Here is a 239,967-nt window from a genome sequence, read left to right as displayed (position 1 = left end):
TTGAATTCAAAGGGCAGCAATCAATATTTTCCCATTTTACAGATGAGAAAACAGGCTCAGAGAGAGCCAGTGACCAATCCATGGTGAAACAGTGAGTGAGTGAGTCAGGGCTGGCTAGATCCTATCCCTGACCTCTCAGTACCCTCACCCCACATCGTCACTTGAGTTTGGGGCCTTGGAAAAGCTCCGTACACAGAGTACAGCCTTGCCATGTGAGTTCTGACTCTAAAGGCCACCAGCTGCATGCATCATCTAGAAAAGCTCACTGCACTGCCCTGGGCTCAGACCCCCACCTAGGAATTAGAGACACCAGAAGGTGGCTGCTTACAGAGTGATTGTAAGGATGGAAAGAGGTGTGTGAAAAGCTCAACACAGCACCTGCTGTTTCACATTTCACTCAGTAAGGCTACCGTGGGCCTACTGTGTGCCAGGTACCTACTATGTGAGGGTCCAGTGCAGCCGTGATCCTGGCCCAAGGAGCTCACAGTCTAGCAGGCCCATAAAAGAGCTCAGCGAACAGTGGATATTATTACTCAGTAAATAGTCACATGACTATCTGGCACCGGCAGTGGAGTGAGACTGCATAATAGGAGCCTAAGACCGCATCTATATCTCCCACTAGAATGCGGAACTGTGAGAGGAAGGGAGGTGGCCGTCCTGTTCTCCTACTCTACATCCCTGCCTGGGACCATTGAGTAGATGCTGAGGAAATATCTGCCGAGTGAATGGTGCTATGTGTCTAGACAATTCATCAGGGAGGGAAGGGCAAGGATAGGTGGTCAAGGAAGGAGTCCTATAGTGGGTAGGGTGGCAACCCACCATAAAGACCGAGACTTTGGTGCTGGGAGCCAGGATCATTATCAGCCTGGTTCCTGGTACTAGCTTAGGATGTGAGGCAGGTCTGTGTGTCCCTACTCTCTGTGTGTCCCTAGGCCTCCTGCCTCCTGGACTCAGGTTCCCCAGTCCTCCCAACCTACAGCAGTGATGTGCCAGGTGAGTGCTGGTTGCTTCTGCCCTGCATTCACTGTCCGTCTGTAGGGCTCCTGGGGGACCCTGTGACGGTCTGTGGGTCCCGTGGGCCTGGGCTTGGCAGGTACTCACTCAGACCTGCTCCTCTCACCCCCTCATCCAGAAGCCAAGGACATGGGAGCCCAGGTGCAGGAGTCATCCAGACATCCAGAAAATTCTGATTCTGGGCAGCTGCAGCAAGAAGGAAAACTTGAAGGGTGCCAGCCAGGGACCTGGAGGTAGGTGCTCCAAGAGAGCGCCTTGCTTCATCTTGTCCCCAAAGACAAGCTGTGGGTGATGGAAAGGGTTTGGGAACCTCCAAAGAGGGCAGAGTACTGGGGAGAGGGCAGGTCAGTGTCCCAAAACCTGGTCAACCCACTTCCCTTCACCCCGATTGGGGATGAAGAGCAAGCCCAAGGTGGGGAAGCCCTCTCACTAACTGCTGTGCTGCCTTTTCAGCCAGCTCCTCTTCCCTCTCTGTGCCTCAGCCTCTTGCTCAATGTAATAAAAGCATGGAGGGGGTGGGGTGTGGAGAAGGAGTTAAATGCAATGATCTCTAATTGAGGATACCAATATTTGAGAAGCAGGACTATAGACTCGGTTTGTATTTGAGTGAGGAGGTATCCCAGCAGGGTGTGGGTAAGGCTGGGCTTAGCATGGCCTGGTTCAGGGACCACCATTTGACTGGGATCACGAGGCTCCTGTGTGTCAGGATCGAGAAGCTAGCATATGACCGGGATCTCTAGCCAGGGTAGGGGTCAGGGCTCTCTCTGTGTCCCCTGCGCATAGCCACCTAGCTTACACTAGAGTACAGCCCAGTCCCACCCCACACCCTGAAAGGGCTGAGCCAGGGCCAAGGCTGGGGGTGGTTGCAGGGAGCTGGGCCTTGGGCCCGAAGCCCCTCACCACTGCACTCCCTCCTAGTGATCCAGGAGACCACCAAGGTAGCCCAGACAGTCTTCTAGTGAACCGGCTTACCCAGATATCAAGGGTGAGAGGCCACAAGGATCCTTAGCCAAGTCAAAAGTGGTCTGTTCCAGAAAGTCAGGCCTGGAGAGTGAACAAGCTGGACTCGGGGTCATGGGGAGTAGCCTGATACTTGCTCCCAGCCCACAAAGAGAACTCAGGCCTTCCCACCTGAGGTTCCAGGGGTAGATGCCTGATACCCTTGCCCCAGGTCATCCCCCGGCCATGCTTCTTCAATCTACCCTAACCTGACATGCCCGTTGGGGGCACATTGGAGCATATCAACCTCTCCAACAGCTCCAGTAAGATTCAGAGCTTGAAAGGACCCTTTTCTACTGCCTTAGGCAGAGGAGGGTCTTATTTTTGGTAAAGGGAGGCAGGGTAATGAGATCTCTTGGCAAAATGGGCCTCCTGGACCCTCCAAGAGTTGAGGCATGCTATGGGCCAGGCACCTTTACAAATAATGTCTCAGTTTTTCTTCATTGCATCCCACTAATAGCCCTGCTCACTAAACAAGAAAAGAAGGATTCAAAGAGGTCAAGTAGCTTGAAGATCACGCAGAAACAGACAGGCAGCAGGCTTAGGCTGGATCCATGTCTATGTGTCTGTCTGAGGCCCAAGGGGTCAGGAAGACACTGTTTGGAAACCTTATCTGTTCTAAAACCGACCTCCTCCTCCTCAACCTCCATCCCAAATAAGCTCACGGCAAGTGGCCCCTGCTTTACCCAGATAACCTGGTGCTGGAGTCGATGCTAACATCTCACAGCCATAGGGGTGCTGGTGATGTTGGAATGCGGCTTACCTTTCTCGAAAACACCAGCCCACTGGGGTTTGGAGGGAGGGCGTCGCAGACCCTGCCCCTCATTTCCTGTAGGACCCTGGTCTTCGGTTTCCCCTTCAGCAAAATGAGGACAAAGCCATCCTAGACCAATGTCACAAGAGATTAGAGAAGGCAAACGTGCCTATCGAAGTTAAAAGAAATATTACCCTTATTAAATCATCAAAAATTCAATAAGACCACGTTGCCATGGAATAAATTTCATTCATATATAACTGTTATCCCAAACAGACATAGAGGGGGACGCCTGGTGGCTCAGCGGTTGAGAGTCTGCCTTTGGCTCAGGGTGTGATCCCGGGGTCCTGGGATCAAGTCCCGCATTGGGCTTCCTGCAAAGAGCCTGCTTCTCCCTCTGCTTAAGTCTCTGCCTCTCTCTCTATCTGTGTCTCTCATGAATACATAAATAAAATCTTTTTAAAAAAATCATGGATGGAGTAGAGTTAATAGATCATTGGCCATGATTGGCATTAGGTGGACCCGGAAAATGGGTACAACGAGAGTTCTTTGTATCACTCTCCCAATAAAGAAATAGAATAGAACAGGAGAGAGAGAGAGAGAAGAACACCAAGTATGTCTGGATTCTCGCTTCTGGGCACAATGTATCATAGTGGCTTAAAACACAGGATGTAGGCTGGGACCGACTCGGGATTAAATCCTGACTCTACGGAGGCCACATAAGCTCTCTGAGCCATTTCCACCTGTATTCAGTGGGTGCAACAGTAGTAAGCACCTCATGGGGGGGGTTGTGAGGATCAAAGTGAGCAATGGACACAGACCCTCAGCGCAGTGCCTGGCACCCAGTAGATGCTTGTTACACTATAGCTATTTCCTTGTGTTGTGTTCTGCAGGCTGAAGTCAGGCCCATGGTGAGGGCTTGAGTGGGTCAAGAGGTACGAGAGTCTGAGTGTGTCCCAATGGCCTCCTGCCTCCCGTCTCTGCCCTCTGGTCTTTGCTTCCCTGGGGGACCTCGCTGAGACGCACCTTTGATCATGCTCCTCGTGCCCGCTGTGGAGACCCAAGGCCTGACTCCTCACCTGCTTGGGCTTAAACTCACACACACCCAATCCCGCTTTTTTTTTTGGAGAGCCCAACCATTATAACAGGTACCTCTAAGCTCCTTCTAGGTGTGAGGCACTGAGCTAGACGCTTTCTGTATTGCTTCATTCGCTGCTCATGACAATCCTATGCGCAAAGCATTTTCATGTTCATCACTTGCACACTGGGAAACTGTTAGTGATTGGCAGAGCTGGGTTTGAGCCCAGTCATGATGCCCCCAAAATGTGCACCGTGCCCCTGCTGGATGGGCTCTGACCAGGCCTTCGGGCCTTGTGGGGAGCTGAAATTCCATGACCAACTCTAGGATCAGAGGGCCCCAGCAAAAGGATGTGACTTTTGGTTACTCCTAATTCCAAAGTTGACCCCAGGTGGGCTCCTTGAAGGTCATAGGCTCCTTGAACGTCATGGGCTCTGCCTGCTTTGCCCAGTGGCAGTGGTGTCCGTAACGCATTTCCCAGTGCAAGTTTCCACGAAGAATCCATGACCCCTCCCCTTCAACACACCATTGCCCTTTCTGCATAAACCCTCCCTCAGCTTTCTGGCCAACCCACTTCCGTCCCCACAAGAATGATGTCTTTGGTCCTTCTCTGCCTTCCTGAAATTTCCAGCTGCCCCCTCCTATCTATCTCCCAGCTCTCTCCCAAAGACCCTTGTCCCCTGCTTCCCGAGATCGCTGGGCAGTGTGGCCAACAGAACCTCTTCCTCATCTTCTTGCTCCTCATCACACCAACTTACCTTCCTGTTGTTCTTCTCCTGTTCTAACAGAGGATGGCTTTTCCCTTCTGAACTGCAGACTGACTCCTTCCAGCCTAGGAATTCTGCTCAGAAACGTCTCTTTCCTTCCAGGTAGGCAGCTTAGAATCCTAGGCTTGCCCTCGACCTGCTCTTCTCTCTCATCCCCATGACTGAGTCCTATCCATCTGTCCCCGTCTCCACCCTGGGCCAGGCTACCATGATCTCTTATGGGGTCTGATCTATAGCTTCCTATGGCCTGATGCCTTCCTGCATCCTGAAATCCCCTATAATCTCTTGCCCACAGCAGCCTCAAGAAGCAAAACTGACCATTCACCTGCCTACCAAAAACTCATCAAGGATAAAGAGTCTTCGGATACAGGCAAGATCCTCTGACATGGGCTCCAGGGTCCTGCATTATCTGGCTGGCCCCCATCTACCTCTCAACCTAGTTGTTTTGGACCTAACACAATTGTTTAGTTCCGGGTCAACATCTTCCATCAGCTCTGAAAAGTTCTCACTCACTGTCTCTCCAGTTACTGCCTCTCCCCTGTTTTCGCCATTCTTAGCTTCTTGAATTTACATTAGACTTGTGTTGGACTCTTTCATCCCACATGTTCTTAGCTGCTCTGCATTATCTTAGTCGTTTTCTATATCTTTATCAGCTCTATGCTAAATTCTGGATCATTTCTGTAGATACCTCTTTCAATTCTTTCATTCTTTTTATACCTGTGTCTAATCCCTTTAGTTGTTGACTGAGTTTTTCATTTCACTTTTTTTTTCACTTTATTTTTTAAAGATTTTTTTTTTGAGATTTTATTTATTTATTTGACAGAGACAGAGAGAAAGAGAGAGAGAAGGTGAGAGCACACAAGTAGACAGAGTGGCAGGCAGAAGGAGAGTGAGAAGCAGGCCCTCTGCTGTGCAGAGAGCCTGATGTGAGGGCTTAATCCCAGGACCCTGAGATGATAACCTGAGCCGAGGGCAGATGCTTAATCCACTGAGCCACCCAGGTGCCGCAAGATTTCTTCTATTTATGTGTGAGATAGCAAGGGAGAGCACGGGCAGGGAGAGAGGCCGAGGGAGAAGCAGGCTCTCTGATGAGCAGGGAGTCCGATGCGAGGCTCCGTCCCAGAACCCTGGGATCATGACCTGAGCCGAAGGCAGACACTTAACCTACTGAGCCACCCAAGTGCCTCGAGTTTTTCATTTTTAAATATCAATAATTTTTACTTCTGGAAATTCTATTGAGCTCATTTTCCAAGCTAACTTTACTTTTCTTTCTTTCTTTCCTTCTTTCTTTCTTTCTTTCTTTCTTCCTTCCTTCCTTCCTTCCTTCCTTCCTTCCTTCCTTCCTTCCTTCCTTCTTTCTTTCTTTCTTTCTTTCTTTCTTTCTTTCTTTCTTTCTTTCTTTCTTTCACCCCTGGAGTCCCATGGGTTTCATTTGGGCTCTATTTCCTTAATCAGTAAAAAATTAGTTCCTTTCGTATTTTCTTCCAGGTGGTTGTGTTACATCAGATCCCTGGGGTGCTTCTCCCCTAATCGGTCGTGTTTTGGTAGCTCTCCCTTGTGGTAGATGGTTTCCTTTATGGCTTGTAATTTGCATTTACCCGGGAGCTCATACTTAGTGAAATTTGGTTGACCGGTGGACAAACTGCTCTCTGGATCACCTACATTTCCTTAGAGGGTGGTTTTGCACTTATTCCTGCCAGGGACTCTGAAGTTTCCATTATTCATTAGTCTGGATGGTTTTTCTAGGTTACTTCCTCAGCTCAGGAAGTCCGACAGCATGCTGGCAGTATAAATACATACTTTATCACTGCATGTGCATGAGCTCAAGTTTTCCATTTATATCCACACCCAGCCCCATCCTGGCTCTTCTTGTCGCTTCCTTGTTCACTCTTCTTTTTACTGCAGGGAGATGTCTTCATCCCACCATCCTACCTTTTCATCTTCTTTACCTCACAGGGTTAAAACCCTGGGGCCACTATGATTTGAACCCTCATCCTCATCCTTGTCTCTCTGGGATACTTTGCTTATGGTTTTAGTTCTCCATTTCCTATATCTCCAATACCTGGGACTTTACGTTTGTTTCTTTTGAGCTCAGCTATGTATTAAATAAAATCTTTTGTTGTAATGTAGCCATTGGTTCGATTGTGTTTGGAGGCAAGGTCTCCCTAAGCCCAGCCCAACAGTCTACAAATTGGAGGTCCTGCTTACCTGTCTGGGCCACCTCAGGCCACATACCCCAGCCCCAGCCCCTGCATTAGCCATGCTCTTTCCACAGGGCCTTTGCACATGCTCTTGCCTCTGCCCTGAATGCTTTCTTCCTCCCTTTCCCCTTCTGATTCCTCTCATCTTCAGGGAAAGCACCCCCCTCCCGCCAACACACACACACACACACACACACACACACACACACACACACACACGGTCAGATCCCCTCTTGAGGGATTCAAACCACAGCCTGGTGCATTTCTCCTTTAAAATACTGCTCAGGGGGATCCCTGGGTGGCGCAGCGGTTTGGCGCCTGCCTTTGGCCCAGGGCGCGATCCTGGAGACCCGGGATCGAATCCCACATCAGGCTCCCGGTGCATGGAGCCTGCTTCTCCCTCTGCCTGTTGTGTCTCTGCCTCTCTCTCTCTCTCTCTGTATGACTATCATAAATAAAAAAGATAAAATAAAATAAAATACTGCTCAGGTGTGATTTTACATTTAGTTCTGAGGTTATCTGATGAATGGTGGGCTTTCTGAAGGTAGAAACTATGTTTATTTGGTTCTCCATTATAGCCCACCTTCTCACCCAAGGCTGAAGTATAGTCCGTATTCCAAGAATATTATTGAATAAAAGCAACAGCATCTCTTGGAAGGTCCCCATGCAGCAGGTCTTGTTCTAGGCTCTTTATGCAGATCATCTCCTTTCCCTCCTATTATTATCTCATTTTGCAGAGGCAGATGAGGCACAGAAGGCTAAGTAAAGCATCCTTATCGTGCCCTGAGATGTGGGCAGGGCAAGGGATTGCTTCACTGTCACACAGACAGGAAAACCACAGTCCAGAGAGGGCAAAAGTCATCACAAATTTAGTGATGGAGTGGGTGGGGCCTTGGACCCAAGCCACAGAGCCCCAGGCCCTGTCCCAGTCTGCTTCCCCTTTTCCCAACCTTGGGCAAGTGACCACAACTGTCAGCTTCATTCTTCCCATCTCCAGGGAAAGTGAGTCTAGCTGTTCTCATGGATCCCTGTCCTGGCCATGGGACCCTTTATATCTCCCATAGCTTTTCCCTGGTTTCCCCACCAACTAGCCCCAAGTATCTGTCCACTGCTGTAGGACACCCAAGGTTGCTTGTTGGAACCATGTCATGGGCAATTCTTTCATGATGGTATAATTTCCCTTCCACAACCAAGCAGGTGACTCTTGGTGGCTTACTTTTGAAGAGGTGAGGGGGGAATGGGAGGCCGTGGGGGAAATAGGGGACCTAGCTCACAAAACGGCCTCCAAATTCTTCTCCCAAATTCTCCTCACTGCCTCTTTTGGTGATTGGCTGTTTCTAAAACATGGCTGTCTTCCTGATAATCAAAATCATGTGACACAAGTTATGGAGGGGTACTCATGGGGGTTTTGACAGTTTTAGTAATATTTCATTTTTAGACTGGGAGCTAGGACATGGGGGTTTGTTACACAGATCCACAATCCCCTGTCCCTATCCATTAGGGCCATGTGAATTTCCACATTCAGGATTTTGTGGATTTCTGAGTAGTACAGTGTGTGTGTACACTAGATCTATTGTAGGACACCCCCATGGGACGTGGGGTGGCACCCCACAAACACATTGATATTTCCCCACATGTGAATATTCACAAGAAGAGAGATAAATACTATAAATGCCCCCCCATCCAAATGACTGGGTTTACTAGTGAACTTAAGGAAAAAACTTGCAGTTTTCAGAGCTCATTTGCTTCTGTCATTGTAGATAAGGAATCGAGGGTAAGGACTATGTGTATCTTCAATATTTCTTAAAGCACAAAAGCCAAAGACAAAGGGAATGCAGGAACATCATGGAAAATAGAGAAAACTATAAAGAAAAAGACCCTATAGTCATTGCTAACCATTGTGCCTTTGTCATAACTGAGACATTAATGCTGGTACATTCTTATGAACCAAACTCCAGACTTTTCCCCACTGGTTTCCCCTTTCTGTCCCAGGATCCAAGCCAGGCTAGCACATTGCATGTAGCCTTTCAAAAAGCTCTTAAATTTTTGTATTATTTTATTTACTTCTTTTTGTTGTTTAGGAATCCAGAAAGTTCAGAGTACTCTAACAACACCTGTCAACTCTATCCCAGAACATCCTGTTTAAACTATCCCCCTCTCCCCCGCCTCAAATTTTCTAGGAGTCCTCTCTTGTTTCTGGCTCCCAAAGACTTTCCTTCTTGCTTCTGAGTCTGGCTGTGACATAGAAGCTTTTTAGGAATCTGCTAACCAACACTTATATGGGCAGGAATGCTTCCAGAAGGCAGACTTAACAGCATTTCAAGGGGTAGAAAGAGAGCTATGGGAAAGTGTCTTGGCTGGGGGGCTGGGGGCAGGAGCTGAGGGGGTAACCCCCAGTGTGGTTGAGGGGAAAGATTGGTTTGGGTTGAAGGAGATGTGGTCAGGCTGGAAGGTAGGTTGAGATAACGTCTCAGAGTCATAAAGGCCAGCAAAATAGCAGACAGCAGAACAGCAGAACCTACAGAAAGCTTTGGGGTTAGAAAGGAAGAGATGACATGGTGGGGCTCCTGTGGGATGTCTGGATGGAGGAGGCATGAAACGGAGCCCCTCCTAACATGGGAGAGAGGAGGACCAGCCCTCAAGAATCAGCTGGGCCCACCCCTTCACCACACAGAGGGAGCTCCAGAAGCTGGAACCAGAAGAACACTTGTTCAAAGTCAGATGTCACATTCATAGCAGAGTCAAAAGTTTCTGCATCCCATGTACTTTTATGTACATCAGCAAGTATTTTCAACAATATCTATTGAATTCTTACTCTGGGCCAGGCCAGTATGATTCCTGACCTTATGAAACTTACAGTCTAGGGATCCCTGGGTGGCGCAGCGGTTTGGCGCCTGCCTTCAGCCCAGGGCGCGATCCTGGAGACCCGGGATCGAATCCCACGTCGGGCTCCCGGTGCATGGAGCCTGCTTCTCCCTCTGCCTGTATCTCTGCCTCTCTTTCTCTCTCTCTCTCTGTGACTATCACAAAAACAAAACAAAACAAAAACCAGAATGATTGTTTAAAAAAAAAAAAAGAAACTTACAGTCTAATGGGTAGAGATCCCAAAAAATAACCAGCCAAACAAAAGACTATCCAACCACTAACTACCCAAATTTATTAAGAAAAAAAAAAAAAGTGGTCAGGAAAGGTGCTTACAGAGCTCCTGACTCGCAATCAAGAGACTATTTGCAAGTTGTTTGTGGGTCACACTTGGGCATATATCAAAATCACCTGCAGGGATTGCCAAAACAGATTCTTGGGTCCACCTTCAGAATTTTGGATTTGGTGGGGGCGAGTCTTGAGGATCTGCATTTCTAACAAGTTCCCTCTCTGTGCTGAGCTGCCAGTCGAGGGTCCACACTTAGAGTAGTGCCAATCTAATGTATTTGGTCTCTAGAGAGTAAAAATGCAGATAAATCCAAATGCTGGCAGATGAAGTCCTGCCTTGCTCTGGCAATGGTTTCATTTTGGAGGCAGAGGCAGAGGCAGAGGCAACGAGCTATATGGGAACTTCCTGCTGCGTATCATTTTCTGATCACGGAAAAAGTTGCTAGGAATGTGGAAGCCACAGATACTGAGAAACCATGAACTTGATCTTGCTGAGGATCAAGAGTTAGGCCTGACCCCAAGATCCCTGAGGTCTGCGGCTGCCCACACTCTCCAGCCACTCAGTGAGGAGAGTCCAGGGTCTGGGAGGGGTGGTTCTGTTGCCAGGAGGGGCCTGGTTCACAGTGAATCTGGTTATTGTCCCCAGGATCCCACCACTACTGTCCAGGCCTTCTATTCCAAAAGAAAGCTCTTCCTCAGCCTCTGGGATTCCCAGTATGTGCTGCAGAGAGAGGAGTGGGTGGTCGACTTCACAAAACTCTCCCTGGTCCCTCTGTTGTCAGACACAGATACTGGGGGGGGAAGTATGACTCCTTCCTTCCAGGACTAATCAGCTGACTGCTGGGGAGACAAGACCCCTACCCAGAGTTTTTTTTCCTTTTAAGTAAGCTCTACACCCAACATGGGGCTCGAACTCACAACCCCAAGTCGCATGCTCTACCCAGTGAGCCAGCTAGGCAACCTCTCCTACTGAGACTCTTAATTAGGAGGAAGAATTGGCACGAAGACCAGAGGGAGGGTTTGGTAGAAGGAAGGGACTGTCTGAGCAAAGGTTTGGTGGCGGGAATGGCAGATCTCAAGAGAGCACTCAAAAGGACTCTCTGAAGAAGAGTCTCACGTATTAGGCAGAGGCACTTAGAATTATTCCTCGAGTTTCTTTTCCAGGGGATGAGGACAACAGAGGGCCACGTTCCCATTTCTTTTTGATTTCAGAATTAAACTGAAGACTGTCTCCAACTTGAGAGACAGAAACAGTCTTGGGTAGACAGGGAGAAACAACCCTGTAGTACCTTATGTCTTAGCAGACAGGAGGCCCTCCAAGGAAATCAGGTGACAGAACCGAAGGAAATAAGAGCATACGATCCTTCCCTGTCTCTTCCCGTGACCCTCCCTTCTCCCTGAGTGTCTGTTGAGAAAGCCCCGAGGTTGTAGAAATGGGATCCTAATGGTATGGATGAAGGCTGTTGACAGGTACAAGAGAGCAAAGGCCAACTGGCTGCTCCTTGGGTCTTGGTTCCCCTCTGTGGAATGGGATGACAGTCGGAGCCCACCCTAAGGCCTAGGAGGGACCACTCCGGAGAGGTACCACGTGATATGGGGAGCAAGACGAGAGGTGTGGGCTGGAATGTACTTTATCACCCGCATATAGATGAGAGCCCACCTGGGCTGTAGGGCCATCTGCCCTGTGGGTGACTTGTGTGCCCAGGGAGCACTCACACTGGCCTTCTGATGGGCACAGCAGCTCCAAGTCTGTCCAGAGCTTCCTGTGGTCAATGATCACCCAGTGATCATTGTCCTTGAGGTCAGGTGTGGGCTGGAGGAGTATTGGGGGACATGATCCTTATGGGGAGGCACTCATTCACCTTTTAGACACAGGCAGAGCTGCAAATGCCTCTGACCCTCCAGCCACTGGGAATCCTGGGTCCCCTTCCTTCCAGGAAGCTCTCCCTAAGGACAGCATTGCACTCTGATGACCCTTCCAGAGCATGGATCCCTGTTTCTGGGTTGACCCAGAGAATATTATCTCTGCCACCACACAGGATGCCTCAACCCACTCTAAGGGCACAGGTCTCCTATTGGCCACCTGATGTGGCAGAAAGAGCCATGGGCTAGAAGGCTGGGACCTGGTGCAAGGCCTGGCTGGGTGTCCTCGTCTTCCCCTTGGTCATCAGAGGGCATCTCCCAGACCCTCTCTCCCCTCTCTCACAGCACTGGCTCCTTTCAGCCCCTCTGCCCACCCAAAGTTGGACATCAAAGGTGCCATCTCCTCTCTCTGGCCAGCTTCCTGCATGAGTTGTCACTCATCCTCCATTCCACGTGGTTCGGGGTTGGACTAGAATTTGGGGGCACTGGGGGCTGCAGATCCTGAGGATGGTCGGGAGGGCAAGGGGCCCTCACAGAGGTCTGCTTTCTGGTAGAAGAGGAGGATGGAGCCTCTAAAAAGCAAATCAGGCTTTAGCATGGAAGAGACATCTCTCATAAGCATATTTTCAGCCAGATCACTTTAGGCTCAAAGCAGATCTTCTTCCCACCCTCAGGCCATAATACAAAGGATTTCCTTAATCCCAGCCTTGGGAGGCACTAGGCTTTGGGAAGGGTAGGTGAAGAAAATCCCTCCTGCCACATTGGCCAAATGGGATGGGGGAAAAAGGAAGATACTAGCATGTGGAAAGTCTCTGGGGCAGAAGGAATCATGACAGATTCAAGAAACTTAATGGAGGGGCACATGGGTGTGTCGGTGGGTTGAGCATCCAAATCTTGGGTCATGATTTTAGGGATGAACCCCTGCATCAGGCTCTGCCCTGGGCGTGGGGCCTGCATGATTCTCTCTTTCCCTCTGCCCCTCCCCCACTCTAAACACACACACACACACACACACACACACACACACACACAAAGAAAAAGAAACTTAATGGAGGCCAAGGTGGCACAGAGAACAAAGAGGAGAGGGAGACAGATGAGGTCAGGGACCACATCATAAAGGTGCCAAGTAAAAGGGCCTGGCCTGTATTTTGATGGCTAGGAGGCGAAGGCTGATGTGGAGCTTGGCAGGGGGATACTCCTTCATGTTTTGGAAGATTTGACAGAAGGCCACCGTCTTCTCAGTCAGGTTCCTTCCAATCCCTGCTCTGGCCCCTCCAAGTGCTCTCTTGGGCTTGTTTTTCTTTTCTTAAAAGATTTTATTTATTTATTTTGACAGAGAGAGAGGGATAGGGAGAAGAAGCAGGCTCCCCGCTGAGCAGGGAGTCCCACTGGGGGCTCTATCCCAGGACTCAGATAAGGACTGGAGGCGCAGGCAGAGCTTAACCCACTGAGCACCCCCCCACACATCCCCCTCTTGGGCTTGTTTTTTATCTCTTGGGGCTCAGTGTGAGGTGTGGCTCTCTAAGCTGACCAGGAGCCCTCGTGGGGACTGGCAGGGCAGGGCCTCTAGCAGGGTCCAGGTGGGACCAGTCCCAAAGTCCTGAGTCAAGGTATTTGGCCAGTAGTTGGAAAGTAGGACTTAAATCCAGGCGTGTCTGACGCCCATGTGACCACGGCGTCATACTCACACCCTCACACACGTGTGTGGCCTGAGAGGCAGGGGGCGGAAGTGATCTGGGGGTGAAAGAAAGCTGTCACCAGGAGGGAGGGAGGGAGGAGGCGGGGTGGAAGACCTTCCCAGCAGGCTGGCTTGACGACCGGATGGATGTGTCTGTCCTCTGCAGGAGGAGGGGGGCTCCCTGTCCCAGGAGGGGTGCAAAAGAGCCAGGAGGGTGTAGAGGATCTTTGGGAGGGTACCGAGGCATAGCCCCTCCTGCAGAAGCCAGCTCATCTTCTTTCAGGCTGTCCGGAGTTCTTGGTTCCTCATCTGTGGACTTGGTTCCCTTGCCTGTGCGACTGAGGCGAATTAATTCCCCTCTCCTGACCTTAGTTTGCTCCCCTGTAAAATAGGGTCATGCTGTACATTTTAGGGTTATTTTTAGGATGAGGTAAAATCCCTGGATTGTCAGAGAGCGGCAGGCTCAGTTAATGAGACCAGTTATTGCCGCTCCTCCCTTCTCCCCTCCTGTCCTGCGGAGAGCGCGGCGGGCCTGGGGCGCGCTCCTGACCCGACTGCCCCGCGCCCTGCCCGGCGCCCTGCCCCGCGCCCTGCTCCGCGCTCCTGCCCCGCGCCCTGCCCGGTCCTGTCCCGCGCTCCTGCTCCGCGCTCCTGCCCCGCGCTCCTGCCCCGCGCCCTGCTCCGCGCTCCTGCCCCGAGCCCTGCCCGGTCCTGTCCCGCGCTCCTGCTCCGCGCTCCTGTCCCGCGCTCCTGTCCCGCGCCCTGCCCCGCGCGCTGCTCCGCGCCCTGCCCCATCCTGTCCCGCGCTCCTGCCCCGCGCTCCTGCCCCGCGCCCTGCCCCGTCCTGTCCCGCGCTCCTGTCCCGCGCCCTGCCCCGCGCCCTGCCCCGTCCTGTCCCGCGCTCCTGCCCCGCGCCCTGCCCGGTCCTGTCCCGCGCTCCTGCCCCGCGCCCTGCCCCGCGCTCCTGCCCCGCGCCCTGCCCCGTCTTGTCCGGGGCTCCTGCCCCGCGCTCCTGCCCCGCGCTCCTGATCTGAGCCCTGCCCCGCGCCCTGCCCCGTCCTGTCCCGCGCCCTGCCCCGCGCCCTGCCCCGCGCTCCTGCCACGCGCCCTGCCCGGTCCTCTTCCGCGCTCCTGCCCCGTCCTGTCCCGCGCTCCTGCCCCGCGCCCTGCCCCTCGCTCCTGCCCCGCGCCCTGCCCCGTCCTGTCCGGGGCTCCTGCCCCGCGCTCCTGCCCCGCGCTCCTGCCTCGCGCCCTGCTCCGCGCCCTGCCCCGCGCCCTGCTCCGCGCCCTGCCCCGCGCCCTGCCCAGTCCTGTCCCGCGCTCCTGTCCCGCGCCCTGCCCCGCGCTCCTGCACCGCGCTCCTGCCCCGCGCTCCTGCCCCGCGCCCTGCCCCGTGCTCCTGCCCCGTCCTGTTCCGCGCTCCTGCCCCGCGCTCCTGCCCCGCGCCCTGCCCCGTCCTGTCCCACGCTCCTGCCCCGCGCCCTGCCCGGTCCTGTCCCGCGCTCCTGTCCCGCGCCCTGCTCCGCGCTCCTGCACCGCGCTCCTGCCCCGCGCTCCTGCCCCGCGCTCCTGCCCCGCGCCCTGCCCCGTGCTCCTGCCCCGTCCTGTCCCGCACTCCTGCCCCGCACCCAGCCCTGCGCCCTGCCCCGTCCTGTCCCGCGCTCCTGTCCCGTTCCTGTCCCGCGCTCCTGCCCCGCGCCCTGCCCCGCGCTCCTGCTCCGCGCTCCTGCCGGGCGTCCTGCCCCGCGCCCTGCCCCGCGCCCTGCCCCGCGCTTCTGCCCCGCGCCCTGCCCCGTCCTGTCCGGGGCTCCTGCCCTGCGCTCCTGCTCCGCGCTCCTGCCCCGCGCTCCTGCCCCGCGCCCTGCCCCGCGCCCTGCCCCGTCCTGTCCCGCGCTCCTGCCCCGCGCCCTGCCCCGTCCTGTCCCGCGCTCCTGCCCCGCGCCCTGCCCCGTCCTGTCCCGCGCTCCTGCTCCGCGCCCTGCCCCGCGCCCTGCCCCGCGCTTCTGCCCCGCGCCCTGCCCCGTCCTGTCCGGGGCTCCTGCCCTGCGCTCCTGCTCCGCGCTCCTGCCCCGCGCTCCTGCCCCGCGCCCTGCCCCGCGCCCTGCCCCGTCCTGTCCCGCGCTCCTGCCCCGCGCCCTGCCCCGTCCTGTCCCGCGCTCCTGCTCCGCGCCCTGCCCCGCGCTCCTGTCCCGCGCCCTGCCCCGCGCTCCTGCTCCGCGCTCCTGCCCCGCGCTCCTGCCCCGCGCCCTGCCCCGCGGCCCACGAGGCCAGGACGGTTGCGCTCCGGGCGCGTCCTCCCGCGGGACCCAGGCCGCCTGGCCGCGCGCCTCCGCCTCAGCTTGGCCTCCCCGGGCCGCGCGTGGGGGGCCGGGGTCTGGGCTCCCCGCCCCGCCCGGCCCCGCCCCGCCCCGCCCGGCCCGCGCCCGCTCCCCCGCCCCCGCCGGCAGCGGCGTCTCGAATCCACGTGATTTCCCGGCAGCGGCCGCCGGTCCCCGCTCCCGGCCCGCTGCTCCCCGCCCGCTTTCAGTTTCGAGAGCTGAGCGGCGGGGCGGGAGCGCCGGGGCCGGAGCGCGGCGGGTGAGTGGCGGCGGCCCCGGGGCTGCGGGCCGGGCCGGGCGAGCCGTGCGGGGGGACGCGGTGCCGGAGGGCGCTGGGCGCGGGGCCCGGGGCCGCGGGATGGGCGCAGGGTGCAGGGACTAACGGACCCGCGGACGGATGGGGCGCCCGCTGCCCGGCGGGGTTTGGGGCGGGGGTGCGAGCCGCAGCGGGGGGCAGGTCGGGGTCACCTGGGCCGAGGGGCGGCGGGCGCGGGGCGCTCCCCTTGCTCCCCACCCTCCCCACGCTCCCGGAACTTTAACTTTGCATCGCTTTTTGAAGAATTATAGCAGCGGGAATGGGGGCGGGGAGGGGTGAGCTAGATAAAGGGGATCGAGAGGCACAAACTTTGTGGGATACACAGGATGGGGCAGTCCTGGAGGTCCGCTGTGCAGCGCGGAGCCTAGCCTTCCCCGCACGCATCGTCGTGGAGGGCAGGAGGAAATCGGGGAGCCGAGGGAGAGGCTCACGGTCACCACAGAGTACGCTTACCTCTAGGCTCCTCAGGCTGTGTACATTAAACAACCACCACTCTTCGTATGTCAATCCGACCTCCAGAGAGGTGCAAACTTTCAGTTGCCAAATAAATCAGAGAGGAAGGTACAGCAGAAGAACTCTAGGCGTTATGTTATGGTATTAGAGTAGGTGCTGTATGGTGGCAGAGGGTAGCTACATGTCTATACAGTTGTGGAATCCCCAGGGTCCACCTGAGACTAATATAACATGACGACTCTACCTTAATATTATTCTTATTATTTTTAAAGACTTTATTTATTTATTCATGGGAGATACAGAGAGAGAGAGAGGCAGAGAGACAGGCAGAGGGAGAAGCAGGCTCCACACAGGGAGCCTGATGCGGAACTCGATCCCGATCCCGGGACTCCAGGATCACGCCCTGAGCTGAAGGCAGGTGCTCAACCGCTGAGCCACCCAGGGCTCCCTAACAATAATTTCTTAATGTCAGATCTCCACAGACTATGTCCGATGAGCATTTTAACCCCCTAATAGAGTGAAGGCATGGGCGCTATTTTGGTACTTGCTCTTTGCACTTCTTGTGATTTTCAACCATTTTTCTCACTCAGGAGGCCAGGACCTGGAGTTTGCTGAGCTAATCACTTAGGGAGGTATGGGAGAGGTTCTCTCGTGGTCTCAGCATGGCTTGCATCCGTTTTATAAGTTGAGGGTTCTTCCATTTCCTTTTTAAAAGATTAGGGGTTTGCAGACTTAAACTTTGAAAACAAGCACTTCCTAGCTTCCCAAACCCGGGGGTCGGGAGGTGGGGTACCAAAGGTACCTAGGCCAGTACCTAGAGCTTCCTCCCTCCAGACTGCTTTTCCTTCTCTCCGAGAAGCACTAAGTCCAGAAAAGCCTTCGGCTTGGTGTCCCACTGGAGAACAGAACGGGAGGGAAAGCTGATTATTTCAAAGTGCATGCGGACTTCTCTCCGTCGTGCTTTGCTCCAAGCTTGCTGAGCTGTAGTGCGGACCGGCCCTTGATCGTGTCCACCTGCCTTGTCTCCAAAGCACCGCCCGTAGCTTGACTGGCACCCAGTTATGGGAGGCAGGTGGACCAGGGCCTGTTGCAGCCTTGTGTTTGCTGGGTGACCGGACTGTCTCCTCTCTCAGAACGTCTCAGTCTCTCTGTACCCCCAAGGCACTTACCTCCTCCCCCTGAGGAAAATCCCACAGACCTTTTTAGTATATATCTCCCGTCTGTTATGAATTTAATTGTGACTCCGAGAAGGATATGTTGGGACGCCTGAGTGGCTCAGCGGTTGAGTGTGTGCCTTTGGCTCATGTCGTGATCCTGGGGTCCTGGGATTGAGTCCTACATCAGATTCCCCAAAGGGAACCTGCTTCTCCCTCTGCCTGTGTCTCTGCCTCTCTCTCTGTGTCTCTCATAAATAAGTAAATAAAATCTTTAGAAAAAAAAAGATATGTTGAAGTCCTCACCCTCTTTATCTCTGAATTGTGACTTTATTTGGAAATAGAGTCATAGCTGATGTAATTAATTGAGAAGAGATCATACCAGACTAAGTGGGTCCTTAATTCAGTATGACTGGTGTCCCTGCAAGAGAGAGGTCAGCTTATGAAGATTGAGACACACCATGACACACCATGAGATGTCTCTGTGTGACAACAGAGACAGAGATCAGAATGATGCATCTCTAAGGCCAGGAGCTCCCAAGAATTGCCAGCACCCCACAGAAACCGGAAAAGGCAAAGAAGGATCCTCTCCTGAGGGTACTTTGTTACAACTGTAACCAAGCTAGGAAACTAATTCGCCAGCCCAGAACCACTCTTCTGCTTTCCAGAGTTGGACTAAGAATCAAGCAAATTAATACGTGTGCCAATACTTTGTAAAAACTTTTTGTAGGTATTCTGAGGATATAAACTACTGGTGCCCTTTGCCAGATCTATTTTTTGAGTATTGGCTGGTAGCCCCAAGTCTACCTTGGCTGAAACTCAGCCTGCGAGGAAAACACCTAGAGGATTTGTGAAGAAAAACTGACGAGTCTGGCTGTTGGTGTAGGCTGTCTGGGGCAGGGAAGATTTTTGATCCCTTCTGGCCACCCCGGAGAACATGCTTCTTCAATGCACTGTATTTAAAACCATTACAGAAATGATGGGGCAGGCAAGCACTTGGTTATGTGTGGGACTTGGTACCTATAAAATGGGCATGGTTGTGTGACCCATATGCTATCTGGGGGTTTGTGGGTCCATGAGAGCTGGGTAAAGTTGGCATGAACCCCCATTCTGTTCCTCTGGAAAGCCCTAAGTGTTCCTTAGTTCTCTGTGAATCTGGAGGGTGAAGCTGGGTGTGAACTTAGTTCCTCTGGCCATCTCTGGTCCCAGACTCTTCTTCTGCTCTGTGGTCACCCTTTCTCCCTAGTTGACGACTGCCTGAAACCAGTCATTTTCCTGGGATGGAAAGATGAGAGTCCTGGGGAACCGTGAGTTCACTGTTTATCCTGCTTGTTTCAAGACTGACCCTGCAATGGGATTCCTACTTCATCCTGTGGGTCACTCCAAAGTCTTCCAATAAGTTCTTAGATACAAGAGTCTTCCCCAGGAAGGTTTTTAGCAGCCCTTCTCGCTGAGGTGCCTCTGACATTCAGCAAAGGAGAACTTCAGAGAGCCTGAGGGAATGTTCACTTAACCTCAGATGACCTGTTTTCACTTTGGTTTACTTCCAGTCTTTTTTCTATTTGTGTATATTCGTATTTTTAAATGGACTCATACATAAAAACAAAAAATGAAATTATACTTTTTAAACTAAATAAAATGGAATTATGTATTAAAGAAAAAGTATAGCCTATATCATTTTTGAAATTATTTCATTTTTATTAGCTAATACATTCATTTAATAAAATAATATAAAACATACAAATAGATATATAATGAAAGTAAGTCTCCCTCCTTCCCCTATCTCCCAGCCACCTGATTACCCTCCCTGAAAGCACCAGTGTTATCAGGTTCTTATGTCTCCTTCCAAAGAGAGTCCAGGTGGGCCTTTAGAAACATGGATATATCCATATCTATATCTATATCTATATCTAATCTATCCCCCTTCTCACAAATGGTGATATACTCTATATAGTGTTTTTTAATCTTTTAAAAAATTTAATGTAATTTGGAAATCTTTCTACATCAAAACAAAAACAAAATCTGCTTTTCTCTTTTTTAACAGCTCTAGAGCATTTCACTCTATGGTTGTTTCATAATTAATTTAACTATTTTGGGGCATTTAGGTTTTTTCCAGTCTCTTGCTATACCAAACAGTGTTGTAGTGAATATCTTTGTTTAAGCATCATGTTTGCCTATGTAAAAATAAGTCTTTAAGAAAAGTAACGGGATCCCTAGGTGGCGCAGCGGTTTGGCGCCTGCCTTCGGCCTAGGGCGCGATCCTGGAGACCCAGGATCGAATCCCACATCGGGCTCCCGGTGCATGGAGCCTGCTTCTCCCTCTGCCTGTGTCTCTGCCTCTCTCTCTCTCTCTCTCTGTGTGACTATCATAAATAAATAAAAATTAAAAAAAAAAAAAAAAAGAAAGAAAAGTAACCAGGAGGGGCACCTCGGTGGCCCAGTCGGGTTAAGTGCCTGCCTTTGGCTTAGGTCATGATCTCAGTGTTGGGCTCCCTGCTCAGCAGGGAGTCTGTTTCTCCCTCTGCCCTTCCCCCCTGCTTACACATATGAGCTTGCTCTCTCTCTCTCTCTCTCTGTCTCTCAAATAAACAAATATCTTAAAAAACAACAACATCAAAAACAACAACAAACCATCCAAGAGTGAATTTGCAAAGCGAATATGCAGTTTGAACTTTGGTAAATATGGCAAATTACTTTCCTTAAATGTTGGGCTAATTTTCACTCCTAACAGCTACGTGTGAGGGAACCTGCTTCCCACACCCACCCCAACATGCATGTTATCAAACTTTTCCATATTTGCACATCTGGGAGATGAATAAAGGTGTATCCCCCCTCCCCCCATTTCTCTTATCCTTTCAAATATTTAAGGGTCATTTGTAGTTAATTTTTCTTTTAAACTTAAATTTTTATTTATTTATGATAGTCACACACACACACACACACACAGAGAGAGAGAGAGAGAGAGAGAGGCAGAGACATAGGCAGAGGGAGAAGCAGGCTCCATGCACCGGGAGCCCGACATGGGATTCGATCCCGGGTCTCCAGGATCGCGCCCTGGGACAAAGGCAGGCGCCAAACCGCTGCGCCACCCAGGGATCCCTGTAGTTAATTTTTCATAGACTGTCTATTCATATTCTTTTTCCACTTTTCCATTGGGTTGTTGGTCTTTTTCCTATTTAGCTGTAAAAGCACTGTACATATTAAGGAAATTCACTCTTTGTAATGAGTATACTGGCATTTTAAGTGGCTTCAGTGTTGTCCATAGAATAATGAAACCATATCCACATTTTTAAGCATCTAGATTGAGTCTTGTTCTCTTCTACTACACATAGACTGTTTAATTCTGTTGTGTTTTTTTTTTAAGATTTATTTATTTACTTATTCATGAGAGACACAGAGAGAGGCAGAGACACAGGCAGAGGGAGAAGAAGGCTGTCAGCAGGGAGCCCGACATGGGACTTGATCCCAGGACCCTGGAATCATGACCCAAGCCAAAGGCAGTTGCTCAACCACCAAGCCACCCAGGCACCCCTCTTCTGTTTTATATAAAAACCAAAATGTGACATTTTAATTGTTTCCATATTTCCCTCTAGATTCCTCTCAAGAAGGGAAGTACTTTTGGGAAAATATCTTGATAGGATTGGGATGGGTGGGGCCCACATGCAAAGTGGTCAGCAGGGACGGGGATATGATGGGCAGAGCAGACTCTTTGAGTGGAGCATGTGAGTGGGGTCGGGGTGCTAGAGGTAGGATGCTGTATTGGGTCCCAAGAGGAGGAGGAAGAGAGAGAAGGTGGAGAGAGGCTAGACATCCCAGGGAGGAGACCCCCCCCCCCCAGAAACTTCTTGGAGGTAGAATGACCAAAGGGCATTTTTGGGGGAATGATGCCCCTTACTCCACAAGGTAGGTACTGATAGCACAGTTTCCCACCTGGCTCCGCCCAGCAATCGTTAACCCACTCAGCACACATGTGCTGAGTTTCTAGAACATGTCAGGTCCTGCACTGGGCACTGGGTTATAGCTGAGAACATGAGAAAGCCTCACTGATGTGCCAACAGGAACAGAGAATAAACAGGTACACAGAGATACGACTGCAGTGAAGAAAGATAAGGTACGTTGGGGGGGGAGGGCGGTAGGCACACCCAGGGTGCAGAAATGGTTGTGTTTGGAGAGGCCAGGCATGGCCTTCCCATAAGGGATACCGGGACAGTTGAGAGGTGTGAGGCGGGGGGCCATGTACCATGATGATGTCTGGAGGAAGAGGGAATAGGGCAGAGGCAATGGCAAAAAAAAAAAAAAAAAAAGAGAGAGAGAGAGAGAGAGAAGGAGCAGAGAGAAAAAAAGGAAGGAACAAGTGGGAGAGGAAGAGCTGTTCTGAGCTTGAACGCTTATTGCGAGTGAATTTTTTGCATGTAATTTAAAAAAAGGCCAGACCTGCAGCAGGAGCCCCTCCACCAGAGGGGACCTGGTCACTACAGCCTCCCGTCCCTGCCCTGGGCAGAGCCTGGCGCGGGGGGCGCGGCTAACCTTCCAGAGGCCATGGTATTTCAGATGGCTTGCCGTCTGAGCCAGTTTGTATCAGGAAAGGTAGGGCTGCCCCTGCTGACATCAGTGCTGTGATGAACCTGCTGGTAGCTAGAGCTTTGCTCACATTCTGGATTGTTTCCTTAGGCTGGGTTCTCAACATGGACTTCTACAGGAATATATAGACTTTATTTTTATGGAGTTAAGGTGCACATAACATAAAATTCGCTATTGTAACCACCTAAAATATCCAATAGTATTGTGCACGTTCACATTGTTGTGCGCCATCGCCGCTGCCCATCCCCAGGACTCTTCTCATTTTGTACAACCAAAACTCTATGCCCATTATCCATAATTCCCCATTCCCTCTCCCCCCAGCCCCTGGCCATGACCATTCTACCTTCTTGTCTCTATGGATTTGGTACTCGATGTACCTCATATTAGTGCAGTCATACAGGATTTGTCTTTTTGTGACAGTCTTATGTCATCTAGCATAATATTCTCAAGATTTAGCCATGTTGTATATTACACGATTTCCTTCCTGTTTAAGGCTGAATAATATTCCATCGTATGAAGAGACCACATTTTGCTTCTCCATTCCTCCATTGATGGTCACTTGGGCTGCTTCCATGTTTTAGTTATTGCAAATAGTGCTGCTATGAACATGAATATACAAATATCTCTTTGAGCCTCTGCTTTCAGTTCTTTTGGGTATATGCTCAGAAGTGAAATTGCTGAGTCATATGGTAATTCTATTTTTAATTTTTTTGAGAAATCACCATCTTGTTTTCCACAGCAGCTGTACCATTTTACGTGCCCATCGAGAGTGCGCAGCGGTTCCAATTTCTCTACATCTTCCCTAGTATATGTTGTTTCCTGTTTTTTGTTTTTTTTGATAGTAGCCATCCTAATGAGTGTGAGGTGGTATCAATCTCAATTGTAGTTATTTATTTATTTATTCATGAGACACACACACACACACAGAGGCAGAGACATAGGCAGAGGGAGAAGCAGGCTCCCTGCAGGGAATCCCATGCGGGACTTGATCCCAGGGCCCCAGGATTGTGCCCTTTGTCGAAAGCAGATGCCCAACCACTGAGCCACACAGGTGCCCCTGTAGAGTTTTTTTTTTAGATTTCATTTATTTATTTAAGAGAGAGAGCATGCACACACGTGTGGGAGGAGGGGCAGAGGCAAAGGGAGAAGGAAGAGCAGACTCCCCCATAAGCAGGGAACCTAACATGACATGGGCTTGATCCCAAGACCCTGAGATCCTTACCTGAACTGAAGTCAGATGCTTAATGGAGTGAGCCACCGGCGCCTCTCATTGTAGTTTTGATTTGCATTTCCCTAAGGATTGATGATGCTGACCATCTTTCATGTGCTGATTGGCCGTTTGTATATCTTCTTTGGAGAAATATCTCTTCAGGTCCTTTGCCTATTTGTGAATTGAGTTGTTAGTCTTTTTGTTATTCAGTTGCAGGCATTTAGTTTTGTTACTGAACTGTGGGCATTCTCTGTATATTTTGATTATAAATTCCTTGTCAAATACATGTTGTTCAAATATTTTCTCCCATTCTGTGGCTTGCCTTTTTACCCTGTGGATAGCATCTTTTTATGCAAAAAAATTTTTGAATTTTCATGAGTCCAATTTCTGTGTGTGTGTATATATTGGTGTTGATTGCCAAATCATTGTGGTTCAGCTTTTGTCCTATGTTTTCTCCTAAGAGTCTTACTGTTTTGGGTCTTATATTTAGGTCCTCAATCCATTTTGAGTAAATTTTGTATGTAGTGTAAAGAACTTCATTCTTTTGCATGTGGACAGCCAGTTTCCCCAGCACCATTTATTGAAAAGACTGTCCTTTCCCCATTGAATGGTCTTGGCAACTTTGTCAAAAATCATTTGGCCATATATGCAAAGATTTATTTCTGGGCTTTCTATTCTATTTTAATTGGTCTATGTGGTTGAGCCTTGAACAACATGGTGGTTAGGAGTGCTGACCCTCAGACTGTCAAAAATCCATATATAACTTTTGACTCTCCTAATACTTAACTACTGATAGCAGACTATTGACCAGAAGCCTTACCAATAATAACAATTGATTAACACATATTTTGCAAGTTATATGTATTATATACTGTATCATTACAATAAAGGAAGTTAGAGGGGAAAATTTTGTTAAGAAAATCATAAAGATGAGAAAATACATTTATAGTACTGTATTTCTTGAAAAAATTTCATTTAAATCTGGACTCACAATTCAAACCCATCTTGTTCAAGAGTCAACTGGCTTTATGTTTTTTGCCAATACCACTGTTTTGATTTAGTTTATAGTAAGTTTTGAAATCAGGAACTATTGGTTCTCCAGTTTTGTTCTTTTTCAGGATCATTTTGGCTATTTGGGGTCTCTTGAGATTCCATATGAATTTTAGGGTGGGCTTTTCTGTTTCTGCAAAAAAAATCCCATCATTGGAATTTTGGTAGGGATTGTGTTGAATCTGTATATTACTTTGGATAATATTGACATTTGAACAGTATTAAGTCTTCCAGTCAATGAACCTATAATGTGTTTCCATTTATTTATGCCTTTGATTTCTTGTGGCAATGTTTTGTAGTTTTCAGTGTACACATTTTTCACCTCCTTGGTTAATTGTTAAGTATTTTATTCTTTTTGATGCTATTGTGCATGGAATTCTTTTTGTAATTTCCCTTTTAGATTTGACATTGTTTGTGTATAGAAATGCAACTGATTTTTGTGTGTCAGCTTTGTATATTGTGACTTTGCCAAATTCATGTATTAGTTCTAACAGTTTTTCTGTAGAATTTAGGATCTTCTGCGTATAAGAGTATTGTATATATACCATCTGCAGACAGATAATTTTACTTCTTTATGATTTAAATGCAATTTATTTCTTTTTCTTACCTTTAGGATGTTAAATGTAATCCCCATGGTAACCACAAAGAACATAGCTATAGAATATACACAAAAGGAAATTTTTTAAAAATGTAAACATTTAGCTACAAAAATTTTTTTTAAAGATTTTATTTATTTATTCATGACAGACCCAGAGAGAGGCAGAGACATAGGCAGAGGGAGAAGCGGGCTCCCTGCAGGGAGCCCAATTCAGGACTTAATCCCAGGACCCCGGGATCACAGATCACGCTCTGAGCCAAAGCCAGATGCTCAACCACTGAGCCACCCAGGTGCCCCTCACCTTCTCTTTCTTTAGTTCTTTGAGCATTTAAGACAGTTTTTTTAAAAATTATTTTTTAAGCAGTCTCTGCACCCAGTGTGAGGATAAAACCCACAGCCCTGAGATCAAGACTTGCATGCTGTATTGACTGAGCCAGGCTGGTGCCTCTTTAAGACAGTTGTTTTAAAGTCATTGTCTGAAAGTTCTGCCACTAAGTCTCAGGGCAATTCTGTTGGTTTTTGAATCAATGAACATATTGAATGAGTCATATTTTCCTGTTCTTCATATGCTTTGTGGTTTTGTTGTTATTGTTGTTGAACACTGGACATTTGAATATAAAAATGTGATAACTCTGGAAATAAGACTCTCCCTTTCCCCACAGTTTGCTGGGTTTTTGTTATTCCTTTGGTTTTTCCATTGCTGTGGACTGTCTGTGCCGAGGATCAGTCTGAGGTGTAAACTTAATGTCTTTCTGTATCTTTTCTGAGTTTTCCTTGGGCATATGTGGTCACTTTCTAACTTTCTCCTTATATATAGTTGTTTTTGAATGTCCTAGTCTTTAATGTCTAGCTCCAGAAAGGGGAAAAGGGAAGAATAATGGTGGGAACCATGGGGTCTGGCCCTTTTAATCTCCTGACTGTTTAACTGGAGAGGGTCTTGCAGCAATGAGGGGAAATACAGCAACAACGACTGCTTGCCTTTTCTTTCTGCACCTCTGTGATCAGAAGCAATAATCAGCAAATAGAGCACAAATCTCCAATATTTGGAAAACAAGGTCCTTTTTACTCACCCCAATTCTTATAAGCTGTGTGCATGCTGCCCCAGCAACATGTGCACAGCGGTCTCCCATGTGGCTAGGTCTGGGGTATGGATAGCTGCTACTGGGCTTAGAGCTAGAAATGACCAAAAATAACCACAATTTACCACCCAGGCATTCTGTTGGAAGTAGCAAGCATTCAAAGGCTCCAGAGTTCCAGAACAGTTCTATTAGACAGATTATACCTATGCAGTCGTCTCAGTGGAAGAGACAAAGTACTGCTTCCTACTCTGGCATCTTCCCAGAATCCTCTCCTCAAGTTTTATTTTTTTAAAGTATTTGAGACCACATTTCTAAATTTCTCTCCTACAATACTGTGCAGATGCAGAGGCTGCAGGCATCTGGGAAGTTGCATCATGCCCCCAGCAACCATCTCCATGGTAGATGGATGGAGCCTGTACCATCACCAAACTCCAAACCCCCATCAGCCTCTTGCCTTGGTGGTTCTTTCTGCCCCTCATGGCAAAGTGGAAGGACCATTCAAACCATGGGGAGCTGGGATTCTGAGGCATTCAGACCTTGTTGTGGCATCTGGTTGTAGAGAGAAATAGCTTGCTGACTTATGTGTCTTCATGGTAGACTTTTCCCTGAGTTCTTGAAGGTGTCCTGTGCATTTCTGGGTCTCAGAATCCCCTTCTTGAAATGAATGGGCTAATGTTTTCCTGAACAGAGATTTATCCAATAGAAGTCAACAAGATGGTTGTAGGAGATGTACAGTTAGGGCCTTCATGTAAATTGAATCTTTTCGTTCTCTTTAATCCTTCCACATTAGTCAAGGAGAAAGTGTCAGTTGGTGCTTAATTAATGCTTCACACACTTTTTGGTCTCCTTTTCAGCAACTGGAGGCCAGGCCCCGGGTCAGAGCTGTGGGCAGGCAGTGACACTGGGTTCTGTTTCAACAGTGTTATTTTGTTTACTTTGTTTGGTTTTTTCCTTTTTTTGGAGGGTTATCTTCTGTTCATGGTGAACACTACTTTAGAAAACAAAGTTAAATGCGAGATGTCTTTTAGAAAAGTTTCAAGGAATTGGTACTCTGACTCTCAGATCAGGCAAAAATGTCCTCAAGTGTGGATAAAACATCTTAGAAATTGTGTACCTCTCCCTAAAGGATAAAATCATGAGATATAAACTTCAAGTTCTATATTTCTGCTATGTTTAGAACTTTTCAAATGACTGATTATATATTTTGTAAGCAGAAAAATAATAAAGCTCTGTGGAGATGGTAATTTCCTTTGGAAAGAAAATTATTTGTTGAAGGTAGTATTGTGCTTCAATTAGGAAAAAGTCTCTGAATTCAGCACAGGTCTTATTTATTTATTTAAAAAGTTTTTCATTTTTGGGGAGCCTGGGTGGCTCAGTTGATTAGATGTCCAATTCTTGATTTCAGCTCAGGTCATGATCTCAGGGTTGTGAGATCGAGCCCCATGTCGGGCTCTGTTCTGGGTATGAAGCCTGCTTAAGATTCTCTCTCTCTCTCTCTCCTTCTGCCCCTCTGCCCCATGCCCACTCTCTCTCTCTTTAAAAAAATGAAAATTCCATTTTTCACTGAGACATAATTAACATGTGACATTATATTAGTTTTCAGGTGTATGACATAATAGTTTGATCTTTATATGCATTGCAAAGTGATCTCCACAATAAATCTAGTTAACATCTGTCACCATACATAGTTATAATTTTTTTTTCTAGTGTTGAGGACTTTTAAGATCTATTTTTTAACAATCTTCAAATGTGCAAGAGAATATTATTTTTTAAAGATATAAAAAAATTTTTTTAAGTAATCTCTACACCTAGCATGGGGCTTGAACTTACAACCCGGAGATCAAGAATTGCACGCTCCACCGACCGAGCCAGCCAGGTGCCCCTGCAATAGAGTATTATTAACTATGGTCACCCAGATGTGTATTACATCTCCATGATATACTTATTTTATAACTGGAAATTTATATCTTTTAACCCATTTCACACATTTCTCTCACCCTCCACTTAGCATGCCTTGGCAACCACTAATCTGTTCCCTGTATTTTTTGTTTGTTAGGGTGGTTGGTTGGTTGGTTTGGTTTGGTTTTTTAGATTCCACATGGAAGTGAGATTATATGATGTTTTCCCTCCTCTGCCTAACTTTGTCCCCTAGGACTCCAAAACCATATTCCTCCGGGATCCTTACCAACTGCATGGTTGGTGATAAAGAGGGGATTTCCAGACTTGGCTTTGTTTCCAGTTGGGTGTAGCTGTGCTGAGCCTGGGCCTGTATGAGAGCATCCTGTAGAGCCACAGAGCTGGGGTGCAAGGTGCCAAGGAACAGGCCAGAGGCGGAAGTGTTAGTCATTGGGAGACACCCACAGGGCTTCATCTAAATAAGGCCATCTTGGTGCCTTTCCTGTCCCCCAGCCTTTCAGAGGGCAAGAATCACTTGCCTCTGGTTTGCTAGAGAAGTAGAGTGCCAAGGGTGAGGGAACACAGAACCAGTCTCCTCCAGATGGGAATGGGGAGCTGGGTGTCGTTATGCCTAGAACATTAGTTCCCAAGCTTGTCAGCACTGGAGAATCACCTGAGGAACTTCCAGAGGCTTCGTTCCACCCCTAGTGATGTTGCTATGATTGGTTCAGGATGCAGCTCGTTGGAATTTTTGAAAGCCACCTCCCCCCCACCAGATGATTCCAATGTGCAAACAAGTTTGGGAACCCCAGACCCGGCCTGGAAGATCCTGGGAGATTGCTCTGGAGACCCAGGAACGTGTCAGGTGAAAGCCTTCTCATGGAGGCCTCACCAGCCACTTCGTGTGGGAGCTGGGCCCAAACCACCAGGGCTGAGCAGGAGAGGCAAGGCCACTACCTGGTCACCTGCTGGCTCTAGAGAACCCTGGTCCCAGAGGGTGCGTCTGGAAACCCTGGGGGGGGTCCTTTGGTGGAAAGACCAAGCCTTTTGAGCAAGAAGGTGGTGGTGGTGGTGAAAGAGGTGACTTAAAACCAGTGATGTAGGCTGGGACCCAGATCCCGCAGTTTGCAATGAGAAAGAGGGAGACCTCTTGGATGTGGGATAGGACTGCCTGGACCTGAGCCCCAGACTTGGGCTGCGCCTCCCTCTCTGGATCCCTCTCCGCCCCCCACTATGCACCCTATCCCCCAGAGGCCCGCAGGGCCTAGAGATGTTTGTTCAACTCCCAGTTCTGGGGCTCTCTAGCAGTGACCAGGCAAATCCCCTCACCGCTGGGAGCCTCAGTTTCAGCATTGGTAAAGCCCTGATGAAGTATAAGTCCTGGAGGACCCTGCCATTGTGATGACAATGAAGATGATGGCTTCCCAAGGAACAGGCAACCCACATCGTCACCCCCCCTACCCCCCACCCTGCGGAAATGGGCTGTGTTAAGGACCCCTCTCACCTGCTCCACCAGCTTTTGTGGGTGAGGGAGGAAATGGCTGCTAACATCTTTCTGAAGTGGTGTGCTTGAAAGGAGGGCCATTCCTGGGGTGGGGCTGCATCTTCCAGAAAGAGCCCACCCGGTCAGTCTGGCCCTGCCTTTGCTTCTTATTTGTTGTATGTGCCAGCAGTGTCTTAGCCCCCACCCACCCCCACCCCCCCGTCTATAAAATGGGCCTGGCATGGACCGTGCAGCCAGGTCTTTTCCAGAGCCGCATTCCCCTGAAGCCTTGGATGGAAGCTGGCCAGCCCTGGGGGAGGGCACAGGCCCCAGGTTGCTGTCATCACCCCCGGTAGGGCTTGGCGTGGGGCATTCTGAGAGGACTTGTGGCTTCTGTGGATCTGCTTTTCCCCAGAGTCCACAAGCCTGGCTGTCCACTCAGTCCCGAGAAGCCAACTTTAGTGGCACTTTCTGTTTTATGGGATATTTCTTTTTTTGTAAGATTTTATTTATTTATTCATGAGAGATACACAGAGAGAGAGAGAGACATAGGCAGAGGGAGAGGCAGGATCCCTGCGGGGAGCCTGATGCAGGACTCATCCCAGGACCCCAGGATCACTCCCTGAGCCGAAGGCAGATGCTCAACCACTGAGCCACCCAGGCGTCCCCTGTGGGACATTTCTGTATGGCCCCACCAACCAGCCTTTCTGGTTCTGAGGTTAGACTCGAGCCCTTTCTACCTTTGCCCCTCTCTCCCCATTGGCCATCCTCAGCTGCTCCCTTCTTGTCCCCTCTTCTCCCACCCCGGCCCAGGAGCCAGGTGCAGAACCCAGGCCTGCCAGTGCCATAGGGATGCAGCTTCCATCAGCCTGACCCTCCCCTCCCCTCCCCTCTCCCCTCCAGCCCCCGAGCACAGGAAAGGCAGGTGGGGCCCCTCTAGTAGAGATGAGGAGACAAGCCCCAGCGAGCCAATGGACAACAAGACAGGTTTACCCAGCCTCCTGGGGGGTTCCCCCCATAATCCAAGCCTGGGAAAGTCAGGGAGAGGGAAGAAGCCAAAGGAACAGCAATCAGAAGTCTGTGATTCAAACCATGTCCTCTCCACCATCCCTCCCTTCCTTCCTTGTACCCTGTGGTGGGGGCTGAGGTTAGAGAGCAAACAGCAGCACCATTTATAATAATAGTTAACATGTTCAGAGCCTTTCTTGTGGCCCAGATGCCATGTCGGGGATTTTACCTGCTTCATCTCCCAACGACCTTGCCTGGTAGATTTGAGTACACACATAGAGACACCGATGTTGCTCGCTGTCACTCACCTGCTGCTCCCGGGCCACCCCCCCAACCCCCCCACCCCCCCCACCCCCCCACCCCCCCCACCCCCCCCACACCCCCCCACCCCCCCCCCGCCCCCGGCAGCCAGTACACCCATCCCCCATCCACTGTGGGATAGGTGTGCTGTCCCAGGGCCGGGCCGGGAGGTGGCCAGCAACCAGGTGATGAAAGGCCATTTGTTTATTCATCCTTGGAACATTTCCTGGCCACTGAACGTGTATCTACTTTGTGGCAGGTGTATTAACATGGTTTGACTTTATCTGAGAGGCAGTGGGAAGCTGATAGGAGGTTTACACAGAAATCAGGCCAGGCTAGACCAGGGCTGAGTGTTAGAAATAACTCTGGCCAGGGGAATGTACACATGTGGTATGAGTGCCATACTGTATCAACCCACATCGCTCAGCCTCTTCCTTTTTAATGGCTGAGGGGAATTCTGTTGCCATAATTTAACCAGTTCCTTTTCAGTGGTCATTTAGAGTTTCTTCCATCTTTTACTGCCATAAACAAGGCCACATTAAGTATTCCTGAATGTGTGTTATTTTGCACATTATTAATAAATACATGAGCATGGAATTGCAAGGTGTGGTTATGTGGCATTTGCAGTTTTTATAGATAAAGTTTTATTGCCATACACTCTCACTAATGATGCATCGAAATGCCTGTTAATGCATAACTTTGCCAGCTATATAATTTCCTTGACTATTTAAGAGTTGAAAAACCATATAATCTCTTTTAATTTTAATGTGTATTTCTTTCACTTCCTGTGAAGTTGAGCATCTTTTCATGTACACTTCAGAACCATTCTTATTTCCTTGTCTGTAAACAGTTCTGTTCTTTGTCTACTGTTCTTTTGTCTACTTTTCTTATTGATTTGTAGTAATTCTTGGTATATTAAAAACATTCATGTCCTTTTCTGTGATACAGCTTGCAGATATTCTTTCCAGTTTGCCATTTCTCTTTTCACTTTATTTGTTGTACTCTTTGGCAGTATAAAAGTTCTAATTTATAGCTGATCAATTTCATTCCCTTTTTCTTTTATGATTTCTGAGTTTTGTGTCATGCTCAGCTATACCCTCTCCACTCTGAAATTATTTTTAAAACTTTTCCCCATGTTTTCTTCCAGCACTTAAAAAATTTTAACTGCTTTGTTGTGAAATTATAACATAGAAAAATGCAGAAAATTCAACATACAGCTTCCTGAATTGTAAGTTGAACACTTAGTCTTCTAGTACTCCTACAGTTTAACTTTCTGCATTTAAATATTGGCCCCATCTAGAGTTTATTTTGACATAATTTGGGGGATCGAAATCCGTATTTATTGAAAAAGAACTTTACAAATGTCATGGAATATTTTAAAATTTGTCATATGTCAAGCAAAAAAGGAAAATTTCAACATATTTCCCCAAAGCAGAAACTGCATGGGACTATTTCTTTGTATAGTAGAGTAAAACAAAAAATTAATGGCAAAGATTTAAAGAATAACTTACCCCTCCATTAAATGACTCAGTTCAACATTATAATCTACTAACAATGTAATGTAAATTTGACATAAACTTGACATAAACTTATGGAAATTGGCCAAAGTGGCTTCTCTTATTTTTTAGAATGGAAATACTAGAAATGACTTAAGCAATCGACTCACTTATAAACTTAATGAGTAACAGTCTCAGTAAATCAGGGAAGAGAAGTCAGGATACACATATATATATGTGTGTGTGTGTGTGTGTGTGTGTGTATAACTTAAAAAAGAGAAAATCCACGGAATAAAGAGAAATTAAAATTTCGTTTTGTCTTTTTTTTTAAAAAAGGATTTTTATTTATTATTCATGAGAGACACAGAGACATAGGCAGGGGGAGAAGCAGGCTCCCTGTGGGGATCCTGATGTGGGATTTGATCCTAAGACCCCAGGATCATGACCTGAGCCAAAGGCAGATGCTCAACTGCTGAGCCACCCAGGTGCCCTCATTTTGTCTTTTTAAACATAAGAGACAGCAGCTGCTGGCCAATCTAATAAGGAGAAAAAGACAAAGCAAACTAAACTAAATTAAATGTGAAGATACCAGATTTCTAAGTTCAGGAAAATATCATCTGCAACTGTGTGCTCTACTAATGTTTGAGCATTCTTTTTATTTTTCTTTTGAGAGAGAGGGAGAAAGAACAAGAGCACACACTGTGGGGAGGCAGAAGGAGAGAGAGAATCTCAGGCAGACTCTGCTGAGTACGGAGTCCAGTGTGGGGCTCGATTCCACAACCCTGAGATCATGACCTGAGCTGAAATCAAGAGTCGGATGCTTAACTGACTGAGCCACCCAGGTGCCCCATCTAATTTTTAATGCAGATGTCTTTATGTTTGTTTTTTTTTTTAGATAAAAATGTGCCTATTAAAAAGTTTAAATGTAAAACTGGTCCAAAAGAGTGTAGCGTAGAGGGTTCTTCTTTGCCTGAGTCCTCCGTACCCCCTCCCTGGACAAAATCCTGTCACTGTATTATAGCCCTAGAGCTGGTCTCTGTGTATGCAAATACACACACACACACACACACACACACAAAGAATTTACTTAATGATAAACTTGGGAGCTTTTATGCTTGGTATAACATTTTTATGATTCATCCTTGCTGCAGTGTGTATCTGTACTTTGCTCCTTTTTATTGCTGAATAATATCACACTGTATAAACATAGTATATTTTGCTTCTCCATTCACAAGCTTTTGGATATTTGCATTGCTTTCACTGTTGGGCTATTGTGGATAAACAAACATTTGTATACGTGTTTTTGTGTGAATGTCTATTTTTATTTCACTTGGAGAGAGGTCTGGGAGTGGAATTGCTGGGTTATGTGGTAACTCTGTGGTTAACGTTTTAAAGACCTGCCACCCTGTTTTCCAAAGGGACCACTCTATTTCACATCTGCACCAGCAGTATATAAAGTTCCCATTTCTCCTCGTCCTCATCGACACTTGGACTGCTTTTTCCTTCATTATGGCCATTTGGTGGGGGTGTGAGATGGCACCTAGTTTCCATACAGAACATTTTCATTCAGTTACTTAATTGAGAAATAATTTCTTAAATTTAAAACACTTGTATTACCATGTGTGTTAATACTATGTATTTTTCCATATGTCTTCTTTTATTTTTATTTTTTTAAATTTTTATTTATTTATGATAGTCACACACACACAGAGAGAGAGAGAGAGAGAAAGAGAGAGAGAGAGTGGCAGAGACACAGGCAGAGGGAGAAGCAGGCTCCATGCAGGGAGCTCGATGTGGGACTCAATCCCGGGTCTCCAGGATCGCGCCCCGGGCCAAAGGCAGGCAGGCACTAAACCGCTGCGCCACCCAGGGATCCCCATATGTCTTCTTTTAATACCATTGATTAACAGGTGTGTTTTAAATGAGTATGAAGCTAAAGTAGCTTAAAGCAATTCCATTCCTTTGGCTGATTTTTTTTCTATTTTTAATACTGTTCCATAAAGTTTTATGTTAGGCACTTTAATGAGATGCCTTATGATGTTTGGAAGCCTCTCCATTACTGCCTGCCTCTCCCAACAAATAGTCTGTGATATAATTGTCTTCACTTTCTCGTTTTGATCTCATTCTAACTTAAAATGTTTATTATGAAATATTTAAGGCCTATAAGACACTTGTCCTGTCTGTCCTTGTGGCTTACACAATATGCATTTACTTCTCACAGTTCCAGAGACAGGAAGTCCGCAGACCAAAATGCCAGCAGATCCAGGCTGGTGAGGACACCCTACCTTTGGAAATGGCCAGCGTCTCCTTGTATCCTCATGAGGTAGGGAGCAGAGAGGAAGCAGGCTCTCCCCCTGCCTCTTCTTGTAAGATTCCTGAACCCTCATGAGGGCTCCATCCTCATGACTCAGACACCAAAGGTCCCATCTCCAAATACAGTCACATTTAAGACTGTACACGTCCATGTATAGACGGAGGTGGCGGGTGCGGGGGGTGGGGGAGGTCACAAACCTGTCTTTTCCTCTTTCTAATGACAGTACTTAGCCTCTGGCGTGTTTGAAGGTGCCCTATTCACATAGATTTATTGAAATCCCTGGAACTTCACAGTTAAAGCTCTCCCTTCATAGATACACAGTCAGTGCACATGCTGATCTTTTGCCATTCTTCCTTTCTTCCTTTCTTCCACGTACTTTCCAGCCACTTTTCTTCTGGTCCTTTCTGTATTGTTGGACAACATCTCTGTTAGGCATGTGTGCCAGGGTGTCATTTCATTGTGTTCTTGACGAAGCAGTGATTAATGCCTCTGGGATTTCTCATTAAGGAGAATGTTAATTCTTGGGGTGCCTGGGTGGCTCAGTCAGTTAAGCATCTGCCCTTGGCTCAAGTCATGATCTCAGGATCCTGGGATCGAGTCCTGTGTCAGTCTCCCTGCTCAGTGGGGAATTTGCTTCTCTCTCTTCATCCGCCTCCCCCCACTGCTTGTGTGCTCTCGCTCTCTCTCTCTCATGCTGTCTCTCTCAAATAAATAAAATCCTTTAAAAAATGTTTATTCTTGACTGCCTCAAAAATTCTTCAAATGTAATAGAAGATAGCAAATCTTATCCTTTTGAGAGTTTTACTGGGAAAGGAAGTTAGCATCAGTGATGAGGATTATTCCATTATCATCTGAATGAATTGTCCAAAGTCTGCTGGATTCGATGGGCATACTCTGATGCCACAAATCACTGGAAGGTGAATGTCTGAGTTGGAGGAAGAAGAAGGGCTTCCTCTGGGCCACATATGGCAGGAGGTGACACCAGAGAGAGTTGGGCTGTGCACAGTTAGGGTACAAAAGGAGATGTGGTTGGGGAAGAACAAGAGCTGTGCATGAGGGCAAGGGGACTGTTCTGGGTCGAATGCCTCAGAGGTGTCTCCGGAAGAGGGGTAAGGGCTGGTGCCTGCCATACAGCGTTCCTCTTGGGACTTGGAATATTGAGAAGAGTGCCCTGTCTCCTCTCTTTAGGAGCCTGTGCTATGGAAACAACCTGCAAATCCAGCTCAGAGCACAGGACATGGCTCAGGTACTCATGAGACCATCTCTGCTGACACCCTAGAATACCTATGATGAACCAGGAGGCCAAGTAGGTGACCTCTACCCTTTACCTCCTCTCTTCCCCTCCAATCCATTCCCTCACTCCCCTACCACTCCCTATCCAGACTGCTTCCCATCCAGATTTACGTCACTGGGCTGCCCCTCCTATGACAAGTCTACCTTTAGCCACCATTCAGCTTGAGAGTGAAAATCATCAGACACAGAAAATTAGGGGGGGGCCTTGAGACAGAATCCAGTCTACCCATTTTATAGATGGTGTAACTGAAGCCCTGCTAGACAGTAGACTTACTCAAGGCCAGAGCATGAGTATATCAGCTAGGATAAGCTAGTTTATGCTTTAGTAACAACCACCAATGTCCTAGTGGCTTAGGACAGCAAAAGCTTACTTCTGCTCCTACTTCTTGTCTACTGTCAATCAACTAGGACCTCTGCTCCACATTATCCTCTTGCGGCCAGGAGCCGCCAAGTTCTGCAGTACCGCTGATCCCTGTGGCAGAGGAAAAAGAAAGCACTGTGAATCGTACATTGGCTCTTAATACTTCTTCACAGACATGACATGAGTCAATCTTTAGCATATTTCATTGACCAAAGCAAGTTTTGTGGCCATACCTGACTTCAAGAGGGCAGGGAAGTGCTCTTCTACCAAGGGCCTAGAAAAAGGAGAAAGAATATCTGTGAACAGCCCTAATGCCTACTGCAGAGAATTAGGTACAGAGCTGATCAGGAATGCTAGTCTCCTAACTCTGGGGCTGAGAATCTTTCTACTATAATTCTCTGTCTCCAAGGCTACTTTCTGTAGGAGCCTCAATGACCAAGAATACTGTAAATGTGCTTTTTCTCCCACTGATGGTTATCCTTAAAAAGCGTGATGGCTTTCCCCAAGGGGACTAGCACTAGTAGTAGAAACCAAGGCATTGTGTCTAACTAGCAGGAGGACAGGTTTGAGGGCGAGGGACTTCCCCAGAATTATACACCTAGACACTCCTTGCTTCTACCTGGCAGCTTGCCATTCTGGCTTATTTCTTTATGGCCACATCATGGACTTTGAACACTGTAGCCCAGAAGAGAAGCTGTGCCCTAGGCCATAACCACATTCTCTTACCAAGATCACACAGAGTCCAGAGACTTAGTCCTTGTCTGGTGCCATCCAGGGCTCCAAGGTCTAGGAAATTTATCTCCCCAACAGGCAAGAAATCTCGGTTCTGAGCCTGGCTCTGCCATGGACTTCTAATATGACCTTGGGTATACCCTTGGCCTTCGTCTTCCCATCCATTCATGTGGGATGGTGATCCTTGCCTACCCCATGCATGTGAGCATGTTTCACAAATTCTACAGCTCTGTGGCTATTAGTCCAGTTGCCAAAGTATGGCCAGAGGGGGCTAGGACACATGCCCAATAGGCCTTTGCCAGGAGTCAAGGGGAGCAGCTACAGTCTGAACTGCAGGACACAGAGTTCTGTGCCCCAGCCTCTGAGAGTTGGTAAGGCTGCTCTCCTGGGTAAGCCTCCCACTTTTTTCAGAGTTGGAAGCCGGGTCTCTGCAAAAGTATATTTGGAAATGTTACATATGTTCCACCACGTGATGGACCACCAATTAGTTAACAAATCCTCAATTTTTGGACATTTAGGTTGCTTCCAACTTTTATCTATTACAAATAATCTTGCAGTGAACAGCTTTGTAAGTAAAATCTTTATGTATGCCGTAATTATTTCTGAAGGCTAGAGTGCTAGAAATTGAATTGCTGAATCAATTTTTAATTTTTTTAAAGCTTTGCTGTGGGGCAGCCCCTGTGGCGCAGCAGTTTAGTGCCGCCTGCAGCCTGGGGTGTGATCCTGGAGGCCCGGGATCGAGTCCCACGTCGGGCTCCCTGCATGGAGCCTGCTTCTCCCTCTGCCTGTGTCTCTGCCTCTCTCTCTCTCTCTCTGTCTCTATGAATAAATAAATAAAATCTTGAAAAAAAAGTTTTAAATCTTTGCTGTGTAAGTGTCCCTTGCCTTATATTGGTACTCCCACCGGCAGGTTGTTTGAGAGTGCCAGTTTAGAAGGGGAGAATTTGCAGAGAGAGAGAGAGAGAGATGTTTTGTATTAGTTAGGATTTGATTTCACTATGAGTAGCAAAAAGCCCTTTAAAAAAGTGGTTTATTTGTTTTATAAATTCAATATCTTTTTAAAATATTTTATCTATTCATTTGACACAGAGAGAGCACAAAGCAGGGGAAGCGACAGGCAGAAGGAGAGTGAGAAGCAGGCTCCCTGCTCAGGGCTTGATCTCAGGACCCCAAAGGCAGATACCTAACCAACTGAGCCACCCAGGTGCTCTGACAGTAGTGCTTTAAATAGAAATGTATTTCCTTGTTATGTAAGAGAAGTTCAGGACAGGTGGGAAGCCTTACCCTCTGCCTTCTTTGGCACTGGCTTCCACCTCATGATCCAGTAGGCTGCCCAAGGCTCAGCCATCACCTTGACATTCTAACCAACAGGAGGAAGCAAAGAAGGGTATACAGCACTTCTGTCTGTATCCCATTGGCCAATACTTAGTAAAATGGCCTATTCTAACTGCAAGGGAGTCTGAGAAATAGACTTTATTCCAGATGACCAGGAAATATTCAGGGGTTCTCATACTAAAGAGGAAGTGAAGAACAAAATAGGAGTGACAACCAGTTGTCTCTGCTATGAGCTTAGCTTAGACAGAGAGCAGCACAAATAGGTCCATGGAAACGAGAAAAAAATAAAGCATCCTTAGGGGACCATCCACAGGGGATGAACTGGACCATTTCAGAGCCAGGACTCAGGCACAACTAAGCGGGCAGTAAGGAGTGTAAAAGGAGCAGGCTGTTCTCTGGAACCCATCCCTGGGCACAGGCATTGAGACTCCATGAAGAAGCCACCTGTCTGCCTAGCTCCTGCCCCTACCAGATGTGGGAGATGGTTCTTGACTATCCCTTTTGCCTTCCATCCAGTTGAGTTGTCCCCCTGCTCACCTGTCCATCCACCTCACTTGTCACCCAATTTGCCTGCTCCCCAGCTCACCTGCCGACTCTGTCCCTGCAGGGCCAGCTCCTCATGGACCACGTTAGCTTCCAGCTGGGTACCACTAACCTGTGGAGCTGGCTCGTGAGGCTGCTCAGTAAAGACCCAGAATGGCTGAATGCCAAGGTGAAGTTCTTCCTCCCCAAGATGGACCTGAACTCCGGGGACGAGGCCCAGGACACCACACAGAGGGTCATGCTACAGCTCAGAAGATTGCACACCCAAGGTCGGGCCACTTGGCAGGCATTCATCCACTGTGTGTGCATGGAGCTCGATGTGCCCCTGGACCTGGAGGTGCCACTGCTGAGCACTTGGGGCCATGGAGATGGTAAGAGCAGGCAGGAGAGGCACAGAGTTGCCGGCCACCCCCCATCATGGGGGGCCAGGGAGGCCCAGGCTGGGACCCACCTGAGTCACACAAAGATGACATGGTCAAGCCAAACAAATTATTTGTTTCTGAGCCCTTTCCACAATAAATTCTCTAGTTTCACCAAAATGTCTGAGGACCCAGAAGACCCCTTCTTCCACCTTGCCTCACCCTAGTTGCGTGGAAAAGCTGGGTACAAGGAGAAAAAGGACCAGTGACTCCTTTCTGCCAAGAAATTCCAAATAGCCCACAATGCTTAAGAAGTTTCTTTTTGCAGCAAGATCAGGAGCAGCCATGGGGAGAGCCCTCCAGCCTCTGGGGATGGGCATGTGCCTTGAACTCTGTTCAGTTCCACAGATGTTTCTTGGCACCTTGTGCTTACACAGCATCGTGGGGAAGCAGAACAGTGAGGGGCAACGGTGTTCTTGGAGAGGAAGTAAGAACCCACTCAAAAGCTCTAGCACAAGGCTGAGTATAGGAAGTGCAGGGTGTTCACGGTGCATGTTTGTGTGTATAATCACACATGCATGTGCATAAACACACATGCCCATGCAGACATACACACACACATACCTGTCCGTGTGCAGACCTGCATATACGTGCACATTTCTGCCCACGACTGCTTTCCCCGGTTATGCCTTCCACAGATTGCTGAATGTCAACCTTATTTCTCTCCCTGCTGAGGACCCACCCTGTTGGATGAAGCCTGAGCCAGACACCGGGCCAGAGCTGGTCCCAGGGCAGCCTGCCACATCCCCATAGCATGCTACATTTCCCCCTCTCTTTCAGGGTTCCCCAGCCAGCTGGGGGCTGGTGAAGAAAGCCAACCTGCCTCTCAGCTCCACCACGGTGAGGCCCGGGGTTGTGAATAAGGAGGTGTGGGAGGTGGGCACACTCAGTCCCCGCGTCGAGCTGGGAGGAGGCTGATGGTGGCTAGGCACAGTCATCCCCCTTCAACCAGCCTCCTCATCCCCAAGCACATCTGCACATTTCCCTGCCTCCCACCCCATGGCTCCTAGCCATACCTCCTACCCCTCTGAACATCTAAAGGCTTTGGCCTGCCCCGATACCTGTTCCCAGAGGTCGGAGCTGGAGCTTCCTGAGAGAGTGGGAAGTTGTCAGCCCTTGGGCAATGCCAGGATCCTGTCCTCTTGCACTAGGGGAAGCGGGTTCTCATCCTGTCCCCAGGCCCCAGGCCTCATCCCCCAAACCCACCGACTCAAGCCCTTCATCATTCAGGTGCTCTGGGGTCCAATACTGACCCACAGACTGCCTCCACACCCTGGCCACCTCTTACTGATTTTCTGAAGGAACAACAAGAGGTCAGTGATCAAATGGTGACCACCTCTTGATTCACAGGCCACACTCTATTCTCCGAATCTCTGTTTCTTTTTCTTTTTCTTGTGGCAAAATACACATACCATGGAACTTCTGTCTTCACTGGTTTTAAGTATACGGTTCAGTGGTATTAAATCCACTCTTTTTGTGTGGCCGTCACCACTATCCATCTCCAGAACCCTTTTTGTCTTGGAAAACTGAAACTCTGTCCCGATTAAACAGTAACTTCCCAGTCTCCTCTCCCTGAGCCCCTGGGAACCAGCATTTTACTTTCTTTCTTTCTTTATGATTTTGACTACTTTCTATAAGTGGAATCATTTTGTGACTGGCTCATTTCACTCAGCATCATGTCCTTCAGGTGCCTCCATGTTGTAGCAGGTGTCAGAATTTCCTTCCTTTTGAAGGCTGATGAACATTCCATTATCTGTGTACACCACCCTTGGCTTATCCATCCACCCATTGATAAATACTTGGATTGCTTATTCATTATCGTGGATAATGCTGCCGTGACCATCAGTGAACAAATATTTCTTCAAAATCCTGCTTTCAGTTCCTTTTGAGTATATCTTTGGAATCCAGGGTCATTTGGTAATTTGATCTTTAATTTCTTGAGGCACTTCCATACTGTTTTCACATCTGCAATGCCATTTTACATTCCCACCAACAGCACATGAGGGTTGCAAACACTCCACATCCTTGCCAACACTTGTTTTCTGTTTGCTTTTTTTAATAGTAGCTATCATGATGGGTGTGTGATGATATTGGTCTCACTCTAATTTTGATTTGTGTTTCCCCAATGATTGGTGGTGCTGAGCACATTTCATGTACTCATTGGATATTCTTATGCCTTCTTTGGAGATATGTCTAAGTTCTTTGTCCATTTTTCAAATCATCTTGTTTGTTTTGCTGTTGTTAAGTTTAGGGGTTCTCTAAATATTCTAGATATTAACCCCTTTTCAGATATATGTTTTGCAGATATCTCTCATTTTTTAGGTTCTCTTTTTTACTCCTAGATAGTGTCTTTTGATGCATAATATGTTTTTCACTTTCATGAAGCCCATTTTGTCTGTTTTTTCTTGTGTACCTGTGCCTTGGTGCCATATCCAAGAAATAATTACCAAATCCAATGTACTGAAGCTTTTGCCATGTTTTCTTCTAAAAGTTTTATAGCTTGGGGTCTTATATCTAGGTCCTTGATCCATTTTGAGTTAGTTTTTTTTATGTGATATTAGATAAGAGTCCAACTTCATTCTCTTGTGTGTGGATGTCCAGTTTTCCCAGTACCATTTTTTGAGAAGATTGTCCATTCCCCATTAAGAGTATTTTGGTTCTTTGGGGTCCCGGGGGGATTCCATATGAATTTTAGGATTGGTTTTCCCATTTCTGCAAAACAGGTCATTGGGATTTGGTGGGAATTGTGTTGAATCTGTAGATCATTTGGGGTAAGACTGTCATCTTAACAATATAAAGGCTTCCAGGCCTTGTGCCTGGGATGCATTTCCATTTATTTGCACCTTCTTTAATTTCTTTCAACAGTGTGTTGTAGCTTTCATCGTACATGTTTTCTACCTTCTTGGTTAATGTTTAAGCATTTCATTCTTTCAATGCTTTCATAAATGGAATGGTTTTCTTAATTTCCCTTTTAGGTATTCATGGTGTGTAGAAATGCAGCTCATTTATGCAGGTTGACTTTGTATCCTGCTACTTTGCTGAATTCATTTATTAGTTCTGAAAAACTTTTTTGTGGAATTTTTAAGGTTTTCTACATATAACAGATAACCCTGTCATCTGCAAAAAGATTTTTCTTCTTCCTTTCCAATGTGGATACCTTTTATTCCTTTTTCTTGCTCAATTGCTCTGGCTAGGACTTCCAGTGCTATGTTGAATAGAAGTGGTGAAAGCAGCCATCCTTGATCTTAAAGAGAAAGCTTTCTGTCTTTCACCATTGCATCTGACATTTGTTGTGCATTCAGAACCTTTATTCCTGTAGAAGTATGGGCTTTTTATGGCAATAACATCAACAGGCTTTGACAGGAATCATCCACCCCACAATCTCAGATCCTCAGGAGATCAAAACTACTTAATCTTGGTCCCTGTCCCTTCTGGTCCATATCATTGAGCTGGCATAATTATCACATGGCTGTGACCAGGCCTAATTGATATTTGGACAGTGGGTCCCTTACTAATAGACTTGACAGAATGTTAAAATACTCCTAAACTGGTTCCAGTCACTCTCTAGGATCCCCGAGTCTCCCTGCAACCCAGCACCTAAGAAGCCAACGAGGCAGTGCAAGGCCTGCTCAGGGCTGCTCTGATTGGTCGCTGATGCCTAGCTTTAGGAATATCCCATTTTACTTCTTCAAATTCCTCCCTAAATCCTCTTGCCTTTCCTCCTCCCCTCTGTCCTCTCTCCCCTTCCTTCTTGTTTCCCTTCTTTCTGTCTTCCTTTCCCAACCTCTTCAGAAAGGCATTAAAGTGACTCTTGACAATACACAACCAGACAAGAATTCAAGAAACCAGTAAAGGAAGTAGGAAATGTGGGAGATAGGAACTAAAACACACTGGCACAACAGGGAGGCAAGGCCTGACCAAGCCCATTGGAAACTCTGCTTTTCTAACCAGCAGTGGCCTTGACAGACCTGGCTCTTTCCCACACCATTCAGTGCTCAGGCCTGAGTGTTTCTGAGGCTGCTGGCTGTGGGCCCAGCTTCCTACATCCTAGACTGGGAGATCCCCATCCCAGAAGCTGCAGGCTTCTCACCCAGGGTAGGACCCACTTCTGCAAACAGAAGCTGGTGTTGATGCAGCCTTTGCCCACTGCCTGCCCTCATTCAGTCCCTGGGTGCAGAGACACTTGTCTGTCTACTGCCTACTTGTGGACTGGAGCTCCCCAAAGGTGCTTGATACCCCCTCAGCCCAAGTCCCCAAACTTCACCCCTTACTCTTCCTTCATTCTTTCCAGGTCTGAAGCGGCCTCATCAGAGCTGTGGGTCCTCACCCCGCCTGAAGCAGTGCAAGAATCATCAGCTCGGTAGGTACTAAGGTAGGGAAGGACCCAGACCTCTAGATTGCATTGGGGCCAGGACCCAGATCCTGGACTCTGTGCCCTGCTAACAAGCCTCCATGAACCTAGCACCTCTTGTCTTAGGTGCAGCAGAGATGACTGGAGGTCCTGGGTGGGCAGAAGATAGGGCTGAGTCTGGCAAGGAGGGCCTCCCCACTAAGAGGCCGCAGGGCCTTCTCCAGAGGTGGCACAGCTGAGGGAGCTTGAGGCATCCCAGCAGATTGCAGCTTCATCATCTGGGCTTTACCAGGACACTCCCCTACCCCATGCCTGCAGGACTGAGAACCTGAAGGAGGTGATGAATATGACCTCAGACCTGGGCCCTCATTGACTGGGTTAGAGATGGGCAGAATACCAGGGAGAACCCTGCTCACCACAAGGCATGGGGGCTGCTGAGGGCTGCAGGCCAGAGGGAGTCAAAAAGATAGAACTTCTCTCATTCCCTACCAGTTGTCCCCAGCATCCCCTGACAGAAGCCCTGGTTCTTCCCCTGGACCACCCAAGTGATCCCAGCAATTAAAAAGTCAATGCCTGGGGTAGCCCAGGTGGCTCAGTGGTTTAGCGCCGCCTTCAGCCCGGGGCCTGATCCTGGAGTCCCGGGATTGAGTCCCACGTCAGTCTCCCTGCATGGAGCCTGCTTCTCCCTCTGCCTGTGTCTCTGCTTCTCTCTCTCTCTCTCTCTCTCTGTCCCTCATGAGTAAATAAATAAAATCTTAAAAAAGAAAAAAAAAGTCAATACCTGGCACCATAAGGGCCCAGCTCTGGTTCTGACTGGTCAGTGCCTAGGCCTACAGGTTGTTAGCACTCACCCCTGGGCGCTGCAAACCTGAAATATTGGACAGGCAAACAGGCTACTCAGATACACAGTAAGAGTTTGTTCTAGGATGTTGCAAAGGAAGCACCCCACTTCCCCTCCGCAGCCACCCATCTCACCGACAACTTTATACCACCTATATTGTTGCAAAACAAACAGAGCCATAATCTACACTCCCCTAGCCAGACTTCCCCCATTTCAATGGCCCCTAAGAATCTGGTTGGCGCAAGAGTCCCTGTGTGCTCTTGCCAGTCCCCACCACCCCTTACACACACGGCTGAGGCCACAAGCTCCCAACAACCAATCCTGGGGTGAGAGGACCTGGGAGTGGGAGGCCTCCGCCCTCATGCCTCTCCCTGCCCCCTGCAGAGTTGGCCAGGAGGTACCTGAAGTTGCTGAGGACTTCTGCCCAGCAGCGCTACAGCAGGATTCCCGGGCCGGGGCAACCCCTTGCCTTCCACCAGGCCTACATCCCCCCAATCCTGCAGTGGAGCCGGACCACGGCCCCCTTCAGTGCTCAGGACGGGGCTGTAGTGGGGGACCCCAAGGCAGAAGATGACACGGACGTGAGCATCCGGGACCTCTTCAGCACCAGGGCTGACAAGGGCCCGAGGGTGACGGTGCTCCTGGGGAAGGCAGGCATGGGCAAGACCACGCTGGCCCACCGGCTCTGCCAGAGGTGGGCTGCTGGCCAGCTTGACCGCTTCCAGGCTCTGTTCCTGTTTGAATTCCGTCAGCTCAATCTGATCACCAGTTCCGTGACGCTGCCCCAGCTGCTGTTTGACCTGTACCTGAGCCCTGAGGCGGGCCCCGACTCGGTCTTCCAGTACCTGGAGGAGCATGCTGGAGGAGTCCTGCTGATCTTTGATGGGCTGGACCAGGCCCTCCACTCGCATTCCAGCACGGAGCCTGAAGGCCCCGAGGCCCCAAGTCCGGCCCTTGCCCTCTTCTCCGGGCTCTGCCGGGGGACCATCCTGCCTGGCTGCTGGGTTTTGGCCACCTCCCGTCCAGGGAAGCTGCCCGACTGCCTGCCCACAGAGGCAGCCACGGTCCACATGTGGGGCTTTGACAGGCCACGGGTGGAGGAGTATGTGGGCCGCTTCTTCAGTGACCAAGAGTGGCAGGAAGCAGCCCTAGCAGAGCTGCGAGAAAACAGGCATCTCCAGAGCATGTGTGCGGTGCCTGCACTGTGCCAAGTCACCTGCCTCTGCCTCCACCATCTGCTCCCAGGCAACTCTCCAGGCCAGTCTGCAGCCCTCCTGCCCACCGTGACTCAGAACTATGTACAGATGGTGTCCACTCTCAGCCCCCGTGGGTACCTGCCTCCCGAGTCTCTGCTGGGCCTCAGTGAGATGGCTCTGAGGGGCCTGGAGACTGGGAAGGTTATCTTCTCTGTAGGCGACATCTCTCCACCCATGGTGGCTTTTGGGGCAGCCCTCGGCTTGTTGACCTCCTTCTGCATCTGCACAGGCCCTGGGCACCAGGGTATAGGCTATGCCTTCACCCACCTCAGCCTACAAGAGTTTTTTGCCGCCTTGTACCTGATGGCCAGCCCCAAGGTGGACAAAAATGTACTTGCCCGCCATGTCACCCTCAATTCTCGCTGGGTGCTACGGACCAAAGCTAGACTAGGCCTCTTAGACCACCTCCCCACCTTCCTGGCAGGGCTGGCATCCTGTGCCTGCCGACCCTTCCTTAGCCATGTGGCCCAGCAGGATGAGATGTGGGTGAGTGACAAGCAGGCTGCAGTGATGCTGGCTTTGAGGAAGTTGGCCATTCGCAGGCTCACAGGACCCAAGGTTGTAGCACTCTGTCACTGTGTGGGTGAGACCCAGGAGCCTGAGCTGGCCAGCCTCATGGCCCAAAGTCTCCCCAGTCACCTGTCCTTCCACAATTTCCCACTGACCTATACGGACCTGTCTGCCCTGACCAACATCTTGAGGCACAGGAATGCCTCCATCCACCTGGATTTTGAGGGCTGCCCCCTGGAGCCCCACTGCCCCGAGGCCCTGGCAGGCTGTAAGCAGATAGAGAATCTCAGGTGAGAGTAGGGTCAGGGAAGAACTGGGGAGGATCTGGGAGGGAAGTGGGCTTTGGAAGAGTGGAGTCAGTCAGACCCTTGCTGAGGGAGGCTGGGTGAGAATCTTGGACATCAGAGCAAACAGTTGGAACTGCCCCCAGCCTGAGACCCAGTTGGGAAGCTCCATGCCTCCCAAGACCTTAGGATCTAGTTGGCTCTCAACTGGACTTTATTATTGTGGTTGCTGGGCCTTTCAAGTCTCCTTCTCCCTCTCAGCCATGGGACGGAGCCTCTGACATTGGAAGTGGTTTGACTTTGGGCAGGTTACTTCTCAGCCTGAGTTTCTTCATCCCGAAAATGAATCAGTAATAATACTGATGGCATGAGCTTATTGTGAGAACCAAATAAGAGAATGCAGGGAAAACCCTCTGTAGCAAGTGCCTGGCACACAGTGATGGCTCAGTATGTGTAGTAGTAGCTAGAGAAAAGGTGAGGCTCAGTAACAGAGAACACCCTTGCAAATACAGTGGATTAAATAATGTTGAATTTTGTTTCACTGTCATGGAGCACTCAGAAGTAAGTGGTCCGGGTCTCTGAGATGGCTCAGCTTCATGTGGTCATTCAGGGACCCAGGTCCCTTCCACTGGTGCTCCATCATCTCCTTCGGCATTTGGATCTGCATGGTCAAAGCTGGGTCATGGGCATATCCATGCTCTGCTTGAAGGGAAGGGAAGGGGAGCATGCATTAGACTCACCCAATGTATTAAAGCCCACACAACCATGGAGATAGGGCACATCCCTTCCGCTCACATTCCAGTGGTGAGAAGGTAGCTGTGTAGCCACTCTGAGCTGCAAGGGAGGCTGAAAGTGCCATCTGTGACTGGGAAACTGTGTTCCCAGTTAGAGCTCTATCAGTGGAAAATGGGTTTCAATGGACATTTACAGTCTCTGCCATAATATGGATTTGTTAGTACTATAAATGACAGCTACCACTGCTGTTAACATAACTATTCAGTTCCATCTGTCAGAGGAAGGGGTGGGTGGTGGCTTTTAAGCCCTGCTCAGCATTGAACCTCTGCTACCTTGCCTCTTCCTGTGGCAGCTTTAAGAGCAGGAAATGTGGGGATGCCTTTGCAGAAGCCCTCTCCAAGAGCCTGCCAACAATGGAGAGCCTGAAGAAGCTCGGGTGAGCCAGGGCTTGGATCTAAGAGGGATCCTCAACCAGGAACGCCGAGAATTCTCCCCTTTCCCTTTGACCCTGCACAGGGCAGATTCCTGCCCTTACCTCCTTTCCCACCCCTGTTTTTCCCACCCTCTTTGCTTACCCTGCAGGTTAGCAGGATGTAAGATCACTGCCCGAGGCATCAGCCACCTGATGCAGGCTTTGCGCCTCTGTCCACAGCTGGAAGAGATCAGGTGAGTGATCTCCAGGAAGACCTGCTGGTTAGGGGAACAAGTCACTTCCCAGGTCCCTGGGACCCCCACCCCGACCCAGAGCCTATAATGAGTTCTACATATTCTATTGAATCTGACAAGTTATTTTTCAGTCAGACCCAGAGAGGGGAGGCATTGGTCCAAGAACTGCGTGGGGCTGGATCTAAATACCAGGCTTACAAAGACCCTAGCACTGCTTCCTTCATCTAATATTTTGGGCCGTCTTGAAAGACCTTGAGTTTTGAGGGACCCTCCCCTCTTTCTGTGACCCTGAGAGAAGGGATGACAGTGTAGGCAGGTGTCAGCCATGATGTGTACACATACATACATGAAACACACACATTCCTTCATATTCATGCATGTATGTGTACACACTTGCACTCACCCCTCACTTGAACATATGCTCCCCTCATATGCACATTCGTAGGTGTGTGCGCATGCTTGCACACTTAGATCCACATACACATTTAGATGCAAGTACATACGAACTAAGCACATGTGCACAAATATACTCCTGCTGGTGTTTGTAATGAGTAGCCAGTAGGAGGGGTGGGGCCAAGGAGCCTTCTCCACAGCTTATTGGCAGAACCACCACTAGCTTATATGGCATCTTTATGAGATTTAGAAAAAAGCACTCTGTCCAGAGAGATGCAGCCTGGCACTAGGTCATCCCGCTTGTTGAGTGGAGTGTTAGTTGGACCACAGCTCCTATTTTCTTCAGCTGGGTGCCTTTCTGTGGGATCATCGGGTGATAGGAGAAAAGACTATGTCACTCTCAATAATCGGGGTGGGGGAGTGTCAACAAATTCATACTTCCAAACCTTTGCACTAGCCAGAGAAATCATGCAGAAAGGTATCCTCACCCTTCTTCTGTCCCTCCAGCTAGGAACTCAGACAAGGCTGGGTTGTGGACCCCATTTGACAGATGGGGTATGTGAGGTCAGAAAGAATGTGCTTAGCCTGGGTTTCTGGGTGAGTCGAGGCCAGAGCTGGGGCTGGAAGCAGCATCTCCTATATCCCAGTCTAGAATCTGGGAGCCAAGAGACTGTGATAACTCCAGCCTCAGGCACATCCCAAACATAACCCTGAGAGCAGTGTGTTGGATGTCCTCATTCTACTTCATGAGGCCTTCACACCCCATCCTATGGATCTCTTGGGCCACTAGGCAGGAACTCCCCATTGGAGCTGAATAGGTACAGAAGTGAGGCCAACAGAAGGCCTCTCCTCCTAGCTGGGCCTATTAGATACTGTGGAGCAAGTCACCAACACATTGTAGGCCTATGAGTTGTGTCTACTCCATGAGGGCTGCTGTGTCACCTGCCAACTGGGGCTCCCAAGGGACTGGGCCTTGATCTCTCTGCAGCTTCCAGGACAACCAGCTGAAGGATAGGGCCGTGCTGAATATCGTGGAAGTACTTCCTTCTTTGCCACGGCTCCAGAAGCTTGAGTAAGCAAGTTTTCCACCCCCAAACCCCTGCCTGGATCTCCCTTCTTCCTTGAGGAGCAAAGAAAGTCTGGTGCCCATGGGATATAGGATTCAATCCTAATATCCTTGCCACAATCTTGCAGCCTGAGCCGCAGCAATGTCTCCGTGTCAACCTTACTCTGCTTGACAAAGGTGGCGGTCACATGCCCTACTGTCAAGATGCTACAGGTCAGGTGAGCAGAAGGAGTGGAATATGGGCCTTCAGAGGCTTGAGAAAAGGGAAGAGGAAAGTAGGGGGTAGAAAATGGAGCACCTTGTCTGCAGTAGCTACGTATGTGTGCCTGAATTTGCTTTATTCACATCGGTATCTCCAGAGCCTATCTCAGGCCTGGCACTTGGTACTCGTGAATGAGTAGAATGAAGTTATATATACTCATTATGTAGTGAATGAATAGACTGGATGGATGGATGGATAGATGGGCAGATGGTTGAAGGAATGAGTCAACTGCATCTGGAAGCGCAGGCTTAGTCCAAGGAAGAATTGGCGCGTGTCGCTCTCCATGGTGCTGAACTGAGGTTACCTGTTTGGATGATTGAGCAGTTTAAGTGCCATGCCTCTTAGTCCTACAATACTGTAACTCTCACAAAAAACTCTTTACTTTCCTAATTTTTAAAAGTCTTTCCTGTAAACATTGTTTTCTTGAATTTTAAAATTCAAGATGTATCGAGCAATGACATAGTCATAATTTTATATGTCTGATTTGGGGCATTTCTGTCAGTTGTTTCTCTGTAAGTTACAAAATCAGCTTTCTTTGGCTGTTTGGGCAGCAAGGGGGGGATGCAGGCAGCAGGTGATGTGCTGGTTTCTAGTCTACCGGTTTCACAGCTCAGTGTCTGACTCTTGCAGGGAGACGGACCTCATCTTTCTTCTTTCCCCGCCCACAGAGACTGCTGCAGAGCTTGGAGCGTAAGAACCTAGGGAGGGGGTGGACCTGGGCCCATTCTGAGGGGCAGTCTGAACTCAAGAAGTGGCAGGGTAAGGTGGCCAAGAGAGGCTGTGAAGAGTTGGAATGTAGGGATTCTTCTTGCTATGGCTGAGCTGAGAAATTATCTACTTCTCAGAGTTGGCAAAGGACGTTAGCTTCATATCTGGACCACATCTGGCCTTTGTGATGAGAGAGCATCTCCAGAAGTCTCAAACCAAGTCAGGCCCTTAGGGAAGGCATGAATATAGTGTTAGACTGGTGTTAGTAAGTGGAGAAAGCTTCAGAAAAGTTTTCCATCTAAAAAAAAAAAGAGAAGGCAATGATAATACCCACATCTTAGAGTTACTCTGAGGATTAAATGAATTAATACACTGAAAGTGCTTAATACACTGCTGACATCCAGGTGGCACTCAGATGCTGGCTACTCCAGCTATGCACAGATTCCAGCTTGGCTAGTCCTGCCTGGGCAAAAAAAGGGGAGCAGCCTTTCCATGAAAGAACATTCCATCTGGACGTCCTCACACCTCTCCCTGGCTGAGACTCATAGACAGATGATGTTGTATGTCTGTGGAGAATCCTTTCCCTGCTCTAGGCTTCAGTTTCCTCACCCATACGATGATCTAGTAGGACCCCCTCCAGCTGTATAGAGCTATGATGCTCTATATGGTAGCCACCAGCCACAGATGACTATACTGTATACTAATTAAAATTAAGTAAATGTATATTAATTAAAATTAAGTAAAATTAACATTTATCAGTCACATTAGCTGCATTTCAGTACTTAATGGCTATGGGGGACTAGTGTCTCCCACGGTGGATGGCATAGATATAAACATTCTTATCATTGCAGAAAGTTCTGTTTGATAGCAGCAATCTAGAGGTTGGCGAAAACCTAGCTAATAACATTCCAGCTTCTCTGCAGCCCCTGACCCTCCCCTGGCCTAGTGGGAGACAGCCTGGAGGTGCCATGACTCCCACAGCCTGGACCCATACACAGTCCATGCTCCCAGCCTTCTGAACCATAGGTGGCACATATGCAAGTGGAGAGCTTCACGTCATAGAAATAGCAGCTTCTTTTTATTTATCTTCAATCTTGTGCCTATGCTGGGTGCTTGACCCATACATTGTCTCATTCAATCCTTCAACTACCCTGTGTTAGATATTGTCATCCTGTTTTGGAAAAGAGACAATGGGAGCTCAGATAGGTGAAGTGACTTGCCCAAGGCCACACAGCTATACATGACGAGTCAGAATTTGAATAAAGCCTATTTGCCCTCAAACCTTTCGCTCTTGCTGTTTTGGGGAATAGCACATTTAGCACCTCCAAAAAACCATCTTTGTTATTCATTCACTGTGGGTCTTTGGCCCCTAGAACCCAAGGTAAGGCCCATCAGGCCCTGGGCTCTAAGACAAGGCCAATGTTGGATTTGTTCTTGCCAGAGCACCAGATCTACAGGGAAATGCCATCCAGAGGAAAGAGGCTCAGAGCAGAAGCCTGGCACTCAGGTACCTCTGTGGGATCCATTGCATTAAGGGGAGGGATGTGATATGAGGGAAGGGTGCCTTCCCAGGAGAGGTACCACAGGGGCAAGGAGAATAAAAGGAAAAACAGGCATGGAGCAGAGACAGGACATGAATAACCCATCCTGGCATCTGTCTTAACAACAACAATGACCACCATAATTTAATGGGCTCTTGCTACATACTGGGCACTGTAGTATCTTATGTCTATTACTTCATTGCAATTCTTTTGAAAATCCTGCCAAGTACACAGTATTATTCCCATTTGATAGAGGAAGAAACTGAGGTTCAAGGGCCTTGTCTATGACTGTACATCTGCTGAGAGGCAGGGCCAGGGTGAGACCCCAGGTCTCCTGCCTCCTGATTCCCCCGGCTCCCACACCTGGCAGAGGCCCTTGGGGCTGGAGGAGGTGTGGTGTGGCTTCTTGCCCTGAGCCCCTCTGCCTCCACTTTCACTCCAGGCTCCTGCAGTGCCAGCTCGGAATTCATGATGTGCAGGAGCTCATTGCCCAGCTCCGGGAAGGTCCCCGCCTGGAGGAAGTAAAGTGAGTGTCATGGGAAGTGCTGGAGTGGGAAATGGGTCGGGGGCAGGGCAGCATCTGAAGGGCATCCACTGGGGCGGGGGCAGGGAGGGGGTCGAGGGAAGGGTGGTGTCAGGAAGGGCATGCTGCCTTATTAAGAATTTGAGGAAGGGATGCCTGGGCGGCTCAGTGGTTGAGCATCTGCCTTCTGCTCAGGTCATGATCCCAGGGTCCTGGGATCAAGTCCCACATCGGGCTCCCCACGGGGAGCCTGCTTCTCCCTCTGCCTATGTTTCTGATGTTTCTGCCACCCCCTTTGTGTCTCTCTGAATAAATAAATAAAACCTTAAAAAAAAAAAAGAATTTGAGGCATTCAGACCATCATGACAGCTCCCACTATTCAGCACTTGCCTGGATTAGGCATTTTTACATATATACTCTCATGTAATCTTCCCACCCTGTGATGTAATATTACTATGCAAGCTCTTTAGAGGAGGGAATTAAGTTACACAGAGGTAAGTTTGCTCAAGGTCACACAGGTAGGATGAGTCCACGCCAGGATTCCAGCTCAGACAGTTTGACTCCCAGTGGCCTCACCCCTGTAACCAGTGTTATTGAGACCTGCAGAGCAAAAATCTCATCACACCTGTCTTCCAAACCACAGCCCTCAGGGTCCCCTCCCTCTATCTTCCTCCCAGAGTAGAATGAGACTGCCTTTTCTTTTTGGGCTGGAGAGATTCCATTAATGCCCAACTCCTGTGAGAGTAGGGCTTGGCTATTGGTAGAGGTCCTGTCATGTCATCAGGAGGGGAATCCCTGTAAGGACCATCCCCAGAAATCAAATGAGAGTGAGGGTGGAGTGATGGAATGCCGTAATGTGTTCTGAGGTGAGTGGCCCCACCCTAGGGAAAGATAAAGATGAATGTGTGAGGGCCCTGGTGACCAAAGCTTGAACCTTGACATTGTCCCACTGGGAGAACCAAGACAGGATTAGAAGGTGTTTTTACAAAACATATGCTTCCATCCACCTGGCCATCACTGAGCCACACACACACACACACACACACACACCGCCACCTGCTGCTGGCGCTCTCATCCCCCATCAGCCGCCTGGCTACACAGGCCAGACATCTCTCGGCAACCTTACCCTCTTCCTATAGCCAGCCCATCCCAAGTCTGCCTATCCCTTACATATCTCTCAACACCACCTTCTTTTCACCCACTGCCCCAGTCCAAACCACTTTCGTTCCTCACCTGGATGACCCCATCAGCCTCCTCATAGGGTTTCCTGCTTCCATGCTGGCCACTTCCAGCTGGCAGAGAGTGAACTGCGTTTCACTGCTGCCTGACCCCTTTAATCCTTCCCACGGCTCATGATGAAGCCCAAATCCTAAAATCCTGTGTAATCCAAAATGCTGCCTCCAACCCACCAAGCCCCACCTGACCCTGTCCTGTCACTGAAATCTTTGATCCTGACACACTGTCTCCCTTTCAGCTCCTCCAGTGTGCTATGCCACAGGACCTTTGAATGAGTTGTTCCCAGTACCAGGAACACCCCTCCCCCATCTCTCTCCCACCACTTACCTATTGAGCTCCTAGTTTTTCAAACAGGTAATTCAAACATCAGGGAAACCTTCCCTGATCCCCATGGTAGATCTGATGCCCCTCTAATCATGGAGTTTATCACAAAAAGCAGTTATGGAGGTTGAAGCATAAAGGAGCAGCTTAGGGTAGAGCCTTGAAATCCAACTGACTAGGTTCAAATCCCAGGTCCACCTTTCAGGAGATGCTTTAACTGCTCTGTACCTCAGTTTGCTCATCAGTAAGATAAGGATAATAATATCATCTGCCCCATAGGGTTCTTTATGAGGATTAAATAGCTGGTAATGGTAGAAACAGCTGGGACAGTGCTGGACACATCGTATACAGCCTTGCAGCACCATCGTTATTAGGGCTCATTTACTGGAGCATTCCTTTGGCTAAAGTCAAGGAGGGACTCTGTGGGTGCAGAGGCTGAGGGGTGACCCCACCCTGGCAGCACAGGACATCAGGCCCCTCTGTCTCAGCCTTTCAGGAAACCAGCTGGATGATGAAGGCTGTCGACTGATGGCAGAAGCTGCATCCCAGCTGCACATCACCAGGAATCTAGAGTGAGTTGCCCGTGTCACCATTGGGTGACAGGGGGGAGCCCTGGAGAGCCCCAGCTGGGCCTGCCACCCCACTCTTCATGCCCCCACTCACCAGAAAGAGTGCTGCTCCAGTAGGCTCCATGCCTACTTTCTCCCTACAACAGCAACGTTGGAGTGGTTTGAGCATGACTTACTTTGCCTCTGTCATGAGCCACTGCCTTACTTAGTTCCAGTTACTGAAACCACTTGCATTTGTAAACCGTGTCCCTTGTGCTACGATGGCTTCTGTTCCTTGTGACAGCCCTGGGGTGGGGTGGGGTGTTGCCGTGGGTGTTGCATTAGGTCTTGGGTGGATGGGTTTTGGGGTGTTGGAGTAGGAAGAGGCTTGTTAGGGTGTGGGTACCATGCTGAGGTAAAGGGGTGGGTTGTTGAGGTGGTGGGATGGAAAGATAGGGTAGTAGGCTGTTGGATGTGCTGTGGGGTTACATGGTATTGGGTGCGGTGGTGTTTGGATGGGATGTGTTGAGGTCTAAGCATCAAGAATGGATTGGATGGCATAATGTTGAGGTTGAGCAACAGACCTCTGGGGCCTTGCCTTTGGCATTCAATCCTAACTCTTGTCACTTATTAGCTTTAACATAATGTCTCTGGGCCTCAGTATCTCCATTTGTAAAATGGGATTAAAATGGTGGTTATTTTACAGACCAGGAAACAGGCTCAGAGAGGTGGAAACAGTGAGTCAGTTCTTCTCACTCAAGCTGTAGAACCTTATTCTCTGGGCAGCAGAGTCATGAGCTCTTGGCTCAACCACATGGGCCAGAATCCTTTGAGCTTCTGCTTAAGGGCCCAGGACATCCCAGGAGTGACAGCCAGCAAGCTACTGTGCCAGGAGGAGGGGACTGGAGCTGTCTCAGGCTGGGGACTTCAGCTGCCTGCTGACTGCCACCCCCTCCCTCTTCTCCACAGCCTCAGCAACAACGGGCTATCTGTGGACAGGGTACACTGTATGCTGAGTGCGGTGAACACGTGCCAGAACTTGGCAGAGCTTCATATCAGGTAGGACCCCCCCAGTGGGCCACTGTAACCCACTGCTACCTCCAGCCTGGAGCTCTGGGGCTCTCCCATCATTCTCTGAAAGACCTTAGAATTCCTTCTGGGCCCAGGCCTTTGGGAACTGGAGAAGATGCTGCTGAGGCCCTGCCCAAATCCTCTTTTCCCAGGTGCTATGGGTGTTGGCTACCCACCCTTTATACCTTCTCCAGGAAACTACCCCGAGTGAGCTGATAGGATGCCTGGGTGGTTACCCTCCCAATTCCCCCAACCAGGGGTGGCCAATGACAGAGGTAGAGGTATCACTCTCCAGCGTCCTTGCCTTAAGTGGGACAAACTTTTGGTGCCATTCACACTCCAGAGTTCCCTGTAGGATCAGGCCAAGGACCTGTTCTTCTCTTCTTCCCATGGTCTCCTACTGTTTTTTCCTGAGAGCAGGCCTTCAGTATATCACATACACAAGTGATCAGTGACACTTGAACCTCTGCCTCATTCAGAGGCTCAGGCTCTGCCTCTAGGGAACCTGACCCAAGACAGGGCCCAACCTTGTTTCTGTAAGTCTCAGTATTCAGTCTGGGGATCTGAAGACAGATGCTAATTAATGTCAACACAGTCCCCACCCCGAGGGGCTCTTAACTGGGGAGGGTGGTCCCTGCTTTAAACACCCCTCAAAGGAAGAGAGAGACACTGAATAACCCAGAAGAGAGGTTAGGGAGCCTTTGTTCACTGTATATAATGATCCAATAAAGGATCCTTAGCTCATTCCAAATGACATGCCATTCATTTCTAGGAATTTACACTAAAGAAATCAGCCTGCTGGTGTAAACACATTTAGATGCAGGAATGTTCACCTCAGTATTGGTTATAACAAGAAAAAGTGAACTTCCCTTAAATATGCAACAGTTGAGTATTGGGTGAGTAAACTAAGTTACTTTCAGAGAGAAAAACTCAGTGAAAAATGATGATATAGGTACAATTTTAGTATAGAGGGATGGCTGTGATATAGTAAATAAACATACAAATTTTAATTCACCATTTTTATAATAAAGCTTTTCAAACACGCTCAAAAGGTAGGGAGAATGGTGTGGTGAACACCCCAGTTCCCACCAATAATTTTTCAACATTTTGTCACCCTTGTTTCACCTATCCCTTGAAAAACTAATTTTTCAATGAGAATCTGTCCTTTAATCCCATTTTTTAAGAAAATTAAAAAAGAACATTAATTGCATTTTAAAAACAAAAGACTTGAAAAACCCACTCCCAAATGTTATCAGCAGTTACTGACAGGTGGAAGAGGTGGTGGGTGATTTTTCTTTATTTTCTTCTTACTTTACTCTAAGTTCTCCACATGGAAGAAATATGACCTCTGCAATGAGAAATGTGTATTTAGGGGCACCTGGGTGGCTCAGTGGGTTAAGCATCTGCCTTCTGCTCAGGGTCCTGAGATGGAGCCCCCAGTAGGACACCCTGCTCAGCAGGAAGTCTGCTTCTCCCTCTGCCCCTCCTCTGCTCGTGCTTTCTCTCTCTCTCTCACTCTCTCTCTCTGTCAAATAAATAATCTATCTTTTTAAACAATCTTTTTTTAAAAAAAAAAAAAAAAAGGAATGTGTATTTTACATTCAGTTTACACAGGTGAGGTTAGGGATGCTCCTGCTCTAAGTTACAGCCTCGTGTGGGCTGTCAGGACCTGTCCCGGACCTGGCAAGGACCTCGCTGTGCTGGGATGAGTGCCCTCAGCTGGGGATGCCCTGGGTGAGCACAGAACAGAGGGAGGAGGGTCTCAGCCGGAGGCAGACATAAAGCAGAACTGAAGTTTTCTTTCAAAGACTTGACAGGAAACTAAAGTTGATAAGTTTGCAAAATCTCTGTGGTAGAAGGTTTTCAGATGCCCAGAAGCACAGGAAGCACAGGAAGTCATAGCAAAGTCAGAAGTGGCTGCAGCTCGAGGCAGAGGATGACTCCAGGCGAGGTTAGAAAATGACACAGGGACCCCCATAAGCCTCTTGTCTCCTTCTTCTTCTCTTTTCTCTCTGCAGCCTGCTGCATAAAACTGTGGTCTTCACATTTGCCCCAGAGCAGGAGGAGCAGGAGGGGATCTGGAAGAGGTAGGGCGCAGCATCATCCTGGCCCCGTCATGAGCCTGGGCCAGACCCTCCGCGACCTCCCCAGCTGGACAGTATCACTCAACTCTCGGGACCTTGACAAATTCACAAAGAAGCAGGCAGACAACAGGCTTGGCAGGGAATGCAGCCTGGAGGGCGAGTGTCAGAGGACAGACTGCCTCCCCATTTCCTCGCTAGGCAGAATGGCATCCTGGGATGGGGATGGGGTAGCCAGAGAGCCACGCATAAATTTGTGTCCTTTGGCATAAATCTCAAGGATCTGTGGATCGCTTGGCCTGTAGTTCTGATTTGGGTTAGACCCTTCTGGCTCCCTTTGGCATGCACTGTCCTGAAGCGATTCACATACATTGTCCCGGTGAGAGGCTACGTGATTGGTCCCAGGTCACACAGCCAGGAAGCCAAGGGACACAAGTGGAACCACAGTCTGGCCATCTCCAGGCCTTGTGCGGAGACTGAACAGTAGGAGGTGAGGCTGAGGGTGGACTTAGTGGCTGAGGAGTTTGCTCAGCCTGGCCTGGTGTGTGTCCCTCCAGGACTGCGCTTCGGGACAGCCTCACGCACCAGGTGCCCTTTGAGCTGCCCCTGCGCTCCACGAGGATCAGGTACGGTGATGGCCTACAGGCCCTGGTGGCTCCCCCCTCTTCCCTTCTGCTCAAAGCCTACCCCCAGGTGCTCCCTGGAGGACACGGCCTGCTCTATTCAGGAGTGTGGCATGGCTTCCCTGCCTCCCTCCTCCCCTGTTCAGCCTGCAGCAGATGGGGCTCACAGGGCAGCCCCCTCAGTGACCTTCCCCACCTGAGGGGCCCCCACTCCTCACAACTCACCTGACCTCCAGCAGCTGACAGGCTGTGGGGACTCTGGATAGGGAGAATGGGGACATGTGGCCCCTTCTTTCCTCATCCTGGAGCTTAGCTCAGCCCTCACAGGGCACCCATCCATATTCTTCTGGCTTTCTCTTTTATTCTGTGTCCGTCTGAATCTCCCTGTCTGTCTCTATCTTGTTTCTCTCATATTTTCTGTTTCTTGGTTTTTGCTACCCTTTGTTATTGTCTATCTGTCCTCCTCAGGCACTGTGTGTATGTGCACATGCATGTGTTTGTGTGTGTGCATAGGTGAGTGTGCATGTGTCTGTGTGTGTGTATAGGTGCACATGCATGCCTGTGCGTGTGTGTACACCCCTGCAAGTGCATGTGTATGTTTATGTATGTGTGTGTGCATAGGTATGTGTGCATAGGTGTGCACAGATGCCTTTGTGTGTGCACACCCCTGCAAGTGCATGTGTGTGTAGGTGCACGTGCATGCATGCATGTGTATGTGCATAGGGGTGTGTGTGCATGTTTGTACATAGGTGCATGTGCATGCAAGCATATGTGTAAGTGTGCATGCATGCCTGTGTGTGAATGCCCTGCAAGTGCGTTTGTGTGTAGGTATATGTGCACATATGCATGTATGTGTGTGTGCATAGCTGTGTTCGTGCATGTGTGTGTAGGTATGTGTGTATGCCTGCATATGCACGTGTGTCTCTGCATCTGTCTCTTCTGTGTCTCATCTCCATGTCTCTCCATCTCTGTCTCCTTGCCTCCCTGTGTCTCTATCTCTGGCTCTTGACTACCTGTGTGGGAGGTCTTATGTGTGTGTTGTGTGCTGGTGCTCGCAGTCTCTGTCTGGGTGAAAGACACATTCCTGTCCCTCTTCTGCAAGACTGTCTGCCTGTGTGCCTGGGGGTGGTGGCCACTCTTACCTCTGTTCTGAGGAGCTGTGTTTCCTCCTCCGCAGGCTGACACACTGTGGCTTGCAAGCCAAGCACCTAGAGCAGCTCTGCAGGGCCCTGGGAGGAAGCTGCCACCACAGTCACCTGGAGTGAGTGCTGGCTGTTGGAGGGCGGGTGGGTGGGGCCCATCAGCCAGTGGACGTTAGTGTGGGGGGGTTTCTTTTGATTTTTTTTTTTTCTTTTGATTTTTTGAGATTGAGGTCAGCAGTCCTTCCCTGCGCAAGCAGTCAGGAACCCCTTAGAGAGTCTGGCAAGGGGTGTGTCCCTTCCCCCTAAAATGCAGGTCCCCACATATGACCCCCTCTAAAGCCTACCCCTGACTCACAAGGGTCACAAATCTCAGGATGGAAACCATGGGGGAAACACCAGCCAATCCATGTGAGATCTGCTGAGATCTGGCCTGGCAGCCCAGGGCCATGTCCCAGTTTTAGAAGAAGCTGAGTGACTGAGCCCAGGGGTGGAGAGAGAGCTCCCATGGGCCCCATCCCTGTCCTCCACTAACCTGTTGGCCCCCTTGCCCCTCCCAGCCTCTCAGGCAATGCTCTGGGGGATGAAGGCGTGGCCCAGCTGGCTCAGCTGCTCCCAGGGCTGGGTGCTCTGCAGTCCTTGAAGTGAGTAAGGCCTCTGAGGCTTGTCCTCATTGGGAGGAGGTGTGTGTGTGTGTGTGTGTGTGTGTGTGTGTGTAGGGGGTGTTCTCTGTCCTCTCATTCCCTCCTGGGGTTATTATAAAGACTTAAATCAGAAAATGCATGTCAATCGCCTGGTCCAGTCCCTGGCAAATGGTAAGTGCTCCAAAATAATAGTTCGCTGCTGTGAGTCTCATTAAGAGAGACTGGCCTCGGACTCAGTGGTCTAGCCCCTGACTTAAGGTTTTATTTCTTGAACCCGACTTGTGGCTCCACACAAGCTCTCTGGGAGGCCCAGGCCACGTGGGGCAGTGCAAGCCTGGGTGGGAAGTGTTAGCTAATGGCTAGTTATCCTAATGACTGGCAGCCCTTCTGGCCCTGGGTTGCAGGGAGGGGCTGTTGCCAGGGTGCAGGCTAGACAGGGAGGATGTGTACCAGATGGAACACGTGAGCAGGATGCCCAGGGCAGCTGGAGAGCAGAGTGAGGCAAGATGTTGAGTGTAGGAGGGAGGCCCAGGAAGGAGGCCAGCAACCCCAGACCTGCCTGCAACAGACCAGAGCTTCGGGATGCTAGAAGGCCCTGTGCTTTGGGCTCCTACGTATCCCTCTCTTCCTCCTGAGCTCTTCAGGGCTAACATGAGAGGAGCCCTGGAGAGAGCTCACAACTGTTAGCTTCTCTGTGTGACTCCAGGCAAACCCAGGCAAGTTGTATCACCTCTCTGGTTCCCTGATTCCCAGTTAACAGGTGAAGTGTAGAGGGGATGGCTTTGGTTTTGGCTACAACTTTAGAATGAGTGCTGTGGCCTGAGGGCCCTTCCTGCTCAGTCTTTCTCTGGGATCTGGGAAGAAGCTGTTACTTCTGCTCCTATTCTGGGCCTGCTTGTGGGTGGGGAGGAAGGCCTCACCATTGCAGGCAAATTATATGTAGTTTGGGGGGCAAATCCCCACATGACCTTCTCAGTACTGTGACCCCCCCGCCTGTGAGATCTGAGCTCACCCACCAGTACCCATGCCAGAGGAGTGCAACATTAAATGGCAAATACAAAACACCATGACAGATTGACAGACCCGAAAGCAAGGGAAAGCTTTGTTCCTGACTTTTGAATGGGAGCCCTTGCATTTTCATTTTGCACTGGGCACTGCCCTTCTTTTATCAGGTGGGGAAACTGAGGCACAATTCCGGCCTGAAAGCCCTCCCCAGATTCATGGTAGACCCAGAGAGCCAGAATTCTAATCTCAGCTCTGTCACCAACATGTCTCATAACCTTGGGCAAGACCTTGCTGCTTTCTGGGCCTCGGTTTCCCCATCTGTACAGAGGTGCCCTCTGGCCATATGGGGTTCCATGAGCTCTGTCGCCCTGGGCTCTGACCACAAAGAGCCCTGGGTTCCACCAACGTCACCCCTGTGATTCTCCAGCCTCAGTGAGAATGGTTTGTCCCTGGATACAGTGTTTATTTTGATCCAGTGCTTCTCGACTCTGCAGTGGCTTCTTCACTTGGATATCGGGTGAGTGTGCCTCTGGACCCCTGCCCTGCCCTCTGACTACACAGGCCATCGGCTCCCACCACACCTCTTTGTCCCGTTCACAGTGTCGCCTCCTCGGGGCCCTGCGTGGCACCAGGTCCAATGAGCATGTCATAGGTGTCTGCTGAATGATTGAATGGACAGATGAATGAAAGTAGCCCCAGGACACTCCCATCTCTCCAAATTTGCCACGGGACACAATCCAGAAACTCTCCCTTGCTCACCCTCTAGACTGTCCTGGGAGACTTTTACAGAACCTGGAAGCTCCCTGGTGGCCATTAAGTGCTCAGGACAGGTCTCAGTCATGGGGTCTCTGGAGCCGATGAGACTTATAAAAGGGAAGTCACCAGGCCAGGCAGCCTGGAGCCAGGCCATGCAGATGAGCCATGGTTTCAATAAGGTCTCTCCATCCCTCCCCTTTCAAGACTGGGAGGTGTGAGCACAGACAGACCCAGTTCAAATCCAGGCTCACCACGAATCTGCTGTGCAGCTTTGGGCAGGTCACTGAGCCTCTCTGTACCCATTTCCTCATCTGTCGAGGAGGGGTAAGAATACTTCCTTACCTCGCGGGGCTGTTGTGAGCATAAAAGGACGGCCCGTCGGTGGTGTGCTTTGTATGTACCTCAGTCAGCGTAGTTAAGGCTTAGTGTGTATATCGTGGCATTTGCTGAGAGGGTGAGCTGCCCTCCAGACCTTCCTTGACCGGGCTGTCTGGTCTCTCTCCTCTGCGTCTGCAGCTTCGAGAGCCAGCACGTCGTCCTGAGAGGTGACAGAAGAGGCAGGTGAGGAGGGAGAGCTCTGAGGGGGCTGGGCTGGGCTCCCCTCTCGCCCCGGTCTCCATTTCCTCCAGTAACCCACCCAGGCCTGGCACCCCTTGTGCACGTGGCCCGTGTCGGTCGGTTCGCGGTAGTGAGCCCGCTGAGCTCGCTCTTGAACGGAGGCAGTGCCCTTGCGGGGGAGACCATGCTGGGCCCCAGCAGAATGGGCCGCTGCCTGCTGCTGGGGGGAGGGAGAGCAGCTGGCCTTCTGCCCCTCGGGACTTCTGCAGACCTCTGCAGCTTCCTCCGACTTCAATGAGTCACCGCCTTTTCCACTCTGGGGATGGTGTTTGAGAAACCAAGAACCGTTGGTGCTCTGCAAAAGTTTCCACACCTTTGCAGTCAACAATGAGTAGTTAGTAGTAGTTAGTTGTGCACGGATGTTCCCAGCTGCCCCCTAGTGGGGCCGGGCACGCTGGTCTCTCACAGGAGATTGGCAAGCCTGTCGGGGGGCGGCCTCCTGTGGAGCTGGGCAGCTGGACAGAGGGGCATTGCCAGACCAGCTGAGCTGTCTGAAGCTGGAGGGGCCCGAGGCCAGGGTGGTCTTGCCTCCTGGGACAGGGTCTCCGTTTCTGGGACCTTTCTGGGTTCTCGAAACCTAGAGAGTGGAGGCCCAGGAAGGCCAAGTCCGCGCCTGCCTCACTGGTGATCAGAGTGAGGAGGGGCTCCGCCCTGGCTCCCCCTGACCTAGCCAGGGGTTGCCACCTGGACAGGTGTAAGCTGCTGGCTTTTTTCACTCTGGCTGCCCTTCTATGGACCCGTCGGGGAGGGACTTGATTGTCCCTAGGCCCCCGCAGCCCTGACCTCTGAGTCTTGTCTTTGCACGTACGTGATGTGAACTTTCTTCTCAAAATGGTCTCCTCACTCCAAGGGATCGATTGGCTGGTGGATGTCCGCCAGAGTTCCTAGCTGGAGTCCCATTCTTGGCCTTTGATCAGTGCTGCGTCCCCAAGAGCTTCTGGTACTCTCACTCACTTCTTTTGGGGGGTCAACACCAGAGGAGTGAAAGGTCCAGGAGGGGGGAGAGCCTGGGGCTTGGGCTGGGGGAAAAGGAGTTTGAGAGAAGGAAAAGAAGGAGGGCCAGTGTGAGGGCTGGTGAGGGACTGGGGGCCCAGCGTTCTCCCCGGGGAGAAGATTTCATGTTGTTTTCTCAGAAGATTTCTACTTCTGCCTTGACTGTGTGACCTTGGCTGGGCCCCTGCCCTCTCTGGGCCTTGACCTCCTCACCTCTGAAGAGAGACACCTGAGCTGGGGCCCAAATAGGGTTATCCAGAGGAGGAGGAGGAGGAGGAGGAGGAGGAGGAGGAGGAGGAAGAGTGTCCCGGGCACCTGGGTCAGCTTGGGCAAAGGCCGTGGGGGAGGAAGGCTTAGCTCTTGAGAAGCATGTCAGTGTGGCAAGGGCCGATACAGGGCCAGCGGAGGCGAGTGAGGCCATAGAAAAAGCTTTTTCACTTTTAGGCTGAGAGTAATAGGGAGCTACAGGGGGCATCATCACCTGAGAGGCCTGGTCAGGTTAGATCTGTTAAAAGATCAGACACTGGCAAGTGGAAACGGATGGCAGGGAGGCAGGAGGGGAGTTGGAGGGTGTTAAAGTGGCCCAGGCCAGTACAACGGTGGTCCGGACTCAAGGCAGGGGTAGTGGGGAAGCCTTGGAACTGAGTGAGGGCAGCTAGGCACTGGTGGGGGGTAGGTTTTACTATCACTGAGTGGTGGGGGTTGGGCTGTAGGGGAGACTTAGGGTGCAGAGGGTGTCCTGCAAGGGGAGACTCCTACAGCCTGGAGGTTGAGGAGGAGAGGTGCAGGGAGAAGGGGAGAGCCCATGGGGCTGCACAAGGACCCTGGGCCCTCTTGGACCCCCTGCTTGGCCCATGGCCCCCTCTCAGCCTCAGGCAATGTCAGCTGGAGCCCCTGAACCTCACCCGCCTCTGCGAGACTCTGGAGAAGTGCCCCGGGCCTCTGGAAGTCGAGTAAGTAAGGAGGGCCCAGCCCTAGAAGGCACAATGTGGACATCAGCCGGGTGCCCTGGGGTGGGGGTGGGGGTATCCTGGTTAGAAGCCAGGTGTCTTTCCTGGTCCCTTCCCCTCACACCCTGCAGACTTACCCCAAGCCTCACCTATTGGTAGAAGTCTCCTTGCATCCCCAGAGGGCAACTTACCCCCTTACTAGGAGAGGCTGCTCTGGGCCCCAGGCTTCCCCTTCCTCATCCACTCAACTCGAGGCACCAGGGAGCCCCAGTGTGTTCTCTTGGCCCCTGGAGCCCCACCCTGTCACCCCCTGTGCCTGCCTCCATGGCCAGAGCATATCATTTCTGGAGGCCCCTCCTCAGAGCCTCCCTCTCCTGGTTACCCGCTGACTCAGCCCCAGAACCCCGGGCTCTGTGACCAGAGCCAGGAGCTGGAACCAGGAGTCCTGGCTCAGCCTCCTGCAGGCTGGGTGACTTTGGGCAAATGGCTCTAATACCTTATGCCTCAGCTTTTTCATCTCCAGAGATGGGCAGCCTTCGTCCTCACTGTTAAAATTTTATTACAATAATTACCTTAACAGGGGCGCCTGGATGGCTTAAGTTGAGTGTCTGCCTTCAGCTCAGTGTGTGATCCCAAGGTCTGGGGATCAAGTCCTGCATCAGGCTCCCCGCAGGGAGCCTGCTTCTCCCTCTGCCTGTGTCTCCGCCTCTCTCTCTCTTTGTGTCTCTCTGTGAATAAATAAATAAATAAATCTTTTTTAAAAATTACCTTAACATAAAGAAATCCAAGAGCAGCCTGCCTCACCTAAATATATGCTTCTCATGCAGTCCATGGTGGCGTTTGTCCCTGTGACCCCCTACTCCTTATCCTGTGCATGCTCAGGTTTGACCTGTTCACAGGCACAGACCCGCTGCATTCTACGGCTTCACTTGACACGGTTTTCCCAACTACAGCCTTTGTTCTTGCTTTCCCGCTCCCATCTCTGATGCCCCGTGACCCTTGGGACACCTCATCCACAGCCACCTGGTGTCCTTCCACACCCTCCTACATGTGCACACACACGTGGACACAGACCAAGGGGTTTTTGACATTGTTAACAGACACGGGATTTGACCGTGTGAGATCTCTGCGGTGAGATTTTGTCTCATGACAGCACATCGTGGCTTTCCTGAAACATGGAGTCAATGAACTTTTTCCATAAAATGTTTATTTTAGAATAGTTTTAAGGCCTGACTTACGGAAGAGTTGCCAACCTAGTCCAGAGATTGCCTCCACCCATTGCCCCTGCCCCTACTCAGTTGTTAGTATCACCTGTCATGGTACATTTGTCACAACAGAGACACCAACCTTGCTCTGTTAACCACACTCCAGGCTTTATTCAAATGTCCCCAGTTCTTCACCTGGGACCCTTTCTCTGACCCAGAATCCCATCCAGGATCCCACGTTGCATTTAGGCATCATGCTCTCAGCCTGTCGGGTCTGTGACAGTTTCTTAGTGTTTTTTTGTCATGACTTGGACAGTTTTGAGGAGTACTCGATAGATATTTTGTGAAATGTCCCTCAGTGTGAGGGTGTCTGATGTTTCTCTCATGGGGCAGCTAGGATCCAGGGTTTGGAGGAAGATGACCACAGAGGTGAAGTACCCTTCTCATCCCATCTCAGAGCCTCATGTTGATCTTGACCTTGACCGCCTGGCCAAGCTAGTGTTTGTCAGATTGCCCCCACTGTGAAGTTACTTTTTAATTAAAAAAAAAATACTTATAGAGACTTTTGAGCATATATAAAAGCAGAGTGAATAGTGGTATAGGCTCTCAGTTCCTGTCTACTTTCCTCAATAATTATCATGCCCTGGCCCCGACACACACACATGCACACACATTATTTTAAAGCAATCCCAGTCACCTCACAACTTCATTGTAGTTATTTTAAGTATATGTAGCTATAAGGTAAGTACCCTTTTTTTAAAAAGATTTATTTATTTATTTGAGAGGGAGTGAGATGGAGGAGAGGGAAAGAGAATCTGAAGCAGACTTCGTGGCCAGTACAGAACTAAGATGCAGGGCACGATCTCACAACCCTGAGATCATGACCTGAACTGAAACTGAGAGTTGGCCACTTAACTGACTGAGCCACCTAGGAGTCTCTATTTATTTTTTTAGTATAACCTCAAAACCATTATCAGACCTAAAATATTAATGTTTTTATGAGACATACAAAAGTCATCAAGGAGCCCATGAATTATTAATTGTCCCCGACTTCTCTAATGTGTTTTTACACAACATGTGTATATTTGTGCCTTTTATTTTTATTTTTATTTATTTTTTGTGCCTTTTATTTTTAATTTTTTTATATTTGTGCCTTTTAGCTTTAACCCTCTGCAGTTTAGATGTGCCACAGGCTCTTCAACCACCCCTCTCTAGAGTCTAAATGGACACTCAGGCTGCTTCTGGTAGCATGGCTGCAAAAAGTGCTGCAAAAAAAGCCCTCTTCCATCATGAAATTGCTAAGCACCACCTGTATACCAGGTCCTGAGCCAGGCCCTGGAGGGGGCACAAGGATAGCTGGACATCACTACCTACCATGACTCACCTTCTGCAGCATAGACTGCCTCAGGCAGTGCTGGGTGGTCTGTGCACATGGGGATCTGAGGGTCCCCCTCGCTCAGTTGTGGCTGAAAAAAGTGAGATAGTCGCATGAAAGCACTTGGCCAACTGTAGAGTGTTGGGACCACATACAGGAATATTGTTATCAATGTACTTAATGCTGAACTCCAGTAATTGGATGCCAGGGAAAGTGATGGGGCTCTGGCCCCCAAATTTTATCACTGCAAATCTATCTACTTTGCCTGGGTACATCTTGGCATTCCATGTGAGATGTTGTCATGGGCAAAGCTTCTATTGCCTAAAAAAAGTGTGTAAAGCCCACAGTGACCCAACCAGAGGCCATAGCATGATGTATCATCTAGAGCCTGGTGGGAAACCGTGTGGGGAGGTGTTGTGGGCGGACCACCCCTCAGTGAAGGCCCCCTGTGCTGCCAGCGCTCGGAGCCCTGGGCCCAGTCCTGGGACAGAGGGTGCAGAGGTTCCTCCAGGAGGCTTCCAGCTCCGGAATCATGTGGCCCTTCCCACTGTCCCTCTCAACCAGCAGTCACAATGCACAGCAGTGTACTCAACCTCTGAGAAGTCCTGCTGCAAACCCAACTATTTGATTTGGCTTAACCAGCACTTTCCAAACTTATATGACCTTTCCTTCCCTCCAGCCTCAATGATAATTCAAGGGCCCAGAGTTTGGAAGGAATGTGTTGAGGGCCCTGGCTGGGAGGGTGCACTCCTGGCTTTCTCCAAGGCTCCCTCACCTCATTCAGATGCTCTGTTTCACAGATTGTCCTTTGAGGTCCTGAGCGACCAGAGCCTGGAGACCCTGCTGCAGCACTTACCCCGGCTGCCCCAGCTAAGCCTGCTGCAGTAAGATCAAGTTTTCCCATTTCCCTGGGCTGGGCTGGGCTGAGGCTCTCGGCTTGGCAAAGCCGTCCCTCCTTCCCCGCCACTCCTTTCTCTTGGGCTGTTATATCATTCATTGTATCTGGCACTGCTGGGAGCTCTTCCCTAATACCTCACTAACCTCGGGGGGTTGAGGGGTGCTATGTGATCAGTTTCCTCATCTGAAAAATGGGACTCCTATTCCCCAACCACTCCCCCAGGGTAGGGATTCAAGCAAGATAGTGGCTCTCCAGACACCTTGAAGACTGGAAGGTCTATGGTAAATGGGCTGCTATACTTCTCCTCACCTGTGGAAAGGTCACCAGCTCCTAGAAAGGGACTTCACAGATATAGGTGGTGTATATGTCACACACCAGTTTTTAAAGGTCACCGTCTCACTCCGCAAAAGGGGAACTTAAGCAGCGTCCTCAAAAGTATTTAAAAACTCTACTTTCTAATTTCAGCTCAGACTGGTTAGAATTTAAAAAGGATTTTCTTTAAATACCCTTCCAGCAGGGGAGAAAGCAGCTGCAGCTGGGATGGAAAGATACAACGGGAAATTAAATCATACCATTAATAACAGCAACATAAGTCCTAATGCTAAGGCTCTCTGGGACGCTCGAGGCAGCTCACTTCACAGCCAGATCTTGCCTCTCCCCGAGTCCCACCAGGAAGGAAAGCAGGAGCTGTGGGCCACTCCAGAGGTGGGCAGATGCGCCTTTGGACACACAAAGTGGCAGGCTAAGATGAGCAGGTGGGAAACCCTGGACCAGGGAGGGACTTCTCTGTGCCCACGTCACACAGCACCAGCCCCCAGCTCTCCTCTGTCTTTGGAATGAGGCAGCCAGCCTGCCCCTTGCCAGGGCTTACACTTTGTACTACTCAGTCCATACACTTTGGAGGGCTGGAGACACAGCAAAGAGGGAGGAGGAAAAGAGACGAGGTCCTTGTCTTCTTAGAGCTTACCTTGTAGTAGAGGGAGCCGGACAATGAGCAAGGAAGACGAATTCAGACAGTGAGAAGGTATTTTTCTAGATAATGTGATAGAATGCCTGCAAAGGTGAGGGTAGTCAGGGGATGCCTCTGAGGACAGATACTAAGGTTCAATATGAAGGACCAAAGGGACCCAGCCTTGTGAAGAACAGGGAACTGCATTCCAAACAGAGGGAAGAGCATGTATGAGGTTCTGAGGCAAGGAACAGTCAGAAGGGTGATGTGGCCAGCTCACTGGCAGGAGGAGAGGTGGAGAGAGGGACCTGGGAGCCATGCGGAGGGGCCTGGGGGTTTTGTTCAAGGGGACTTGAAAGGCAAAAGCATGAGGCTTGTTTTCTTTCTTTTTTTTCTTTTTTAAGATTGTATTTATTTGAGAGAGACTGAGCATAAGCAGGGGGAGTGGCAGGCAGAGCAAGAGGGAGAAGCAGGCTCCCTGCTGAGCCAAAGGCAGACTGAGCCACCCAGGCACCCCTGTGATACGCGTTTTCAAAAGCTCAGTCTGGCTGCTGGGAAAAAAAAGGGTCTAGGGACAAGAGTGGAAATGAGAGCAGGGAAGAGGCTGTGTGGGGTCAGAGATGGTACGGGCCAGGGATTGGTGGGGCTGGGGCAGAAGCAGGTGGATTCTGGGTGGATCTTGAGAGTGGAACAGGCAAGACAAGCTGATGGAGGGGTTATGGGGCGAGGGACATGGAGGTGCCAAGGATGCCTCCAAAGGCAAGATGGAGCCATCTCACTTTCTCTAAGGCAGCGGTTCACAGCCACCAGGGGATTTTGCCCCTCGGGGACATGTGGCAATGGAGACATTTTCCATTGTCATGGCAGAGGGCAGTAGATGGAGAGAGGGGGGCTACAAATGGTGTTTAGTGAGTAGAGGTCTGGCATGATGCTAATCATCCGACTGGACAGCCCCCAACAACAACGAGTGATCTAGTCCCAAATCACTGAGAAACGACTCCAAGGGCCTAAAGCTTCCCACTCCCTTTCAGCAGGTCTCGCCTGTTCAGTCTGTGCTTGAGGACAGAAACAATATAATAATAAAACAGGCATGGGCATCTCACCAGGTAGTGCACCAGCTTGATATAATGAGGTCCTCACTACACGTGCGAGGAAGGTATACCATGAGCAGGCCTAGTTTTCCAGAAATTAAGTGACTGGTCCAAGGACACGGTGTGCCAATAAGCAGATGTGGGTCTCAAATCCAAGTCTGCATGACTCTATAAGTCATTATTTGTCCATCCTGGGTCCCTGCCTTTCCCCCTTGATTGCCTTGCTGACCTGCCAGCCCTCCTTCTCCTCTTTCTCCTTTGCCTCCAGACCATCCAGGCTACTTGCCCCCTCTTGCTTGGCTCCAACTTGCCTACATAAGGCCCCGCTCCTTTCCTTCTCAGGCTAAGCCAGACGAGGCTTTCCCCAAAGAGCCTCCTCCTGCTGGCCGACCTCTTCAGCTTATGCCCCCGGGTTCAGAAGGTGGATATCAGGTGAGCATTACCCTTGGACAACTGGGTCTAGTCCTAGAGGGTTGTGCCTAGGTCCTGGTGGTGTAAGGGGGTGGGATGGAGGCAGTAGGACCCCAGTCAGGGGCTTGGCTTCTGGAGGAAGGGGTGCCTGCTCCCAGGATCATCCTAAGGCTGTGGCCAAGGGTGGCTAACTCAGGTGCTGTCTTCCCCAGGTCCCTGTATCACATGACACTGCACTTCAGGTCTGGCGAGGAGCATGAAGGCGAGTGCTGTGGGTAAGTCCCTGAAACTGCGCCCTGGCTGCTGATAGGTACTGGGGACAAGTAGACCTGCCTCTCGAATGCCTAGAGCAGAGTGCCGCCAACGCAGGGCATTTCCTTGAAAGGACCCAGCAAGGAGACTTGTTTCCTCCAACATCAAGAAGCAAGGTCCAGAGAGGGCCAGGCTTTGGCACAGGCACATAAAGAGTACCTGTCAGACTAGACCAGAGCTCTGGGGCCTGATCCAAGGAAAAGGACTTCTTAACCTGCCCACCAGGCTTTAAATGCCAGCTCCACAGGGCTTGGTGCCTTGCACAAGCTCCTTAACCCCTGTGACCCTCAGCTTCCACAGCTGAAAAGGGAGCCACCATGTTGCAGGATGTTTGCCAGGATTAATGGAGGCAATGTGTAAAGCGTGAGGCACACACAGATGCAAGTGTCCTGGCCCTGCTGGCTCCTGGACTGGTGCTCCATGGCTGCCTCGGTCAGGGGGAGGAGGTGCTGCATCAGAGGCAGGATAATGGGGCGGAGAACAACCTTCAAATGCAGAGATGATGTTTCTGGTAACTGTCTGAGGCCACTGGCTCACCAAGAGACCTTGGACCAGACCCTTCTCCTGTCTGCATCAGCCTCCTCCACTGTGAAGTAACAATAAATAGTATCAAAATATGTTGAATATCTGCAGGGCATCATTACAGAGCCTTCTCTGCGCACCAGGTCCTGTAAGCCTCACAGCTGTGGTCACATGGCAGTAACTGGGGACAGCCAGGCAGTTCTCCAGTGTTCCCTGTCCCGGGGCCAACAGACTTTGCCTGGAAAGGTTAGATTGGAAGGAATTAGGATTTTGCAGGCCACACGATCTCTGTGACAGCCACCCAACCCCCCAATGTAGCTTGAATGCAGCAGGAATGATATATAAAGCAAATGCGCATGCCCGTGTGCCAGCAGAACTCTCTCATTTATGGACTCTGAGACTTGCATTTCAAATATTGTGTACGTGTCGCAAAGCATTCTTCTTTTGATTTTTTTTTCTCCACCATTTGAAAGTGAAGAAATTATTCTTAGTTTGCAAAAACCAGGGGGTCCTAGGCAGGAGTTTCCCACCTCCTGTCCTAGCCCAATGCTACCCCTGACTTCTAGAATGCCTCGATTGTTTCTAATTTCCAAGGTTTCCAAACTGTAGAACCGAGACCAGGATTAGATGATTTTTAAGGCACAAGTACAGTAGTTCAATGTCACTGAGTCCCATAGTGAGATCATTATTCCCTTTTCGATTCTCCATCTGATTAAGGCCAAGAGGAAGTCGGGGTTGGGTGTTGGCATGATTTTAGCACAGCTGTAATATTTACGGAGCCCCCCCCCCCTTTTTTAGTAAAGGGAGAGAGCCTTCAGCAAGGAAACTCTGGCCGGAATTTAATAATGATATTTGGCTCTTGTTTCATGCGTCCTTCTGCTTATGGTCCGTTTGTAGCATGTGTGCCACTTTTCCATTTGAGTGAATAACACAAGATTTCCTTTTACAATAAATGCATCTAGTGAAAAAGAACAAGCTGATTTAAAAATAGGAAGTAAATAATAGTATAATAAAGAACTTAGGAACAGGGAAAAAAATCAGGAAGGAGAGGACCAGTGATAAAAATCTGAGCTATTGATTTTAGGTACTTTCTGATTTTAAGATTCTTCTTCCCTTTTTTTTCTTTTTAGTTGTTGGCTGGTTATAGGTCCTTCATTTACCTTATTGGATAGTATTAATTTAGACCTTTCAAAGGCAGGCTTACTGTTACTTTGTGTGTGGCTATTTACTTATTTATTCATTTTGATTAAAGTACAGTTGACCTACAGTGTTGTATTAGTTGCAGGTGTGCAACCTAGTGATTGGACAACTCCGTACATTAGGCCGCACTCACCGCGAGAAGTACAGTCACCATCTGTCACCGTACAATGTTATTACAATATTATTGACTCTATTCCCTATGCTGTACTTTTCATCCCCTTGGCCTATTTTATAGCTGGGAGTTTGTACCTCTGAATCCCCTTCACCTCAATTCCAGTATCAAAGGCAAGAACAGGCATCACCCTTCTCTCCCTCCCCACCCTGCATATCTCGTCAGCAGTGTGACCCCAAGAGGTTGGGGTCTCAAGTTTCCAACTCAAGCTTGAATGAGAGCCACCTAGAAACCCTTGCCCCTATGGTCTCTGATTCAGTGGGTCTGGGCTGAGTTCTGAGAAATTGCATCTGAACATGTTCCCAAGTGATGCAGGTGTGGCTGGTGAGGGATCATACCCTGGGAACCACCTTCCCAGAAGGAGCCTGGGAGTGCCAGGTGGGATCTGCTGTGCAGGAGGTGGAAGGGGTGGATGATGGGTAGTTCCAGAGAATCCAACCTTGGGTGAGGCCCATGGGAACTGGAGGCCACACCCAGGACAAGCCAGGGCAGCGCACATCAGCATGGCTCAGCACACCATCCTTGGGATTGTTTCCCCTCCTCCAGCAGGTTCACGGGCTGTGGCCTTAGTCAGGAGCATGTGGAGCCGCTCTGCTGGTTGCTGAGCAAATGCGAAGACCTCAACCAGTTGGAGTAAGTTGGGGGCGGGAGAAGAGGGGGAGGAGCACAGGAGCTGTGCTTGGGTGGCACTGGAGGGGTGGGCATGTGTGTGCATGTGTGTGCCACGTGCATGTGCATCCACTGAACACCTCTCAGGCCAGCTAACAGGGATGCCTGGGACACATCGAGGGTCATATCCATTAGATTTCTCTGTACTCATTTCATCCCTTCCACTCCCCACTCTTGCTGTGATGGAGCTGATAGTTCAGGGGGTACCCCTTGATCTAATTTGGGAAGCCCTTCAAGAAGAGGCTACAGGAGCTCCTGGGCTTCATGAGGATCAAGATATTGGAGCTCTGTCAGCAGATAAGAACCAAAATGAAGAATTCCTTGGTCTGCCTGGCAGGTGGTTAAAAGCACCCAGTAGCTCAGCCTGAGGAGAGTCATGGAGCCAGCTGGGGTGGGGCCTCATGGGCTCTTGTGTTGTGGAGAGGTGGTATCTGCCTGGCTTGTCTTGGGTCCCCAAATAGTGCCACCCCCTCATGGGTAGAAAAATAAAAATAGGTGACACCTTCTGAGCACCTTCACCGCTGTGCTAAGTTCTTTACATACTCTTTTTATCCTTCCAAAACTCTAGGTACTGCTGTCCCCGTTTTATTATTTTTTTAAGATTTTATTTACTTATTCATGAGAGACACAGAGAGAGGCCAAGACAGAGGGAGAAGCAGGTTTCCCACTGAGCAGGGAGCCCAATGGGAGACTCGATCCCAGGGCCCTGAGATCACAACCTGAGCCAAAAGCAGATGCTTAACTGACTGAGCCACCCAGGCCCCCTGTTGTCGCCATTTTATAGAGGGGATTTAGGAACTTGCCCAAGATCACACAGCTAGGATGATGCAGTCTGTGCTCACAACTGTTAGGCGTCCAGCTTAGGACCAGTGGGACATAAAGACAGCAGTCCACAACACACACACACACAAGTGCATGTGCACCCACGAAATTTAAATTCCTGCTGTGATGTGGCCAAGAAGAGAAATGGGGCCAGTGGAAATCACATATTAGAAAGATAAATAAGCAGTATGTCTTTGGATTTTTCTGTTTTCAATTATAGAGGGAAATTTTTCTAGTTGTAAAGATCACTTTATCAACTGGCTTTTGGAGACCAATTTTTAATTTTTAAAGCCTCTCCTGAAAAGACAAAATAGCCTCAAAAGTGTCATCATCAAGGACAAACTGAGTTCGAAGATGCAGGACAAAAATCCGATGTTACAGGGCACACTGGTTATACTATTCCCAAAAGCATAAACACCCAAAGAAGCGACAAGGAAGCAAAATAAAGTATTCAAGTACAATTTCCGTCTGAGATTGTGTTCCCAAATTAAAAGAAGAAATCTCCTGGGTAAATGCAGCCTCCAAACATCTTCCTTTTTTCCTGCATGTACTCTCGTTCGGAAGTTGTGGTTCTCACCTGATGTGAGCCATAGGGCATAGTAAAAGTAAATGGGTTTTTCTGACTCCAGGAAGCCTGCTGGAGGCACGGGGGCCAGTGCAGGAGCTGTTGTGTGCCAGGTGATCATCCTGGGGGTGCCGGAGATGACAGTGCAGGGACGGGGGTGGGCATGTGCTGTCCAGTCACAGCGACAGTGGTGGTGATATTGGCACAGAAGTAGTCCTGTGCGTGTCAAGCAGCAGTGATGGTGACTGTGGAGAGCGGGCTCCGGCTGAGGGGCATGTCTGACCACCAACAACCAACTCTTCCTACCTCTTGCAGCCTCTCAGCAAACATGCTGGGTGATGACGGGCTCAGGTGCCTCCTGGAATGTCTGCCTCAATTGCCCATCTCTGGTTCGCTTGAGTAAGTGGTGAGCAGCCTGGGGGACAGCAGGGAGGAGGAAGCCCGCCCCCCACATGCACACGTAGGCAGAGGTCCCACCAGACATCCAGGAGAGGCTGGGACTAAAGCATGGTGACCCAAGCTGACTTTGGGACAAGGAGGTGACAGTTTATCCCTAACCAGGGGACACAGGACCTCAGCTGTCCCAGCTCCTAGTCCATCCTGTCCCTCTGACTAAATCTACAGGACACAGATTTAGAGATGTCCCCACAGCAGGGAGGGTCCCTAGGAAGTCACCCACCCTCTCAGCCAATCTCCCCAGGGATCTGGGAGACTGGTGACCAGAGGCCAGATACAGTGGGTTGCTGGGTAACTGAGCTTTGGGCTCTGGGCGTCCCTGAGCCGCTGGGGCTGGAGTTGCCAGCCTGGCCTCCTCGACCCTGTCTCAGCCCCAGCAGCTGCAGCTCCTGCAGGACGACACAGGGCCGGGTGCCTGTCCTGCCCATGGAGGGAGAGTGCCCCACTGGCTTCTCCCTGGCCCTCGGTGTCTGACCTGGAGAATGGACATTGAAGACTGTCCTCCTGGAGATGACAGCTGGAGGAGAGGACACAAGGGGTAGGGCTGGGCAGGGCTGCACCGAGGTCCTGCCCTCACTCCCCATCCTGAGCCTTGTTTCTCCTCCAGCCTGAGTCACAACAGCATCTCCCTAGAGAGTGCCCTGGGCCTGGTGAAGACACTCCCCTCCTGCCCGCACATCCGGGAGGCTTCTGTGAAGTAAGCCATGGGTGCCACTTGCTGATGGTGGGGAGAAGCAAGGTTCCCACGCTCAGCAATCCTCTGTGACCTGAGGCAATACGCACCCCTCTCTGAGTCTCAGGGTTCCCTGAACGGACGACCCGCTTTCCATCCTCTGAGGCCTGTGTGACCTGGGGACCAGGGAGGTCATGGGGTGGGGAAGGCCAGGGTTCCGTGTCCTCGCAGGATGAGTTGAGGGTCTCGTGTGGTCTCTCCTTGTGTGGCGTCTCCCTTTCCCTGTCCCTACGGGCCCAGCGCCCTCGCCTCCTGCACCCCTGGTGTCTAGGGCTCGGGAAGCTGGGCCTCCGACCTCCCCACACCCTTGTCTCTGCAGCCTGGGCTCTGAGCAGAGCTTCTGGATCTACTTCTCCCGAAAGGAGGAGGCCGGGAAGACACTAAGGTAATGCCTGGTCTGGGGTGGGAATGGGGAAGCGGAGGCTGGTCCTGTGGCAGCCTCCACGCCTTCTTTATCTTCACTGGGCCCTTTCTCCCTTTAGCTACCCTGCTTCCTACCCACTGCCTGGGTTTGCCTCCCCCAGATCTGCCCCCGACCCCCCCACACACACCTCTAGTCCTTAGGCTCGGCCTTAACTATAAGTCTGGAGGCTTCTGAGTACCATGGTTAAGAGGCTCAGACTCTGGAGCCACCTGAGGGTAAATCCCAGCTCTACCGTTTACCAGCTGCGTGACCTCAAACAAGTGATTTAACCTCTCTGTGTTTCAGTTCCTCATCTGTAAGATGGGAATAATAGTAAGACCTACCCTTTAGGGTTATTATGAGGATTAAAGGAGTTGACATGTATAAAGTGCCTGGCAAGGGCCTGGCTCACTTGAGTGCTCTATCATTGCTGTTATTATTACCGGCTGGTAGCCTGGGACGCTCTCTCTCAGCCTCACCACCAAGGAAGAGGGTCACTTCCTCCGTATGTCGTTTCTTCAGCTGTGATCGTGGCCTCTGAACTGGGCCGTCACCTCTGGCCAGGCCTCCTCCAATCCATTCACTTCACAGCCCCCAGAGGGATCCTCTCGGCACACATCAGACTGTGCTCCCCACTGCACTAAGCCTGTTTGTGGCTCCCCATTGCCCCCAGGATAAGGTTCAATTCCTTAGCTTCTTCTTCCTCTTCTGATCTAGCTGCCACTTCCCATCGTGCTCCCCCTCACTGTACACAAATACACCACACCACACTCAAACCACACATACGTACACACACCATACCGCACACCACACCGTGCTTACACCACACACAGATGTGCATAGTCTACATACGTATGCATCCATATATATAACACACATCCAGATGCACACATACCACACAAGCACACTCATACACATCACCCGTACACACCTACAGAACACACACACAGATGCACACATACCACACAAACATGCCCACAACACACATGCACACACATATTCAGCCCAAATGGCTTTCGCTTCTTGCTCACTGAACACCCACTGCCCAGTTAAAGCTTCCTTCCCACCGGGCATTCAGTCTGACACTCTCTTCCCCATGTTTTCCAAGATAAAATTCTCCTAAGCCTTTAATACCCAGCTGCAATGTCAGCCTCTCATGGAAGTCTCCAGGGATCCCTGTCCAACGAGAGTCAACTGCCCTGTGGGGCCTGTCTGCTGGCCACCCAGGGCCAGAGTGCCAGGAGGGTGGGGTCCCAGCAAGACCCCTAGGCCTCCTGCCTCCAAGAGAGCCAGGAGTAAAGCTTTACTGGGGAGTAGGGAGTGGGTTTAGAGTCTGGAGTCAGACTGACTTGGATAGAAACTCAATTCCACCCTTACTTCTCACCTGCCGTGTGTCCTTGGGTTAGTCAGTTTCTCTGCCTATAAATGATGTGGCTGGAATCCCACGAGATGTCGTGTGTCAGGCAACCCTACCTGGATGCTGGCACAGGGCCTGGCTAATAGTCAGGGCTTGATGAGTGATACTCTCAACCCTTTCCTGGCAGGGGGCAGGGGGATCTCTCTCAGGAGATAGGAAGCTCCCAAAACAGGGGCCGCATCTTTGGCTTGTGCCCAGGCCCTGATTCCAGGCTGTTGGCTCAGTGTGGGGTACCCCATAGGCCCTGGGGGGAGACGGGACTCTAACAGGCTTCATCCCGACTCTGCCCCTTCCCCTCTGCCCTCAGGCTGAGCCAGTGCAACCTCATGCCAGAGCATGTGCCCAGACTGGCCACCCACCTGAACCAGGCCCTGAAGCTGACAGCGCTCACGTGAGTGATGGGGTCCACCCACAGGCGCAAGGGAGGGGCAGGGGCTCCCAGGAGAGCTACCCCGTAACCGACCTCTGTCCCCAGGCTGACCCAGTGCGGCCTGGGCCTGGAGCAGCTGATAGTTCTCCTGAGTCTGCTGAGATGTCCAGTGGACCTGTTCACTCTCAGGTACTGTCTTCCTTGGTGCCCCTGGGAGGGGCTGGGGGTAAGCACTGGAGAATAGGTCTCCCCAGGACCGTGGCCCCAGCCACATCTTACAACCAAACCCTGCCACTAAGATCCTGCCTGTAGCCCCAGAAACCCCCCTCAGGTACACAGAGAAGCTGCCCTCCTTGCCGTTTGACCTCTGCTTGGGCACTTAAGAAAAAAAAAAAGGAAACCCCAAAGGACACCCAGCTGAGGTCAGCAGTGACATATAACAGATACCATGTGTGTATGTTCACGAAGATCATTTTATTTTTTTTATTTTTTATTTTTTTTTACGAAGATCATTTTAAACCTTTCAGAAAAGCAGAAAAGATTATCAACACGTAGAGAAACTAATGTTTAAGACTCATGTTCTTATCAGCTGGGCTTAAGAGCTGTTCAGGGTTCACTGTATTTGCTTCATCTTTTAATTTTTTTTGGCTACATTGTTCTCAAGTTATAGATCTCGTAGAACATTCCTCCTAAACATTTCACCACAAGTTTTTAAAAATAAGCACATTTTCTATATAATCACAGTTGGATGAGGACACCCAGCAGAAATGGAAGCAATTCTGAGTGTTGTGATGACCCAGTCAGATCTCAAAGGTCCCACTGTCCCCAAGTGGGACAACTGGCTGGTCGGACCTGTGATCCAGTCAAGATCCACATTGGCATGGGGGTAGCAATGGCTCTTAGGATTCTCAATCCATGTGTCACCCCCCACCAACTCCTCACTTTCCTCTTTTATGTCACTGACTGTGGTGTCTCTACACTTGCCGGCTCTGTCTGGTTGCTTCCTTCTGATGTCAAATTGCATTTGTTCCTCTAAACCCCTGACTTTTCCGGAATGGAAATTAGATCATAAATGAGATTCAGTTACATATTTGTGCCCAGAAAACTGACCTCACGGCCAGTGCTATGCACTTCTCCACACAGCCAATGATGAGGCCCACGAGGTCTGGTCGTTCTCCAAAATGCCACAGTCTTGCTTACTTGTGCTACAATGCACATAATTAAAAGTTCCCATCTTACCCAACTTTACGGGTCTGGCTCAGGAGCGTTAAGTACATTCATGTTGGTCTACAGCTGCAACTCTTTTCGTGGGAAACTGACACTTCGTCCCCATTACACAGATCCGCAGTCGCCCCTTCCCCAGCCCCTGGCAGCCACCATCCTACCTTCTGAATCTGGGGGTTTGACTGCTCTAGGGACCTCATGGAAGTGGGATTGTTCAGGATTTATCTTTTTTGTGACTGGCTTGTTTCACTGAGCATCATGTCCTCAGGGTTCATGCATGGTGTAGCACCTGTCAGAGTTTCCTTCCTTTTAAGACTGACTGATGGTGCATTGTAGGTGGATACCCCGTTTTGTGTATGCATCCATCCATCCGTGAACACTTGGGTTATCCGGCCTTTTGGCTAAAGTGCCTGCCTGCAAACACGTGTGTCCACATACCTCTTTGTATCATCTCTGCTTTCAGTTCTTTTGGGTATATACCCAGAATTGCTGGATCACCCGAAATAACGCTTTGAAATAAAACTTTTCCTAACTCTAAAAATAATGCATACTCGTTGTAGAGATTTGTGAAAAATCCAGATGAACATAAGAAAATAGTACTTTGGAGGGGGAAAAAAAAAAGACCTCAACATAACTTCAGAAGCAGAAATATCTTAAACAACTCTTTTTTTTCCTGCTTCTAAATTAATTGCAAGCACATTGTAGAAAGTCCGGAAAAATATTGGAAACGAAGGAAGAAAGGAAGAAACCGTTTGTGAGAATTCTATCATCTAAACAGCCGTCGTTAACTTTTAATATTGTTTTCTTCCCCTCTCCATACGTATTTTTCCTTTTTTTAATGCAAAATGGGGATGTTTTGTATATGGTTTTATTTCCTTATCCTTGCCATGCAATGCTATACATACCTTTCCTTAAATCTAAAACTATTGCTTAAAAAAAGAATGCGTTCTGTTGGGTTGTTGCAGTGACCATCAGAACAAGGAAGAGGTTAATTTCCTGTTTTATGCTGGTGCCTAGTTGCCTAATTTTTAAATAAGCAAAACCAAAAAGCATCTGAGACCCACTTGGCACCCCTATCCCCTCCCAGCTCACCCTGGGGAGCTTCATCTAGTTCTGCTTCTGTGACAGGGTGGAGGAGCCGTGGGTAGGCAAAGCCGGGGTGCTCGCCCTGCTAAGAGTCTGCACCCAGACCTCAGGCAACATCACTGAAATAAGGTGAGTGGAGGGAGGAGGCCCCTCAGAATTCTTCATCTTTTCATGACTTTTGGGACCATCCCTTAGCTAGACATCAGTCTCTTGCCCTGTAGGGTAATAGCTGTGTCACTAGCAAATTCTCTGGATTGCTAAAATGGCAGAGGCTACACATACGTGTTGGGACTTGTGCAGTAATCAAGCCACAATACCAGAGAGAGGAAGGCAGCCACAGAATTAAGGCAAAGAACTGATGGGGGCACCTGGGTGGCTCAGGGGTTGAGCGTCTGCCTTTGGCTCAGGGTGTGATCCCAGGTCCTGGGATCTAGTCCCACATCAGGGTCCCCTCAGGAAAGCTGCTTCTCCGTCTGCCTGTGTCTCTGCCTCTCTCTGTGTCTCTCATGAATAAATAAATAAAATTAAAAAAAAAAAGACAACTGATGGATCCCAGCTGGGAGTCCACCCTGGATTGCCTGGTTGCCTGGAAGTGGCCCCTGGATTATTGTAAACACACAATATGGCTCTATGACTAGAGTAGTGACATGGAGTAGCTAAGCACAAAGGCTTTGGAGTCCTACTGACGTATGTCCCGATCCCTACTGGGTCTGGGAGTTCAGAGTCAGTGGACCAGCAGCCCCAGGCGGAGCTCAACCTACATGGCGAGGCTGCTTCAGACCTCACACTGGCTACCCCTTCTCTCCTCAGCATTTCGGAGACCCAGCAGCAGCTCTGTCTCCAGCTGGAGTTTCCCCCTCAGGAGAACCCAGAAGCCGTGACGCTCAGGTGGGACCTAGTACCTGGGCCCCCAGGGGAGTAGCTGGTGATGGTGTGGGGTAGAGGTACTGCCGCTTCTGATCAGTAGTTCTCGTGCCTTGCTCAGAGCCCTCCGACGTCCAAAGTGTCTGCATGGTCAATGAGGTCTGGCCCAACCTGCCTCTCCATGTTGTCCATCCCCATCCCAAACCTCCATCTTGGCTCCCGTCATCCCCACCACCTTTCAGTCCTCCAACACCACCTTGCTCCCGTTGACCTCAGAGTTTTTGCACAGGCTACTCCTGGACCAGAATGTTCTCTCCTCCACTACCCTCGTCCTCCTTTCCCTGGCTAACTCCCCCTGTCCTTCAGATCTTAGCGTTAACGCTACCACCTGAGGAAGACCCTCTCTGAGCCTCCAGATATAGTCAAGTTCTCCCATGATCCACTCATAGATGCCTGGGTTCACAGCACCCCTAATCCATACAGCACATTTTGGAAATTAAAATGTCACCCCTTTTGAGTGAATGCAGCCCTGCACGTGTACATGTTGGGAACAGACCATAGTGGATCTCAGCCCCAACTCACCTCCTTGGCTGGGTCCCCTTGTGCAGTGAACAGCCTGCGCAGCCATACCAGCTGCCCCGTCTAGATCTCTCTTTCATAGCACTTCCTATAATTGAATAGAAAATTGTGGGACTTTATCTCATTAGCATTTATTTGCCCCTAAAATGTAAGCTCCTTGTAAGAAGAGACTGAGTCACCAGTAGTGACCTAGATGTTCAGTAACTCCTGCCAACCTGTCTACCTCCAGGTTGGCTCACTGTGACCTTGAGACCCACCACAGCCTTCTTGCTGGGCAGCTGATGGAGACATGTGCCAGGCTGCAGCAGCTCAGGTCAGAAGCCTGAAACACCATCTAGGGCCCTGGCTCCTCTGGTCACCCCCAGTGCCCACTCCAGGCCACGTGGGAGAGGCTGGCCAGTCCAGAATGGGAATGAGCAGAACCTGGGGCAGCGTTAGTTTCTCTGGCCTTCTTGCTTCCCTTAGCAGGAGAAAATTACACTTGGCCAGTGAGGGAGGGTCCCAGGGTGGTATAGATGCCCCCACCAGGAGCTTTTGGGTGGTTCTTTCCCCTCTCTTGGGCTCCCCATCTCTGTATGATGGATGATCCTGAGATGCATCCAACCTGAAATCCTCTGGAATATGCTCGGGCCTTTTCAGCTTGTCCCAGGTGAACCTCTGCGACTCCAGCTCCCTGCTGCTAAAAAACCTCCTGGTGTCTCTCTCTGAGCTGAAGACATTCAGGTATGCAGCTGAGATGCTCACTCAGTCCCCTGGCCCTGCCCCCTTCTTCCTGCCCTGGGCTCAGAGATATTCTGTGTCCCCACCCCAGGGGCTGGGACTCATGCAGCCCTGGAAATGATATCAGGGCATGTGGTCAATCACATGGCCACATGGCAAGAGTGGTTTCCTTTTCAATGCTTTATCTTTCTCTCTCTCTTTTTTTAACATTTGAAATAACTGTAAACAAACAGAAGGCCTAGAAGCAGTTCCATATACCATTTTCCCAAATTCACCCCTTTGTCTGTATTTTTTTACATCCCCTTTCTCCTGTCCTCCCTCCTTCCTCACCCCTCCCTTCTGTTCTCCTCTTTCCCTCAGAGCCATCTGAAAGTAGTTGCATGAACATGCCCCTTCACCCCTTACGATTTCTGTGAATTTCCTCCTAAGAACTAGGACATTCTCTCCCATAATCCAGTAAAAGCATAAAATGCAGGAAATTTAACATTGGTACACTGTCGTTATCAAAATTACCACTCATGGAGTGCCTGGGTGGCTCAGTCAGTTAAGCATCTGCCTTTGGCTCAGGTCATGATCCCTGGGTCCTGGGATCGAGCCCTGCATCAGGCTCCCTGCTCAGCAAAGAGCCTGCTTCTCCCTCTCCCTCTGATGCTGCCCCTGGTTGTGCTCTCAATCTCTCTCTCTCTCTGTCAAATAAATAAATAAAATCTTTTAAAAAGAAACAAAAAACCTACTGTTCATATTCCAATTTTGCCAAATGCTTTTGTCAAGTTGTTTGTTGCATTTTTTTTTTCCAGTCCTGGATTCCACCTAGGATCACAGGCTGCACTTAGTTGTCATTTGCCTTTGGTCTCCAACTTGGAATGGTCCTTAGCCCCTCTTTGTCTTACATGATATTGTCATGACATTTACCTGTCAGGGATTTTGTAAAAAGTCCTTCAGTTTGGCTTCCATGTTTCTTCAGGTTTAGATTTAGGCTCTGCACATGGGGCAGAAATCTCCCAGAGGCAATGTGCTCTTCTTGGGAGGCACATGTTGTCTCTTTGTGCCCTGACTGGTGATGGTAACTGTGATCACCTGGTGAAGGTGGTGTCAGCCAGGTTTCTTCCCCTGCAAAGCTACTGTTTTCCCTTTCTAATTAATCCATATCTTGTAGGAAGATACTTTAAGACTATGTAGATACCCTGTCCTTGCTCATACTGTCATTTACTGATTTCAACCTCCATTGATAATTCTTGCCTGAACCAAATGTCACTATGATGGTTGCAAAATGGAGCTTTCCTAACTTTTAATTCTGTTTTAATCCAATGGAATGCATCAAGGAGGTGTCTTTTTGGTGCCAGTGTATCTTTAACACTTCTCTAATACTTGCTGCTTACTTTTTTGTCATTTAAATGAAGTTGCAGAGCTTGTGGTAAAAGATCATAGCTAGCTAGACCTCACAGGGATGCCCAACTATGGCACACGTGGTGAAGTTGCTGCCTATAAATGGGTTAGGGAAATATTCAACTAGTCCAAGCTAAGTTTAATCATTCCACAGTGGGGGAGATTTATGAAGGGAAAGAGGCCCCTTCTTCCTATCCCTCCCCTCTTCCTTGCCCTCTACTACCCCATCCAGGGCTCTCAAGACCAAGAACCCCTGCCTGACCCATTGCCCTTTGACCCCCACCAGACTGACCTCCAGCTGTATGAGCTCCAAGGGCCTGGCCCACCTGACATTTGGCCTGAGAAACTGCCACCACCTGGAGGAGCTGGAGTGAGTCACAGTGGGGGGATCCAGGAAGGGACGGCCCAGCTGAGGGCAGGGGTGGAGAGGACAGTTGCGCCTTTGGCAAGGTGGGTGGTGGGACTTCAGCCTATCACTTTGCTCCCTGATGAAGCCCAGCAATCCTGCAACCCTGCGTGTGGCCTGGGAAAGCTAAGCACCATCTTCTTGGTCTCAACTTATCAGTCATAAGAATAACTGTGCCTGTCTGGTCTTGGACTATCTCACATAAAATGTAAAATGAGGATCATCACCCTTCTCTGCCAGGGGTAGCTATAGGTGTCAGAGTACAGAGAGGGCTATGGGGCCGAAGGAATCACTGCGTGTGTGTGTGTGTGTGTGTCCCTTGTCCCTGGCTTCTTCTTTTTGCAGCCCTCATTCAGGGCATCCTTTCTCAGCTGGGTCAGCTTGTGATGGCCATGCCCCCTCCTCAGGGACCCCAAAACCTGGCCCTTGGAGCTAGCAGTGCCCTGATGGTCCAGGATCTGCAGACCCCGAGCTGCCCTCCTGAAGGCACTAAGAGACTGGGGCAGGGGGGTGGTGGGTGGGAGTGGGCATCCTTGTGAAGTCTAGCTAGTCCCTCTTCTAGTGAGAGAGCTCATCTCCAGGAGCTGAGCAGGCTTGTCTAACACTCACCTCGTACTTGGTCACCTCCAGCTTGTCCAACAATCAGTTTGGTGAGGAGGACACTGAAGTCCTGATGACGGTCCTTGAGGGCAAGTGCTGGCTGAAGAAGCTCGAGTAAGTGATGGGGGGGGGGAGGGGGGAAGGGGGGGAGGAGCTGGAAGTAAGGCTAGGAACTTTTGCAGCTCTTGTGAAAACAAACCATGACATCCCTGAATGGATAGAGGTGAGCCAAAAGCCCTCCCTTTTACTCCCTTACCTGGGCTCTGAGTGCCATGAAAATGCTTGATCACTGGAAACAAATACTCAAACTGACCCAAGTCAGAAATTTAGTGGCTCGTGTCACAGGAAATTACAAGGAATCTAACTTCAGGCATAGCTATATCCAGGTCTGTATTTGTTCTCTCTCTCTGCTCCCTCCTTACCCCCATCTTGACTTCATTGCCAGGCAGGACATCCCTGCAGCTGCAGGTTCACTTCCTACCAACTTTGCAGAAAGGGAGCACCTTTCTCTGTGTAGTTATAACTCAAGGCTCTAGATGATTCTCACTGGTCTAGCTCAGGTCACAAGCTCACCCCTAAGCCAATCACACGGTATTTTGAGTGGCCAGATCTGGGTCACATACTCACCCAACTATCTGGTCTTGAGGGGCTGGTGGTGTTTCAGGGTGCTAATGTCAGAAGAAGGGACACAAACTCTGGGCAAATTAGACCCATAGACGTCCACTGCTACTTGCTTACAATCATTTCCTTAGTAACTGGCAACTTCTTTACTCTCAACTATAATTTGGAGTCACCAAGTTCCAGAAAGACAAGAAACAGTCTCAGTATGAAGGGTCAGTGAGTGTCTCCCCGCCACCATGCCCAGACATAACAGCATCTAGAGAGACCCTTTTATTGGGCATCTACTTTTAATCTCAAAGTTCACTTGGTGACCAAAAATATACACTGGTTATAAAAAGTTTCATAGTTACAGAAATAAGTAACAAAGGACATGACATCCTCCAGTGGCGACATCCTCCAGTGGCGACATCCTCCTGGGAAAACTGCTGTGAATGAGCAGTTTGTGAATTTCCCTCTGGATTTGTTTCAACATGTGTTTTGAATATAATTGAAAAGTAGCCTTCTGACTTTTTGCTCATTAACAATAAAATTCTCCCACTTTTGTCCCTTTTTGCTGGGGACCAGGGCATGGATGGTATTGAAGAGACCTTTAACCAGAGGACCCACATATCTTTCTCCTGAGCTGTTTCTTTGGCCTCCCCCCATGTGCCTTCACCTCTGCTCAGCCTCCCTTCCTTCTGGAAGCTTTTGTTCTGGCAGAGAGAGGGGGTTGTTGGAGGCCCAATGAGGTCATTGATTGGCTCATGCACGCATTTGACAGGTATTTACCCAGGGGCCCAGGACTCGGAGCTGGAGGTACTGCAGAGAACAGGACAGATGTGGGACCCTTCTCTGGTGTCCCAGGCAGCCAGTGCTCCTCCTCGCCTCTCACCTCCTCAGACGCCTCAACTATAAAATGGGCATAATGAAGGAAGGGGGATGGATCCGCACTGCCCAGACACCTCCTCTGGTTTCAGAGCTGTCATTTCTGAGTGTCTCCTCTCTGCCAGGCAGCTTTCCTTGAACCTCTGGCTGACTTCTTCCACCTGTCCATCTGTGGCCAAATAGAGGCAAGGACCATGGTTAGGGGCCACAGCACCGAGGTTTAATTCTTGGTAGGGTGTCCATCTGTCCCAGTTTCCCCGAGGCTGAGAGTCCCGCATCCTGGAGCCCCCCTCAATTCTAGGCAGACCAGGGCACCTATGAATGTGTGAGCTTGGGCAAGTTACTTAGCTTCTCTATGCTTTTCTCCCCATCTTAACTTTGGAGATGATAGCTATATCTACTTACCTCCTAGGCTTGTGGCAAGGATTAAATGAGATAATATATATTAGGACCTCAGAACAGAGCCTGGCACAGAGTTCACACTCTGCAAGTACTGGCTACTATTTATTGTTAATATTATTATTATTATTATTATTATTATTATTATTATTATTAATCTTTCCTGCCCAGCCTGGGGCCTACAGGAGTGTGATCCCATGGGTGATGCATAGGTGGGGTCCAGGAATGGGAGTCTATGGACTTGGGTCCTGTTCCCAATGCTTCTCCTTTCCATAATGCTCTGAGCCTCAGTGTGCCTCATCTGTAAAATGGGGACAAGAGAGTTCCACTCCTCAGGACGGCCCTGAGCTCAGTGCTGGGCCTATAGTTTATGTCCGCTGTGTGGTTGCTAGGATTCCTGGTCAGCAGTCTGGGTCTGGTGTGATTCAGAACATAAAACTGCTGCCCGGGAAGTCTTAATTTGTGCAGAGAAATGGCCTTTGGATGTCTCATGTGGTTTTGTTTTATACAATGAGAATGAGTCTGCTCTGTGTGACTGTAAGTGGCTATCTTGGAGGTCCTTGGGTATTGCTAAATGCCAGAGCCTCCAGACTGGATGGGGCCTTGGTCTCTGCACCTGGGACCCAGCCCCAGCGATACCAAGTCCTCCTCTGACCTCCTCTTTTGCAGCCTCAGCCATCTCCCACTAGGCAGCTCCACCCTGGCCATGTTCACTCAAGGACTAAGCCACATGACCCTCCTACAGAGCCTCCGGTAAGTGGCCAAGTAACCCCATAGGAATGAGTGGGGGGGACATGTTCCCCAGCTCTTTTGGGACCACCGGCCCAGGGAAGCACGAGGGGCCCTTCCATAAGGCCCCCCGTGACTCCTACCCCAGGGACATTGCTGCCATCCTGGGCTGATGCCCACTGCTCTTGCCTTTCAATGCCGCCAACTCCCTCCTGATGACAGAAGGGACCTGATGGGTTTGGAGCCCAGTCCTGGAATAGCCCTTGACATGCACAAATTCACCCTGTGTTCTTGCTCACATTTCTGATGCCACACGCCTGGGTTGCCTAGATTCTGCATTTCCAACAAGCTCCCACGTGATACCAATTCTAGGGGAACCAACCACACTCCAGGCAATGAGGGTCTAGACTCTGATTTGGTGACCTCGACATTCTCCACTTGGGCCCCTGGCCACCCTGATGAATAGATAAAACACGTTCTTTTCTTGAGATTTTTCAAAACATAAAATGTGGCAACTAAGAAGAAACCCAAGCAACAACACAAAGCATGGCTTTGCTTCTCCCCCAGTCCCCGCCCCAGGCTGGCCAGAGGAGTGCGCGGCCAACGAGGTCAGAGAGTTCTGGGATGAGGTCATTTCATCCCAAATTAATTGTTAGAAAGGCACTTCGCTGAAGTTCAGTTTGTGAAGTGAAAGAACACAAAGCAATCTTCAAACACTCGACATGGGGCCGAGTTCACCTCCACTGGTTTGGTTTGTTCTGTTTTTTCCACACTCGTGGAGGCAGAGCAAGGTCAGGGTGCAGAAAAGACAATAAACTGGCTTTCTGGAAAAGCCCAGCATTTGCCCAGATTAGGACACCTATGCCGTGGAGACATGAATTGCCTGAATTGTGGAGGCCGTGTGTAATTGGCATTGAGCTGGGGTGGCCTGGAGCTCCTGACACAGAGGCTGAGGCAAAGCCTGGCCAGACCAAAATAATGTGTCCACTTCCCCTCGGGGCGGGGGAGTGGGGAGCTCTGGGCTTTCATGTCTACTGTGCCTGGAAGTCATGAGCGGTCCTTGGCCAGCCATGGCTCCTTCCTGGGCTCAGTTTTTTCATCTGGACTTGCCACCTTGCCTGTCCCCCTCTCCAACCCTTGAAGCTGATCGATTGGCATCTGGGTTCCCAGTTGTGTAAAAGCTTTGCAAAGCACCTGCAAAGGCCTCTGGTCCTGACCACAGCCTCTGCTTCTCCAGGCTGAGCAGGAACGGTATTTGTGATGTCGGCTGCCACCAACTTTCCGAGGCCCTCAGAGCTGCCATGAGCTTGAAGGAGCTGGGGTGAGTTCCTCATCCCTCCCCCAACCAAAGACAATTTCGGCAGGGTCAGATGATGAAAGCAAAGGGCTCCTTGATTGAGTATGCCCTGCCCGGCTTAGTCCCATTGCTTTCAGCCACTTCCCACTGCCTGATCCCAGGCCTAGACCGTCAGGAGACCCCAAGATAGGATGTGAGAGTGTGGATGGCAGCAAGAGGGACTCAGGTCAGACACTGGGGAGAACATCCTAAACAGAAGACAAGAGGGTGAAGGGCTCAGCTGACACAGCAGGAGGGGACTCCCTCCAGACAGCAGCCTCCTCTTCTGTTCTGGGAGGGGAGATGTGGACAATATGACCTGTGTGGCAGGCGGATTGCGCCAATTCTCTACTGTTCTCTCCCCAAGCTTGAGCCACAACCAGATCAGAGACACCGGTGCCCAGCACTTAGCTGCTGTCCTACCAGGACTGCCGGAGCTCAGGAAGATAGAGTGAGTGGTCAGTCCTGCTGATAGGGGCCCTCAGTAGCCATGCCGTGATCTGGGGACACACTGGCCCCAGCTCACGGTGACATTCCTCCCCCCAACGTCACAGTCCAAGTGGTGGGGCTGGGCTGACTCCTGGCCCCACCGACTTCGGGACCTTCAGCCAGCCCAGGCCGGGCTCCTCTCTAGCCCTTTCTGCCCCATCAGGCTGAGAAGGTGTGTGGCGGGGGGTGCGGTCTCTTGGGGCCCTAGCAGATGCAGTGCGTGGGGGGACGTGAGGGTCCCAGGGTCTAACATCCGTCCTCCTCAGCCTCTCAGGGAATGGCATTGGTCCAGCTGGAGGGACGCGGCTGGCAGAGTCCCTCACCCTCTGCAGGCACTTGGAGGAGCTGATGTGAGTGTGCCCGCCGGCGGCCCTCCGCCCCGAGCGTCCCCCACTCCTCCTGGCCCTCATGTCCCCTGGTGGGCACAGGGCAGTGCAGGGATGGGGAGCCAGACAGCCCGGTGCTCACCTCATCCCTCTCCTCTTCCAGGCTTGGCTACAACGTCCTGGGGGATACCACAGCCCTGGGCCTGGCCCAGGGACTGCCCTGCTGCCTGAGGGTCCTGCAGTGAGTGTCCTCCCCATCCCTTCAGGCAGGGGTGCCCTGGGGCCACTAGGGCATCAAGGCCCCCCTGGCTGAGCAGCCCTGCCTTAGGTCAGAGCGGGGGATGTACCGGGGCCAGCTGCCCCCACCCTGCCCACTCCTCCCCTGCCTCTGAAGGCTGGGGCAGGGCAGGCAGGAGACCCGGCCTTGTCCTGGGTCGCCACCAGCCCCTTCTGGGCTGTCGGCCAAGCCACTACCCCTTCTGAGTCTCAGTTTCCTTGTCTACAAAAGAAGCACAATGGTCTCTGCTCGGCTTGGCATGTCCCTGAGCCAGTCTGAGGGCTGAGGGCGAGTAAGGCAGTGTCAGCAAAGGGTGGGCGGGAGAAAAAACACTGGTTTATGCCAGGATCTCACTGGAGCCCCCACAGCAGCCCCAGGCCCGGGTTTCTATTCCCTCTATCTTCCGGGCAAGGAGACTAAAGCCAGGAGATGCATGGAGAGCTTACTTTACTTACTCATGAAACAGCCAGGCCTCCTTGAACTTAGGATTTCACACCCAAAAGCCAGGGTGCTTAATACCCACCGGGTCCTGTGTGGATGGGGAGGGGGCTTGGGGTGGCAGTTACCTGATGGTCTGATGGTGTGGCCTGAAACTGCTGAGTGTGGGGGTTCTGGGAAGGCTCCCAACCCCCACACCTGGTCCTCCAGGCTCCCCTCACCCACTCCCCTTCCCCCAGCCTGCCGTCTAGCCGTCTGGGCCCAAAGGGAGCGCTGAGCCTGAGCCAGGCCCTGGATGGATGCCCGCATGTGGAAGAGATCAGGTGAGCAGGGGCCTGGAGCATGGGCACAGGGGCAGCCAGGGAGGATCTGGGGGCTCCTCTCACAGGTGTCTTGCTGCCCTACAGCTTGGCAGAGAACAGTCTGGCCAGAGGGGTCCTGCATTTCTGTCAGGGGCTCCCCCTGCTGAGGCAGATAGAGTAAGTAGCCTCTTGAGACTACCTGGGGAGCTGGGGTGGGGTAAGGGCAGCCCTTGTCTCTGGCACCTGGGAAGGCCTGGGAAGTAACAGAGGCCTCAGGTATAGGGGAGCTTCCTAAGGTTCCCTCCTGCCCCCCAACCCTGGCCACTCCTCTCCTTCCTGCTCTGATTGCACCGTTAGCAGAGGGCAGGTTGGCTGGAGACGCCCCTGACCCAGACACCCTCCTTCCCGCCCTCTTCTTTGTCTCCAGCCTGGTTTCGTGTGAGATCGACAACCACACCGCCAAGCCCCTGGCTGCCAGCCTGGTGCTCTGCCCAGCACTGGAAGAAATCCTGTGAGTGCTGGGAGAAGCGGGGCACCTGGGGTCCTGGCCTGCCTGCCAGCCATGGTCTGCCTAGAGCTGGTCCCCTCCCTCCCTGACCAGTGCCCCATCTGTAAACGGGGAGGGTCATTCCTACTTAAACTCCCTCTCTAGGAAGTTTTAACATTTTGGCTGTGAGTACTATTGGGCAAGTCCGTTCAGGCTCTGCTGCTTTTTTCTTCACTGTGGAGTGGCCGAGGGAGGTAGGCTAGCTGGTGTCCAAAAGCTCTTTGCCCCTGACCTTCCTTTGGGAGGCGGCTGGATAGATCACGTCTCCTGGCTTCCGGAGCTTCAATTTACAAACCACCCGTTGGTAGTGAAGAATGCTTGAAACCAGCATGACCCCCACCCTGCCTGCTGGCCAAGCCCACCTCCCTCTTGGCAATCAGAGGCACTCTGACCTTGGGCAGCTCTGCCACAGGGGGAGATGCACTACCAGGACTGGGCTGGGACCCTGACTGCACAATGGAAGAAAATGCTGTTTCCTAAGGTACAGGACACAGGGGATTCTAAGAGGCTACTAGGTTTGCATCTTAAAGGTTCTCATCCTTCTCATTCATTACATGACACCGAAGACCAAGTCTCACATCCATGCTAAGGTATCTTTAACACCTAATGCTGGTGATTTTCCTTATTTATTTTGATCAGCCAAAAAATATTGTGTACCATAGAGCAGATCATTACTTTATATCAAAGATAAATTCGAGATTAGCCAGTGCAACCTAATTGCCATGGTCCTGAAATACCACCATGCCAGAGAGTTAAGTGTCTCAATGCTTGAATTTGTTCTGCTTCAGTTTTTCTTCATGGGTGTCCTTTTGTAACCAGCAGGGGGCAGGCCACAGGCTCAGCACCTGAGGAAGGACACAGGATCCCGCTAAAAGTCAATACTGTTGTCTGCGCCGTATTTATCCTTATAACTACCTTCTGTTTAGGGTTGTCAGTGAAGGTTTCCCATTGATAGTAGTGATAAGTGTTCCCTGAGATTAATTTCTTAAAGTGAAAAAAAAAAGCAGGGTGGGGAAGACTACTTTAAAGAAAAATGGGCTGCATGAATAGGGCAAATATTATGATGGAATATTAGGGTGGAAGTTTGCATCAGGACATGGTTGCTGCAGACCATGTGCTCTGAATTCTCTCAACAGCCAGATCCCAGGCTGTCTGGGTTCCTGAGGAATGATGACCAGCTCAAAATGGGAATGGGGGGAGGAAGGGACCACCTATGCCCTGAAAAGTCTTCGGGGAGAGCCCACAAGCACACCATCAAGTGGCCTTTCTTGCACCTGCATGGCAGCCTCCACTGCTGGCCCCCAGCCCTCCCCACCTGCCTCCTTGTCTCTACCCCTGGGCCTCAAGGATTTCCTGCCACTGACCTCAGGACCCCTCCCCTGCAGGCTGTCCTGGAATCTGCTCGGGGACGAGGCGGCTGCCGAGTTGGCCCGGGTCCTGCCGCAGATGGGCCGGCTGAAGAGAATGGAGTATGAGGGGCACATCCTGGGAAACCGGAACTGGGGGAGGATGCGAAGGGGAACCTCTATCCTGGGGAAAGCCAAGAGGCTGCTGGGTCAGGCCCCTGCCTGCCAGGAAGCCCTCCCTGAGTTACATGTTCTAGTCCAAGCCCCTGCCGACCTTAGCTCTCCCTGGGTCTCAGCCTTCAGCCTTCCTGCTGCACTGTTGTTTGTTGGGTTCCATAAGCATCTTGGCCTGGGGTCAGGGGGGCATAGGGGAACCCATCCCCCACACTCATGCCAGTTTCTCCCCTTTCCCTTTCTCTGCTCTCCGTTGCGAAGCCTGGAGAAGAATCGGATCACAGCTTGTGGAGCCTGGCTCCTGGCTGAAGGGCTGGCACAAGGGTCTGGCATCCAAGTCATTCGGTAAAAAGGGCTCACAGGGGCAGAGATGGTGGGTGGGAGGCCTCGCCAACCTCTACAATGTAAGGGGAACTCCCTGTAGAAGGAGGCAAAACCCAGGTTGGGGATTATCAGAGGAGACTTGGATCTCTCCACCAAGAATTCGGCAGCGAGCAGACCTAGATCAAATCCCAGCTCTGCCATTTGCCAATTATGTAACTTTGTGTCAGTGACTCAACCTCTCTTGACCTCAATTTCCTCATCTGTAAAATGGGCTCAATGATAATATCTACCTCTGACAGTTGCTGTGAGGACCAAACAATTATATAAAGCACTGAGCACAATCCCTAGCACATAGTAAGCACTGAAAATGGTATCATCACAGCCACGACATACAGCTGTATAGGTTGTGTACTGTACAAGGGCACTGCCTCTAAGGGACGCCATTCATATAGTTGATATGCTGGATTTCTAGTAAATGGGAGTGAAGTGTCTTGTCCTATAGAAATCGGTATCTCATGACAATGTCAAATGATGGAAGTATAGTCTTGAAGAAATGGGAGCTTTTTCCTTCTTGCACATATGTATCATATGAGCATGATCCTGGCTGGGATCACGAGCTCCTAGGGATGAAGACTGAGTGGGAAAAGTCAGGAAGTGGGTGTGGAGGACACCATTTCCCTAGAGTAGCCATGCTGGTCTAACCCACCTCTGTCGGGGCATCCTCTGTCTCTTCGTCCTCTTGGGCTTTCCCATCTGTAGATAGGACAGCAGATGGAGACGAAAGGAGGAGCCAACAGCTCCTATAGCTGAGTGCCTGCCCTTGTGCCCTACAGCCTCTGGAACAATCCCATCTCCCCCACCATGGTCCAGCATCTACAGAGCCAGGAGCCCAGGCTGGACTTCGCTTTCTTCGACAAATAGCCGCAAGCCCTTTGGGGTACTTGATGGCCTCCTCAAGATCCTTTGAGTCCAGCCAAGTGAAGCCAACTTCCACTCACCAGGACAGAGGGCTCAGGAAAAGAGCCTCAGCTGGGTGCTTCTGTGTGCTGTCCCGGGAGGGAGGGCAATATTTGTCAGGCTAGAATCTTCAGCAAGGGACCAGGGGCCTAGTATGACCAGGAGACTACCCTGTATTGCATGGAACACACATGACCAGTCAGGAACAGTCGCACTATGTGAAAGTGTCATGATGTGGTATGTGACACAGAAGGCCACATGAGGCCGAATCCTATGCAAGGTTACCTGGGACTTGCAGTATGGCCCGTGGGCCAGTGGCATGGGCACACGTGGCAGGACATGTGGTCTGTGGTTCATATATGACATGTGATGAATGTTCCCATCATATGACTTGGCTAGCCAGGTACCCTCAGGCTGGTATAAAATCTAATTTATGACTTTTTAAAAAGCAAGTATGTATTTATACATTGCATTTTCAGAGTAGCTAGCTAAGCCAGGGAATGTTCTCCACCCAGAAATGGGATGAGGAGAGTGTCCAAGCACTGACTAGCCCAGTGGCCTGAGGGCCAAGCCAGGGACTTGGCCACGAGGCTTTTGGATGAGTCCCCTCTTGCCTCAAGCCTCTGTGTCCCCACTTGTAAATGGGATGACTCTCCTCTTAAATGCTGGATTCCAAAGACTTTGAGCCCAGATCTAGATACAGGGCTTGGGAATGGACAGGCCAAGTCTAACCTGTGTAATGGAAAAGGCCAAGTCTAAGGGTGTGGGGGCAGGAACTACCAAGATGATCAGGCAAGGCCACTGGGTCCAGCCACTACCTCAGCAGGATCTGGGTGAGCTCCCAGGGGCTGCACGTGCTATGTGATGTATTTGTTACTTTCAAGAAGGCCCAAGGATGGCCCTTCCACACTTTAAGCCAAATTAGACCAATAAATGTGGATCGTGTCTTAGCCTCTACCCTGAGTCTGATGTGTCCTGCTAATACCCAAGGTCAGGAGTGGTTTACCCCCTGCCCCAGGGACTGGAGAGAAGGACAGACCACAGAGAGGTGAACAGACAGGAGCACAGGCTTAGGAGTCAGGAGACGTGGGGCCAAGTGCAGACCCTGTCTCCGTATGGTCATGGGCTTGTGGGCAAGTTGCCTCCCCACTCCGGACTCAAGTCAGCAGCACCAAGAGGATATTATACAAGCTCAAGGTGTTAGAAACATTCTTTGTTTGACTTGCATTAAATTTAAACTCGTTTCTGAATCAATCGTCAGTATTTAAAATTGAGAACTTTTACATGAAAATCCAGATCTTCAGCTTTCATTAGGGTGTTTGGCCCCACGTCCCCACTCAAGAGTAATCGGTGGAGTCTTTTGACCATGCCCTTTACATATAGCACACATCTCTGTTTGCCACAGTCCCCACCACTCCCCAGTATTGCCCCTCCCTTTCGCTGTTTGCCTGGTCCTTGTGAAGGCCTAGAATCTCCTGACCTGGAAGGGTTCCCTGGTGGGTGGGACATAAAAAAACATGGCTTTGGAAGTCAGAGGGGCGTGGAATGGACTGTGACTTGACTGCTTGTTGCTGGTCTTCGGAGACAGAAACTATTTCTGGACTTGAGTTAGTAACACCCCCTGGCCTCCAGGACCTTTGGGGGCGTGCAGGAAGCATGGTATACAAAGTCCCTAGTAGGCAGCAGGACTGGTGACATGCTACTTCCCTTCCCCCTTTAGAGTTGAATATCATATGAGGTGCAGAGATACTTGAAATGACAGGAGAATAGCACCCACTCTGTCACCTGCCTGTGGGCTGAACAAGTTGATGGCTGGAGAGCTTTCCTCCAGAGCTGCACCCCACTCTGAGAAGGCACCAGGCAGGGTGCAGTTGCGGCCTAGCGCCACTGGAGGGCAGGTTGGCCCACTGGGGATTCCTGAGATTACTTCCTTTGCCATTCCACCCAGAATGGGGTTAAGAGGTGATGCTGGGAGCTGCTCCCACCTGGTCTAGGAGCCTGGGATGTTCTGCCTGCCGGAGGCTCACCTGGATGGCTCAACCCTGACCTTTGCCGCCCTCCGTGTTGTCCCTGGTCGCCCGCCGAGCGTGAGGAGAAAGTCCTCCGGCCAAGTGCCAAGCACCCACACCCCGCAGGAGGACACTCTTATGGCAGGTGTACCCTGCCCAGGGTCAGGGCACACCTGGCACCGAGTGGTGCCATCAGCCTGGTCATGGGGGAGGGGCTAGGCAGGCAGAGTTTGCAGCAGGTTTGCCCGGAAAACCAGAATCCTGCATGCTGTCTCACGTTCCCAGGAAATGATGCCACGGTGACTGTGGGCCCTCAGGGTCCACCTTCATACCAAGGGGGCCTTGTGCTGTCTCTGTCTTTACGCAAAACTGGAGTCAGAGTCCCCCAAAGCCTGAAGATGACTTGCCCAGGGAAGTCATGGGGGAGGCAGGAACAGAGCACCACCCAGAAGCTGTAGGTCGGGTGAAATGCACACCGGCAGAGCCCAGAGCTCAGGGACATTCTTCATTGCTGTTTATTCATTTTCCTTCTTCTTCTTTCCCTTTGAGCCCTGCCCGAGTTCTAAACCCCAGAAACTTTCAGCAGCTGCCCTGAGATGAACTGTGGCTTCAGCACCGCAGAGCAGGCTGGGTCCACTACAGGCTGGGGTACGCTTACCTCGTTCAATTTATTAATCATCCTCTTCTGCCACCTGCGGCGTGCTTGGAGGCCTGGACTGTGTTTCCACCCACACTGAGGAGGTCCAGTCTCCCCGCCCCCTTCCTCTGAAAAGCAAGCTGTTTAAATATATACATAAAACAAACACAGTTCAGAGAAAGTCAGGCTGTGGCCAAGTAAGCGGTGTTCTGCACCTGGGAGCGCCATTCTCATTACACCGCTTACTTGGCCACAGCCTGACTGACCCGATCACATTCCTCCTTGGGCCAGGAAGTGCCTGCAAGGCTGCCAGAAGCTCATTTAGCTACTTTGTCACTTGGCCTCTGTCCTATGGTTTTACAGATTGAATATCTCCACCTTTCTGGTGGCAGTCACCGTCTTCCTTCCTGTCCCCACAGCCCTCAGATCCTCCCAAATTGCCCCTTCTGTCTTGTCTCCAAACACATATCTGAAATCCACTGCAGGGTAATACTTCGTTCTCCAACTATAAAATCACAGTTATGGAAACTGGCATATGCACTGAATCATCTGGGCATCTTGTTAACATGCAGGTCTGGTTCAGCAGGTGTTGGGCAGGGCCTAGGATTCTGCATTTCTAAGAAGCATCTGCCCTCCCTGCCCCCAAGTGATGTCTATCCTGTTGGACCACACTTAGCTAACCGAGACTGTCCACCAATACATAGGGCTCCCCCTGACTGCAATTAGAATCACCTGGGGGAGCTTTTTAAAATGGCTTTTTTAAAAAACAGTATTTAGAAAGCTCCCCAGGCAATGCAAATATGTAACCACCAGTGGAGACTCAAGGGTGTGCAGCATGAAGGCTCTGGGAAAGCCCAGCCAAGGCTCTGCCCCATACACCTTCTTTTGTCCCCTGGATCCTAATGACTGTCTCTTCCCAGAGGAGGACAATGAGATCCAGAGATTTTTCCTGACTTGTCCAAAGGCACATAGCTAATAAGGCGTAGTACCAGGAATCAAGCCTGTGTTTCATGACTTTATATTTTCGCTCATTTTTCTCTCCGGTTTCAGTGAGATATAACTGACATAGGCACTGTGTGAGTTCAAGCATACAGGCTAAGGACTTGACTAGCATATATCATGAAATGATGCCCACAATATGTTAACAGCCAGGATCTCCTAGAGTTACAAAAAAAAAAACAAAAACAAAAACAAAAAAAACAAAAAACAGAAAGAAGAAAATGTGTTTTTCTTTGAGATGAAAGCTCTAAGGATCTACTCTCCTAACCACTTTCAAATTTTGTGACTCAGTCCCCTAGGAGAAGACCCAGTTTTCTCATCTGTATAGTGAGGGGATGAGCAAAGTGAGACAAGGTACAAGAATTCACTTTCACCAGCGCTGCAAAGGTGACCTTCTGGTTAATTCTCCCTCCAGGGAGGGTTCTGAATCCTCTGTCACCTGCCTTGCCTGGTTATTGTTCTGGAGGGCTTGCACTATCCATGACCTCCTCTAGACCCATAGCTATAATCTCAGCAACAATTTACTCCGTTTTACAAAGGAGAAAACAGGGGCCCCAAGAGGAATAAGACTTGCCAAGGTCACACAGCAAGTAGTCAGTGGAGCTTCAGTTCCAATTGTGGAGCAAGAAGGAAGTTGAGGTGGTCCTGGGCTGCAGGTCTGTGTGTTCCTCATAAAGAGACACCCCCTCCCCAATCAAGTCTGGAGGGCTGTGCATTCTAACTAGCCTTGCTTCTGCCCCCAACCCCCCTACATGACCAAGGCCAGGCCAGAGGGTGGTGGCCCTAGCCAGAGCTGGACACACCCTCTGGACACATCTCGAGCTTCCTGGAAAAGACCTTGCAGTGGCTGTTTTGCAAGGATCCTCTGAAGGCTGGTTTCAGGAAGTTCTGGAAACAGCTGGTCTTCCTCCTGCCCCAGCAATCACCCTGGTGAAGTACATCACTCCTACCCCATGTGTTTCCCAGCCTCCAGAACTGGAGTCCTCCCTGGCCTTGGCCCTTGGAAGCTATACCTCGTTGCTCATCCCACACAAACTCCAGCCCTGCCCTGGCTGCCCAGAAAGTGACCTTTGCCCTGAGGAGGTGACAGAAAAGGAGCTTTCACTAGAGAACAAAGGCCAACCAGGGTCCCCAGGTTGAGTGCCTAGGACAGAAGCATCCAGTTTCCTGGGCTGGGCCTGTGGTCCCAATCCTGACACAAGTATTTCAGTGCAAGATTGGGGCTGATAGAGGTGTCTGGGGCTGACTGGAAAGGCAGGGGGTGCCTGGGTGTCCTCACCCTACAATAGTGCATCCCTACATTACAGTGACCACAACTCTAGAACTTAAAAATAGTCCTGGTGTCTAGGCACACTGGGTACTGTTCTAACCACATGACAGTCTCACTGAATTCCCACATGCATCCCAAGAAGCAGATACTAAATCTATCCTTCCATTTTACTGAGGCCCAGAGGATTGAGTGATCTCACCAGAGGAATGACTGATCTCACCCAGGCAATAACTAGAGGGGCTGGGATTCAAACCCAGAGCCACCGTTCTATGCCTGAAATCTGGCACTGGAGTCAGCCATGAGATTCTTGAGGGGATGTCTCCATCATGGGGTTTGTCTCCACATCAACTCCTTGTGGCAGATGGTATTTTCCAAAGACGGCCACCACAATATCACCTGTCCTGCATGCTCTCCGCAATATGACAGTGACAGGCCTCTCACTGAGAGGCAGATCTATGGAGTGAGCTGGTAACCACTGCAGAAGTGACATCACGTGACTTCCAAGGCTAAGGTTCTATAAAAGATAACAAGGCTTCCACCTGGTTCTCTTAGAATGTTCACTCTTGGAAACCAGCTGCCATATTCCAAGGAAGCCCAGGCCACATGGAACGGTCATAGATAGGGGTTCCAGTTGACAATTCCAGCTGAGGTCCCAGCTGACAACCAGCTTCAACTGCCAGACATATGCCTTCTAGATAATTCTAGTCCCTGTCATGGTCTGACTGCAACCCTTTGAGAAATCCTAAGCAAGAACCACCCCAGCTAGGCCAAGTGACCCCTTCCTCAAAGCCTTGTGAGATAGATAACAAGGTTTAGGGTGATTTGTGATGAAGCATAAATAACCTCTACTCCTTCACACACGCCTAAAGCCAGCCAGGGCCAGGTACACAGGTAGTGCTCTTTTGAATGTCTTTAATTCACAAGCACACCAAAGTGTACAGGCAACCCTGATTATTCTGATCTGTTTGTCCAGGCAGCCTGGACTGTGGACATAAATACCCAGACGGCAGATGTTTTATACACACACACACACACACACACACACACACAATATAGACCTATTTTAGGAAACCCAGGCCTCTTGCTTTTGCAGAGAGATCTCTACCAGGGCGAGGAAAAACTCCCTTCAACATGTTGCTATAACGTCCTTGCATTATGTATGAATCAAGGGCAGAGTGTGGAATCAACACATTTTTGGACACTTGGCCTTAATCAATTGACCTCTGGCCCCTCCTGATCCCTGACTTTGTTGTAGACAGCTTCGAGATATAACATTCACCCCTTTAAAGTATACAAGTCAATGGTTTGAGTATACCTACAGTTGTTCAACCATCACTGTAATCTAATTTCAGAAATTTTTAATCATCCCCCAAGAAACCTGGAATTAATAGCAATCACTCCCCAATCTCTCCTCCCAGGCCTAGACAGCCACTAAGCTGCCTTCTGTGTCTGTGGACTTGTCTAGTGTGGACATTTCATAGAAATGGAATCATACAATATGTGGTCTGTGACTGGCTCCTTTCACTGAGCATCATGTTTTCAAAGTTTGTTCAGAGTGTGTATACACCACATCTTTCTATGGCTGAATGATACTCCATTGTATTATGGACCACATTTTGTTTATCTGTTCATTGCTTAATGGGCATTTGACCTGTCCCCACTTTTCGGCTGTCCTGAACCACATTGCAACGAACATTCGATAGTTTTTGTTTGGATATACACTTTCATTTCCCTCTGATAGATACCTAGGAGTGGAATTCCTCTGATCCCTGACCTTTAATATAGTCTCTCCCTTTGGCCGGGGATCCAGGATCTTCTTCACCCTGGGCAGGCCCAACTACTCCTCTAGGAGACTTCCTCTAGAAGCCCCAAAGGATGAGGTAGTTTGACTTCCATGGCTGAGTTGGGTCTTCTGTGATACCTCGCCACCAATCTTTGCATTTTTCATCAATAATACAATTACCTGGGTTGTGGGCTTGCTCCAGAGATAGGAGGAGCTTGAGGGGAGGGACTCTCCTTGGGTTCATCCTTCATCCCAGAACCTGCCTTTCTGGCGGCTCCTGAAGCAAGGAGAGGAAAGGGATTCAGGGGTCAGATCAATCCAGCAAGGCTTCCTGGGGGAGGTGGGGCTGGAGCTGGATCTGACTGGTTTGCCTCAGAGCTGGGCTGAGGGCTTTGAAGACTCGATGGAGGAAAGGCGAGGAGAGCTTGGAGGAAGGGAAGGATGGGCTGGGGGATAGGCAGGCAGAAAACAAAGCTCAGAGCCCTGGGGTTTTTAGTGGTTGCCCCTCTAAGGCTGCAAAGTGCCTGTGACTCAGACTGGAGGGAGGTTCACAGGCTGCAGTGTGAGTCTCCTAGTTAACCCTCTCCTACCTGGAATGGAAAAACCACAACCCAAGTGCCTCCTGGTCTTGGAGCCACAGAGACAAGGGCTTTGGGACAGGGCCGTGAGATCCCCCACAACCTGGTTAAAAGCCCTCCGAAGCCATGAATTGGAGGCCTGTGTGTGCACATAAACACCGCTGGGTGGTCTGCAGCAGGAGCCCCGGCGACAGATGCATTTCTTAAGAACTGGTGCTTCTTCTAAGGTAAAAGAAGGCCTTCGCAGGAAGAGGTGGGCTCGATGCCAGGGCCTCAAGGCCCCCCTTAATTATGCTCCCGCTACCTAGCTCCAGGCAGTGTTGAAACTGTCTTTATCTTATCATCTCTGTCAGAGAAATATGTGTCATCTTCCCAGTGTCTGGCGACTAGAAAATGCCGAGCTCTTTTACCATTGGGGGTGGGGGGAACACTGCGGTCCTAGTGCTGGTCAACACGGCCGAACCTTGCCCTGCGCTGTACCCCCGAGGGCGCGGCGCAGGCCCCGGGGCTCGAGGCCGCAGGCAGCGCGCTGGGGTCCCCCAGGCCCCGGCTGAGCCCACCTTCGGGTCCCGCGTCCGCGGCCCGGGGCGCACGGTGCCCGGACCTCGCAGGCGCCCGCGGTTGCAGCGAGGCCCGCCGGGAGGGTGCGAAGCAGCGGCGCCGGATCCGGAGTCCCAGCCTCGAGCGATCGGACCCTCGGATTCGGGCCTCGAGCGCTCGGACCCCGGGATCCGGCCCCGAGAGCCCCGAGCGCCAGGGCGCGCCAGCCGCGGGCTCGGAGCCGGGGCGGCGGGCGGGACAGCGCCTCCGCGCCGCCCGCGGGAGCGCTCGCCCCGCCAGGAAGCGCCCGCCTCGCCTCCCCACTCCCTCCGCACCCCCGCCCCCTCTCGGCCGGAGGGAGGAGCCGAGCCGCCGCCGCCGCCGCCGCCGCCGCCCGGAGGAGCGCGGACCCCGAGCGGCCGGAGCGCACGCGAGCTGGCGAGGGCCGCGCGGGCAGCACCCTGAGCCCGTCCCGCGCCCGCGGGCCCCGCCGAGCAGAGGAGCGCCCCGGGATGCCCCGGCGGCCCGGAGCGCGGGCAGCGGCAGAGGCGGCGGCGCCGTGAGGGCGGCGGCGCCCGCGGGACCCGCGGTGAGTGGGGCCCGGGCGGCCCGGGGCGGGGCGGGGGGGGGCGCCCTGGCGCGAGCGCTAAGTTCGGCCTTGGGGCTCGGCTTCTGGCGCGGTGGCGGGCCGGGAGGAAGCGGGGTCCCGCCGCGGGGGCCGTGGCGCCCCAAGCCCCCGCCCCCCGCGCGCCCCCAGCGGGGTGACTCAGCTGCGACCCGGCCACGCGGGGGCGCTCCGGCTGCGCCCCGACCGCCGGGGGCAAAGCGGGGAGGTGCGGGAGCAGGGTGGCGCCGCTCGGGTCCGAGCCCAGCCCAGCCGTTGGGGGACTCGCCTGCCTTTCCCGCAGGGAGCCTGGGGGCGTTGGGAAGGTAGAGCCTCCGCCACGGTCGGAGCTGCCGAAGACTTGAGGTGGGGCTGGCTCGGGGGCCCCCCCGCACCCTGCTTTCAACCCCCAGGATCCCCGCCGCCGCCCACAGCCTGGGAGCCAGCTCCCAGCCCTGGAAGAGGGAGCGGAGCCGGGCAGCTTCCCAGAAGTCGAAGAGTGTTTGCAAACTAGTTTTTTCGCCAAAGCTGTCTGGCACCTGTGTGGTTAAGGGGGTGGGGTGGGGGGGACAAGGGGAGAAAGAAAGAGCAAGGCTCCTGCTTCCTTTGCGTTCCGAGAATAGAGGTGCCTTACCCCCTCCTCGCACCCCGCCGGATCCCCCAGCCCCGCCCTCCGCGCCCTCCGTGGACGAGCCCCTCGGAGAGGGGCTGCTTCGAAGGGGGCCGTGATGTGCGCAGGATCACAAGTGGGGCTGGACCCCAGAGCTCTGGTAGCCAGTTGAGGGCTCGTCCTGCTGCCTGTGATTCTCCCAGCCCCGTTATGTATCCGGGGAAGTGACACCGGCAAGGCATCTGGGAGAATTAAGAGCGGCCTTTGTTGTTTTTGCCTGCCTCCGGGTGTGGGCTGTCACCCATGGGTGGAAGGCTTTTTCCATTCCTTGGGGCACCCACGGCTTCAGTAATGGGAGGAGGAACCCCTTTGTAACCTTCAGCAGCTGCAGCCTGCCGGTGGCCAGTCTCCCGAGCAGCTTTGGGAGACCTGGGTGGGAACCGGTGGCCTGGGGGCCACTCCAACCCCCTGAGCCTCCCGCTGCTTATCTGTAAAATGGGCTAATCATCAAGGACTTGTGTGCCTGGAAGCTGGACACAAACAGAAAGGAGTGGCTTTATTGCAATCCCTGTGGCGTAGGGCCTGGTGTGCTCTGGTCCTGCCCCAGAGAGTCAACATAGCTGGCCACTGGGAGGGGTCACCCAGGCCGGTTTCTCCATGGAAAGAACCAGGGACCGAGAATGTTGACGCTTGGATCCTCCTTGCCCCTGCCACTTCCTGTCTGTGCTTTCTGGCCCGCTGGGCTCGGACAGAGGTTTTCCATCTGTAAAATGAAGCAAACTATGCCACGTTCCAGCTTATAGGGCTGCTGGGAGGCTGGAACTGGGAGACATGGGTTCTGCAAAGTGGGGTGCACTGCGTGAATGGCATGTGCAGTGTTTCAAAGTAACCCTCCCTTCCTGGGGGCTGTGAAAATTTAAAACTCAGGGCCAGGAGGGCCAGGAGGGCCAGGGATACAGCATCAGTTTCTACACCTGTAAAGCAGTGAGAACAATACTTTATATACCTTTATAATCTTTTAGGGTAATTGTGTATTTATTTAAAGGTAGCTGCGAGAATTGAATTGGGTGATAAAGGGCTCACGTGCCAGCATTGTGACTGGTCAACTGAAAAGCCCCAATCTCTGTTGACTGTCAGTATCATTATTCCTGGGAATATCCATAAGCCCCCAAACCCAAGCAGTGTACTGAGGATGCCTTCTGGGATTTTCTCAGGCCAAACTGCTCCTCCCCCTTCTCCTGCCTCCTCCCTGGAGAGAGGAGCCTCAGAAGCCAAGTGTCAGACTTCTGAGCCGTTCAAAGTACAGAGTCCCAAGTGGGAAGGAGGATACCAAGAGGGATAGTGGATCCGATGGTTGCTCCCATTCCTGCTCCTTGGGCTGGCCTCTCAGGGCTCTAAGGAGTGACAGAAAACAGAGGAACATTCTCTGAGAATTCCTTCACTCCTGTCGGAGCAAGGTTTCCTACTGAGAAGCCCTCAGCCCAGGGCCAGGGTCCCATCTGCCTGATGGAAGATCCCTCCCCCCGAAACCCTTACAGGGGCTGCTGGATCAGGGGCAGTCATTTCAGGAATCCAGCCTCCTCTCCTTTGGAGAATTGGCCTCAGAAAGGGGGCAGGATCCTCTCCCCCTGCCCAGCCTCTGCCTCCCACAGGACACAGGATGGACTCTGTGGGAGCCAGGAGGCTGGGTCACCCTAGGATCTGGGCAAGCAGCAAATGAAGAAAAAGATGATCCTGTCCCATCCCCACTGTGCAGAGGGAGATTAGGGGGGCCTCAGGGGAGTCATGGCCTCCTAAGGTCCTGCACTGCCTAAGGAGTGGGTGGGGTTGCCTCCTCGTTCTCGGCCCAGTGCCCTCTCCCCTCCGTGAGCCACCCGGCCTCTGCTCCCACGGCGTGGTCAAGTGGACTTGTTTCTCCACTGGCTTTCCGGGGTCTGAGATGAGGCTAATTAGCGGCTAATTGCGTACTCATTGGGTATCACCTTGCCTGATTTTTCTCAGGGCAGGAGCCACCTTCTGCGGTCATCTTATTTATTCATTTGTGTTTCAGCTTATTATCTGCCCCTCTCCCCAAAGAGTGCCCCCCCCCAGATGGGTGAGGCCCATGTCCACCTTGTTCAGGGCCCTTCCCCACCCTGAGAGAGGCGCTCGGCAAGTGTCAGATGAATGGCTGGGTCTGCCCCGCCTGGTAGCCTCCTGTTAAAGGGGTCTGTGATGTTGGCTGATGGAGGCCGGAGTCCTGACTTGCCCTCCTGGGTCTCTGGGAGGCATCCCTGCTCACCCTGCTGAGGGCCGGGGACCATCACAGGGCAGCGGGCTCGCTGATGGAGGAGGGAGAGGCACGTGTCTGCAGAGGGTGCGATTAGCCTGGCTCTGGAGGGCTGGGGGCTGGAGGAGGCGGAGGTGGTGGCTGCTACTATTGGCTGCCCACCCAGGGCGCCAAGGTGTGCAGGGAGAGTCACCCTGTCCCCGTGTGACCTGGGCCATGGCTCTTAACCCCTCTGACCTCAGTTTCTTTATCTAGGAGATGGGGATCCTTACCAGGAGCTCTCCCCACTGCTTTCTTCCTGGGATTCTTCAGGCAGCTTTGAAAGGGCCTGTAGGGCAGCCCCGGTGGCGCAGCGGGTTAGCGCCCCCTGCAGCCCAGGGCGAGATCCTGGAGACCCTGGATCGAGTCCCACGTCAGGCTTTCTGCATGGAGCCTGATTCTCCCTCTGCCTGTGTCTCTGCTTCTCTCTCTCTGTGTGTCTCTATGAATAAATAAATAAAATCTTTAAAAAAAAATGAAAGGGCCTGTAAGCCAAAGAGGGCCATGTATCAGTGTGATTCGTCTTCCACCTGTGGCTTTGGGTCCCACCTCTCATTCATTGTGCGGCCACCTGGTTGTCACTCAGCAACGTTTATTGAGCAGCTCCTCTGGGCCAGGATGTGCTGAAGTGGGGGTACTACCGTGGAGCACAGAGTGGAATGGGGGGGACAGAGAGGAGCTCACAAATGACAAGGAAGTAGGAAGACATCAGATAGTAGAAAAATACCTCAAAGAGAATAAAGCAAGATGAAGTGAGTGTGATTGCAGGGTGCTGTGCGGAGGTCAGGGAGGCCTCTCAAGGAAGAAGCCGTGACATTCGAGCAGACATGCTAGTCCATGGCATTGGTCTGTGGTTCATGGCTGTATCCCAGCTGTCCTGGTGCCCAGCACGTGCTCAGTGTATATTTTTGAATGAAAGAGGGAGGCGTGCCCTACACAGAGAAAACAGCACACACAAAGGCCCTGAGGTAGGAACATGCTTAGTGTATTCCAAAAGCCCTCTGTCCCCGTTGGTGACTCTTGTGTCTTGCTGGGAGCTAGGGGCATCTGGCTTTCCTGCTGTGACCTGGCTGTCCCCTCACTATGATGTAGAAGAGAGTGTGCTCAGCTCCCAGCAGAGGACGCCATCTGACCCCTACCTCCTTTGGGACCCCAGCCATCTTTCCAAGTCACCCTTGTGGTCCCTCAGGAGGGTGTGCTTTGTACCGTGGACGCAGGGAGCCCAGCTGCCAAGCGTCACACTCTGATTTGACGGATGACCTTGGGTAGTGTATTAGTTTTCTTGGGCTGCTATAACAAAGGACTCGAAACCGGGCAGCCCACAACCACAGAAATATATTCTGTTTTGGAGGCTGGAAGTCCAAATTTGAGCTGTTGGAAGGGCTGTGCTCCTCTAAAGGCTCTAGGGGAGGGCGCGTCCTTGCCTCTTCCAGCTCCTGGGAGCTGTGGCAGCATCACTCCACTCTCTGCCTCCTTCCCTTGGAGTCGTTGTCCTCCTCCTCCTCCTCGTGAGGACACCAGTCCTATTGGATTCAGAAGAGCCCCTCCTACTGCCATCTGACCTCATCTTAGCTACTTAGTCTGTAGCCACTGTCTTTCCAGATAAGATCACATTCTGAGGTAAGGGGTTGGAGTGAGGATTTCAACTTAGCCTTTGGGGGAACGTAATTCAACCTCTAGCAGGCAGTTTACATAACCTCTCTGTGCCTCGGTGCTCCGATCTGTAAAATGGAGTGCCTGTAAGAGGGCACACATCCTGGGATTGCAGGGAGGCCTCAGTGGAATGCTGTAACTCAGGACAGGGCCAGGCACACTCAGCCCGTGCTACTTTTTCCTTCTCAGGGAGGACTTCCTGGGAGCTGGGACCCAGAGCCTAAGGGCAAATGGTGATGTCCTTGCTAAGGAGGGTGTGGGCCTGAAGTTGCACCTGTTCTCTGGCACGGAGAAGCTTCTCCCCGCTGTCTGGTGAGAGTGGCCCTTCATTGTGGCAGGGTGTGGGCTGGGCAGCATGCTAGAAGCCGTCCACAAAGAGTGGGGAGAGCCCCGCCTGCAGAGGGGTGTGAGCAGCGGTGCCTGGCCACCCACCAGGTGAGGGAACCCATGAGGGGATTCAGTACTGGGTGGGCCCAGAGGACTTTCAACGTCCATCAGCTCAGAGATTCTGGGTGGGAGCCTGGACGGAGGCCCAGAGCCCCCCAGGGAAGACTGAGGGGTGGCTATAGGCTCCTCAAGGCTGGAAGGAGCCCAAGCCCTTCATGGGCAGGGAAACTGAGGCACAGAGAGAGGAAGGCACTTGCAAGAGTTCATATACTTTTAGGGGTCCCTGTCTCTAGTCTTGCCATGGTAATCGCCAGGTGAGCATGGGCACCACAGGGCTGCTTCCGTCCCTGAGGCTACCCCCTTCGAATGAAGCTAGATTGGAATGACTTTGGCTGGTGGCCACCATCACCATGCCCTCCATCCTCCATTAGCTTGATCCACCACCACCATCCCCACCCCCTAGCTCGGCCAGGCCCACTCCTGAGATCCCTGAAGTACTCTCTGCATCCCAGAGTACATCCACACCCATCCCCTGTCGTGATCCCTGGGAGGCAGAGGGCAGGCCATCTCCCGCTCCACTTTGCAGATGAAGGAGCTGAGGCCTGGGTGGGGCGGGGCCGTGGATGGAGGCCACCTGGTGGCCTGCCGCACCAGTGAGTGACAGGCTGGGGAAGCACACGCCAAGGCCTAGGACCAAGGTTGAGCTGAAGCAGGGAGGCCCTTTTCCCCAGGGGCCAGAACTTGGTGATTGGCGGTGGGGGTGGGAGGGCTGTAGAGAATAGCCTCCCTCTGGGTGTGGTCTGATGGAAGCTGGGGGCCTCAGGGGGAGTCAGACCCCTGCTGCAGCTCCCTCGCTGTGCTGTCTGAGGCTATATTTATCCCCATAATGGCCTGGCTGCCTGTCGGGAGTGCGGGAGTGTGGCGCCTTAGCCAAGGTAGAGAAGTGATTGGTGTGAGATGCCACCCCACCCTGCAAGAGCCCAGCCCCCTCTCTGGGGACTGTGTGCCGCCTGGGCCTATAGGGAGGGCCTGTGAGCAGCTCTGGGATGGACCCCTTCCCAGAGAACCTGGGCTATGGCTGGGGTTGGCGTGCGCCAGGAAGGTGGGACCAGATGCACTCCAAAGCCTTTCAGCTGGGAAATGCAGAGGATTCCTGATTCTGAAATCCCGGAATTCACCAACCCCTGAGTTCTGAGAACCTGTCATCCCCTTTACCTTTCCACACTTTCAACAAAGGATGGTGACATTTCCTAAGCCAGTGCTTACGGGATGGTGACAATATTAGTGCCTCCCCCTCAGGGAGCTCAAGAGGGGCTTTGTAAAGGGGTCCCTGAGTTTTGGGGTTGACAACGTTTCATCGAAGTGTAAAATGTACAAACACGGAGCAGGTGTCCCCCATGTATGACTCAGGGACAGTCCATAAACCAAAGTGTTGGGCACCAGGAGCCAAAACCAACGAACAGAAACGGGACCATCTCCAGAGCCCCCTGGTGCCCCTCTTCAGGTCACAAGCACCCCTCCCCCACCTGTCCCACCACTCTCCTGACTCCCAACAGCATAGACCTGTTTTACTCCCTATAAACAATTCCAACAGGACTGTGTACTCCTTTATGTCTGGCTGTCTCCATTCAGTACATCCATGAGCCCCATATCCTCGGCACTCTTGTGCTACCTTCTTGCTCTCAGCAGTATAATAATCCATGGTATGGCTGTTCACATTTCCTTATCCCTTCTCCCGACAACCAGGATTCAGGACATATCCAGTCTGGGGCTACTATAAATAGTGCTGCAATGAGAGTCATCCTGGAGGAAGGGGGGTCTTTTGGTGACCATATGTGCATGTTTCTGCTGGGCATCGCCGAGTCATTATAGGGGATGCATCTATTTAGCTTATGTAGACTCTGCTAAACATTCCTCCAAAGTGATTGTACCAGTCTACACTCCCATTGGCAGCATGAGAGTACCAGGTGCTTCACACCCTTATCAGCACTTGGTATTGTCAGCTTTTTTAGTTTTGGCCATCCTGGGGGTGGCCGTGGGGGGTGAGGGGGACACAGTGGGTGGTATTGACAGCATTTGGCTTGGCTGAGCTGAGTTTGAAAAATGAAAGAGCGAAGTAAACAAAGGGTACTCCAGGTAGATGGAACAGCATATGCGAAATGATGGAGGCACACAAAAGTATTGCTGGAACTCTGTGCCGTGGACAGTGTAGCTGGAGCCGAAAGTGTGAGGGCAGAGTCAGGGAGCTTAGGTGTTGTCCTGAGAACAGTCTGGAGCCACAGAGGGGTTTTTCTCAATTCAAGCTAGCACCTACAGTGTGTCAGATATTTTGTACTTTCCTTTAGATGAATAAGAAAACTAAGACCCAAAAGGACCAAAGGACTTATCCAGAGTCATCTTAGCAGAGGCTCTGGAATACAAACCCTGCAAGCCTCAGTTTGCTCATCTGGAGAATGAGGGTGGTGCTAATATCTCGCTCAAGGATGTTACGAAGCTGTAGAAGTCCATGATGTGCTCAGCACAGGGCCTGGAGGAGGCATTATTATTACTCTCAGTTTATTACTATTTCTCCATCAGCATAGCCACACCCACCTCCTCTCTTCCCTTCCAGCAGACAGAGTGGGAGTAGGGCCACCTAGCTCCCACATTTAGGAAGAGCTGGCCCAGAACTGCAGCCCCAGCACCCTGTTTTCCTGCCCCAAGCAGGTCTCCTAAGGGGCTGAAGTTTGTGGTGATGGTTAATTTTATGTGTCAACTTGGCTAGGCTATGGTGACCAGTTTGGTTAAACAGCAGTCTAATGTTGCTGTGTAGTTATTTTTTAGGTGTGATTAACATTTAAATCAGGAGACTTTTCTTAAAGCAGATTACCCTCCATTATGTGGGTCAGCCTCATCCAATCAATTGAAGGCCTTTTATAAAAGCAAAGACTAGGGTTTCTCCAAGAAGGAATTCAGCCCCAAGACTACAACATAGGGGGGTGCCCAGCTGGCAGCTGGCTCCGTTGGTAGAACATGCGACTCTTGATCTTGGGTCGTGAGTTCGAGTCCCACGTTGGGGGTAGACTTTATTTAAACAAAACAAAACCGCAACATAGAAATCTTGCCTGGTTCTAGCCTGCCTGGTCTGCTCTGTGGATTTTGGACTCAAGACTGCCACGTCACCTCTGACCTGAATTTCTAGCCTTCCGTCTTGTCTTACAGATTTAGCATTTGCCAGCCCCCACAACTGTATGAGCCAATTCTTTAAAAAAATATATCTTTCTCTATATATAGCTATCCTATTGATTCACTTTTCTCTGGGGAAGCCTCACACAGTTGCCATTTGTCTTCCTGGACCATCTCATCTAGGAAATGGGGTGAAGGAGGCAACTTAGATCTGGACATAGTCAAGACATGATCTGACCCCAGAAGTTCAGTCAGCGTAACCCTCAGGGCCAACGGGGACCAGGCACCTGGTTAGCCATGGTTACCCGCTAGATCGAACGTTGCAAACTCAGAGATCTGCGGAGACCTGGCTGGGAACAGTCCTGGTATGAGGACCAAATAGGACATCTGCCTCATTATGGGCTAAACCAGAGCCATCCCTGGCACGTGGTTGGCCCTTAGGTGGCCATACCGCGACCTTGGATCTAGGAGCTCAGAGCTCAAAGTGTGGTCTCGGATGGGCAGCCTCAGCATCCTAGGGGCTTGTTAGAAATGCAGACATTGAGATGTGTCCCTAGACCTGCTGAATCAGAATCTGCATTTTAGCAAGATGCCCCACCTAGCCACCCCACTGGTACTTGTGTATACTTTAGCCCACCGCAGAATCACCAGGAGGGCTTGTTAAAACACAGCTTGCTAAGTGCCGCTCTGGGGATTCAGACGGAGCAGGCCTGGTGGGGCCCAGGATGCTGCATTTCTGACAAGCTCCCAGGAGATGCTGAGGCGGCCCACCTGGGAAACACATGTGGAGCTGAGACCACCTAGGGCCTAGGGCCACCACCTCTGGAGCCTCTGCTATCAATGATGAGACCCCACGGAGCGGGATTCACTGACCCTGAGGGATGCACCTTGTGGCATCTGAATCCACTATCCCCTCCCTGGCCCCCCATCTACCACCTTGCTCTTCACTGGCATCCCAGCACTGTGTCTTCCAGTTTGAGAAGGGGAGCCTAGAGCCGTGTTAATCAACCAGTTTTAACTCTTTGCCCCTTTTCCGTAATCCATAAATTTCACACATCTCCCGAGGTTTCGATCTGCGCCACCTGCCCCCTGATCAAGAATTGCTGATAAGGGAGGCCTGGTGGCTCAGCGGTCGAGCATCTGCCTTTGGCCCAGGGCATGATCCTGGAGTCCCGGGATCGAGTCCCACATCGGACTCCCTGCGTGGAGCCTGCTTCTCCCTCTGCCTGTGTCTCTACCTCTCTCTCTGTGTCTCATGAATAAGTAAATATAATCTTAAAAAATAAAAAGATTAAAAAAAAAAAAGAATTGCTGATAATAGGGGATCCCTGGGTGGCTCAGTGGTTTAGCGCCTGCCTTCGGCCCAGGGCCTGATCCTGGAGACACGGGATCGAGTCCCACATTGGGCTCCCTGCATGGAGCCTGCTTCTCCCTCTGCCTGTGTTTTTGCCTCTCTCTCTCTCTCTGTGTCTCTCATGAATAAATAAATAAAATCTTTAAAAAAAAAAAAAAAGAATTGCTGATAATAGCACCAGCTACACGCTGTCATTCTAAGTGCCCTACTTCACTTAATCCTCACAATACCCCATGAGAGCACTCTCACTATCATCGTTTCGTAGAAGGGGACACTGAGACCAGACAGATTAAGTCACTTGCCCAAGGTCACACAGTGGGTAAATGGCAGAGCCAGGGAATCAAAAGTTGGGCATTCTGAGGCCTAGGTCTGTGCTCTTATTGTTGCCGGCACTGATCAGAAGACTGACCCCTGATCTTGTTACTACCATTGACCAGACTTTGTAGAGCATTATTTTCTGTAGTGGCCATTGAAAACTGAATTTCTTTCTTCATCTTCTAAATATCAAGTTGAGGGGCACCTGGGTGGCTCAGTAGATGAAGCATCTGCCTTCGGCTTGGGTCATGATCCCAGAGTCCCGGGATCAAGCCTGCTTCTCCCTCTCCTCCCTGCTTGTGCTCTCGCCATCTCTGTCTCTCTCAAATAAATAAATAAAATCTATAAATAAATAAATAAATAAATAAATAAATAAATAAATAAATAAATATCAAGTTGAGCACGCTTTTTCAAGTGGCACGTGCTGCCCCTCCTGAAGTCCTGATAGGCCGTCCCATTGTTACACTCCTCCCATACTCCCCACCAGCTGAGAATCTCTGGAGTGGGGGGCTGCTGCCTCCTTGGGCACCTCAGCCCTGCCCTTTGCTTCCCTTTCCGTCTTTTCCCCAGCAGGCTCCCAGGTCTTCTGCTTAGCTCAGCCATCTGCCTCCCCGACCCTGTTGCTCATCTCCCCGTGCCTGCCTCTCTTGGTGTCTCCCTGTCACTTCCCATCTCTGAGTCAGGAACCCTCCTGGTTGGGCATGACCTTCCTGTAGTGAGTGGGGTGCACGCAGCCCAGCTCCTGGACCCTGAGCCACGGTGGCCAATAGTGGGTAGAAGGATGGAGTCAAGCAGTCAGGCCTTTGGCCTCAGCATCATCCTTCCCTGTTTTAGAGAAGCCACCACCCCTCCTGGGCTCAGTTTCCACCTTTGTGGAGTGGGACATGAGGCCCTCTCCTGCTGGCCTCCTAGAGTGATCATGAGGGTCCAGGGTGTGAGTGACGGCTTTGTGATCTCTGTGATGTGTGTCGGGAAGAGGTCATTGTGATTTCTCTGAGGCTGGAGATTAAAGAGCCTGTGTTCACTTGGCACATACTTATTCAGTACTCAGTATGTGCAGATGCTGCCCGAGGTGCTGGGGAAGCCGTGGTGATCCCTCCTGCATGGAAGTTACATTCTAGGGAGGCAGATAGACAAATGGTCACATAAAGTGACCGTACACTGCAGTGATCTGTGAAGGGAACAGCGTGGGGCTGAGCCGGAAATTGCGTTAGCTCGGGTGACCGGGGATGGCCTCCGACAACCAAGACCCACCCTGTGAAGAAAAGCAGTTCTGGCAGAGGGAATAGCAAGTACAAAGGCCCTGAGGTAGGAAAAAGGCTGACATGTTTGCAGAGCACAAGAAGGCCAGTGTAGCTGGGGTGGGGCGGGGCAGGAAGTGGGGAGGATGGCATGGGATGGGGTCAGGTCAAGCAGGGCCCTAGAAGCCCTGGGAGAGTTGGGGTTTTTTTGTGGCCTGAGAGGGGAAGCCACTGGAAGATTTTCAGGTGCTAGTGGCATCTGATTTGCATGTATAAAAACTCCCTCTGGCTCTGGGTTGCTCAGAGTTGTCATGGGCCAGTGCCTGGCTGGACACAAGACAGTGGTGGTCTGGCTGGGCCAATGCAGTGGAAGTGAGGCTGTAAGGAGATTGCTCCATGCATTGTGGAGGTGAAATCTACAGCAGCGGTGGGATATATGGGGGGTGAAGGAAAGAGAGGTCAAGGATGATGGGTTCCTAGGTTTCTGGCTAAACCGCTAATGTCCCAGACCTGTGGTTCAGCACCAGAGTCCCCAGAGCCTATCCTGTCTTGCCTGAAGGGCAAGATGAATTAGGAGCTGGGGCCAGTGGACCCTGTGGGGGCTGAAGCCGCGGTGTCTTATTCATCGCTCTTCCTTGCAGGGCACTCTGGGAGTGTTTGTAGAACGAATGGATGAGAATTCCCAAGCCCTACCCTCTCTTTGCTTTGTAAAAGGGACTATTGGTTTTGTATCCCCACCTTCCAGCTCTTTCCCTGGGGATTTGTCACCCTAGAAGACCTGTGCCCATGTGGGCCAAGAGTCAGGACCATCTGCGCGCAGGCCCAGGCTCCCCATGCATCCTCTCCAGCCCTAACCTCAAATTACCTGTGGTGCGGGTGCTGGGTACTGTATTAAGGAGGTTTCCGTTTGGCCCAGATGCGCATGGCAGGCCCAACCCTCCCTTAATGACACCTTGCCCGCCTGCCCTCCTGCTGGAGTAGGAGGGGAGGGGGCCCGGCCCCAGCATAAGCTGTGATTTCTTTTTCCATTGCGTCAGGCCTCAGGGTCCGGCCTGCCTGCCCGCTGCCGGGCTGGCACAGAGGGGCCCGCTGTGACCCTAGCCGGCCCCAACTCCGGACATCATGTGCTCCCCATTTCGGGGATCCAGAAACTTCCAGCCAGAGGGTGAGTTGGGGATGGGGACCCTGGCCCGAGCTGGGAGCGGAGTGCCCCTCCCCTGCCCACCTATTGCTTGCTCTAGCTAGGGCCTGTTTGCTACACCAGGTGGAGTCGCCACAGGCTCTGAGGAGCTCAGCCAGCCTGACCCTCCCCCTCCCCTGTGACCTGGGCCCTCCTGGCCATGCCCTGGGCCAGGCCGCAGCCAGTGTGGGGTAGGAGGACAGCGTGGTAGCACTGGATGTGGGGGAGGCCAGGGCAGGGGAGAAGCAGGCCCAAGGTGTGCCTGCGTGCCTTGGCCTCTGTTGTCGTGGGGCTTGTGTGCATGTGTGTGTATGTGATCATACACAGGCGTGTGCACACACGAGGAACTACCTGGTGCCCCTCAGGGGGAAAGCAGATACCTCTGACTTGGCAGCAGGGGGAATGGTGGTCTCGTTGGCACCTAGCATGTCATGAAGGGGGCTCCATGATGTGGAGAGGAGGCGGGTAAGCTGGAACCCATGCCCTCAGCGATGACCTCGGAGGTGTGGACGGTGTAACTTCAGCCGTGATGACTCCCCCAGGCCCCGACTAGCAGCCCTCCTTCCCTGGCCAGAGGCACAGATTGGCCTGGGGAGCCCGGAGAGCCAGCTTACACACCCAGTCTCTGTGGCTCCTTGGCCATGAGACCTTGGGCAGGGGACTTCACCCTCTGGGCCTGTTTCCTCATCTGTAAAATGGGGGTGACCGTTGTGACCCACCCCACTCCGGGTGGTTGTGAGCATCAGCAGGCAATCTCTCGGCCAAATGGCAAGGTGTCCCATTGGACATCCCTGTACCCCCACCCAGCCCACCCCTGCCCTCCCAGCTGGGTCAAGGATTTGCCCTCCCCTCCCCCATGTGGAGGGCTACCCACCTGCACCCAGGGAGTGATTGCAGTTTCCCTAGCCCTTCCTGTAGAAACTGATTTTTACACGACAAAAAGAATTCCTGCGGGCAAATTGCAGTGCTGTCCTGCTGCTGTGGGCTCGTGTGATGATGATGAGGTTGTAGGGACAGATGGGGTGGGGACTGAACACTGGCTGTGTCACTGTCCAGATCCTCTCCTGCCAGGCACGCCGAGAGTGCACTATGTCTGGACGGGGAGAGGGGCCTCTGGCGCCAGCCCCACACTTGCCCAGGCCTCGTACAGACTGGGGCCTCTGTCTGCCCAGCCAGAGGTTGGCTGGCGCTCAGGGAGTTGGCTGCAGTGGGGGTCAGAGGGAGAAGGGTGAGCCCAGCTTTGCCACTGTGCCTTGGTCCCTCCTGCCTGGCTGACAGCTGCCTCCTCGCCAGCCTCCCTGCTGCCTCCCCTAGCCTGACATCCTCTTCTCCCCACAGGGGCCAGAGTCAGCCTTCAAAACACTAATCAGATTATGTCACCCCTCTGCTCGAAACCCTTCAGGGTTTCCATAACTTTAAGCCCCCCAGGACTGGCTGCTGTCAGCTAGACTGTGAGAGCTGAGACTGGGCAGCCCTCTGCCTACAGGATCCCCATCCAGGCCCGGTTCCTGGGACCTAGTAGATGCTCAGTAAACACTCTATGTAGAGTGGATGAGTGAGCCTCGGCATCCTCATCTGGAAAACAGGGTTAGTACCTGCCCCACAAGACCCAGTGAGGATTAGCAGATCACATGCTCAGCTCCTAGCTAGTGCTCATAAACACAGTAGGTTGGATTCGTGTCCCCTCAGGGAACAGCCTGGGGGGCAGTGCAGGACTGGTCACCCACTCTGCAGTGAGAGGGTGAAATATTAGTCAAGGAGCTGGACTCATCCACACAGTGACGAGGTCTGTGTGAACTACACATGAGCTGGTGGAAATAAGACCTGACCACAGGATTCTGGGAGGGAGGGCTGTGTCATGATGTCTCATGGGCAGATGGGAAAACTGAGGCACAGAGAGCCAGAGGACTTGTTATGGGTGGAGCCCAGAGCCCCCCTCTACCCCCGAGATGGGTTTCTCAGCACTTGTTCCAGATGAACACCTTGCACTTGGAAGAAAACAAAACTGCTTAAAATAAGCAAATGCCAGTAATTAGCTGTGACAGTGGAAGGGGTACATGAGGCCCTGTCCGTGGTAACTGAGGGAAGTCATGTGCGAGTGAAAGAGTAAATTCTGCGTTGAGGATAATGACCAAGTCAGACAGAATCTGAGCAACGTGGAGGGTCTGTCCATTCACCAATATATATGCTCATCTTTCTTATTCAACAAGCATACATCAGGTGCCTTCTTGTGTCTCTGTCACTGTGCTGAGGCTCAGGATACACAAGATGAACAAGACTGCAATGAACAAAGGCAAATTTTAGATAAGTTATCAGGAGTGAGCTTCCTAGTGGCCAAAGCAAAGAGGGAGACCTGAGCTATTATAAGCTCCACCGTAGCCAAAATGTTAATAGCAAAAAAAAAAAAAAAAAAAAATGTTAATCGCCCAGGAGAAGCCCAGGTTGTCCTGGCAAAATGAATGTCTTAGATGCCTAGGTCCACTGTGATCTGTTGCTAATCTGACTTGCATGGGTCTCATAGATAAAGATTGATCAACGCAGATAATAACTGCAAACTAAACATGCCTACCAGAGACTCAGTTTTCTTCATCCTCCTTTTGTCAAGCTTTTGCTTTCGTTATCCTGCCGTAAACACAGCTGTCATTCCATCTCTCTGACCCCCACTTCTGTTCCCCTAGACTGCCAGGAACTGCTGCCACCACCACCAACTCCCATGGCCTACATCCCTAGTGGGGGCACCCCGGCAGTGGGGGCAGCCCCCATCGGGTCCCAGTATTGTGTGTGCAAGGTGGAGCTGTCCGTGAGTGGCCAGAACCTGCTGGACCGGGATGTGACCTCCAAGTCTGACCCCTTCTGTGTCCTCTTTACAGAGAACGATGGCAGGTGGATTGAGGTGAGCCCCCTCCATGTGCATCTGGGGTAGGTGGAGGGCTGCTCAGTTGCTGGGGAGGGACTCTCACTGGATCCTAGAACTTCCAGGTTTTGCCCTTGGAGGGAGTTCGAGGATGGGACAGGGGTTATTAGAAGATTATTGCTTTTAAAATTAAATTTTAAAGGGCACCTGGCTGGCTCAGTCAATAGAACATGTGATTCTTGATCTCAGTGTAGTGAGTTCAAGCACCACATTGGGTGTGGAACCTACTTAAAAAAAATATATTTTATTTAAAATGTTTTTAGGGGCACCTGGCTGGCTCAGTCAGAGGAGCATATGGCTCTTGATCTTGGGTTTGTGTGTTCAAGCCCCCTGTGAGGTATAGAGATTATTTAAAATTTAAAAAAAACTTTAAAAAATCAATAAAATGTGTGTATATTACTACTTAAAATAATGATATTCATATTCAAGTTATTATAATTCAGAGATTTATATTATATTTTATATTGCAATATTTTAAATTACTATAATACATAAAAACCTTAGATATTAGTTTTACAAAATGCTTCCATTTTTAAAATAACTTTCCACATTTATTCCTAAGTGAAAGAACAGTCAGTGAAGAGCAAACAGAGAAATGCAGAACTCAGGCTTTGGTCCCAGAGCTGGAGCAAGACGCAGGTCTGTCGCTCCCTGCTGTGTGGCCTTGGGCAGGTGGCTGCCCCTCTCTGAGCCTGTCTCTTCATCTGTGAAATGAAGATATCCTTCCCCTGCCTACCTTGCCCCAGAGCCCCAGTACTGGGGAGGTGGACTGCTAAGGACTTCTGAGCTAGAAGACTTCAGCCTGAGGGCTGGGGAGAGATGCAGCTTGAGGAAGGATTTTGAGAAATCCAAACCGTTAACATTTTCAAGTTTTAAAAGTTACTTTGTTTTTGTTTTAAAAGGGGTCTTTGTTCATTGTAGTAAAGTAAGTCTCAAAGAAAATGTACTCTATTGTTTTTGATTACTTTCAATTATAAACAGAGCCAAATCAGATAATACATAGTTTCCATTGAGAAGCTTTGCCAAGAATGTTAAAATTTAGAAAAAACAGACCTAAAGAAAACAGAACAGTGGGACTTGTATTCAGGGAGAACCACTGTTGACAGTTTGGTATCTGGCCTTTGAGATAGTTGTATATGCGTGTAAAATTTCCAAAATATGTATCTATTTTGAATAGTTATTCAGCTAAGCCACAGTGGGCATCCGCAGTGAACATACTGTGGTTTACTAAGTTTCACAGGTGTTGGCTCCTTCTTAGGATGCCAAGGAAATGGTGCTGAGGTCATTGGCCCATTATACAGAGGGGAAAAGTAGGCCCAGAATGGGTAGGGACTCCCCCATGTCACCCGTGGCAGCGCAGCCAGAAGTGGGAGGTGGAACATGGGGTCAGCCAAGGACTAAAACCAGCTTGTCTGGAGCATCCTGGTCCCCTCAGCCAAGTCTCTGGAGCCCCCACAAACCCTCAGAGAATGGTGTCCTCCCCACTACCCCTCGCCCCCATGCATGGCACCCCCCACCCCGACCTCCCCCGGACAATCTCTCTCTCACCCAGGCTGGCCACCCTCACTAAAAATAGCCCAGAGCCAAGACCTCTTTCATCCCTGCTGTTCCAGCCCTTGGAAATAGACTGGGTGGGGAGGGAAAATCAACATAGCCCAGGCCCCAAAATAGACCATCACCCAGACTCGCGGTTTGGGGCCTCAACATAGAGAGGCCAGGAGGCGGGGTTCTTGTCCCAGCCACACCGCTGACCCACACTACAAGGCCCTGACTTTACCCAGGCCTTGGTTTCCCCAGTAGGTGGGGGATGTTGGGCTGTACAATGCCCAGATGCAAGCATCTGCCCCTATTTACCCCTCTTTATTTCCATCCTGTTTCTTAGTGGCCACATGAAATGGAGTTTGGAAAAAGAGTTCTTCCAAGATAAAAAGGATAAAAACCTCTGGTAGTCAAATCCCTTCATTCTACAAATCTGGAAACTGAGGCCTTGTTGGATAAAGGGATTTACCTTCTGTCACTTACATAGGTAGAGACACGGCTCGACCTCTTCCCCTGGCACCTGGTATGGAGCCAGGGCCAAAGAGTTCAGAGTGTCAGTGCTAGTAGACCTGGGTTCAAATCTTGACACTGCCCCTCTAGCTGTCAATCTTGGGTAAATCCCTTACCCTCTCTGTGCCTCCATGTCCTCATCTGTGAGCTGGAGTCATAGCTGCCTCAGCCACCCGGGTAACTGGCCATGAGTGCCTGGCACAGAGTAGGGGTGCAACAAGTTAGCAGAATGATTTGGGGCAGACCGAGAAGGCCTGAACCGGCCACCTGACTCTGGCTCCTGTTTCCCTGCCCCTCTGCTAGTATGACAGGACAGAAACTGCTGTCAACAACCTCAACCCTGCATTCTCCAAGAAGTTCGTCCTCGATTACCACTTTGAGGAGGTGCAGAAGCTCAAGTTCGCCTTGTTTGACCAGGACAAGTCCAGCACACAGCTCGATGAGCACGATTTCCTGGGCCAGTTCTCCTGCAGCCTGGGCACGGTGAGCCTGGCCCCTCCAGGGGGACAAGGGCAAGGCAGTTCCCACCCCTGACATCACCTGCTGCTCCAAAGGACAGGGCAGTCCCTCCCTTGGAGCCAGTCTCTCCTGCTGCCTCCTGTCCCTAGCCCCATTTTCTCGGCTGGCTTCCAAGGTAGCATGGAAAATGCAGATCGCCTTGGGGGCAAGCAGGTACAAAAGTGGGTGAGTAGCCCAGTGGTTTGGGGCCAAACTCAAGAGTTCCCATCAGAAAGCACTGAACACAGTGCCAGCAGGCTGTGGCCACACGGGACTGGGGACCCCACGTAGCCAGAACTTCCGATTGTTAGAAGTAATCAGACGTGGTCTTGACTTCCTGGGGAATGAGCATCCATCTGACCAGCAACCCAGGTGCCCACGGGAGTCCGTTTTTCTGTCTGGCTTACTGGGTAAACTTGAGCAACTTCCTTTCTCTCCGTGGGCGACACTTCCCCATCCAGCCTGGTCCTTGGTGAGCGTCTGGAGTAGGGAGGTTGCAGGGCTAGGAGCCCCTCACACAAGTTCCAACCATCCTCATGGCCCTTATGGCCAAGTGCCCGCCCCCTTCGGGACCTCGGCCCAGTCCCCCAACCCCTATTTCACTCTGGGCTAATGATGACCACCTTGCCACGAGTGATGGTGGAGGAATCGTGCACGCTGAAGTGGCCCGGGCCTTCCAGAAGAAGGGATGGAACCCGCAAGGGGCAGCAGCTGTGAGGGAAGCGGGGTGTGTCCCCGGGGTTCCTACCCAGGAGTCCACGCCCGCCATGGGTAACGGGAGAGCGCCGCGGGGTGCGCCGGCAGCCCTGACCCCCGCGCCCCGCCGCCGCCCCTCGCCTGGGGGAGGTTGCGCAGGGGGCCGGGGTGGGGGTCCCTGGGCTAGAGCCGAGGCCGGAGGAGCGGCACGTGCGCCCAACCCCAGCCCAGCCGCCTCCGCACCTGCTCTCCCCGCGCCCTTTGGCGCCCCCAGTGGCCGCACCCGTAGAACAGGCGTCGAAGGCCACGGCGCACGGAGCAGGTGGTGACCCGCCCAGTGGGCTGGGGCGGAAAGCCGAGCAGACCCGCGCAAGCACTGGCACCCCCTTCCCCCGCCCAAGAGGCCCACGGAGAGCGTGGGGATGGGGTGTACAGAGGTGGCGGAGGGCAGCTTTGCCGCGTGCTCGCTCTCCCTGGCTGGATGGCGTTGAGGCTGAGCGCTGCCCGAATGGATTCCCTATTCGGAGCATGAACATGTAATAGGAGTTCGGATTTGCTCTTCTCCATCAGGGGTCACTCCCTGCGGAGGGGGTGGGGTCTGTAGATGCCTTTAGGGGAGGCAGTGAGCGGGCCTGGCTCGCTGCAGGTGCCTCCGAAGGGGATCCTTGCCAGAGCCTTTGCTGGGGGGTACGCGGGTCGCCGGGAGTGGGGCTGCAGGGATTCGACCCCAGCTGTGAGCCCTCCAGCAAGTGTCCTGACGCCCCTGGGCGCCAGTCTCCTCGGCTGCCCAGTGCAGTAAGCCACCTTGCTGGCCCCGTCCCGATGTGACAGTCACTCAGGGGGAGGTGTAGACGGTGGCCGCAGGAAGCCAGCCGCGTGCTCTGAGTGGTGCCCGTTGAGCATCTTTCCTCCCCACCAACCCTTAGCAGCGCCATTCTCTTCTCTCCCGCCCCCTACCCAGATCGTCTCCAGCAAGAAGATCACTCGGCCTCTGCTGCTGATGAATGACAAGCCTGCAGGGAAGGGCTTGATTACGGTACCAGCCCCCTCCCTGCGCTCCGCACCCCTCCGCTCTGCCCGCTGCCCTCCCCCATCAATGGGCTGCTTCCCTGGCAGATAATCACCAGCTTTGTTTGGAGTAAAAAGGCCCAACTTACAACTTAGCAACAGGTCTCTTAGCAACGGGCTCCTGGCTTTACATATGATGCATTGAGGGCCGCCAAGCTGGTAGTAGGGGGCTTGCCAGAGGCCCCTGTGGCCTCCTGCTCCCGGGGCAGAGGGGTGCCCCCACTCGTTCCGAAGGCCTCCCAGCACGCCCTCTCCTCCCGCCCGGCCTGCCCTCCCTAGGGGGGCTCGGAGAAGCGCCTTGCGGGTCTCTGTGTGCGGCTGCAGCGCGCAGTGATTCCAGCGACGCGCACTGATCCCAGCGATGCGCACTGATCCCAGCGATGCGCACTGATCCCAGCCTTACGCAGGCACTTTGCGCAGACCAGTCCTGGGTCCTCACAGTCTCCTGGAAGGGAGTGAAACCTGTTTTACACGTAAGGGACCTGGAGCCCAGAGACAAAGCACACTGGGGCAGTTAGGCTAATGAGGTTCCCTCCCGACTGTCCCCCTTCAGAGCCAGTATGACGGCTGAGGAACTGGCCAGCTGGAGGGAGGAGAGCCGAAGCTATATGTGCTCATTTATAGTCACACCCGTGCTCTGGAGCCTCCCTGCCTCCCCACTGCCTGTGGAGTTTACATTCAAGGCTCTGAAGAACCCCTCCTTGCTTTCCTTCAAGTACATACTATGGGCTCCATGCAAACTGAATTCTTAGCATCCCACTGTTCCTGCCACCTGGGATATTCTCTCCCAACCCCTCCCCCCACTTCTTGGGGTTCAGAACCTTGCCATCTATATACCTTCACTAGCCAGCTCCCCTCCATCTGGAAGCCAACCCAGCAGTTCCCTCTGCACCACGCCCCCCCCCACGCCCCCAGCCTGGTACACTGTTTCCCCTAGCATTGCGGTGGTGTGGCTCCAGACCTCGGCTCCTTCTTCTGTGGAATGAGGGCAGTAATAGGATCTCCCTTGCAAGGTTGTTGAGCAAGTCTGATGAAGGAAAGGAAGGGGAGCCTAGTGTCCAACCTGGCCTGTGTGTGGTTCTGGAAGGTCCAGTAGCTTGTGGGTGAGGCTGTCCAATAGGCATGAGGTAAGAGGAACCCAGCCCACATATGTTGCTGTTGGCCTGAGGGCTTTCCCTGCCCCTCTGTGAGGAGAGGAGAGAATGAGAGAGAGAGGCCCAGAGAGGGCAAGGGTAGCCCCAGGGTCACTCAGCTGGTCCATCACTGGCTGGGATGGGCCATAAAGGCCATGGCTGAGAGGAAAGGCATGGAGGGACAGATGATAAGGCAGCAGAGGGAGCTCAGGTGACTCCTGCCCCTGCCCCGGGCTTCAGTTTCCCTAGCTACACAGTAAGGTTCCTGGAATGCCCAGTGTCTTGGCGTTTTGAGGTAGCTATGCTCCCCAGGGCTCAAGACCACCCCTCATCTGGGGTTCCTCAAATGGCTTCCCCATCATGAGCAGTGCTGATTCTCTTATTCAGATAGTTTACTTTGGTAGAAACAGAGGTTTTGAGAAGATGAGAGCCACAGGCAGGGTCGCGTGGTACTACCCCTCCTCTCCTTTCCCCTTCCCAGCCCTGGAGAGCTGACTCCTGAGTACCTGTGCTCACTCTGTCTGGCAGGATGCTGGAGGGTAGGGAGGGAGGGGGTCAGATGGGAGGTCCCGACCCTCACATTCCTCTGGCCTCACAGATTGCTGCCCAGGAGCTGTCCGATAACCAGGTCATCACCCTGAGTCTGGCGGGCAGGAAGCTGGACAAGAAGGTAAGGCAGTCGAGAAGGGGGTTCTCCATCAGGGAGCAGTATCCCTCCCCCAGCCCAGGCTCGTGGGGCCTAGTCCTGCTGCTTCTGGCCATTACCTTCATCACGCCCCATCCAGGAAGCAGTCCATAGCTCAGGCCACGCCAAATTAGGACCTCTTTACCACTGAAGTAGTGAGTTTACCATTATTTAGAGGTGTTCAAGACGTAACTGGAAACCCCCTCCTGGGGACTCCTTATTTCACTCAGTGTCAATGCTAGAATCATTATAGTAACCTACAGGGCTCCACTGGGTGTGTCCACAGTGCCCCCTCACCTCACTCCCACTACTCTTCCCACCATCATTCTGCCTCAGCCAAATCAGCCTCTTTGTTGTCGCAGGATTGCACCAAGCATCCTCCTGCCTCGGGACCTTTGCACTTGCTGTTCCCTCTGCCTGGGATGTTTTTTTCCCTGAATATTACCTGATACTTGTTTTAAAATGGATTTTTAAAGGATATCATATCCCTTCTGTGACATGCTCAGATAGTTTCAGTTTCTCAGATTCCCACGAAATAAATTAAAATCACATCCTGCTGCAGGAACTATCACCTTTTGAAGTCCTGCCCCATCTAAGTTATAATGCCTGCAGGCTCCAGGTCTCAAGGTCTCTGAGCACAGGCTTTGGTAACCCCAGGATGAGGTGGTTTCTCCTGGGGGAGCTGGTTGGCCCCAGGGGGCTGGCTTTGCTCGCAGCTCCCACTCCTGAGGCTGGATTGGGGAAGGCAGCTGGGTCCCCCCCCCCCACCTCTCATCTGAATACGGCAGAGTTGTACCTTCCTCACACACATCCTCTTGCTTCCTCCAGGACCTCTTTGGAAAGTCAGACCCATTTCTGGAGTTCTATAAACCAGGAGACGATGGCAAGTGGATGCTGGTTCACAGGACTGAGGTGGGTGCACAGGGCGCTGGGAGTCTCTAAGTCCGTGGGTCTGTAGTCTGGCTACCCCCATGTGTCAGGACGGGCTGTAAGGTCACAGCCACGCAGTGAACAGGCAAAGCCATTATGGTGCCTCAAGGCGCCATCCCTCCCTGCCACGGGGATGCTCCCTTCCCTCCCAGAGGTGTGGCCGTGGGCCTCTGTACCTGCCACCCGCAAACCTGCAGGACTGGCCCAACCCCAGAGCACTGCTGCCCTGGACCTGCCCTCACCCGTGGCTCTCGCTGTGCTGCAGGTGATCAAGTACACGCTGGACCCTGTGTGGAAACCGTTCACTGTGCCATTGGTGTCCCTGTGTGATGGGGACATGGAAAAGCCCATCCAGGTGAGGGGGCTCGGGGGCCCTGCGCCCCACCCTGCCAGCTCCAGCCTCCTTGCTTACCCGCGGCTTTCTGGGGACGCCTTGGCAAAGCTCTTCCTTATTAAGATGGAAAAAGCAAACCTATGTAAGGGGAGAGGTGGGGACCTGGGCTCTCGTCTCACATGTCTGACCCCCTGAGCCATCTGGGCAGCTGTCTCCGTGAGCCCTTCTCTGAAACAGGAACAGAATGACTACCCGGTTCTTCCCAGAGGGCTGGGGTGCTGCCACCGAGGAGAGCAAGTATGCAAGCACCTTGGAAGCAACCAAGTGTCACTGTGATGAGGACATTGGTTACTGGTCTCTACAAACCCTCAGTCCTCCGGGACCGTGTCTGATGCAGATAGGGGAGAGGAGATCAGTGAGGCCGGGGCAGAGATCCCTGAATGGGGTAGTAGGAAACCCGAATTCCAGTTCTGGTCTCCTACTGCTGCTGTGAGACTTTGGGCAAGTGCTTCCCTCTTGAGCCTTAGTTTACCCATCAGTGGAATGGGTATGGTTAATTCTTGCCTTCTTCCAAGAAGTGGCAGCTCAGTTAGAGGGCATGGAAAGCTGGGATTTTTTTGTGCCTATCTCAAGGAAGGTAACAATGTAGGGAAATGAAAGGCATGTCCAGAGTTGCCCTGTGGAACATCCCTAGGGAAGGCCCCTGGCCATGGCCCACGAAGGCAAGTGGGCCACAGCCCCAAACAGATGAGGAGCTGAGTGACAGGTGTGTGGGGAGTCAAGCTTCCTGCTCCAGACTGTACAGCCTCCATTGCTGGGGTGTCCCTTTTCCCAGCAATCAGGGAAGGCTTCCTGCAGGAGGCAGTTCAGGAGCTAACAGCATCATCCCAGCAAGGCAGATGCTGGGGATCAGGGGGAGGCACCAGCAAAAGGAAGATGTGGGATTTGCTCAGGCAACTGTGAGGGTCTGAGAGCACCTCCTTGGGAGCTACCCTGAGGTGACCTCACTGGACCCACCCCAGGTCATGTGTTACGACTATGACAATGACGGGGGCCATGACTTCATCGGCGAGTTCCAGACTTCGGTGTCGCAGATGTGTGAGGCTCGTGATGGCGTCCCGGTGAGATGGGCCCCGTGCGTGTGACCCTGAAAGCTCAGCAGGGGACGAGTGGGGGACACAGGCTTAGGATTGGGCAGACTGGGGCCCAGATCCCACCTCTCTGGCTCTGTGGCCCTAATTAAGCAAGACTTCCGATTCCTCTGAGCCTATTTCCCCATCTGCCCAGTGGGGCAGAGGAAGAGAGTGGGAGTCACATGAGATGATACTGGGGAAGGGCCTAGCACATGGTGAGCGCTCAAGAGCTGTCCATTTAACTCAGCTCAAGAAGCCGGGCCCTGGGTGATGGTTCCGGGTATAGGAGTGGACATGATGTAGACGAGTCATCGTCTGGGGTGGGGGGCAGATGCAGGTCCTCCTACGTCAGGCAAGCACAGCTTGGTGTGAGCTTGAAGTCATAGGAACCTTTTCTGGGTGTGGACATCCAGGAAGGCTTCCTGGAAGAGGCATGCTGCCCTCCAGTCAGCACTATGGAGGGGATCCTGGGGTCCAGGGGAGGGTCGGCCCCCATGGAAGGCCCGGATGAGCTTCTCTTTCTCTTCTCATGTTGTCCAGCTGGAGTTTGAGTGCATCAACCCCAAGAAGCAAAGGAAGAAGAAGAACTATAAAAACTCAGGCATCATTATCCTGTGCTCCTGCAAGGTGAGCCAGCAGGGTAGGCCCAGGCAGGGGCCTGGTTTGGGGTCACGCAGGGAGCTGTCACCACCAAAGGGATGGACAGAGCACTGGGTTTGGAGCCAGCAAGGCCTGGGTTCAAATCCTGGTTCTGCCATGTCCTGGCTTTGGGATCTTCTGAGCTTGACCTCTCTGGGCCTCGGTCTCCTCATCTGTAGAATGGGGATGTTCACAAGGTAACCATGTGGCAGGTTCATCTCATATCATATTCCTGGGATGTAAGGAGCTCTGGGAAGGCACAAGATGACCTTCCAGGGCCTCTCCTCGGGGAAAGGAACCTGCTTCCCATGCTGGCAGCTTGCCCGTCACATGTCCGGCACCCCCGGGGGCAGACGGACACCCAGCAGGGGCCCCGCAACATCACTGAGGTGACTCCCGTGGTACAGCTGGGGCCTCTGAGTCCCGGAAAGGGAGTGAAGGTCACACGAGCAGTGGCCAGGGCCGCCCTGGGTATCCGGCAGCCCGTCATCTGCTGGAATCAGGCAGGATGTTAAGGCAACGAGAGCCCTGGCCGCGGGGCCTGAAGGTTCCCAGTGAGTCCTGGCACCCTCCCTGTGCCTCTGCGTCCTGGTCTGGAGGCCCTGCTGTCTGGCAGGGCTTCTGTGACTGCTCGTTTATAGTGTGGGACAGCGCAGAAGTGCTGGGTGAAAGCTAAGCCGTCAGGTGGCAGCATCTTAGTGTGCAGTCCTTGAAAGTTTCTGGAACTTCTGTCATAGTCCCCTGCAGGATTTTTGCCACCTGCCTCACTTATTCCTTTTTTGTGATCAGCCCTTCTTTCCCCCATCCTTGGTTTTTTTCTCTTAGGTACGTTTATTTTGAAAGGAACCCCCCTTATAACTCCACCAAACTGGAAGGCCAGTACCCTTGGCCCAAAGGAGCAGAGACCATCACAACAAACGCGGGGTTTTAGCAGCTTTATTAATGTATAGCGGAAGCCCTTGAGCTGGCCGCCTCTGCTCGGAGTGCAGGGCCAGGGCTGGAGCGGGCCTAGGGACTGAACAGCAACACTGAGACTGTCTCTGCCATGTCATTGGTGGATACAACTGACACCAGGTCCTGGGACCTGCTGGGAGACAGTGCATGCACGCGCGTGTGCGTGTGTGAGACCCACTGGACTGTTGCTCTGAGTGCTTTGTTACAGAGAGAGTGGGGCTTGGTCATAATCAGACTGGGGCTTCCCTTGGCCTCCTTGACTCGACTAAGGTTTCAGGGCCCAGAGCAATCAGTTCCCCAGAGGTCATTCCTGGGGACTGTGGGCAGGTAGAGGGCCAGCCATCCGGCGCAGGGCAGGCACCCACCGACTCCGCTGACTCCTTCCAGATAAACCGGGACTACTCCTTCCTTGACTACATCCTGGGAGGTTGCCAGCTCATGTTCACGGTAAGGCTCTCCCCGCCGCCCTGCCACCCACCCCGGCAAGGATCCTCCCTAGGGGCCCGGGCCACTACTGCAGTACAAGGGGTTCGGGACCAACTTCGGGAAGGGCTCCTCTGTGTCTGGCCCAGGGGAGAGGGCACAGGGTGCTGAGCCTAGTCGGGGCGTGGCTGCCTGCCCCCAGCAGATTGCTGGCTACAGCTCTGCAGAAAGCCAGATTCCCCCCTGCTGGTCAGACGGCCCTCCTGTCTCCTCTGCTGCCATCCTGTTTGCTCACTCAGTTCCATCCACAAGGGTGCTCACTGTCCCTCCAGGATTCCAAGCTCCTTTGCATCTGCTTTGTCTGGAATGCACCTTCTGGAAACTTCTCATGGCTGCTGCCCTGCCATCCTTCGGGCCATGGCATAAAGGTCTCCTCAGGGAGACCTCCCCTGGTGCTTTCCTGTTTCTCCTTATCACTTCTCCTACTTTGCGATCTTCAGGACACTTGCCACTCTGAAATTATTTAAATATCTTTCTCTTGTCCCTGTTTGTCTTCTGGGTGCAGAAGACTATGAGTGCCCCAAGTGTGAGGACTTGTTTCTATGCCAACCTCAGCCAAACACTCAGTGCCTGGCACATAGTGGGTGTTCAATAAATGAATTGTCCCTCTGCCTGTGGCCTGGAGTATGTGCCCCACAGACTTGTCCCATTCATCTGGTCTTATGCGTCCTCACCTAAAGGGGACCTCCGGCCCGGGGGGAAAACCTGCTGGGGTCCCATGCTCTGCCCACCTCCCTGCCTTGCCTCACCACTCTCTGCCACGACCTCTAGATCCCATGGGACTGGAGGTCCTCTGTAGGACTATATGGAGTCAGGAGACTGGCCTTGTTGATGTCTAACCCCACTGGTCATCATGACCCCCTCACTCTGAGAGACTGAGCTCTCCTATTCCTTGTGTGTATGCATATTCAACAATGGATACTGAGCGCCTCCTCTGTGCCAGACTCACCCCACGAAGACCAGTTTCCAAGGTGGTCATCTCTCTCCCTAGATCCCTGAGAGACAGCAGGATCTCCCCTGTGGAGCACCTTCTCTGGTGCTCTGTGCATCACCCTAGACCTGGCTCCGGGGGCCTGTGTCTTGCCTACAGTGAGCACCCACTCTGGGCAGATAGGCATGGCCTACCAGGCAGCCCCAGATCCCAGGGCCTTTTGGGGATCTGAGGGACAATAGGGAAGTGGCTTGGGGTGGGGTAAGGTGTCTGGAAAGGATTCATTGGAGCAGCGACATCTGAATTGGGCCTGAATGATAGAGGAGAATTAGGGAGAAAAGATTGCCTGGCTCTTTAGGTAGAGGCAACCTCATGACAAAGACCTAGAAATTGGGGATCCCTGGGTGGCTCAGCAGTTTGGCACCTGCCTCCAGCCCAGGATTGAGTCCCACATCAGGCTTCCTGCATAGAGCCTGCTTCTCCTCTGTCTGTGTCTCTGCCTCTCTCTCTCTCTGTGTCTCTCATGAATAAATAAATAAAATCTTAAAAAAAAAAAAAGACCTAGAAATTGAGACAGATGAGTGTGTAGGTTTGACAACAAGGGGGACAAAGAAATTTGGGACTGCAAGGTGACTTTGTATCACATCTGGGCAATAGATTTTATGCTTAGGCAGTAGGGAGCCACAGATGGCATTAGAGGCAAAGGAGTGACACAATCAGTTTCCAGGTTTCAGAACATCTTATGGAAGCGTGGGTTGACATGGGGAGATGAGTGGCTTCCCATGTCCCATCAGTCTCTTTGTTCCCTGAGGATCGGGAGCTGGAGTCTCTGGCCAACTGGGTGGCCTTTTTTCCCCCCACTCTACAGGTTGGGATAGACTTCACAGCCTCCAATGGGAATCCCCTCGACCCTTCCTCTTTGCACTATATCAACCCTATGGGCACCAACGAATATCTGTCGGCCATCTGGGCTGTCGGGCAGATCATTCAGGACTATGACAGGTAAGCTTGGGGAGGGACTCGAGAGGTCAGTTCCAGCTCCATCCAACTGGGAAGCTCACCTTGTCAGAGTTGAAAGAAGGGTCCCAAAGATTCTCAAACTGGGAATGGCCAACACATGGTATACATACCTTATTGCCCATTCCAACACCTGTGGCAGGCATTGCTAGTCAACTGCTGACCTCTTCCCTACCGAACCCTGGATCCACACTGGAATCCTTCTCCACGATACACCAAGTAGCCAGTAAGAAAAGGAATCAAGATAGAAAATGAAACTTGTTTACCTTTGTTGCAGCTTTCCCTTTTAGAGCTGGAAAAATGTAGGTGTGGGATGGAGGTAGAGAATGTATCCAAAGTCACACAGATCAGGGGCCTAGTACCCAGCCATTCTGATTCCTGGGCCCAACACCTAGTGACCTAATAGTCTCACTCCTGCTGGGATTTTGGAAGGAGCAGCCAGCAGGTGTGGACCCTCTTCCCATGACCATGCTTCCTGGAGATCTTTGGGTTAAGGCGGGGGCAGTGGAAAGTCAGTGAAGGAAGGCTGTGTAGGGGGTGTGGCCTTGAAGGATCAGAAGTCACTTGAAGGTTATGGTGTTATAGCCACAGGTGGTGTTCGTTGGGACCTCCAGGCCAAAGGGTGGAATGGCCAGGAGGCCAAGACACAGGAAACAGGGGTATGAAGGTACAGGTGCCAGAGACTTGGCAGGAGCAGCATCAGGGTCCGGAATCCTGTGTACACTTGGCCTCCCTAGGAGAGGCTGCCTGAGACCAGGGTCTGACTTCCAGGGCTAAATGGGTGGCTGTGATCTCCAGCCACATTAAGAAAAGTATGGCACATAGAGCAAGGGAGGTGAAAGTCCCCATCTGCACAGGTGGGTGGAGGAGCCTGCTGTTGCCGCTCTGGAGTCCTCTGTATCCAGCTTCCCACTCAGTCCCTTTACTGAGCCTTCTCGTGGACATTCAGACTTAGCAAGGAAGAAGACCCTAGTGAGTGCTGGGCACCTGCCCCAGTCCGACTCCTCCGATACCCTTCCCCATCTCAGTGAGAGGCACCACCTCTCACCCAAAACCCTGCACTTTATCCTTCCCTCATTTCCCCTGTTCTTTCAGCAAATCCTTTCAAAAACGGTCTTGAGTCTGGCCCTTTCTCCCACCGCCACTGTTACCAGCCTGTAAACCACCATCCCCTCCTGTCCAGATCACTTCAGTAGCTCCTCACTGGTCTCTCTGCGTCTGTCCTAGCAGCTGGCAGTGTGTCTTCCACACAACAGCCAGGGGATTTCTCAATATATATACACCTCCAGTGAATGAACAGGTGAGACACGATCCCCATCCTTAGGGAGTTCACCCTCGAGGAGGAAGACTGGGAAAAGTCACTGGAGTTCTGAGAGGCCAGTTTACCTGTAACGCAGGAGCTACAAGAGCACCAAAGAGAAGGATTCTCAGGTCTCAGGGAAATCCACAGAGAGAAGGAGCCGTTTGAATTGGGCTTTAGAGGATGTGTAGGAGTTTGCCACTGCTGGAGACAGGAAGTTCAAGGGGAGGCACAACATGATTGAAATTGCAGCAGGAGGGTGCCCTGTGTGTTTGGGGCACAGCTAGTGGTCCGTGGCCAGGGCTGGGGGAGTGGGGCTTGAGGGAGGCCCGGTGGAAGCAGATGAGAGTAGTAGGCTCTAGAGCTGGGTGATGAAGGGTCTTGAAGATATGCCAGGGTTCTCAGGAGAGTTTTTCCCAGCCATAAAAGGAAGGTTGAGAGACAGATAGTACCTTTCCATAACGACTGTGGTTTAGCGAATGCCCAAGGTCCCAGTTTGGGAAGGATCTAGAAGATGCACCCAGGCCCACTGGTTAGAAGTGCTATGATTGATTAGCCATGTCTGCCACAGATGTAGATGGGGGTCAAGCCTCACTCGCCAGGTGCTCAGAGGTGGTGTGAGCTCAGTACCTCATTCACACAGAGCTCTTTCTAGAGGTGCTGAGCTTTTTCCTTCTGTTCTTGGAGGTGTGTGAGGCAGGGTGGGCCCAGCCCTGGGTGGGGGCTGGGAGGGGTGAGGATGGACCGGTGAGGTCTCTGTCCCTCTCATGGTGGTTTTCTTCTCCTTTCTCTGATTAGTGATAAGATGTTTCCAGCTCTGGGCTTTGGGGCCCAGTTACCCCCAGACTGGAAGGTGAGTGGAGTTGGATTCTTTCCTTTTGGTCAAGATGGGATTTGTGTCTTATATGGCCTCTTGTGGGTCTACTTTGGAAGAGACTTGGGGCCCAGCCTCCCTGCCTTCTCTGCATTTACCCCAAACCCACACTCATTTCTCAGCCTGAACCTCACGTAGGCACTGGGGCCAGAAAAATGAGCGGGACTGTTATGGTCTCTGTCCCCTGGTACTCAAGTCAGGTGGGGAGGACAAGTAGGATGCCAGATTTGGCAAACAAAAATCCAGGACACCCAGGGAAGCTTGAATTGCAGATAAACACATTTCTGGAGTATGTCCTAAATATTATACTGGGACATATGTATACTAAAATGTTATCTGTTGTTTCCCTGGACTTCAGATGTAATGGGACATCCTGTATTCTGTCTGGCAACCCCAAAGATGGGCAGGGTCATCATTGCTGATATGGGGCAGCATGGGCCTGGGAGGAACCCAGAGGAGGGCCCCAGTCCGGCCTGGCGGTAGCAAGGAAGACTTCCTGGAGGAGGCAAGGTCTAAGTCAAGATAGGAAGGGAAAGGAGGAGTTTGCTGAGTGACTGGAGGTGGTAATGGGGCAGAGAGGGTGTTCAGAGCAGAGAACCTGTGCAAAGCCTGGGAGGAGGAGGGACAGAGCAAGGTGGAGCAACAGAAAAGGTGGGCATGTGGCCTCTCTAGAAATGATGGAGACAGACAGAGCTAGCCAGGAAGCCAGCCATACAAGGCCTCAGATGCATGTTAAACAGCAATGGGCAGCCACGGCAGGGTCCACATGGGGTGTTATCAGCCATTTGGCATTTTGAAGGCCCACTCTGGCTGCTGAGTGAGGGACTGGCTGGGTGCCGATGGGCAGGATGGAGAGATGATGAGAAGGAATGAGGTCCATTTTATGGGTGAAAAAACAGAGGCTCAGGTGATTTGCCCAAGGCCGTGTTTACATCAGGGAGCCCTGGATTCCAGCTGGGCAAATGGACTCTTAAGTTTATTCTCCGAATCTGCTTCCTCTCCAGTGAGAAGCCTGGGGATGTTGTGGGCACAGAGGGCTCAGCTTGTGCCCCTTCTTGTCTGCCCTGCTGTGCCACGTGCTGTTGCCAGAGTGAGCATTTTCCTCCCATCCTCTCTGGGTGGTGGTGTGGGGGGGGTACGATCTTCACCTCAAATTTTAGGGGGAGGCTCTGTGGCCTGCTAGCCATCGAGGGGTGGGGGCAGGATCCTGCAGGACCAAAGCTGGGCCTCCGGGCAGACAGTGATGCTGCAGGGGGTGGGGCAGGCTGGCGCAGCCAGGCCCAGCTTGAGCCCGTTGCTAGGACACTGGCCAGCTTGAAAGAACCCTGGCTGAATGAGATGTTTTCTCACTCAAAAGCCTCCTTGGAAATGTCACAGGGCAACTCTGGGGAGGCTTGGGCTTGCCAGGCTGGAGTGCCCGGTAGTGACAGGAGGGATGCCAGAGCCAGGCTGTGCGAGGACAGATGGTACATCCCACCTCCCCTGTCAGGCCTGGCGCCTCCCAGCCCCTTATCTCCCTTCCATTCTGACTTGCCTTGCTCCTGCCACTTGAACCTTCTTTCATTCATTCCCGCCTCAGGGCCTTTGCACATGGCCTTCCCCTGGCCTGTTGCTCCTTTTCACTTTTTTCCCCACTATAGAGGTCAAGAGGTCATTCCCTCTGGGAGGCCTTCCCTGAGGGAGCTCATATGGGGCCCCACCTCCCGTCCCAGGCACTGTCCTCACAGAACTTATGGTCACCTCTGTATGTGTGGGTTTGCTGGTTTGTTGCCTCCCTCCAGAGCTTAACAGTCCAGGAGGGCCCCAGCTCCTGGCACACACTAGATGTGCACTACTTGTTTGCTGACAGAGTGAATTTGGGGCTTAGCAGCCTGAGGAGACAGAAATGCTGGTTCTGAGGATGAGAAACTGGAAGGAACATACGACTCAGCTGCTTGCCCTTGGGACCTTCATTCCACCCTAGTGCTGGGCTGGGTGTACCCAAAGAAGACCCCTGCCCTGGACAGTGGCTGAGGGACTTAGAAAGCTTTTCCCTGAGATGGCATGAAGCCTTGTTCATTTATAATGAGCCAGAGTTCATCAGATGAGGAAGGAGGAAGGGCCCATGCAAAGGTCTGGGGTGGGAGAGAGCATAGACTCCCCACTGTACAGATGGGGTAACTGAGACTTGGAGAGGACAGTCCCTCTGGGATCCCTGCAGCTCTCTCTCTCATGCTCTGCCCCCACCAGGGCCCCAGGGAGTAGTGTCTTAGTAACCCACTGCCCAGGGGTCAGGCTAGGTGGACACAGCACTGATTATCAGAAGGCAGCAGGGAGTCCCAGGGCAAAGACTATGGCCAGCAGGTCCCCAGGGGCCCCTAATCTGGCTTACGGCCTCCAGGAAACTTGTCCTATTAACTGGCATTTCCTAGGCCAACTAGGGTGGTGAGTGTGGGAGGGGGCTGGGCTGCTAGAGAGGCATGCACTTGTCTCCCAGATCTGGTCCTGGCTCTCTGCTGTGGCTCACTCATGTCACCTGGGCATTCCCTGACCTCATCTGAGCCTCTTTCCACCTGTGAAGTGGAGCTGCTGGAGTAGGTGACCTGAGAGGACCTCTGGGCTGGATGGGTGACCTTTATAGCCCCATCCACTTGGACCACCAGGTCCTCCCACAAAGGAAGTGCGGGGAGGGAGTGAGGAATGAAGAGGTTGGTGACCCAGAAAGCAGAACATTCCTCCATTCTTATCAGGAAGGGGTTTTCCCCCTTGGTCTTTAAAATCTCCTAAAATCTGATTTTTGCAGGAAGTCATTGGCCCAGGGAGGCCTGTTTCCTTGGCAACCATTTTGCTCTCTCAACCCCTCTGTATAAGCACCCCCCTTAATCTCTATAGAGGCTCATGGTGTTGCCATGGCAATGAGGACCTCCAGCCCCCCAGCTGGAGCCTAGACTTGGGACAGGGTGAAGAGAGCCCCAGGCAGGGAGAGGACCCCAGAGGGACAGCAGAGGACTGGCTCTATGCCAGCCCTTAGGGCAGAGGGAGCAAAGAACAGAAAAGCTGTTCTCTCCCCTGAACAGGGAAGGCTCTTCTTAGGCCACCTGCCCCCCACATAGGGCCTTGCTGGGGTGAACTGCCTAAGCTGAGTCTCACCCCTCTTGGCCCAGGAGGGCTCAGCAAGGCCAGGACTCCAACTCCCTCTCAAGACATGAGGGACTCAGGTCTTAGGCCTGTTCTTCTGTATGGTGTTGGCACCCAGTTTCCCCTCTCTGGGCCTCAGTTTGTTTACTTGTTGAATGGGCACATTAGACTTGCTGGGGCCTTCCAGCACTCACGTTGTCGTGTCTCAGAGCTAAAGAGTCTGTCTGGGAGTGTCTGTGCTCAGACAAAAGCTCTCGCCTGGCAGATATGTCCCTAGATCTCTTTGTCTTCCTAATTTAAAACCTGTGGGAGAGTGTTAGAAGATGGAGGAGGGTCAGTAAATATCCTCCAGCCTGAGAAGGTGCTTTCAGACCAAAAAACCCATGGAGCAAGCCACTCCATACCGTTTACACAGTTCACTTCAGGTTAACTTACTGTGGTGGGCTCTCCAGGCAGCATACAGCCATTCCCCATCCAGGCAGGATGGCCAGCCACAACACCATGCAGGGGGCATGGTGGTGAGCTCACAGGGTAGTTCTCTAGGGCGGCACCCTCTGTGTGCTCACCATCTCTACTGGTTAGCTGAAGTAGGGCCTCAGAACAGGCCCACCTGCATTCCCACATGGGCATAGATTAACCTCCATGGGGCCTAGAACACATAGCCCCCAGGGAGGTCATTGTGCAGACACAAACACAATGGGAGTCATTGTCAGCACTCCTATGGAGAGGAACACCTTCTGAGGTTAGTGGGTTCAGGGAAGGGGGCTCAGGAGGCAGCCTGACCTCAGTTCTGGTCCCAACTTTGTCCTTGGGTAAATGGAAGACGCTAGGAACATTCTAGACCATTCTGTGTCTCCATTTCATCATCGGGAAATGGGGTAGTAAGAGGCCTTTCCCCACTGAGTCATTGCCAGGAGTGAGGTGATGCCTGCAAAGCTCTGAATGTGGTGTGTGGCATGCAGGAGGGAAAGGGGCTCAGTGGGGATTTTGGCTGAGACCGCAGTGGGAGGGAGAGTGGGGACACCCCCATCTGAGCTCTGACCCCCTAAGGCCGCAGGTTCTGCAGCCACCACACTCCTGCTGCAGCCCTGAACCGTGTCTGGTTATTATTCCTCTGTGCTCCTGGGTCCGGGAGGGCGCTGGATGATCCACAGGGCTGGGATCTAGGTCTGGAGGCAGAGAAACAGAATGAGTCCCCAGGGGACCAGCACTAGCCCTCTCTGCCCTCCCCTCCACCCTGCCCTCTGGCCCCATGATGGTTCCTGATCCCCACCCAGTCCAGCCGAGCAGGTTGTCCGCTAACCCCCAGTTTGGCTCACTGGCATAACATGGGCTCCTCTGCTGGCACTCGTGCTAACTATGAAGTTAGGGAAAGCACTTGGGGCCCAAAAAAGTGGAACCTCAGTGATAGCATGTGACAAAAGGGCAGTCCACTTGGACTCCCCCCAGAGCTCTCTCTGTCCCACTCCTGGAGTCTCTTAGTGGGGCAAGGAGGCAAGGCAGCCATCATGCCCCAGAAGAGATTGGGGCGATGTGCACCTATTACAAAGTGAGAGTAGTCAGGCAGGCATATCTGCAGGCGTCAGGCAGGTGGCTCCGCCCCAGCAGTGGAGGTGAAAGCAAAGCAGGTGTGTGTGTTGGGGGGCGGGGGGGCGATCAATAGCCTTGGCCTGGGATGGGGCCTGGGCCCAGCTTTGGGGCCAGAAGGCTACCAGCCCAGCATTTTCTCTACATTTCAGGTCTCCCATGAGTTTGCCATCAACTTCAACCCCACAAATCCCTTCTGCTCAGGTGAGTGCCAAGCCTAACTGTATCTGCCCTGGGTGGAGGGAGGGGCAGAGTAAAGGTTTTGTCTCCCACCATCCCCTCCCCCTTATGCTTGCTCATGACAGGTAGGGAAGAGCTGGAGGTTGGAGTCAGGTGAGCCTGGATTCAGCACCAGCTGCTGCCCTTTCCTGGCTGTGTGACCTTGGAGGGATCACTGCACCTCTCTGGGCCTTTGCCTTGTCACCTAACCCAGGGAGTGTGATACCTGCTTAGCTCATCTCACTGGGTTGGCTAGGTGAGAATTAAGGGAAGTGTGGACAGGAAGCCCTGTGTAGAACAGGAGGAGGTAAGGGCAGCAAATTATATACTTGTCTCTCACCCCCCACCTGTCCTTGCCGGGAGGGCCCAGCCCTGCCCCACCCTGCTCCTCTTGTCTTCCACAAGGAGTCTTGGCACCCAAGGACTGAGGGTTGCCAGTGTGAGGGTTGGGGGAGAAAGGGGCAGGCAGTGAGTGCGGTACCTATGCTTACTCCTGCCCCTTCGGCCTCAGAGGATTTCTGAGCCCCCTGAATCAGTTAAGAAAGTATTGGAGGAGGAAGGAGACTCCAGATGGATATGGAAGAGGGTGGACCCTGCCATCGTGAGACCCCAGCCTAGGATTTGGCTTGGATATAGCATCTGCCTTCCCTGGGGATTCCCAAAGCTGGGTCTGGTTTGTACTTAGAAGGGAAATGGGGATCCCTGGGTGGCGCAGCGGTTTGGCGCCTGCCTTTGGCCCAGGGCGCGATCCTGGAGACCCGGGATCAAATCCCACATCGGGCTCCCGGTGCATGGAGCCTGCTTCTCCCTCTGCCTCTCTCTCTCTGTGACTATCATAAATAAATAAAAAAACTTAAAAAAAAAAAAAAAAAAGAAGGGAAATGCATCAAGTCATTGACTTGGGAATGATGCTGTGACTCAGAAACCATGGGCATCTGTTGGCTAGAAACAGCCCTGTACTACTCCTGGGCTCTCTAGTTTGGAGCAGGTCTCTAGACACTGTGTCCGAAATCAGGGTAACCAACCTCCTCTCCAGCCAGAGGCCTCCTGGATAGGACCACAGGGCTGTGGGATATTCTTAGGCTCATAATGATGGCCATTTACAGAGCACCTACTGTGTGCAGGGGCTGTGCAAGCATCTCTGTTCCCCCACTGAGGAACCCTCAGCAAAAGCCATAGCATGTCCAGAATGGGCCTCAAGATGCCTGGCTGCCAAGTCCCTTCTCTGGACTTGAGTCCCCGTTGGGCCCTCTCCTGCCAACCGCCCAAGAGTGAAGATGATCAGTCCTACTGACAAGGAAACAGGCTCAGAAAGATTAAACAGCTTGCCTCAGGTCCCACAGCTGAAAAGTAACAAAGGTGGAATTCGAACTCAGGTCTGCGTGGCTCCATATTCAGGGCCCTTTGCTTTATGCCATCTTGGCCCTGCCCTCTGGGAGCTTCCGGTCTCATAGGACCCACACTGGCCACTGTAGTAGTATTGGGGGTCAGCGGGAATAGAGGTATAGGTCTGCAGATGGGATGAGGGTGGGTAAAGGGTCAGCGGGCACCAGGCTGATGTAGTCCTGTCCCCGAGGCAGGTGTGGACGGCATCGCCCAGGCGTACTCGGCTTGTCTGCCCCACATCCGCTTCTATGGGCCCACCAACTTCTCTCCCATCGTCAACCACGTGGCCCGGTTTGCGGCCCAGGCCACACAACAGCAGACGGCCACGGTGAGTAGGTCCCCACCAGTGTGAATGTGCAGGAGACGGCTGGGCCCTCCTTGGAGCCAGACTGAGTCTGTCCCTACTCCACCCACCCCCTTGGGGCTGGTGAGCTGGGTAATTCTGCCTTCCCTGCCTCAGTTTACCCACAGATATGGTAAGGGGATTGGACCAAGCTCAACTTGATGGGTCCTGGCTCTCTGGAGCACAGACGTGAGAAAGACAGTGACTCCGTTCATGCGTAATAGGAAATTGTGCTGTGATCACTGGGACGCACCCCCCTGGGCAAGGGTATTCCTTATTCCCAGGGTACATGGAAACCAAAGGACGGTGGTCCCTGTAGCCCTAGAGCTGACCCTCTGGGCCACTGTCTAGCCCTGGCCCAGTGCCCGGCAGGAGGCCCTGGCTACTGTGTGGCATCTGGACCAGGGTCCTCTCTCTGCCCTCTAGCTCCAGGCCTAATGCCAAGGTTGGGGTCCCCAGGGGTCACCTTGTCCACTTCCCCCACTTGACTGTGCACATGAGTTGGGAGGTTGTCTCCCCCTGCCCTAAGAATGGTGCCATGAGCAGCCCTTCCCAGGCCATGTCCCCAGTCCCACTTGTCAGCGTCAAGCCAAGGCTGGAGTAACTGGATTTGCAGAACCTGGGCTGCCACCAGGGAGACCTAGATCTGCCTCCTGCCTGGCCCTTCCCCCAGGAGGCCTTCATAAGCCTCTCCCCTCTCTGGGCTTCCCTCTGGGAAATGAAGAGCCACTGCATGTGCTAAAGTCCCTTCTAGACTGTCCCTTTCGTTCTACCTCCAAAAGGTCATCTCGACTTGTCCCTCTCATTGCCAAGGGCACTGGCTTCTGTCACTGGATACACTCTCACACTGTGGTCCCTATAAGCCCCTCTCCCCCCTGGGGTCCTTTTAAGGGCACATGCTTGAGCCTGCCATTCTCTAGGCCCTCCCTCCCTCCCTCCCCTCCTACCCACCTTCCCCACCTTCCTCCCCTTATGATCCTACCACCAACCTTGTTCCTGCCTCTCAAACACATAAGCTTGTTCCCCTCACAGAGCCTTTGCCCAGGTGACTCTGCCTGGCTGGTTCCACCCATTCCTCGGTGTCCCCTCAGATGCCACCAGCCCACCCCTCTGAGGTTAATCTCCCCCTTTCTGTTTATTCTCATCTGGACTCTGAGGATGGCAGCAGCCATCCATTGTGTGTCTCCCTATAACTCTCAGCCCCACTGACCGGGCCACTGTCCTGTGTTTGCCATCATCTGGCCTGTGACAGATGCTCAGCATGCCTGGAGATAGATAAATCTGTCGGCCCTGCCGTGGACTGTGTGCTGTGCAAGGCTCAGGAGGCAGAAGGAGGTGACTCAGCCAGGGCCTCCCCCACAGGGAAAGGGACCTGGTCCCACTGGGACCACCAGAGGAGTGAGACACTGACCTCGTTACTAGGGAGGCAGAGAGGTTGGCTTCCGGGAGTGGTGGCAAACACAGAGGAGGTAGAGGTTAAGAGAAGAAAAGAGGACACCAGGGCTGGCCTGGGACAGGGTGGGGGTGGCAGGACAGCAGGACATGGTCTAGTTGTTTGGGAGGCAGAAAGAGGCTCTCAGGCTGCCAGGGTTTGAATCCTGTCCCCACCCCTTCCTCACTGTGACTTGGGTAAATCATGTAACCTCACTGAGCCCCCATTCCCTTGTTTATATGATTAGAATACTCATAAGACCTACTTTGAGGAGATAGTGTTCAGGTTAGACAAGATCGGGTAACGCTGCACCGAGAGAGAACTAGAGAGGATGAGGAAGGACGGCAGAGTGGCCTGCAGAGGCCAGGGAGGGCAGGAAGGAGGTCTGCGTGGGGGAGAACAGGTGGTCCCAGGCTCCTCTGCCTCTAGGGGCAGGATCTGCTCTAGTGCCAGCCCTGCCCGGCCACTGGGACTGAGGGCGTGAAACAAGCCCCCCTTCTGCCCTGGACCTATTTCCTTTATGAAATGGGAGAAGGGAAGCCCCCTCACTCAGGGTGCTGTGAGGATCTGGGGCAACCTGAATGGGACAGCAACCAGGGAAAGGCCCAGGAGGGGCTACTCTTTAATTCCTGGGGAGCGGGTGCAGGGTGAGAACTGCTTGGGGGTCAGTTGAGAGGCAGGCCCCGGGCTTGCACCATCAGGATGCCTGTGGTCAGTTAGCCAGGCCATTATCCCGCCCAGCCTATTTTCCGCCTGAGCCAGCTTTGAAAGGGATGGGAAAAAAAGGCCTGCGTTCTTGTTTAAAAGGAAGAAACACGGTGTGGTAGCAGGAATGAAGCCAGTGTCTTTGCCAGGCAGAGCCAGGGTAGGACAGGGCAGGAGCTGTGGTGCGGGGAGGAAGGTGCCTGTGCCCACTAGGTGTGCAGGGGGCTGGGCCCAGGGCAAGGCCAGGAGGGTAGCTTTGTGTTCTGGGGAGAGACTGCTGAGGACTCCCCAGAGCGGGGAACTTGGCCTTTCTCTGCCCAGTCCTGATCCTCTCAGTGGCCCAGCCACTTGTAGTTGGCTCCCCGGTGATCTTGAAGCAAGGATTTGGCGCTTTCAGTGCCCCAGCTACTTTTGTCCAGACCTGGGCCTTCCAACCTGGGAAGGCAGCCCTCTTGGGGCACCCCTCCTCCCCCTGCGTGTGACTTGGGCCACCTACCAGAAGGAGTGGGGACGGAGTCTCTCAGCCCCTCGCCCTGATGTCTAAACGGACAGATCCCTCCGCCTCTGGCTTACTCTACCCCACATCTCATCATGCACCAAAAGTGGCATTGCCTGATGGTTCACCCTCTAGCTCGAGGCCCATCAACCCTGTTGAGACCCCAGCTCCTCCACTGCCTGGCTATGTGACCCAGGGTAGGTTGCTGAAGCTCTCTGAACCTGTTTCCTCACCCGCACCGTAGAGGTGCTGGACCAGTAGCTGCCTTCTAGAAACAGGATTCCACCAGCTTGGCACGGGAATTGCTCAGTACGGTGCCTGGCACACAGGGAGCACTCGGTAAGTGTGGGTAGCTGAATCTTCTAGGGCCGCCTCTGCATGACACTGGGCACACTGAGACCCAAGGCAAAGAGAAATAATTTGTGGATTAAGTGCTGCTTTTAGACAGCCATGTGGGGTGGCGGGGAGCAGCACTTGGTGTGGCTTCACCTTTCCTACCCCCAGACATCTGCACACACATGCACGCCCACGAACAGGAACTGGAGAGCAGGTGGCGGGAGGCATCGCTCTAGGCAGGCCTGCACTCTCCCATTCATGCACACAACCCATCTTTCCGGAGCATATTTCTGTGCTGCGCTGGGAAGACCATGCTGCACGGCCCCTGCCCTCCCAGGGTCTGCAGTCTAGGGGGGAGCCTGGCCTGGAAACAGCAGCTGTGACTCAAGGCAATTGAACCCGTGGGGACAGAGGTCCAGTATCCTAATGGTGGCTCCTAATACAGAGGGCTCAGGGAAGGCTTCTTGGAAAGTGGTGTTCTAGGCTGGGACGTGGAGGATGCTTAAGAGTTAGCTACGTAAAAAGTGTGTGTGCACACGTGTGCGTGTCTGTCTCTCTGTCTGTGGAGTGCTCCAGGAAGAGAGAACAGCATATGCAAACACCAGGAGGCATGGTGTTAAGACATAAGAAGTGGTGATGTTAGAGGGATGAGTGCGGTAGGGGAGGGCCAGCTACCACAGGGCCTTGGAAGGCAGTGAGTAACCTGGATTTTCTCTTGAGGGCCATGGGGAGCCACTGAGGCTATTAGGAGGTTGAGAAGGAGCTAGGGGACCCCCATCCTTCCCTCTGCCCTATAAGCCCTGGGTCTCGCTGTCCATGGCCCATTCCTAGTTGGCTACCTAGGTGTCTGGTGCCCAGTGGAGGGGGAGCTGGGACAAAAGACCTTGGGAATTTCTTCCCACCCCAAGGGTCTTTGACAGCCAACTTCCAGAAATAAGCCAGGGAGCAGCTTCCCCAGACTGCTTGGACTGTTGTGGTTGATTTCTTATAAATCTGATCACATGCTAAATGCTTTAGGGGAAGTAGCTATTTGCCATCCCAGAAGCCTGAAGAACCTCTGGGTAGAGACAAAAGATACTCCATCCTTGAGCTGGGTTGGGTGCTTCAATTTTCGGTTGGACCTGATGGTGACTGGCTGTGTTTCTGGAGCAGGGACAGGGTGCCAGACCTGAGAGATGCAGAAGAGAGTGCAAGGGGCTGCCTTGAGGAGCACTCAGGGTGTGGGGAGGCAGAGGAGTATCCAGAGGAGACCTCCCCAGGGGTTAATGCTGGCAGGGGAGGCGGAGCTTGAGGCTGGAAAGGGCCTTCCACCTGCTTGAGACAGAGATGTAGATGCTCAGATGGGTCTTGGAGCTGTGGCTGGAAGGGTATGCCAGGCAGGAGGAAGGGAACCAAGAAGGGTGTGGAGCACTGTGAAAGTTTGAGGGCAGGGGAGACCAGGGTTGTCTGTGGGGACAACAGAGCCTTTCCCACCTCCCCCTGCCCAATTCTGCCCTTCGTTCTCCTCGTCCATAGCCCCCTCCCATTTCTGTCTTGGGGTGGGGGGGCTGCAGTGGAATATAGAGGCTTCTGGACAACCTTGGCTCTGTCTGGGGTGGGCGAGAAGTGCAGGACTTGTTAGCTACATGTCCATTGCCAAGGCTAGCCCAGCTGGGCAGAAGCTGAGATCGGGCACATGGTCGCGCGTATTGTGGCTGACTGCACAGGAGTGAGGGTTAATGTCCAGTGCTGTGGCTCTGGCTCTTTCTGGGCTTCTGAGACATTCGGGATGACAATGAGGCAAGAGGGCTTGGAAAGCTCCTGCATACCAGGGTGCATTATTAGAGAGGCCAGGCCACAAGAGGGGGGTAACAGAGGGAGGACACTGTGGAAAGAGCCCCAGCTTTGGAGACAGCCAAGCTTTTGTTTGAATCTTAGACTGTATCGGTTCCCAGCAAGTCACTGAATCCCCTCTCAGCCCATTTCCTCATTTCTAAAACAGGAATCACAGCGTGAGGATAGCAGGAGGGTCTATGCATTGTAGTGTGTAGTGAGACACTTTCTCACCCTGTCGGCTGGTGCCTGAGGTCCTGCAGGAACCCAGACCTGTGTATGCCCACCTCCCTGGGAAGAAGGCTCCAAGGCCTGGGGGGACCCAGGCCTGAGGCTCCAATCCCCTCGATGTGTGGCTGACTCACGGGAGAACTAGGAGGGCTGCATCGGGAGGGGCGGGGGTGGGAGACCATCCCACACCAAGTGGGGAACCTGTTGACTACACCAGGCATTCTTTCCCTCCTCCTTGCCAGGACCTTCAGCGCCTTCCCTCCTGCCAGCTTAGGTGCCCTGGAAATCCTGCCCTGGACTTTCTGGCGGGATGGAAGTGCAGTTAGAGAGCCGCTTTTGGAAGGGATGGTAGAATGATGGTGGGCTGTGGGGGGGCCAAGGGTATAAATAGGCCTATAAGGCCCCCCAACCATAGGAAGGGGGGCTGACAGCCGCTGCCCTCCACTGCAGGGATCCAGGCTGCCATCTCCATAGCAACAGGTATCCCCAGCACAGAGGGCTTGGTCTCTTAAAGACACAGTGCAGGAGGTGCTACACTGCCACTCCTGCTGGGAGCAGAGGGGTTAGGATGGCAGGTCTGGGCCTCCAAGCAGCTCACCTGCTCCTTCCATGGCTGTGTGGGGACAAACAGAAGAGCAGGGCATCCTAGGGGGCTGAACTTATAGCCTCTGTATGTTCCCTAGGGAGCAAATGGCTTTGCTGGGTGAGAAGGTGGCCAGGTGCTGACCTAGGTCTGGCTTGGTTCTGCCCTCCAAGACCTTGACTGGTTTGGGCCCCTCTTTCCTTTTTTTTTTTTTTTTTAATTTAAAATGTATTTATTTATTTATTCATGAGAGAGAGAGAGAGAGAGAGAGAGAGGCAGACACACAGGCAGAGGGAGAAGCAGGCTCCATGCAGGGAGCCCGACCTGGGACTGGATCCCGAGTCTCCAGGATCAGGCCCTGGGCTGAAGGCGGCGCTAAACCGCTGAGCCACCGGGCTGCCCGCCCTCTTTCCTCTTTTGAGACCCAGAAAATCAGACTAGAAGGCAAACACCTCAATATTAGGGCCATGTAGGGCTTTCTGTTTACTGATAGGGAAAACTACATTCAAAAAGGGAACCAAAGGGTGCTGACAGAACTGAGTTGACACTAAGGCCTCGGCCTGCTTGGAATGTGGGGGCCTCCACCCAGACCATCCCCAGAGCCTTCCTGAACCTCATGTGCCCACCCTGCCCCCGTTCACAGTTTCTGCTATGGCTGTGCATCCCCAGACTAATTATTCAGTATTTTTAGTAATTTGATAAAGAAACTGTAGAGCCCACTGTAAGTGAAAAGTTACCACTTGCCATATATACAGAGTAATGGTAAAAATAAACACAGCAGACTGTCTGGTACTGAAGTCTAGCTAGACTGTGGTCCCCTGAAGCTCTGTGCTTCCCACCTGTGAATAAGGAGGGTGAGCAAATGACAGGCCTTAAAGGCAGACTAGAACCGAACAGAGACTGTCCTGGGTACACTTTGTGCAGAACTAGTACTGTGACTCGATGCTGTGTGACTCCAAGTCCACTAAACCGGCAGCAGAATCCTACAGTCCCAGAAGCACTGGCCTGGTGACCGGCAGGCTATCTGAGGCCCGCTGTGCTGACAGGGAAGGAGCAGGTTGTAGGTATTTGGTGTGGGTGGAGCAGAGAAGGGGAGGCTGGTCCCCGAGTCATCCGGAACATGCCTCCTTCCCCAGTTGTGGGCCTGACGGCCGGGAACGCGCTTAACCACCAGGTCACAGAGAGCTGCCGTGAGGCAGGCATGTCCTAAGGGGTACAGCAACTCTCACCTTGCAGATGCAGAAGCCGAGACATGACAACTTCAGTCAGTTGCCCAGAGTCCCACAGCACAATGCCTGGCAGGGCTGGGCCTGGAGTTCAGGACTCTGAGCTGCAGAGTCTGAGCTAACAGCCAGGGCAGGAGGAAGAGAGCAGTTTGTGCTTGGGCTGTGAACAGGCCAGGGTTTACCCTGTAAGGGTGGGGTGCTGAGGGGGAGGGGACTGGGATTTGGTTACAGCTGGGAAGAGGAGTGGCCTTCCTCCCAAGGGTCAGGGTGTTTTGGGGGAGGCGGGGGAAGGGGGACCAGAGGCTTCAGAGCACCTGTGTCCTCTCCGCAGCAATATTTTATCCTCCTCATCATCACGGATGGCGTCATCAGTGACATGGAGGAGACGCGCCACGCCGTGGTGCAGGCTTCCAAGCTGCCCATGTCCATCATCATTGTGGGCGTGGGCAACGCCGACTTCGCCGCCATGGAGTTCCTAGATGGGGACAGCCGCACACTGCGCTCCCACACAGGGGAGGAGGCAGCCCGTGACATTGTGCAGTTTGTGCCCTTCCGAGAGTTCCGTAATGTGAGTGTGGGCCTGGTCTGGGAAGGGGGCGCTTGGGGGACCCCAGTGACTATAGCTAATAAAGATGAAAGTCTGCCTAACCTGAGGCTCCTCTACACACTGCTCCATTGACTGTGTGCTGCCTGAGAGCCTGCCCCCAGATGAGGCCCTACTGGCTTCAGCAAGCTCATGGAACCCAGGGAGTAGTGCTCAATCCAGACTGGGGCTTCAGGACAGGGTTTCATGGAGGCCCTGCCCTCCAACGGAGGTTCTGAACCAGAAGTTGGAGTTATCCATGCAGGGCAAAGCATTCCAGGCGGACTGGCGGATGGGGCGGGGGGGGGGGGGGGGGGGGGGGGGGCGGGACTTGGGACGTGTTGCTGAGAGCAAAGACCCAATGGTGAGAGAGGCTTTCATGATAGTCACACCTCAACCAGTCTCCTTCACAGATAGGAAGCAAGGCCCGTCTTAGGATCTGCAGACACTGGTGGTCCCACCTTGTCCCTGGAGGTGGCTCTGGGCCTATCTGCAGGTGACCCCAGGGGTGCCCACAGGTCATAGCCCTGGCACCTGGGCCCACCAGGATCCCAGAGGGAGCAGTCTTAAAGGCCACCCCTGTACTGTCACCCAGGGGCCCAACTCTTATTTAACCAGAAGCTTACTGCATGGCCTTGGGCAAGTCCCTGACCTCTCCAGACCTTGGCTTCCTTGGCCATGGGGCCTCTTGGGGTTCTGTGGCTCTGATCCTACAAGCCAGTCCTAGGAAGAACTTCTCACTTAGTTTTATACCCATTGGTGCTCACAACTCTGCCCGGTGCCCTCTGAGTTTGCCTGAGACGGTCCAACTCCTTCCTCTGGAGCCTTAGCTTCCTGAGGACTGATGCCAGGCCTCAGCACTGCCATTCATGCCAGGACACTGAGCACCTCCCCACAGCTAGCCTGTGGCTGAGCATTCAGCAGTGAGCCAGACAGTCCTGGCCCATTTATACAGGCTGAGAAGGTGCTCAGAAAATGTCTGCCAGGTGAGTAGGCTGTGCCACTCCTCTCCACTGTCTCTTTCCCTGAAAAGCCTCCCACAGACCAGTTCATCCTAAAATGTGACTCCCGGGCCTCTCAAAGTGCTCATTGTAGGAGTTAACTTCACGTAAAGGAAAGTACTACTTGTAGTGGAATTTCAGGCCCCGGGCTGAGACAAGGGACACGAATTATAGACAGCCGTGGTCCTCAGCCCTGATTTTGTCCCTTGGGGACACCTTCTCTCACTGCTGTCTGGGCATGGTGCCCCTTGCTACTTTCTTCCAGTAACTCTTCCTCTCTTCCCTCTCTACCTCACCCTCGGCCCCGCAGGCAGCAAAAGAGACCTTGGCCAAAGCTGTGCTGGCGGAACTGCCTCAACAAGTTGTGCAGTATTTCAAGCATAAAAACCTGCCCCCTACCAACTCGGAGCCCGCCTGAGCACCAGCCTGTGTCCAGCAGCAGCATGCCGGCTGGGCCTCCCGCCCTCTCCAGGAACGTGCACGCTCACCCTGCTTCCTCGTGGGTGGCCTTTTTTTTAACCGATCCACATTTTTATTTTTTACAACCAGACCTCCACCCCCAACTTCCCCCAGCCCAGCTGGGCTTCCTTTGTTGGAGTCGACTGATGATGCTTCTGGGCCAAACTGGCTTCCTCCCTACCCTTAAGTATTGAATGTACTTTGTATAATTTTAGTGGAATTATTGTTATTAAAGAGAAAATTTTTACAATCCTAACTGGCTTTTTCCAAGTAACTAGCTGCAGACCCTGAAAGACGCGTGTCCCCAGTGCATACATTGTGTCATTGCCTGCACCTACTTCCTGCTGTTTTTATACTGTGACTGTGTTCTATTTGTTATACTCAGGGTAATAAAGCAGTTTCAGATGTCCCTGTGTCAGCTCCTTCCTTGGCCGGGACCTGATGGGCTCACTGATCTGGGGAAGGAAACCTAAAAACCTCTTTCCCCCAGCAAGTTGGTGCAATCGTTTCTACCTGGGGGCACTTGTTCCCTGCAAACAATAATAGCTGTTAAACGGGCACAGAACTTGGTACGATGCACATGCTCAATAGGTATTTGTGGATGGATAAAATTCCCCAAGCCACCACCAGCAACTGTAGCCCTTGCAGAGCCTACACCAGTCCTGGAGTCCTCAGTCCAGCCACTGCATGGCACCCCACCTCCCTCCTCTTACTCTACACTCTGTCCTGAGGTGTACACATACAGGTTAGCCATCGCTGCCACCCGTTTGCTCCTCTCACAGGCCTCCCAGGCATTGGGATATGTATGCTCTGTGGTCTGCAGTATATGAGAACCTCTTTGCCCACAGGACACTAAGAAGGGTAGCTTGTGTCCCTGCTGACAACTATCTTTCGTTTCTAGAGCATACCTCGCCCTGGCTCAGGCCCCACTTCATGAAGCCAACCAGGGTTCACTCTCAGGGTCCTCCCAATTCTCTCCTCTCCTCCACATAACACAACCTTCTCTCTGGTCTACCTCCCCCCTTGGAGTTTCTGTTAGCCCCCATGCTATAGGCTTCTATGTAACCAGTAACAACCAACAGTTCTACTAAGGGATATTTCTGGCTCCACATTACAAGCTTTATAGGCATAATCTTGATAACCCTTCCAAAAGCCTATAGCCTCTGCCTATGCCCATTTCCGAGATGAGGAAACAAGCAGAGAAACTAACCAGACCCATTAGAGGCAGAGCCAGAACTTACATCCAGATCTGCCCCATTCCACAGCCCATACTTCTTCCACAGCACCTTCCTTTGACTCTGGCAAGGGAGTCTACTCAAGCTGCTAATGAATTTGTCCTTTCTCTTCACTGAGCCTGGGAGGTCTATGACCTTGACCTACTCCCAGGACAGTCATTCTCACTGGGACCCGCTAGACCCAGGCATGCACCAGACAGGTTCCTACCTCCAGGTGCCTGGCAGGCTCAGGAACCAGTGTATCTGGTGAGAGTGAGGGAGAGGTTCATCCTGAGCTTCTGATGCTCCTGCTGGTTCTGTGGACACCAGAAGTCAATTGAAATATTCTTTAGGGGTACCTTCACTTTGGAGAGGGCTGCAGGACTGCGTGGAGCCCCGTTTCCCCAAGGACCTTTGGGAATCACCACATAATGGCCCAGGGGCCATTGGATGGAATCCCAGGACAAGTGCATCTGGCTCCTTCAGTTTCTGCCTAAACCTTGCTTCGGCCACCTGTAAGACTGGGTGTTAGTCAAAACAATAACACAAGTCTGCTTATTTGCTGTTCAGTAGCTCAAGTGAGTCTAGCTGGATGTCTCATCCCCACCCATCCTGGAATAATCTGTCAAGTTCTGCAGTCAAATACTCTACTCCTGAGCTATACCCCCTAATCTGTCAAGCTGTGATTGACCAGAGGTCTCTAAAGGGGAGCAGCCTTCTCGTCCCAGCCCTACATCCCTTCCTTAGCCCTCACAGGATAGGTATACTGTGGGGGACCACTTCTCATGCAGACCTCTCCCTTACACCTCTCCATGGGAGGAATTTGCCAGACCAGTAAAACTAGGGAAGATGGACATATGGGGCCATGTTATGGTCGAGTCCCCGCCTTGTGCTGGGGTCCATCCCAAATGCTCAAACTCTTATGGACCACCTACCTCAAGTGTGGTGGCCATGGCCCTCACCTCTAGGCTCTATGGGAGGAGACCCCAACATCTCTTGTTTCTTCCCCCTTCTCTGCTCAGGTTGGGTGGATCAGTCAAGCAAGCCCTCTCCCAATGGACTCAAGTTCACAGGGGAAAGGAATGCACCCAAACTCCTGACCAGGTCCAATCACCACTTAAGAAAAACAAAATAAGTCCTGGCATGTAATGTACAGCATGGTAACTATAGTTAATAATAATATTATACTGTATATCAAGAAAGCTGCCAAAAGCATAGATCTTAAAAGTCTCATCACAAGAAACATGGATGGACAATTTTGCAACACATACAAATACTGAATAAACTATACACCGGAAACTAATGTCAATATCTCAGTAAGGGTGTCTGAATGGCTCAGTTGGTTAAGAGTCTGCATTTGGCTCAGGTCATGATCCCAGGGTCTTGGGATGGGTCCTGGGATGGAGCCCCGCATCAGACTCCCTGCCTCTCCCTCTCAATCGCCCTGCCACTTCCCCTGCTTGTGCTGTCAATAAAACCTTTAAAAAAATAAAACTCAATAAAAACAAATGGAGCCTTGGTGATGCTGATTCTTGGCACATGGGTATAGCAAGCTGAAAAGTGAACGTGGAAATTGAAAAGATCCTTTCACCTTTGCATCACTACTGCCGAGGCCTGGGCAATAGCATTTGTTTAAAAGTTTCACTAAAACCATAGAAAGCCAGACTTAAAGGCTCTAATTAAAATTCTGGTTCTGTCAACTACCTGTGCAACCTCAGGCAAGTCACTAAACCACTATGAATTTCAATTTTCTCTATAAAAGGTAGAGAAGGGCTGCTTCACAGGACTTTTTTTTTTTTTTAGGATGAAAGACACTGCAGTCTGCAAAAATAATCCACAAATGTCCCGAACAGTGCCAGGCACACACATAGCAGGCCCTCGGTACGGAATGAGTGAATGCAACAAATCCACATAAGGCACAATTATGTGCTTATTACTGAAATAGTAAGGGTGAGGCCCAGCCAATAGCTCAAGGTGATGGTTGTCTCTGGGTTTTGCTGCCCTTCTCTGTGAAGCTCTGAGGCTGGGCCACATCCTGCCTGTCACTGCTGTGACACTCCCATTCTCCCTAAACCATTGCTCCAACAGGTAAGGGAGCAAAATGCCAGCCCTTGCCAGCATCACTTTAAAGCATGAATGTGCAGCTGGCTTGTGTTCACCCTGTGACTACAAGGATGTTGCCAAGATTCTAGCCTCCCACTAAGCAGAACTTACATTCCATACTGTTATGCGTAAGTAGGCTGGGCACGCCAAAAAATCAAGACAAGACTCAGGTCCAAATGATGGTGCATTGCCACTGAGCTCTCCTTTTTGTTTTTCTGGAAGGGGCTTAAGACAACAGCTGAGCCATATACCCACGAGTAGGACACCCGAGCCAAGGAACCGGGTGTGCCTAAGCAATTAACATTTAGCTGAGAGGGAAGCATACAGCAGAAGCTGTTGGTTGTAGCTCTGACGACCAGATCTGACCCTTCATCATGTCAATGTTCTAGCTGCAACTGAGGAATGCCAGTAGGATGGGAAGACCCATCATAAATCACCACTAACAGAAGCTCTGGATACCCTACCCAGAAATGGAAAGCCAATAGTTAACAGGGCTACTGAGGATGGCTACTGTTACTGAGCACTCTGTGCCAGATCCCACACCAAGTACCTAATCCAGATTCTTTCACCCTCACTAGAAAGTTGGTATCATTATTCCTATTTATAAGGATGAAATGGAGGCCTAGAGAGATTAAGGACCTTGCCCAACTGACCCAGCTAGTAAAGGTCTGGTTCTAAGTTCATAACCACTACAGTATATCCAGGGAAGGGGGAACTATGCTTAGTTCCCAGGGAGAAGCAGAAGCAGTGAAGGAAGCCTTGGGCAAAAGCGGCTTGTCTTGGGTAGAAAGGAGGTAGCCAGAAGGGAAGAACAAGGTGGAGAGTGGAAGGAACAAGGATGCAAAGAGCTGGCCCAGGTCACCTCATTTGGGGACCAACTTCCAGTCTGAGGGACACCTGGGTGGCTCAGTGGTTGAGCATCTGCCTTCAGCTCAGGGTGTGATTCCGGGTCCTGGGATTGAGTCCTGCATCAGGCTCCTACGGCTATGTCTCTGTCTCTCTGTGTCTCTCATGAATAAATAAAATCTTAAAGAAAAAAAAAAAAAAAATATGAGCCTGAAGCCAGCTGGTCTCTCCTCCTTGGTCCTGAGACCAGGGAAGGCATATGAAAGCAGATTGCCAGTCACTTCTCCAGGTCCAGTCACATCACCTCCCCTGCTTTTTATGATGACAAATGGATATTTTGAATTTTATGCTTTCTCCCCACCAAAGTGGGTAACAGGGCTGAAAAGTAGAAGTGGTTCAGAGGGTATAGTGGGACACAGGATAGATAATCCAGAAAGAACTGGCAATAGGCTTTCTCCCCTGCCTGGTTTAAGAGCTGTACGAATACTACCACTCAGGACAATGCAATCAGTTTAAAGCAACTCCCCCATACACACTTTGTCTTTAGCCTTTACTACCTAGTTATAAAACCCCAATTAATTTATTAAGGTCCGAGGGCTGCACTTTAGGGATTAAAGCAGTCCCTGTTTTTCCTCTATCCTTCTTTGGGTTTGAACCACACTGTCTATACCAGATGCTTTTCAAGGCTGCTTCCTCTACCAAGGAGACCAGGTCCTGCCCTGCTAGTCACGGTTCTACAGGACGTGTGTCTCCATTCCTCTCCATACCTCTACACCATCTCCATTCCTCTCCATATCTCTACACCACCAGGAACAATGAACATGATGACAAGATCACCAATGACTCTCAGCCTCTCCTGTGACACCACAGATTAGAAATCTCCATCTGAGGAGCCTCAACTTTAATACAATCTAGCTGTTATAGTAGATGGGGAGGGAGGTGGGAATGCAAGATCCAGTAAGGGAAAAGCAAGATCTTGTTCCCTGACAGGTGGATTAGCTTTCAAGTTAATGTACAGTTTTAATCCCTATAACCTTTTTCCCCAACAAAAACAGAGGCCATGAGGCATAGTGATGGCTTAAAAGTCAAACCACATAGAGATGGTGACTCTGACTCCTCAGTCTGCCTCCAAAATGATACGAAGTTGCTCTGGTAAGTGCTGTAAGAATGACAGCACAATCGCAGGAACAATGGAGCAGAGAAGCAGAAGGTGCCTACACAGTTTTACCTAATGGTACTGTTTGTTAGGATGGAGCTGATATGGCTGTGCTGCCAGTCAGCAACAATTAGCATAAGTGGCCCTGGAAAAAGGAAGGATTTACAAGGCATCACTTACGGGTGAAGGGAAGCCACCATCTGCTACTGGGCACCAGAGTGTCACTGCACTGGAAGGGGAAAAGCAGTGGGTTGGAGGAGATCCAGGGGCCTCTCTGCCCACATTAAAAATGAGTAGCTGCTCTGCCTGCCAGCATCACAGTGTCAACACATTCTGTGTGTGTCTCTCTCTGTCTCACACCCAAAGAAGTAGAAACAATTGACGTAGGAGCCCAGAGGAAGAGAGAACTGTACAGACTCATTCTCCTGAAGCAGAGGAGCCTACGGGTTTTTTTGTTTGTTTTTAAAGCCCATGCCTCCCTCTATCCTTAAGGCCTTCATACCTCATCTCCCTCTGCCCTGAAGGGAGAGCCTCTGCCTCCCTTTGCCTGCCTGCCTTCTCTGTATCTCTAGGTCTTGGCTGCTCACAGCCTTGAAGCTGCCCTGTGTGGGAAGGAAGAGGAGCAGGGGGGAGGAAAGGACAGGGCAGCACCTTTGGGCCAGAAAGGGCTCCCACAGTTAGAAGCCCCAACTATAAACGTACCAAACGGAGAGGGGCCTCGACACAGCAGAGTCGAGTCAGATAATGCAGATGTGTCCCAATGGTTGGCACTCAGGATTCCAGATGCTACTAGAAATAGGTCATCTTGTCTATATCCCTACCAGCACTTCTGCTTTCTGGCCATGATGAAATAAGATCTATGTTTGTCTCCTTAAGGTTTAGGGTCTTAGGTGGCATTGAATGGGGGGAGGAGAAGGAGAAGGAAGAATAAAGAAAAACTTCACAATGAGTGACAAGCGTTAAGTGACACCCCCGGCAGATGTAGTTTATAATCTTTACTTAATCACACAACATCAAGAATTGGTTAGTTCCAAAGGAGCGCACCAGTTCATCACCTGGGCCCCTCCTCCCCCCACCCCCTGACATGCTCCACAACGCAGTACAACCACATGGTGTGTTCAGCTAGAATCGAAAGTTTAAATGATACCTGTCCAATAACTGCCCTTGCTTCTCTGTGCTGTCGGGCAAGAAAAAAAAAAGAAGAAAACAAGAAGCAACACAATCCAAACACTTGGCACACCAGCGGGTGCCTGTGTTCCCAGGGCATTTTCAGTGGAATTTCTGCTGAGCCCGGGCCCCCACCGCAGCAGTGAGGAAGGAGGTGGCAGGACAGGTTTGGACATCTGCACTGGAGTAGAAAGAAACCAAACACAAGCTGGGCCACAGGTAGATTCTGGCACACTTTTAGATAAGGTTAAAAACGTCATGGTGTGCACAGGAAGCGGGCAAAGGAGTTCCAAGGGAGGTAATACCCGGAGGCAGAACGAACCATCCGGTCTACTCTTGGGCAGGAGCTCTGAAGGACACAGGAGCTAGGGGGCCTCGAGGAAGGTGTTGGTTCGGAAGATGGAGGAGACAATCTTGCCAGTGGCGTTGATAGTGCCTTCACTGTCTGAGCTGGACTCAGAGTCACTGCTCCCGGAGTAGGCGCCCAAGCCTGGGAGGATGCCGATGCAGACTGCAGCGGACGGGCAGTGGATGGAAGGGGCACTCAGGGATGTGCTGCCAAGAGACACGCAGGACGGGGCTTCTGCAAGACAGGAGGAAGGGCTGTGATTTCACCACCTTTCCCAGAGCTGGCAGCGTACTTTCCATGCACCAGGCACTTCACGCACTTCACCCGGCGCTTTACAGTGAAGGCCTGACCACCGTATGAAGGCAACACTACTGGCATCCACATCAGGTGGCTCCATGCCTTTTTACCATTGCAAAAACTGAAGCCATGCTCAGAGAACATTTTAAGATGGTGCAGAATGTGACCAAGTGGCTAGGGTTCTTTCTGTCCTGGGAAACCCAGAGCCACTGCAGTACCTCAGGGATGGGAAACGCCTCAATCTAGGGAATGTGGGGACTTGATGGTGAAAGGAAAAATTAAGGCCCCTACTCCACCTTTCTCATTGCCTCCAAATGTTTCCAGCCTCAATCACTACGACAACCTGATGTGTAGGTAACCTCCATTTTACTGTGGAGGGAAGCCAAATGACTAGGCCAAGGTTAAAGGCCAGTTAGAGTAAAAAATGTTAAACCAAATAGGAATCAAAAAAATTGGGACACCTAGGGGATCCATGGGTGGCTCGGCAGTTTAGCGCCTGCCTTCAGCCCAGGGTGTGATCCTGGAGTCCCGGGATCAAGTCCCGCATCGGGCTCCCTGCAGGGAGCCTGCTTCTCCCTCTGTTCTGTCTCTGCCTCTGTCTCTCTCTTTCTGTCTCTCATAAATAAATAAAATCTCAAAAAAAAAAATTCAGCATTTGAAAAAAGCATAAACTTGGGAGAATAAACAATCTATAAGGAGGTAACGTATGGAGAATATGCATCTTCATATGTCGCTGAGGAAATGCAGGGCAGTTTGGCCACGTCCTTCAAACTTAAATAGGGTACAAATGAGAACACTCCCTGTAGCACTGTTGATAGCAGCAACCAAAAGGTTAAGAGGGGATCTATTCAACCATAAAGAAGAGTAAAGCCTCTGTTTTCTGGTATGGAATGATCTCCAAGATACTATGCTCCATGAAAGAGGCAAGGGTATGTGTAAGCTACGGTCTGTGGGGAGGGGACATACCCAAAGACACGCATGATAACAACTGAGTCAATATATACAATTGCCTTGGGGAGGTCAGTTGAGTGGCTGGGGAACAGAGGAGACTTAACTTTTTACTCCATTTCTTTTTTCTGTTTTGAATTTCCTATTGTGTGCATATACTACCTCAGATACTTTTTTAGAAAAGTAAAGCAAAAGTTCAAAGAGCATCATCATCTACTTAGAGAGGAATAGTGTCACATTCTCTAACCCCAAGGGTGTCCCTGTGTTACAGCCAGGAAGGCTATAAAAGAATGGACAGTCTAATGATGAGGACTGCTTGTCTTATTCTCTAACTGTAAGCCTCTTGAGGGCAAGGGCTCTTTTTTCACCTCTCTGTCCCCTGGGCATTCAGCATGAGGCCTCGCACAGAGCAGATCAGTATTCACGATGTGTTAAAGACATTTTACCAAATTTCATTACAAATAGCTAAATTTAGGGGTGGTAGTGGTGAAAACTAAGGACAAAACATCAAACCGTATACCATTCATTACTTGAACATTCATTGATTATTTTCACATATATAGTGACACTTTCAGTATTCTATTAGAAATATTTGGTTGTTTAAAAAAAAAAAAAAAAAAAGCCTGGTATAAGGGTATGAATAGTCACTCAGAAAAGTAATTTATGTGAAGCTGTTCAATGAGATGTCATTTTATTAAGTATTTCAAGGACCCTCCCGAACAATCTAGATTCCAGCTCAGGTCATGATCAGGTCATGAGATCAAGCCCTGCATTGGGCTCTACGTTCAGCAGGAAGTCTACCTGAGAGTTTCTCTCTCCTCTGCCTCTCCCCCCCTTAAATGAATAAATAAATCTTAAAAAAAAAAAAAAAAGAAACAAAACCAAAGAATCTGGACCACGGTGGCATCAGCAGAGTTTAAGCCAAAAGACCAAATCTCCCAATAATCTAGGTTTCAAGAAAGAAAAGAGACTGCAATTCTGACAAATTTCATTCCAAAAATAGTTACACTGTCCAAAGAGAACAAAATGGTGCCCTCTGATCTCACCCATTTGGTGAAGTTTCCTGCCAACTTCTGCATTTGCAAGACCACGCTGTCATACCAAATTAATACCGAAAATTACTAATAGAAAATGTTCTTGGGATTCAAACAGATGCGTGACTTGAGAGTCAATGGGACCAACTGTGCATTCATTCACTGGCTCTGCTTGGAGCTTAAGTCTGAGCTTCCAGTGGGGGAAGTCTGAATCTCTACTAGGGTCACAGAAGTATCTTCTGGGAGGACTAAAGGGGCAAAGCTTTCTACTGCCAAGGACAAGACTCTCAAGCAAGCTTTCAGGAAATATTCTTCCTGTGGGGACTTAGCTTCCAGCAAAAGAGGATATTTCATGTCCAGCTGTAAGAATGCTGCTGTGAGAATGGAAGGGGATGACAAAGATTTTAAAAGGTGGCTCTGAAACATGGTGTCTGCCTGAGATAGTTTAAAAAAAAAAACCACACAAGTTTTCCTTTCTACCGACTGATGCGAATAATTCCTACAAGGAACCGAGTACCAGATACAGGGCTACTGGCTAACTAGTTGAAGTACATTTAAGATTTCTATAAAGTTTTATATACGTATGTGTACACAAACACAATATACACTTAATCCTACTTAAGCAGCCAGTTTAAAAGTTTTCTATACATTAAAAAGACATCAGTGAAATGGAGCTCCTATAAGAATATAAACTGGGATAACTTCTTTTCAGGGTAATTTTGCAATATTTATCCTTTTTTTTTTAAGATTTTATTCATTTATTCACGAGAGACACAGAGAGAGAGGCAGACACATAGACAGAGGGAGAAGCAGGCTCCTTGCAAAGAGCCCGACCCCAGGATTACAACCCTAGCCAAAGGCAGATGCTCAACCGCTGAGCCACCCAGGAGTCCCAGTGGCTTTTTTTTTTTTTTATAGATTTTATTTATTCATGAGAGAGAGAGAGAAACAGAGAGAGACAGAGACACAGGTAGAGAGAGAAGCAGGCTCCATGCAGGAAGCCTGATGTGGGACTCAATCCCGGGCCACCCAGGTGTCCCACGGCAATATTTATCTAAATTACAAATATATATCCTCTCTGCCCTAGTAATTCTTTTAAGTATTTAACTTAATATATCATGAAAGTGACAAATGATGCACATACAAAGTTAAATACCATAACAGAGAAAAAATGGAAACAATCTAAATATTCATCATAAAAAATAGGATAGGGGTACCTGGTGGTTCAGTTAAGCATTCAACTCCTAATTCTGGCTCAGGACATGATCTCAGGGTCATGATATCGATCCCTGCATTGGGCTCTAGGCTTAATGAGGAGTCTGCTTGAGATTCTTTCTCTCCCCCTCTACCCCTACCCCTACCCTAACTTGCATGAGAGCTCTTTCTCATAATCTCTTTCTCTAAAATAAATAAATTTTTTAAAAAAATAGAACATAAGGAAACCTTGGTGGCTCAGTGGTTGAGCAACTGTCTTTGGCTCAGGTTGTGATCCTGGAGTCCTAGAATTGAGTTCCACATCAGGCTCCCTGCAGGGAGCTGGCTTCTCTTTCAGCCTATGTCTCTGCCTCTCTCTCTCTGTGTCTCTCATGAAAAAAATCAATAAAATCTTTAAAAATATATAAAATAAAAAGGAAGAACTTCTTATAGGTCAAATGAGACATGATAGCCCATTGTAAAGATGCCATATGATAGCAATATTCCCAGATTGATCACCAGATTCAAATAATCCCCATCAAAATCCCAACTGCCTTTTTTATTGAAAGTGACAAGTTGATCCCAAAATTCATATGGAAATGCAAGAGACCTCGAATAACCAAAATGACCCTGAAAGAGAACAAAGTTGGGAGGACTCATACTTCCCAATTTCAGAACTTGCTACAAGACTATAGCAATCAAGAAGACTGTGTCGTAAGGGCATAAGGACAGAAAACATAGATCAACGGAAGAGAAAAGAGAAGTCTAGCTTAAATAAACCCTTTGGGCACCTGGGTGGCTTCAGTTGGTTAAGCGTTTGGCTTCTGCTCAGGTCATGATCTCAGGATTCTAGGATTGAACCCCACATCAGGCTCTCTGTTCAGCAGGGAGTCTGCTTCTCCCTCTCCCTCTAACCCTCCTCCCCAAGTGTACTCTCACTCTCTGTCTCAAATAAATGAATAAAATATTTAAATTATTAAATTTAAATAATTTAAATTATTAAATTATTTAAATTTAATAAGCAAACCCATACATGTTGGTCAACTGATTTTCAGCAAAAGTGCCATGAAAGTTCAGTTTTGAAAAAATAGTCTTTTCAACAAATGTTGCTGGGTCAACTGGATATACATACAGAATGAAAAGAATCCCTACTTCAAATCATACACAAAAAATAACTCAAAAAGGATCACAGGGCACCTGGGTGGCTCAGTGGTTGAGCATCTGCCTTTGGCTCACGTCATGATGCCAGGGTCCTGGGATCAAGTCTCACATCAGGCTCCCCATAGAGAGCCTGCTTCTCCCTCTGCACATATCTCTGCCTCTGTGTCTCTCATGAATACATAAACAATTTTTTTAAAAAATGGATCAGGGCAGCCCCGGTGGCTCAGCAGTTTAGTTGCCGCCTTTAGCTCAGGGTGTGATCCTGGAGACCCAGGATCGAGTCCCATGTCAGGCTCCCTGAATGGAGCCTGTTTCTCCCTCTGCCTATGTCTCTGCCTCTCTCTCTCTCTCTTTCTCTCTCTCTCTCATGAATAAATAAATAAAATCTTTAAAAAGAAAGAAAAGGATGAAAGACCAAAATGTAAGAGCTAAAACCATAAAACTAAGAAAACATGTAAGTTTTCATGACCATGGATTAGGCAATGGTTTCTTAGATAGGACACCTAAAGCACAAGCAAAACAAAGAAAAAATAAATTAGATGTCCTCAAAATTTAAATTTTTTGTGCTCCAAAGGACTCTATCAAGAAAATGAAAATACAACCAGCAGTATTTGTAACACTGACAACTCAACAATAAAAAGACAAGTAACCCAACTTAAAAATAGGCTCAGGATTTGAGTAAATATTTCTCCAAAGAAGATATACAAATGACCAATAAGTACATGGTGCTCTCATCATTAGTCATTAGGGAAATGAGATAACATTTCATACTCACAAAGATGAACAGAATAAAAAAAGATAATACCAACTGTTGATAAGGATTTAAAGAAACTGGAACCTTCATATACTGCTAATAGAATGTAGAAATGGTGTAGCTGCTTGGAAAAACAATTTGACAGTTCCTCAAAAAGTCAACCATACAAACACAGTTACCATATGACCTAGAAATTCCATTCCTAGGTATTTACCTAAGAGAACTGAAAATAGTTGTTCACATAAAAACTTATACATGAATGTTCATAGCAGCATCATTCAGAATAGCAAAAAACAACCATTTGAACAACCCAAATGCCCATCAACTGATTACTGGACAAAACAAAATGCAGCATACCACACAATGGAATAGTAATCAGCTGTAAAAAGTGTGGATGCATACTACAACATGGATATTTTCACTATCATTGTAAAGTGAAAAGAAGCTAGAAACAAAATGCCACATACTGCATGATTTCATTTATATGAAATATCCAGAAAAGACAAATCCATAGAGAAAAGTAGGTAAGTGGTTGCCAGTAGCTAGGAAGAGGGAAGAATGGGCAGTCACTGTTAAGGGACATGGGGCCTCTTTCTGGGGTGATAAAAACGTTTTGGAATTAAATAGTGGTGATGAATACACATTCCTGTGAACATACTAAAAACCACTGTATTGTGTCCTTTAAAAACAATGAATTTTTATGGTATGTGAATTATATATCAATATTTTTGTAAAAGCCATATAGGCCAAATACAATGTATGTCTGATCCTTGCTTGGATTCTGATTTTTTTTTAATTTTCAAGAAAAAAAAATATGAGAAAATTGGGGAAAAAGAATACTAATTTGCTATCCAATAATATTTAGAAATTACTGTAATTATTTTAGGTGTGATGTTATTGTAATCATGTTAAAAAAAACAAAGAACCCTTATTTTTAGGGATACATATAGAAGAATTACTGACAAAACAATATAACGTCTGGTATTTGCCTCAAAACACTACAGCTGAATAGACATAAATAAGACTGGATAGGTGTTAAAAATTATTGAAGCTACATGATGGGGTTCATTATCCTATCTCAACCTCCAGCTATGTTTTAAGCTACCTATAATAAAAACATTTCTTAATTTTAAAAGAATATAATTGCTTATACATACATACAATAACTCTGGATATATACCTAAGAAATGTATAATACTGTTTCCCTCTGGAAAGGAGAATTGGATGGAAGAGGATATATATGTAGAAGGGGGACTCTTCACTCAATGTTCTTTTTAAAAGTAAATTCTAGGGGGTGCCTGCATGGCTCACTTGGTTAAGCCTTTGACTCCTGATTTCAGCTCACGTTCAGCTCCACACTCTACAATGGGCTCCACACCCAGCCTGTCTCTCTGCTTCTCTTTTTAATATTGTCTCTCTCCCTTTCCCCTTCTCACCCCATCTCCCTCTCTTAAAAAAATAAACTCTAAGAGCAAAAAGTTATTAGCAATAGCTACCATTACCGATGCTCAGCAGATATATTATTTTTCATTTTTAAAAGTTTTTATTTAGGGCAGCCCGGGTGGCTCAGCGGTTTAGCGCCTGCCTGCAGCCCAGGGCGTGATCCTGGAGACCCGGGATCCAGTCCCGCATTGGGATCCCTGCATGGAGCCTGCTTCTCCCTCTGTGTCTCTGCCTCTTTTTCTTTCTGTGTCTCTCATGAATAAATAAAATCTTAAAAAAAAAAAAAAAAGTTTTTATTTAAATTCCAGTTAGTTGCCAGATACATTATTTTAAAATATCCACTGTTTTTTGAGAGAGAAATAAATGTAAGCCCTCTTTTATAGATGACCCATTGAGTTTAGCACAGAGTCTCAATCCCACAGAGTCAGGGATAGAACTAAAAACACTCTTGAATTTCTCATCCCTGAATCAGCCCTCAGAACACTCACTTTTCACTTAAAACTTTGTGCCACTTAACACAGTGCCAGATTTTTTTTTTTAAAGATTTTATTTATTTATTCATGAGAGACACAGAGAGAGAGAGAGAGAGAGGCAGAGACACAGGAAGAGGGAGAAGCAGGCTCCATGCAGGGAGCCTGATGTGGGATTCGATCCCAGGTCTCCAGGATCACACCCTGAGCCAAAGGCAGGCGCCAAACCACTGAGCCACCCAGGGATCCCCACAGTGCCAGATTTGATTGCATACAAGTATTCACCAAAGAAAGTGTACTTCTGGAGACTATATTAGGCTTCTAGCCTCAATCCAATCCAACCATCAGCAAGAGCCAGGCATTCTACCTCTCACTGGTTGCCATCCAGGTGAAATCAAGAAACTTGACATTTGGGGGAGACAGAAAAAAACACTTTGTGAGCAGGGCTTTGGCTTTGTAAGTACTTCTGGGAGATCACAATTGTCATTTATCAAATTCCACTGGTTTCTACCATACTGGTTGGTAAGGCAGCTGACATACTGTTGGTTATAAGTCCTGCCTGGTAGAAAAAGGCTTGCTTAGAGATCCATGCATTCCTTCATAGATACAATGCAGTCCAGCCCTGTACTATGGTTCATGTGTATTATGAATAGTGAAATGGAAGCTGCCACCTACCTTGACTCTTGCCATCTGGGTCAGGGTCCGATTTCAGTCTTTTCACACTGTTGCCACTCTCTGAACTGTTAACAAAAAATATGGTAATTTGAGCTACTTCCAATCTCAGGGATTAAAACTTTGGGAATCAGGAGCTCCAATAACCATTCATATGGGTCTTAGGTAGCCTCAGAGAACTGGGGTAGTCTGAAATAAAAAGTCTTCATTTCAGGTTCTTGATCTCCTTTCAGTTATATTATTCTTATAAAGACAACTTAAACCCCTGGCCAATTCAAGGAGTGAAGCATTCTATCTTCAAGCAACACTTAAACTTCAGATTCTTTGTTGTCCTTAACATTCATCTTAGTTAGGATCACAGATAGATTTCAGGAATATACAGACACATTCATACATGACAAAAATTTAGTTAAGTTCTTAAACATGAACTCCTCCTCTTAGTGACATGCTGGAAATTCTGAAAGTTGGGGATCCCTGGATGGCTTAGCGGCTTGGAGCCTGCCTTCGGCCCAGGGCATGATTCTGGAGTCCCAGGATCAAGTCTCACGTCGGGTTCCCTGCATGGAGCCTGCTTCTCCCTCTGCCTGGGTCTTTGCCTTCTGCCTCTCTCTCTCTGTGTCTCTCTCATGAATAAATAAATAAAATCTTAAAAAAAAAAAAAAAGAAATTCTGAAAGTCACTCAAAAGACCTTCACTGAAAGACTAAGAATGTACTTCCCTTGCTGTGTAGCTTAGAAAAGGCATAATAATAATACCTCCAGATCCACCATTACTGCTAATATTTAGGGTAGTCAAGAAAAACATAAAAAGGGATCCCTGGTGGCTCAGCGGTTTAGCGCCTGCCTTCAGCCCAGGGTGTGATTCTGGAGTCCTGGAGTCCAGGGATCGAGTTCCACATTGGGCTCCCTGCAGGGAGCCTACTTCTCCCTCTGCCTGTGTCTCTGCCTCTCTCTCTCATTCTCTCTCTCTCTCTCTGATAAATAAATAAATAATATCTTTAAAAAAAAGAAGAAGATACTTCAACAAAGAAAAAACTTTTCTCAGAAGGCCATAATCACAAAAGGGTTAGTGAACAAAGAAACAAGCAAATAAAATCTAATTTGTGTATTAAACATGACCATACTAAAGTCCTGGGCCATAGTAGCATGTAAGGAAGAGGTGATTATAGCTAAAAGTTCTAAGATCCATGTATAATTTTGTATGGAAGTAAGAAGCCTATTTAACTTTAGGTTTTCCTAAGTAACTTCTGGCAAGTTGCAAGGTTAGCCACCAAAAACAGAATATATAAATCCAAACTAGTAGAAGGAAAATAACTGAACAAAAGATTATAATATTTTAATTTTTAAAAAATACAAAGAAAAAAAATTTTTAATTTAAAATCAATTTGCTAACATAGAGTATAACACCAAGTGCTCGTCAAGAAAAAATATTTTTAGGGATCCCTGGGTGGCACAGCGGTTTGGCGCCTGCCTTTGGCCCGGGGCGCGATCCTGGAGACCCGGGATCGAATCCCACATCAGGCTCCTGGTGCATGGAGCCTGCTTCTCCCTCTGCCTATGTCTCTGCCCCTCTCTCTCACTGTGTGACTATCATAAATAAATAAATAAAAATTAAAAAAATTTTTTAAAAAGACAAATAACATTAAGATAACAGAAACTATATCAAAAATCCTTTAAAAAAATCTAAGCCTACCTATAAAAAGAGATTAACATCCTAAATTTTAAATCAACTATTTAAGGGTGACAGGGTGACAGGCACTGAGGCGGGCACTTGACGGGATGAGCACTGGGTGTTATACTATATGTTGGCAAATTGAACTTAAAAAAAAAAAAAAATATATATATATATATATATATATATATATATATATATATATATATATAAATAAAATAACAGAAGTAAAACAAAAACAAACAACTTAAGACCCAGGAAGACTGAAAGGAAAAGAAAAGCAGAAGAGTTACTGAGGCAAATACTAACCAAAAAACGCTGAGCTACCTACAGAGTAGACTTTAAGACCAAGAATAGTGGCTCAGTGGTTAAGTGTCTGCCTTTGGCTCAGGTTCTGATCCCAGGGTTCTGGGATTGTGTTCTGCATCAGGCTCCCTGCAGGGAGACTGCTTTACCCTCTGCCTGTGTCTCTGCCTCTCTGTCTCTCATGAATAAATAAATAAAAATCTAAAAAAAAAAAAAAAAGACCAAAAAATATTACAGGACCTAAAGTAGATTAGTTTATAATGAAAAAAAGTTTAATTCACTATGAAGATATCACAATTCTAAACAGGTATGCTTCTAATTAAAGAGCTTCAAATATATATTCAACAGAATTCTTAAGAAAATTCAAGAAAACATCACTATAATGAGAGATTTCAAAATACTCCAGTACTGACAGAGCATGCAGACAAGTATGTAGAGACACAGAAGATTTAAACAATACAATTAAAAGCTTGTTTGGTTGTACCTACATAGAACTCAGAACAATTACAAAACATGGATTCTCCTCAAGCTCACTTGGACCATTCACAAAAAAATAACCTCAGGAATAAGTCATAAAGGGAATCTAAAGGAATTTCAAAATTAGTACATATAAACCACAATGTAATTAAAGTAGAATTCAACAACAAAAGACAAATATATCACAGACTCTTAAGACACAGCTAATTATAAAGCATTAAAATGTGGGGGGAGAAGGGGCCAAAACCTTAGAACCTATGAGATACAGTTAAATTACCTCAGTATGCTTGGAAACTTTAAAAAATGTTTCTAATTTATGAGCCAAAGAAGAAATCCTAATGGATATTTAAAAATATTTAGTTGGATGGGACACCTGGGTGGCTCAGCAGTTGAGTGCCTGCCTTCCGCCCAGGGCGCAATCCAGGGGTCCTGGGATCAAGTCCCATATCGGGCTTCCTGCATGGAGCCTGCTTTGTTCTCTGTCCCTTGTGGATAAATAAAATCTTTAAAAAAAAAAATTTAGTTGGCTATACAAAATTGTGTACAGTAAAAGCTGAGGAAGACTTAAGTTTTAGGTGCCTATAATTGAAAAGCTGAAAATTAACTAGGTATCTGACACTCATTTATAACAGAAATCGTAAAAGAATAAACTTGAGGGAAGTAAAGAATATCCCAAGGAAAGAAGATGGGAGAAATTAAGAAACTAGCCAAAATAAGGATAAAAGAATAATCCATCAATATTTGGGATGAAAAAGGAGATAATTATAGATACAAGAGCAATAAGAAAAATAAAAAAATACTAATGTTAGTGAATGCATTTGAAACAAGACAAAAATGGACAAATTCCCAGAAAATATAACTAAATAAAACTGACTCAAAAAAACATGGAGAAACTTAAACAGACCTATAATCACAAATTTTAGGAAGCAGGGATCAAAATGCTTATATAAAGAGTTCTACCAAATTTTCACAAAATAGAACATTACCATCTTACACAAATTCCTCCAGAGAACAGAAAAAGAACGCTTCCTAAATCCTTCTACAAAGCTACTTTTAACCTTCATATCAAAATCAGAAAAAAGCGGGGGGTTGGCGGGGGGAGGAACAGACAAGTCTTACTTACGAACATAGATGTAACAATCTATACAAAATATTAGCAAACCAAATCTAGTAGAGTTAAAAATAATTATACTATAGCACAGCATAGGGAATATAATGAAAAGACTGTAATAACATTTGGTAACTACACTTATAGTAAGCACTGAGCAATGCAGAGAATTGTTGAATCATGCTGTAAATCTGAAACTAATAACGCTGTATGTTAATTATACTTCAATTTAAAAAATATTTTTAAGTAACCCCAGCTTGGTAGTGAGGTATGATAACAGGAATATAACATTAGAAAAATCCTTAAACTTAATTTTTCACCATAACAGAGTAAAAAAAAAAAAATTTTTTTTATCAATTCAAAGGAAGAAAAAAGTTGACAAAATTAAGCCATTTGTGGCTACAAAAAAACTCTTCTCAAACTAAGGCCATAACTTCCTTAAAGTTATGGCCTTAAAAGATATCTGAAAAAACAAAAACAAGAATGATGAAAAGTTATAAATGTTCTGTCTAAAACAAGGACGTACATAGTAATTGTTCCTAACATTTTACTGGTGATCATTGCTGGTGCAGTAAGATAAGAAACAAAAGAAAAGGTGTAAGAGAATAAAACTGTCATTATTCACAGATAGTGACTCTATATAGAAATTTCAAAAGAAAAAAAAAAGAAATTTCAAAAGAATCCAACGATAAAAGTTAATAAGAGTATTTAAAGAATTATTGTTAAGGTTAATAAGAGCTGAGTAGCTAGATGTAACTACTCCAAAATCAATTGCACTTATACAAACCAGCAACAAAACGAATTTAAAACATCTAGGAATAAATCTAACAAAAGATATGCACAACCTTTTGAAAAAAAAAAAAAAACTATGACTTTATTGAATGATATTAAAGAAACAAATAAATGTAGATATATGCCATGTGTAGAAAAACTCACATCCATAAAGATCTGTTCTCTCCATAAATTTATCAAGCCATTTAGGAAGATTCCAAAAAACTTAACTTAATTTAGACTTAATCTAAATCTAAAATTTAAATTTATCTAAATCTAAAATTTATATGGAAGAACAAAGTGGCTAACAATAGACAAGACTTTCCTGAGAAAACTATAAGGGGACTTGTCCTGCCAGATACCAAGATTTTTTATAAAGCTACAATAATTACACAGAGTGATACTGGTCTAACAGGTCCAAAGAACAGAAAACAAGGAACTTCCAAATAAACCCATATGTATCTGGAAACTCACTGTAAAACAGAGGTAACACTGAACGTCACTGGGGTAAGAGAGAAATATGGAGCAAATGTTGCTAGAAAATTAGCTTCTGGAGTCCTGGGTGGCTCAGTCAGTTAAGCATCCAACTCCTGATCTCAGTTCAGGTCTTGATACCAACATTGTAAGTTCAAGACCCATGCCCAGCATGGAGCCTACTTAAAAAAGAAAAGCAAAGGGATGGACGCCTGGGTGGCTCAGCAGTTGAGTGTCTTCTCAGGGCATGATCCAGGAGTTCCGGGATGGAGTCCCACATTGGGCTCCCCACCTCTCTTGGCCTATGTCTCTGCCTCTCTCTCTCTATAAATAAATAACATCTTTAAAAATAATTTAAAAACATTTTTAAAAAGGAAAAAAAAAAAACCGACCACCTTAAAATCAAATATATTTGACTACCTTAAAATTAATTAATGAAAGTAAAAACAAAAGCTATAAACTGTGGGGGGCAAAAGTCAGGACCATATTTAAAAAAAACAAACATATGAACCCTCAAGAAAAATACAAATAAAAAAAAAAAACAAAAAAAAAAAAAAAAAAAAGAAAAATACAAATAACCCAGTAGAAAAATGGCAAAATATAGACCTTCCACATAACAGGACACATGAATGGCAAATCATCATATAAAATATGTCAACTACCTTTTAAAAAAAAAAAAAAAGATTTTATTTATTTATTCATGAGCAGCACAGAGGCAGAGACATAGGCAGAGGGAGAAGCAGACTCCTCATAGGGAGCCCAATGCGGAACTCAACCCTGGAACCCTGGGATCACACCCTGAGCCCAAGACAGACAGACTCTCAACCGCTGAGCCACCCAAGTGCCCTAGGACCTGGGTTTTAAATTTTAGTTCTAATTAATTTAAATTTAGATAGCCACAGGTGGCCAAGATAGCAGAGCTCTGGAGAAACATTTGCACATAGGTAACAAAGCATGCCCTAGACCTCTGGACATCATTTGTCACAGTTCAAATATGCATCTACAAGAGAATGGACACATTTTGGTATCTCATATAAGGCACCATTATAAAACAGGGAAAATGAACTTATTACAGCTATATATACATGAATACACAAAATTGTTTCAATAACAGGAACATTTTGACTAAAAAAACCAAATTCATATATTATATACAGAATGAAATCATTTTTATAAAGTTCAAAGCCAAGCAAGCTATTATACTGTTCATGGACACCTATATAGGTAGCCAAAACCAAACCAAACACCAACAACACCACTCCCTGCTCCCCGCCCCGCCACATACACACACCCCAAAACTACTAAAAGACATGCAGAAGAATGATAAAGCAGATTTGAGAGCATGGGGAGAGGATGGCAGGGCAGGGAGAGGGAGCACAGAGGTAGGCTGTCATGTTGATCATGCCCTAGGCACATGCCAGGTATCAGACTTCCTTTCACAAGTACCAGAATCATCCGTACAACTTGAAAAATTAGACTCCAAGACCTCACTTCAAACTTAATGAACCAGAATTAGTGAGAGGCCTAGAATCCACATTAACAAACTCCCAGGTGATTCTAATAAACTCAGGTCTGGGTAGACGAAGAACTCATGCTCCAGGAGACTCATTTAGCATCTTGCCACACACACAAAAAAACAACAATAAATGATGATCTAATAAAAGGTGAGCTAAGGACTAAGGAAAGAGTTATAACATCCATTTTGCTAGCAGCTAGACGTTGCCGAGAACTGCCCATCTATAGAGCCCTTTCTTGCTGAAGTCCAGTAAAACTGACCCAGGACCAAATTCTAAGACACTGGGCCAGGTATGAAAGCTGCTGTGAAAACTTGAACAGAGGAGGCTGGATGGCTCAGTTAAGCGTCTGACTTGATTTCGGCTCAGGTCATATATCTCAGGGTTAAGAGATGGAGTCCACACTGGGCATGGAGCCTGCTTAACATTCTCTCTCTCTCTCTCTGCCTCTCCCTCTGCTCTGCCTCCACCCCCCCCCCCCAAAAAAAACTTCAAAGGAATAATTCATGGCTCAGATAGCCCTTTTCAGGTTACTGCTACTCCTCCCCTCCACTGCTAAACCATGACGACATTTTAATCTGTAAGCAATGTTCTCCGGATCATCTGCAGCAGATGGATGGTGCGCCAAACCATAAGCGTGCATCAGTGCACTCCCCTGAAAACATGTGGCTGGTTGCCAATATGCCACATTGATTTTCCTAATAGATTGCACTCAAACTTAACATTATTTCGTCCATGGTATGGTTGGTCAAACTGAAATGACCAGATTTCATCACTTTGGTGACATCTGAGGATTTAGCGAGGAGCAAACCTAAAACAGAACTTCTCAAAACCTCTAGGCACTACTGCCACCACACATCAATCAGCAAGGAGCCCAGTCAGGTCTGTGCAGCTGTCATAGCTTCCATGGTCTTGTGGGCCACAGTGCTTTGCAGCAACTGTTCTCTCTGCCAGGGATGTTCTCTTCCCCCTTGTCTGTCAAAGCCCTAGTCATCTACCTGGTCAAGATCTCACTCTAATGCCTTCCCTATCTTCCCCAAGCTGAGCTCAGAGGCCCTCTCCAGGGAATTACGGGTTTCCTCCTCCCTGCTCCCATGACACCCTACCCAAATCCTTTCACACAACTTGCTACCTCGTTTGCCTAGAAAGAGATGCTCAAATATTGACCTCCACCTCTCCTATTACTTTGCAATCTGGGACAAAGGTTCTTAGCCAATCAAATTTGTACTTTATAGACTTGTGGGAAGAGTAAGATCATTCCTGGAAAGCACGTAACACAATGCCTGCTACATGACAGGTGCCCGATGAAGAGTAGTTAGTATTATGTTGAACGAAAAATCAAAGGACAGGGCTCAAAGGCTAGAGACACCAAATCTAGAAGGGGAGAGAGAGGTAGGACTACCAAAGAAACGTCACCAAGACTGATGCTTAGGCAACTGTTTGCTCAGGCTACCATTACCGGTGGCATTTTAGAGTACAGAGTCAGAGGGAGATCCAAATTGTGTGAGAGCTGGCTGACCTCTTATGTTTCACGGCTCCTGCCAACAGCTTTGCCTGGGAGAACTTGTTCTTGGTTTCTATGGGTTTCACAGCCACTTTCTTCTCCACCTCCTTCTTATTTTCTGGAGAAATTCCAACTTTGTTGAGATTACTGTGTTGTAGGTTAAGGGTCAGACTAGGTAAAAAGAAGAGCTAGCTATAGCAGGATAATGATAAATCAAGAGAAGACAGACATATATAATCCATTAGTACTTCAGCTCTGCCGAGTAACGTTTAGCTTATTTATATTAAAAACAATGCCCTCTTCTTTTTTCTGCCAGTCATATCCCAGCTGACTTGAAGAGAAATGAAGGTAACCACAGAGGAAGAAGGCAAATCAAGCCAAATATAATACAGAGAAGCAAACTTTATTCCTCTGATTCTCTGTGAAAATCTTGAATTATGGTCAGAAAACCTTCCCAAGGATAGGGCCACACCTTGCTGGAGAAAACAAAGATCTTAAGAAACAGAAATGCCATGGGAAAATGTGGCTTCTCTGAAAATATTTAAATATTTGCTTTTTTCGCCCAAGAGTAAAATCAAGTTTTGCAGAATGTCCTATGATATATCAAGTATCAGTGGCATTCAATCTTGGACATCACAAAGACTAACTCCTCTGCTGGTATAAGATAACACCAGAAGCACAGTAAGGCTCATTATAAACCAGAGGCCATCCCCTGTCCCAAACCTATTGAAATGAGGACCTCCAGAGGCCTAGGAAACTGTTTTCAACATCATCTTCAAGGTGATTTTAATGAGAAAACCCAGTGCATATAGATCACAAGAACCAAAACACAAACAGGAGGCCTTGGTGGCACAGTCAGTTAAGCATCTGACTCTTGGTTTTAGCTCAGGTCAAGACCTTGGGGTCTCTAGATGGAGCCCCACACTGGGCTCCACGCCTGCTCTGCAAGGAGCCTGCTTGAGATTCTCCCTCCCTCTGCCCCTCCCACTCATGCTCTCTGTCTCTAAAATAAATAAATCTATCTCTAAAAAAATAAAAGCACAATCAGTTCACTTGTAAGATCACTTCTTGCAGACCTGACATCAACCTCTGGCTGTCAAAGTCTGTCACTTTCTTTTGTTCTCTCCACCAGCCCCTCCCCTTCCTCCATTTCACACTCTCACAACCCATTAGGCAACAGACAGAAGTGTTGGATGTGGTGCAATTCTTTATTCAAGAGGCAGCAGTGCCTTACTGGAAAAATAGTGACATCTAGTGACCAAGAAATCTAAGAAGCAGGTATTATCAGCCCAAAGGGCTGGGCAAGAGGGGTATATGGTCTTTGAACAATGGGGAAAACTGGGCACCAGAAATAAGGAGATTCTAATTCTGATCACTCTTCAGGCACTAAGTCTTGGTCATATAAACAGCAGTTACCTTAAATATTTGCAGTATTCAATGGGGATTATGCAAAATGCTCAGTACTATTCCGAATTTCATCAATTTAATGGTTTCAGAGTCAACATGGAAACTGATAATATGTTAACATTACATGTTTGGTTTTCCAGGAAAAAAAAAATGAAAAGAATCAGGTTTCATCTTTCTAGTACTGAAAGCCAGAAACCACAAGCATGCTGATTTTTACCTGCAACTCCATCATTAAAGGATAAGTTCTTAGAATTCTTAATATTGACAAATATTTTTTCCCAGAAATGGAAAAAAAAAGACGCATGTTTTTTATAATAGTAGGACACAAACAGAAACCAACACTTCATTTTTTATTCTTTTAAAGTGGAAAAAAAAGCCTCCAGCATTTTCTTTTTTGGGGAGGGGGGTAAAAAATTACTTTTGATCCACAGCCGAAATATAAGCCACTTTTTCCCCCTTAGGTTCCTCTCCCCCTTTAAATGCTTTAAAAATGCAAACACATCTCAGAAATTTCAAGGAATTCATCAGATGAGACATTTTTTAAATTACATAGTTTTAACATATAATATTGCTAAATGCTGGTTTAATCTGAAGAAAACAAGAGTTCTATTGTTCATATGGGCACAAATCACAGCTTATCTGCCTTCACAAGTATCACATTATAAAATGTATCATATTATAATGATCAAGCAGAGCCAAGAATCAGCTCCTGATTTAGAGCTTCAATAAACAAATGTTTAATCCTTCAGTTCCTATCTCAACACGTCTCTGGCTACTTGCATGCCAGGATTAGTGCATTATGTATCATCGGGTTGGAAGGCTTGCTTTTCTTCAGGTTTTCTAGATGGCAGGAACTTACCAAGTTTCCAACAAAAGCCAATACTCCTGGGGCCTCTCCAGTGTTGTACTGTAATGTTAGCAGGGCAGGAAAGTTTCTTTCGCCTTACTGCTGCCCTGTTCATTCTTTTCTTTGAACTGAAAACCACATTCATACCAAACCAACACTACTCCCCAGAATGCTGCTTTGGGAGACACTCTACATCTTATTTGCTAGCCTGCCAAACTAAGCACATAAAACAAGACATAATCCTAGGGATCGGTGTAATTAACGTATTTCCTGGGAGGAAAAAGTCCGGTGCCTGACAATGCAATACATATATCTGCCCATCTCTACAAACAATAATGCACGCTGTTATTCTGGAGTCACCAGGGAGGGCAGTGGCGGAAGGGAGCTCCAGAAGAGTCAGCCTCAACCCTACAGTTGGGATTGAGGTGTGATTTTCCATCAATTCCAATCATAAATGCTATACCAGAATTCCACTAGGAAAACTGGGTCTGGAAGCCACATCTTTTGCTACCAGTTCAGAGCAGGTTTTGTAGCACCATGCTGCTCCCTTATCTCAACCATTGTCAGTCACCTTAATTTAAACCAAATCCCTGGGGATCAGTCCAAATCTTCTCCTACACAGCTCTTTAAAGAAACTTACTGCATGCTCCCTGTAAAAACAAACAAAACCAACTGGCATATACATGCAGTCGCATCACCAATTGAGAGGAAAAGCTTGTTCAATCACATTAGTGAGGTTATTCAACATATAAGCCTGAAATACTTAAATAAGCCAGGAAAAAAGCTAGAGTGGCTGCATTAACCTCTCCTAGGAGTTTGTTCACATATATACTGAGAACCTACAATGTGAGGCACTAGGAAAATGAGTGGTGACCAAGTCCCTATTTTTATGCATCTTACCTTACATTCCAGCAGTAAAGAGGCAAAGAAACCAGTAAGCAAATTAAATTAAGATTTTCAGGAATGAAAGTTACTATTAAAAAGTGACATCATACATAGTGACATAGTTTGGTGAAATTTTAGATGAGATGCTTAGGGAAGGTCTCTATGAGGAAGGGAGATGTGGGCTATAAAACGCCAGCCTTATAAAAGCTGAAGGCAGAGCACTCCAGTCCAAAAAACAATACAGAGGCCTTGAAATGAAATCACAAAGCTCAGTATGAGAAGAACAAAAAGAAGGCCAGTAGGCTGGAGTATAGTAAACATGAAGGAGTTCAAGATGCAACAGGAAGGTGGGTTGGCCTATATCATGTAGGGCCTGTTAAGAATGTACACTTAAGTCTAAATGCCACAGGAAGCCACTAGTGTCTTAAATAGGAAAGTGACAGGATTCCAGGTATGTTTTCAAATGTTCCTTTTGACTCTTGTGGTAGACGCGAGCAGAAGCAGAGATCAATTGCATGGTCACAGTGGTCCCAAAAGACAGAGAAAGCTGAACTACACAGACCTGGAGAACATTCTTTTTGGAGGTAGTTTTTGGTTTGGACACCTGGGGGCAAGTTACCGAAATCAAAAAGAGCAGAAAAAGAAGACATTTGGGGGCAAGGGCAGTGTGATGAGTTGAGGGTAGGGATGTGGCACATAGAACTGAGAATTCCAACTCAGCCAAGTTCTAGGTAGGATTCAGACATGCAAGTGGAAGACAAAAAGGCAACACTGAGCTAAAGTGAAGTCATCTTTGCTGTCTTCTCTACCCTTCTGTGGTGACAGACCAGGCTACACCTCTAGGGAAGGTTTTTTTTTTTTTTTTTTTTTTTTTTTAATATTTTTTTAAATTTTATTTATTTATGATAGTCACATAGAGAGAGAGAGAGAGAGGCAGAGACACAGGCAGAGGGAGAAGCAGGCTCCATGCACCGGGAGCCCGACGTGGGATTCGATCCCGGGTCTCCAAGATCGCGCCCTGGGCCAAAGGCAGGCGCCAAACCGCTGCGCCACCCGGGGATCCCTAGGGAAGGTCTTAATAAGGACACAGGAGAGTTGCTAAACATTTCCTTTTAAAACTCAGAAGCCAATTTCTCCCCTGGATGAGTTTACTGCATTGCCCATCTGTTTTAGAGTCTAATCCCACGAGGCAAAAATACCCTGGTACTGACTATTAGGATTTAGGCCTTTAGTTAATCCTAAAGAATCTGGACTTTCAATTGCACATGCCATGTAACTGCACAAATCACTGCCGGTTTTTCAGGCATGGGAGTACCAATGTTGAAAGGGAACTCAAAGGTCACTAGGTAGGAAATCTTATTTTCTTTCGATTTGTGAAGAAACTCAAATCCATAGACATAGACAAGAAAATGGACACCATACAGATTTCTCTCAAAGTACAAAGGATATTCTATATTCCTTTAGTTCTTTCAGTTCTTCTTCTCTTCGTTGCTTTTCCAGGAGTTCCTGCTGCCGAGAAACCTCATCAAGGAAGTTCGTCTCATCTTCGTCTAAGCCTCTTACCATATTTTCTGAGGAAATAATTGAACAAGGAATACTTAGCAGGCTAAAGGGAAAAGAAAGTCAAATAAGATTTTTCCTTCTTTTTTTCTTAATAAGCAGCAGATCCTTTAGAGGATTAGAAGAATTTGTAAACACCTCGGCTTTTGGAGAGGTAACAGCATAAAATCAAGGCATTTCTCTCATTACCAGACATTAGCACAGAATTAAAATGGGTATCTTGAGCTCTAAACAAAAATGTTCATTGTGCTCTAGAAGGCAGAAGGTTGTCTCTTTCCCATCAAATGAACATCTAGGGACTAGATAAGACAGTTCCATGGCCAACTGGAAAAAGTGTTGCATGAGGCAAAGTGCATCGAAAAGGCCCTGCAGGGTATGCCAGACTGTTTTCTGAAGCTTACTGAATTTGAACTGCTCCTCATACTCCTGCTGCTTCCTGTCTTTCTGTTCCTGTAGCCTTTCATATAGAGACCGAGGGTCATAAACCTCCTCTGGACATTCTGAAAGGAAGAGGGAGGGAGAAAAAGGAAGGGGGAAGAAAAGGCACATACTTTAGAATTTTTCACATTATTTTGGAATCACAAAGGATTTCAAAGATAAAGTCAAGTCTCTGCATGATCTGAGGGCAAGGATAACACAAAAATAGTACAAAGTCCACAGTTTTGCTTTGGATCTCAGAGAGGGGCCAGCAGTTCTCAAAGGCAACTACAAATGTCAATAGGGCCCATGGCCTGAGACAGTTAACTGGATTGAGGGGCAAGCCCAACCCTACACAGCAGCCACATTCTCAGTCACTCAGATCCTGCATCCACCTATACAGATGGAACAAACTGGCAGAATGTTCTGGAAGGTAGGACAGTGGAGAGTGGACAGTGAGTACTCTGGTTCTGCTCCTGGCTACGAAGTCCTTACATAGGTTCTTACACTCCTCTGAGCCTCAGTCCCTAGCTCCAAAGTGAAGACATTAGTACCTACTCTGCAGGACTATTGGAAGATTAGGGAACATTATGTTGAATGCCAAACTATAACCCCATACATATACCTTCTGGATCTTCAGGTTTTCGAACTTTCTCCCATTCTTCTTGCCTCCTTTTACGCCGTTCATCTAGTTCTGCCTCGGACACAAACCTCTTTTTGATAACAAGATTACCATCATCCCCTCCATCCATAATGAAACAATCGGTCTACAAAAAACAAATGAAACATTTCAAGTGAGAACTGCAATTAATATTCTAAAGAGAAACAAGGAGCTATAGCTCTGTCTCACCTAGCAACAGACTACCTCAAAATTCCCTTCAACCTTGAAGAAATCTTTTGAGTTGTTTAATTTATAGATCATTGGTGAAAGCACATGATTGCATTTTTGTTAATGTATCAGGCAGTTTTATTAACATTTATGTTATTTACAAAGTCAGTGAGAGGACCTGGAATAATTCATTACATTCTGTTCCATAGTAAGTCCAACACTGCAGACACTTCTTGGTCCCTCTCTAGACAAACTGGTCTCCTGAGCATCCTATCTTTTTCCCAGATCTCATCTTCCTTTATTTCTGTGACACCTGACATTGTTTCTTCTTGAAATTCCTGTTTCAGGAACATTCCACTACCTCTATTTGCATGTTATTGTTTCCAAATATTTTCAGAATGGAGAAACTCAGGTATTCAAGGAGCCTTGGAGATGAAGTCTAGTCTGTACAAGGGATACACCTAGAGGCACACAAACCCCACACGGAGACAGTGAGACTAGAGCCCAGATCTCCCAACTTCAGGTTCAATGTCCTGTGCTCTAGCCTATGCTGAGTCCTCCATCTCTTTCCTGACCTCCCGTCCTGTGAGTTACAGATCTATGCCACTGAAGAGTCTATCTTCAATTCCTCTCTTTTCTCACTGCCACAATAACCTCAAACACTTTATGCATATCTTGATGCACAAGATTCTCAAATCTAGATACTTCTACCTGAATCTCTCTAGGAAGGGAGAAGGGAATAATGCTAGAGTGTGCACTACTCCTTTTAAGCCTTTCTTTTCTTTGCTAGTTTCTTTCCTTTTGAAGACTGTGGAATAAACTCTCTACTCAGACATGTTATATTAATCATAGAATTACATCCAAAAAGGAAACAAGAGCAGCCCGGGTGGCTCAGCAGTTTAGCGCCACCTTCAGTCCAGGGCGTGACCCTGGAGACCCGGGATTGAGTCCCAAGTAGGGCTCCCTGCATGGAGCCTGCTTCTTCCTCTGCCTGTGTCTCTGCCTTTCTCTCTGTCTCTCTCATGAATAAATAAATAAAATCTTAAAACAACAACGACAACAACAACAACCAGGAAACAGATATTCTGCACTACTAGTACATCAACTCAATGTCCATTCCAAAATGACCCCTAATAAAAAAAGTAAATCTCTATTGGGATGCCTGGGTGGTTTAGTAAGTTAAGCATCTTGACTCTTGATTTCAGCTCAGGTCATGATCTCAGGGCCATGAGATTAAGTCCTGTCGGGCTCTGCACTCTGCACAGAATCTATTTAAGATTCTCTCCCTCCCCCTCCTCCTCTCCCTCTACTTCCACCCTTCCCCCCACTGCTCCCGCTCTTGCTCTTTCTCTCCTCCCCCCAAAAAAAGTCTCTACTGACAGCACAAAAATAAAGTAGCTGCCATTTATTGAACCTCTTAGCATGCACTAAATACATTTTTATGTATATTATCTCATTATGCTCCCACTGACTCTATGAAAAATATTATCTCTCTACAGATGAAGAAATGGGAGTCTAGAGAAGTTAAACCACTTGTCTAAGATGATAAAAGGTGGTGAATGATAGAGCTGAGAATAAAATCCAGGTCTGATGTAAAAGTGTCATACTCTTATCCCTTCACCATCTCCCTCCCCAGAAACCTGGGATCCTGGTTGAAAAGAAGGACATGTCAACTTCAGCTTTCTTCCTACACCAAATTCCAGGCTGAAAATGTTCATGTAAACATTTTACTAAAGATGAAATGGAAGCTGAGAAAGCAAATCTATACATTCTGAACAAGAAAATAGTTTCAGCCCAAATTTCACTGCAGCAGTTTAGTTCAATGTTAACAACCTTAAGAGAGAATTTTGAAATCTACTAGAAAGAAAACTAAATCCATTGACAGAAGCTATTGTTCCCACCTAAAGCCCACAAGCTGAACACTTGTGATTTAGCCTCATTCAATGTCTCCAGACAGAGCCCTGTTATAGAAACAGAATTATTCCATCTCTGCTAGCCATGCCAAAAATTCCTCAACTTCTGCAGAATAACCTCTTATGAAACAAGAGCCAACATATTTTTAAATGTCTTAAATTAGGGCTCTTATGAGTGGGAGAGACATACTGGACCCTCGATGTCCCCCTTTCTTCCTCTGTTAGCTTGGCTGCAGCTCTCCTCTCTCACCCTAAATTGGCTATCTGGTTTCTTCCCCTCACCCTTATTCCTGGGAAATAATCCAGAGTGGGTCAGCTTGTGTCCCATCTAAAATGATTCTCCATCCAACATACAAATCTACCACACATACCAGAAGATTTTCACCCAATCCATATTCTAAAACTTTAATAGGGACCAATGCACTCACTCCCAGGCAGCTGACTCCCTAAGTAGATCTGACCAGTAGGATGGTTTTTCCTTAAACCGCACTGAAATTCATCTCCCTATAAGTTCCACACATAAATTCAATCCACTAAAACAAAAAAAAACAAAAAACAAAAAAAAAATCAATCCACTGGACAAAAAAGGAGCCAAGTCCTTTTTCAACATGGCAATGCTTCAACTGTTTGAGGACAACTCCCACGTTCCTCCTAATCCATCACTTTTCTGGGCCAAACAATCCCTAGTTCTTTTAATCTTATGAAATGGAGAAAATAATAGTGTCTCAAAGCAGTGAATTTATCAGATTGTGTAGGATTTAAAACTGGGAAATAAATATTAGGATATGACAATGCCCTGGCATTCCTATTAAATGCATCTCTTCATTCTCATTGTACATTTTAAAAAATGAAAGAATATGTTAATTTTGAAAAATGTTCCAATAGGCCAAAATTTTAAAAACCTAGAATCTCTCATGCTTCTATCTAAATAAGAATTCGGACTGTATGATCTACTCTTGTAATTCAAAATGAAGAAAGTAAAATCATTAATTCTCATGGCCTATTGAATTTTTGGAAAAGAACCTACCTTCACTTAACTTTAACAAAGTTCTCTGAAACTCAAGGGACAAAAAGCCTTCAAGATATATGTGTAAAAGGCTTTGAATTTGAAATATAAACTCTAGAGAAATAACAATCTTCCTAACACTTATCAATTTTGGAAAAAGACAAATTTAAGGGATTCCAAGAAATTCTTATTCTCTTTGTCATCAATCTTTTTCTCTGAAATGTTAGAATTCAATTTCTACCCAAAGGATTGAGTCTGTGCTACTAACCATCTTTCACACCACAGGGACAAGGGCAGGAATCAGAGATGGTTTCCAAAAATGAAAATAAAGAAGCACATTAAAAAAGGAAATTGATGGGGATCTCTGGGTGGCTCAGCGGTTTAGTGCCTGCCTTGGGCCCAGGGCATGATCCTGGAGTCCTAGGATCCAGTCCCGCATCAGGTTCCCTGCATGGAGCCTGCTTCTCCCTCTGCCTATGTCTCTGTCTCTCTCTGTGTCTCTCATGAATAAATAAATAAAACCTTTAAAAAAAAAAAAAAAGGAAATTGAAAGACAATGGCTTCAGAATTTGAGAGAAAGTACTGCTTTCGAAGGGCTGGTTTCCTAAAAACAGAGTTAAAATTAGTAAACACTTGTAAAAATCTACTTTTTAAAGCTAGTATTATAATCCTGATAGTCCCTCGATCTCAAAATAGATAAAACAAGCTAGATGGCCAGACCTAATTATAATGAGTTTCTGTGTTTAAAAGGGACAAGACTAGAATATAGCTGGCTCCATCCTCTCTTTCTACACTTTGCACATCTTCCATAGGTCCTCATTTCTGGGCTCTTCAACCATCATTCCCTCCTTGCCTTCTATGCCACCAGTGGCACTTCTAGCTATCTGGTCACTTTTCTATGTTAGGAGAGGTCAAAGACAGGGACAGAAATGTTCATGAACAAGTGGCATATTCCTGAGTATTCTGGATAATGTTCAGGATATTCCTTTTCCAGAAATAGTTTTTTTCAGGATTCAAAACATCTCTGACAATACACACTGCCAAGAAGCAAGTTTCATTTCACACACCTTTCACTTAACCTAATCTAATCCCCCCCACTATATAACAAGTACCTTCTGTGCTGGTCTCCTTATACAAGGCAGCACAAGTAATGATAAAGACTTTACACTGTGTCTGAAATCAAGCGACCTCAGTTCTGCCAATTACAAGTCATATGCCCTGGGCAAGTCATTTAAGTCCTCAGAATCTTGTTTCCCCCATCCACAGGTTGCTCTCACCAGTGAGGATTAAAACAGTCCTGCACAATAGAGAGCTTTTGTGAGGATAAACAAGGTAATTCATGCAAAGCACTCAGCACAGAGTTTGACACATGCTTATAAAATGCTTCAAAAGGTTTGCCATTACTACAAACCACTAAGCTAAGCCCTGGACTGGTTACAAGAGTGAGAGAAATACAGTCTGCACTCAAGGAATGGAGGGGAACCAGATCAGTGATACAAACATAGAGAGATTAGATATATATAAACCAAAGAATTATATCAAACTGAGAGAAAGTAGGGAAGATTTACATGTGTATATATAATTGGGAAATTTTGTATTTTCCCATTAGCATGGTTTTCTATTTTACTGTTTTATTAGAAGTTCAATTTAAATAAACTGGACATTGTGCTGAATGCTAAACTCTATATCCAGCACTGTGCCAGATTACATGGGGTACATAAAGGAAATAAACTTTAAAAGAAGGAGTACTCTTAAACTAATTAATACCAGATAATAGTGTATATATCATGAATTACCAAAGTGAATAGTACAGGTAAGAGACAATGGAGTGCATAAATATGGGTCAATCCTGTTTCCTGGCTGAAAACCCAGATGTGAACCTAAACTTCTTCTCCTTCAATTTCCTACATCTCACCAGTCACCAAGTTCTGGTATTAGTACTTCGTAAGGTTTATTTCTTTTTAATCCATCCTCCTTTTTTTTTTAAGAAAAGAATCCTTTTCGGGACACCTGGGTAGCTCAATGGTTGAACGTCTGCCTCCGCCTCAGGTGTGATCCCGGGTTTCAGGGATGAGTCCGGCATGCATTCCCTACAGGGAGCCTGCTTCTCCCTCTGCCTATGTCTCTGCCTCTCTCATAAATAAACAGAAATAAAAATCTTTAAAAAAGAAAAGAATCCTTTCCTTTCTAATCTCTTTTCAGGCACCTTATCCAGCAAGGACTACTGGAATAGCCTGCCATTAGCCTCCCTGTTTCTACTCTCACCCCTACTGGAGCAATCTGTAACTTGATTGCAGCACTTACCCATTGTGTTTTATCATTTGTTCCAACTGTTCCAACGGCCCTTTGTATTCACAGTGCTTATTAGCAGTGTCTGGCATATATTAGGCAGATAATAAATGCTTATTGAATAAACAACCATGAAGAGGATTTGAAGAATTGAAGCAGGGAAGAATGATCTCACATGAATATTATGAGGTATTATCCAATGTAAAGTTACAGAAAATGGTAGACATTACGTATTTGCTCAAGCTTCTATGTTCCGTAGGGAATTCTATTTAAACACGACAAAAACTGTGCAGTTGGAAACACAGGACCAAAAATTAAGTCACTTTCCCTTATTATATAATTGATGTCTTCCTCAAGAATAACTCACTACTTTCCTTTAATTTCAACTGACTAAAACATGCTCTGTTGCACTGAGGAATCAGTGTTGCCCACACAAAGCATTTTTCTTTCAAGAGCTTAATTTTCATTGGTTGTTTATTATCCAAAAGAGAGGTGATGAGTACCTGCAGCTCATTTACCTCCTTCTGGAAGCAGGAAAAAACTGAAAATTAAACTTTATTTCTAATTCCTACCACCCACCTAAATTTTCACAAGTCTCTAATTTTCTCCCTTCATTTGCTAGAAAAATTAAAAACAAAACACAAAGTCCAGGGGTCTGGGATGGTACCATAAAGAGTCATGTAGAAATGAAAAGAGGATTTATGTTGGGAATATTAATTTTGTTTAGTGTGCTTAATTGTAAAAAGAATACACGCTGTCAATTTTCATTTACTCACACAGCTTTTTTATTTCCAAGGTGATTCAAGTTTAATTATCAAACTAAACATTACACTATTTTAAAAAGGATTATTTAAGTTCCTCAATTAGGGAATTCATGGAAAACCAAAACCATACCAAGATCACTTTGTCCAAACTTAAAAGTTTCAAACCAACACAAATAAAGAACATAGTTTTCAAATTTGCTTAACAGCCAAAAAAACAAAGTTCTTATATTTCAAGCCAAAGTAACTGTTAAACACTGCACTCCTGTGTTTGTACTGGAGACTGTGGTATTTAATTTCCAGGTTGGTGGGACAAAATGGGCTGTCTTATACCGCATGCCATATAAAATAGAAAACTTACATTGCTCCGCCCAAACTAATTGCTATTGCAGACTTGAAAAGTTATTCCATTTAGCTAGTGCCATGATACAAGTTAATGATATCTGGTTTCCCATGCAATTGAATTCTGTGATGGCAGACTACTTAAGTGTTTACATCACCAGCCGCTACCCCCTCCTAATTCTAGCATTAGATAGACTGCAGTATAAAAATACACCAAGGGGAATCAGATTTCTGTGTTATGGTGTTCTAAGCCTTCTCTTTGGGTAGCAAAACAACAGGCCAATCCACTTTCCTTTTGTCAGTAAATATACTTAAGTACTGCTCTTCCAACATTTTTACCCTGATATTTAAATCACATGGGACTTCAAAATACAGGACGGCAATTAAGAGGAATCTGCCATCTGGCAAACTCTACTATATTCCAGACAGGTAGCTTTCTGGCCAGAAGTCACTTCTACCAAGCCACGGGAATGCAAATCAAGAGGACTTTCTCTATAGATTTTAAAACTTCAGGGCAAAAAAAAAAAAAAAAAAAAAAAAAAAAAAATAAAACTTCAGGGCATGACAACTACTAACAAAGACTACTACTAGTACTTATTACTAGACAAAGTAATCCTCAATCTAACACTCAGGCTTATTTAACATACTCCAGTAGCAAAGGAGAGTAAAAGAATCTAAACACCAGCGGACAGCATAAGCAATTTCATTCATATTTAAAATGTTTATCATAAAGAGCAATTTGTAGTAATCTTCTGGTTGTCCAAGCAATCTAAAAAAACACATGCAATAAAAAAAAATTGGGGGGGGGGGGATCCCTGGGTGGCTCAGCGGTTTGGCGCCTGCCTTTGGCCCAGGGCGTGATCCTGGAGTCCCGGGATCGAGTCCCGCATGGGGCTCCCGGCATGGAGCCTACTTCTCTCTCTCTCTCTCCCTCCCTCCCTGTGTGTGTCTATCATAAATAAATAAATCTTTAAAAAAAATTTTTTTAAAGCAAACCTATATATACATTTAGCTTTCCAGAGCACAAGAACAGTCTTATCGTTTGTGCTTATATCCTGAATTCATCTTTATGCACTGGAAGAAAATGAGAACTTAAAATACTGATCCCCTTGCCTGATTCTCAGTTCTCCAATTCATGTGTGCCTCTCATTGTAGAAGCATTTCCCTCACTATGTATGATTCTAATATTAGTCGTATTAAAAAAAAAAAAAAAAAACATTATGACTCCTAAACGCAAACCAGCTGCTTCACCTGAGGCTCAAAGGAAGAAAAACAGCATCTGTTTCAAAGCTGGAAGAAAACCTGGGCATGTTGGAATTTTGCTGTGCTGGTATACCTACATCCAATATGATGCCTCCCTAGAAGATTTTCGAAGGCAGCTTTGATTATACAGTTTCACCATCTGGGCTGGCTTTGGAACCTAGCCCACACACTAAATTATACTCCCCCCACACCTTCATCCCACTAGGTTTTGTGTAACTCCTAAGACCGAACTTAAGGGGGAAAAAAGGGTTTGCAGTACACAAACCACACGAGGCCAACTAACTCATTCAGTTGTATTGTGGAAGTAAATTTTACAGGGGATCTATTATGTACAAGGCAGAGTGCTAGGTGCTCAACTGGCACTCCACTTTTTAGCAAATGAGGAACTTGCATTCAGGAAAAGAGATAAGGTTGGCACATAAGCAATTTTAGGAAAAGAAGAAGGAAGTTAAATGCTATAATAAAGAAGCAAAGCACTGAGGGGTTCACAAAAGGAAGACTAGAAAAAAGCATTAGGGAAGCTTACCACTGACAGTGGCTGTGACACTGCAGAGGGAACAGTGGCGGAATTTTTAGGTATACAGAGAAAAATGATCTTTAACTCAAAATTCCCTGAAATCACGAATTTGCATTCCAAAATAAAAATGAAAGGGGGCTAGGGCAACTGGGTGGCTCAGTCGGTTAAGCATCCAACTCTTGGGGTGCCTGGGTGGCTCAGTCAGCTGGGCATCTCCCTTCCGCCTAGGTCATGATGCCAGGTCCTGGGATCAAGCCCCATGTTGGGCTCCCTGCCCAGCGGGAAGCCTGCTTCTCCCTTTCCCTGCTGCTCCCCCTGCTTGTGCTCACTCTCCCTCTCTCTCGATGTGTCAAATAAATAAATCTTTAAAAACAAACAAAAAAACATCTGACTTGATTTTGGCTCAGGTGGTGATCTCAGGGTTGTAGGATGGAGCCTGCTTAAGATTCTCTCTCTCCCCCTTGGCTACTCCCTACCTCCCTTCTAAAAAAGAAAAAAAAAATTTTAAAGACAAATTAAAAGAGAAATAAAAGAAAAAAAGCAAGCAGGCATTAATTTCCAGAAATAGAGGCCTAGGAAGTTGAGACCAATCTTCTACCTCTATGATAGAACAAAAACAATGGAAGAAATTTTTAAAATAATTCTCAGGGCAGCCCGGGTGGCTCAGCGGTTTAGTGCCGCCTTCCGCCCAGGGCATGATCTTGGAGACCGGGGATCAAGTCCCAGATCCCACATCCGGCTCCCTGCAGGGAGCCTCTTCTCCCTCTGCCTGTGTCTCTGCCCGCACCCCCCTCCTCCGTCTCTCATGAATAAATAAATTAAAATCTAAAAAAATAAAATAATTCTTAAACAGAAAAGCTAACAAGATAGTAAAAAATTTGGCCAAAACCCAAGAAAAGGTGATACCAGAAATTAAGCCCAATATTCAAACTGGTTTTTCTACTGAAGATTTCTATGACCATGAAAACTGCTGTTCTGATAACCTTATGAAGTAATGGAAACAAAAGTCAAAGCCAGGAATCCACAGATTATAGTCTGACAACCACCTCCTTCTCCATCTGAACCTCATACCCCCCAAAGAACTCAAGGTAAAGGTGAAGTGGAAAGAAAAACTGCAGGAATAATGAGCAAAAGAAATAAACCCAAAAGGGGACACCTGGGTGGCTCAGCGGTTGAGCCTCTGCCTTCGGCTCAGGTTGTGATCCTGGGGTCCTGGGATCGAGTCCCGCATCAGGTTCCCTGTAAGGGGCCCACTTCTCCCTATGCCTATGTCTCTGCCTCTCTCTGTCTCTCTCATGAATAAATAAATATTTAAAGTAAATAAATAAACAAACCCAAAGGGAATTCACAGAGTGGGATTAACACACATACATCATAAAAAAAATGCTTACTGTGTTTAAAGAAATAAAAACTGAGCCTCAAAATTAACAGCAGAGAATAAGAAACTGTAAAGCAATGAATGGCATGGCATATTTGAAAAAGGACCAAACAGAACCTCAGGAACCAAAAAAAAGCAATAACTGAATTTAAGTTTTCAGTGCAAGGGTATCGTAACAGATTAGAAATAATATGAGAATGAAGAAGAAATTATGCAGGATGTAGTATGGAAAAATAAAAAGAGAGTAAGAGACATACATTAGAGTGAAAAGGTCTGTGTTTAATTAGCAAAGGCAACAAACAATGGGGCTTATGCAATATACGATCATAAATTCAAGAATTTTACACAAGTAATGAAAGACACTAATCCACAAATTGAAAGTCTGATAAACACCAAATACAACAAAAACACATTCACAGTTGGATATATCATGAAAATGCAGAAAACCAAAAACAAAGAACTATCTTTAAAACACATACCACAATAAAGAATGAAACTGACCATATTTAAGAATTGAAGACAAAGAATTTTCAAAAGGTGATCAAGAGGGAGCACAATGAAGCTGTTTGATTCAGCTGCCTCAAAGGTATAATTACAGTATGGTTGAGCCTCTGGTGGAACCACACACTTCAATAACCTCACTTACCAGCAATGCAGTTTTCAGTATGAGGTAGCAGCTTAACTCTAACCAAACATCAAGACTCTTAGAAGGTGAAAGGAAAGGCTGCTAACCACGTAAATGGTCTTGACGTTGTTCTTCCTGGTTGTAAGGGATTAAGGCACCAACACGTCAGCTGAGAAAAATAAGTGGCCAGCCTCTGCTTTCAGACTCCTAGAAATTGCTAACAGCTCCTCTCATGCTCTAGTTGAAAGACTGTGAAAGCTGCCTTTATCTCAGCTCAATTCCTTGTATCAAAAAGGAGTATAAACACTAATTCCTTTCAAGGACTTCAGAAGCAGTGCCCTCCAAACCATTTTATGGGGTCCCTGTTAACTCATCAATAAGCCAAACAGCTGAAGATGAACAGCTCTTACTTCACAGCTGATACACAACAGGTCACTGGAATTTCTGACCACCAGGCGCAAACGCGCTGGCTTCCCTGGGTCCCAACTCCAGACCTACTCAGTCAGATTATCTGGGGGGTAGGGTCAGAGAATCTGTATTTAAATGGACGTCAGAAGACCGTATTTTCTACTAGGCTAAGAACCACTGCTCTTAGTAGGTGTCCACCTTCACACCTGTGTGCACAGACATTCACGTGGGCAACTTTCAAACAAGATCATTCCACCCATGGTCTTAGTTTCCTAAGCTGTTTATTTTGTTGTTTTTTTTTGGGGGGGGGGAGGGTTGGTTTTGGGTTTTGTTTTTTGGGGTTTTATTTTTGTTTTTTCCAAAACGAGCACGCTGGTTTGTTATCTATTAGAAGAAATTGCACTGAGCACAGCAAACGGTACATGGTACATAAGAAATGCGTTTCCCATCCTACACTTGCGTTCTGGGATTCAACCATTTCCATCCAGGGACTCCCACATTTCCTGAGGAGCCCGGCCCGCACCTGGAGCCTGGGGGGTGGCCCCACTTAGCAGAAACGGTGGAAGAGAGCCAGGAAGAGGCCCGAAGTCCCGAGACCGCTGGAAGGGGTCGGGATGCTGCCCCACATCCCGCTTGGGATGCCCTACCGCAGGCTCCCTCGGCTGCCCCCTGGCTGGGCCCCAGCAAGCCCCTGACCCCAGTGACTCAGAAGACTGGGCGAGGGCGCAGACTGAGGGCGGGCCTGGCCCTGTACCTCACACCAGTCGTAGCCCCCCGTGTCCTCGGGGAAGAAGCTGGAGCCCGGGTCTCTCCGCCAGACCAGGGCCCAGGCCGCACTCACCTACCAGCGTGCGGGAGGCGAGACCCCCTCACCTCGGCGGCGCCCACCCCAAACCGCCACCGCTAAGGCCACTCGTTCTTTGGGGGGGGGGGGGAGAAAAAGAAAGAAGGAAAAAAGAAAAGAAAGAAAACAGCCTTTGCTTTTGTATTCCTTTTGACCCTTCAGGGCTTCCTCTTCCTCACCGCCACAACAAAGTTCCGCCCCGCTTCCGGCGGCGTAACCCAATCCGCACCTCTCTTTCTTCCCAGGGGACAGATGGAAATCCGGTGTCCCGAAGGCTAGGCGGAGAGACTTGATTGGGCCATTCCCACTTCAGCAAGAGGATTGGCCAGTTCGCGCTTGGGGGGCGGGCCGGAGCGTGTGATCACGTGGCACCGTTCCTGAGAGACGATTGGCTTCCAGGGAGAGGGCTTGCCACCGAGGAAGGGGCGTTTCCTAGGGGACCGAGGGAGGGCAGGGGCGGTGCGAAGCGGGGGTGGGCCCAGCGCGTAATGGCAGCGCCGTGGCCTCGCGTCCATCTTTACCGCTCTCTCGGACCTGTCACAAAGGAGTCGCGCCGCTGCCGCCGCCGCCCCCTCCCTCGGGTGGGCCCGGGAGCTGGAGAAGTCAGTGCCACAGCCCGGCCGCGCTGCTCTGGGAAACCAGTGGGGACGCGGAGCGGGGGGCAGTCCGAGGGCTGGGGACGTCGGTGAGGGAGGGGAACAGCCGCCCGAGTCTGCGCTGGGGAGACCCGACGGGGGCCAGGGCAGGTTCTGTGAGGGCCCGGGAGGGAGTGGCGTTGGGCAGAGCCCAGGAAACAGCCCGAGGTCCTCCACTGAGGCCGCGCCGAGGGCGCCTGAGGAGGCACCTGGAAGAGGGTGTTCCCCCTCCAGGGGGCTCGTGGCCGGAGGCGGAGGCTGTTGAGGGTCGCCCTTCCGAGGAGGCCGCGGCTAAAGGGGCCCAGGTGAGAGGCAGGTAGCTCTGGGGAGGCTCCGGATACTAGGGGTGCTCCTCAGGAGCGTCCTGGACGGAAGGGGTAGCCGGAGGAGGCTTGGGGAGGGGTTTCTTTTGTGGAGTTTAAGGTTGGGGCGGCACGGACGGGAGTCGGACCTTGCCCGGGAGACGCAGAAATGCCTTGGGGTGGAGGGGCCCCGCGGGGAGAGGGACCGGGAGCGGGGCCAGAGCGAGCGGATTCTCTTACTCGGGAGGCCCGATGTGAAGAAGGGGAAGGGCCCTGGGACGAGGCGGTGGCTGAGCGGTTCCGGAAAGCCGGGCGGGGAATGGGGAGGGGGCAGCGGCAAGGGCAGGGCGGTGGGGACGCGGGTCCGTCCCGTCGCAGCGGCACCCTCGGGTGCCTCTAGACAGGCTTCGGTTCCTACCTGGCGCCTCGGCGTCCCTGTCTCGGAGGAGGCAGAGCGAGGCTCTCGGAGAGGGTTCGCCGAGCCGGTGCAGTTGCAGTCTGCGGAGCCGTCCGAATGGGGCTGCTCCCCCTGGAGTGCTGTACTTTGAACTTTCCGAGGTTGGAAGTGTCTTGTGCGTGTTAGTGACTCGGTCGAGCCCCACAGTGGCCCAGGCCCCTCGCCTGCCGCGGGCGGGATCTTAGGAGAGCAGATTGGTCTCTTGCGCCCCTTCTGTAAAACGGCACGGTGTGTGGAGAGACCTGACGAGCTACAAGCCGTGTGAAAGCGGAGGACTGCGACTCTGCCACCACAGGGGGTGAGGAATGGACGTGAAGGCACTTCCCGAACTGTAAAGCAGTATGTAGGTGTAGGGGATTAGCATTAATACAGTTGCTGATCACCTATGGTGCTGGGAGCCATGTTGTACTGGGAACCTCCAGGTTCGGGCCTTTCTAGGTCACACCAGGATCTAAACCCCTGCTTCAGATGGGAGGGCAGGGGTTTCCGGTTTTTTGCTCCCGGACTTTTAATTGACTTTGAACTTCTGATGGTGCTGGCAGGAGGTAGCCCTATAATATGATCTTTTCCTCCAGAAAGTTTTTCTCTGACGGCTGAAATTTGATCTCAGAATTATGAACCACCACCGCCCCCCCCCCTCCCTTTTCCCTTGTGTGTGTGTGTGTGTGTGTGTGTGTGTGTGTATTCGTGACCTTTGGGTATCTACATGTAGTGAATATCGTCCTTCTCCTCAGTTGTGATTTTGTAGATGAGACCTTTTTATTTTTTTTCCCGTGACTATTATGCCTTTCTGTGTTCTATGGTGACTTCAAACGACGGATTATGAGGCACGTTACCAATTGATCTTAAATTTCTCTTCCACAGTGGTTCTCTTTAATTTCTCACCATATATATAATTTGCATTTCCTGGAATGACATCTTGCTTTGTAGCTCCCCCTATGAGGTTATGATACTTGTGTCCATGTATGACATGTTCCTAACGTTTGGTTACTGGCATTTGCTAGAGCTGATTGTCCAAATGTTGGGTGATTTGTGATTTTTCAAGTTTGGTTTTTCGGTGATTATTTTTGTTCTTTGGGTTTCTTTCTTTACAAAAAGCTGGCTTGCATTTCCTGTTTTTCTAATTTTGTATTCCATGGGTCGTAAAGAAAAAAAAAAAAAAACTGGTGATTTTATGAACTCCTGATTTCCCAGGATACATGCTGTCCTGACCTACTGCTTAATGCCTCTGTCCTGCTTTTGCTGTTTTCACAAACCCTTCATTATTTCTGTACTCCATGATTATTTTTAAGTTATTAATTAGGAAGTGTTCCAGCATACTCTGTGTGGACTTTTTCTGATTTGTCAACAAAATGACTTTTCCCTTAGTGAATTGGCCAAGAATCAAGAGGAAATAAAAAGCATAGCATTGTGTGTAAAAGTTTATTATTCTGTAGTGAATAGGGAAACACAACAACTCTACAGTATGTTTTGGCAAGAGAATAACAAATTGTTGTGTGTTCCTAAAATGCATTTACAACAGTCTGTTTCTACTCGTGAGTTTAAGTCCGTCTGTCAATTATTACAAAAATTATGGGAAGTAATTTTTTTAATGAAGTGAGAAGTCACTTTGCATCCTTTAAAATACAACTCACCTTGATACTCTAATATCTATACAGTTTGAGAAATTATTAGGAATTCCTAAGGAGGGTAATGACTATTACTGGTTTAAATTGGAAGTGTTCCGCTTTGTGGTCGGATATTGAAAAGTAGGTGTGATAGTCACAAGGCTGAAAAGTGAATGGAAAATCATTAGGCGCCACGGATGGGAACCACAATGGGACCAGCACTCTATTTCAAAGAGTTACTTTGGGGTAGTAAACTATCAGTTCAGCTTCTCTTCAAATATTTGGCATTCTTTCATTTACCATTGAGTGTGGATAGTTTTTTCCTGTGTACAATTTAGAAAATTGAAACAGAACAGTCAGGAAATAGTGAATGTTAAGTCTTAGCCACAATGGTTAGAAGGAGACTTTCACAATTTTAGAAGTGTAAAAGAATGAATATTTTCCCTTTGGTTTATCTATTTAATAAGTAAGCTTTTGAAATATGATTAGGAAAAAAGGTACATATTGTTAAATTTTACTGTGTCCATTTCAAAAGAGTGCTTGCTGATTAAATATGTAAAAGCGTATTTAACTATAGATAACTGTATATAATTGTGTGATATATACAAGGCTAAATGAGGCAAACATTTTACAAATAGAGGCTGGCTGTTAGAGAATATCCTCCTTTCTCCCTTTCAGGGCTTTTGAAAATGAAGAATGCATTGGAAAAAGCAAAGAATTGGTGCATATTTTAAGTTTGCTAATGAATGAACCCTGCATGTAGCTTTCTTGCTGCTTGAAATTATAATTTCCTGGCATAATTTCATGGATCTTACGCACATCAAATAGAAGGTTTGAAATACCTTACTTGGCAAGTTTATTATTACCTCAGTTTAATGTTTCAGAGTTGAGTTTTTTCTTACCCCTTCTAGCTCCTGAAGAGTTAAGTTTCCTCTCCTGGGCTCCCTAATGCAGTGACTCTCCAAGTATGGCTCCCACTCCACCCTTCTTTGTGAGAAGTACAGCTTCTTTTTTCAGTTCTTATTGCTTCATAGTTGTTCATACTTACATATGCCTCAGGGCTACTTATTAATAACCTGCCAAGTGAATTGTTAAGAATTACTGAAACATGGTATTCATAAACCAAAACTAGTGTAACATTAGAGTTTACTGTTGTCTCCCAGAGTCTGTCCTGGGAAACTTGGCACCAGTACAGAGCTTCTTACATGTCATATGCAGAATTGGGGTTCCTGCCATATTTCAGGAAGGATGCTTATTTAGGATCATCCTCAGTATTGTCTCAAATGGATCTTAGTTTCCCATTGTGCTTCCTCTCCCGCATCCCCCTTGAAGTTGCTATTAGCTTCATCTTTATCAGTTTAGTTTTTGGGCTTTTGGTTAACCTTTCACTGTGCAGTCAGGAATATTTGCACCAATGATGTTTTGGCTTATAATTTAAGACATGAGTGTATAGCAGCACAGACATAAATCTTCCATTACCCTTTTGCTAACGCTGGTGTATATAGTCACCTAAAAACATGCTTGTAAGAGATACTTGAAAGTCACTTAAGTTTCTTTTCCACTGGAAAAATGGTAGAGGGAGAGGCCTCCACCTAGTGGACCTGATGCTTTACCCATAGGCTTCTATGGCATGTACTGCATTATGGATCGGGCACTCAGTATGTTGCCTGTTGCTGTCCTTCCCTTTGTGAAGAGCATGAGGGACCACTTTTCATCTTTGCTTGGTGCCTGGCATAAGCATTGGATTTATATTTATTGAATGACGTTGTTTGAGTTTTTCAAAGTGATAACTCCTTTGGAAACACTCGATTTTTACCGATTTTAGAATAAATTCACTTAAAATACTTATTGACTGCCTGTTAGTTTCTAATAGGTATCCAGTTGAGTGTGCAATGGAGTGTTTTCAGATACTGCTTTAAGTAGATCTCTTTAAGAAAAGTGTTGCTATTCATGCTGTTGACGCATTTTGTTTTCTTAATAGCAAAGAGTTCTCTGTGGTAGTAAAGTCCTTTCCCCTCCATTTGTGGATCATGTATGTCTTTGAATAACAGATCTTTATGATTTCCTGTTATCTGGCTTCCTAGGGGGGAGAATCGCAAATAATGTAGACTCCTACATTTGTTTTTGTTTTTGTTTTTTCCTCTGTACTGTAGCCATCATTGGCTCTTACCTCAATTCTTTCATAGTATTTCCTTTCTGGGTTCAAGGCAAATTTTTCAGTCTTTGAGACCAGGCAAGTATTAGTTACTTTTCCTTTTTTTACTATTATTTGCTTCTGGAAATTCCTTACTCTATCCCAGCCCTAAATTTTGTTACATTTTTTTGAATGCTAAAAGGATTTGTCTTTTATCCTTTGTACCGTTTCAGGTCAGGGCTATATTCTGTAATTTGTTTTGCTAAAAAAAAAAAAAAATGTATATATATAAAATAAAATTCACCTGACCACAGACAACACTGCTACTGAGTTAAAAAGCCCTTAACATTATAGGAGAAGCTTTTTCCAGATAACCCTTCTGTACCAGCTCAACCATGAAAATTAACTGCATTCCCTCCAAAGATGTACTTCCTTTCTTTTTTCTTTTTTCTTTTTTCTTTTTTTTCTTTTTTAAGATTTTATTTATTTGAGAGAGAGAGAGAGAGAGCAAGAGCCAGCATGGAGGAAGGGGGGTTGCCGAGGGAAAAGCAGGTTCCCCACTGAGCAAGGGAGCCAGATCTCAGGACCCTGTTTGATCATGACCTGAGCTAAAGACAAATGCTTAACTGACTGAGCCACCCAGGGGCCCCAAAGAGGTACTTTAACTTCTGCACATAGCAGAAAGATCAGAATCACACAGTGCTTTTCTCAGACAACATGAAGGTTAGTTACAATCCCAGGGATAATAGTACCCTGTGTGGCTTAGACCTCAAGTAGCTTTGCCACTGCAGATAGTTTTGTACACCTAGGTGACATGGTAAAATATCTTATTATCAGAGCTGCTATTCTATTTGGGGGAAAAGTGAAATTCCAACAAAATATTTCACAATCTTCCCCCTGTTCCTCACCCCCACCCTCCCCTGCCTGCTAGAAAATATCAGATGCCTTAGAGTCTAAAGACAAAAACACACTTGTTAAAATGTCTTCAGGTGGTTTCTGTTTCAACTCAAGAGTATACCGTTGACATATAATATACTTTTCTTATCCACTTATTGTGCTAACAATCAATCTTAACCTCCCAAGTTTTCCTCATTTAAACACAATCTTCAGCAAAAAAAAAAATGGTGATCTTTGGTGTGTCCTATAGAATATTTTAAAAGGAAATATGTTTTATGGGTAAGACTTACCTTTTTTTTTTTTTAAAAGATTTTATTGTGCAGAGACACAGGCAGAGGGAGAAGCAAGCTCCATGCAAGGAGCACGAGGTGGGACTCGATCCCGGGTCTCCTGGATCACGCCCCAGGCTGCAGGCGGCACTAAACCGCTGCGCCACTGGGCTGCCCATGAATTACCTTGATAAGGTTTGAGTTACATGGATGTATGCATTAGACAAAATTTGGCACATATATGCTTAAGATTATATATTTCATTATATGTAAATTTAACCTCTAAAAACATATTGAGGGATGCCTGGGTGGCTCAGTGGTTGAGCATCTGCCTTCAGCTCAGGGCACGATCCCAGGATTCTGGGATCCAGTCCCACATCGGGCTCCCTGCCGGGTGCCCGCTTCTCCCTCTGCCTATGTCTCTGCCTCTCTCTCTGTGTCTCTCAATAATAAATAAATAAAATCTTAAAAAAAAAAGAGAAACAAAGCATATTGAAGTCCAGTTTGTGATATGCACGGTGAATGATTTAGGGGACAGTATACTGATGTCTGTAATTTACTTTGAAACGTATCAAAACCAATTAGATGGACTGATGATGGATAGAGATGGATGGATGTGTGATAAAGCAAGTAGAGTAAAATGTTATTGTTAGAATGTAGATGGTGGGTATCTAGGTGTTCACTGTAAAATTCAACTTTTCTGTATGTTTGAAATTGTTCATAATTAAATGTTGAGGGGGCACTAAATATGACACTAGAAGCTATAATATATAGTATATATACTATATAATGTATAGTAATACATTCACTACCTTAGGACAAAGTCCAAAACATATTCCAATGAAGGAAAACCATTAAAATTTCCAGTGTATTACGTGTTCATGCTGTGGGATTTAGTCTTCGGGAACTGGGTAGTGGATTGGAAAAAATTACTGCATCCTGTAATACTGTTTTGTAATGATGAGGGAAGGATGACAGCAATAGTAATTTCATGCCCAAAGTTTGGTTTTTCTTCCTATGGCTATTCATTTAACCAGCTTCTTCTTTTTTGGCAGCATAATTCTGAAGTCTTATTTTCAGAGAAAAGAGAGCATTCTTAATGCCACTGAGCTGTATTATGATTGAATGCAAGCAAATATTTGAAGAGATGAATCATTGATTCCTGGACCATTGTCAGACAGGGTTAGACCAGTTGGCCAGATGTCTCTGTGGTGAGCTGTTTATGATGGTAGAGGTCTATGTGTTGAGTACCAGACCTCACCGCTTTAATACTAAACTTACTGAGAGCCCGTTTGATTTTTTTTCCTTTCAAAGCAGCTTTAAAGTAGATAAAATGTAAAAATCGAATAAGTCATAAGTGATATAGAAATGAATAGTCTTAAAAAAAATAGTCTTCACTTTCTTTTGTAAGAGGAAATGCTTGATTATAATTATGCCCCTGCAGCAAAATGTCTATGAACAGTATAATGATTTACAAAGCATTACCATTTAGATGGTTAAAAGTGTCTCTAGTAAGCAGTGGCTTCCAGCGGTATCATTATAATCAGTTGATTGCTACAGCCACATATCTAAGCATTGTGTCTATTTAAATTATGTGACTTTTTTTTTTTTCTCAAAATTGAGACTCCGACCATCTAATGCTAAGTAGTCTTCAAAGTTATGGGAAAGTATATAGGTATTTGAGATATTTTGCCTTTATATAATCTCTATTCTTATTCATTTTCCATTCTATTCAGCCTGTCAACAGTTGAATGGCATTACCCATAAGCAGGGTTGCATCTCAGTTTATTATGATGCTTCTTCATAGGGTGGATCTGGTGGGAAATATAGGGAGCTATTCACTGTGTTGATATGTACTATATGCAATCATTAATGGATATAACGGTATTCTAATGGGTTTTTTTGGATACCCTCTCCAAAAGGCTATGTTCAAAGAAAGTCTTAGTTCAATTTTCTGGAAAGGGAGATTAATTGTTTTGACTGCAGATGAATCACTCTACTGTTTCAGTTTGTCCCTTCATTCAGTCAGTAGGTCCTGCCTGTTGTGACAGGTCAGATTTTATGGCACAATAATTTCCAGACCCAGCCACTATCAGAATCAACTGGAGAATTTTAAGAAGACACTTGTTTGGGTCACATCCTAGAAATTTTGATTCTGATGAAAATTAGAACCAGGAATTTGCATTTTAAGAAGAACCTAAGCAATCATCACCTTTGGTATGCTTAAGCTACAGTCCCTTCCAGGGTTCTTTGTCTAAATGTGTAGATAAGTAAAAATTATTTTAGTACAGAGTAGATGAGAACTAGAAAAGATAACTTCTTTGATTATCTTAGTGCTCTTAAATCAGGTCTTTTTCCAGAGTCCCCATATCCCAGATTATTTAGTTACTTTCACTAACAGCTTTCGTTTTTAGATCCAGTGTGTTAGGCCCTGTGCCACATATTGTACATGCATTCTTCCATTGAATCCTCACAGTAGTTCTGTGTAAGAACTACTATTATCTCCATGTCTTAAAGTCTGTCAATAGCTGGGGTAATTAGAATATGTAGCTGTAAATATTGCAGGGCTGGGATCTGAGCCCAGTCTATTCAACAAAGCCCAGGCCCTGTGCTGGAGGTGGTCTCTAGCATCCTTTATAAGATCTATAGGCTGAGTGTTACTGTCTTAAAACAATGGTCCTGGAGAAGAAGAGGACCACATAATGTTTTTTGGGATGAGATAAAACAAAGCTGTGTAGAGCGTAATTGTTTGGTTTCATTATCCAATCTTTTGCCTAAAGTATTCGCAGTTTGTTCTCTGAGAAAAGTACCATGAGTGACAAAGATTTCCAGATGCAAAGCAATACATTCTTCAACACTGAGTAAATCTAAAAGACCATACACTTTGTTCATCTATGTGCCCTGCCTTTAGCTGTAACCATTAAGATTCTCTGTACATTTCAGAAGGTTTTTAAAGATGCCAGCTCATTTTTTTTTCTTTATGTTCCATAGGCTTTCCTTTGAAATGCTTCACAGCTCCTCCCATCTAATTAACCTCTTCCTTCCACCTGGTCTTTACAGTTGGTCCTTTCTCAAAGGAGAAAGCCTTTGATTTTAAAATATTTTAAAACTTTATTTATTTTACTTTGTTTCCTCCAATGACAAATTTTGTAGTTAGCATCATCTCTGCATCATTTAGGGAAAATGACTCCTGGAAGAAACTGACCTGAACTACACTTGAGTTCAATATGAAAATAGGGGGAAAAAAGCCCACTAAATTCTTGTCATCTCCCTCCAAATTTAGTCAGATTTTTAAAAATACCTGTATGTATTAGATATCTTCCATTTTTTAAAAGATTTTATTTATTCATTCATCAGAGAGACAGAGAGAGGCAGAGACATAGGCAGAGGGAGAAGCCCGCTTCACCCAGGAAGCCCGATATGGGACTCAAAACTGGGATGCCAGGATCATGCCCTGAGCCAAAGACGATGCTCAACCACTGAGCCACCCAGGCCTCCCTAGATATCATCCATTTACTTTGGAACTGTACTAAAAGGAAACCTGCATAGATTAATTCTTTATCCAGTTTAGCAACAAAAAATTTTTTTGGATAAAATGAAGTTTAAGACTCTCAGATTCAACAAGCTTTTTTTTTTTTTAAACTCACTGCTTTTCTCACAAGCATTCCCAATATTTCTTGTCAGTCTAAATAGCTTTAGAAGTGTTGGCATTAAACTGTAAGGATCCTCTTTTCTCTTGCCTCAAAGACTTTGTTTTCTGGGACTTAATCTCACTTTGATATTTTCAAATCATTACCAGTTTTTTTCCCTAAATACCTGATTGGCCTCCCTTCCTTACGTATACATACATTCCCCAATTTAATGTGTCTGGTTGGACTGAATCTTCTATTTGCATGTCATGCCTGTCCCAGCTTCCATACTGATCATGTGGAAAGGCACAGAAGCTTTAGAGAAGCCAGTAGACTTCTCTCTGCTCTAGTAACCTTGACACCATGGAGCAGCATGAGAAAGCACTTGGCTAGGCGATGAAGCATTCCCAAATAGAATGAATCCTAGGCCACTCCTACCATCCAACTACTATTAGTTGGTTTAGACATAGATTTTTATGGCATTGTGAATAAGAAACTATGACAATCCAGAGTATGAATTTTGATACAGTCTTAAATGGTAGGAAGAGTAGTTTTAGATATTCTGCTGTATAGAAAGATGTGTTGTGGGGCACCTGGATGGCTCAGTTGCTTAAGTGTCTGCCTTCTGCTCAGGTCATGATCCTGGGACCCTGGGTTAGAGCCTCACATTGGGCTCCCAGCTCAGTGGAGAACCAGCTTCTCCCACTCCCTCTGCCTGCTGCTCTCCCTGCTTGTGTTCTTTCTCTCTCTGTCAAATAAAATAAAATCTTAAAAAAAGAAAAAGAAAAGAAAGATGTGGTGTTAAGGTGGGGAAGCAGGAATCCCTGGTGGCTCAGTGGTTTAGCGCCTGCCTTCAGCCCAGGGTGTGATCCTGGAATCCTTGGATCTCGTTCCACATTGGGCTCCCTGATGGAGCCTGCTTCTCCCTATGACTATCTCTCTCTCTCTCTCTCTCTCTCTCTCTCTCTCTCTCATGAATAAATAAAATCTTTTAAAAAGGGAGGGGCACGGGAAAGCAAACCACAGAACAATAGCTATGGCATTGTCCTAGTTTTAAAAATTTTTGTGAGTATGTAATAATAGATATAGTAATATGTTTGGAAATAGACATATGAAGCTTTTAGCAGGGATTACCTCTGGAAAAGGGAACGGGCTGTGAAGAAAGCCTTGAGAGGCTTTCACTTTTCTGTAGGCTAGATGCAGCATTTGGGTCTTAAAATAAACGCATGTCCATTTTTTGTTTTAAAAAGTTAACAGGGGTGCCTGGATGACTTGCTCAGTTAAGTGTCTGCCTTTGGCTCAGGTCATGATCTGGGGTTCCTGAGATAGAGCCTCACATTGGGCTCCCTGCTCAGTGGGGAGCCTGCTTTTCTCTCCTCCCTGGCTTGTGCACTCTGTTGCTATCTCTGGTTCACTCTCAAATAAAATATTTTTTTAAAAAGTTAACAAAGTTTTAATATCATACTTTGGGATTTCAAGGGAATGCACTAGTGGCATATCAGCTGGGCAAATCTATCAGAAAACCTAGGATTCTTTACCCCTTCCCATCTGAACTGCTCCCTCTCTGAACATTCTGTGAGAAGGGCAGAGGACATTGCTTCTTAAATGTTACTTTTTGGTCTTTCTCAGAAAACAGCATAATTTTAAAAAATCAATAGCAATTTATACCAAGGACCCTCTTAAAAGCGTTGTTTTGGATTTCTGTCCTCTTAAGCATTGAAATCTCTTGGTTATCTGCTTTATGGGGGGGGGGGGAATTGTCTACCATGGTCCCTGCAATAATGGAAATGGTGTTATTTCAACTCTTTGCTAGTTTAGAATGTGTCCTCTTTTATTTTTTAAAAAAGATATTTATTTTTATTTGATAGAGTACACGAGCTAGGGGAGGGGCAGAGGAAGAAGCAGGCTCCCCACTGAGCAGGGAGCCAGATGCAGGGCTTCATCCCAGGACCCCAGGATCAGGATCTGAGCCAAAGGCAGGTGCTTAACCAACAGAGCCACCCTGATGCCCAGAATGTGTCCCTTTTAAAAGGCTATTTCCACCTGAGTCCTTGCCTCATACTCCTACCTATGCTCCAGTCACATCCTTTTAAGTATAACCTCCAAATTTGAGAGACAGCCTGTTTGGGGGGAGCGAAGAACACCTATGGTATTACTTAGCTATTGCCATCTTGGTAGTCTAGAGGGAGATGATGTCTGTTGCCACTCTTCTCTTTTCCCCTCCCTTTCTTTTCCTTTGTCCCTCCCCCTCTCTGAATAGATTAGATTAGATTATTATATGTATGTGTAAGGACATCCTATCTCCATCTATCTCCTTCAGTTTTCCTCCATGAGCAGTACTTAAACTGGGCAATATTTAGAAGAATTTGCTGCAAATCTGTCCCAGTAATGGAAGTAACTTCTAATTCCATTGAATTACATATTTTATTTTTATCAGTTCCTGGGGTGTACTCAGTATATGCAGATATAATTGTAAATAACCAAATATTGAGTGGAGAGCATGCACTAGTCTCTTTTCCTTATGTGTCCATTTGTGTCCCTTTGGGCCCTGTCTCCAGGTATTGGTCTGATTTTTTAATTTCTGTTACCAACCCCACCCTGTCTGTATTCTTCCAAATCCTCCTCTCCAAACCTAACCAGATTTTCTCAGTTTAACAAAGAGCAGGTTCTATCATTAGGTGTTTTGTTGTGTACAGGTGAGAATAGCCATCCATGAATTTCCTGGAGGGCGGGGACTGTGCTGTGTCCATCTTTATTCTCCCAGGGCTGGCACTGTTTGGCACAAGGTGCTTACTTGGTATTTTTAGACAAAGATAATTGGTGCATCCTTCTTCATAACTTTGTAGCAGACATGTCCTACAACAAATTGATCATTGTGAAAATGTAACCTTGTGATACATATTTGCCTCTCCCCAGTCTTGCTTACATAACAGAAAAACTGCTCCTGTGATTTCTGTTCATTCTCAAGAGTCCCTCCAAATGGAAAATCTATGCAGTTTGGTGAATGTATTCAAGTGAAACACTCTACCTTTTATTCTTCTTGATATCAAGTGGGTACTATCATGTTTGCAACAGAACTTTTTAAAGAACAAACATCTGTAATTAGATAGTTTATTTGAAACATACTGGTTGGCTTGCACACTTCTGTGTGCAAGAACTTCTGTGTGCAACAACTGCACACTTCTTCTAATGTATTTTTTTATAGGTAGAACTACATGTATGGTTTAAAAAAAAAATCAGGGCAGCCCGGGTGGCTCAGCGGTTTAGCACCGCCACCTTCAGCCCACAGTGTGATCCTGGAGACCTGGGATCAAGTCCCACGATGGGCTCCCTGCATGGAGCCTGCTTCTCCCTCTGCCTGTGTCTCTGCCTCTCTCTCTCTCTCTCTCTCTCTCTGTCTCTCATAAATAAATAAATAAAATCTTAAAAAAAGTAAAAATAAAAAACAAATCAATGGTAACTCCTGTTTATAAGGGTACAGTTTAGCAACCAACTTTATAATATGAAAAGGAATTCTTGATTGTTAATTCTCTTATGCAAAGATACTTCTTTGTGTTGGAAACCTATAAAAATAACCAAAGATGTTTGGCATTGTAATTCCAATGCCTATAAAACCACACTAAGAAAGTTCTGAGTAATTTTTTTTTTTAAGATTTATTTATTCATGAGAGACACAGGGAGAGAGAGGCGGAGAAGCAGGCTCCCCGCAGGGAGCCTGACGTGGACTCAATCCCACGTCTCCAGGATCACGCCCTGGGCTGAAGCCTGTGCTAAACCACTGAGCTGCCCAATTTTGAGTAATTAAATGACCAAGAACCATGGATTTATTTTTCTTTTCTTTCTTTTAGAACTGCTACTGGATGACCCGGGTTCCCTGTAATTGATAATGTTGGAGATCAATTCTGCAACTTTCTTCCACATTCAATTGTTAAAAACAAATAGAATGCAAGTTCCTCAACTCCGGATTATGAAAACAGTACTTGGAAAACTGAAAACTATCTAAATGATTGTCTTTGGTTGGGCCGTGTTCTTAGTGAGCAGAAGCCTTGGCCAGGGTCTGCTGTTGACTCTTGAGGAGCACATAGCCCACTTCCTGGGGACTAGAGGTGCCACTGCTACCATGGGTAATTCCTGCATCTGCCGAGATGACAGTGGAGCAGAAGACAGTGTTGACACCCAGCAGCAACAGGCCGAAAACAGTGCAGTACCCACTGTTGACACGAGGAACCAACCCCGGGACCCTGTTCGGCCACCAAGGAGGGGCCGAGGACCGCATGAGCCAAGGAGAAAGAAACAAAATGTAGATGGGCTAGTGCTGGATACACTAGCAGTCATACGGACTCTTGTAGATAAGTAAGTATCTGACTCCTTAGTCACCTCCTGTGCAATGAAAAGGAACATAATTTTTGGCTCCTTCACTTCATTAGAACAATCGCCAAGCCATGAGCTTATAATGCAGAGAGACTATTTTATTTCTCCTCTGATGGCAGAGTAAATTATAAGGTTTGATGTTTTTACTTGCCACATCTACTCCTATCTGGAAATGTCTAAACATTTCAATAGCAGAAAACACTAATTAAGGTTACAATCTTTATTAGGGAAGGTAGTAAACGAGTGAATTTATGTTGCAAGCTACTATAGGAAATGGTTTCACGAAGACCGACTCTTATCTTGCTTGCCTTGCTTGCCTATCTATGCCACTTACCAGAGATTCAAGATGAGTTCTTTTCCAAGAGCATAGCTGCATGCCCTTTTGGCAACATAAGGACATAGGCCAAGGAGAGTATTCATCCTCCTCCCATTTTGTATCCCTTATTTAGCCATCTTAGATCCATTTGGAAAGCTTGTAAATTGGAATGCAGGGCACACTTGTACCTGTTTTGTTTCTCCTATGCTTTGTCTAACTCTACATGTGAAATCCCAGATTGAGTAACAGTGAAATGGAAGAACATTGTTCAAGTTGAAAAAATATTTTAAGTATAGTTCAATAATTAGGAGCAAAAGTTTTAGAACCACGATGGACCAAGTTTCAGATTTTGGCCCAGCCCTTTAACTAGCTACATGACACTGGGTGAATTACTTCCCTAAGCCTCAGATTCCTCATGTATAAGAGGGAAATTAAAAAAAAAAAAAAAAAAAAGGAAGGAAATAATACGTTTTTACAGGGATTATCATAAAATATATAAAGCATCTAGCATAGTGCTTTACACATTACAGTTGCTCAACAGATGATCATTTGCAGGAGGTTTTTTAGAGTTCTATCTATTTTGTTTTTTGTTTTGTTTTGCTTCAGCCTCTGCTAGCAAATTTAAGTATCTAAATATTTGATCACGTTTATAAAAACCCAGTTTAAAAAAAAACAGTTTTGTTTAACCCTCAAAACTATAGCATTAAGCAAGGTGTACCTGTGCATATTATTCTGAGGTAATTTTTCCCCCTCAGAGAAATTTGTTTTGCATATTTTTCTATCTGCCATAGAACATCCTGGGGAAAGATGGTTCTTACAAATATTCTCCATAACCAGTTCAGAAAGGCCTTCCTAAGTTTACTAAACCAGGCTTTGAACTAGTTCTGGTATCTGAACTAATTTAACATGTTCATATGCTTGTAGAAAATATTTATTGAATATAAATCTTTGCCACTTACATCCCTCAAACCCAGGCAAGGGGCTAGAAGCCATTATAATAAAGTTTCTTCATGGTGACATTAAAAACATACTATAAAATTATAATGAAAAGTTGCCCTTCCCAAATAAGGCAGTAAATCACAAGCAGTGTTATTTAAGCCCATTGGAAAAATAGGTACAAAATAGGCTTTGCCATATTTTTTAAGAGTGATTAAGAGTGTATGGGAACAAGGTAGGAGCTTTATCTCCAAGCTTTTAGAAAATACTACATATTATGAGTGAACTTGTTGATGAAGCACATAATTCACTTACATGAGGCAAGCAGTATACATTTGAGTAATAGTCCTTTTTATCTTAAACCTGCGTATTACTGAATTACAGCTATAACTCTTCTGAGAATGGACAAATAAGGCAGATGGAGAGCAAGTGTGACAAGACCTGTTAGTCTAATAGCAAAACAGGGTTCGGAGAGTTACAGTCTCTGTAGCTGGGTTTTCAGAAGCTACTAGAGGAGAAGAATTTCATAACCTATAAAGTTGATAAGGCTATTAAAACTAACCATGAACGTTAGGACAGCTGGGCTTCATACAAGTGTACCTAAAAGGGTGTATGCAGATGTTGCAATTACAGAGCAGTCGGCATTGACTGCTCTCTCTTTCTTTCTTTCTTTTTTTTTTTTTTTTTAAGATTTTATTTATTTATTCATGAGAGAAACAGAAAGAGAGAGAGGCAGAGACACAGGCAGAGGGACAAGCAGGCTCCATGCAGGGAGCCCGACATGGGACTCGATCCCGGGTCTCCAGGATCAGGCCCTGGGCTGAAGGCAGCACTAAACCACTTAGCCACCCCGGCTGCCCTGCTCTCCTCTTTCTGCTTGTTACTGAGGAAAGGGTGACACTAGAGCAAGAGAGTTGTTATAGGAAACACACTTTAAGTACTCTCACTTTCAAATCATTTTGAAGTTCTGTTATTTGCATTTTTTTGGTAGAAACTTGATCCTCAGATTGTCAATGGTATTAATGTTAGTTATTCTCATACGATTTGGAACAATAATTTACAGAATCCTGATGGAAGTTTTTTCTTCACTGTTTGTGTGTGTTCTGTCTCTCTGTCATTCTGTCCTTCTCTCTGTTATCTTTCTTCTTGTCACTTTCATTGTCATCCTCATCTACCTTCAGCCTATGACTGAACCTAAAATGGATGGTTCCAAGTTCCCATTTCACTGTAGGAAGCCTAAGTCCTGCTGCATGGCTTTCTTCACCTTTTCTGTCACTGCAGATTTGAAGCTTGATAACACTTGTAGCTCAGATTATCATTCGTAACTTACCTTCTTTCACTGAGAGGGGAATCCTGTCCAAGCTTCACTTTGTCTGTTCCATCCCTTGCACAGGTGGGGTTTTGGTCCCCATTACCTCCCACGCAGGCTGAAGGCTCCTGGTCACTTCTATCTAGTTCCAGACAGTGAGCCCTGCTGTCCTACGGCTTTAGTTCCTGCCTCCCACCAGGAATTTCTGCTCCACGTCCATTCCACAAAGAAGTTTATCTGGTTTTTTGAATGTAAGGATATGGGTGTTAAGTGCATCTGTGTAGAATTGAGGTCCTTAGAGTCCTTATTGGTCACTAACCCTGTCATATTTTATTATTTTTCCCTTTTCCCCTAATCCCATTGTCCCCTTTGTCACCCACTATCCAAATATCAGTGGGTAACCATTCTTGTGATTTTAAGCTATGTTCTCCCAATCTGCCTGCCATATATTTGTTTATGTCTGTATAGAAAGTTTATATTAGTGTTTAGTGTCTGATTTTAAAAACTTATGTAAGTGGGACACCTGGGTAGCTCAGTGATTGAGCATCTGTCTTTGGCTCAGGTCATGATCCCCGGGTCCTGGGATCGAGTCCTACATCGGGCTCCCCGCAGGGAACCTGCTTCTCCTGCTGCCTGTATCTCTGCTTCTCTCTGTGTCTCTCACGAATAAATAAAATCTTTAAAAAACAAACTTATATAAGTGATACAATTGTAGGAATCTTTGTTTTTTTAAGATTTTATTTATTTACTTATTTACCTGAGAGAGAGATTGAAAGAGACAGAGTGTACAAACATGGGGAACAACAGAGGGAGAGGGAGAGGAAGAAGCAGGCTCCTCGCTAAGCACGGAGTCCAGTGTGGGACTCAATCCCAGAACCCTGGGATCATGACCCTAACCCAAGGTAGAGGCTTAACTGATTGAGCCATCCAGGTGCCCCTAGTTGTATAAATCTTTGTTTTTAACTTCTCTCAACATTATGTTTGAGACTGATGTTACTGTATGTAAACCTATAACTGCTTCTAACTCCTGCACAGAATTCCTTTGTATGCTTGAAAGTACTATATTTTGTTATCCTGTAATCTGGTGATGGCCACTTAGATTAATTCAAGGGATGCCTGGGTGGCTCAGCAGTTGAGCATCTGCCTTCGGCTCAGGGCATGATCCCAGGATATGGGATCAAGTCCTACATTGGGCTCCCTGCAAGGAGCCTGCTTCTCCCTCTGCCTAGGTCTCTGCCTCTCTCTCTCTTTCTCTCTCTCTCTCTCTCTCTCTCTCTCTGTGTCTCATGAATAAATAAACCTTTAAAAAAAAAGATTAATTCAAAATTTTCCTTCAAATGGCACTACAGCAAATAACGTCATATGCATCTATTACCTGTGTAATAGTTCTCTAGCATTGTTGGGTATATGCACATTTAATTTCATTATTACTAGATTGCTTTCTAGAAATATTTGTAATCAGTTATATCATTTAAGACAAATATTTTAAATGAGAACTTTCCCTTGCTATGGAAGTGTACCAGATATGTCAAATATCCAGTACCTAATGAGTACCTGAAATGAACTTAATAATTTCCATATCCCAAGATTACTCGGAGGATTAAGTGATTGAAGACAATAGTTTTTATGGTTTTCTTCAGAGTAAAACAGAGAACTACAATATGTAAATAAATGTGAATATATTCCCTAAGTAATTAGATTTATTATTATTTGACGGCGAATATTTCATTCATTATGCTTTAGTTTCCCTAAAGTGCCTCCTTAAGATTCCTGGGATCATAGATTGAAAACCCACTGTAAGATATATAATGCCATTTTATTTTTATTTTTATGTTTTTTAAAGATTATTTATTTATTTATTCATGAGAGACAGAGAGGCAGAGACACAGGCAGGGGGAGAAGCAGGCTCCATGCAGGGAGCCTGATGTGGGACTCCATTATGGGACTCCAGGACCACACCCTGGGCTGAAGGCGGTGCTAAACCAACCGCTCAGCCACCCGGGCTGCCCTATAATGCCATTTTAGAGCAATGTCTAGAATATTTTTTAAAATTTATTTGAGAGAAAGCATGAGCCAAGGGAGGGGCAGAGGGAGAAGCAGGTGCCCCACTGAGCTGGGAGCCCAACATAGGGCTCAGTCCCAGGACCCTGAGATCATGACTTGAGTCAAAGGCAGATGCTTAACCAACTGAGCCACCCTGGTGCCCCCAGTGCCTAGAATATTAAATAATTCCTCAATTAAGTTTGGTTTCTTTTTCTTCTAACAACCATTTTATGAAGTTCAAGCAAATAGTGATATTTCCCAGAAAAACACTTAAAAATGAAGATGTTTATGTAGACTCTTGCTTCCATAAATCCTCTGTTGAGATTACAATCTCTCTTCCCAATGTTTCTTTGAGGTAAGTTGGAGGAAGACCATGTTGCCTTCCCTGGCTCGTTTCAGTTGCCATCGGCTTCTAGAGGAAAGCTCAAAGTAGTCCTCTGGCCTCTTAATTTTAGGCCAATGGTGTTCCTTTTCTATGCCCTCCCACCCATTTTATTTGTGGGCCATCACAGGTGGCAGCCTGGAAATGAGCATATGCAGTGTGTATTTATTCTTACAGAGTGGAGTTCCAGACTCTCTTCCATCTCTCTCCACATCCGTGAACACGTTCATTTCTTCTCTCTCTCTAGACCCACACTTTGAGTTTGAATTTGAGTTAGAATTGTCATTTCTTAGTTCTTCAAGTTTGATGTCTTGACTTTGTTTTTCAGTGATCAGGAACCTCCCTATTCAATGATTACATTGCACGAAATGGCAGAAACAGGTATTCTTAAAGTTTTCTTAAAATACTTTCTAACAAATTAATGACTATGAAGAAATGTGGCTACTTTTTTTTTTTTTTTTTAGTAAGATTCCAAAAGTACTTAACACACATGACCATGAAAAAAGCCATTAGTATATGGAAATTTTCCTGTACTGGAAAATTAATTAATTAATTATTAATTAATTGTTTTAATTAATAATTAATTAATTAAACAATTAATAACCACTGTATACTGCATCCTGAATATGTAGCTGCACCTCTCAGTATTAGTTTTATTGCACTGAAATTATTGAAAGAAAATTTTTTTTGGCATTCTGTAGATCTTTGGCCATAACTGTTTCAGAATGGGGAGAAATATTTTTGTCCCACAATTTCCTGAGTTTCATTCCGAAAGTAGAGCCAACTGCTTCAGATACTGAATCTTCTCAATAAACTCCTAAATAAGATGCTGAAACTATTTTAATTATGATTTGAGATCCTGGGACTATAGCTTTACTTTGCTCCAAATGAAGATGCCTCCAAACCACCAGACTCCTATAAGTTAAGAAACTTTGGTTCTACCATGATGGCTACAATTAATGACTACGTCCATGCCATTGTTAGCTGCTTAAAAGCTATAGGATGAAAGCCAAAAGTGTTTCTATTTTAATGTGAAGTCACTTTGTATTATGTTATATATTTTTACATTTTTAAAATAGTGGCTCCATCATATAATCTTCTCGATTTGCTCTTAGATGAAGGATGGTTAGACGTTGTCCAGTCTTTAATTAGAGTTATTCCATTGGAAGATCCACTGGGACCAGCTGTTATAACATTATTGCTAGATGAATGTCCATTGCCCACTAAAGTAAGTTAATACTTGTCTTTTATGAAACTGTCACCTATGCTTTACATTTGGGGTCTGTTTCATTCGATAATGACTTCATTTATGTAAGTTTATTTTTTATTAATGAGGTGCTACACCCTCTTTCCATCAATAGCTATAAAGCTTTAATTTAAAATTTAAAAAAATCTTAAAAATGAAAGCATTTATACCTGAAATGACAATCTGTATTTGAAATTGAAAGAGAATGTTCAGTTGCTGAGCTGATTTTCTTATCTTCCACAGAATAATTTTCTCATTACAGAATGTTTTTGTTAATGTTTTATATTAGGAGAAAAAACCGTTACACTAAAAGCATCTGTGAGTCTTAAACATATTAAAGATTGGTGTAACCTTCATTTTCCCTTATATAGAACTAAAGTATCAAACTTTCATTGCCTGAGTCCATATGTTCTATGGAATAATTTTTTACAAATTTTAGGTGCTGGCATCTTTCATTTGTTTAAGCCTCAGACATTTGGGCACAACATGGAAAAACATTATGGACAGAAGAGAAAGCCTTTGGCCTAGACACTGATGAGCTGACCTTTGCCTAAGCTTTATAAGAGGTTTTCTGTTGTAATTTGCTTCAAAACCTCTGGCAAGATTTGTTCTTGTTTGATTTTTTAAAAAAGGAAAAAAATTATAAGTAACTTTTTATTTCAACCTCATTAAGGTGTTGTTGTTACCAATCATACTGGCATTTGGGTAGATTTAGTCTAATGATTCAAGAGTACATAGCATATTTTTGATACAACTGGTACATTTTGAATGAAATGGAATCTAACAATTCATGTAAGAAAACTTCTAGGTTGATCAAATTAGCATTTCCCTTCATTAGTGATATCATTGGGTGCATTATATCATTTTTGTATGTATGTTCATTCTGAGTTAATAGCTGGCTATAGCTTTTGTCTCAATTTCCTTGGAGGAGAAAAAAGTCTAATACATTTTATCAAATTCACTTGTTACATTTTTGTTTTTAGGATGCACTCCAGAAATTGACTGAGATTCTGAATTTAAATGGAGAAGTAGCTTGCCAGGACTCTGGTCATCCTGCCAAACACAGAAACACATCTGCAGTCCTAGGCTGTTTAGCCGAGAAACTAGCAGGTAACTGGGAATCTCTACCAAGAAAGCTCTCCAGTGGTTTGACATAAAGGGGAAGATTGCACTACAGGACTTTAATCAAACTTGCCATACCAAAAAGGAGTGTTTCTCCCCCACCCACCACTACTACCAAAAAAAAAAAAAAAAGAGGGCCAAGAACAAGTTAACTGGAAAAAAATTACTCAAAAGGCCAAAAAGATAATTGCAATCTAATATAGCTTTGAGGATTCTCAGAGACATTTAAAAGAAAAATTTTTACTTATTTGCTTTAAAATTAAGAATAAAAGACTCAATTCAGTTTAATAAATATTTATATAGGTATATGTTTATGCATATAATAGATACCATACATGAATACACTTTATAAAGTTTAGCCAGATACTGGAGATGTTCTAAGTCAGGGAAGAGGAAAAGGAATTTTAAATTGGAGCCATTCCTAAGAAAAGAAGCAGATATTTAACTTGTTTATGAACATTACCCACTTTAGGCAGTTTAATATCCAAATACAGGTGAATAGCTCAGCTAGTTAGATGGTGTATGATGGAAGAAACAACAGATTCAGAGTCAGGACACTTGGTTACTGGTCCCAGCTCTGCCACATGTGCTCCAGGTGCACCGGCCTGACTCATTCCACTGTGGGCTCACTTGCTCAGCTGTGAAATGGGAATGGTGCTGTTCCCTGCCTCAGAGCAAGAGACTTATATAAGAAAATAAGACAGCGTGCGTGAGAGCACCTTGTCAAAGAGTTCTAAAAAGCAATTTGTGCTGATGAAAAATAATATGGCCCATTTCATTATATCTCATGTTTGTTGTGTTTGTCTAGGTCCCGCAAGTATAGGCTTACTTAGCCCAGGAATACTGGAATATTTGCTGCAGTGTCTGGTAAGTAAGGCATCGAAGCCAGTTATTCTTAGTCGTCTACAAGTGTGTGTTTTTCTAAAATTGCCAGCTTAACCACTGGCACAGATTATGGAATTGGTTATAAATTTTATTTGCAGGTGCTTCCTGAGTGTTCATCTATTCCCTCTTATATTAAAAAAAAAAAAAAATGAGAGTAGGTTAGGAATTCATTACAAGCAAAAGCAGCCAAGTTGGTCTGGTTTTAAGTTTAGTCATAAGATAGCTGCTATGATCGGCTTTTGTGTGCATGTCCTTAGAGTCTACCAAATGGTAGTAGGGACCTCCACAGTGGAAACAAAATTACATGGCATTCCAAGCCAGGAAACTGTCAGGTCAGATTGCCAGTATATATAAATCTCTACTCCTTCCCTCCCCTCCTGGCTACTGCTCTTATAACTGTTGCCATAGAGTATTTGATCTATTGTCTGTGAAGCTTGTGGTTTTCTGAAGTTGTGCTGTCAGATTGCCCATACTGCTGGACTGCAGACTTGTCTGGTCTATATTTCGAATAGGTATTTTTGCAGGCCAAGTGAGCATTGGCCTTCAAAATCTAGAAAAGACCTTATTTTTCGGTACCTATATGATATGTATGTAAAACACATTCTACTAAGCTAAGCAAGCACTGTGGAGATACAAAAGTAGTATAATAGTCCTTTGCCCTCAAGAAGCTTCCTGATTAACTGAGGGAACAAAACTACCCAGACAAGACACTTAGCCTGCATTTTATGACAGGATGTGATTAAGAGCAAAATCAGGTATTTTAGACTAAGTGCCATAAGAGTTCTGAGAATGTGATGGAAAGGTGTAAGATAGGAGTGGTGAGAGCTAAAGAGAGCTGTGGGAGACAGGCTTCCTCATGGAGTTTGGACCTCGGCTGGGTCACATCATAAGTTAGGATTTGTCCGTGTACAATGGAGGGGAAAATGGGTTTCTTGGCTAAAGGTATCACCAGCAGAAGCCCAGAGATAGGAATGGCCATGCTCCTGGCATATTAGTGAGAATTGTCTGATCAGGAGACAGTGTTCAGAGACAGGAGGACAGGCCTGGACAGCCTGATGGAAAGGGCTCAGGGCCAGAAAAAGCAGACAGAGGGATTGAAAGCGGATATGGCAAGAAGCAGGGTGCCAAACAGGCTTTGCTATGGGGCAGGCTGGTGGTTATATGAGCTTTGCAGAACCTTTGAGCCCCAGGGAAGTGAGTAGGAATCATCTAATGTTCTAGAGCTCCTTTGCAGGCTCTAAATGGAGCTATGAGAAGGGGTGATGATAAATGCACACACCTGTGGAAGTTAACTGTAATGGGAAGAACGCTCTCCCTCCCACTGTTAGCGTTTCTGTGATTCCTTTCAGAGAACAGATTGAAAACTAAGCCATTGGTTGTTCATTTAATCATTTATCATTTCGTAACTTGGTAATGATGAATGGTTCCTTTAAGGGCTCTGAGTAAAAGTCATTCTTAGCTACAATTCTAGGTTTCCATTTGGCTTGCTTAAATGAATGTAAGAATCAGCATGGTTTTATTTCACAAAGCCCTAATATAAATGTTACTAAGTAGAATAACATAGCGCATTTAACAAAATACTTTTGAAATCTGCATATCTATAAATGGACCCCATGACTTCAAAAAAAAAAAAAAAATAGATTTTACGAGACTCTAACTTGGTTCCTCATTACTAACAATATTAGCAAACAGAGATTTGAGGACTTAGATGAGTAAAACTTTAATGACTGCTCACAACAAATCTAGCACACATGACATAAGAAGAGGAAGTTGCTCACTTGCTGCCTCTGCAGGGGAATGATGTTTTTTCTTTTTGTTTTTTATCTTTTGTTGTCTTTCAGAAGTTACAGTCCCACCCCACAGTCATGCTTTTTGCACTTATCGCACTGGAAAAGTTTGCACAGACAAGTAGGTATAGTGACTTCTTACACTAATGATCTTCTGTATCGGTTGTTAAAAATCTTATTTTTCTTACTTACTAAATGAGCTTTTGCTTTAAGCCCCATCAAACGTGCACATGTTCTGTTTTTGTCTGGGTAGATGCCTCAAGGCCAGTAAGATGTAATAGGGATAGAAGCTAAGAGTTTTCTCACCTAAGAATGAGAACTTGGTGACCATTGTCATTCACTTTTTATAGCTAAGAAGTTAGTGATAAGATTGCTACTTACCCGAAAACAGGTGAGGCTCTTGGGCTATGTCATTATTCTAGTTTCCAAGTTTTCTGATTGCCTCTCCTCGCTCCTGCCCACCTGTTTACCTCGCCCACAAATCATCCTACTCTTTCATGGTTGCTCTAAGGTTTCTGTCTTCCCAAACAGGTGAAAATAAATTGACTATCTCTGAATCCAGTATTAGTGACCGGCTTGTCACATTGGAGTCCTGGGCTGATGATCCTGATTATCTGAAGCGTCAAGTAGGCTTCTGTGCCCAGTGGAGCTTAGACAATCTCTGTAAGTAGATAAGACATTGTCCTTTATTAAAATGCCTGCTTCTTTGTCCAAACCCATTTCTTACATAGGGTCACCATTCTTCATTTTGTAATAGCGAGTGTGATGCTTTCCTTGTAAGGGCTTACACTGTAGGTGAAATAGCAGAAAAGTATTCTAGAGATCATCCAAATAAGAATTATATGGCACACTTCTAATTCCAGCACTCTTCTATTCAAAAACTTTTACCCTCCTTCCTGCTGCATCAGGGCCATTAATCAGATATCAGTGTCCAATCAACTCTTCCTTCCACAAACTATTACCTCACTGTCCTGCAAGCAGGCCCCAGTCATCCCTACCTCTAGGCCTTTCCCTCACTTGGTGTTCCTTCTCTTTACCCTTCTCCCTGTCCTAAAATGGCACTTCAGAACTCAAGATACATCTTACCTATGCCAGGAGGGCTGCTCCTGGCTTTTCTTTTTCTCCTCTAAGGGCTGCTAGAACTAAAACTGTCCTACTACTAAATCCTCGCTCCCCCTCCATAGTTAGCACAGGCTAAAGTATGGTCAATGTGTATATCCCTCCTCCATACCACAGCACTGTGGAGAGTTATTTTATGCACAGTCTGTATGGTGCCAGTGAAAGAATTGTTTCAAAAAAGTATAATTCGGGTTTTGTTGCATGCAGAATAAGAAATCCAGTGAACAGAAGCATAAAGCTAGCCGTGCTGTCCTAGTTGTCCTAGCTTTTGCTTGGTTGGTCCTCACATGATAGTGTGGCAGGAGGGAAAGGTTTTAAGTCTCCCTACAATTCTGCCATTTCTGAGCACCTGCACTTCTTAACTAGAATGGCAGTCAGTGAGGATGCTGGGTTTTTTCCCACAACAGCCTGCCTTAAAAACATGACTACTTTTTTTTTTTTGCAGTTTTAAAAGACAGTAGGCAGCTGACATATGAGAAAGTGGACTTGAATAGCATTAGGGCCATGCTGAACAGCAACGATGTCAGCGAGTACCTGAAGATCTCGCCTCACGGACTGGAGGTAAAACTTCCATAGATGGCACATGTGGGGGGGAAATCTTTCACACCCTGGTTCTGAACAAAGAGCACTTTCTTGCAGAATACATGGAAGTTTATGTCCTGTTCTTATAGTGTTTAGAGGTAGAGGGTGCATGCAGAAAGAGAGTGTTTGGGATATTACTTACTTTTCTATATCCCACATGGTGCTATTACAGATGGTAAGCACTATAATATTTGATAATTTGATTGTTTTTTTATAGCTTCAAGTTTTTATTTAAATTCCAGTTAACATACAGTGTAATAATTCGTTTCAGGTATAGAATTTATTGATTCATCACTTACATACAACACCCAGTGCTCATCATAACCAATTCCCTCCTTAATCCCCATCACCCATTTACTCCATCCCCCCTTCTCCCCCAGCAACCCTCAGTTTGTTCTCTGTAGACAATTTGATTCAAATATGTCTTTCAATCTCTGCCATCTTTTTCATCCAAAGATACAAAGACTAGTGTTTCTTTTTTTTTTTTTCCTTTTTTTTTTAAGACTAGTGTTTCTAAAAGAGGCTCTTCCTTTTTGAATCCCTGCATTACCAGTTGTATTCTGTCTTGTGCTTCCCCTCCTCCCTGTATGTTGGAGATGTTGCTGATTTTGTGGTGCAGGTTGATGAAAGCTGCTTATGTACAGGAAGGCACCATCAGGCACCAGACACCTCAGGATGAAAGAGCTGTTTGAAGAATGGCTGTAGACAGCTCTTTGATCTTACGTTATTGCCAAATGCCTGCCGTAGTTTTCTACTTTAGATTATTTTTAGGTACCCCGTTTTATACCCTTCAATGTCCTCCTCTCTCTGCATCCTAACAAGTACAGGTTAAGGCCATGTTGACGCATTTGCAAAAGATTCTACTGGGGAGGTAAAGCTCTGTACTTCAAAAAGAAGCCAGTAACCTCATGAATGCTTACTGCAGCCATCTTTGAGGCCTTCCAAGCCTGTTAGAACTCCCTGGGAATAAAACTATAAAAGAGCCTCTTTCACTCTGTTTTGCACTTTGTGTCACTGAGGATGTATGGAGAAAGAAACAACCATCTACCAGCAACTTCAATAAGGAAGAAGACATTCCACCTCTGGGCGGTCGTTTATCTTCCGTGGTCTTCAGGCATTGATGGTGGGCTGTCACATGCTTTGGTTTTGCCAGGCTCGCTGTGATGCCTCCTCTTTTGAAAGCGTGCGTTGCACCTTCTGCGTGGATGCTGGGGTATGGTACTACGAAGTCACCGTGGTCACTTCTGGTGTCATGCAGATTGGCTGGGCCACACGAGACAGCAAATTTCTCAATCATGTGAGTACCCTAGAGAACTGTGTAGAGGGGGACAACAGCAGTTTTTTGGTGAGTGGGTGGAGGACATGAATTTTCCAGGTAAGTTTGCACAATAATCATTTCTTGGGCTGAACCACATGCTGCCAGATCCCTTGCAGGGCTTGCTAACCTGTTTCAGAAATAGGAAAACACAAGGAAAATTGCCCCTCAGTTTTTTTTTCCCCTCGAGTTTTTTCACCTAGAGGTTAGGTGTGTCCTTTGTCTTTGTAGGCTCTCCTCCAGCCCCAGCCACACATCTCTAGCTCAGTTTTTATATTGGGATTTGTGATGACTTTTACCTCGCATTTAAGCTGTAAGAACTTTGTAGGAATTCTCTTCCTTTCATAAAGTTCTAGATGTTGGATTGACTTCATTTACTTGATTTTTACCTTGTAACTAGTAGGCACATTTGTTTTCGATATTTAGCATTTATCTTCTGTTACAGAAAGCTGTCGTGTAGGGGGAAGATGAAACCTGCTAGAGGAAGCAGGATTCAGCTACCGCTACTTGAGTATGAGAGGCTGGAGTTCCTCCCTTTCCTACAGATGTTGATTTCTTGCCAATTTATGCCCTCCCGATGCCCAGCCTGAACAGCCTCCTTGGGTTTTTCGTTTTTTTGTGGTTTTTTTTTAAGATTTTATTCACCCATTCATGACAGACACAGAAAGAGAGGGAGAGGCAGAGACACAGGCAGAGGGAGAAACAGGCTCCACGCAGGAACCCGATATGGGACTCGATCCCGGGTCTCTAGGATCATACCCTGGGCTGAAGGCGGTGCCAAACCGCTGGGCCACCGGGGCTGCCCTCTTTGTGTTATTGCAATTTTAAGCTGTTTGGAATTAATCCAGTTTTGATCTGGAATATTTTGTGGACACAGGTTTTTACTCTTCGAACGGGAACACCCCTTGAATTACTTTGTTAATCTAAACAATAGTCTCCCATAGGTAAGGTCCTAGGATGGGGTTTAGACGTGAACCAAACTGAGCTAGCCTGTCAGAAGCATAGTTTCAGAAGGGTCCTTTCAGCAAAGCTGTATAGCATCTTGGAACTGTGTGTTGCTAAATTCCTTGTTGGAGAGACAACTGGAGGAAGAGGGCGAGTGAAGAGATCAGATTCTTGTCCAGGATGGAGACTAGAGCCCAGTCTGTGATTGCTTTCATTGGGAAATTTCCCTGATGAAGGGCTTCCTCATTGACTGGGCCTTAATTAAAACCTGGATGCGTGGGGCTTGATTGTGACACCATAAAAGTTAGAAGTATGTGGGTCTGGAGAACAATGCCAATTAGTCTCTTAGTTCTCACCTTAGTTCTCACCTGCTTTAAAGCAGGTAGTATCAGTTACACTGACGGCCTGCCCCAAAGGATATCCTGAAGACAGTGTTTTTTTTTGTTTTGTTTTGTTTTGTTTTTAAACTTTTTTTTTTTTAATTTTTAATTTTATTTTATTTATGATAGTCATACAGAGAGAGAGAGAGAGAGAGCCAGAGACATAGGCAGAGGGAGAAGCAGGCTCCATGCACCGGGAGCCTGACGTGGGATTCGATCCTGGGTCTCCAGGATCGCGCCCTGGGCCAAAGGCAGGCGCCAAACCGCTGCGCCACCCAGGGATCCCTGAAGACAGTTTTTTAGGACTTGGTGAGGAAAAGGGGCTTCATTTCCAGAGCACTATCTTAGAGCCAGTAGTCTGATTCCCACCACAGTTTTTTTACTTTCAGAATTTCCATTTCCCAGATGAGAAAACTGAGACTGAGGGAAGGACCTAAAGAATCTCAAACTACAATTCAGGCTCCTTCCTGTTCTCTTTGCATTTGAAAATGGGAAGAATCTCAGAGAATTAGCTAGACTCTTCATTTGGATGTAAACAAAAATTGTTCCTGGGCGGCCCGGGTGGCTGAGCGGTTTAGCACCACCTTCAGCCCAGGATGTGATCCTGGAGATCCGGGATCAAGTCCCATGTTGGGTTCCCTGCATGGGGCCTGCTTCTCCTTCTACCTGTGTCTCTGCCTCTCTCTCTGTGTCTCTCATGAATAAATAAATAAAATCTAAAAAAAAAGAAAAAAAAAATTGTTCCAGAACTAGAAGAAAGATGGATTCCTTTGGGGGGAAGCTTTGATACAGCATTTGTTTCTCTTCATTTGGCAGCAAACCCACCACAGATCTATGTGTAGTATATGTGATTCTGAATGACTAAAAATTTTTTTATTGATCAGTGAAGCTGGATCATTTTGTCTGGTAGATTAAACTGATTTCTCCCATATAGTTGGAGAAACTTTGGCTCCTCAAATTAAGAGGCTTAAAAAGATGTTTTCCTACTCTAAATTGTCTGATAGACTTTGAATTCCTTTCTTTAAAAAACAAAAAATATATATTTACCCCGATCCAAGCACAGGTTGGTTCCCTGTTAGAAATCAATGGAGTCTGCTATCTCTTTCCCCAAATGTAGGATTTTAATCATGTTGCCAAATTGAAAACTTTGCTTCAAATAGACATTGTTCTGGTAATTCTGAATCTTTGTGCCTGTATAGACAGGGTGTGGTTTTATGGAATAAGTCATCCCTAGAAATACCCAGTTTCTAAAGACTTGAGGTTTATTCACAGTGCCTCTTGCTTTAACTCTTACTGCTTGGGCTTCAGTGTTTAAAGTGTCATACTCAGAGACAGAGCATTAAAATGAGAATCTTAACGGTAGTCCTTGTTCAGGTCACCCACAGAATAGTTTATCTTGTTGTGTTGTGTATTTTTATGGAGGTTTCGGTGGAGCAAATCTTTAAGAGTGCATCTTAAGTTATCTGAAATACCTTTTGCCTTCTCGTGAGCATCTACCACGTGACAAATCTTTTATATGCTATCTCTAATCTTTTCAAGAATTTGAACACCTGGGGGAAAGGTGTTCTCCCCATTTAAAGATGAGAAGAGTGAAGGACGCCTGAGTGGCCCAGTGGTTGAGCATTTGCCTTTGGCTCAGGGAATGATCCCGGATTCCTGGGATGGAGTCCCACATCAGGCTCTCTGCATGGAGCCTGCTTCTCCTCCCTCTGCTTGTATCTCTGCCTCTCTTTCTGTGTCTCTTATGAATGAATAAATAAAATCTTAAAAAAAAAAAAGGCCAGGATGCCAACACTTCTGCCACAAATCAGTCCTAACCATCCCTTTGTGTAGGGTCACTCATACCAAACTGGGTGTCTATTAGAACAATCCAGTTGGCCAACCTACCCTTCCACCTCCAGAGCAGGAGGCAGGACCCTGTATCTTCATTACATTACGTAAAACAGGAAGCGGTTAGGATGCTGGACAGCAGAAAATAGGATCGTGTCACCACATGGACAAGGGTTCAAAATATTTCGTGAATGACAGTTATGGATAAAACTTTGTTTTTAATAATGTTTCCATGACTAAAATATATGTAATATATGTGACCATAAACAAGCAGATCAAAATTATCTCCCAAGTACTAAGTTAGCTACCCTGTCCTCTCATTTACCTGTCTCAGCCAGCAGAAACCATAGTTAGCCCTGCTGGAAATGTTTTCAGGTTGACAGAGGGTGTAGTACATCTAGATTGTTCTCTGAGATGTCAGCTCAAAGGAATTTTTAAAGTGCATCTCTGCTTGGCAGAAACACCTACTTCTTAGTCTGTAGAGATCTGTGGTTGAAATTAATAGAGCTCCACCTTTGTCCCACAATGCCACTTCTACTGTGAAATTTATCCAGATATGGAAGACATTGCATGGTGAGGTCTGCTATTAACCAATTCTTGTGGCTAGGAATCTTCTAGAAATTTCTATCAATTGTTCCATTGAGGACTTCCTAGGACATTAGAAAGTAAAGGTAGAAAAGAATTGTCTTTTGCCTATATCCAACACCCATAAAATAAAAAATAAGTTTTTTTTTTTTTTTTTTAAAGATTTTATTTATTCATGACAGAGAGAGAGACAGAGAGAGAGAGAGAGAGGCAGAGACACAGGCAGAGGGAAAAGCAGGCTCCACACAGGGAGCCCGACGTGGGACTCGATCCCGGGTCTCCAGGATTATGCCCCGGGCTGAAGGCGGCGCCAAACCCCTGGGCCATCAGGGCTGCCCCAAAAAATAAGTTTTTTACTTGTTCAGGCTTTGAAGGGAGCAAGGTATTCTAAGTAAACTGATGAATTTCTTCTCAGCCTACAGACAGGAAGATGTAAATTTATTTAAGTCGTGAATAGTCTGCATAGGGATGCCTGGGTGGCTCAGTAGTTGAGTGTCTGCCTTCGGCTCAGGGGGTAATCCTGGGGTTCCGGAATCGAGTCCCACATCGGGTTCCTTGCATGGAGCCTGCTTCTCCCTCTGCCTATGTCTCTGCCTCTCTCTGTGTCTCTCATGAATAAACAAAATTTTAAAAAAATAGTCTGCATAATGCATTTATAACAGCTAGTTCAGAAGCTTCTCTTTGGAGAACACTCATCAGAATTCAGTATATTGTAGTCCAGGAACATGTTCGAGCCTTTTTTCCAATTGATGTCCTCACTGGAGCATCTGCCTGGCTCAGTCAATAGAGCATGCAGGTCAACCTCAGGGTCATAAATTCAAGCCCCATGTTGAGCGTGGAGCCTACCAAAAAAAAAAAGTGGATTTGATCTCCTCACCACATTGTTTATTCCCATAGAACAAGCAGACCAGGAGCACCTGGGTGGCTCAGTGGTTGAGCATCTGCCTTTGGCTCAGGTCATGGTCCTGGGATCAAGTCCTGCATCAGGCTCCCCACAGGGAGCCTGCTTCTCCCTCTGCTTATGTCTCTGCCTCTCTCTTGTGTGTCTCTGATGAATAAATAAATAAAATCTTTAAAAAAAAAAAAAGGAGGAGGGGGAGGGCAGCCCTGGTGGCTCAGCGGTTTAGCACCACCTTCAGTCCAGGGCCTGATCCTGGAGACCCGGGATCAAGGCCCACGTTGGGCTCCCTGCATTGAGCCTGGTTCTCTTCCTCTGCCTGCCCCTCTCTCTCTCTCTCTCTCTCTCTCTCTCTCTCTCTCTCTCTCAAATAAATAAATAAATAAATAAATAAATAAATAAAATCTTTAAATAAAAATTTTAAAAAGGGACACCTGGGTGGCTCAGCGGTTGAGCGTCTGCCTTCAGCTCAGGGTGTGATCCCAGGATCTGGGATCAAGTCCTGTACTGGGGCTGTCTGCAAGGAGCCTGCTTCTCCCTCTGTCTATGTCTCTCTCTGTGTTTGTCATGAATAAATAAATAAATCTTCAAAAAAAGAAAAGAAAGAACAAGCAGACCATCACCAGGACCTGAGATCTTGCTTGGATTTGGCCCACATTTTCAATCCTTTTCTCCACTAACAATCTTTCACCTTTGGCCTTTGAAGGAAGATAGCAATTGTCTGATATGCATGCTGCTTCTGTTCTATTTTTTCATAAGCACTTAATATCCCTCCACCCTTTTAACAATAAAATAACTGAAATAATTAAAAGGCAATAGGTAATCAAAAGAAGCTGCTAAGGACCTATATAATGCTCCAGTTGAGCCTACCTCAGAATAGCTATTAGCTGATTATCCACTATAACCTTTCTCTTGTCTCCAATTTTGACATCTCTGAGCATGTGGTTCTTGTGAAGTCTACTACATGCAAGAAAGGTGTTTGCCCAACTGCAATGAAGTGGAAAGCACACTGGTCTTGGAATCAGAAGATTCCAGTGTCCAGACTTTCTGAGTAATGGTTTGTCCTTGGGCAACATGGTTGACCCCTCGGAGCCTTTATTTTCCCTTAAAGTGGAGTCTGAAAAAAACAAACAAAAAAAAATAAAAATTAAAAAAAAAAAAGTGGAGTCTGATGGCATCAGCCTCAAATAACATTTAGTGATTCAGTGAACTAACAAATGTGAAAGCTTGGGAGATATTTGTTGGTAAAGCCATTATCTAGTCACAGAGAACCAGGCCACATCAGAATTTAGTATCTTCTAAGAACCATAGGCTCCCTTCATCCCAAAAGCTTCAAATTCCAGCCACCAGATTAATGGTTACAAAGACACACCGTCTTTTCCCTGAACACAGCAGGCAGAGCTTGCTAATTTTCTGGGCCCTGTCTCCCTCCAGGAAGGCTACGGCATTGGGGACGATGAATACTCCTGTGCATACGATGGCTGCCGGCAGCTGATTTGGTACAATGCCAGAAGTAAGCCTCACCTACACCCGTGCTGGAAAGAAGGTATTCATTCCTCTCTGTCATGAATTTATCGACTAGATTAACATCTGGTTATGATGAGGCATCTATTATGTTAGGCCTTAAAATATTTTAATGGAAAAAGATTTTATGTGAAAAAGGGATATGAGCCTTTGTATTCCCTGTGATGGATGTGACCAGTATTCTGATAAGTTCACCTCTGGTGGGGCCCTTCCTTTAGCAAAATCATTTCAGATTATAAAATCCTTAATTTAGGGGGGAAAATGATAAGATTAATATGAGTGTTATTTTATTGAACTCACAACCCCAAGATCAAGAGTAGCACACTCCACTGACTGAGCTAGCCAGGTATCCCTCTGGGTACATGCTTTGAATCACAGCATCCAGGGAAATACTGAGGATGCTGAAATTGTAATGCCAGTAAAATGAAGATTTTTCAAAGTAAAGATGGCTGGTGAAAAGGCACTCTTCTGCCACATTCTGGGCCCTTCTAGAGAAGCTTTTAAAGACCACTCGAGAACTTTAAGCCTTAAACATACCTGCCCAGCTTCCATTCTCCAGACCGCAGGCTTGGGATGCTGCAGGAGGCGCATACTGCCAGGACTGTCAATCATGGCTCTAGGATTTTAGCAGGAATATATTTTATCAACTTATGGTCTCTTTTGACCCAATCAGTGTTCATTCCATCCATTTTGCAGTATCCAGTGCCTTAGACCCATGAAAATAATTTATTAAGGAAAGATTCAAGCAGCAAAGTTACAGTCATACGGTTTGTTAAAGGATTTAAGATTGTTGAATCTTTTTTATCCCCAACTAAATACAGTGAAAACAGGCTTCCCCCTGCTATGGCACCATTGCACTGGAGAATAGTATTCTTGGGAGGCCTTCTACTGGTCCTACTTCATTTTGAAGATGTAGAGACATATGGTAGGGGATAGAACCTCTGGAAAGATTTTACCCTCAGCATGGAACAATATTGGGGAAAGAACTCCACTCCTTCTCTAAGCATCTCTGTCTTGGTTTCCTGCACCGATAGCATTATGGATGTCAACTGACTTTAAAGGCATGCTAAGAGAACAGGAATCTGACCACTGCTGTGAGGGGATGGCTCCACCTAATTAGCTCAAATGATAGTGTGGGAAAAGAGAAACCTGAAAAGCCAATATAAGCCTTCATTTTAACAGCTGGCAGGTTCTTAAAGGAACATAAAAGCTCTCCATTTAGCAGACCTGAAGATGGAAGCACTGTCTACAAAGACTGCCTCACTTGTGTTTTTAATAATTTTGAAAAGGATTACTGAAGTAATACATTTAGCATAAAAATTTGAAAAATAGGAGAAAAGCAAACTGAAAATCCCTTATAATTTTTTTTAAAGATTTTATTTATTTGACAGAGAGCACAAGTAGGGGGAGCAGCAGGCAGAGGGAGAGGGACAAGCAAACTCCCTGCTGAGCAGGGACCCCACACACACACCACTACCACCACCACCAATGTGTGGCTCTATCCCAGGACCCTGAGATCATGACCTGAGCCAAAGGCAGACGCCTAACCAACTAAGCCAACCAGGCACCTCTAATTTTTTTTTTAAACACTTAAAATTTGGTATATTTTTTGCTGTTGTTATATATGCCTTGAGCAGCTTTCCAGATTATTAAATAACATTATTTTTAATGGCTTTTTCAATAACCCATTATATCATTATACTATATCAACCAATGCTCCCAAGGGGTTGGACAATTCGATTTTTGCTTTTGAAAATTATGATTAAAAAAATATTACAAACCATTCTGGCTTTCTCAGGATAAACCCCTGGAAGGGAAACTTCTTTGGCTTGGGGGATATAGAACTTCAAGGCGTTTGCCATCTATCGACAGATTCTCCTCCACCAGCTTTGAGTATCCATATTTCTTGTCATCACTGTATAATTTCATGTGTTTATTATTTTTAACAGTTAATTTTTTTATGATTTTATTTATTTATTAAGAGAGACACAGGCAGAGGGAGAAGCAGGCTCCCTGTAGGGAGCCTGACGTGGGACTCAATCCCGGATCTCCAGCATCAGGCCCTGGGCTGAAGGTAGCACTAAACCGCTGAGCCACCTGGGCCGCCCATCTTTGACAATTTAAAAGGCAGAAACTTTGAGTGCGGATGAATGATTTTTTTTTTTTTTTAACATGCTTTTGAGCAGTTGTTATCTCTGGGAGTTGTTACTCAGTGGAGAGGCAAGGAAGCACAGGATTTGGACCTGGCCATATTTCACTGATCCCAAAATGCACATTTTTCCACATTCTAACATCTTTGAAATTGAGGTGAAACCTAAAATTGATAGTTTGTCACAGATTAATTGGCAGCATTTTCTTCTTAATGGTACATTAAAGTATTAGATCAGCTGTAGAAAAAGTGAGGAAGGTGAATGTGTTAATACATGGCTATAGATTTATACAGTGATGTATTTAACGCTTGAGACACTGAGCAGAATCCTGGCAGTAGTAAACCCTTACCCTAATAATGTTCCACTTTATCCTCTAGGAGACACAGTAGGATTTCTGTTAGACTTGAATGAAAAGCAAATGATCTTCTTTTTAAATGGCAACCAGCTGCCTCCTGAGAAGCAAGTCTTTTCATCTACTGTGTAAGTAGCTTTCCTTAGTCAAAAATTTGAGTAGATACGTGGAATTCACTTTTCTCCAGAAAAAGACTTTGTCCACTTATATAGTCAGTTGTAATGAGAAATAATTTTATTTTGAGTCATTGGGGGCCCATTTGATCATACTTAAAACGGTCCCAAAGTTTGATATGGGAAATGAGGGCAGGATAGTGTCAGGGTCACAGCCCTATCTAGTTTAGTAAACAGAATCTGTCACCCTCCTTTCTGCTAGGGTACAATATCTAAAAGCCACTTTGTGTATGAGTATTACTTTGTTTTCATGAATTCTCTTGACCTCTTTGTTTTTATTTCTAGATCTGGATTTTTTGCTGCAGCTAGTTTCATGTCATATCAACAATGTGAGTTCAATTTTGGAGCTAAACCATTCAAATATCCACCATCTATGAAATTTAGCACTTTTAATGACTACGCCTTCCTAACAGCTGAAGAGAAAATCATTTTGCCAAGGTAAGGAGACCACTTAGGCTGTCTGCAGACTTTCACCGCATTTCGTGAGAAGCTGAAACAGTTCCTTGAGACTTTTTTTTCAGCTTTTAAATAATTTTTAAAACCTGAGTTTTTGTTTGTTTGTTTGTTTTAAAGCCTGAGTTTTTAAATAATTTTGAAAACTTGAGTAAAATGGATGACCTCCTAGGAAATATAAATTACTCAAAGAGATACAAACCAGTTATTACAAAATTAATTGAATCAAAGTAAGGGGTATGTCCCCCAAAACCACCAGACCCAGGTTGGTTTCATAAGAGATTTCCACCAAAGTTTTAAGTAACAGATAACTTCATTACTATTTAAAATGTTACAGAACCCAGGAAGAAAAAGCACTTCCAAATAATTTTATGAACTAAATAACATTGGTATAAAAACCAGACAACATAACACATGAACATACACAAAAAAAAGCCCCTCAACTAACTTTACCTGAAGGTCAATGAAAAGTCCTAAACATTAGGAAATCAAGTATATCTTTTAACAGATGTGCTGTTAACTTTGGGATTTGTTGAAATAGACTTCCTGTTGGGTTTAGCCATTGTGGCAAAGATGCCAACACTGCTCTGCAGCCATTAGGACAGAGAATGCCATCTTGGATAAAATTCCACAGCCCCACTTTTCTAAAAACTGTGATCAGCATTGTCTCCTGGATGAATAGCTGCTTTTCTTCCTCTGTGATAAACGTGGTCTGTTCCTTAAGCTAGGAGAGACTCCAGACACTTCCTAGTAATGACCTCAACTTGGAGCTTATTTGACCATATGAGCCAAAGGTTATCATTTTTTAACAGAGCAGCTTTCTGGGCCTATGTGAGAAAGAGCATCCCTGCTAGTAACGCCACTTGGGTCAGATCAGTGACAGAATCTGTCAGCACTCAAAGAGGTCCCACTGGCTACGGTGGAGCCAGGGTTGAGCCGTCATGCCCCTGAAGGTATCTGTAACACAGTGTTGTAATCCTAGCTCCTGTTGTGGCTAAGAAAGGTCTGCAAACAGTCCTTCTGGGCTGTGCTTCACCTTGGACTCAGTGTCTCAAGGCCAAAAGTGGCTCAGCAGTTTCCAATGAACCAGAAAATGTCACATGGTGACCCAGCAGCATTGCCTGCTACAATAGAACCTCTGTGATATGGCAGGAGTAGAAGGGCCACGTACATGCCAGCTCAGGAACCTGAGGTTCACTCCTAGAACTCCCCTGCCACGTGGCTTGGTGTCTGACAGAGATTCTGAACTTTAAATTCCTTTTGGTGAACATATGAAGTGATGATACCTTGCACGTCTGTCCTGCCTCATTCCTTTTTACTTAGCCTGTCTTCTTGGATGTAGCCTGGCATTAGGCCTGCCTTGTGCCATACACCCTGAAAGGGGAATGCAGAACCCAAGAGCTCCCCTGGAGGCTGCCATAGTTCACACTGCTCCAGCACTTAGTGAACCACCCCTGCAGAATTAAACTTTGCAAGTCAGATGACAGGGTGCATGACTGTCTTAAACATCTGCCTTCCGGGCAGCCCCGGTGGCGCAGCGGTTTAGTGCTGCCTGCAGCCCAGGGCGTGATCCTGGAGACCCTGGATCAAGTCCCACGTCAGGCTCTCTGCATGGAGCCTGCTTCTCCCTCTGCCTGTGTCTCTGCCTCTCATTCTCTCTCTGTGTCTCTATGAATAAATAAATAAAATCTTAAAAAAAAAAAAAAACTGCCTTCCACTCAGGTCATGATCCCAAGGTCTTGGGATCCAGCCCTTTGTTGGGCTCCCTACTCATCAAGGAGTCTGCTTCTCCCTCTCCCTTGTCCTGCCCCCTGCTTGTGCTCTTGCACTCTCTCTCACTCTCTCTCTTTCTCTCTCTTTCAAATAAATAAATAAAATCTTAAAAAAAAAAAGTCAGATGGCAATAGGTATCACCTATAAAAAGTCTTTTACAGGCAGGTTCTATGTAGTCTCTCAGTTCCCTGTCAGCTTGACACAAGGTGCAGACGGCCCTAAATGAGAGCGGCGTTAGAGGCTAGGACAACCTCACCTTGCATTGTCTCTGAGTGGCACCAACATAAGAATCAGTGGAGGCCAAGTAAACCTCCTGCTGCTACCTTGTACCCCTTTAACATTACAGTTGCACCTCATTACAGATTGTAGCATTAGGTGTGGATGTGCCTAAGACAGTTTTCCATGTATCTGTTTACTCATTGGAATATATTCCTTTCTGGCTTCCTGGTGGGAGATCATCGCCCTGTGACTAATTGGGAACTTATAAATTCTATATGGTATATACTCACTGTCTCTAATTCTCCTTCATTCATTCTTTTTTTTATCCCTCCTCTCAACCTTTTTGTTAGGAGGAACTTCAAATGCAAAAGAAAACAAGAGTACAGTGATGAACCATATCCCCTCTCAGCCACAATAGTCATCCACTAGAGGCCAGGATTGTAGAACTGCTGGCTACTTTCATTCGTTAATAACTCCATTATCATTCCAGGTTCCCTGGCCACAATCCCAGAGTTACCTTTGACACCATACTTTCTGCTATTCCCTACATCCTATCCCTCAGCCACCCTGGGGGCTGGGCCTTCTGAATGTATCCCAAATCCAACTACTTCTTGTCACTCTCACTGCAGCCACCATTGTCCAAGCTGCCATCATTTCCTACGTGTATCATTTTTGCCCTGACATTTAGCTTCTGCCTGGATCCCCTTCAGTCTATTCAACACAGCTTCCAGAATGATTTTGTTACAGCTTAAATCAGATTGTGCCCTTTTCTGCTCAAAAGACTCTAGTGGCTTTTCATTTCACTTAAGGTGAAAACTTAAATTCTTACTGTGACCTTGTAGGCTGTAAACGATTTGTCCCTTCCTCTCCTTTGTTATTTCTCTGATTTTATCTCCCTTTTTTTTTTTTTTTTAAGATTTTATTTATTTATTCATAGAGACAGAGAGATAGGCAGAGACACAGGCAGAGAGGGAGAAGCAGGCTCCATGCAGGGAGCCTGACCTGGGACTTGACCCAGAGTCTCCAGGATCACGCCCTGGGCTGCAGGCGGCGCTAACCCACTGCACCACTGGGGCTGCCCTTTATCTCCCATTTTATCTCTTATTTGTTCATGCTCCTTATTCAGCCACCCTGGCCTTGCTGCTCCAGAAACATCCAGATTGTAGCCTCAGGGCCTTTGTGCTGGTTATTCTTGCTACTAGAATAGGCCTGTGTGTTTTCTAGCACCACAAGCAGTTAACTCAATTCTGACACACTCTGTACCTGGAGAGATTATCCCATCCCACAGGTTAAGGGCTCAGTCCTATAAAGCTGTCCTACAGGGATCCCTGGGTGGCGCAGCGGTTTGGCGCCTGCCTTTGGCCCAGGGCGCGATCCTGGAGACCCGGGATCGAATCCCACATCGGGCTCCCAGTGCATGGAGCCTGCTTCTCCCTCTGCCTGTGTCTCTGCCTCTCTCTCTCTGTGACTATCATAAAAAAAAAATTAAAAAAAAAAAAAGCTGTCCTACAACCCCACTTTAGATGACTGTTGCCAGTGTGAATTTTTACAGTGCTTCTGACTGCATCTAAATTGAAGAAAATAAATAAATTAATAAAAGAAATTTAAAAAGAAATTTTAAAAATGGAAGATTCTCATGACTCCCTCATCAGATTTGATTAATTTGTTGGAGTGGCTCACAGAACTTAATAGTTTACTTTCCTAGTAACTAGATTACTAGTTTATTATAAAAGGATATAACATAGGAACAGATGGAAGCAATGCGGAGGGCAAGGCATGTGGGAAGAGGCAAGAAGCCTGCATGCCCTGTGAGCACGCCACTCTCCTCAAACCTCCACGTGTTCACCAACCTTGAAGATTTTCAAACTCTCTCCTCACAGGTTTTTATGGTGGCTTCATTAAGGAGACAGGATTGATGAGAACTTTGGTCATTAGTGATTGAAGTCAACCTCCAGCCCCTCAGCCCTCCTGGGAGGTGGGGGAGGAGTGAAAGTTCCAACCCACTAATTACAGGGTTGGTTCCCCTGGCAAAGCAACCAGCCACAATCTTAGGTTACCTAGGGGCTTTTCAGTATCCACCTAATTAACACAACAAAACATCTTTATTGCTCTCCTCTCTTAGGAAATTTCCAGGGTTTTAGGACCTCTATGCCAGGAACCCAGACCTAGACCAAATGTATATTTATTATAAATCACAATATCAGGGACACCTGGGTGGCTCAGTGGTTGAGCATCTGTCTTTGGGTCAGGGCCTGATCCATGGGGCTCCCTCTGCCTATGTCTCTGCCTCTCTCTGTCTCTCATGAATAAATAAATAAAATCTTTAAATAAATCACAATATCACAAATAGTGTCTCTTCAGATATCATAGGTCTCATTCCCTCATGCCCTTCCTGTCTTAAGTGTCACCTCCCGTGGCTGCCATATTTAAAATGGTATCTCCCTGCTTCTCCTACACACTACCTCATCCTTCTCCCTGCTTTTTCTTCATACTTCTCATCAGCACTTAAAATTCTATATATTTTGCTTTCTCACCTAGTTTCTTTCTAGTCTCTCTTCCATGAAGTGGAAACTTTGTGAAGGCAGGGATATGTTTTTATTCCTCTCTTCATTGTTGAATTTCCAGACTTAGGCTTAAGGTGAACAGAGTGAATATTTCATGTTTCTCTTGCCCAGCTACCAGGTCTGCACCTTCAGCAAAGCAGTTCTGCCTGTCTGCTTTTCCATTTCAGACGGGTCAACATGTAATTTAAGGGTTCTACCCCGAGGTGTGTGGGCTTCCAGAATAGTCTGCGCTGGACTATCATAAACACCTTGAAATTGTATAGGAACTTATATGTGTGCATTTTTCTTGGGAAAATACTGCTTTTCATCAAACTCTCAGAGCTATAGGACTTAAAGGTGAAAATCATCAAACTCTCAGAGCTATAGGACTTAAAGGTGAAAATTTGAAAAGGATCCCTGGGTGGCTCAGCAGTTTGGCACCTGCCTTTGGCCCAGGGCACGATCCTGGAGTCCCGGGGTCAAGTCCTGGGTCAGGCTCCTGGCATGGAGCCTGCTTATCCCTCTGCCTGTGTCTCTGCCTCTCTCTCTCTCTCTCTCTCTCTCTATCATGAATAAATAAAACCTTTTAATAAAATAAAATAAAATAAAATAAAATAAAATAAAATAAAATAAAATAAAAAAAATAAAAAAAATAAAATAAAATAAAATAAAAAAAACTAGTACTAGACTGAGAACCAGGAGTTGAATTTGATTCCTAAATCTGTTTACCATGTGTGTGACCTTACATAAATCCTTTCTATGAACAATGTCTTTGTCTACAAAATGTGAATAACTGCCTCTGTCATTCTCTTCTATAGAAAATCACTATAGGAAAAAAATTAAAAAAATTAAAAAATAAAAATAAATTAAAAAAAAAAAAATCACTATAGGGTTGAAATGAGATGCAAGTGAGAACCTTACTGACCAAAGCTTAAGGAATACCTATAGTGTACTTCATATGGACAGAGCATTTTCAAAGCATTTAATATGCATCACTGCTAATAGGCCCATTTATGTGTTGACCAAATAAGTTTCAAACTACTCTTTCTACTCAGGCACAGGCGTCTTGCTCTATTGAAGCAAGTCAGTATCCGGGAAAACTGCTGCTCCCTGTGTTGTGATGAAGTAGCAGACACACAGTTGAAGCCATGTGGACATAGGTAAGAGAGTTTGGTCATTTCTTTTGTGTATTGCATTTGGTAAAATTTCCTCCTATTCTAGAACTGCTTTTACAGCTATAGGAGAGAAAGAAATTTCCCTCTGTCCAGAGTTCCTCTAGCTAGACTCAGAATTAAATTTATTTGCTACAGATTAACAGGAGAAAATCAAATTTAGTTTTGTATATATGGGGAATCCACACAGACAAGAAATTCCAAAGACAGACAAAATGATGTAAGTATGTCTTCCTAAGCTAAGGAAAGGGGCAGAAGTCAGGAGGTAAAAAGGTGAAGAAAGCCATTAGCAGGAAGGTGAGAGGAGATGTCTGGAAAACAAAGGTTGCCCTGTTATACAGGTAAGTTTCTTAGTGTGTTAATAATTCTTTTCCTGGTAACAGGTATTCTATGTAAAAATTTTTTAGACAGTTGCAGGGAAGGTACAGTCTCTTCCTGAGACTTTTTCTAGCACCTAGGACCTCGATTATTTTCAGCTCAAAGTAATCTGCTTGTCATTGTGGCCCATCCAGGAGCTGCCTGCCCTTGGACTCTATGCAGTGTTACCAGTTCCATATCTTTTTCTTTTCTTTCTTTCTTTTTTTTTTTTTTTTAAGATTTTATTTATTTATTCATGAGAGACACACAGAGAGAGAGGCAGAGACACAGGCAGAGAGAGAAGCAGGCTCCATGCAGGGAGCCCAATGTGGGACTCGATCCCGGGACTCCAGGACCACGCCCTAGGCCAAAGGCAGGAGCTAAACTGCTGAGCCACCCAGGGATCCCCCACAGTTCCATATCTGTCCATTAAAGTTTATTATATACAAAGTGGACTGAACGAGAAATTAGAGTTTGCCAGGGAAAAACATGGCTGTCTTCCAGAAAGTATCTGAAATAGAAGCTGCTTGATGGAAGGCGTCTCTTTTTATTTTTTTTACTCAGTATTATATTTTAATACAGTTTTCACCTCGCAAAATGTAAAGATTTTTTTTTTAAGATTTTATTTATTTATCCATGAGAGACACAGAGGGATGCAGAGAAAGAGGCAGAGACACAAGCAGAAGGAGAGGCAGGCTCCACGCAGGGAGCCCGACATGGGACTTGATCCCGGGTCTCCAGGATCACACCCTGGGCTGAAGGCAGGCGCTAAACCGCTGAGCCACCCGGGCTGCCCTAAAATGTAAAGATTTTAATAATATTTATGAGCCTCTTGGGAAATCCCTTTCAATTTTATTTTTAGGGCCTCCTCATTTACTTACTATCTACCCTCCTAACCATTGAGAAGGCAACGCCTCCATCCCATCTAACCAAGTTCAGTTATAGGAGATGAACTAGAGGGCAGCCTGGATCCTATAGAAGAGTGTCCAAATATCAGCAAGAGTAACAAGTACAATGCCCCCCAAGAAGGCCTCCCCACCAAGGTTGGAAACAGAAGCTGGGCAGTGTGCCAGCCCTAATCTGGCCCAGGCATATGTGCTGAATGTGGATGAGCAGTACCGAGGGTGATGTCCAAACCAGCTCCCTGTAACTCAGCTCATCCCGTACCCTGCCCTGCTCTTTCTTTTTTTTCTACCTGCCCTGCTCTTTCTTTTGGCAGAGCTTTAGTCACTAGGTCTCCTGAGGGTCCAGAGCCTAGAGTGATGGACCCCAGTTTATCACCTCCAGGTGTGGCTCAGCCTGGGCCCTTCACTCTGCGTTGGTAACTTTTGCAATGGGTTGTTATCTAATTGGCTGTTAAGGGAAGTGCAGGCAGTGTATCTCATTTCACCCTTAGCTTTACCAATTTCTCTTGTGGAAGAAAAGCCCAGTGACTCCACCTGTGGCTGTTCCTTGGCATCAACTCTGCAGCCTGGAATTCTCAGTTTGAGCACCTTTGAAGATTTTAATTACTAGAGCCTCACAGGCAGATGCAAAGTTTAAAGAATGGATATCTCAACACCCTTTTTAATCTTTGTCTCTGGGAGGTTGTTGAGATCCCAAAGAGCAGTACTTGATCTTACTCAGCTTTGGGCTTTCTGGCCCTTCTCAGTGGTTTTGCACACATAGCGTGCTGATAAATGGGGGCTAAAATCTAAAAACTCAGAACCAGGTATCTTTAAGTATTAGCAGTGTCCATAGTAGATATATACAAAACAGAATCAAAAGAGGAAACCTAGAATCATAAGAAAATGTAGCTCAACTTTCTGCAGCAACAACAATTTTAAAGGGGTAGGAAGGAAGAAAGGAAATCTGGATAAACTGAATGACTTGAGCAGACCGTGGGAGATGAACAATCTAAGCATTCCTATTACCATAAAAGAAATCAAGATGATTATCAAAGCCACATTTGACACACACACACACACACACACACACACCTAAAAAAGCACAAAGCCCAAATGGTTTCACAGATGAATTATTTCAAACTTTCAGGGAATAGATAGATTCTATATAAACTAAAAAAAAAAAAAAACAAAACAAAAAAACAAAGATTCTATATAAACTTCTCCAGACCAGGGGTGTCTAGCTGACTTAGTCCATGGAGCATGCAACTCTTGATCTTGGGGCTCTGAGTTTCAGCCCTCTGTTGGTGTAGAGATTATTTAAATGAGTAAATAAAAACTTTACAAAAAAAAAAAAAAGCCTATCTGAGAATACATACCAAGAATTATGTGGTGCCTATGAAAAGAAAACTTTTAAACTTTATACTAAAGAATGTAGTACAAGACTTGAATAAATGGGCCTGTTCTTGAAAGAGCTCTCAGTATTGTAAAGGGAACAATTTTCCCGTAACTCCAAGTTTAATTTGGGTCAACTTTTTTTCTTCCTTCCTGGAAATAGAAATGCTAATTTAAGAGCTTACATGTTAGAAGGCAAGAAAATTGTGAAAATGAAAAGTTATGGAGGGGACCCACCCTACCTACCACATCTTAAGATCTATTAAAATAAAGGCTTATAGTTTGCTCCCAGTATATAAAAAGAATGGCAGCACAGTGGAACAGAACAGAAACCCAGAAGTGGAACTAACTACATACAAATGAAAATTTGGCATATAAAGGCTTTGTGTCAAATCTGCAGTGTGAAATGGGAATTTAATATTGGGCTGAATAGCTGTCTGGGAAAATAACATGTTCTATCCCTACGCATATATACACATCTGTAAGTTTTTGCTGTGTACATACAGACTTTACAGACTTTCTAGAAGAATCTACTTGAATTTTTGACTTCTCAGAAGAAGAAAATGGAGGATCAGAAATGAGAGGGAGACTCAATTGTTGGTTTATATTTTTTTGTTCATTTTTTAACGATGTGTAATGATTATACTTTCACTGAACAAACTTGTTAATATTTTAGATTAGTCGGCACATTGTCAGTTTGCCCTTTTGAAGCATTAACCTGACCAGCACTTGTATCTTTCTCCTCAGTGACCTGTGCATGGATTGTGCCTTGCAACTGGAGACCTGCCCGTTGTGTCGTAAAGAAATAGTGTCTAGAGTCAGACAGATCTCTCATATTTCATGACACACGTGAAGAGGCATCATGGACTTATTTCTACTTGATTCCAGCCAATGTTGAAGAGAAAACAAAGAAAAAAAAAAACAAACATCTCTAATCAGTTGTGCGCACATTGAAACTTATAGCCATGGCCAGATTTTATGCTAAAAATGGTAGTTTGTTAAAGACAAAATTCTCTTAGAATCTAACCCAACTTGCCAGCCCTGAGAAATTCCTTTTAAGGCCAAGGAAAGCTGAGTGCTAACAGCTAGGCCTGTGGTCCTTCCATGAAAAACGCTAGGAGACCGTGCCCTCCTGAGTGCTGAAACCACACTGGAATTCTCCATGTTGGGTGCATTTGATTGTTTAACAGGATGTATTGTCTCATTCTAAAGTTTTTATCTGGGGCAGAAGTCATTATGGAAAAGTAAACAGCTTTTCTGGGTTAAACATAACTCCCCATTGGTCACAGAGACACCGGTGTTTTAAGCGTGGATATTGCACTGCAAGACTTGAATCTATAAACTAGAACCACACAGGTCAATGCTACAAGCAACATGGAGGGCCTAAAAGAAGGTGCACAGACTGTGGAAAAAAAACCCAATTTTTGATATTTCCGTGATTCCAAAGAACATTGTAGTTTTTTTTTAACTGCAGAAAACTGGTGGTATTTTCACATTCATGGTGTTTCTATCCAGTTTCAATACCCGCATTTTCTGAGGAAAAAATGTTTTAACAATGCAGGAGGAGTTATTAAATTAATTGCAATGTTAGACTGGAGAAAATTTGGTATTTAGGGTATTTTTAAGGTACCATCAAATCAGGTTTTTTGTTTTTTGTTAAAAATTTTTTTTAAATCAGTATTGTTTTTGGAAGTAATATACTTTGAAACTCTTGAACTAACAGTCTCAAAAACTCTTAGAGGACAGTCTGAGAGCGCGTATTCCTATTGTTTTAAATAAATACATGTTTTTTGAAGAGTAAATTCAATCATGGATTGTTGCTATGTCTTCATCAAAAGTGTTAATCCCTCTCAGGGTCTCCGGTGAAGACCTTCAAGAGTTTGGTTTTTTCTCCCAGAAAATTGGAAGGTAGAATTGTAAATTCATAGAACTTATTTTATAATGGTGTACCTCAGCAGCTGCCTTTCAATTTATGCCAAGTCCTTACTGAGTTTATACTTGAATAGTAAATATGTCTTCTGAGTTTTACAGTGTCTTAAACTCAATGCACATTTTTTTTCTTCCTTCCCCACCCTTTCTTGTTTGTAATTCATTAAACTGTTCTATCACAGAGCTGATTTCCTTCCTGGCCGTACTTGTTGGGGTGCTGGATTTTTTCCATGTCTTTAGTCTTCCATAATTTCAAATATATATATAAATATATATATACACACACATATATAAATATATATATACATAAGTATATATATATACACCTTCTTTAGCTTGTGAATACAGTAATTTGCATTGAAGAAATAAAACATTTATTGCCTTTTTTGACTAAGATTTCACAACTTTCATTGGTACCTGCTGCTAAGGTTCCAAGACTTCATTCTCTCAGTTTTAAGGGCTACCTTCCAAGGTAGGAGAGTCAAGTATTAGAATTAAGAAGCAAGAGTAATCGTTTCCTCATCCCGCAGATCTTTGTTGAGCACCTAGTATGTTCTGGGCACTGTGCATGATATACAAAACATCTGTGGAGCTTATGTCTGACATTGGGGAGAAGACAATATATTTGTTTCATAAGTTGTTAGTGCCTTCAAAGATTAGGGTGCTATGAGAGAGAGAGAATGAGTAGGACTTAATTTAGATGGGTGGAAGGGGGCAGAAGAAATCTTACTGAGGAACTAACAACACTAGTAAAAACGTCAAGGAAAAAGTAGGACATGGCCAGGCATGGAGACCGAGAACAAGCTTCTAGGATTCCATAGCTATGGGAACACAGCATTGCAGGCAAAGGCCTAACTAGGAAGAAACCTCAGTGAGCTTCAGGATCTGATGGAAGATTCCTGAAGTTAATAAGGTAGGAACTGAGAGAGTAGAACAGTGTGCTCCCATGTTGGAGAGGTCAGGGGACTACTCATGAAGCCATGTTGAGGAATTCATATTTTATCCTAAGTGCAATAGAAAGCAAAGAGGTAAACATGGGAGTGCACCAATAATTTTAAAAGATAGCTCTAGCATCTATGTGGAGAATGGACAAGGTAGGGGTGAGGAAGGAGCAGTGCAGGGCAGAGAACAAGCAAAACAGGGAAATAGTAAAATAGTAGGGAGACTTTGAATTCCAGCAGACAGGTGAGGGTGGTCTTATAAATTCAGTGGAGAAAAGTGGACAGAATTAATAGGTCATCTCAGAAATCAAATGCAAGAGTCTATTAGATTTCTAAAAATCTACTCTTGAATTTTGTTCATAAGATAGCCTTTTCCAATTCTTTACTAGACAATAAGACAAAAGGACTTCAATACTAAGTTACTTGGGATGGGAGCAAAGTTGTAATCTTGGAGCTGCTGCAACGGGAAAGACCACATAGAAGAGAAAAAAAAATTGGGAATAGCAAGTAATGTAGAAGGGAATAAACTGTAGATCAATATTCTGCACTGCATGTAAGCATTTTAAGAGAAATTGAAAGCTAGGCTTTTACTGATACCACAGAGAAAAAATTAAATGCTGGCATTTCTTCAGTGATTTTTAAAGATTTTATTTATTCATGAGAGACACAGAGAGAGAGGCAGAGACAGGCAGAGGGAGAAGCAGGCTCCATGCAGGGAGCCGGGCATGGAACTCAATCCTGGGTCTCCAGGATCATTACCTGGGCTGAAGGCAGCGCTAAACCACTGAGCCACCCAGGCTGCCCTCTCAGTGATTTATTGGAGAAATGCTCCCAGGGTTCCAGCCAAAAAAAAAATTTTAATGAATTTCTATCTTTTTGGAATGATACTGATAAAGCAAGGTAAAGTTATGGTGCCATTTGCACACCAGAAAACAAGGATTCAATCAAATCAAAATTTCATTTGCAGAAAATGACTTTTGCATGAATTTCAGATATCTTGAATCCAGGAAACTGTTCAGCTCTTTCCAAGATAGTCTTTTTTTTTTTTTTTTTAAGATTTTATTTATTTATTCATGACTGAGAGAGGCAGAGACACAGGCAGAGGGAGAAGCAGGCTCCATGCAGGGAGCCTGACGTGGGACTCGATCCTGGGATTCCGGGATCAGACCCTGGGCTGAAGGCGGCGCTAAACTGCTGAGCCACCCAGGCTGCCCAGATAGTCCATTTTTTATTCATTCACTTAAAACAATTGTTTTTAATATTTTATTTGAGAGAGAAATAGTGTCAAGGAGAGGAGCAGAGGGAAAGGGACAAGCAAACTCTGCACTGAGCGTGGAGCTTGACAGGGGTGCTCCATCTCAGGACCCTGAGATCATGACCTGAGCCGAAATCAAGAGTTGGGCAGTTCACCGACTGAACCACCCAGGCCAGATCATAATCTCATTGGTTGTGGGATCAAGCCCCCTACCTGGCTACTCCCTCACCTGGGAGTCTGCTCGATTCTCTACCCCCCAAAATAAGTCTTAAATTGTTTTTTTTTTTTAAGATTTTATTTATTCATGAGAGACACAGAAAGAGAGGTAGAGACACAGAGGAAGGAGAAGCAAGCTCCAGGCAAGGAGCCCAACGTGGAACCCAATCCTGGGAATCCAGGTTCAGGCCCTGAGCCAAAGGCAGCCACTCAACCACTGAGCCACCCAGGCATCCCTTAAAATTTTTTTTAATGCTTACCCACAAAGGATTTAAGAAATGATTATTGGGACGCTTGGATGGCTCAGTGGTTGAGCGTCTGCCTTCGGCTCAGGGCATGATCCTGGATCCAGAGATTGAGTCCCACATTGGGCTCCCTGTGAGAGGCCTGCTTGTCCCTCTGTCTGTCTCTGCCTCTATGTTTCTCATGAATAGATAAATAAAATCTTTTAAAAAAAAGAAATTATTAATGTAAAACATAATATATTCAAGTGAGTCTTAAATTTTTTCTTTAAAGGCCACCATTCTGTTTTAGCAGAAAAACATGTTCTGATTTCTAGGAGTATTGTTTGACAGCTCAGGGATTGGAGCCATATATAGCATGACAGTTAAACATACCTTGGGAGTAAGCCTGGACCCAGTTCCAGCTCAATGATGCCACTTATCACCCATTTGCAAGTACTTCTAAGCCTTTGTTTCTTAATCTATAAGATAATACCTTTAGGAGTTGTTTCTTTTTTTTCTCATAGAGTTTCAAGTATTTCAAAAAGAGACCATGTATATAAATATATGCTTAGCACAGTAACTGGCACATGCCTGAGTAAATGGGTACCTATTATTATCTTTGTGCCCATTTGTTCTTCAAGCCAGACATGGTAGGGCACCTGGGTGGCTCCATCGGTTAAGCGGCTGATTTTGGCTAAGGTCATGGTCTCAGGATCCTGGGATCCAGCCCCATGTTGGGCTCCCTGCTCAGCAAAGAGTCTGCTTGTCCCTCTCCCTCTGCCTCAGCCCTTCCCCCGTTTGTGCTCTGTCTCTCAAATAAATAAAATCTTAAAACAAGACAAAACTCAGAAATGGTAAAGTGGAATTAGCCACAAATTCTTTGACATCTTTCCCATCTACAGATGAAGTTTAAGCCCCCTCTCCTAAAATCTGGATGGACTTCATGTCTATTTGACTAATAGAAGTCAGTGGAAGTGACACTGTGCCAGTTTCCAGTCCCTAAGTGGCTGGCAATTTCCAATTCCTGTCTCTTGAAATATTTGTTTTTGGACCCAGCCACCATGGTGTGAGAAAACTCAACCATCTCTGGGAAGACTTAAATGGAGAGAAACTGAAGACACCCCCCACCCCCCACTCCCTGCCAACCAGTAGTCCTCTGACCAACATCCACAGCTGAGCTCCCAGGCAAGAGCCAACAATGATTTGCCAGACATGTGAGTGAGCATGCTGGAAGAGGCTCCTCTAGCCCCATTCCAGCTGCCCCAACTGATGCCAAGTAGAACAGAGACTGCCACTACCAAGTCCTGCCCAAATTGCAGATTGCTAAGCACGATAATTGTTGTGTTGTCACTAAATTTTTGGGTAGTTTGTAATAGCAATAGATATCCAGAACAGCTGAAATCATTTCCTACTCCACTCTGATTGCATATGATTCAGAAGTAGAAAAATGGTGAGCACGTTCATTTAGTCCAGAAGAAATAAGTGGTTTATAGAGAAAATAGGTCATGAGGAAATGCTGAGTTTGCTTTGAGCTGCAAAACCATCACTTGCCTTAAATATAACTCAGTCTAGTTAATCAGCAAACCTTTATAGATACCTGTCTTCTATTTGGTGCTAAATATAATAGCTCTGAGATCTGATCTCATTCACTCTGGATACAACTCTCTTGGTAACCATTTTTAGTTCCAGATCCCACTGTTTGTTTTTTAAGATTTTATTTATTCATGAGAGACACAGAGCAAGAGACAGGAGCAAGAAAGAGCAAGAGGGAGGAGCAGGCTCCATGCAGGGAGCCCGACGTGGGACTTGATCCCGGGTCTCCAGGATCACGCCCTGGGCTGAAGGCGGCACTAAACCGCTGAGCCACCCGGGCTGCCCCCAGATTCCACTGTTAACTATTTTTTAAAATGTTATTTGAGAGGGCAGTCCTGGTGGCTCAGCGGTTTAGTGCCGCCTTCAGCCCAGGGCGTGATCCTGGAGACCCGGGATCAAGTCCCACGTCGGGCTCCCTGCATGGAGCCTGCTCCTCCCTCTGCCTGTGTCTCTGCCTCTCTCTATGTGTCTCTCATGAATGAATAAATTAAATCTTTAAAAAATAAATGTTATTTGAGAGAGTTAGACAGCAAGCATGAGTGAGCGAGGGAGGGGCAGAAGTGGAGAGAGAGGGACAAGTAGACTCTTGTTTGGTGGGGGAGGGCTCAATCCCATGGCCTGGAGATCACCATCTGAGCCAAAACCACAGTGGGATACCAAACCCATTGAGCCACCCAGGTACCCCTCACTGAGATCTATTTCATGTCCATTCAAAATGTCAATTCACTCAGGCTGGCCATCTTGACCCTCAGATCAAACCTTCACTGCAGACATGTACCACACATTTGGCCCAAGGGTATAACACAACCAAAGACACATAAGGCCTCATGGTCCAATCCTGAGAAATCAGCTCCAGGCACCTGGGTGGCTCAGGGGCCGAGGGTTTGCCTTTGGCTCAGGTCGTGATCCTGGGGTCCGGGGTCGAGTCCTGCCTCAGGCTCCCCTCAGAGAGCCTGCTTCTCCCTCTACCTGTCTATGCTTCTGCGTCTCTCGT

General features: G+C 47.7%; 4 protein-coding genes and 2 long non-coding RNA genes across 26 annotated transcripts; 3 read left to right on the top strand and 3 right to left on the bottom strand.

The window, feature by feature from the left end:
• Positions 1-15,967: 15,967 nt before the first annotated feature.
• Positions 15,968-95,085, top strand: NLRC5 (NLR family CARD domain containing 5). 9 transcript variants are annotated; one of them, XM_077898354.1, is made up of 50 exons: positions 15,969-16,081; positions 34,668-34,769; positions 35,949-36,066; positions 39,089-39,395; positions 40,224-40,283; positions 43,735-43,803; positions 45,020-46,691; positions 47,773-47,856; positions 48,003-48,086; positions 49,468-49,551; positions 49,674-49,763; positions 50,438-50,497; positions 51,957-52,022; positions 52,499-52,582; positions 54,625-54,708; positions 55,654-55,743; positions 57,774-57,842; positions 58,394-58,462; positions 59,637-59,720; positions 60,159-60,242; positions 61,675-61,764; positions 62,520-62,564; positions 63,472-63,561; positions 64,484-64,567; positions 67,945-68,028; positions 70,425-70,514; positions 70,706-70,768; positions 73,246-73,332; positions 75,071-75,154; positions 75,819-75,908; positions 76,264-76,329; positions 78,072-78,155; positions 78,240-78,323; positions 80,487-80,573; positions 81,255-81,332; positions 82,117-82,200; positions 82,527-82,610; positions 84,280-84,363; positions 85,030-85,113; positions 87,553-87,636; positions 88,850-88,933; positions 89,316-89,399; positions 89,704-89,787; positions 89,927-90,004; positions 90,718-90,801; positions 90,886-90,957; positions 91,208-91,291; positions 92,713-92,796; positions 93,109-93,192; positions 94,005-95,085. In XM_077898354.1, exons 4-50 carry the CDS (start codon positions 39,101-39,103, stop codon positions 94,090-94,092), a joined length of 5,580 nt encoding a protein of 1,859 aa, XP_077754480.1. In that variant the 5' UTR covers positions 15,969-16,081; positions 34,668-34,769; positions 35,949-36,066; positions 39,089-39,100; the 3' UTR covers positions 94,093-95,085. The 9 variants fall into 9 exon arrangements, with proteins under 9 accessions (XP_077754478.1, XP_077754480.1, XP_077754476.1 ...); XM_077898350.1 differs by having other exon boundaries at positions 15,975-16,081; positions 35,949-36,006; positions 73,249-73,332; XM_077898348.1 differs by having other exon boundaries at positions 15,975-16,081; positions 35,949-36,006.
• A 7,300-nt stretch (positions 95,086-102,385) lies between these two features.
• On the top strand, positions 102,386-148,324 carry CPNE2 (copine 2). Of its 2 annotated transcripts, XM_077898338.1 has the most exons (16): positions 102,386-102,533; positions 117,440-117,654; positions 120,028-120,207; positions 121,880-121,954; positions 123,718-123,789; positions 124,633-124,716; positions 125,000-125,089; positions 126,091-126,189; positions 126,742-126,828; positions 128,182-128,241; positions 130,077-130,210; positions 132,324-132,378; positions 137,256-137,307; positions 138,903-139,036; positions 146,204-146,440; positions 147,767-148,324. In XM_077898338.1, exons 2-16 carry the CDS (start codon positions 117,475-117,477, stop codon positions 147,872-147,874), a joined length of 1,647 nt encoding a protein of 548 aa, XP_077754464.1. In that variant the 5' UTR covers positions 102,386-102,533; positions 117,440-117,474; the 3' UTR covers positions 147,875-148,324. The 2 variants fall into 2 exon arrangements, with proteins under 2 accessions (XP_077754464.1, XP_077754466.1); XM_077898340.1 differs by lacking the exons at positions 102,386-102,533; positions 117,440-117,654; positions 120,028-120,207; positions 121,880-121,954 and adding an exon at positions 122,352-122,459.
• On the bottom strand, positions 127,760-143,388 carry LOC144314324 (uncharacterized). Its single transcript, XR_013380128.1, has 2 exons — positions 141,918-143,388; positions 127,760-136,685 (listed from the first exon to the last, which is right to left on the bottom strand). It is a non-coding gene; the product is annotated as an uncharacterized LOC144314324 (long non-coding RNA).
• A 5,890-nt stretch (positions 148,325-154,214) lies between the features above and the next one.
• On the bottom strand, positions 154,215-189,349 carry PSME3IP1 (proteasome activator subunit 3 interacting protein 1). 6 transcript variants are annotated; one of them, XM_077898347.1, is made up of 7 exons: positions 189,195-189,349; positions 176,290-176,431; positions 175,649-175,747; positions 175,137-175,258; positions 170,564-170,697; positions 162,727-162,791; positions 154,215-154,984 (listed from the first exon to the last, which is right to left on the bottom strand). In XM_077898347.1, the coding sequence occupies exons 2-7, from the start codon at positions 176,414-176,416 to the stop codon at positions 154,767-154,769; spliced, it is 765 nt and encodes a 254-aa protein (XP_077754473.1). In that variant the 5' UTR covers positions 176,417-176,431; positions 189,195-189,349; the 3' UTR covers positions 154,215-154,766. The 6 variants fall into 6 exon arrangements, with proteins under 6 accessions (XP_077754473.1, XP_077754469.1, XP_077754468.1 ...); XM_077898343.1 differs by lacking the exon at positions 189,195-189,349 and adding an exon at positions 188,019-188,314; XM_077898342.1 differs by lacking the exon at positions 189,195-189,349 and adding an exon at positions 188,069-188,314.
• RSPRY1 (ring finger and SPRY domain containing 1) lies at positions 188,282-234,927 on the top strand. 7 transcript variants are annotated; one of them, XM_077898336.1, is made up of 16 exons: positions 188,543-188,779; positions 191,519-191,671; positions 201,618-202,122; positions 207,455-207,507; positions 208,242-208,354; positions 209,356-209,482; positions 210,303-210,361; positions 212,221-212,287; positions 212,698-212,829; positions 213,731-213,846; positions 215,021-215,164; positions 221,255-221,366; positions 223,872-223,974; positions 224,305-224,457; positions 230,063-230,167; positions 233,563-234,927. In XM_077898336.1, exons 3-16 carry the CDS (start codon positions 201,773-201,775, stop codon positions 233,657-233,659), a joined length of 1,731 nt encoding a protein of 576 aa, XP_077754462.1. In that variant the 5' UTR covers positions 188,543-188,779; positions 191,519-191,671; positions 201,618-201,772; the 3' UTR covers positions 233,660-234,927. The 7 variants fall into 7 exon arrangements, with proteins under 7 accessions (XP_077754456.1, XP_077754461.1, XP_077754462.1 ...); XM_077898330.1 differs by lacking the exons at positions 188,543-188,779; positions 191,519-191,671 and adding an exon at positions 188,282-188,441; XM_077898335.1 differs by lacking the exons at positions 188,543-188,779; positions 191,519-191,671 and adding an exon at positions 188,297-188,524.
• Positions 214,129-222,277, bottom strand: LOC144314323 (uncharacterized). The gene is made up of 2 exons (XR_013380127.1): positions 221,882-222,277; positions 214,129-215,181 (listed from the first exon to the last, which is right to left on the bottom strand). It is a non-coding gene; the product is annotated as an uncharacterized LOC144314323 (long non-coding RNA).
• Positions 234,928-239,967: the final 5,040 nt, after the last annotated feature.

The sequence above is a fragment of the Canis aureus genome, chromosome 5, assembly GCF_053574225.1.
Source record: "Canis aureus isolate CA01 chromosome 5, VMU_Caureus_v.1.0, whole genome shotgun sequence".
NCBI lineage: Eukaryota > Metazoa > Chordata > Mammalia > Carnivora > Canidae > Canis > Canis aureus.
This window is presented reverse-complemented; position numbering and strand designations above follow the sequence as displayed.

What these genes read in the sequence shown, in the direction of transcription:
- PSME3IP1 (XM_077898347.1), bottom strand. Translation starts at nt 176,416, where the DNA reads ATGGATGGAGGGGATGATGGTAATCTTGTTATCAAAAAGAGGTTTGTG. An exon ending in TGAGGAGCAGTTCAAATTCA is followed by an intron (nt 175,259 to 175,648) that starts GTAAGCTTCAGA and finishes TTATTTCCTCAG; the next exon opens with AAAATATGGTAAGAGGCTTA. An exon ending in GGAGCCGTGAAACATAAGAG is followed by an intron (nt 162,792 to 170,563) that starts GTCAGCCAGCTC and finishes TTTTGTTAACAG; the next exon opens with TTCAGAGAGTGGCAACAGTG.
- RSPRY1 (XM_077898330.1), top strand. Translation starts at nt 201,773, where the DNA reads ATGATTGTCTTTGGTTGGGCCGTGTTCTTAGTGAGCAGAAGCCTTGGC. An exon ending in AATATTTGCTGCAGTGTCTG is followed by an intron (nt 210,362 to 212,220) that starts GTAAGTAAGGCA and finishes GTTGTCTTTCAG; the next exon opens with AAGTTACAGTCCCACCCCAC. An exon ending in TTGAAGCCATGTGGACATAG is followed by an intron (nt 230,168 to 233,562) that starts GTAAGAGAGTTT and finishes CTTTCTCCTCAG; the next exon opens with TGACCTGTGCATGGATTGTG.
- CPNE2 (XM_077898338.1), top strand. Translation starts at nt 117,475, where the DNA reads ATGGCCTACATCCCTAGTGGGGGCACCCCGGCAGTGGGGGCAGCCCCC. An exon ending in CAGGGAAGGGCTTGATTACG is followed by an intron (nt 121,955 to 123,717) that starts GTACCAGCCCCC and finishes CTGGCCTCACAG; the next exon opens with ATTGCTGCCCAGGAGCTGTC. An exon ending in CACAAATCCCTTCTGCTCAG is followed by an intron (nt 137,308 to 138,902) that starts GTGAGTGCCAAG and finishes TCCCCGAGGCAG; the next exon opens with GTGTGGACGGCATCGCCCAG.
- NLRC5 (XM_077898348.1), top strand. An exon ending in GAGCACAGGACATGGCTCAG is followed by an intron (nt 36,007 to 39,088) that starts GTACTCATGAGA and finishes CTGTCCCTGCAG; the next exon opens with GGCCAGCTCCTCATGGACCA. An exon ending in CCACGGCTCCAGAAGCTTGA is followed by an intron (nt 49,552 to 49,673) that starts GTAAGCAAGTTT and finishes ACAATCTTGCAG; the next exon opens with CCTGAGCCGCAGCAATGTCT.